Source organism: Microcaecilia unicolor, chromosome 3, assembly GCF_901765095.1.
Source record: "Microcaecilia unicolor chromosome 3, aMicUni1.1, whole genome shotgun sequence".
Lineage (NCBI taxonomy): Eukaryota > Metazoa > Chordata > Amphibia > Gymnophiona > Siphonopidae > Microcaecilia > Microcaecilia unicolor.
This window is the reverse complement of record NC_044033.1, coordinates 417,579,404-417,867,761: the sequence shown is the minus strand read 5'-3', so window position 1 is coordinate 417,867,761 and position 288,358 is coordinate 417,579,404. Positions and strand designations below refer to the sequence as shown.

Below are 288,358 nucleotides of genomic sequence, written 5' to 3'. Positions count from 1 at the left end.
TTTAATCATTCTGATTTGAAAGGTCTTATGTTCCTGTATTGTTTTAAAGTTCCCTTTCAGGATACTTACCATAAAATCACAGGTACAGTGTTCTGGTTTTGTAAAGTGCTGTCCCATAGGCGTGACATCTTTGTTGGTACTGGCATTTTTCATATGATGTCTATGCAAATTAAATCTCTTCCTTAGCATCTGACTTGTTTCTCCAATGTAGCTCATGTAGCTCCAATGTAGCAATGTAGCTAATGGTAGAAATCAGCGGACAGTAAAAGCCGAGAAGCCCATTATATTCCTATGGGCGTTCAGCATTTATCGCCTGCTGATTTCTACTGCGAGCTAAAAATGCTACCATGGCTTAGTAAAAAATCCCCTTGATCTCCTAACTACGAAGCCTAAATTTAAGAGCTTAGTTTTTCTTTTTTTCTCCTAGAATATCAATACTTATGTTTTCTCTTTATCCTAGTACACCTCTGTGCTATCTATATCTCCTTGGGCTTCCTCAAATCTTGCTCAGTCTGCCATCCGTTACTGGTTGTTTTCACATTCTAGCTTCATTTTCTTCTTTCTCTTCCTGTTTACTTAATTTTACACTCAGTGTCTTTGCTAGGCAGCTGAATCTTTATCCTTACTGTTTGGCTCAGCTTTATTTGCTAATACTTCTTTGTCTCTTTGTTCTTCCAGGATATGGTTGTGTTTTTTTCCCAATGATCATTTTTTTTCTAATTCAGTCTCCATTTTATTTATTAATAGTGTACATGTTCTCTCTTGTGCTTTTTTGTTCTGTTCTGTGTCTTCCCATGCTCCCTTAGCCCAGCTCTGTCCTTTATGTTTATCTAGTTTCGCTCCTTTGTTACATCTCAATAAGTTAATGCCAATGTTACATGCCTTCTTTCTCTTCTCCTAGCTCCATATGCTAAACAATAGGCAGGAAGTGATCTGTCATGGAGTTTATCCTACTTGCAGTGAGAATTATAATGTGGGTTTTTGTAGTTAAGACCGGTTAGACAGATATTATTTCATAGCATTATACTATAAATCCCCCTATGTCAGAACAATGTTCTTAAAATAGTCTCTAAAATGGAATCCTAAAATGGGTTGCTAAAAGCCCAGTTTTGTATAGGTTGTCTAGGTCAGAAAAGGGACCAGATGGCATACATCCAAGGGTACTCAAAGAACTCAAGCATGAAATTGCTGATCTGCTGTTAGTAATATGTAACCTGTTGTTAAAATTGTCCATAGTACTTGAAGATTGGAGGGTGGCCAATGTGATGCTGATTGTTTTAAAAGGGTTCCAGGGGTGATCCGGAAATTACTGACCGGTAAGCCTGATGTCAGTGCAGGGCAAAATAGTGAAAACTATTATAAAGAATAAAATTACAGACCACATAGACAAACATGGTTTAATAGGACAGAGTCATCATGGTTTTAGGCAAGGGAAGTCTTGCCTCACCAACTTGCTTCATTTCTTTGAAGGCATGAATAAACATGTGGATAAAGGTGAGCCGGTTGATGTAGTGTATCTAGATTTTCAGAAAGCTTTTGATAAAGTTCCTCATGAGAGACTCCTGAGAAAATTATAGAGTCATGGGATAAGAGGCAAGGTTCTAGTGTGGATTAGGAATTGGCTATTGGACAGAAAACAGAGATCAGAGTTAAATGGTCATTTCTCTCAATGGAGGAGGGTGAACAGTGAAGTGCCACAGGGACTGGTACTGGGACCAATGCTATTTAACATATTTATAAATGATCTGGAAAATGGAACGATGAGTGAGATTAAATTTGCAGATGACACAAAACTATTCAAGGTTGTTAAAACACATGTGGACTGTGAAATATTACAAGAAGACCTTAGGAAACTGGAAGACTGGGCATCCAAATGGCAGATGAAATTTAATATGGACCAATGCAAGGTGATGCACATTGTAAAGAATAATCTGAATGATAGTTACCTGATGCTAGGGTCCACCTTGGGGGTTAGCACTCAAGACTGAAATCTTCTGCTCAGTGTACGGCAGTGGCCAAAAAAGCAAACAGGATGCTAGGAATTATTGTTGACTAAGACTGAAAATACTATAATGCCTCTGTATCGCTCCATGGTGTGACCGCACCTTGAGTATTGCGTTCAATTCTGGTTGCTGTATCTCAAAAAAGATATAGTGGAATTAGAAAAGGTTCAAAGAAGAGCAACCAAAATGATAAAGGGAAATGGGACTTGATATACCTTCTGAGGTTTTTGCAACTACATACAAAGCAGTTTACATATATTCAGGTACTTATATTTTGTACCAGGGGCAATGGAGGGTTAAGTGACTTGCCCAGAGTCACAAGAAGCTGCAGTGGGAATTGATCTCAGTTCCCCAGGATCATCAGCTTAGAAAAGAGATGGATGAGAGAAGATATGATGGAGGTCTACAAAATCTTGAGTGGTGTACGAGTAGAAGTAAATTGAGTATAAAGACTAGGGAACACTCGAGAAAGTTACATGGAAATACTTTTTAAATAAATAAGAGGAAATATTTTTTCACTCAAAGAATAGTTAAGCTGTGGAACTCTTTGCTGGAGGATGTGGTAACTACGGGTTTTAAAAAAGTTTGGACAAGTTCCTGGAGGAAAAGTCCATAGTCTGCTATTGAGACAGACAAGGGGAAGCAACTGCTTGCCCTGGGATTTGTAGCATGCAATGTTGCCACGGTCTGGGTTACTGCCAGGTACTTGTGACCTGGCTTGGCCACTATTGGAAACAGAGAATGGGCTAGATGGACCAGTGGTCCATCTAGCCCAGTATGGCTACTCTTCTTATGTTCTTATGATGTCCAAGTTGAAACATTCAAAATTTACAAGGTATTTTACAAAACGCTTGCTGACTGTGGAGCCTTTGTAAACTATTTGCAAGGCTACAGAAAATACATAGGGTCAATATTCTTCCAGTGGTAGTCAGTGTTTCTTTAAATGAATAGAATAGACCTGGATATTCCTTGCAGGGCCCTATCTGGGTGATCGCACTGAATATCTGAGTCTTTGCACCACCCAGAAATTATGAAGATAGGGTTGATACTCAGTGTTGCACCCACATACCTAACTGGGCAAAGTTCGGACTGCTGTTTAAGGAGCCCTTTTACTAAGTCGTGTGCCTACGTGCACCCAATATGTGCCAATTCCAAGTTACCATTCGGTTACCGCGTGGCCTGGTGTTAATTTCATTTTTGACGCGCGTCCGATACGCACGTCAGAAACTATTTTTATTTTCTGGTGTGCAGGTGGTAATCAGCATTTGGATGCACGTTGACCATTACTGCCTGGTTAACGTGTGAGACCTTACCGCTAAGGTCAATGGCTGGCGGTAATGTCTCAGACCCAAAATGGACACGCGCCAATTTTCATTTTGCTGCACATCCATTTTCGGCCCCTCCCCCCCAAAGCCATTGTTTGCAGATGCACTGAAAAATGGATCTGCACGCGTCCAAAACATGCACCTACACTAGCGCAGGTAATTTTTCAGCGCACCTTAGTAAAAGGACGTCTAAGTGTTCCTACTTGCCCAGTTAGGGCACTGAATAATGCTAGCACCTACATAAGACCTGGCTTCTTCCAGACTACACTCCCTGACTGGCCCAGGGCTAACTGGGGAGTGCTATGGCAGTCAGAAGAGATATAAAATAGCACTGCCCAAGTAAGTGCCTCTGATTACCCCTATCCCTACCCACTCAGCATGAATTAACTAGATAGGAGTCTCTCCTGCCTGCAAAATTTATTTTGAATATCAATCCCTATGGGGGACGTTCTCTGGAGGTCACCTCAAATTGGGAGCCAGGATGCCACACCCTAAGCGTGAATTCTGTATTGTCAATTATGTGGGTAATTGCCATTATAGAAAACTAGCATAAGTGTGCAATCACATACCTAACTTTAAGCGTAAGCACTAACACCAGCTCAAAGGCTAGTGTAAATATGCTTGTGCCTAACTGTTATTTATTTATTGGGATTTATTAACTGCTTTTATGAAGAGACTCACCCAAGGTGATGTACAGTAGGTACAGTTTAACATCAAACTTACAATTTTGTTAACAGCATAACAATAGTAAAATGACCATAATATAAGCATAAATACAATAAATGAGGTAAACTTGAAAACAGCAAATTGAAATCTAATAACAGGACAACCATGAAACTAGATCAAAAATATACACATTTAAGAGCACTGAAATTCAAATAACTGCTAGCATTCTATAACTCACATGCATAAGTGCTAGGTACAACCGTGACCTGCCCATGCCCCTCCTAGGTCCAAGTCCCCCCTGCAGTTGAGAGCTTTGGATTTTGAGTTCCCAATTTGTAGAATGCCGACTAATGGCAGTTATGAATGTAACTGCAAGCTAGTGTCAATTAACACCAATTATAGCCAATTATTGATGGTTAATGCCTATTAGCAGCTATTTTAGCAAGTGTTACAAGTATAACCGACACTATTCTATTTGTGCACATAACATTATGCACTGATTGGATTCAGTAAATGACACTCAAAATTCAGCAACGAAATAAAATCAGCCTTGATTGGCATTCATTAAAGGATGTTCTGGGACTGGGGCCCTTAATAGAATAAAGCAGTGGTTCCCAATCCCAGTCCTGGAGGCACCCCAGCCAGTCAGGTTTTCAGTAGATCCACAATGAATATTCATGAGATAGATTTGCGTGCAGTGGAAGCAATGCATGCAGATCTCTCTCATGAATATTCATTGTGGGTATCCTGAAAACCTGACTGGCTGGGGTGCCTCCAGGACAGGGATTGGGAACCACTGCAATAAAGTGTAGTGCCGGGATCCGTGCTCAACTTATACCAACTGAAACCAGGTGTAAATCCTGGCACACAAGTTGGGTGTAGACCCACACTATTCACTATTCTATAACACTGCGAGCATCTTAAGGGAACACCTGTGACCTGCCCATCATTACGCTCCCTTTGCATATCCACATGGAAACAGTTAGGTGCTATTGTATAAATGGACGCATAAGTGTACTTTCATGTGAATCTGCTGTTTCTGCCTAGTTTTCGGTGCATTGCATCCATATGAACACTTTTCCACAACGAAAACCTGGCATGGAAGTAGCACCTAACATTAGGTACCATGTATAGAATTCCCTGTAAACGTAAAATTTTGTGTGCAAGATTATCAAATAAAGGGGTATATGTCTTCAAGTTGGCACATAGTAGAAACAGTTATTTCACACACACAAAAAACAATCATGTTAAAACAAACAGCAGCATCAGTCAGGGCTTTGGGTGTGTTTGTAACAGTCTTTAAATGTGCAATCAGCAGATTTTACAAAACTGCAAATGCAGCAGGAACCAATTGAGACGCTGAACTAAGGAGTCCTTTTACTAAGCTGCAGTAAAAAGTGGCCTGTGCTAGTGTGGGCGTATGTTTTTGGCACACGCTTGGCCATTTTTTACTGTGGCTGGGAAAAAAGGCTTTTTACAATGGAGGCAGTAAATTGCCATGCACTAGAATTAAAAGTAGTGCGTGGCTGTTAACTGCCTGAGACCTTACCACCACTCATTGACCTAGCAGTAAGGGCTCACACGCTACATGCGTGGTACTCGTGCAGCACGTGCCAGTGTAGCCATACTGTGAATTACCACCAGGTACGCCCCCCCCCCCCCCCCGGGGTAGAAAGTAGAAAAATATTTTCTACCGCGAGGAACAGTGCACACCAACTTGGACATTTCCGCTGGGTGAGGGTGCTAACTGGGCGATAGTGTTGATTTGGTGTGTGGTAGCCCTATCGCCACTTTGTAAAACGGCCCCTATAAAACTCATATTTTTCCTTTTTCAAGTGGTTTTCAACTTCATTGAAATAAACAGAATTTCACCCTCATTCAGACCTGCAAATATTTATTTATTTATTTATTTGGATTTTGCTTACACCTTTTTCAGTAGTAGCTCAAGGTGAGTTACATTCAGATATATAGATTTAGATATATATATAGCTACATATCCCCATTAGGAGTGGGGTTATGTAGCTATATATATCTGGTTAGAGCACTGGTCTTGATATCCAGAGGTACCCAACTGAAATCCCACTGCTGCTTCTTGTGATCTTGTTAAATATATACACATGTTTATATATGCATTTCATTTGCAAAAGAGGAAGAGGAAACACATAGGGGTCCTTTTACTAAGGTGCGCTGAAAAATGGCCTGCGGTAGTGTGGGAGCGTGCAGAATCATTTTTCAGCGCACCTGCAAAAAAATGCCTTTTTAAAAATTTTTGCTGAAAATGGACGTGCGGCAAAATATAAATTGCCGCACGTCCATTTTGGGTCTGAGACCTTACCGCCAGCCATTGACCTAGCAGTAAACTCTCACGCAGTAACCGGGCGGTAATGACCTACGTGCGCCAAATGCATAGCGGACACGCGCCAAAAATGAAATTACCTCACGGCCCATGCGGTAGTCGTGCAATGACTCCATTTTGACACACATTGGGCACGTGTAGATGCTTATGTGGCTTAGTAAAAGGGCCCCTTAATTTTAAGGCCTGCCCAAACCATGCCTACAACATACTCCTTAAAAGTTGTGCATGTTAAAGTCTACACAAATATGTTATGCTTTAGTAAAATTGTTCCTTACATGTGTATGCCTATTTACATATGCAAATCAGATTTCTGTGTATGTAAAGACCATAATAATTTATTTATTTATGGTTCATTTGTATCCCACATTTTCCCACTCATGCAGGCACAATGTGGCTTACAGAAAGTTAAGTAAATTTACAATGTAAGAAAATATTGAAAAGTGTACATTGTATAGAGTGAAGCAGCAGAACTATGAACTACATATCCCAGAATGCATTTCCAGTCCTAGCAGTGAGATCCCAGGGGATAGGCAAGCTGGCCATATACCGTCTCTGACCACAAGAGGGAGGGTGAATGAATGAGCCAGTTCCCGGGACCAGCAATCTGTATATCATGCTGCCCACCTGTAATAGGGAGGGGTGGGCTGAGAAGCAGGAGGAGGATTGGATGGAAGAGGGAATTAATCAGCCTGAGCAGGGGAAGAAAACAGAATTGAATGGGAGCTTGAGAGCTGAGGAAGGCAGCCCCTGAAGGTTTGGAACCTACATGGTTTTGGGAATTTATTTTGGTTTAAACCCTCCTTAACGTAGAGAAGCCTGGGTTTCTTTTGGGGAAACCCTGAGTGGTGGGGGAATTACTAACCTGTTTTGAAACCTGATTATTGTGAGAACCTCTGAAGTTGGAAGGCTTGTTTATGAAGGAGGGCTGCCTGGTGGGAAGAGGGGTTCAGTTCAGGAGGAGAGAAGCAGTGCAGGCTGAAAATCCTTGGGCAAGACAGGTCCCTAAAGAACTGAAGCAGGCTGAAATACCTTGGGTGGAAGGAAGTCCCAAAAGTATTGAACCTCCTGAAAGTAAAGGCTGCTTGGTGAGTAACACTGTCTTGAGGGGAAATCCTGCTTGTGGGACAAGTACTATTTGTTTGCTACTGACTGAGACCACAAAAGCAGGGATTTCCAAAGGACTAATGCATTCCCCTCCGGGAAGGGGGCAAAGTCTTTGTGTACTTGGTTGATGTACTAAGCAAGGCAGAACAGCCCTGCCTGAGAAGCAAGTCTCTACTCTGGAGTGAAGTTTTGTTTATGAATCTGGAAAATAAAGGAATGTTTTTGAAGTATTTCCTGGTGGCAGTTTTGTGAAGTTCTGGCTATTCATGGGAGGCAGCTTCCTCCCCCATACTGGAGAAGCGGACCCATTTACAACAAGACTAGACAAGGGGAACAGTAGCTAACAAGGGGAAACTAAGCAGTGTGAGGGTCAGGAAGGGTGCATCAATCAGCAGAGTAAATAGGGGAGTAAGTTTTAGCAAAGAAGTAGGTCTTCAGCAACTTCTTGAAGAGGATAATAGGAACTCCAACACATCATTATTTACTAGAGAATCTGTCTGTTTTTTTATTTGATTTATCGAATTGTTTAATCTGTCTGTTTTCTGATTTATTGAATTGATTATATCTAATATGTTACACTTGTTCTTTATGAAACCAATTGTTTTATCTACTCTTGATTGGCGATTGTCAGGATGTATTATTGTAAGCCACATTGAGTCTGCAAATAGGTGGGAAAATGTGGGATACAAATGCAACAAATAAATAAATAGTGCCTAATCCTTCTAAAGTCAATTTTCTAAGGAGCCCTTTTACTATGATACACTGAACACTAGTGCATGCTTACCGTACCTTAAAATGACCTACTGTGGGCCGCACTCAGGTGTCCCGCGGTAAGGTTTGTATGTACACACTACCCACACGCTAAAAAGGGAAATTTATTTATAAGCGCTGGGGATGTGTTTGGGAGGCAGAGAGTGGGCATGGCTATGCTAATCGGTTAGCGTGTGAGCATTGCTGCCCGTGAACTGATTAGCGCAGGATTAGCACATGATCCCTTACCACCTACAAAATAGGTGTTGGTAAATGCTCATGAACTAATGGCAATGTTCTAATAGGAAAAGTAAATCATGGGTGAGAGGAAAAGTGGGATGTTTGACCACGGAAACCAAAGACTGGAGAGATGGATTCTTCAAGAAACAAACGTTTATTAGATAAAAAGACTCAACACAAACGCTGTGTTTCGGCCGCTAGGCCTGCATCCAGTCTTTGGTTTCCGTGGTCAAACATCCCACTTTTCCTCTCACCTTTTGTTCTTCCGTGGGACGTTTGAGTTCTCCGCCTCAGGCGGATTATCCTGGACACATACCCCTGAAAAGTAAATCATGGCCATTATTGCAAAAATGTCAAAATTGGCCATTTACTGACAGCACAAAAAATGGCTTTAGCACACACGAAACACCCACATTGGGGCTAGTGCAGGCCAATTTTTTTGTACTGCTAAGTAAAAGGACCCCCTAAGTTCCCTACTGAGGATCTCTGCTCCCCACATTTCCTTTGTAATACCTAAATTCCCAAATAGGGATATGCACCCCAAAATAATTTGCTTCATTTTAGGACTTTTTAACCATTTTTAAACTTTTCTGGTTGGTTTCACCCAGTCATCTTAATAAAAAAGTTTTAACTCATTTTAAGAATTTTTCAGATATTTACTGTTTGGGCTACAGACAGAAAAAGATGTAAAATATATAACATGCAGGTAAATCTTGTGATTAAATATCCTATTTTCTATAACAAATATGAATAACATCTTTCTCTGTCAGCATTGTATACCAGAAAGTTCTAAGATGAAACACAGAAGCAGAACTTCTAGTTTATATAACTATGATGTATTGCTGAGTGCAACGATACTGTATGTACTGCCAGAAACCAGCTTCAGAAAAACCCCTGGCCTTGCTTAAGAGCATGACACAGAAAGAACAAGGATATATTAGTTTAGATAGCAAAAGTTATGCTCTGGTACCATTGTAATGTCAACATTTTTGTGTTTCTTTACACATTTTGTGTATAAGCAATTAGTCCCATGTTGTAATTTCCAGTGACAAACTGCAAGAACTTGGACTGTGGAAAAAAAATTGGAGACTAATATTTACAAACAATGACGTGGTCAGCAAGGGTACTAGCTGCAGAAATGCTTTAGAACATTCCCAAGGGCTGCATAGATGATTTGGGGTGAATAAGGCCCATAGGGGTCCTTTGATGAAGCTGCTGCAAAAGAGGGCCTGCGCAGCCATCTTGGGGGGGGGGGGGGGAGAGCACTTACTGCCACCCATCAAGGTAGCAAGCACTAAGGTTTCCTGTGCCAACCCAGCTGTAACCGGGCAGCATGCGACACTGCCCGATTACCGACCCTTATACACCGGCACTAAAAAATTGAAATATTTTTGCAGTGCCAGAAATGGTGCATGCTGCGGGAGGGAACTACCGCTGGGCTTATTTATTTTTGTTACATTTGTACCCTGCACTTTCCCACTCATGGCAGGCTCAATGCAGCAGGCAATGGAGGGTTAAGTGACTTGCCCAGAGTCACAAGGAGCTGCCTGTGCCAGGAATTGAACTCAGTTCCCCAGGACCAAAGTTCACCACCCTAACCACTAGGCCACTCCTCCACTCCATATAGACATTGTGGTCTATAGATTTAGGTGCCAAAATTGGGGGAGATTCTATAATACCTTGCGTAACTTAATTGGCTTAACAAGTTAATCAGCACTGATAACAGCACTTAACAAGCAATAATGAGCACTAATTGGCACTGATTAGAATTTAGGAGAACAACTCGCTAAGCGTACTCTATAACGATATGTGCCAAACTTCTAATACGTGCAGGCCAAAAAGGGGAGTGGTTATGGGTGGGGAAATGGGTGTTCTGAAATTTAGGTGCCTAGTTGTAGAATATGGCCCAGTGACCCTAAATATCAACTAAGATTATTCTATAACCAGCGCCTAAATCTAGGTGCCAATTATAGAATACACTAGCACTCTCTTCCCACTGACTGGGTCACAACTGCCTCTGGGCGAGTCTCCTGCTCTCAAATTATCCCCAGTGATTTCTAGGTTACTGAGGCCACAGTCCCAGTGGTCCCACAGTTCCCAGAAAGCACTCACAGACTCAACACACAAACTACCAGGATTCTTTTATCAATCCAGACAAGCAGAGTGAACAATTTTGTTTATTCTCATATTGAACACAAAATGTGCAATTAGTAAACAATAACAGGTAACTGAAATATGGACCAAATATAACACTAACTAAACATCTAAATACTGTCTAAACAGTACCTGGGAAGATCATGACATATAACTGTTCACAGAGCCTCAGCAAAGAGATCTGTGTCTCTGTTCTTCCTGGCTAGGCCTGAAGCAACAGTCAGCATCTGCTGGGTAATTTTCAAAACTCCAGGCTAATCAGAGCCCAGAACAGTCAAGTTTCAAATAAGAACTGGTTACATCATTACAGTCACTTCATATTATCAATGTGCCAAATAAAGAAAGACAAGTCAGTCCTCTGTAAGAGCTTTAAGCATAAACATGCACCATCTGCTGGCCAAACAGGAGACATACACTTCAGAACATAATGCAGGAAAATATCCAATACATTTAAAATGTTTAAATCACACTGTTTCTTCACACTGCCCTTCATACCTGCTAAGAAAAATTCCTGAAGAGTTAGTTCAATGGTTAACTTTATTGATAAATAACATGCTTACCTTCCCCACCTCCCATTTTACAAACCCGTAAGGCAATGCCGACATAGTCCATTCACTTTAAAAGGGTTGTGTCACCATTACTGCACCAGCAGCCGCTAGCACAGCTTTGTAAAAGGAGGGGGTGGTGGTTAGTGAGGATCATTTTCCCTCTAAAATTAGGAGATAGTTTATTAATGTAAATTTCAAAATCTGTGGGTGCTCACTTGTCTGTATTGTCCAACTCTCATCCTGTGACTAGTGTGACCTCACTCTCAATAGTTTAAACTCATCCTACTGTACCCAATAAGATTACCTCAGATGAGTTTAAACTAAAACGGGAAATAAGATACACAAGTATTAAACTAACCCCGTACCTCTATTTCTATTAAATAGGGTAGAAAATGGTCTAAAAAAAAATCTGAACTCAGAGATGAAAATGAGTTATACAGTAAAATTTAACATTTATTGTTCTTTGTAGATTTCAAGTAGCAGTGTAACAAGATAATTATAATGGATTTTCCACAAAGAAAACTTTTATCAGATAAGTATGAATATGTACTATATAAAACTTTTTTTCAATTAAGGTAGTATGAATTAAATCATAAGAATGATACTTTGTGTATATATTTTTGTTTTTATAGGCAGTCCAGTTACTTCAGTATATAAACCTTTGATTGTATTTGTCTCCCTTTTACTTATCCTTTACTTCTGTAAAAAATTTTTAATCTTTGGTTTCTTCATCCTTCCACCACTCTCAAATTATGAAGGCAACGTAGCTGGTTTTCTAGCTTTCTTGTATAGATCTTCTTTCTTGGCCTTTCTTTTAGTTGGGTACTATCCCTTAACATTGATAGTAGATCGGGTCCAAAAACCTACTACGCTAACTCAAATAACTCAAATGGAGAGAACCTATTCCCTATTTAGGAACTTAAATGAAACATTCTTTTACTAGCTACCCTAGAAAAATAAATAGATAATTAAGGATCCCTATGCTTTAACCCACCCTTAATTAATCTTTTCAAACTGAATTCTTAAAGAAACTCAAAGTTGGTACCTTTAATAATTAAATAAATATATTAAGCCAGTTTTTAATCCTGTGCTTATTTATTTATTTAATATTTATATGCCTGATACCAACTTTTCTTAGATTTCAGGCATCCAAAATATAATTCAGAGGACTTTAAATTCTCTCTGAAATTTTAATAGCACAGTCTTACTCTGACGTGCTATTATTTATTTAATCTTCAATTAATTTTTAATTTTTATTTCTGTTCAGATAATATCAGCAGACTACAGCAATATTAAACAGCTGTCACAGTAAAACTTCTCTATAAACTTATAGTATTTACAAACTTATGAGATTAATAATCTCATTAATTCTTAATGATGATAATAATAATTATTATTATTTTTAAATCTGAGTCTTTTGTAACTGAGTTTTACAAATTTAGAAATACTTTAAACTCAGTAAAATTTCTCAGACACTCTATCCCATTCACTCAGCCTATAGCCAAAATTAACCGCAGGGCTCTTTGAGATTCACTAGCACTAGTTTTCATTCAGACACCATTACATATCATAAATTACAATTTTTCTGAAATTTTAAAACAATTTTTAACTTTTCTGGATGGACACTGCCACATACATCCTTCCAGTAGCTAAATACCCACCCAACTGACCAAAATCAACTGTTTAGAACACTACATATGTCATTCCCAGTCTCAAGCTGAGAGCCATGAGCCCCTCCCCATAACATCCACAAACACCTCCGAAACCCACTGTACCCACATGTAGGTGCCCCCTTCATCTCTAAGGGCTATGGTAGTGGTGTACAGTTTTGGGGAGGGTTTGGGGGGCTCAGCACCCAAGGTAAGGGAGCTATGCACCTGGGAGCAATTTGTGAAGTCCACTGCAGTGCCCCCTAGGGTGCCCGGTTGGTATCCTGGCATGTGAGGGGGACCAGTACACTATGAATGCTGGCTCCTCCCATGACCAAATGCCTTGGATTTGGTTGTTTTTGAGATGGGCGTCCTCAGTTTCCATTATTGCCGAAAACCGGGGATGACCATCTCTAAGGTCGACCTAAATGTTGAGATTTGGGCGTCCCCGACCGTATTATCGAAACTAAAGATGGACGCCCATCTTGTTTCGATAATATGGGATGCCCTGCCCATTCGCGGGGACGTCCTTAGAGATGGTCGTCCCCGTTTGATTATGCCCTTCCACGGCAACTAGTTAATAATGCTTGCTTTTTTCTCTCTCTCTCTTTTTATTCCCCCCTTAATACTAAACTAGATCCTATAAAAGGCTCTGTATCATCAGACCCTTTTCTAAAATAATATTGGAATTGTACACATCCTGACCTGGACATATCAATTATGATTTCTACAATCCATCTAAAATGGGGCTGCATATATCTTTGGTCACACATTTTATAAGCCTCATATTTGGAAGATTTGCAGCTGAAATGTCTTGCACCAGTCACACTGAAAGTGAAATGGCAAAAGCAGCTGACAGTTTCTCGAAAAGATTTAGTCATATACAGAGGGTACATAAGTACATAAGTAGTGCCATACTGGGAAAGACCAAAGGTCCATCTAGCCCAGCATCCTGTCACCGACAGTGGCCAATCCAGGTTGTAGACGCATTTCACTTTAGTCATTGCAATACGAGTTACAGATTTAGAAAAAGGTGACTTACAAAATGGACTGCTCATTCTGAATCTCTCAACCATTGCAAAATATGACAGATTCTAGAGAGAAAAATGCAAATAGCTCAAAAGAACTCAAAAGCAAAACTCACTGCTCTGAAATTTAGGATAAAAAAAAAATTCTTCCTGGAAATGATCATGCAATACACATGAAAGCAAAATGCATCACTTTTCTTCTTATGATATACAGCATTGTGTGTCATATAGGGAACATATTAAACCTCTCTTTCATATGACAAATAGTCTGGAACTTCAGATTTAAAGAACAAGTAATCAAGCTAAGGGGACACCCAATCCGCTAAATTATGTTTGCTTACTATCTTTTTACAGTGCATGGGGGATATTAGAGAGCTGGATTATAAGAACCCAGATTTTTTGAACTTTCAAATGTCAGCCTAAAGAAAGCATCTCAGAATTTAAAGGGTGGTCACAGCAATTAGATAATCCTATATAATAAAAAGCACCTCCAACGTTCTGAAGCCGAGAAAGTGAAGCCTTGAAGCATTCGTGCGCTCTGTAAGGCTCCATCTCCTGAACTGACGTCACATAGTTCCAGGTACGTCACCTGCAGCACTGACCAACCGCATGACAGTAGCACGAGGCCCTGCCACTGCCGCAACGCCACACCCCCCCTCGAGATCGCCGCTCGCCTTCTACCATGCCTCCCACCCAGAATTTAAAAGTCATCCCTACGAGTTCCAGAACCCCCTTCCCTCCGACTCAGTTCCAGCCACTCCCTTCCTCCCCCCGACTCAGTTCCAGCCAGACATCTTCTTCCACAACAGTCCTTTGCGTGCCCCTCGGAAATGAACAGCTGTTGCTTGCTGTAGCCCTTCACATCTCTCTCTATAAGAACCCAGCAACACTTACCACATTCAATGCCCCTCGCCACTCCCTCCCATTTCGCAAGCACGGAAACCCACCAAACCCCCCCCCCCCCATTTACAAAAAAAAAAAGGGACAGCTGTTACAGATGAAGAGGGAGGAGGGGGTACCCTGGAAGGGGGACGACGATCCTGGAACTTCGAGGGAGGGGGTACCCTCGAACTGGGAGGGAGAGGGGGGACGAACCTGGAACTCGCAGGGAGGGAAGGGGGACCCTGGAGCTGGTAGGGCACTGGGAGGGAGGGAGCACCCTGGCACACACTCGCACAGTCTCACTCTCTCACACACACACACTCGCACATTCACTCTCTCTCTCTCACAGTCACTCTCACACACACAAACATACACACTCCGAGGAAAACCTTGCTAGCGCCCGTTTCATTTTGTCAGAAACGGGCCTTTTATACTAGTAGTAATCATAATCACAAGACAGTAGCCCTGTATGAAAGGGGAATTTCTTGGCAGTAAACGTTCTTTTTAGAGAAGTTGGCCTTTAAGAAAGGCTACAGGCATTATTTTTTTCCTCATAAAAGCAACAGTACCGTAGAGGTCTATGAACTCAAACCGGTGCGAAAATGTATCTAGTATAGACTAAAATGTCATTTAACACGCAGTGCATTCATTTATTTTTAGCACTTTCACTAAAAATATAACCTTAATAGCCTGCAATTAATAGGTGCCCCCAAAAGTTAGGATAAGAATAGCCATATTGGGTCAAATCAATGGTCCATCTAGCCCAGTATCCTGCTTCCATTCTTCAAGCTCCACACCATCAGGGGCGTCCACCCTATTGGAGATTGTGGTATTCACAAAGAGACAAAGCTTACAGACAACCTTCCAGCAATATTGCTTACAAAAATGTTTTAAAAAACCGTCTCAAGAACCAAACCATGTGGCACACCACTGGTAGCATCCCATTCCTAAGAGTGAGCTTCTGTTGCCTTTCACTCAATCAGTTCCTAACCCAGTCAGTCACTGTAGGGCCCATACCGAGAGTACATAATTTATTTATTAGTCATCTATGCAGACCCGTGTCAAAGGGTTTGCTAAAATCGAAATCTAAACACTTGCGTGCGTCGAAACACGACTCGTTGGATCCTTCTTTTAAGTATAATAATAGACTGTTGGATTCATATCTCCAATGGTGACTCATCTTTGGTCAGCCTCTACTTTCACCTTGTGTAAAATCTAAATACACCACATCTAGCACTCTCAACTCAATTCAACTCTCAAAGAAATTAATCAGATTTGTCTGATAAGACCTGCCTCTAGTATAACCATGTTGTCTCGGATCCATTGGATTCCAGAAATCTCTATTTTAAAAGCATTCCCATTAATTTACTTACCACAGGAGTTAGACTTGCCAGTCTGTAGATCCCAACCTCCTCCTTACTTATGTATAGAAATGGGGACTCTCCAAGGCATTTGCTGTTGAGGAGGCAGAGCATAAAGGAAGAGGATAGGGAGGAGCCTCCTTCTCCCTTTTGTATGGGGAGAGAGGGAAAACATTAGGCATAGATTGAATTTTCAAATATATACCTACTATTTCGACAGCATCTCCCACCTGCACAAACAGCTGGTACACGTCACTTTGCGCTTGCTCATTTTCTGAGAGAAAGAATGAGGATCAATGCTCTTTTAAAGCTTGGACAAAGAATGTGCACTAAAATTGCCTAGCAGTTTGCATCAGGGGCGTAGCTACGGGTGGGCCTGGCTGGGCCCAGGCCCACCCAATTTCAGCCCAGGCCCGCCCAGCGCCAGCCCCAGCACCCATTGTCGGCCACTGCTGCTTTTCCTGTTGAGCAGCAGGGCCGGCGCTACAAAAAGAAGAAGCGCTAATGGCGCTAAGGACCGTAGGACGAGAAATGTTTAAAAAAAAAAAAAGTGCGGCACTGTCCAGCAGGCACTGTCTCGGCAGCCTTGAGGCATTGGCTGCTGGCTCGCAGGCTCCTCCCGCAGCCATTTCTCATCCTACGGTCCTTAGCGCCGTTAGCGCTTCTTCTTTTTGTAGCGCCGGCCCTGCTGCTCAACAGGAAAAGCAGCAGTGGCCGGCAATGGGAGCTGGCGCTGGCATGCAGGGCGGGCCTCGTCGAAGAAAAGAGGGAAAACATGGAAGGATGGGGAGAAAAAGAGGGAAAACAGATGGAAGGATGGGGAGAAAGAGGGAAAAGATGGAAGGATGGGGAGAAAGAGGGAAAACATGGAAGGATGGGGAGAAAAGAGGGAAAACAGATGGAAGGATGGCAGAGAATGAGGGAAAACATGGAAGGATGGGGAGAAAGAGGGAAAACAGATGGAAGGATGGCAGAGAATGAGGGAAACATGGAAGGATGGGGAGAAAGAGGGAAAACATGGAAGGATGGAGAGAAAAGATAGAAAACAGATGGAAGGATGGGGAGAGAAAGAGGGAAAACGGATGGATGGGGAGAGAGACTCTGGATGGAAGGATGGGGAGAGAAAGGTGAGAGACTGGAAGGATGTGGATAGAGAAGGGACACTGAACAGAAAAGGGTAGAGTGATACAGAGACACTGGTTAGAAAGAGGGAGAGAGACATTAGATGGAAGGATCAGGAGAGAGGATAGATGGTTGGAAGGATGGGGAGAGAAAGAGGGAAGACGCTGGATGGAAGGGTAGGGAGAAAGAAAGAGGTGACACTGGACGGAAGGATGCAGAAAGAAAGAGGGGAGACTACTGGAAGGATGGGGAGAGAAAGAAGAGAGCTGCTGGATGGAAAAGGAGAGTAGTGAAAGACTGGAGAATAAGAGGAAGGGGCATGGAGAGAACAAGGGTGAGAAAAAGATGAAAAGCCATAAGTAGATGAAGGAAATTAAAGAATGGATAGTAAGAATGAATTAAATCAGGACAGAGAGAGAGAGGCAGAAAAATATTGAAGAACAAAGAAAAAGGAGAGAAAAATGAGAAATGGCCAGGAAACCATGGCAGAAGAGTTAAGCGAAAACGAAGGAAAGCAGAATCTAGAGACTGGGAGCGACACAATAAGAAAAAGTAAATGGCCATACAAGAAAGGTAAAGAAAATAATTTTATTTTTAATTTAGGATAAAGTAATATGGTACCTGTGTTAATGAAGTTTCAGAGAACAATACTTCCTTCCTTAGGTCAGGCGAGGATACCGTAACAGCATTATACTGACCTGAGGCAGGAGGTTTTGGCCTCTGAAAGCTCACTGAAAAGGGTGTTAGGCTATTAAATAAATTTTCTGAAATCTGATGCACTGAAAAGCAGCACTTTACCCTGTGTGACAAATGCATCTGATTAGCGTGACTAAATTTTGCTGGGGGAGGTGGGTAGAGAGAAAATTTTGTGCCCACCCACTTTGGGTTCAGGCCCATCCAAATTGGCAGTCTGGCTACGCCACTGGTTTGCATATATGTGGGTTGCTTGAGACAGTGTTAGCTTCAAATCAAATCCTTTATGTTTAGATTAAGTAAAGAAATCATAGAAAGATTAGGGCCAAAAGGAATGTTGAATGGTCAGGTTGTCTATCCCTGCGTCCAGACAAAACCTATTGTATGAAAACCATCCTATGCAGATATTTGTCTAGCGTGCTCTTAAATCCTTTCAATAAATGATGCTTCACTTCCTTTGTTAAATTGTTCTAAATGTTTATGTAACCTGGGTCTCACCTGTACGCTAGTTTCATATTTTGGGCCAATCTCACCTCACATCCATTCCAGTTCACCTGCAGGCGAGCTTGGGAGTGGGTCTGGTCCGGATTAATGATTGAGGGGTTTGGGAAGTCAGATTCTCTCCCCAGTTCTGGGTTCCACTCAGCAGTCCAGGAAAAACACAGCACTCTGAAGGTAAAATAAAGAAACAACTTTTATTTGCAACCCACTGCAACAAGCAGACTTTCCTTAACCTCCTTTCCAGTACAGTCACTTGATAAACTCCAAAGCAGCCTTAACTTCCAACTTCTGTTATTCCCAGGGGGATCACCTTTGCCACTATCTTTCTCAGGTGTATTTACAGGGGAATTTTCATTCAGGGCTATTTACATATATTGTTTCTCCTGTCCATGCCTGTCCTGTAGAGAGATATCTCCAAAGACTGTACTCCTCTTCTTAACACTGATTTACTTTTGTGGACAGAGAACTCCCTCAATCTGGCCCTCCTCCAGTGGTGACCCCACCTTTGGTCCACTCTGGTTCTGGGATGAGCTCTCCCTAGCTCCAGTCCTCTACTCCCAGACTGGGCCTTCTTCTACCCACCCATATCTAAACCTACTCAAATACAAAACAACTTATTTATTTATTTATTTGCTGCATTTGTATCCCACATTTTCCCACCTATTTGCAGGCTCAATGTGGCTTACAATTTTCAGTCATGATTTATGCCATTTCAGAGTACAGATACAATTGGTAATATATATAGAACATGGATGATGTGGAGGGGCATAATTGAATGAAAACATCTATCTCCATGGGCGTTTATCTCCGAGAACGGGTCCGTGAAGGGGCGAACCGAACCGTATTTCCGAAAAAAATAGACGTCCATGTTTTATTGGACAATTTGTGAGCTGGGCGTTTTTGTTTTTCAGTGATAATGGAAAATGAAAGCGCCCAGCTCAAAAACAAATAAATCCAAGGCATTTGTTCATGGGAGGGGCCAAGAATCGTAGTGCACTGGTCCCCCTCACATGCCAGGACACCAACCGGGCACCCTAAGGGCACTTTTACAAAAACAAAAAAAAAGGTAAAAGAGCTCCCAGGTGCATAGCACCCTTCCCTTGTGTGTTGAGCCCCCCAAATCCCCCTCAAAACCCACTGCCCACAAGTCTACACCATTACTATAGCCCTAAGGGGTGAAGGGGGGGCACCTACATGTGGGTACAGTGGGTTTGGGGGGGTTGGACGACTAAGCATTAAGCAGCACAATTGTAACAGGTAGGGGGGGGATGGGACTGGGTCCACCTGCCTGAAGTCCACTGCACCCCCTAACAACTGCTCCAGGGACCTGCATACTGCTGCCAGGGAGGTGGGTATGACATTTGAGGGTGAAAATAAAAAGTTGTGAAACATCATGTTTTGTGGTGGGAGGGGGTTAGTGACCACTGGGGGAGTCAGGGGAGGTCATCCCCGATTCCCTTTGGTGGTAATCTGGTCATTTAGGGCACTTTTTGGGGCCTTATTCGTGAAAAAACAGGGTCCAGGAAAAGTGCCCTAAATTCTAGCTACAAACGCATACTTTTTTCCCATTATCGGCGAAAGGCGCCCATCTCTCCTCGGCCGATAACCACGCCCCAGTTCCACCTTCGCCACACCTCCGACACGCCCCCGTCAACTTTGTACGCTTCCGCGATGGAGTGCAGTTGAAAACGTCCAAAATCGGCTTTCCATTATACCGATTTATTCGTTTTTGTGAGATAAACGTCTATCTCCCAATTTGGGTCGAAATCTAGGTGTTTTTCTCTTTCAATTATAAGGTGGATAATGAACAATCAGGTAAAAAAGGGGAAAACAGACAATTAGCACACAACTGTGGAACGCACTCCCAAAAACTGTGAAAACAATCAATGACCACCTAAACTTCAGGAAATCACTAAAAACCAACCTCTTCAAAAAGGCTTACCCCATCAATCCAACGTAAACCCCCACACCAGGCAACACAGCAAGACCAATGATCGTACTGAACAATATACAATCTCTACTTCCTTCGACCCCCATGATGCCTGATACTCATCTACCTCATTCGACCACAACATAACCTTGTATTTGTTTCTCAACCGGACTTGGCGAATGCCTTTACGGTACTGTGTAAGCCACATTGAGCCTGCAAATAGGTGGGAAAATGTGGGGTACAAATATAACAAATAAACAAATAAATAAAATAGCACACTGTCTCCCAATTTCCACTTATTGGAGTCGCAACCTGCCTCTCACAGCCAGTGGATCTCTCCAACTCTCCCCTCTCTCTCCTCCTGGTCAGGGCCACCGAGAGGGGGGGACAGGGGGGACAAAATTCCATAGGCCCGGCCTCCTGGGGGGGGGGCTGCTGCCGCCGCCGCGGTCCGGCCCGCCTGCCCTCCGTCGCTCCCTGGCATTGAATTTAAGCACCTCACCTTCAAAAGCGCAGCAAGCAGTGGCAGATCACTTCTTCCTTCCGTGTCCCGCCCTCACCTGATGTAACTTCCGCGAGGGGGGGACACAGAAGGAAGGAGTGGTCTGCCGCTGCTTGCTGCGCTTTCGAAGGTGAGGCGCTTAAGGTCAGTGCAGAGGGCCCGGGGGTAGAGAGAGGGCCTGGTGGCGGGTGGAGGGGGCCTGGCGACCTCGGGGGGGGGGGCCCCAGGGGCGGCCTTGTCCCGGGCCTGGCACAGTCTCTCAGCAGCCCTGCTCCTTGTCAATGGCAAGGGATGAACAGGTAACTCCAGACATGCAAGCAACCAAACCCTCCCTAAAGGGCCTAAATTTAGCTTTATCTCCTCCAAACTATTCCCCCCCCCCCCCCCCCCCCCCCATCACTATTCAGTACTAGGGCACTATTTCTCTGCATTTTATTTTAAACTACTTTCCATGGGCTGGGTTTCCTTCCACCCAGGGACATCCTACCACTCCAGCCTTCTGGCAGGGACCTCCCTCCCCCCACGGCTCTGGAAAAATTTATCACTCTAATAATAATGCCCTTTCCATGGGGTATTACACTTACCTACAGCTGCTCATTACAAGCTCTTCCTAACATCTAACCTGAAACTTCCGCTATTGCATTTTAAGCCCTGTCTTGGTCAAAATGGGAATTGAAAGCTCTCTAGTTGCACAGTGTAATTTCTGCTCCTCTAACTCTAAGTGTTTAAATATAAAGCAGATAAATCTTTAAAAGATATCCACTTAAACCATCTTTGTAATGAAAAAGCATATTTTCAAGGAATGTTTAAGAATAATTCATATTTGTTTTGAAAGTACACATAACTGTACATATCTGTGTTATCATCATAACTGTACTGTAGATGCAGCCAAGTCTTTGCATTTCATGGCTAAGTCTCAATGCTTCTTTTTATTCAAATTAAATCTCTGTCAGCTTAAGTCTAAGATAATAAACTGTATCAAGAACAGATCCTTTTTCTTTAATTATTATCAAGTATCTTGCTAAGAAAAGCCTTTCCAGACAGAGGTGAGGGGAATTTTTAAAAGCCATTTAAATAAGAAAATGGCTATTTAAATATTTAAGAGAGCTATTTCAAAACTGCCCACCCTGTAGACACTATTACCCTGATGCCTGTTCCCTAATGGAACAGGTGAGACCCATCTTAGGCTTATTGGTTATTACCGATGCCTCAACTCAAACTTCACAGAGAAGGCAGATCTGTTAATCAGCATACAGCAAAAGGGGGCACCAGAGAGAGTTTACTGGTTGGAAATGCTTGAGGAAGCCTTCCAAGAGGTTCTTTGTTTAGAACAAAAACCTAGGACTCCTTTTACTAAGATGTGCTAACGGATTTAGCACGCGCTAATGATTAGCATGTGCTAGATCCTAAGATGCCCACAGGAATATAATGGGCTGCATGGCATGTAGAAAATGCTAATCGTTAACGCACGCTAAATCCATTTGCGCACTTTAGTAAAAGGAGCCCTTAGACTGAGAGCCCACTAGGGACAGAAAAGTACCCTCATATGATAAATGTAAACCACTTTGATTGCACCACAGAAAAGCAGTATATCAAATCCATGACCCTTTGCCATTTGCCTTAACCAGTTCTGATGATCCCCAATTTTAATTGGTCTTTATAGTACAGGCAGATGCTTCAGATGTAGGCCTATGAATAGCTCTGGCCCTGGAGAAGGATAGCTAGAAATACCCAGAACTCTTCATAAATCAGATCTGCTCCCTCAGGAGACGGTGTAAGCAGTGATTGAGCAAAAGGTACTGGTTATAAAATGGGCACTGGATCTTTTCAGATATAAGGGAAGGGGGAGGGAAATGGGACTTGATACACTACCTTTCTGAGGTTTTTACAACTACATTCAAAGTGGTTTATAAATATTCAGGTACTTATTTTGTACCAGGGGTAATGGAGGGTTTAGTGACTTGCCCAGAGTCACAAGGAGCTGCAGTGGGAATCAAACTCAGTTCCCCAGGATCAAAGTCCACTGCACTAACCACTAGGCTGCTCCTCCACTCCTGCTGGGATGCAAGCCTACCTTGATGAAATGGATAACCAGGAACAAAGAAACCAATACCAGGGTAATGTTGTTCCTAGACCTTCAGCCCTTCAACTATGAGGTACAGCACAGGGCAGGAAGGGATCACCAAAGAACAAAGTTTCTTTCTTGGGAGGTGACCCTAGCAGAGGTAAATGCTCAACACAAGGTCAAGCTGAGGGTATGTGTGTGTAAAGAGGTATACAAAACAGATCCCTAGTCCTCTTTCAATTCAGCTCACCTTAACCAGGCGGGTGCTCAGAAGCAAGGGTGAGTACAGAGAAAGGAACTTTAAAACTCCATATCAGGAGAAGGTATGCTCTGACTGCAAAGAACTGCTGAATTGTTTAGATATTTTTTATTTTCCTTGGAAGGTGGGTTTAGCCAATCTTTTAAAATGATTTCGCCACAGGCCCAGAACCCTAACGGCATATTGTGCTATCATGTGAGTCCATTAAGGACAGAAAAGAACCTGCAAAAATAGTATATGTAAACCGCTCTGACTGTATCTACAGAATGGCGGTATATCAAGTGTGGAGTAAACAAATACTCATGCCTTTTCATGGGTAGCTCAAGGTGAGGTTCATTCAGTTAGAGAAGCTGATTACTTTCCTCAAAGGGTTTACAATCTAAGGGCTAGATTTACTAACCAGAGTTAATGCACGTTACTGTAGCCAATGAAGCTTATTTACAGTGGGGGAAATAAGTATTTGATCCCTTGCTGATTTTGTAAGTTTGCCCACTGACAAAGACATGAGCAGCCCATAATTGAAGGGTAGGTTATTGGTAACAGTGAGAGATAGCACATCACAAATTAAATCCGGAAAATCACATTGTGGAAAGTATATGAATTTATTTGCATTCTGCAGAGGGAAATAAGTATTTAATCCCTCTGGCAAACAAGACCTAATACTTGGTGGCAAAACCCTTGTTGGCAAGCACAGCGGTCAGACGTCTTCTGTAGTTGATGATGAGGTTTGCACACATGTCAGGAGGAATTTTGGTCCACTCCTCTTTGCAGATCATCTCTAAATCATTAAGAGTTCTGGGCTGTCGCTTGGCAACTCGCAGCTTCAGCTCCCTCCATAAGTTTTCAATGGGATTAAGGTCTGGTGACTGGCTAGGCCACTCCATGACCCTAATGTGCTTCTTCCTGAGCCACTCCTTTGTTGCCTTGGCTGTATGTTTTGGGTCATTGTCGTGCTGGAAGACCCAGCCACGACCCATTTTTAAGGCCCTGGCGGAGGGAAGGAGGTTGTCACTCAGAATTGTACGGTACATGGCCCCATCCATTCTCCCATTGATGCGGTGAAGTAGTCCTGTGCCCTTAGCAGAGAAACACCCCCAAAACATAACATTTCCACCTCCATGCTTGACAGTGGGGACGGTGTTCTTTGGGTCATAGGCAGCATTTCTCTTCCTCCAAACACGGCGAGTTGAGTTCATGCCAAAGAGCTCAATTTTTGTCTCATCTGACCACAGCACCTTCTCCCAATCACTCTCGGCATCATCCAGGTGTTCACTGGCAAACTTCAGACGGGCCGTCACATGTGCCTTCCGGAGCAGGGGGACCTTGCGGGCACTGCAGGATTGCAATCCATTATGTCGTAATGTGTTACCAATGGTTTTCGTGGTGACAGTGGTCCCAGCTGCCTTGAGATCATTGACAAGTTCCCCCCTTGTAGTTGTAGGCTGATTTCTAACCTTCCTCATGATCAAGGATACCCCACGAGGTGAGATTTTGCGTGGAGCCCCAGATCTTTGTCGATTGACAGTCATTTTGTACTTCTTCCATTTTCTTACTATGGCACCAACAGTTGTCTCCTTCTCGCCCAGCGTCTTACTGATGGTTTTGTAGCCCATTCCAGCCTTGTGCAGGTGTATGATCTTGTCCCTGACATCCTTAGACAGCTCCTTGCTCTTGGCCATTTTGTAGAGGTTAGAGTCTGACTGATTCACTGAGTCTGTGGACAGGTGTCTTTCATACAGGTGACCATTGCCGACAGCTGTCTGTCATGCAGGTAACGAGTTGATTTGGAGCATCTACCTGGTCTGTAGGGGCCAGATCTCTTACTGGTTGGTGGGGGACCAAATACTTATTTCCCTCTGCAGAATGCAAATAAATTCATATACTTTCCACAATGTGATTTTCCGGATTTAATTTGTGATGTGCTATCTCTCACTGTTACCAATAACCTACCCTTCAATTATGGGCTGCTCATGTCTTTGTCAGTGGGCAAACTTACAAAATCAGCAAGGGATCAAATACTTATTTCCCCCACTGTATTAACAACTTACATTAATCACACTAATGTGTTGGTACATTAATTTATGCTATTAAATAAAGCTTTTAATTTGTACCTGAGGCAACACAAGAGGAATTCATTTAGGAAGGATTTGAGTCCTGGCTTCCTTGGTTCTTACTCTGCTGCTCTAAACACTAAGCTATTCCTCAAAAAGTGCTCACAGAAGAAGTCGGCACAAATCTCTGGGGGCACTTTTTCGTAAGCAATTAAGTGAACCTTAATTGGCTACATGAACTCATGAGCACTCTCCTGAGGATTGAGTTACATGCAGAACTTGTTATCTTCTTCACTCAATGTACAATTAAGCCTGAGAATTTGTTGCCACAGAATGTGATAAAAGCTCTTAGCATAGCAGGGTTTAAAAATGGTTTGGACAAGGTCCTGGAAGAAAAGTTCATAAAACATTATTAAGGTGGATGAGGGGAACATCCACTGTTTATTCCTGAGATAAGTAGCATGAAATCTATTACTGTTTTGGAACTTGCCAGGTTCTTGGGACCTGGATTGGTCACTGTTGGAACAGGATGCTGGGCTTGATAGACCTTCCTGCTGTTCCAGTACACCAGTGCTTATGTACTTGTGTAAGGGTATAGTATAGTACCTTTACACAAGTACATAAGTTTAGTTCCATCTTGGCTTCTAATATTTATACATTTCATAAATTAGTCTTCAATATACAGTCCATATCATACTTCCTCCACTGATAGCACTTTTAACTAGAGAAGGTTTGTGAACTCCCTAGAATGGTTAATATTTTAGTATAATTTATACTCAAAACATGATTAAGATGCTAGTTTGTACCACGGTAAGATTATTTTTTTCAACAATTGCATTCTATCTGTTTGATTTTAATTTTGCTCACTATCATACTTGACAATCATTACCAGAGATATGTGCTTATTTGATATGCAGAGCTATAAACCAGATCTAAGAATGTACAGTATATACAGAGTATTCAGCAATCTAATGGCTGGTAGAAGTTTGGTAATTGCCAGATGTCTTCAGTATATAAGTCATGCAGATTAATTACCTTTTAAAAAGAGGATACATTTTGCAAAAGCTAGTGTTTTCTGGAACTCATTTCTTCTCATGGAGTACTGCAAAATGTAAGAATATCCTTTAATCTTTAAATTTAATCAAATATCTAATTGAAATTTAGCTTCACAATTTATCTTTCCCCAATATCAGTTTGTGCCCATGAAACTCCCCTGGTCAGGTTAGCAGAGTGGCTTCCCATTTGATTCTACATTTAGTTTCAGACTTTCTTACTTCCCTACAAGTGCCCCTATTCTGCACCTTTTTCATTGGTAAAATTTTGTTGTTGTGTTGTTTCCCGTGTCATTTTGGAGGATTCCCATTTTGTTTGGGGGTTTGTCTGGAAAAATGACACAACTTAAAAAAATTTCTAGGCCACTTTCCCATGCCAGGCCTTCTTCCTGTGCTTTCCTATGCCAGAAACCCCTCCTCTTCCCCACTGTAGGCCCCCTCCCCCGGCCTACCTTAATCATTGGTTATCCAGTGGGGGGAATTGAGGCAGGAGCGATGCCTACTCATTCCTGCCTATGGCTGCAGCTGAATCCAACATAGTGGCCGCAACTTTTAGCCTTGTAGTTATTGCTCCTGCCCCAACTTCTCCCGCTGGACCACCAATGATTAAGGTATACCGGGGGGGGGGGGGGGGGGGGATGTGGTAGGAAGGAAAGGCTGGGAGATGGAGCCATAAGGGAGACCAAAGGAAGGAAGGACAGGTAAATGGAGGAGCCAGAAGAGAGGCCAGGAATCACAGGGTGGGTTTTCATTTGTGAACCTGTTATAGGCAAACAAAACCCTCTCCCTTTTTGTTGGCCAACAACCGGCAATAACAGAAGAAATGTTGATATTTCTTCTGTTGTAACTGACTGCCCATATCTACTCAGCTCCATGAGGTTTCATCCAAATTATCTCAGGGGTGAGGGCCTCCCCTGGTTTTTAGATGCCTCACTCAACTCAAGCCCCACCATTATAGCAACAGTCTTCAGTGAGGGGCCATATATTGTAGCTCTCTCAGGAAGACATCTAATGCTGCCTAGGTCAGGCCTCTTGGAGTTTCTGTCAAGCAATGACTGAGATTCTCTCTCCTCCAAGGGATGTGAGTGCTGACTCTGTTGTATCACCTGCCAGTTCGGGTAGCAGAGGGCTGTTCTGTTAATTCAGATCAGGTCCCTTTGCATGTCAGTATGCAAGACTACTACAAAGTTTCTGGGTCATCTTAGGTTTCTTATCCCATATTAATCTTCTGTCATTAACTTTATTAACTTCATATGAAAACACCAATTGCATAAACTAAAAGAAACAGCATGACAAGGGATATTTCACTAACAATGTAAGCAGCAGAAAATTATATATTTGCCGATATAACAATTAGTTAATTATAAATCAACTGAAGCCATGTAATACTAAATCACACAGAGCATGTAAGGATAGTGAATGCTTTTCGTTGTACATCAACCTGCTGTTTGCAGGCAATTATTGTTTAGACGTGAAAAGTTATAAATCTAAACCCATGAGTAAAACACTTGCAGCAGTTAACAAAACTGAGAGATAGGCAAAACATACAGGGGCCGATACTTAGACCATGGCAGGGAGCCCAGCTAACTCCTGCGATCGGTGCTCAGCCTGGGTATGCAATGCCAGGTCGTTTCTGGTGGCTGGCATTGAATATTCGGTTTATTTTTGGCCAGTTTAAATGTAACCAGCTAAGTTAATATTCGGAGATAGCTGGTTACGTTTAAACTGGCCAAAGATATTCCCTGCACTAGAAAGTAAAAATTATTTTCTAGCATGAGAAACAGCGTGCGGTAGCCCTACCACTGCTTTGTAAAAGGGCCCCTAAGTGCTTGGTGTGGAAATACATAGAAAAATACACACACTTCGGTTGTCTTAATTTTTTGGTTGCTCACCTTCCCCCCTCCAGCCTCCATCTTCCTTCAAATTGCAACTCACACAGACCTAAAAAAAAGATTCTTTCAGAAATGAACTAGTTTCACTTTTGGCCCATAAGTATTGATATGACTGTACGATTGCTCTTCCTTCCCTTAAGGCTTGGGTTAACCACACTCATGATGACTTATTATTTATTTTTGTTACATTTGTACCCCAAACTTTCCCACTCATGGCAGGCTCAATGCAGCTTACATGGGGCAATGGAGGGTTAAGTGACTTACCCAGAGTCACAAGGAGCTGCCTGTATCTGAAGTGGGAATTAAACTCAGTTCCTCAGGACCAAAGTCCACCACCCTAACCACTAGGCCACTCCTCCACTCCTGATCTTTTGTTTATATTTTATTTTATTTATTTTTTGCTTCTTTTTAAAGCTCTGAGTTGATAAGTACTTGGTGCATTTTACAGCTTTTTATTGTTTCTGTCATGTTAAATGGAGACTAGGTGTCTGTGTTGATTATATTAAACTAAACGAAAAAAATTAAAGAAAACTTTTTACAGAAAATAACCTCATCTTTTCTGCAAGCAAATGGACATACTGTTCCTTATAGTTGTCAGAGAAAAATGTAAGAGAGAGGGTTTGGAAAGATAAAAAGCTGTTAGAAAATCTGATCCAGTTAAAGGTGTTATGTCAAACATTTAAAGGAACAGATGGTTTATTTTGGTTATGTTAAAGTATTATCAGTTTTCTGTCTAAATGAGATATTTCCAGGATAGCTCCTTAAATTATAATAGGACACATACTCGCATTCCACATACTGAAGCAGAAATACATTATAGGGTAATACAGAAGACCTAAAATTTATAGCAGTCTCCTGGGTGGATCTGCATTGGAGGAAGTAGAGTGTAAATTAAACATCCATGAATCTCTGCAAGATAGTAACACTTTGCTGAAAATGTCTAGCCTCATGGCACCATAAGTTTGAACTTAAAGCAGTCTTTGAAATGGCAAACTGACTTATCTGATTAATTTCTAAAATCCCTTATAGTCTATTGGTTGTTTATACGTCTGCTATATAGATCTTAGCACAATTAATACATTCATTAACAGTTATGTAAACTAGTTTAATATCTTATTTAATTAATTTATAGTTTTTATTTATATATTTATTTTAGAGTTGCATTTCTGATATAGGCTGTGAAAACTATAAGGTTGTTTATAGCTATCCTGCATGCTGTTTTAGATTCTTTAATTTGTAATTTGTCAATTTGTATTTTGCATTTCCAATCTTTTCATTACTTTTTATACTTTTATTTAGGGCTGCGTTTTGATTAACATTTGTAATCATGATTAATTACGCCATTAATGGTGTGATCAAATGTGTTTATTCATTTATTTTTCTCACTGCAGCTCCTTTTGACTCTGGGCAGTGAACGGTTAAGGGCCCCTTTTACAAAGGTGCGCTAAACGCTAAGATGCCCGTTATATTCCAATGGGTGGTTTAGCATTTAGCACATTCTATAAACGCTAGTGTGCCTTTGTAAAAGACCCCCTAAGTGACTTGCCCAGGAGCCACAAGGAGCTCCAGTGGAAACCCCCCCCCCCCCCCAGACTTTTAATCACATGATTAATTGCAATAAAAATTTTAAAATCAGAATACATTCCTAATTTTACCAGTTAATTAATATTTTACTCGAATCTTCACTTAAACATTATTCTGTACTTCCCGACTGTTCATACTAATCAACAAGGGTAAAGTTTAATTTTCCTGATTGTTCAAGTTAAGACTTAATCCAACACCTTTTATCTCTGATTATGAAAATGTACTTTCTTTACTGTATACTTAATCCTCTCTGTCCCCTTCACCTTAAATATGTATTTCTCTTCTGGAATTGGTGATCACCATTATGGAAAATGTAAGCCACATTGAGCCTGCAAATAGGTGCGAAAATGTGGGCTACAAATACTACAAATAAATAATAAATAAATAATTTTATATGCTAACTATTTCTCTAGGTGAGTTATAAGCAACAAAACAGAGCAACTACAGTATATGCTAGAAAACAGTGCAGTAAACGGATACTCAAAAAACAGCTTCTAGCAATTAAGTCATCACTGTGTGATAAAGAACTTTCTTTTGGAGAAAAAGCCCTCAGAAACTGTCAGCAGACTTGCCGACGGTTTTAAGCACTATTGCGTGATGAAGACTTTAAATGTAATAAGTGCTGGATTTCTATCATTGGGCAAAAAACTCCAAAGAGAATTGCTGATACGTTGTGCACATCTCTTATGTTTTCAATAATGTTACTTCTATGTCAAAAATACTCAAAGTAATCCTCTCAGCAGCATAACTTTGTAAAAGTAATGAAAAACCTAACTTGTGACTGGTTTCACTTGGTTTGCTTGTAAATACAGCACTATCTTTCAACTGTTCGACGGGGGCCACAAAGCATGCAATAGTGCTTAAAACCGTCGGGAAGTCTGCTGACGGTTTCTGAGGGCTTTTTCTCCAAAAGAAAGTTCTTTATCACACAGTGAAGCATTATAAGCAACATTTACAGTAAAACACATATCAATAAACAATTCAAAACATAATTAATAAAAACAAACAACACAATTCAAAGATTGGATAAGGCTAGCCCAGTGGTTCTCAACCCAGTCCTTGGGACACACCCAGCCAGTTGGGTTTTCAGGATATCCACAGTGACTATGCATGAGATAGATTTGCACACTCAAAGGCAGTGCATGGGAATCCCTATCTCATGTATATTCATTGTGGATCTACAGAAAACATGACTGACCGGGTGTGCCCTGAGAGCTGGACTGAGGACCACTGGGCTAGTCTAACCAAATGCTGCTTCACTTTCTTTCTAAACCATAACAAATCATATTCTGTTCTAATTTTTATTGGCAATTATTTGAGACCTGCACCCTAGCAATGGAAAACAATTTGAGAATGAGTTAAGGACTTTGAGTAATCCAAACAGAAGGGAGAGCTAAATGTTCTTGATAATTCTAACAAATAGTACAAAGGGCATTATAACTTTCTAACAATGAATAAAGCTCAAGTGGACCATCCAGCCTAAGCACTTTTATTACCAAAAGTAATAAAACGAGCATGCACAGTGACTGAAAACAGGACAGGGCGCCAGGCAATGCGAGACCAATGTGGGACAAATGCTTTAGGGTGGTGGCGGGGAGGCGGTAGCAGCAACCACAGGGGGGGGAGCGGAAGTAGTGGCGGGGAGGAGGCCAAAATGTGCCCCCCGCCTTGAACTCTGGCCCCCCTCCCATCGAGGTCTGGTTACGCCCCATTCTGAACTCAAACTTTTACCAGTGTCCAGTATAGCTGGAGCAACACTAGAGTGATGTGCTCAGTCAGATGAGTAGCATATACTAAACAAGCAGCTATGAGTGGAGGAGTAGCCTAGAGGTTAGTGCAGTGAACTTTGATCCTGAGGCACTGAGTTCAATTCCCACTGCAGCTCCTTGTGACTCTGGGCAAGTCACTTAACCCTCCGTTGCCCCTGGTACAAAATAAGTACCTGAATATATGTAAACCACTTTGAATGTAGTTACAAAAACCTCTGAAAGGCGGTATGTCAAGTCCCAGTTCCCTTTCCCTATTTGAGATTCTACATGGAATGTTGAAACTATTGAGATTCTGTTGCTACTATTTGAGTTTCTGCATGGAATGTTGCTATTCCAGATCAGCAATGCGGCCGCACAGGCTTCTGTGAGTCTGTGCAGGACATCAGACTCACAGAAACAGAAGCCTGCGTGGCTGCATTGCTGATCTGCAAGGGAAGGCTTCTACATGGAATGTTGCTAGTGGAGGAGTAGTCTAGTGGTTAGTGCAGTGCACCTTGATCCTGGGGAACTGAGTTCAATTCCCACTGCAGCTCCTTGTGACTCTGGGCAAGTCACTTAACCCTCCGTTGCCCCTGGTACAAATAAGTACCTGAATATAGGTAAACCACTTTGAATGTAGTTACAAAAACCTCTGAAAGGTGGTATGTCAAGTCCCAGTTCCCTTTCCCTATTTGAGATTCTACATGGAATGTTGAAACCATTTGTAGATTCTAAATGGAATGTTGCTACTATTGGAGATTCTAGATGGAATGTTGCTACTATTGAGATTCTGTTGCTACTATTTGAGTTTCTACATAGAATGTTGCTATTCCACTAGCAACATTCCATTTAGAAGCCTTCCCTTGCAGATCAGCAGTGCGGCTGCACAGGCTTCTGTTTCTGTGAAAAAGGCAGACTGGAGAGGTCACAGAGCTAGATACAGAGAAACAGTAGGTCTGGACATAAGGGCACAGCCACAACCGTGAAAGGAATTCAGAGCTAAGTGACTCTTTAAATTTATTTCAAATCAATTTTGAGGAGAGAGTTTATACATCTAACAAAATTGAAGAGACAGCATATGCACAGTTACAAACCAACAGAACGAGACTATTTTTTGGCAATTTAGGATAAAAGTGGTAGGAGGATGGTGCAATGATGTATCATTATATCGTGCAATGATAGGTGACGGTCACCTCATGTGGTTTGCACTTTATACACACTGAGCACTAAACAATTTATTACAAAACATTTTTAATACAAAAATTGTTTTAAAACTGAAGAAACAATATTTATTCACCAGTAGCAGGATTAGAGTATAGTTAAAATTTAATGCCAAGATGCATAGAGTGATGCACTTGGGGTGCAGAAACCCAAAAGAGAGATACCAGATAGGAGGGGAGAGATTAGTAAGCTCAACTAAGGAGAGAGACCTTGGGGTGTTGGTATCCGAGGATCTAAAGGTGAAGAAACAATGTGACAAGGCGATGGCCGTGGCCAGAAGGATGCTAGGCTGTATAGAGAGAGGTATAACCAGCAGAAGAAAGGAGATGTTGATGCCCCTCTACAAGTCATTGATGAGGCCCTTCTTGGAGTATTGTGTTCAGTTTTGGAGGCTGTATCTTGCTAAAGATGTAAAAAGACTGGAAGCAGTGTAAAGAAAAGCTACAAAGATGGTATGGGATTTGCGTTACAAACCGTATGAGGAGATACTTGCCGACCTGAACATGTATACCCTAGAGGAAAGGAGAAACAGGGGTGACATGATACAGACATTCAAATATTTGAAAGATATTAATCCGCAAACAAACCTTTTCCAGAGATGGGAAGGCGGTAGAACTAGAGGACATGAATTGAGGTTGAAGGGGGGGCAGACTCAGGAGTAATGTCAGGAAGGATTTTTTCACAGAGTGGGTGGTGGATACATGGAATGCCCCCCCCCCCCCTCTCACAGGAGGTGGTGGAGATGAAAACGGTAATGGAATTCAAACATGCATGGGATAAACACAAAGGAATCCTGTTTAGAAGGAATGGATCCATAGAATCTTAGCGGAATTTGGGTGGCAAAACACCAGTAATTGGGAAGCAAAACCAGTGCTGGGCGAACTTCTACAGTCTACGCCCTGATCGTGACTGAATAGATATGGATGGGGTGGAGTGTAAATTTTAAGGGGCTTCGACGTTAGCTTCAGAACTTTAGTACAAGAACAGTGCTGGGCAGACTCAAGTATACATATAAAGAATCAAATACCATGTAAAATGTAAAATGAGTTTATCTTGTTGGGCAGACCGGATGGACTGTACAGGTCTTTATCTGCCATTTACTATGTTACTATGTATTTATTGATTAGAATATATCAGTTTTTGAATGTGTATCTGCAAAAACTGGTTTTAGACATGGCTTGGGCCTGCAAGAAAAGCCTCACTCATTGGCCTTCAATTGGCATAGCGGTAGTAAATCTCCAGCTTTCGGATGGGCCACCCTTGGCATCTCTGCAAAGCTGAGAAACTGCAACCACTATGTCAAGATAGGCCAAATTCAACTTGGAACTTTGAAGAGTTTATGTTTTGACTTGGCCAGCTGCAGGCCAGCCTTGTGTACCTGCTAGAGACTGTGCTGGTAACTCTGGATCGGTGACCAAGCCAGAGCCCAGTAAGAGTTGCTGCTGAGCTGAGAGACATTAATGTATGCTGTGGTCCTGCAGGAGCAGCCACCTGAGGACACTGTTATGTTTCCAGAACTAGTTTGGAGTATTGTTTCCTCTGTGAAGTGAACAGGAGCCCTTACCAGACACCTTTAATAAATATTATTGACTTCCACTGTAATTTATTGACTGTGTGTGGCTCCACAGCCACCCTTGCTCACTTTATCACATATGCTTATAGCTAGCAGGCTCACAGCCCTAATTTCTTTTTTTTTTCTTCTTTTTTTTTCATTTATTCCTATTGTAATTTCATTATTCCTACACTCTGCTCTGAAAAACAACAAATGGTTGAAGATATTACCTGTCATTTCCATGGACCCAGAGACTGGAATCAGACAAGAATAGCCATACTTGGTCAGACTGAAGGGAATTGGTACTTGATATGCTGCCTTTCTGTGGTTCTTGCAACTACATTCAAAGTGGTTTACATGGTATATAAAGGTACTTATTTGTACCTGGGTCAATGGAGGGTTGAGTGACTTTCCCAGAGTCACAAGGAGCTGCAGTGGGAATTGATCGCAGTTCTCCAGGATTAAAGGTACTGCACTAACCACTAGGCTACTCGTCCACTCCATTAAGCCCAGTACCCTGTTTCCAACAGAAGTATTCCATTTTGATTCCATTTTGCTTGTCCCCAGGGATAAGCAGTGGATTTCTCCAAGTCCACCTTAATAATGGTTTATGGACATATCCTCAAGAAGCGTGTCTAAATCCTTTTAAAAGTCAGTTACACTAAATGCTGTTACCACATAACTTTGGCAACAAATTCCAAAGCTTGATTTAAATATAATATTTAGTAACTTCATTGACCCTTTTTTCTTGTACTTTTGGAAAGAGTAACAGTCTCTTTGCATTTACCTGTTCACTTCACTCAGGATTTTATAGACCTCTATCTATCTCCCCTCAGCTCGCCTCCAAGCTGAAGAGCCCTAACCTCTTAGCTTTTCCCCATAGAGGAAATAATTCCATCTCCTTTTCTTTGTATCTTTTCTAGTTCTGCTGTACCTTTTGTAGACATGATTAAGGCATGCACGACACAAATTGTGCTGATTCCTTGTTTACCAGGGCACTTAGACTTCTGAAATCATGCTTGTTTGACAAAATCCAGACTCAAGCTTTATGACAACTTGTATTTCATTAAGAAAGACAGAAGACATTTACAGATCTAGTACTTTGGCTGCTGATTTGCTCTGTTCATTGCTACATATCCAACTAGTGGAGGAGGAGCTGTCATAACACTTGGATCTTAGTACAGAATAGCCCGCTTTGTAGACAGGATAAATTACTCTTACTTTGAGTACTTTGCCTAACCACTTTGAAAAGATACCCTTACACTAAGCATGATGATTCCTTGATACAATAATAATAACAGAAACACAGGGCAGCTGTTAATGGGGACAAGGGGCCAAAGGAGAGGGAAGGTAATCTTGATCAATATACAACATGTACAGGTTCTGATCAATATTCAGCTAGCCTGGTGGCTTTTTTTCTTAATGCTGTGTGGGAAGAATTAGACCCTGATATCAGGCCATGTTTGTGCATTGTCACTGAATAGCTGGGCCATTCTGGATTTTATGCAGGGTCTGGCCGATATTCAGCTGTGACCCACACAAGTCACTTATGTGAGTTCCGTATAAATGAAAAAGGTGCACTCATCCCCTTCAAGTCTCCCCATTCCCATGGTATCAATTCTTCATCCCTCCCCTGAAGATAAGAAGCCCCCTGCACAGTCCCTCAGTCCCCATAGGCTCCCCCAGTCCTTCCTTTGTAAGCCTAGAAGGTCCTAAGGGCAGGAGCAATGCCCACTCACTCCTGCCTGTCACAGCTCTGGCCTCAAAATGGCAGCTGTGACCTCTAGAGGCAGCCTTGTGGTACAAGTGAGGGGATCAGGATCGGAATATAGGCAGGCGTAAGTGATTTAACTGGGCAGGAGGCCCTCCTGTCATGCTAAATCAATTTGAATACTGGGCCTATTGTATTCATGGTGCATGCATACCAGGTTCTATAGAGAGATCAGGTCTCTTTAGGTGGGCAACCTGAGTCCTTGAGGGCCGCAACCTAGGCAAGTTTTCAGGATTTCCCCAATGAATATGCATGAGATCTATTTGCATACAGTGAAGGCAGTGCATGCAAGTGGATCTCTTGCATATTCATTGGGGAAATCCTGAAAAACCAACTAGGTTGCAGCCCTCAAGGACCGAGGTTGCCTACCCTGCTTTATTTTTATCTTTATTAAAATACTTATACACCGCTTAGCCTTATGTAGCACCAAAGTTTGTTCAAAGCAGTTAACATAAAATTACACTCATAAGATTAATGTGTAACACCACAACAAACTGCAGGCCCTTGTCCAAAACTGCGCTAAAAGTGGCCTGTTCTTTTTATTTTCTTTATCTCTGTATTTCCTACAACAAGTGGATTTACTTGTGTAATTTGTTTGCTTAAAATGATAAATAAAGAATTAAAACAAAAAAGTGGCCTGCACTATTTTTAGCACGTGGGTTTCCCGCACGCTGAGGCCACTTTTAGTGCGGCTGTAAAATAGCCGCAATTTCTTTTTTTCCATTAATTGTCATGCACTAATTTACCAATTAGCATGTGATCATTACCGCATGAGCCCTTACAGACACCTATTTTGTAGGCAGTAAGGCCTCATGTGCTAACCCAGCGCTAATTGGCAGCATGCAGCAATTTGCCTGTGCTAACTGATTAGCATGGGGCACGCCTACTCTCCGCCCATGAACATACCTCCCACATTAAAAAATATTTTTTTGCGTGGGATTGGCACATCCCACGGTAGTGCCTTTTAGCATGCGGTAAGCATACGTTAGTGCTTCCTACTGCTTAGTTAAAGGGCCCTAATATCTTAAACATAAAAATCCAGCACCCCAATTTTCTCATTACTCATCATCAATCAGGAATAAACCATGTTTTAAAATTCTTTTTAAACTGTCTCTTATTATTTTTCATTCTGAATTCTTTAGACAAAGTATTCCACCAGGGAGGGGCCATAACAGAAAACATCCTGGACCTCATCCTCAATCTCCGCACTTGCTTAACAGTTAAAACCCATCAGCAGCAGGTCCTGATGAGATTCTACCTGGAGTGTATCTTTGCTATCTGTACTACTACTAATAATAATCATTTCTATAGTGGTACTAGATGTACACAGTGCTGTACACATTATATGCAGGTACTTTCTCTGTCAATATAGAGTAAAAGTGGGAGGACGACCAAGGATACCAAAGACTGAGAAGATGTATATTAGTAGAGAAGTTTATTGAAGTATAGAGACTCGACACAACGTTGTGTTTCGGCCTTTAGGCCTGCATCAGGAGTCTTATTTTTCAAAAAACCTTCCGAACAGTGATAATGGGAAATCTTCTAGAAAGAATAGTCTTTAAAAAGACTGTTGTAGGATAAAGCGTGCTCGTTTGTCTCTTCGGACTGAACGCTTGCAGCGAAATGCCACTTCGAGCGTTCAGTCCGAAGAGACAAACGAGCACGCTTTATCCTACAACAGTCTTTTTAAAGACTATTCTTTCTAGAAGATTTTCCATCATCACTGTTCGGAAGGTTTTTTGAAAAATAAGACTCCTGATGCAGGCCTAAAGGCCGAAACACAATGTTGTGTCGAGTCTCTATACTTCAATAAACTTCTCTGCTAATATATATCTTCTCAGTCTTTGGTATCCTTGGTCGTCCTCCCACTTTTACTCTATATTGTTGTTTTTCGTGGGGTGTCTTGAGTTCTCCGTCTTTTGGCGGATTTCTTTTTCGGTACTTTCTCTGTCCCCAGAGGGCTCACAATCTAAGTTTTTGTAGCTGGGCAATGGAGGATTAAGAGCTGCAGTGGAAACTGAAGCCAGGTTGCCAGGATCAAAGCCTGCTACACTAACCATTAGGCCATTCCTCTATCATATAAATAACCAGGACTATCCATTTTCAATGCTTCGTTCATTTAAGTATTTATATTCCGCTTAGACCTAAGCGGTTTACAGGAACTGGGACTGAACCTAGTGGGCTCATAATCATATGTAATTTATTAAAATCAAGAAAGGTACCGGAAGATTGGAGGCTGGCCAATGTAAAGCTGATTTTTAAAAAAGGTACCAGAAGAGATCCAGGAAATTATAGACCGGTGAGCCTGACGTTGCTGCCAGGCAAAATGGTAGAGACTATTATAAAGAACAAAATTACAGAGCATATTCAAAAGCATGGATTAATGAGACAAAGCCAACATGGATTTAGTGAAGGGAAATCTTGCCTCACCAATCTATTACATTTCTTTGAAGGGGTGAACAAACATGTGGATACAGGTGAGCCGGTCGATATGGATTTTCAAAAGGTGTTTGACAAAGTACCTCATGAAAGACTCCAGAGGAAATTGGAGAGTCATGGGATAGGAGGTAGTGTCTTATTGTGGATTAAAAACTGGTTAAAGGATAGAAAACAGAGTAGGGTTAAATGGTCAGTATTCTCAAGGAGAAGGGTAGATAGTGGGATTCCCCAAGGGTCTGTGCTGGGACCACTGCTTTTTAGTATATTTATAAATGATCTAGAGATGGGAGTAACTAGTGAAGTAATTAAATTTGCTGATGACACACAGTTATTCATAGTTAAACCGCAAGAAGATTGTGAAAAATTACAAGAGCACTTTACGAGACTGGGAGACTGGGTGACTGGGCATCCAAATGGCAGATGATGTTTAATGTGATCAGTTGCAAAGTGATGCATATGGGAAAGAGGAACCTGAATTATAGCTACATAATGCAAATTTCCACATTAGGAGTCACCGACCAGGAAAGGGATCTAGGCATCATCATTGATGATACATTGAAACCCTCTGCTCAGAAAGCAAATAGAATGTTAGGTATTATTAGGAAAGGAATGGAAAACAAAAATGAGGACGTTATAATGTCTTTGTACTGTTCCATGGTGCGACCGCAGTTTGAATATTGTGTGCAATTCTGGTCAACGCATCTCAAAAAAGATATAGTGGAATTAGAAAACGTACAGAGAAGGGCAATGAAAATGATAACGGGGTTGGGACGACTTCTCTATGAGGAATTGCTAAAGCAGCTAGGGCTCTTCAGCTTGGAGAAAAGACTGCTGAGGGGAGACATGATAGAGGTCTATAAAATAATAAGTGGAGTGGAACCAGTACACGTGAATCACTTATTTATTCTTTCCAAAAATACTAGGACTAGGGGGCATGCAATGAAGTTAGAAAGTAGTAAATTTAAAACGAATCAGAGAACATATTTCTTCACTCAACATGTAATTAAATGTTGGAATTCGTTGGCAGAGAATGTATTAAACACAGTTAGCTTAGTGAGGTTTAAAAAAGGTTTGGATGGCTTCCTAAAGAAAAAGTCCATAGACTCCCATGGTAAATCAAGGTACGGTAAAAGCTACTACTACTACTTATCATTTCTATAGCACTACTAGACGTACACAGCGCTGTACACTTTAACATGAAGAGACAGTCCCTGCTCGACAGAGCTTACAATCTACTTAGGACAGACACACAGGAGAAATAAGAGATAAGGGAATTACTAAGGTGGGAATGATAAAGCTTGCTTTTTATGACATCTTGATAACTTCCTGCCTCTCTGCTCTTAAGGAGGAACAGTGGGTAGAGGAATGGCAGGGCCACTAACTATGCGTTGGGATTTCAGCCATAGTTTCAGCCTGGTTGATGCTCATTTAGCCAAAATTTCAGCTTGCAGTCCCATGTATACAACATACCTGGGAGTGGAGGTGTGGCCTAGTGGTTAGAGCACTGCTCTCCTCATCCAGAGGTAGGGTTACCATCTGGCTCCAGAAAAAGGAGGAGCGTATGGTAACCCTATCCAGAGGCATAGGAACTGACTCTGTGGGTGCTTGAGCACCCCCAATATTGAGCAAATTCCTTATATGTGTCCGGGGGGGGGGGGGGGTATTTCCATTAGGCTTAGCACCCCCAATAATTTTAAAAAGTTGGCTCCTATGTCCAGAGGTGACTGGTTCAAATTCCACTACTGCTCCTTATGATAGCAAGTCACGTACCCCTCCATTGCCTCAGGTACAAACTTAGATTGTGAGTCCACCAGCAAAATACCCAGTGTACCTGAAATTAACTAACCTTGAGCTACTAGTGAAAAGGTGTAAGCAGGCTCCTCTGCAGGGTTTCAGAAAGTGTGTATGAGAAAAATGCTTATTACATAGGTGTGTTGTGATGCTGTCACAGGACTATAAAATAGAGTTCTATGATCTTGTCAGTTTTTCTATATGAACAAGTTAGTCTATCAAAACAGAGTTCCAGTTAGCTCATTTCCTAACTGTTTCTCAGGCCATAATGTTAGAAGGGCTTCCCAAGGACAGATGAGTCACACTTCCTGCCTGGTCTTATCTCCAAATGCTTCTTGTGTCTGCTGAAAAAGGAAAATAGGAAGTTGCATCAGGCCCATTTTTTAAAAATTGCATCTTGAGGGGAAACAGAACTAAAACAAATGACTGTCTCAAAACAATTTTGTCTCCTAAATGGTTTCACAGTGTACTTTACCTGCAGTGCTGCAATTTTTCATTAGTGCTGCCACTTTAAAAGCTATTTCATGAAATATTGTAAGCAGTGTATAGTTCTTAACCAGTTACAGTACTTCATGAAATAGCTTTTAAAGTAACAACTCTAGTAACATGGATTTTTCAAAATGTAATGTCTCAGAGTTTCAGCAAGCAAATCATCTTGACAACTTTATCATTCCTCCTTTTTGAATTGCATTTCATCCCTGAAAAAGTAGTAAGTGGATGACGTGTGTGACTTTTCAGCATGTGAAGTTCCAGTGTGTGTACATCTGATCCTTATTTAAATACATTTTTGAATGAGGCGCCTTGATGATTTCAAAAGAACCTGAAAGGCAATTTCTTAAATGGTGATAATTATGGGGCTCAGTTTTCAAAACAAAAAACATCCCAAAACCTTACAAAATGTTGTAAGGTGGCAAATGGAAATTTTTCTCTCAAAAATGTCCAAGTTGCGATTTTCAACACCCCAATTTCAGACATTTTGCTCTACAGTTTGTCCAAATTCCAAAGGGGCCTGTTGGGGTTGTGCTTTGGGTGGGACAAGAGCGGCAGCAAAAGATAGATATTTTTCGCAATATTGGAACAAAATGAAACTGTCTACGCCCAAAATTAAGACGCTTTTGGCTAGATCTGTTTCAATTAAGAAAGATTGCGTGAGCTAATTGCTTCCCATAGTGACTCCAAAGTCACCGCAGCTGGTCTCTCAAAAATCAGCAACGCCAAATTGGAAGCAGTCTGGCTCTTGGCCATAGATAAGCTTACTCACAGTTTTTTGCCCCAGAACACTTGCAGCAGATGATCTTCTCCCAAGGCCAAAACCTCTTAAGCCGGCTGCCCCCTCTGCACACTGAATTCTGCCTCCAGCCATGACGGCACGATCGTAGTACTTCTCCGATTGTAAAACCACTTCCAGGTTTGTGGCGATACCATACATTCCATGGGGGCTCAACGAGACCCCGCTTCCAGTGCTGCCCGAAGTGTCAGTAATAGGTATGGGTAGAAAGGAAGGAAGCATAAAGTGGCCCCAAAGAGAACCAAAACTGCTCTAATGTGCCTGCCTCCTTACAGGGGTAGAGGCGGGGGCTGGGGGAAGCCCACAAGTCATAGCTCTTCTCTTGCTCATATTCAGCCCGAAAAAAAAACGGACCTGAAGAGCACCCCACTGGAGCACCGGAGCAACTGCAGGTACATCCTCTCATTACAGTGCCATCTTGGATGTGACAAGCCAGACACATATCTTTGTAAATTCCAGCCCAAAGAGCTTAGCCTGTACCCCAAACTGTGTGTACAGGAGAAAATGGGATGTTTGACCACGGAGATACAAAGCCTGGAGAGATGGATCTTAAAAACACTTGTTTATTGATGAAAAAAGACTTGACACAACTGTTGTGTTTCGTCCGTTAGGCCTGTATCAGGAGTCTACAAAACACATATTTACACATAAACATTAGATGAAAACAAAAAACACACAACAGTTGTGTCAAGTCTTTTTTCATCAATAAGTGTTTTTTACGATCCATCTCTCCAGGCTTTGTATCTCCGTGGTCAAACATTCCATTTTCTCCTATACCTGTGTTCTCCCATGGGGCGTTCGAGTTCCCCGCTTGCCTGCGGATCTGTCTGAACATATACCACAAACTGTGTGAGTAGGACCAGGGTTACACTGTAAAAATGCATGTATATTGCATAGCGCATATTTGATAAATGGAAATACCTGTGGGCAGAATCTAAGTGGAGCCTGGGTGGGACTCACAGTTGCACATGAACTTTATAGAGCAGGAGTGGGCAACCTCGGTCCTCGAGGGCTGCAACCCAGTCGGGTTTTCAGGATTTCCCCAAAGAACATACATGAGATCTATTTGCATGCACTGCCTCCAGTGTATGCAAATATATATCATGCATATTCATATGGGAAATCCTTAAAACCTGACTGGGTTGTGGCCCTCGAGGACCGAGGTTGCTCACCCTCTGTTATATAATATATAAGATACAGTATGTGCACGTCTCTAGTACTTAGGTGCAATTATATAAATATTGCCATACTGGGACAGACTGAAGTCCATCAAACCCAGTATCCCATTTCCAATCCAGGTCACAAGTATCTGGCAAGATCCACAAACAGTAAAATATTTTATCCCAGGTATAAGCAGTGGATTTTCCCAAGTCCATCTTATAATGGTTTATGGACTTTTTTTTGTAGTAATTGCTCCAAACCTTTTTTAAACCCTGCTAAGCTAACTGCTTTTACTACATTCTATGGCAACGGATTCCAGAGTTTAATTACATGTGAGTGAAGAATATTTTTCTCTGATTTTTTTAAAATTTACTATTTAGTAGCCTCATGGCTGGTGTAAGCGATTGCACCTATGCACGAACATGTGCATGTACCAGATTCACTAGTATTCTATAAGGAAAGTAGGTACCTATTTTGCTTTATAGAACAGCCGACTATCAGGTGCTCTGTTATAGAACTGCACTCTGAATGTCCTGCTGTCTATCTTCCCCTTTAACATATACTGTATATTTCCTCTGAAACACCACATACCTTGCCAACAGCTTAAGACCCTCTCATAAATCCTTGAATATATCCCTCAGAATAATTATCACATTGTACTTGCTTTTGCTTAATAACAAACACCAGAGAATAGGATGGTCCTGGTCAGAAGGGAAAATGAGATAGTTTGTTGTTCGGTATGGAAACAGAGTATCTGCATGAGAACAGAGTAAGCACGAACCAGCTGATTAATACAGAAGTACAACTTAGTCAGACAGCGTGGAGCCTCTGCTTTTAATGCTCTTAACTTTGTCATGTCTTGATAGATTCATGATGCTGTTCTACACATCCAGGGTTAATGCTAACAGCAGGGGGACATTTTTAACATATTTGGATTACTATTTAAACCTTTCAAGTGTAGTCTAATGTGAAGTTCTTTCTGATAATCAACGAGTTATAATATCCATTGGAAGTAGTGTGTATGCATAAATAATATTCTTGTTTAAAAGATTTGGACAAGTTCCTGAGGAAAAGGCCGTAGTCTGCCATTGAGACAGACATGGGGAAGCCACTGCTTGCCCTTGGATTGGTAGCATGGAATGTTGCTACTAATTGGGTTTCTGCCAGGTACTTGTGCCCCGGATTGGCCACTTTTGGAAACAGGCTAGATGGACCACTGGTCTGACCCTCTATGGCTATTCTTATGTTCTTTTGTACAGGTAAAAATGGAAGAACTAGGGAGGTAAGCGCAGGTCCATTGCTCCAATGGTCAGTCCGCCCCTGACTTGAGGTGATGCACTTGGCAATCCCCTTGTAACCATTGTTCTGTATCCCTTCATTCCTGGGTTTGTCTTTAGAGAAGAAAAGCCCCCCCGAAGTTCAGTCTAACTGTGATCTTAGGCAGAGAACAAGGAGTTTGCAGAGAAAAGTAAAGAATTTGGGAATATAAAGAAAAGGACCATCAGCTAATCCAGCTGATATGTCAAGAAGACAACTGGGTGACAAATTTCCGGAGACGTGAAAAGATATAGACACCCAATAGAGAGAGAGAGAGAGATAGAGAAACAGAGATCAGGCTTTTTTATTAGAAGCAAAGTCCAACTGGGAGAGGCAACACACTACGGGCTGGATTCAGTAAATGGCGTCTAAAATGTAGGCGCATCGGAATAATGCATGTAGTGCTATTCTATAAACTGGGTCTGCACTAAGACGTGGTTTATAGAAGAGCATATAGGCCGGGGGAACACGTGTACATTTAGGGGTGGCCATTTAAGTCACTGAATACCTGGTGTAAATACCCGCGCCTAAATGTACGCATGTGTCCCCTGAATTCTATTACAACACATGTAAATTTGATTGATGCCCTGACATACCTACATTCCGTCCATGGCCACACCCCCTTTTCAGCTATGTGCATTGGAGCCTACGCTCACCTCTTTTTAGAATACGCCTAAAAATAAGCGTTGCGTAAATTCCATTATTGGCAATTAGTGATGATAATTGGTTGCTATCGGCCAATTACCATCACTACCTGGCTCAATTGAGCAGTGCTTGTAAATTGGCCATGCGTACCTTTAACGTGCACATCCTCGCCACTTCTTATGTAGAATCCAGCCCTACCAGTCCAAGAGGACCAAAGAGCGAAGTGAGAAAAGACCTAGGAAGGTGTGAAGAAAAGGATCAGAAACTGTCTTTTCTACATGAAATTGTGCATCATGGAACCGTGCCATGTGCTAAATCAATCATGCTGAAGTTCCACAGTTAAAGATGTTATTTTTGAAATGCCAAAAGTGTGAGAGAGTTCTTGTTGTAAAAATCAAGTTGGGAACCTTGGAACCCCGAAGAGAATTCCCAGTATGATTGAAAGCGTGAGTCAGGACTCAGTCCAATAATGCATTGGCCTCGTTGGCCAAAGTGCCCCCCAGAACAGGGATTATACTAGGACTAGGGGGCATGCAATGAAGCTACAAAGTAGTAGATTTAAAACAAATCTGAGAAAACATTTCCTCTACTCAACATGTAATTAAACTCTGGAATTTGTTGCCAGAGATTGTAGAAACAGCAGTTAGCATAGCGGTGTTTAAAAAAAGGTTTGCTGGCTTCCTAAAGGAAGCCTAAAATGGACTTGGGGAAAATCCACTGCTTATTCTAGAATAACAGCATAAAATGTATTGTACTATTTTGGGATCTTGCCAAGTAGTTTGTGAACTGGATGTGCCACTGTTGGAAACAGGATGCTGGGCTTGATGGACCTTCGATCTGTCCCAGTATGGCAATACTTATGCACTTATGTAATTCTTTTAATCCTTACTGCAGGAAGTGCTTCCCTTAAAAGCTGAAGGACTAATGTAGCAATGAGTTTCTATTTTTTCATTACCAAGTACAAGTAAGATAGAGACTAGAAGTGCCAATGGTATCAGCAACCTTGGATTACACTCAATAATGGTATTTCCAATCATTGTCATTTCTGCTTCAAATCTGTTGTTATTTCAAATTTGAGATCTTCCAAGCTTAAAAAAAGGCACTGTTTTATTTTCTTTGTCAGAACCCAGATGTTTAAAAAAATAAATAACAGTAGCATGTACATGAAACCACACCACATTTAAAGATAAGTACTGCAAAAGGAACTCCATGTGCCAGAACTGTCAAAAAAGGAAATTAATCAAACATGCAAACTCATGAATTAGACAAAGCATTATCTGCAGACAAGGATGTAATCCAAGTTAGTAGTCTAGTTTATTCACGTGGAACGATTCCTGTTCATAAGTCAGTAACTAATTTTCTGTGTTTCTCATGCAAAGCATAACTCATTTTAGGCTTAAATCATCAGGGTTGTGATAAGAGATATTATACTCTGAGTAGCATTGTAGAAACATTGTTATGACACATATCACACTCAAGCTGATACTGTCCAGATTAAGAGACTTTAAGTCAATTTGGGTTTAGAAAAGAGAAACAATGTCAGGCTCCCACTGAAATGCACCGATGCAGCACTGTCGCAACGGTAAAGGTAGCAAGTAAGGGTAGAAAAATGTTAAATGTTTTCACTTCCATTCTGGGTGCACAAACCATCTCAGAAACAAATTGAAACCACGTCTGGATCTACAGTTTTGTACATTTTTGTGTTGACCTTCAACCTTGCCAAGCATGATGTCTTTCTCTTCACATGATATGTCTCCTCCAATACTGATCAATTTGTTTTTCTGGCAGTCCACAATATATACAGTAATTTTATTCTATACCATAATTCCAAGGCATCAATTTTCTTCTTGTTTTGCTTCTTCACTGTCCAACTTTGAACTTTGACATCCATATAACATTACTGAAAATAATGTGGCTTGGAGATGTCAAATCTTTTTATGCACTTAAATGTTTTCTCACATGATGTGCCTATGGAAAAAGAAGTAAAACATGTTTTTGGTGTTGAGCTTATGCCTTTTCAGTAGCAGCTCAAGGCAAATCACAACCAGGTATATATATGTATTTCTCTGTCCCTGTTCCTAGTAGTAGTCAATGTAACAAAATGCAAAGATGAAAGTTGTAATTTTGGGGAAGAGGGTAATGGCCAAGAAGGCTCATGTTTAGCAACATATCTAACAAATATGCTGGTTGCTTCAAACAGAAAGTTTTAGAAACAAGGCAAAGCAGTTTAAAAGAGATTCTGGTTGTCATAGAGTAGTAGATATATGTAAATCAATCAAATGGGTGTAAAGTGGTCAAATGTTTTCTTTCTTGCTGTATGCTTGTACCTAGGGCACCTGAGGGTGGAGGAGTAGCCTAATAGTTAATGTAGTGACCTGGGGGACTGGGTTCAATTCCCACTGTAGCTTCTTGGGACTCTGGTTAAATCAACCCTCCATTATCCCAGGTACAAAATAAGTACCTATATATATCCTATATAATAAAAAACACCTCCAACATTCTGAAGCTGACTGCATGGCTGAGGCATTCCTGCTCTCTGTAACCATCTCCTGAATTAACATCATGTACTTCGGGTTTGTCACAAGCAGAAGTGACCAACCACACGGGTTTCTCGGCTTCAGAATGTTGGAGGTGCATTCTATTAATAGGATTGGTCAGTTTCTTGAAGCACAGCCAGAGCTCAGCGTCCTGCACAGTAACGCTCAGACCACCAGAGAGAGAGAGGGGGGGGGGGGGGGGGGGGGCTGACACCAGAGAGAGGGGAGGGGGGGGACGGTATCTCTGTCACACACACTCTCTCTCTCTCACAGTCAATGTCTTTCTCACTCTCACACACTCTCACACACTCTCAGAGAGGCATATTTTCAAAGCACTTTGGGAGGCTAAGTTCCATAGGTTTCTATGGAACTTTGGGAGGCTAAGTGCTTTGAAAATGAGCCTCTTTAAAATGTCTCACACTGTATCACATTCACTCTCTGTGTCACACAGTCACTCACACACTCTCTTGGTCTCATACACTCAGTCTCACAGAAAGTCTGTGTCTTACCACACCTCTCTCTCACTCGCACACCACTGTATCTGTGTGAAACACACTCTCTCTGTCTCACATTGTGTCTCACATACGCACTTGCATACACTCTCATTCTCACACACACACTCTCTCTCCTCACAGACACACTGCACCCAGACTCACTCTCTCTCCTCACACACACACACACACACTCGCACATTCACTCTCTCTCACACTCACTCCGAGGAAAACCTTGCTAGCACCCGTTCATTTGGTGTAAGAAATGGGCCTTTTTTACTAGTAATAGATAAATTGCTTTTGACTGTAACAACAGAAAGACAGTATGTCATATCAATCCCTTTTTCCTCTTACTCCAGGTCACACGAACACTCAGCAGGAAGCTTCTCTGGGTCATAACTTGCTGCTCTAGCCCTATACATGTTGAGATCTGCAAGGGGGTCTTTTATTAAAGCTTAGCTTGAGTTATCTGCAGCAGGGCCCATTGTATTCCTATGGGACCTGCTGCAGATAACTGGAGCTAAGCTTTAGTAAAAGACCTCCTAAGCCTGTCCCCCATACACTTGCTGAAAGATAACTTTTACTACAGCTATACACTAACAGCTGCCACATGCTAATTACTACTACTACTACTACTATTTAGCATTTCTATAGCGCTACAAGGCATACGCAGCGCTGCACAAACATAGAAGAAGACAGTCCCTGCTCAAGAGCTTACAATCTAATTCATGTGATAACTGCTTACCACACCTGAGTAAAAGGGCTGCTTAGAAAGCCGTTTGTTCACTGTGGAAAAAAAAAAGGCAGGAAGACACATCATCACATATGTACTACTACTACTACTACTTAACATTTCTAGAGCGCTACTAGGGTTACGCAGCGCTGTACAATTTAACAAAGAAGGACGGGTCCCTGCTCAGATGAGCTTACAATCTAAAGGACAAAATGTCAAGTTGGTGTAGTCTAGATTTCTGAGTATAGGTGTGGTGGTTAGGTGCCAAAGGCGACATTGAAGAGGTGGGCTTTGAGCAGTGATTTGAAGATGGGCATGGGAGGGGGCTTGGCGTATGTGCTCAGGGAGTTTGTTCCAACGCTTGAGGTGAGGCGAGGCAGAAAGGGCGGAGCCTGGAGGTTGGCGGTGGTGGAGAAGGGTACTGAAAGGAGGGATTTGTCTAGAGAGCGGAGGTTACGGGTAGGAACGTAAGGGGAGATGAGGGTAGAGAGGTAAGGAGGGGCTGCAGATCGAGTGCATTGTAGGTTAGTAGGAGAAGCTTGAACTGTATGTGGTACCTGATCGGAAGCCAGTGAAATGACTTGAGGAGAGGGGTGATATGAGTATATCGGTCCAGGCGAAAGATAAGACGTGCAGCCGAGTTCTGAATGGACTGAAGGGGGGATAGATGGCTAAGTGGGAGGCCAGTGAGGAGTAGGTTGCAGTAGTCAAGGCGAGAGGTAATGACAGAGTGGATGAGAGTACGGGTGGTGTGCTCAGAGAGGAAAGAGCGAATTTTGCTAATGTTATAGAGGAAGAAGCGACAAGTCTTGGCTATCTGCTGGATATGTGCAGAGAAGGAGAGGGAGGAGTCGAAGATGACACCAAGGTTGCGGGCAGATGAGACGGGGACGATGAGGGTGTTATTAACTGAAATAGAGAGTGGAGGGAGAGGAGAAGTGGGTTTGGGTGGGAAGACAAGAAGTTCGGTCTTGGCCATGTTCAGTTTCAGGTGGCGATTGGACATCCATGCAGCAATGTCGGATAAGCAGGCCGATACTTTGGCCTGGGTTTCCGCAGTGATGTCTGGTGTGGAGAGATAAAGCTGGGTGTCGTCAGCATAGAGATGGTAGTGGAAGCCATGAGATGAAATCAGGGAGCCCAGGGAAGAGGTGTAGATTGAAAAAAGGAGGGGTCCAAGGACAGATCCCTGGGGGACTCCGACAGAGAGTGGATAGGGGAGGAGGACGAACCCTGAGAGTGTACTCTGAAGGTACGATGGGAGAGATAAGAGGAGAACCAGGAGAGGACAGAGCCCTGTACTTAAGAGAATCATACACATGTATGAATTTTATACTTAAATATTCTGTATTGAAATTACTAGAGAATATAAACTGAAACTGATGATATATTCTTAGATTCTGACAGTGTACCATCATGTTTAATTTATTCATCCTTCCAAACGTTTTCAAGCATAAACTTGCCATATTCTTAGCTTCTAAAAATATCTGTGGACATAAGGATGCACAAAGATCAAATGAGCATTTAAGCACTCAGAAGCAGTTTAAATATGATAGACAATGTCCTTTTAGTCCCAATTATGTTGCCAATGGAATTATAATTGTTCTCCTATTATTTTCTCAGTAGCTTTAAGGAGCGTTCATATCAATGCAAAAAAATCTATTTAGTCATAAAAATGAAAGCAGTTGCCTGGCTAGACAATACATACCAGACCATGAGACACAAACCAGGTTGCTGAAAATCCAAACCTCAGTAATATGTCTCACACTCAAATGAAGAGCAAGCTTTCATTATTTGTATCTGAGTCAGCAGTTTTGGGAAGGAATGTCTGGCAGCATAAGAGAGAGCTTTGAACACATCGAAAACACCTACCAGCTCCCCAGTTCTGTTTTGTGACCTTAGAACTAAAGTTAATGTCTGTCACAGAGAGCAAGAATTGAAAGCAACATTTCTGTTGGATGAAGGTGTTTTCTGACTTCCAAAACCTTCTGTGATAACAAAAGAAAAAATTAAAGACTGTGACAGGGAAAAGAGAAGCTCAATGTGGGGATTCAGTGTCTCTGTGCTTTCTCTCATAAGTACAAAAGTATTTGCCACACCCAGACAGACCAAAGGTCCTTCAAGCCCAGCATCCTGTTTCTAACAGTGGCCAATCCAGGTCACAAATACCTGGCAAGATCCCAAAAAAGTTCAATACATTTTATGCTGCTTATCCCCAGTGGCGTAGCTAGAGTAGTTGACACCCGGGGCCGGTCATTTTTTAACACCCCCCCCCCCCTCCAAAATCCAGTACTAGGCATACCGAGAATACAAAACACTCATGATCTTTAGAACAATTTTACCATACCATAAGCAGTAATTTCTACGAGTCACATAAGGAAAAGGAAAGCATCTTAAACACTACAGTGAGCACTAGAACATCAATTCACCTATTGTAAAACGTAACCTGACAGAATAGTACAGATCGTCGATCCTGCACAGTCAATGCCAACTGAAAGCTGTGTCTTTTTCACAAACACAGATAAACCCTAAACTACTATAGAATAAGTAATCAAACTTTCTATTTAGACAAAAATTAAACTGAACCCACAAGAGGCCAGACTGAGCATACAATACAACACCACAGAAACAGAAAATAAAATAATACCATTTTATTGGACTAATACATTTAGCTTTCAGAGGCCAAAACCGCCTTCCTCAGATCAGTATAGTGCTTTTACAATATCCTATCCTGACCTGAGGAAAGGAGTTTTGTTCTCCGAAAGTTAGTCAAAATATATTAAAATTAGTCCAATAAAGATTACCTTATTTACATGTTCTATTTATAAACATTTATTAACACAGCTACAATACTATATCCTAAAGCAAAATAATAAAAATATATATTTACAGTTTATTGTCTCTGGTTTCTGCTTTCCTCATCTTCTTTTCACTGTCTTCCTTCCATCCAACATCTGCCTTCTCTCTCTCTCTCCCCTGCCATCCAGTGCCTGCCCTCTCTCTCCTGTCCCCTCCATCCAATGTCTGCCCTCTCTCCCTGCCCCTTCCATCTAGGATCTGCCCTCTCTCCATGTGCATCTCCTTCCTTTGTCTTTCCTTCCCTCCATCCTTGTCCAACATTTCTCCTCTCTTCCATCCATGTGCATTTCCTTCCTGACTTTCCTCCTCTCCATCCATCCATGTCCAGGAACTCTCCATTCTCCCCTGCACTCTCCTCCATCCACCCATATCAAGCAAATTTCCTCTCTCCCCTGCCCCCATTCATCCATCCATATCCAGCAATTCTCCATCTATATCCAGGAACTCTCCATTCTCCCCTGCCGTCTCCTCCATCCACCCATATCCTGAAAATTCTCTCTCCCCTGCCCCCATTCATTCATCCATGTCCAGCAATTCTCCTCTCTTCTGCCCTCTCCTCCATCCATCCATATCCAGCAAATTTCCTCTCTCCCCTGCCCCCTTCATCCATCCATGTACAGCAATTCTCCTCTCTCCCCTGCCCTCCCCTCCAGCGATCTCTTCTCTCCCCATGCCCTCCCCTTCTCTCCATGTCCAGCAATCTGTTCTCTCCCCCTGCCCTCCCCTCCCATCCATGTCCAGCGATTCTCCCTGCCCTCCCTCAGCTCCCCACAGCCCTCCTCTCCGTTCCTTCCTGCCCCTTCTCCCTCCATCCATATCCAACATTCTCCTCTCTCCCCTGCCCTCTCCGTTCCTTCCTTCCTATCACCTGACAGCTACCCCCACAAAACGCAGGGCTAGCGCTGCAGCAAAGCAGCAGCTCTGCTCTCTTTAATGGTCCCTGTCCCTCTGAGTCCTTCCTTCCCGCCCAGGGCAGCCCTCCTCCTCCTCTCCGCACCCCCCCTGTGTCATAACCTTTTTACTTCCCGTGGTGACAGCGACGTCAGTTACGTTATGAAGAAGACACCACAAGCTCCTCTCCAGCTCCAGCTTCTCCCTTCGCTAGTTCGCTCTGCACACAGTGAGTGCCCCCGGCTTCGCGATGATGCATTTCTTGTTTCCGCGAAGACGGGACACTCACTGTGTGCAGAGCGAACTAGCAAAGGTAGAAGCTGGAGCCGGAGGGGAGCTTGTGGTGTCTTCTTCGTAACGTAACTGACGTCGCTGCCACCACGGAAGTAAAAGGGTTATGACACAGGGGAGGAGGGGGTGCGGAGAGGAGGAGGAGGGCTGCCCTGGGCGGGAAGGAAGGACTGTTATACGAGGTGCCTATGGGGGGGATTTTCCCCAAGTTATTTTAATAATGGTCTATGGACTTTTCCTTTAGGAAGCCATCCAAACCTTTTTAAAATCCCGCTAAGCTAACCGCCTATACCACATTCTCTGGCAACGAATTCCAGAGTTTAATTACACGTTCAGTGAAGAAACATTTTCTCCAATTCATTTTAGATTTACTACTTTGAAGCTTCATCGCATGCCCCCTAGTCCTAGTATTTTTGGAAAAAGTAAACAAACGGTTCACATCTACCCGTTCCACTCCTCTCATCATTTTATAGACTTCTATCATATCTCCCCTCAGCCACCTTTTCTCCAAGCTGAAGAGTCCTAGCTGCTTCAGCCTTTCCACATAGGAAAGTTGTCCTATTCTCTTTATCATTTTTGTCGCACTTCTCTGCACCTTTTCTAATTCTACTATATCTTTTTTGAAATGCGGTGACCAGAATTGAACACAATATTCGAGGTGCGGTTGCACCATGGAGCGATACAAAGGCATTATAACATCCTCACTTTTGTTTTCCATTCCTTTCCTAATAATATCTATCATTCTATTTGCTTTCTTAGCCACCGCTGCACACTGTTCAGAGGATTTCAACGTATCATGAACAACGACACTGAGATCCATTTCTTGGTCGGTGACTCCTAACGTGGAACCTTGCATTATGTAACTATAGTTTGGGTTCCTCTTTCCCAAATGCATCACCTTGCACTTGCTCACATTAAATGTCATCTGCCATTTAGACGCCCAGTCTTCCAGTCTCGTAAGGTCCTCTTGTAAGTTTTCACAATCCTCTTGCGATTTAACAACTTTGAATAACTTTGTGTCATCAGCAAATTTAATTACCTCACTAGTTACTCCCGTCTCTAGATCATTTATAAATATGTTAAAAAGCAGAGGTCCCAACACAGAGCCCTGGGGAACCCCAGTATCTACCCTTCTCCATTGAGAATACTAACCATTTAACCCTATTCTCTGTTTTCTATTCTTGAACCAGTTCTAAATCCACAATAGGACACTACCCCCCTGTCCCTTGACTCTCCAATTTCTTCTGGAGTCTTTCATGAGGTACTTTGTCAAATGCCTTTTGAAAATCCAGATACACAATATCCAACGGCTCGCCTTTATCCACATGTTTGTTCACCCCTTCAAAGAAATGTAATAGATTGGTGAGACAAGATTTCCCTTCACTAAGTCCATGTTGGCTTTGTCTCATTAATCCATGCTTTTGAATATGCTCTGTAATTTTGTTCATTATAATAGTCTCTACCATTTTGCCTGGCACACGACGTCAGGCTCACCGGTCTATAATTTCCCGGATCCCCTCTGGAACCTTTTTTTAAATATTGGCTTTACATGGGCTACCTTCCAATCTTCCGGTACCACACTCGATTTTAAAGATAAATTACATATTACTAACAATAGTTCTGCCAGTTCATTTTTCAATTCTATCAGTACTCTGGGATTTGCTACTCTTCAATTTGTCAAATTGCCCCATTACAACCTCTAATTTTATAGAGATTTCATTCAGTTTCTCTGACTCGTCAGCATTGAATACCATTTCTGGCACCAGTATCTCTCCCAAATCTTTCTCGGTGAAGACTGAAACAAAGAGTTCATTTACTCTCTCCGCTATGGCTTTCTCTTCCCTGATCGCCCCTTTTATCCCCCGGTCATCTAGTGGTCCAACCGATTCTTTTGCCAGCTTCTTGCTTTTAATGTACCGAAAATAATTTTTACTATGTGTTTTTGCCTCCAACGCAATCTTTTTTTCAAAGTCCCTCTTTGCCTTCCTTATCAGCATTTTGCTTTTGACTTCTGAAGGATTTTCTTTTAGCTCTAGTAGCTACCTTCACCTCACTTTTTAACCATGCTGGCTTTCGTTTGGTCTTCCTCCCTTCTTTTTTAATACATGGAATATATTTGGCCTGGGCTTCAAGGATGGTATTCTTGAAAAGCATCCACACCTGATATAAATTCTTGACCTTCGCAGCCGCTCTTCTAAGTTTATTTTTCACCGTTCTTCACATTTTATGATAGTCTCCTTTTTGAAAGTTAAATGCTAACGTATTGGATTTCCTGCTTATACTTACTCCAAAGCTAATATCAAATCTGATCATATTATGATCACTGTTATCAAGCGGCCCCATCTCCATTATCTCCCGCACCAGATCATACGCTCCACTAAGGACTAGTTCTAGAATTTTTCCTCCTGTTGTCGGCTCCTGTAGCAGCTGCTCCATAAAGCAGTTCTTGATTTCGTCAAGGAATTTTACCTCCCCAGCATGCCCCGATGTTACATTTACCCAGTGCATATTTTCTAGCAAAAAAGGTGCCAGTACTCAAATAGCAGGCCACAATTCAGGGTGGGGTGATCACTGAGGGACTCATCCTACAATAGCCAGGCCCCCTGCAACCAGTCACAGAATCTATGACAAGGCAGAATTGGTGTGTAGAGCTTGAGCTCTTTCATTAAAACTTGGGGACCATGGGTCAATTTTAGCAGACAATGGAAAAGGTGCCGGTACTCAGTACCCCCTCAAAAAAAGCCCTGCATTTACCCATTCAATATCAGGGTAATTGAAATCACCCATTGTTATCATGTTGCCCAGTTTCTTAGCCTCCCTAATTTCTGATAACATTTCTACATCTGTTCATCCTGGCCAGGTGGACGGTAGTATACTTCTATCACTATCCTTTTCCCCTTTACACATGGAATTTCAATGCATAGGGATTCCAAGATGTGTTTTGTCTCCTGTAGAATTTTCAATCTGTTTATTCAAGGCCCACCTTAACAAACAATGCTACCCCTCCACAAATTCAATCCACCCTATCATTACAATATAATTTGTACCCCGGTATGACAGTGTCCCACTGGTTATCCTCCTTCCACCAGGTCTCAGAGATGCCTATTATATCTAATTTTTCATTTAACTCTCCCATCTTATTTCTTAGACTTCTGGCATTTGCATATAGACATATAAACTATGTTTGTTGTTCCTATTTACATCATGCTCAGTACTTGACTGTATTAATTTTTTTGTTTGTTACATTTGTACCCCACGCTTTCCCACTCATGACAGGCTCAATGCAGCTTACATGGGGCAATGGAGGGTTAAGTGACTTGCCCAGAGTCACAAGGAGCTGCCTGTGCCTGAAGTGGGAATTGAACTCAGTTCCTCAGGACCAAAGTCCATCACCCTAACCACTAGGCCACTCCTCCACTCCAATCTTTTGTCTGATTTTCATTTTTATTTAAGGACACCTGATCTACTATGTTCTCTTTTGCAACCTCACTATTGGGATACCCTATCTTCCCTGTTTTGGTGATATCTTTAAAAGATACCATATTCAGAACCATGCTCTTTTGAGTGACTGTCGGCCTTCCCCCAGTCTCTAGTTTTTTTCTCCCTTAAAGATCCTCTTGAGCGGGGTTGTCCAACCTCAGTCCATGATAGCCGCAATCCAGTCAGGTTTTCCCTGATGAATATGCATGAGATCTATTTGTATGCACTGCCTCCATTGTATGCAAATAGATCTCATGCATATTAATTGGGGCAATCTTGAAAACCTGACAGGGCGAGGGCCGAGATTGGACTCCTGTGCTCTAGAAGCATAGCTGTTCTTTAAATTTGAAGCTCTAAAGCATTTATCACATGAAAGTGAAGTTTAATGTTCTCCCTTATGGCACGCAATGCTGTATATCACAAGACAAGGATGCCGCTGATATGCACTCTGCTTTGATGTACATTTCACAATCATTTCCAGAAAGTACTTATCCTAAATTTCAGAGCAGTAAGTTTTGTTTTCGAGTTCTTTTGAGGTATTTGCAATTTTTGTCCTTGGAGTCTGTCATGTCTGATGATTTAGCGTGTGCACCAATCTATCCTGTAAGTCATATTTTTCAGTAACTGTAAATCATATTGCAATGACTAACACCAGATGCGTGATTAAAACACATAAAAAAAAGCACTGGATAAGACTAGTTAAAATAGAAAAATGTGACACCATCTGTATATGACTAAACCTTTTTGAAGAACTAGTGGCTGGTTTTGTCTTTTATTGCTCAGGCTCAATTTATGAAATTTAGAACTAAGAGAAATGTAGGACCAAAGATATTTAGGGACTTACTTGCAAAAGGTTTTCTCAATTTGTAGAGCTACAGGAAAAATGCTTAGGAAATAAGATAATCGATGAGTTTAGTAAATACAAAGAGATAAATATTCAGCCACTGGTAGTCAGTGTTTTATTTTGCTTTATGCCTGGATATTCAATACATGGGCACAGGGCTGCTGAGGGTGAGGGGGCAAGATTCCCCTGGCCTGGCCTCCAAGGGGAGGCTAGGTGCTGGCAAAGTTTTGAGGAAGCAGAAGCTTCTTCCTGCAGGGGGACCGAGAGACTGAGCCGGGCCTGGGGCAAGGCCGCCCCAGGCCACCTCCACCCCCAATTGCTACTCAGGTCGCCGGCGCCACAGTCCCCGGTCTCACCCGCCCGCTCTTGGCTCCGTCAACAGCTCCTCTCCATCCGCCACCATGCCCCCTGCATTAAAATCGATTCGGCAGCGCCTCACCTCCGTGTGAAAGCGCAATGGCAGATCGCCTCCCTTCGGGCCTTCCCTCCCTGTGTCCCGCCCTTGCGAAAACAGGAAGTTACTTCAGACGAGGGCGGGACACAGGAAGGGAAAGCCCGAAGGGAGGCGATCTGCCGTTGCGCTTTCACACGGAGGTGAGACACTGCCGAATCGATTTGAATGCAGGGGGCTCAGTGGCGGATGGAGAGGGGATGTCAACGGAGCCGAGGGCGAGCAGGTGAGACCGGGGACTGCGGCGCCGGGCCCCCCTTGGAGGCCCAGGCCCCGGGAATTTTGTCTCCCCTGCCCCCTCCTCCCTTCTTTGCGACCCTGTCTTTTTGCCTGCCTGCTTCCGGGTTTATCTCTCTCCTGCTCCTGAGTGCCAGGACCTGGAAGATTACATTAATGCGATAACCCAAGTCCTGGCACACAGGAGCAGGAGACAACAGACTGAGGGAGGAGCAGACACAGGAAGGTAAGGGGGCGGGGGTGGCAGCCTGATTGTTTGTTGGGGGGGGGGGGGGGGGGAAACACAGTGCAGTGGTGATCCAGGTGGGGAGTGGTTCTGCCCTGGATCCAGCTGTGTCTCTCAGCAGCCCTGCATGGTCCCTAGCATTTTGGAGGAATGATTTTGCAGCCACCAGTTGCATTATTTGCTCAAGAGATGTTGATCTTAAACCTGGATTATCCTGTGAAATTTATTTTGAACAGAATATCTAGCCACACAGAAATATGAAATTCAGATATTGTTTGCAATTCTTTCTGCAACTGTACTGACCCAAGTGGTTCCCGTCAAAATATCTTCATTAATTGCAGTTATGACATCATCCGCTTTCCCTATCTGATTGTGGATAGCTTTTACCATATTCACACGACTTAACCAGTTCTGGTACGCAGTGGTTTCAGTGTACGATATGATGGTCCCAGATGCTGCTTTAAAGTTTGCCATTAATGAGTAGATGCCAAACCCCCCCCCCCCCCCCCAAAAAAAAAACAAAAAAACAACCTTGCATATGTACTTTCAATAGTTACATTGCATTACAATGTTTCTCGTAGTCTGCAATAACCCAGAGAGTTCAGTGCGAATCACAAAGAAGAGTAAACAGGAAAATCCTGTGAGCGAACAAAGCATAACAGAATATGAACACTACAACAACAGTGCTACAACATTGAAACAACCTAGCTCAACTTTGGAACAGAAATTTCTTAAAAAGAAAGGCTTTCAATAATTTCCTAAAAACAAAGTAATTTGGGATTTTTCTCAGGTGTAATGAGATTGAGTTCCAGACAGCAGGTGCTTGATACAGAAGACTGGCAAAAAAGCTACTCTTAGATTTCAACTTATTGGGAGTAGAAGTAAATTGTCTCACAGCCCTCTGCTTTAGCAGCAGCCCCCTGAACCCAGTTTGATAGGTAAGCTGGAGCTAACTCATGAAAGATTTTATAAACCACTAGGAAAAAATGCCCGTTTCTGAGCGGAATGAAATGGGCGCTAGCAAGGGGCCCCCTCCCTCCGTCCCTTGAAGCTACATGCCTTGTTCGCTGTGGGCCGTTTCGGCCCTCGAGTGTCAATAGCTCCGCCCTCGACGTCAGGACGTTTTGACGCGAGGGCGGTGCAGACACTCCAGGGTACACCGGATATCTCGGGCGCCTCAACTTCCGTGGAGCCTTCAGAACGTTGGGGTTGCCTTTTATATATATAGATTATGCAGACCCTAAACTGAGATGAAAAAATTAAGCATGCTGCTGTATTTTCAAATGGTTTCAATTTTCTTCAAAAGATTCATTTGACAGCTTGCATAAATACTGTTACTATAGCCCAAAATGGACAGAAGTAAACATTGAACAACCAATCAGAATGTATTGCTGTCAAACAAGTTATGGATTTTTCTGAGTTTTTTCAACAAAAGATTTCTTAATGAATGAATTCACATGTGATTCCAATGTTGGAAAGACAGATAAAAGACCCCTGGATCCTTGATCTTTTCCTCAAATGCAAATATTTCTAATACATATTCATTAATTATTAATAGAAAACGTTTCTATAAAGATTTTTGTGAGGTAAGTATGTAATTTTAACATAGATTTAAAAATGGCTTAGTAAACAGGGCCCTTAGTAAACTGCATTTAGGGGTCCTCTTGCTAAGGTGCGCTGAAAAGTGGCTTGTGCTGGTGTAGACGCATGTATTGGATGCGTGCAGGTCCATTTTTCAGCACACATGCAAAATAGCCTTTTTTTTTGGCCTAAAATGGACATACAGCAAAATGAAAATTGGCGTGCATCCATTTTGGGCCTGAGACATTACTGCCACCCATTCACTTAGCAGAAAGGTCTCACGCGTTAGCTGGGTGGTAATCGTCAGCGTGCATACAATGCTGATTACCACCCGGTTAGCACCGCACACCGAAAATTAAATATATTTTCCGGCGTGCACGTAAAAAATGAAATTACCACCCAGACCACACAGTAGCAGGGCGGTAGTTCTGAATTGGCGCATGCTGGGCGCATGTAGGTGCCTATTGGGCTCATTTTCGAAAGAGAAGGACGTCCATCCTTCAACATAAATCGGAAGATGGACGTCCTTCTCCCAGGGACGTCCAAATCGGTATAATTGAAACCCGATTTAGGACATCTTCAACTTCACTCTGTTGCAAGGACGGCCAAAGTTCAAGGGGGCGTGTCGGAGGCATAGCGAAGGGGGACTTGGCCGTGCCTAACACTTGGATGTCCTTGACCCATAATAAAAAAAAACAAGGATGTCCCTGTCGAACACTTGGACTTGGACGTTTCCACCCGGACCTGTTTTTATTACCACTAAGGCACAAAAGGGTGCCTGAAATGACCAGATGACCACCGGAGAGAATCTGGGATGACTTCCCGTTACTCCCCCAGTGGTTACTAACCCTCTCCCACCCTCAAAAAACTTCTTTAAAAATATGTCGTGCCAGCCTCTATGCCAGCTTCAGATGTCATAATCAGGTCCATGACAGCGCATGCAGGTCCCAGGAGCAGTTTTAGTGGGCACTGCAGTGCACCTCAGACAGGTGGACCCAGGCCCATACCCCCCCCCCCCCCCCCCACCTGTTACATTTGTGGAGGAAACAGCGAGCCCTCCAAAACCCACCAGAAACCCACCGTACCCACATCTAGGTGCCCCCCTTCACCTGTAAGGGCTATGGTAGTGGTGCACAGTTGTGGGCAGTGGGCCCTGGGGGGATCCTAGGGGGCTTAGCACACAAGGTAAGGGAGCTGTGAACCTGGGAGCAATTTATGAAGTCCACTGCAGTGCCCCCTAGGGTGCTCGGTTGGTGTCCTGGCATGTCAGGGGACCAGTGCACTACAAATGCTGGCTCCTCCCACGCCCAAATGGCTTGCATTAGGATGTTTTTGACATGGACGTCTTTGGTTTTGAAAATCACCGAAAGTCAGAAACGTCCATGTCTAGGAACATCCAAATCTAGCGATGTCCAAATTTAAGGATTTGGACGTCCCTGACGTTATTTTCGAAACGAAAGATGGACATCCATCTAGTTTTGAAAATACGGGTTTCCCCGCCCCTGGATTTCGCCATTTTGCAAGGGTGTCCAAATCTCAACTTGGACGTCCCTTTCGAAAATGCCCCTCTATGCGGCTTAGTAAAAGGGCCCCTAAATAGCACAGGTTTTTTTGCTCATTAGACATTAGCACAGACAGACCCACATTGGCAGCTAAGGTTAAAACAGCCAGCACAGTAAAAAAGAAAAAAGCATGATAACTGCTTAAAGTGGGTAGGGGTGGTGCATGAGCGCGAGTAGAGTGGAGCAGAGTATTGGCCTGCTTTGACAGCTAGCGTGTGGGTCAGTACTGCACTAGCTATCATGAGTGCTGATAGAGCACTGCACTTTGCGCTACCTTAAGAGGTGTTGTTAAGTCTGGTAGTGCGGCTGCCCCAGTGCAGAATATGATACTGCTGTGGCAGTGGATCCTACCTTCCGCTCCTTTCCTCAAGAGGTTCCCCAATAAGATCCCCTGTCAGAAAACTCCAGATCAAATCCCCTCAGATCACCCCCCCCTCTCAAAAAGCCCATATATGGAAAGCTAAACCCTAGCAATAGACCAAGTGAATACCACTAGGCTTCGTCGCTCCTATTTTACACCAAAAGCCAGACTGGGCAGGAATGGAGAGGGGATCTACTCCCACTCCATACCTCTAGATCGTCAGGGATTACAGGTCTCCCTGGTTCTTAGCCCACTGCATTAACCATTACTGGCAAAAAAACTGTGAGCCATTTCTCTAAATGATTTCCAAACAGTCTTTTTCTCATGATAATGTTAATCATTTATATTCTGCTTCATGCGGCTTAGTCCTTTATAAAAATTGTTGTTGGGTTATTCACCTTTTATTTTTTTAATGTCAATTTTGTAATAGTCAATCTCCACAAATAAAGCACTGTTTTAGGCACAGAAATGGTTTTGAAAACTACTCTCCATGTGTACTGGTAATGTCTATCAGATGTCCCTAAACTGGTAATTCCGTTATCAATGTAGTCATACTCCGGAATTAAGCATTTCTATGTCTTTACTACAAAGTCACAAATTTAACAGCCTGTCTGATGACCCAAAGGATTTTCTTATTGTATGGCATGATCTAAATTGAGAAGGAGGGTTTTCTAAGCTACCATTCTAATTCTTGATTTATCTTCATTCTGAGTCAGAAAAGCAGTGTTTAGGAAAACAGGATCTGTCTCCAAGGACACAGAGCTGTACTAAGCCCTTCATTTCCTCTATCAAACTTTGCTGGATTTTTCTTATGAAGATCAAAATTATGAAAGAGCTGTTTTCAGTCCTGCAAGCACTGCATATCCTTTCATGTCAGTATGTAATGTTTGGACATTTTTCTAAGATATTGCACTAGGCCTACAACCAATTAGGCTTTCAAGATATCCATAAAGAACATGCATGAAATAAATTTGTATATATTGGTTCTCAAAAGTATAAAAATGTATCTTATGCCTATTTGTTGTACATATTCTGAAAACCCAACTAAGCATAAGATTACTAGGACCCATGTGGGAAGTCCTGCATTATAACATAATGCTACTTATCTGGATCAATATTGTAGATGCTTTAGCCACAGAGAAAAAAGATTAGTAAACGATTAGAATGGGTAAGTTTGAATGTGTTTTTTCTTTTCTCACAGATCATTTATATGCTAAGGGGTCCTTTTACTAAGGTGCGCTGAAAAATGGCTTGTGGTAGTGTAGGCACGGGTTTTGGGAGCGCGCCAATCCATTTTTCAGCGCGCCTGTAAAAAAGCCCCTTTTAAAATGGACGTGTGGCAAAATCAAAATTGCTGTGTGTCCATTTTGGGTCTGAGACCTTACCATCACCCATTGACCTAGCGGTAAAGAATCTGGGCGGTAATGACCTACGCGCACCAAATACCACTTGGCATGCGTCCGAAAATAAAAAATATTTTTAGACGTGCATATCGGACGCACGCCAAAAATGAAATTACTGCAAGAGCCACACAGTGGTCTGGCGGTAACTCTGTTTTGGCGTGTGTTGGGCACGCATAGACGCTTACATGGCTTAGTAAAAGGGCCCCTGTTAATATATATATATATATATATATATATATATATATATATATATATATATATATACTGTATATATATATATATATAACAGGTCAATATTGGCCAGCAGCTGCATAAATTCTGGGTGTCTTGACATGATCCAGCACTGAGAGGCCCTTTTACTAAGATGCATAGGCGCCTACATGCGTACAACACGCATCAAAGTAGAACTACTGCCTGGCTACCGCATGCCCCTGTTGGTAATTCTAATTTCTACGTGTGTCCAAAATGTACAGCAGAAAATTATTTTTATTTTCTACCGTGTGGCGCTAACCAGGCGGTAATTGGCAGTGTATGCGCGCTGACAATTACTACCCGGTTAACGCGTGAGACCTTACCGCTCAGTCAATGGGAGGCGGTAAGGTCTCAGGTCCAAAATGGACGTGTGCTGATTTTTATTTTGCCGCACGTCCATTTTCAGCAAAAAGAGGCCTTTTTTGCAGGTGCGCTGGAAAATGGATCTGCGTGCATACAATACATACACCAGCGCAGGCCATTTTTCAGTGCACCTTAGTAAAAGGAGCCCCTGAATATCTAGGTCTAATTTAGCTGGCTGCGATCAGGATTTTAAAAAAAGCTGACTGCCACCAGCTAAATATTGACCAGTCTTTACCTATATTTTTCATTTAATGTTTGTGGGCAAGAGTTAGAGTTGATAGAAGAGAGTACCACATACAATGCCATATGTTCTTAAAACGTATACTATTTTCCCACAGATTAGTGTGCACACATGAATAAATTATTTGAAAATTTGACTTCTAAGATGGCCTTTGTCCAAATATACAGCAAAGAGTACTTATCTAGTTCATTGATAAAGCTTCTATTTAGCAAGGACTGCTGTGGTAAGAGAGTAGTGATGTGTATTTGGTTTTGATAGCTCATCTTAAAATACAGGAAAAATCAGTTTAGTGCACATAAACATAGGGGAAGCCACTGCTTGCCCCCGAGATTGATAGCATGGAACGTTGGTACTGATTGGGTTTCTGCCAGGTACTTGTGACCTGGATTAGCTACTGTTGGTAGCAGGATACAGGGCTAGATGGACTGTTGGTCTGACCCAGTATGGCTATTCTTATGTTTTATGTTAACACATGCAAAGTCAATCCGCTCACATTAACACATTCTAACATGCCAAAATTTTTGAGAAAAAAGTTTGTAACAAACCAAAAAGATTGTACAAAATAAGGTAGAATTCCCCCAAAATTGAACCAAAAGTTTTTGTCTTGCACAGCTTTACCAAAGAATAGAAAAAAACTGTAGAAGCAACAGTAAACAAAATATATATGATTTATTTTACAGAAAGCAAAATAAAATGAAATGCAATTTCAAAACATAATGGAGGCAATTCTCTACAGTTTGCCTAAAATTAGGTGCCAGAATGCTACACGCTAAGTGCAAATTCTACATCGACAATTACACACATAATAGAATACTAGTGTAGGTTGGCACTTATGTGGCAACATTTATGCGTGATGGCTTACACTATGTCAATGGCTGATGTAAATGCCTGTGACTGCATGTTACAGTTAAGTGTGTAATTGCAAGTATTCTATAACTGTAGTTTTTAAATTAATACAGCTCAGGACAATTAGATCAACATTTTTAGGGAAATCTTGCCTCACCAATCTACTACATTTCTTTGAAGGGGTGAACAAACATGTGGATAAAGGTGAGCCGTTGGATATTGTGTATCTGGATTTTCAGAAGGCATTTGACAAAGTACCTCATGAAAGACTCCAGAGGAAATTGGAGAGTCATGGGATAGGAGGTAGTGTTCTATTGTGGATTAAAAACTGGTTAAAAGATAGAAAACAGAGAGTAGGGTTAAATGGTCAGTATTTTCAATGGAGAAGGGTAGTTAGTGGGGTTCCCCAGGGGTCTGTGCTGAGACCACTGCTTTTAAACATATTTATAAATGACCTAGAGATGGGAGTAACTAGTGAGGTAATTAAATTTGCTGATGACACAAAGTTATTCAAAGTTGCTAAATCACGGGAGGATTGTGAAAAATTACAAGGGGACCTTACGAGACTGGGAGACTGGGCATCTAAATGGCAGATGACGTTTAATGTGAGCAAGTGCAAAGTGATGCATGTGAGAAAGAGGAACCCGGATTATAGGTACATCATGTAAGGTTCCACAGACCAAGAAAGGGATCTAGGTGTCACCGTTGATGATATGTTGAAACCTTCTGCTCAGTGGGCTGCTGCGGCTAAGAAAGCAAATAGAATGTTAGGTATTATTAGGAAAGGAATGGAAAACAAAAATGAGGATGTTATAATGCCTTTGTATCGCTCCATGGTGCGACTGCACCTCGAATATTGTGTTCAATTCTGGTCGCCGCATCTCAGAAAAGATATAGTGGAATTAGACAAGGTGCAGAGAAGGGCGACGAAAATGATAAAGAGAATGGGACAACTTCCCTTTGAGGAAAGGCTAAAGCAGCTAGGGCTCTTCAGCTTGGAGAAAAGGCTGCTGAGGGGAGATATAGAGGTCTATAAAATAATGAGTGGAGTTGAACAGGACTAGGGGGCATGTGATGAAGCTACAATGTACTAAATTTAAAACGAATCGGAGAAAATGTTTCTTCACTCAACGTGTAATTAAACTCTGGAATTCGTTGCCAGAGAATGTGGCAGTGGCGTAGCCAGACTGCCAATTTTGGATTGGCCTGAACCCAAAGTGGGTGGGCACAAAATGTTCTTTCTACCCCCCTCCCCCAGCAAAATTTCGTCACGCTAATCAGATGCATTTGTCACACAGGGTAAAGTGCTGCTTTTCAGTGCATCAGATTTCAGAAAATTTATTTAATAGCCTAACACCCTTTTCAGTGAGCTTTCAGAGGCCAAAACCTCCTGCCTCAGGTCAGTATAATGCTGTTACGGTATCTTCGCCTGACCTAAGGAAGGAAGTATTGGTCTCTGAAACTTCATTAACATAGGTACCATATTACTTTATCCTAAATTAAAAATAAAATTATTTTCTTTACCTTTCTTGTATGGTCATTTACTTTTTCTCATTGTGTCGCTCCCAGTCTCTAGATTCTGCTTTCCTTCGTTTTCGCTTAACTCTTCTGCCACGGTTTCCTGGCCATTTCTCATTTTTCTCTCCTTTTTCTTTGCTTTCTTCAATATTTTTCTGCCTCTCTCTCTCTCTCTCTGTCCTGATTTAATTCATTCTTACTATCCATTCTTTAATTTCCTTCATCTACTTATGGCTTTTCATCTTTTTCTCACCCTTATTCTCCCCATGCCCCTTCCTCTTATTCTCCAGTCTTTCACTACTCTCCTTTTCCATCCAGCAGCTCTCTTCTTTCTCTCCCCATCCTTCCAGTCTCCCCTCTCTCTCCCCATCCTTCCAGTAGTCTCCCCTCTTTCTTTCTGCATCCTTCCGTCCAGTGTCACCTCTTTCTCCCTACCCTTCCATCCAACGTCTTCCCTCTTTCTCTCCCCATCCTTCCATCCATCTACCCTCTCTCCTGATCCTTCCATCTAATGTCTCTCTCTCCCTCTTTCTAACCAGTGTCTCTGTATCACTCTACCCTTTTCTGTTCAGTGTCCCTTCTCTCTCCACATCCTTCCAGTCTCTCCCCTTTCTCTCTGCATCCTTCCAGTCTCTCCCCTTTCTCTCCCCATCCTTCCATCCAGAGTCTCTCTCCCCATCCATCCGTTTTCCCTTTCTCTCCCCATCCTTCCATCTGTTTTCCCTCTTTCTCCCCATCCTTCCATGTTTTCCCTCTTTCTCCCCATCCTTCCATGTTTTCCCTCATTCTCTGCCATCCTTCCATGTTTTCCCTCATTCTCTGCCATCCTTCCATGTTTTTTCCCTCATTCTCTGCCATCCTTCCATCTGTTTCCCTCTTTTTCTCCCCATCCTTCCATCTGTTTTCCCTTTCTCTGCCATCCTTCCATCTGTTTTCTATCTTTTCTCCCCATCCTTCCATCTGTTTTCCCTCTTTCTCCCCATCCTTCCATGTTTTTTCCCTCATTCTCTGCCATCCTTCCATCTGTTTTCCCTTTCTCTGCCATCCTTCCATCTGTTTTCCCTCTTTTTCTCCCCATCCTTCCATCTGTTTTCCCTCTTTTTCTCCTCATCCTTCCATGTTTTCTCTTTTCCTCGACGAGGCCCACCCTGCATGCCAGCGCCAGCCCCCATTGCCGGCCACTGCTGCTTTTCCTGTTGAGCAGCAGGGCTGGCGCTACAAAAAGAAGAAGCGCTAACGGCGCTAAGGACAAAAAATGTTTAAAAAAAAAAGCGTGGCACCAGCAGGCACTGTCTAGGCAGCCTTGAGGCATTGGCTGCTGGCTCGCAGGCTCCTCCCATCTCTTACGTTACTGCCCCTGCGTCGCTCCAGGGGCAGTGACGTAGGAGACGGGAGGAGACTGCGAGCCAGCAGCCAATGCCTCAAGGCTGCCAAGACAGTGCCTGCCGGTGCCGCGCTTTTTTTTAAAAACATTTTTCGTCCTTAGCGCCGTTAGCGCTTCTTCTTTTTGTAGTGCCGGCCCTGCTGCTCAACAGGAAAAGCAGCAGTGGCCGGCAATGGGAGCTGGGGCTGGTGCTGGGCGGGCCTGGGCTGAAATCGGGTGGGCCTGGGCCCAGCCAGGCCCACCCGTAGCTACGCCCCTGGAATGTGGTAAAGGCGGTTAGCTTAGCGGAGTTTAAAAAAGGTTTGGACGGCTTCCTAAAGGAAAAGTCCATAGATCATTATTAAATGGACTTTGGGGAATATGCACTATTTCTGGGATAAGCAGTATAGAATGTTTTGTACTTTTTTGGGATCTTGCCAGGGATTTGTGACCTGGATTGGCCACTGTTGGAAACAGGATGCTGGGCTTGATGGAGCTTTGGTCTTTCCCAGTATGGCAATACTTATGTACTTATGACTTAATTTAGATTATTGGTACAGGCTATTATTTTGCCACTATTGAACTACTGCAGCTCTTCATATGTTGATATTAATCAAGTTCTTCAGAAAAGGCTGCAGTTTTTACAGAATTGTGCGGCTAGATTAATCTTCTGTTGAAAGAAGTTTCATCATGTTACACCGTTTCTCAAGGATTTACATTGGTTGCTGGTTAGGGCCAGAGTTGACTTTAAGATGACATGCTTGGTTTACAAGATTTATTATTGCTGTTGCCCTGTAGACCTTATATTTTTAGTGTCCTACCCATTGTCTTGTCGGCCTTCCTGGTACAACTATTCTTTGAATTTAAATCTCCCAGTGTTTAATAAGATCCGATATAAACACTTTTATGATAGTTCTTTCAGTTGTTCCACAGTGAAGTTATGGAATTTGATCCCAATCCAACTTCATGGTATTGTGAATTACTTTCTGTTTAGGAAAGCTTTGAAAACCTTCCTATTTGATAAATATTTTGAAACATGAAATTTAAATTGTACTGATTTTTACTGTAACTCGCTATGACCCCTGTTAGGAAATTTGCAGGATAAAAAAGCCGGGAATGGAATGGACAAGTACTAGGCGCACCCTTGACTTGCCAATGCCCCTACTACTTCCACACCCCCTTGTTTATAGAATAATGACTGAGTGTGGTAACGGTTACGTGGATAACTTCAAATTAGTGTTAATTAATACCAATTAACTCCAATTTTCACCAGGGGTATAGCCAGTCAGATACCCAATTTTGGGTGGGTCTGAGCCCAGAGTAAGTGGGTACCACAACCCCATTCTCTGCTGCTGCCCGGCATCTCTGTCTCCTCCCCAGACAATCGATGATCACTTAACTCCACTCCACCCCCCCCCCCCCCCCGATACCTTTAAATCTTTTAGGTCTTCATCGGCAGTGAGCAGCAACTCATTCCTCTTGCTTTCATCGGCTCCAAGCCTTCCCTCTGATGCAACTTCCTGGTCCCATGAACAGGAAGTTGTGTCAGAGGGAAGGCTCAGGCCGGTGGAAGCAGGGAGGGAACATGTTGCTGCTTACTGCTAGTGAAGACCTAAAGAATTTAAAGGTACCAGGGGGAGGGGGAGGGGAATAGCATTAAGTGACCCCTCAATGTTCTAGAGGGAGAGTTGCCAGGATTCTTCAGCTGGTGGAGCTTGGGGATACCCGCCAGCCATATTGCTGCTGGATGGGCCTGTGCCCACATGGGCCTACCTGTGGCTATACCACTCATTATCACCAATAATTGGTTATTAGTGCCAATTAGCAGCAATTTCCTATGCACACAACTGTAAACCTTTGCGTCCAATATTATAGAATGAGGGGGTTAGGGGCTGATGTAGTAAACTGTGGGATTTTTTGTGGATTAACAGCCTCTTCCCTATGAACGTTTGCTACAGATGCAAATCATTTTCATAGCAAACTTTTGTGATAATATTAACTACAGGGTCCAGCTGTAGATGCAGGTTTTTTACTAAACAAGCAGGACAATGACTCTTTTTAATCTGGGTTCTAAAGCGATTGATTATACCCAAAGGAAAACATCTTAAAATTCATTATTTTGTTTCAGAAGCATTCTTTGGATGTGGGATTATTAGTTGAGGAAAAAAAAAATCACAAACCAAATGATCCACTTTTAGAAAAAGAGAGACTATCACATATGAGTGGATCATTTGGTTTGTGATTTTTTTTTTCCTTAATGAAAGTGTGATTCCACACCCAAGTTGTATTGATTTAGAGAATTATTAGTTGGCCACTGGAGGCAACAACGACGATGAAGTTGAACAAGTGTTGCATTGTTGGGGGTTCTCTCTTTTGCATCATGCCATCTGCTTAATGGTCTTAATCCTTGGTAGGTATCTTCTTTATTTAAAGATAAGATGAAATTATGTGCAGATGCTCAGTGTTTCTTTCTTTGATGCGCGCTGCAGTTTATGCTATAATTCTACTAAACTTTAAACTGTGTGCAGAATTTATCCAAACAAAAGTGGGATTAGTCTAATATATGCATAGTTCACTCATGCTTCTATCTTCCTATCATCAAAAATATGCAATACCTGAGACATTTGTACAGTAGCAGATAAGCTGCTCTGTTTTGACATGAGATATTGATAAAAGTTTTGCTTCCACCGGCAAGAAACTGATGCTTGTACTGTTACCATCCAGAGAACTAGCATTTCTACTCATCGAATATGGTAACAACTGCTTATCATTCATCATAGCTATTAAAGTGTTCCATTGCCAGGGTCACGGTTCACTGATGGAAATTCCATCATCTGAGGCATCAGCGACAAAGTTTTTTTTCCCCTTTAGTCACGTGTTTTCAAAAATGTGTGCTTTCTTATCTCCTTGCATGAAGAGCAGACATTGATTAGAATACACCAGCTTGCTCTCTTGCCAGATACAGAATGTGTAGCTATAAATATTTTGGCTTATGTTACAGTTTTTTTACTGTATTTTTCAATCTGTTTTTCTTGCAAAAATATGCAGGCATAAGAAAATGTGATACTTTTTATTGAATTAATTCATTATGGGGTCATTTTACTAAGGCATGCTAATGGATTTAGCGCATGCTAATGATTAGCGTATGCTAAATGCCATGCAGCCCATTGTATTCCTGCCTAAGTATTAATAGCTTTAATCAAAATTACCTCCACTTAACTTTGACTTTAGAATTTTCAGTGGATGTTGATATATCTTGAGCTAGTGCCCCTTTTGATCTGGTCTTAAAGCAAATTTGAGCTTTCTAATAATCCCAGATACTTATATCCTTCTGGTTTCAATTGTAATGACCCTTCTTCTATGATTGTTCCTTCTTTAATTGTCAACTGTTGAACATCTTAAAGCCAAATTTCATTCCTATGTCTTCACTAAAGATATGACCCATGTTGAGCAAGCTTTTCATTTACCATATAGTGTTAGGTCACGCATATAAAATAAATTAGTTATTTCTTTTGGGGGGGGGGGGGGTCACTTTGTTTCAAAAATTAGTACCCATAGAGGGACATTTTCGATATGATGTCTAAGTCTGACTTTGGACGTTTTGCTCGAAACATCCAGAATCTGAATAGTGAATATAGGGCTCCTTTTACCAAGCTGCAGCAAAAGGGGGCCTACGCTGTCATTGGTGTGTGTTTTTTGACACGCACCGAGGCCCCATTTTACTGCAGTGAGTAAAAGGGTAGGTATTTCTTTTCAGCATTTTGGGAGGGAGCCCTTACCGCCACCCACTGAGGTGGTGGTAAGGGCTCCTGCGCTAACCCAGTGGTAACCTTACTGCCGGGTACACACCAGTGCTACAAAAATAAATAGCGCTGGATATGATGGCGCACTGGGAGTGGGAAGTACCGCTGGGCTGCTGAAGTAGCCCGGCCGAACTTCCTGTTTAGCAAGAGAAAAGACTGCATTGGGCTTACTGACACTTTGTAAAAGAGGACCATAGTGATTTTTGAAACAGCAAAATGTCTTATCTTTTATTTTATTTTATTTTTTAAATGGCCACTTGCGAGATGTTTTTGTGATCTATGCGTTTATCTTTTTAGTACATTTTTGAAAAAAAAAATTCCAAGTGAAAAATGCACAAAATCAAGCCATTGGAATGTAGAAGGAAGAAGCATTCTTAGTAGACTGGCCACACAGACACCCCAGCAGAGCGGTTGGGCACCCTAGGGGGCACTGCAGTGGACTTCACATAAAAGCTCCCAGGTACACGTCTCACCATTGCTCCCTTATATTGTACAGTGAGCCCTCTAAAACACACGAAAAACCTACAGTCCCCAACTGAACACCACTACAATAGCTCTTATGGCTGCTTGTGTCACCTATATAGGGATACTGTAGGTTTTTGGTGAGGTTTGGAGAGTTGACATTTTCCACCGCAAGTGTAACAGAGTGCATTATTGGCTTGGGTCCTTCTCTATGGTGCACTGCTCCAACCACTAGGCTACTCCAGTAGTTTGCTTGCTGCTCTAATACAACTGGCTATAACATCTGAGGGTGTTATAGAGGCTGGTATGTACTGTTTCTTTCACATCTTGGGGAGGTGGAAGGGGGTCAGTGACCACTGGGGGAGTAAGGGAGGTCATTCCTTTATTCCTTCAGTGGTTATCAGGTCATTTAGGATACTTTTTTAATGACTTAGTTGTTATTAAAGCAGGTCTGGCTCAAAAAGTCTTCCTGTATGTTTTCATTTTGTTCCATTATAGCTGAAAAATATCTATAAGTCTTAGGAACACTCAAATCCTGCCGTTAACATGCTTCTGACATGCCCTCTTGAGATTTGAACACACTGCAGATGAACAGCATAGAAAAACATCTGGAAAACGAGTTTCAAAAATACTGATTTGGACGTTTTGGTGAGAAAAAAGTTCTATGCCACTGTATTCTCTTTCAAAAATGAGCCCCATAGTTAGTATATTTTGTATTGGAATCATAACCAGTACAAATAACAGGGGTATAAGTGAGTCTCCTTGAAATATTCCATGTCCGATCTTGATTTCAATCAGCTATCCCTCATTTAATACCAGATTTATCTTCCAAGAGGCCATTCATATTTTTAGACATTTTGTGACATTTTCATTCACACAAAACATTTCTAGAATGTCTGCAATCCATCTATGGAGAGGTGCATTCTTCTTTTTCTTCTTTATAAAGAGAAGTAGCTTAACGGTTAGTACAACAACCTAATAACTAGGCAAACTGGGTTTAATTCCCATGGCAGCTCCTTCAGCAAGTCACTCCATTGCTCCGGTACAAAATAAGTTCCAGTATATAATATGTAAACTGCTTTGATTGCAACCACAGAAAGATGATAGATACAATCCCATTCCTTTTCCTAAAAAAAAAATGATTATTTAAATAAAAATCTCAAATTCTGATTCTTAACTCATATCTGAACCTTTATTGGTGTTTTGTTATTAGAAGTGGTGTGCCCCTTTCAAGCATTGCTATAATCAGGTGCTAACTTATTGCCCCTTTTCCTGCATATATTATGCAAGTACAAGAAGTTGCATTCAGCTGTTGCTTCTCTGCATGCATTAACATGAGTTTCCCTCAGGATCTGGAAATTCAAGAGCTATGGGGTGGAGTTGACTGTGATGTAATACAGGGTAGAGAGCAGTTGCCAGTTCCAGGACCCAGATTACCTTATGTGAACCATTCAGGCTTTGTTCTAGTCTCCAGGGCCAATGGAATGTAACTTCCTGATTCAATCTGACTTCTGCCTAAGGCCTAGGGGTTGTGCAGTCTTTTGAGAAAGCAGAAAAGAGAACAGAGAAGAGCTTGGAATTTCTACCTAAGAGAAGAAATACTAGAGTTCTCCTCTGAAGGAAGCAGAGTGGAAATACAAATAATAATAATAATAATAATAATGAAAATTAAAATCAACCATTAGTCGTATAAGGGAATGAGACATGATGACATAAGTTTTAAAATATAAGTTAGTATGTATAAGAAAAATGAAGAAATCTGTTTATGAAATCAGTTGCATATTAATTAATGAAATATGAAGATGTGAAGGCATCTGAAGGAATGTGTTCATAGTGGGCACATATTAATAAGTAACTTTCTCAATGAGAGAATAATGTTTCGTTGGTTTCCAGATTTTGTCAATATATATAGAAAGTTGAAGTTTGTTAGCAAGTTTGTGAATTTGTGATACTGAATGCCACCAAAAACGTACATTAAGCTGTGTGTTGTCTTTCCAATTTGTAAAGACAGCTTTGAGAGCAATCACTACCAAAATATTATATAGTTTGTAGTCATAAGCATCAAGAGGATAGTTAAGAGCTAAGGAGCCAAAAATGAGTTGTTGAATTTTTTTTTTTTTTTTTTTTTTTTTGGAGAAAGATTCAGAGATTTTCAGAATGGATGATATTGTGTGCCATACTTTAGTCCAAAAATAAATAAGGCGGCATTTATACAGCATATGGAGCAGGGTACCTTTCTGGTTCTTGCACGCCCAACATTGATTATGACTAAGTAATTTGACTACATTAATCTTTTGTGGTGTCCAAAGAGTTCTGTGGTGTAAAAAGTAAAGAGAATGAATGTAGTTGGCTGAGGAGATCGGCCTGCTGATTTTGGACCAAAACATTGGCCACTGATGGTCTTTTAAATTGAGTTGTATTTCCTTCTCTTTTTTCTTTTTGTTTTTTTTCTCTTTTCTCTTCAATTCCCTATGACTATGCGTTCAATAGTCATATACTCCGCTAGCTTCTGAACCTTTCCTCGAGTAATTTGTTTCTTGCTAAAACTCTTTTTCGGTTTTTAAAATGCCACATACAAAAAGGAAGGGAGCGGTGAAGAGCCTACCGGCGGGGGCTGTGAATACCACTTTGTTTCAGACGACGCTAGATAGGTTCGCCACCAGTACACCACGATTGACCGGCTCGAGTGAGATTCCCGCGTTGGGAGAAGCAGGTGGAATGCCGCTCTCACTGGGAAATACAACAACTTTATCCTCGCCGGATTTAAATCCTCCGCCTTGCCCAGCAGCTTTCAGAAATGTGCTAGATGCTCCGGAAACTCCCGATGTTGGTGTAGAGGAAGATCTAACTGCTGGAGCACAAGCTGAAACGCCGGGGAAAGAAATTAACATCGAGCATACAGCTCCCGAGGCGATAACCTTAGAAGCCATCTGGACAGCAATACAAACACTTACTACTACAGTTGCTCCGGTTGTGAGTAAGTTGGATTTACTAACTTCTGCATTTGAGACTTTTAAGAAAGATTCAGAAAAAGTGAATATAGACACCCAGACGGACATATATAATCTAAAACGTAAAACTGATATGCTTATAAAGGATAAAGGGATGATACACCGCAAGATTGAACAATTTGAAAACTATAATAGGCGTTTAAATTTACGCCTTCTGAATATTCCAAGATCTTCAGAGTTCAATGCGAGTGAAATGTTTAGAAAATATTTAACGGAGGTTCTTCAATCTTCTTCTGACCTAATTCCCCCAATTAGTAAGATCTATTACCTTCCTGATTTCAAGCAAGGAGAAAAGCCGAAAGAAGTAGTGGATTTACAAAATTTAACGGACTTTCTTGAACAGTCTAATATAACAGTTTTGGAAAGAAAAACTTTGCTGGTTTTGATGGTGTTTGAACAGGACTTAAACTCTTTGTTGAAAATATTCTTTAGAAATTCTACAAAAATGTTTCTAGGGGATAGAATTTGGATCTATCCTGACGTGGTGAAAACCACTCAGGATAGACGTAAAGCTTTTCTTCTGCTTAGAGAAGAGACGCGAAGCCTGGGTGCTAGATTCCTTTTATCATACCCTTGTAAATGCCTCGTAAATTACTTAGATAAAAAATATGTTTTCTTTGAACCCGAGCAACTGAAAGAATTTTTAAAAATTAAAAAACTTGCTAGATAGTTTTCTAAGATTTAAGAAAAGCTGGATTTAAGATAGTATAAGTGGTGTTCTCCAGGCCTTCTTTGATTTTTTTTCTTTTTTCTTCTTTGTTATATTTAATCCACCATGGTTTCTTAACGCCCTCACTGCTCTTTTTGAATAGGTGGTCTAAGAAAGAGTTATATATTTTTTCCTTTAGTATTTCTTCACTGTTTCGCTCTGATTTACTTTAACAAGATGTAAATGCTTGTGTTTAAAATTGAAATGCAAATAAAAATAAAAAAAATAGTCATGTACTCCAACATTGTATCTAGAGCTAATACATAATTACACTGTTTTGCAATTTGTGACCTGAACAAAACAAAACACAATCATATCAATATACTACTACTACTACTACTATTTAGCATTTCTATAGCGCTACAAGGCGTACACAGCGCTGCACAAACATAGAAGAAAGACAGTCCCTGCTCAAAGAGCTTACAATCTAATAGACAAAAAATAAAGTAAGCAAATCAAATCAATTAATGTGACCAGGAAGGAGGAGAGGAGGGTAGGTGGAGGCGAGTGGTTACAAGTGGTTACGAGTCAAAAGCAATGTTAAAGAGGTGGGCTTTCAGTCTAGATTTAAAGGTGGCCAAGGATGGGGCAAGACGTAGGGGCTCAGGAAGTTTATTCCAGGCGTAGGGTGCAGCGAGACAGAAGGCGTGAAGTCTGGAGTTGGCAGTAGTGGAGAAGGGAACAGATAAAAGGATTTATCCATGGAGCGGAGTGCACGGGAAGGGGTGTAGGGAAGGACAAGTGTGGAGAGATACTGGGGAGCAGCAGAGTGAGTACATTTATAGGTTAGTAGAAGAAGTTTGAACAGGATGCAAAAACGGATAGGGAGCCAGTGAAGAGACTTGAGGAGAGGGTAGTATGAGTAAAGCGACCCTGGCGGAAGACGAGACGAGCAGCAGAGTTTTGAACTGATTGGAGAGGGGAGAGGTGACTAAGAGGGAGGCCAGCAAGAAGCAGATTGCAGTAGTCTAAACAAGAGGTGACAAGGGTGTGGATGAGGGTTTTGGTAGAGTGCTCGGAAAGAAAGGGGCGGATTTTACAGATGTTGTAAAGAAAGAAACGACAGGTCTTGGCGATCTGCTGGATATAACTAGGCAAGTGAAAACTTGTCATCCTTCTTCCTATATCTGAGGTGGAGTAGCAATCTGCCTGGTTGCAGAAAGACAGCTAAGTGAGAAATCATATTTACAGGACTGAAATCTGATTACACACTTACATGGATATCTCAAAAAAGGAAGTGGCCCCTTACTGAAGCACCCAGGCCTCATCAAAATCAACTGTCTGGGTGTCTCGAGAGATATAAGGAAAATTCAGAATTTTTAAACCATGAAAAAGTTCCTCTCTATTTCTAAAGAAAAACCAAATTTGTATTCATATAATTTTTTATTAATTTTATATAGTTTACAGAAATACCAGCACTGCATAGTGTAATACAGCCAGTAATTACTTAATAACAAAGGAAAAACTACCACATCAATAGCAAAACATCAATTGGCTTCATTAGACCTCTAAGGAAGGGGGGGGGGGGGGGGGGGTAGGAATGAGTGAAGTTTAACACTGTTTTACAATAGCATTTAGAAGTAATTATGATTCCGTATGTCCCTTAATTTTATATCTCTGCAGCTATTTACCATCTAGGAAGGTCTGGAGTTGATCAGGCATATACTATACATATTTTACCTGATTTAATCTAATAATACATTTGCAAGGGTATGCCAGGAGGAAAGAGCCCCCTAATTCCACAACTTTAGACCTCATAGAAAGAAATTTTTTCCGTTTCTCCTGAGTAAATTTAGTTACCTCTGGGTAGAGCCAGATCTTCTGGCCCGCAAATATCCGATTGGTTGATTTAAAGTAAAGACGCATTATTGCGTTTAAGTCCTGCTGAAAAACAAATGAGGCAATCAAAGTCTCTCTTTCAGGTCTTCTTCAATTGTCTGTTCCAAAATGGCTGTAACATTTTGTAAGTCTGATGGGCTTTCTGTATTTGTTCTTTTCATCGTAGTTGGTATGTAATAAATCTTATTCAATGGGGGAAACACTTCTTGAGGAAATTGCAAATTTTTTTTCAAATATCTACAAAACATATCTTTTAGTGATACACCCAACATCCTTGGAAAATTTAAAACTCAAAGATTTAATCTCCTATTGTAATTCTCAACTTGTTCTAACTTCCTTCTTAAGTCCATAGTATCCTTAATCAGAGCCACCTTGAATTCATTTATTTGCTTGGTCTCTTTCTGTAAGGCCTCAATTTTTAATGAAAAATCTTGATTCACAGTATCTAGGGAGCTCTTCACCTCCTGTACTTTTAAACTCAAAGAATTTACCTCCTCTGATGATTGTTTCAGGGTTATGTCCATTTCCAACAGCTTCTTCCAGATCCTATCCAAGCTCACCTCCATTTCTCCTGCAACCCGAGTTGTTTTTTGAACATCGAGCTTCCCTCTGGGCTCCTCGGTTTCGCCCCTTCCGGGTTCCGAGTGAAACCCTGCTCGACTCAGCATTGTTGCAGGGCAAGGAGGCATCGCAGGGTTTGGCGGGGAGAGAGATATCTCAGCTTCCAGCGGGGGAGCCTCTCCACCGGCTCGCCCCACTAAGGACTCCGCTCCGCTTCTTTGGGACAAAGCGGGGAAGAAGCGCTCCAAACCAACCGCTACCGGGGTGGACGTTACCGGAGGTAAGGGATCTCCCCGGAGCGTCCCTTTTCGCTTCGTATGCGGCATAGTTGAAAAATGCAGGCAAAAATCTACTAATAATGGCAGTTGAAGGCAGGAGCTTGCTTCCTACACTACCGCTATGGCACCATCTTAACAACCATCGTTTATCTGATGCCAATGCAAAAGTTACTGTAAGAGTGGAACTTGTCACAGATTCAATGTCTGAAGTCTCCAAAATAGCAGACATCTAGAAAGCTTTCCAAATCCTGTGAAGCCTCTTGATTCCTTTCAGAGCTCCTTGGCAGGGGTAAATAATATGCTCGAGTAACAGGAGAAACTTTCTCTTCAGGAACTTGCAAAACATCCATTATAGTCTCTTTAACATCTCTTTAGGAGAGACCAAGTTCACACAAGGAAAGATTAGAAAACACAAATTGTTGTTTCTGGCAACATTTTCCAAAGCTTCTTAGATGAGTTATATCCTTAATAAGAACAGCCTGAGCTGCCTGAAGGTCCTTTATCTCTTTTTCTGTCTCTATAATCCTTTTGTCCATAATTTGTTTTTCTATAATGTCCTTATCTATTTGATGTTCTAATTTTACCACTCTTCGCTGAAGAGAATTATTTTGAAATGCAGAACAGTCTCGATTATTTGACATAAAAGGGATCGAGCAGTTGTCAGATAATTGAAAAGTTGGATAATACAGAAAACAATGGTAAACCCTTTAAAAATGCACAGAAAACATAAAGAACAGGCATAGGGTATCTGCATTGAAAATACAGTCCCCTCGATATTTAAAGGCATTTAACCAGCCAAGATTGGCAGGTTAAATGCCACATAACCAGCTGTGTTCCCCTGGAGAACTGGGTTCGATTCCCACTGCAGCTCCTTGTTACTCTTATCAAGTCACTTAACCCTCCATTGCCCCAGGTACAAAATAAGTACCTGTATGTAATATGTAAACTGCTTTGATTGTAACCACAGAAAGGCAGTATATTAAACTCTATCTCCTTTCATTCCCTATCTGCTGATATTCATGGCCAACCATGTCCCGCTGCATATTGCCAGTTAGCATCTAGTGGATAGCCAGTTATATTGGGTGATATAACCAGCTATCCACCGATTTTCAGTGCATGGCCACTTAACTTTAGTGGCCATATTTGACTGCATGCAAGGCAGTCCTATCTTTGGCAGGTTTGACTTTGGCCAGCTAGTGCTGAATATCGGCTTTGTCAGTCAAAGTCAAACTGGCCAAAAGTAAACCGGATATTCAATGCCGGTCACCAGAAACAGCCTGACATTGAATACCCTGTTTTAGTGTCGACTGCGGGAGTTAGCCTGGCTAACTCCTGTGGTCTGAATATTGGCCTCAGTATTGTTTATTAACACTAACCAGCATGCGTGTGAAGCCAGAAAACAGGAAGAGAACCTGCACACTTCTTAATGGCAATGTCATGATGTCACCGGAGGGGGGTCTGTCAGATATGCCTGATGGTTGGATTAGCGAAGGTTGGATAATCAAAACTGTACTGTAACATTGTCTTTCTCAGATCCACCAAAGTCTGACATATCACTATTAGGGTCATTTCTGATGGGGTCACAGTAAGGAAAGATGGTAAATCAGACTTCAGTTCTAAAGAATGAAGCTCAAAGGATTGCTCACCGACTGCTCCTTGAGGCAACTCCCCAGATCGCTGCACTGCATCCATGAAATGAGTGGAACACTCATGGGGCTAATCTCCTCCTACTGGGAGTTGTTCCATCTCATCTCACTCGAGAGTAGGGTTACCATATGGCTCCAGAAAAAGGAGGACGGATTGAGCCAGCCGGGTTTTACTTCCATTGCTTAAAGCAATGGAAGTAAAACCTGGCTGGCTCAATTACTTCCATTGAAAGCAATGGAAGTAAAACCCGGCTGGCTCAATCCGTCCTCCCTTTTCTGGAGCCATATGGTAACCCTACTCTCGAGTGAGATGAGATGGAACAACTCCCAGTAGGAGGAGATTAGCCCCATGAGTGTTCCACTCATTTCATGGATGCAGTGCAGCGATCTGGGGAGTTGCCTCAAGGAGCAGTCGGTGAGCAATCCTTTGAGCTTCATTCTTTAGAACTGAAGTCTGATTTACCATCCTTCCTTACTCGAGAGCATCACTACCTACTCATGGGCAGGATGCCATCAGAAGCCGACTCAGTGAGTCTGAGAGCTGCGGTTGGGAAGAAGGTGGTCTAGTATCCAGACTGAGGCAGACTTTGGGCTCAAAAGAAGTTACTGACCCTCCACTCATCATTGAATGGGCTCTCAGCATTCTTCAGAAGCATCTGTGAGTCAAGGTTTTGCAAAAGGTTTTCAATAGCTCGTGGCGTGTGAGAAATGCCTTGCCGAAAGGAGTGAGTAGCAGCCTTCCCATGATGCTTAGGCATCATAAAACAGGAAAATGGAACGCACACAGTAAGAGAAAACTCCTGAATGTCAGGTCAGTCAGCCATCTTGGATCCTCTTCACGCATGTGTTCCATAATTCTTTATTCTTTCTTTATTCTTTATAATAGTTTCCACATGAAAAATCCTGGCCAAAATGAACACTTTTTAAAAATCTATGGGCCTGATATTCAAAGGATTTATGCTCCTAGCCTTGAGAATTATTCTTATAAATTGGCCTCTTTGAAAATTTACTAGGGCTGCAGATGCAAGTTTATACCCAGATTTTCATTAAGGGATCAATATTCAACTTGATTTAACTGGCTCCTGATTCCTTTCAGCTCCTGGCAATTTAAATCACTTGTCCAGGGTTAACCAGTCATTTTCAGTGGCACTTAACCAGTTAGTGCTGCTGAAAAGGACCAGTTAGCACCTAGAGTAAAACCAGCTGAAGAAAGGCCCCCAGGATTGAGTGAAGCAGCCGACTATTGCTGAAGGTGCTGGCACTGCACAAACAGAGATTAATCGTATCACGAGGAGAGGTACTGAAATGCGTGTGGGCAGGGAGAGGACAAAGAAGGAGAGAGATGCTGTATTATGGGGGGGGGGGCAATGAGGGACACAAGTGCTGCATTGGGGGCAATGAAGGAGAAAGGTGCTACATTGTGGGGGAGGGCAAGGAGGGAAAGGTGCTGGACAGGGAGGTCAGATAGGGAAGAGAGAAATCCAATGAGGGGGTGAGGAAGAGATGGGATGCAGAGAGGGGAAAAGGTGCTGGGAGAGGGAGGGAGGACAAGAGAGAGGTGCCAGGAACTGTGAGGAAAGAAGGAAGAGGGAGATGTGTTAGTCCTGTAAAGGGGAGACAGAACATGAGCAAGGGAAGAGAAAGGAACACTTGCTGGACTCCTGGGGGGGGAGGGGGGACAGAGAGAGAGAGAGAGAGAGAGAGAGAGAGAGAGAGAAAGAAAGAGAGAGATATGCTGGCAGAGCAAGAATAAGGACACAGAGATTGGAAATGCCCAACATGTCGGGAACACAGGGGTGATGCTGGGTCAGATACCCTGGGACTCATTTTCAAAGCACTGATATTTACAAAGTTTCATAAGCTAACATAGATACTATGTAAATTTGTAAGTTTAAGTGCTTTGAAAATGCACCTCCACAGCAAGACAGTTAAGAGAAGAAAGAGAAAACCAAAGATTAGGACCAACACAATAAGAAAAATAAAATTACCAGACAACAAAGGTAGAAAAAAAATTCATTTTCTATTTATTGATTAGAATATGCCAGTTTTTGGAATGTGCATCTGCCAGAATTAGTTTTAGACATAGCTGAGGCCCATGAGGAAAAACTTCACTCATTGGCCTTTAATCTCTAGCATTTCGGTGGTAAATATCTAGCATTGATGTCTCTGGAAGAAGGAAGGGGGAGGAACTAAAAAACCTTGGGGTTTGTCCAGCTTACTCCACAGGCTAACTGGAAAAACTCTTTGAACGTCTACCTCTATTAGTCAGTCTATTACCGGGGTTCTGAACCCAGTGCTCTGAACACACCAAGCCAGTCAGATTTTCAGGATGCCTCCCAATGAATATACAAGAGAGAGGTTGGCATACAAAAGAGATAGTATATGCAAATTTATCTCCTGTATATTCATTGTGGACATCTTGAAAACCAGAATAGCTTGTTACGTCCCGAGGACTGGGTTGAGAATCCTTGGTCTATTACATAGAACATTACAGTAGTCTAGAATTAAATTTATTACAGCATGAACTATTGTGATCAGATTTGCCTTAAACAACCAAAGTTTTATATCCAAAAATTGCACTGACACATCAATGATATGCTTCATGATTTATTGCTTCCTGCCTTTAGCTTTTGTCATAAGTCTTTAGTGACTTTGCTCAGACTTGAGAAGGGAAATCTAGACTTGCCTAGACTTTCGAGTCTATGCTCCGAGCGAGGTTCCAAAATTAAAGCTGAGGATCTATTCTGCAAGGCCATGTGTCAAACCTTAGAGGCTACCTTCTTAGAGCTGGGCTTAGGTTCACAAGTAATGTTCTCCTAGGAACAAATTGCTTTGAGTGACATTCCTGCTTATAATCGAACGAGAAAAACGCCCAAGTTCCGACCTAAATCGGGAGATGGACGTTTATCTCACAAAACCGAATAAAGCGGTATAATCGAAAGCCGATTTTTGGACGTTTTCAACTGCACTCTGTCGTGAATGCGGACAAAGTTGATGGGGGCGTGTCAGAGGTGTGGCGAAGGCGGAACCGGGGCGTGGTTATCTGCCGAACAAAGATGGGCGCATTTCACTGATAATGGGAAAAAAGTATGCGTTTTTAGCTAGAATTTAGGACACTTTTCCTGGACCCTGTTTTTTCACGAATAAGGCCCCAAAAAGTGCCCTAAATGACCAGATGACCACTGGAGGGAATCGGGGATGACCTCCCCTGACTCCCCCAGTGGTCACTAACCCCCTCCCACCACAAAAAAATGATGTTTCACAAATTTTTATTTTCACCCTCAAATGTCATACCCAGCTCCCTGGCAGCAGTATGCAGGTCACTGGAGGAGTTGTTAGGGGGTGCAGTGGACTTCAGGCAGGTGGACCCAGGCCCATCCCCCCTACCTGTTACAATTGTGCTGCTTAATGCTTATTAGTCGTCCAACCCCCCCAAACCCACTGTACCCACATGTAGGTGCCCCCCTTCACCCCTTAGGGCTATAGTAATGGTGTAGACTTGTGGGCAGTGGGTTTTGAGGGGGATTTGGGGGGCTCAACACACAAGGGAAGGGTGCTATGCACCTGGGAGCTCTTTTACCTGTTTTGTTGATTTTGTAAAAGTGCCCCCTAGGGTGCCCGGTTGATGTCCTGGCATGTGAGGGGGACCAGTGCACTACGAATCCTGGCCCCTCCCATGAATAAATGTCTTGGATTTATTCGTTTTTGAGCTGGGCGCTTTCATTTTCCATTATCGCTGAAAAACAAAAACGCCCAGCTCACACATTGTTGAATAAAACATGGGCGTCTATTTTTTTCGAAAATATGGTTCGGTCCGCCCCTTCACGGACCCGTTCTCGGAGATAAACGCCCATGGAGATAGGCGTTTTCGTTCAATTATGCCCCTCATTGTGAAGCATATCTTCCAGCCTTTGGTGTGGTGGTCATTCCTAAGGCAGATACAATACACTTCATGATGGTAAATAACAGATATTTTGTGCCCTTGGGATAGAATTTGAAACTATTTACATGCTCTTCTGACAAAATACCAGTGACTCAAGATCAGAGGTTTTCCCTATGATGCCATTTTTCAAATGAAAAAGAAAATTAAGGAGTAGAGATAGTAGATTTGGCAGAATGTTGAAAAAGGAAATCAGATTTGCAGAGATGAAAAAAACCTGAGTAGAGAACTAGGAGGATAAAATAATAAGTTTCTGGTCAAGGCCTGGATGAAAATTAGTAGAAAATGGCATGAAACATGCTAGAACATATCCAACTAAGCTGATGGAAAAAAGGAAACTGAGACCATCTGCAGGGTCACCACAGCACAGAAAGTCCCACAGATTCACAGGATTGAGGACCCAGTATTCAAAGTCATTTATCCAGATAACACCAGAAAATAGCTGCTGTTATTCACGGATAAATGACTTTGAATACTGGGTCCTCAATCCTGTGAATTTTACAGACATTGCCACCAAATGTCCTTACAGACCACTTAGGACAGTCTTCAGCTGGTGGAGCTTAGGGATCCCTGCCAGCCAAGGTATTCTTAATGCTGGGGGTGGTGGTGGAGTGAGGGGCCAGGGAAGGAAATGTATGGGCTTCACCATCATATAATGCATGCTGGACAGGGCTCACCATTCCTCCCCATTAATTTGCAAACCCTAATGCCAGCTCTGAGTTGGTGTAGGGTTTGCTGCGGACAGTGCGCCGATGTTTGGCGCGCTGCCTGCTGATCATTGGGAAGGAATAATAAAATACCTGTTAAGCTTGCATTTGCATGCTACTTGCTGTCAGAGCCTTAGAGCGTATTGTTTCATGCACTCGCAGGCTCTTATCATGGGGCGGTAGCAAACATGGGCACTAGTATGGTGCTAATAGCCTCTAGCACCTGTGTTTGCTTTTGATCATCTGCACTTAAGAGAGGAGGAGAAAGAGAGAGGGTAGAGGGGGGGGGGGGGGGGGGGGGGGCGGGGAAGAGAGAGGGTAGAGGAGGGGAAAGAGAGAGGGTAGAGGGGGAAGCAGAACATCTCTTCCCTCCTCTCCTCCCCCCGGGCCATGGCCTATGGGTGATTAGGAAAAAATATACAGCCCTGTATTCAGTGGTACCATCTATAGGAGCTTTGCTGAACCTATATATTTGAACTACCCACTTAATTTAGGCCTGCTATTCAGCAGGCTTAAATTAAATTAAATGTATAAGTTAACCATTTAGAGGCTGAATGTGGCCACTAAAAAGACAATTGCCAATCTGCCTCCATCCATCCTCAATCTTGTCCAAATAAAATCTGAATATTTAGGGCCCTGTTTACTAAGCAGCACTAAGGACATGTAAGCTTTTTTAGTTCACACTAATGCGCAAAATACTAAGTTGTCCTTAGGAACATATGGGTGACTCTAATGTTTAGCACTTGCTAATTTTAGCGCGGCTTAGTAAACGAGGCCCTTAGGGCTTCTTTTACAAAGCTGTGCTACCGATTCTTGGTGTGGCAAATGAGAGAAAGCCCATTTCTATAGGCTTCCTCTCAAATGTCGCTCATGAATCACTCACGCGGCTTTGTAATAGAAGCCCTTGGTGAGTTAAACAGAGTTATGCATCAATGAATTGTACCTGATATCTGTGCTGGGTGCAATGTTATTTGAATATGGGTTAGGCAGATAACAGAACTATTTGTTCACCACCTCACCACCTGCTACAAACACATAACACACACACACACACACATATATATATATATATATTATCTCTAGCTTATCTAGTTGTGCAGTATGTTGGCTCACTTGCTGTGCTGCAGAAGATTAAAATTAAGCTATAAACAAGTTGGCATCACTGCAGTGATCTATTATCTTCATCTCCTAACATTGAAATTCATGCTTAATACTGCCATCTTCTGGCTGCAATATATAAAACATTTTCTTATGCTTTCACTGTACATCATTACCTTGATAGCTTGTTTGTTTTGTAGCTGAAAGGTAGAATAAACTTTATGTCATGAAGAATGAAAAACATCCCAGGGAGTTAATAACTTTGAACAATAGCTGACTTGTAAAGGGATTCTTCAGATTTGAATTGTTGCTTTCATCAATTCTATGGAGCTTTGGGGAGAAAAGACAAAACAGATGCTTGCAAGTTGGGAATCATTTCTAAGAATTTGCATGATGATGATGCTCAGAAAGGATCTGGGGTGCTTGCACAATAGTAATTATCTGGATATAAATACTGGAACATTTAATTGATCGTCAATCATTGCCTGGAACTGTGCTGAATGTTTAATTAGAGACTATTTGAGAAACTCAAAATATAATGAAAAATACGTTTTAAAAATTTGCCATAAGGAATTTACCTTGTTTCTGCAACTGTAGGATTCTGTAAAACCCTGAGGTGTTTAGGATTTGGCACATGCATTCTAACCTATTTCTCTCTTACAATATAGCTAAAGGGATTTGTGATTTTAGTACTCTTTTTAAGGTAACAGAGAACCTGCATGCTGTTATCTAATGTATTTGCCCAATAATGATCAACACTTTGAACTAATGCATTGGCAGAGCACTGAATACTTAAGGTATCCTTCAATCACAATTAGAGGTCATTCTGAAGTCTTCAGTGCCACTTAGAGAAAAGGATCTAAGTAGCAAATATACCAGGAAAGACAAGGAAACAAAATCCAGATCCAGAAAACTGAAAAGGGAGCAATCTTGTTGAGTTTCGGTACATCCAATCAAAAGTCAGGGATTAAAGCCAAACATTATCAAACCTAAAAGGATTTGAACCTCTTGCAAGCCCTTTGTCTTATAAAAGTACAAAAAAAATGCTTGTAGTTTTACTATGTCTATCTATCTGTAAAATTCAACAATGGAGAAAAAACACTATATTGTATAAATACCATACTAAAAAAAACAGTGGAACCAATACCTCACTTCTTCTTACACTCAAATTATATCTACTATAATAATTTGCACCTCCAACGTTCTGAAGCTGACTCCGTGGCAGACTGAAGTGAAGGGTTCGTAGGGTTTGTAAGTCTGCTGCCATCTCTCTCTGTCCCGCCCTCGCATCAAAACGTGATGACGTCGAGGGCGGAACAGTGAGAGGGAAGGGAACGCTGCAGAGTTGCCAGGCAAAGGTACGCGACATCACATGCATGAGGGACCTATCGGAGGGAAAGAAACAGTATGACAGCAGCACAAGGCAACCAACCAACCAACGACCTCAACTGCCTTCACAGGTGTCTCAGCTCTGACTCTGGTCCCGCCCTTCCAGAAACAGGAAATGAGGGCAGGACCAGAGGCAGAGCTGAGACACATGTGAAGGCAGTCTGAAGCGCCGCTCGCCTTCACTGTGGACGCCGCACCCCAAGGTAAGAATTTTTAAAATGCAGCCAGCACTTAGGAAGGCGAGGGGCTGCCGGAGGACAGGTCATGCTTGGAGGGCAGAGAGAAAGAGGGAGGGAGGCACGGGGGTGTGGAAGTCAGAGGAGAGGGGGACGTGGACCTCGGAGGGAGGGAGGGGGCATCCTGCAAGTCAAAGGGGAGGGGGTCATCCTGGAACTCGAAGGGGAGGGAGGGAGGCGCGGGGGTGTGGAACTCGAGCGAGAATGGGGGCATGGAACTCAGAGCGGTGGGAGGGGGTCCTGGAACTTGAAGGGGAGGGGAGGAGAGGGAGGGGATCCTGGAACTTGAAGGGGAGGGGAGGGAGGGGGTCCTGGAACACAAAGGGGAGGGGGTCCTGGAACTCAAAGGGGAGGGAGGGGGGAGGGGGCCTGGAACTCAGAGGGCACACAGAGAGGTAGGGAGGGGGCCTGGAACTCAGAGGGGAGAAAGATGGAGGGAGGGGGGCCCTAGATGTGGGTGAATGGAGGACAGGCCAGGGGAGAATGCAGAGTTGATGCACATGTAGAGGGGGAGGGCAAGGCAGTGGCGATCCTAGCCGGCATGACACCCGGGGCGGAGCACCGATGCACCCCCTCCCCCCCCGGGTGCAGCGCCCCCCCACCCCCCCGGCGAAATGACACTCCCCCGGGTGCACGCCGCTGGGGGGGGGCCGCGGCGTGCGCCTGTCAGCTGAGTTCACTGACTTCGCTAACTTCAATGCAGCTCCCTCTGCCCCGACCGGAACAGGAAGTAACCTGCGTGGGTGCTTGTTTTGGATGCGCGCTGGACCATTTCTCCACTGCGTCTGGAAAAAAGGGATTATTTTAATGGGCCGGAAAATGGATGTGTGGCAAAATGAAAACCAGCGTACGCGTCCATTTTTGCCACCCATTGACTTAGTGGTAAGGTCTCATGCGCTACCTGGGCGGTAAGCATGCAGCACGCACCAACTGCCATTTACTGCCGAGTAGCCGCCCCGCAGTAGAAAATATCAAATATTTTCTACCGCGTTTTCAGCACATGCCAAATCCAGAATTACCACCCGGGCATGCAGAAGCCAGTCGGTAATGCTGATTTGGCACAAGCTGTACGAGCGTAGGCTCTTACATGCCTTTGTAAAAGGACCCCTTAAAGCACTCTCTCACTAACCCTAGGAAACTTAATCTCTGCTTGATCTACTCCTTATAACACTCTCTTATTAACCACAACTAATGGAAAAATCATCCCCCTACCTCAGAAGCAGAGCCAGGTTGACGGTGCGGGGGGAGCGAAAGCGGCACCAGAGTGGACTTCCGCCAGTGCACATTTTCAATGAAACACGATGAGAAAAAAATAAGCACTGGCAGAACTCTGTTTGGGGGAGCGGCCGCTCCCCTGGCGCACCACCTAGCTACGCCACTGCCTTACCTCTGATAACACTCTGTCACTACTATGACAAATGGAAATATTTGCTTCACTGACCGCTAAAGCACTCTCTCACTAACCATGGGAAATGGACCTACTGCTTCATCCATCACTGACAGTCTTCCTTTATTCATTTATTTGCCTACTTTTGCTTTTTAGCATGTCAGTGCATAGTCACTGAGTCAAACAATAGCCATATACATTGATAAATAGTGTTTCTGAAGGCTTCCCTTCAGTTTGGTCAGACAACAGTTCTTGACAGTGTGGGTCATGGTACTGGATTCGGCCCAGGTGATCCAGCAAACCCTACTGATAATAAAGGGCTGTGCAGGTGCCTGGGCCAGTTTAGAAATGATTGACTGTGAAAGACTGAAACAAGAATGCAGGTGGTCAGTGGGGTCTGAGATTATATATGGTTTCTAAGTTTTATTTCTTATTTATTTATCGCCTTTTTGAAGAAATTCACCCGAGGCTATATACAACAAGTATAACCCAGATGTAGGCCATAAACAATTACAGTAGTAAAAATATTTAAATAACAGAACACCTTATAGCATACTACAGAAGTTCACAACCCAGTCCTCAGGACACACCCAGTCAGTCAGGTTTTCAGGATACCCACAATGAATATGCATGAGATAGATTTGCATACAATGGTGGTAGTGAAATGAAGAGCCAAAGGCATCAGGAGAACAGCAAAACAACACCAGCATTAGTAAGTTCTGAGAGAGGGGCGAAGTCAGTGGTGTGCTGGAGCGGGCTCTCACAGGCTCGCGAGAGCCGTTTGATAAGCTTTTAAGAATTTTGGAATCCGGTTCTTAAAGTTGGCTACTTTAACAACTGGCTCCCAAAATGTGGGTTGGCTTCTCTCCTGAATTCTCTTTTAGTTTGCTGGCGGGATGCTGAGCCCTGCCAGCCAAGTACATAGACTGCTGCTGCTCCTCATTCCTTGTTTCCAGCTTTGAGCAGCAGGCTGGAACTTCTCATGTATGCAAGCGAAGTCCCTGCATGCTTCTCAGAGCCAGAAAAAAATTGACAGACAGGTAGCACTTTATAGACTAACCAATTTATTGCATCTGATGAAGTGGACTCTAATCCTCAAAAGCTCATGCTTCGATAAATTTAATAGTCTTATCAGGTGCCACCTGCCTCTGTCAATTTTGAGCCCATTTGAAGTATGTACAAGGAGTATCTGGTACTTCCATAGACAGGTTTGCCATATTGAATTTAACAGCAAGAGCCTACTTTCTGTTGCACTGCCAGAAAGATCGGACACCGATCCCAAAAAGGAATGGCAGAAAAACCCATCTGGCTCTGAGACACGGGCTCTTGATCACCCATCTGTCTCCTGAGGGGAGTCCCCCCCCCCCCCCCCCACCGAGGCCAAGCACCATGTGGCAGATTTTTGAACCAAAAAAAAAGACCCTAAAATGGGGGTCTCGGTTTATATTTGAGTATCTCCTCTGCCACTGGTGCCATTTCTTCCTCTATACCCACCCTTCCTCCTATGCAGTTACAAGCATTTTACTGGCAGTTACTTCCTACCTTCATTCGGCTGATGCAAAGCAAGATAGGTGCAGGGTCATGACATGAGCATCTGCGCATGCTCAAGGTCCTGCACCGACCCTGCATTTAACTTACTTTGTTCGCATCAGCCAAAGGAAGGTAATGCCAGTAGAATGTTGGTAATTGCGGGGGAAGGGTATGAAGGAAGAAATAGCAGTACCTTCCACAGTGGGGGTGGGGGGGGGGGGTATGTGAAGGAAGAAATGCTGGTCATTGGGGTGGGTGAGGAGGAGCTGCAAAACACTTGAATATAAATCCCTCAGGTTTGTATTCAAGTTAACTGTTTCCCCCCCTTTAGGTTAAATTTACTATGTTTAGTAAGTCTTTCTCCTTAGGGAGTCAGGGTAGCGCTTGTACATTTTTCAATGACTGTATATAACCTAGGCCTTCATAAAAGCATATTAAAGTTTGTCTCCATATCAGGAAATTTAGGTGCAGTCTCATTCTGGCATTAACTCTTACACTGCCTGTGCCCAAAATGCCTGAGGCTCTAGTAACTGACAAATTAGAATCTACACAGTGCATCTTGGGAAGGGGGCAGGTGGTTCTCAGGTGAATGTGGTATACGCAGGTAAGGAAAATAATGCCATTCTATTACAAGAAGGGATTTGTTTCATAATGGAAGTGTAATGAGCTATCCTGCTTGTTCTCTGTTTTTCATGGTACTAGTATTTCTCTAGTTATGTGCAATATGGTTTTATATGAGAACGCCTGTATTCTGGGAGTCTGAAAGCACATACAGGAGTAGACTAATAGTTATAAGTAGGAGACTGAGAAACAAGGAGAAAAGGGTCCAGGGTTCATGTCCCACGTCATCCATTGATGCTTTTTGGGCAAATCACTTCATTTCTGGTACAACTTAGATTGCAAATCCCCTGGGGAAGGACATAATTACAGTAAATGAATTGCAACTGAGCTTGCATTTGGAAAAAAGTAATTAAATCCAAATGTCTGCTGTATTGAAACATGTTTTGAAGGGTTCTCGTTGTAGCTGCTGCCATATGGTCTATTGTATGCACATACATTCTCACCACACCACCTGTTTATTACCATTTATGATTTAATTACTTTCTGTTTCTTTATTTCGCACATGTCCTGCTTTCCAACAACCTCTTTTCTCTTTCCATTACTACTGCACAAGAGCTTGTGCCTGAGATGTTACACAGTACAGATATGGATACATTCAAAGTTGAGGCGAGAGGACTGAATATCAGAAAAGCATTGAAGACTCATCTCTTCAAGAAAGCCTACCCTAACCATTCAACTTAATTAAAGCCTGCCCACATGATTCTTACCGATGATTGTTATACATTGACCATGTTTCCCATTATCCTTATTGCTATCCCATATCTATTCCTCTCCATCTTCCTACGCCTACCTCCTAACGCTCATTTCCTCCTATGTTCAATTTACTTATCCGTTAACCCCATTAATATTACATTTACTACAAATTGTATAGTCTTCTTACGACTTTGTAATTCTTTATATTGTTACTATGTAAACCGCATTGAGCCTGCCATGTGTGGAAAAGCGTGGGGTACAAATGTAATAAATAAATAAATATGAGTATTTGCCTTGCAAGAATGATGGTCTATATCAGGCTTGTCCAACCTTTTTCTATCGAGGGCCACATTTTATATTTTGTAACATTCAGATGGCCAAAACACGCACCGTCATATTTTGACACAGGTTTCGTGAAATAGTGGTAAAATACAAAGGTGTATTGTCTCTCTCTCCCCCTGCCCCCCCCCCCCACACTTTCATTCAGTCTCTTTCCTCTCACCTGGCTTCAGCTACAGAAGCGGGATTCCTGCTTCCCCACCGCAACATGGCTCTCTGCGAGCTTGAGCCATGTGGTGCTTGATGTTCGGGTTGGTCTCATGGTTTGCAGTCGCGCAAGACTTGAAACTGCAAGAGCAATCTGAACTTCTGGTACCACATGGCTCAAACTTACAAAGAGCCCAGTAGAAATAAGATTCAGGAATTGAAAGACTCTGTTGAAATTACTAAACAAGATTTCTCACAGAAAATTGAGTGTTTACAAAAGGAAGTGGAACAAACTAATGAATTTAAAGTTGCTGTGATAAAAGACAATGTGGATATTAGGAGAAAATTTGAAAATATTGAAAATCATAATAGAAGATTGAACCTGCGCTTGCTTAATTTCCCCAAATTATATGGGATGTCTCCCCAAGATTTATTTGCTAGATTTCTTAAAGAAAATTTAAAATATCCTCAAGAAGCGATTCCACCATTAGAAAAAATTTACTTTATACCTAACACGATAAGAAAAATAGAAGAGGTAACAAAGGTTCAATCTGGACATGAACTGGATGTGGGAAATATAACAGCGATTTTGGAACAGTCAATAGAAAATGCCACTGAAAGAGCGACTTTGTTGGTAACTTTTCTTTTTCAACAGGATTTAAACGCAGTAATGAGACTTTACTTTAAAACAACAGACCACAATTTTGGTGGAGAAAAAATATGGCTGTATCCAGATGTAACAAAAGTGACTCAACAAAAGCGAAAGCAGTTTCTTTCAATGAGGTTAAAAACAACGGAATTGGGAGGTTCCTTTTTGTTAGTGTATCCATGTAAATGTATTGTGAGGTTTAATAGTACTAAATATGTTTTTTATGTTCCAGATCAGCTTAAGTTGTTCCTAGATTCAAAACAACGATAGAGATAATAAATAGGATTGAGATTGCGGTGTCACTATTTTCCTTTAAATTTATTGAAATTGTTAAAGTAAAGGTATCTTCACTTATTCTAATCCCCCCAACTTTGAGGTCTAAGGAAGCCATTGACGTATAATGTAAGTGGAATATGTAAAATGTTTTCTTTTTTGGCTGTTTTTCACTTAACAGTGTATTTCTGTTTAAGTTTAATTTAAACTAATAAAAATTATGAAATAACAAAGAGCCCAGTAATGGAGAAGAAGCAGGAATCCTGCTGTATGCACCACGAGAATTGCCAAGCTTCCGAAGGCCGGAAAAAAGTATTTGGTGGCCTGGATTCTGGCTCACGGGCCGTAGGTTCGTCAAGCCTGATCTATGTGTTTTATGGTTTATTAAATCATTGCTATTTGTTCAGCTCTAATCAGTTTCCTGTTTTTGGGACCTTCTTACTAAGCTGAGGTAAAACGTGGCCTTAGTGTGTATTTACGTGCATCATTCCCAAGTGCTAATTCTATTTTTACCATGTGGGTAAAAGGGACGATTTTTCTATTTCCAGCATTAATGGCCATGTGCTAATTTTCCCATAAGCATGTGAGCACTTACCTATACCTATTTTGTAAGCAGTAAGGGCTCACCCACTAGCCGTTTGTTGTTTAGTGTGTGGCGATGTACCTGCACTAACCAAATAGCGCAGTACACGCCTACTCTCCACCTCTAAAAAATAAATAAATATATATATATATTTTTTTTAGTGCATGGGTAGCGTGTGCACATACAAAAATTACAGCAGGGCAGTAAACACTTTTTTCTTGAAGGTTCCCTGGAGTCCTCTAGAACTTGCCTGTCCCTCACTGTTGGACAGGGCAGAAATTAAGGCGGGGCCCCCTCCCCCGATCTCCCTACCTCCCATTGCTACCAGAAGGTCCAGGCATCTCATACCCTTCTCCTCACCACGGTCTGTCTCCCTCCCTTCCCCTCACCTTCCCAATATAAGCTTATTGCAGCTTATTTTGCTGCTGGTTTTCTTCCTTATAAGACATATTTTTTAAAGAGATATATAAATTAGGCAGTGAGTCTAATGAAGCATCCTATTATTTACTCTGCTGCTGTCCAGATGTCATTAATGCATCATGCAGGAGAGTAACCAGTGCATGTCCAAAAAGACACAATGAAACTGGAGAAAAATGGGCAGGTCACAGAGAGCAGATGAATGGAGTTTATTTTAAATTTTTTTTTAATGCTGTGCAGGAGTCTTTCTGCAGTTTGTGCAAAACAATACATTTTTGATGGAAGTTTTTATGTCTTAAGTGTGAATAAATTGATCCCATATTGAATAATCAGAGAAATACCGGACTCTACAAAAGAAAGAAAACAACAATACTCTCACTCACAAAAATGAACAAATGGGAAATAGATTTCAGATAATTTTACTTGTAGAAATATTCCTACTTATAGCTTTTTATTACACTGTACTATCGATTACTTTATTTGATCGTAATTTATCCACACTACAGATAAATACATTGTTAGATATCAATTACAGTATTTTATATAAATATTATGCAAGATCTAAATTCATACACAATTTTCATATATAAAAACCCATTAAAAAATTAGTATTTTTAAGTCTTAAGGTGCTTCTTCCCCACCTCCTCATATGGCTTCTCTTTTGCCTGTCAAAGGAAAGAAAGGCAGGGGCCAAAAACGTCCCAGAAATAACAATTTAAAATACATAAAATGTATAATTTTCAGTTTCTTGCACTTGCCCCAGTCCTCATGCTAGGTTGTTCAAAACCACAAAAAAAAGCAGCAATGTGCAGGCCAGCTGATCCCCGGTATTTCAGAATGATTTTCTAGGTTTGAAAATCTTGCCCTTGTTAGTGATTTCTGGATCTTTGCTACCTTTTGAAGCCCCCCAAAAGGAGAAAGATTTATTTCATTGTCTACAGGCAGGCAATCTACAGTTGCTTCTACTTGCATTAAGGCATAAATGAGTTTTATTTCAGACACTATAAAATTTGTCTTTGTTGTTCCTTTTTGTATATTTGTCTTCATTAAAGCATATCTATACATATGAAGACTTTTCATTATACCAAAATATATCCCACAGTAATAGCTGTTTGTCAGAACTGAAAATTAAGGCTATCTACTCAGAAAAGTTGAATAAAAAGATTCTTAGGGCCTGTTATGAAGCCGTGCTAGCAGTTCCCGTGCGGCAATCCCGATGGAGCCCATTCAAAGCATTACCACACCGGAAGCCTCTTGCGCAGCTTGATAAAACAGGCCCTAGAATGCAAAATTACTGCAAATATTTAAATACTTGTTAAGATCATAGAACATGGAATGAGCTATTTCTTTAGCAAATCACATTATCAGCCAGAGATCCCAAACTTCCTGTCTCTCAAGCAAACCAGCTACATATAGTCCAATTAAAGCTTCAGGTTGCTGTGTACTTTCACTGAACAGATGGTCTTAGACAAATCTAATGTTACTGTGTCCATTATTTGAACAAATCACATTCACAGAATCACAGCATCTGTTTATAAGGAGCAGGATATGATTGCTCTGCTTTTCATTCACTATATAGAGTTAATATATGTAGACAAATGCTTGTATGCACTGTTCCCTCTAAGCTGAGCGGGAGTCCTCTAACCTCATTGCTGCCAGCAGGGGGGGGGGGGGGAGGAGACGCTTCAATATTGTGTTTTCAATTACTAGAGACAAGAAGGTTCCCTGGAGTCCTGCAGAGCTTGCCTGTCCCTCACTATTGGACAGGGCAGAAATTAAGGAGGGGGCCTCCTCCCCCCGCTCTCCCTACCTGCCATTGCTACCACATGGTCCGGGCATCTCATACCCTTCTCCCCACCAGGGTCCATCTCCCTCCTTTCCCCTCACCTTCGGTCTTCTTTAAAATGTATTTCCCTTTTCAGACAGGTCCTGGCGTGGCAGCCAGCCTCACAAACTGCCTGCAGCTGCCCTGAAACTTTCCCTCTGCCGCAATCTGCACAGGCAGAAACAGGAAGTTGCATCAGAGGGGGGCGGATCACAGCAGAGGAAAAGCTTTGGGGCAGCTGCTGCATTGAGGCCCCTCTGAGAAGGGGAATTGATTTTTATAGAAGATTAAGAAGGTGAGGGGAAGGGAGGAGGAGATGGACTGTGGTGGAGAGAAGGGGAAGAGATCCCCAGCCTGTGGGGCCCAGGCAACTGCCTTGTTTGCCCCCCCCCCCCCAACGCTGTGATAGTGAAACAGCACCTCCCACTGGCAGGACTGTAGGTGGACGACTCCCGCTCAGCTTAGAGGGAACAGTGCTTGAATGATGCATTGAGGGTAATTCTATGACAGGGCACCTACTATATGCACTGGTTATAATGCCTATGTTAAGCCTATTGTATCAAGAAAAGTAGATGTCTATTTTTATTTGCAAATAAGTGGCAGAAAATGCATAGTCCTCTAGGTGCAACCATTTCTACCAGCCCTAGAGGTAGTGTAAATGCCTGTACCAACATGTATGCATAAATGTGTGTAACTTCTAGCACTCTGTCATTTGTATGTACAGATATGTGCTCTGCCCAAGTGCATGTGCCATCAAAACTATGGCATGTACTCTTCCACCAATCAATATTCTATAAGGGACCATTTACACACCTAAAACTAGGGGGCCCTTTTACTATGCGACGTAAGCGTCTATGCGCGCCCAACGTGCGCCAAAATGGAGTTACCCCTTGGCTACCACATGGCTCTTGCGGTAATTTCATTTTTGGCGTGTGCCCGATATGCGCGTCCGAAAATTGTTTCTATTTTCGGATATGCGTATTGGACGCGTGCCAAATGGCATTTGATGCACATAGGTCGCTACCACATGAGACTTTACTGCTAGGTCAATGGCTGGCGGTAAGGTCTTAGACCCAAAATGGACGCAAACCAATTTTGATTTTGCCGCTTGTCCATTTCCGGCAAAAAGTTTTAAAAAAGGCATTTTTTGCAGGCGCGCTGAAAAATGGATCTGCCCGCGACCAAAACACATGCTTACACTATCGCAGGCCATTTTTCAGTGCGCCTTAGTAAAAGGTCCTCTAGGTGTTTCCTTATAGAATTATCCCCAATCTTATGTCAAATCAAACATTATGTCAACCAGAAATACATTTTAACACACGAGACTGTGTCAAACTATGTTATCTACACCACATTAAACAGCAGGAGAAAGATTTATCAGAAGAGACTGGCTGAGTTTTCACTTGCAGATTCGTTTTCCTGAATGTACTGAAGGATGTCCATCTCATTCATGGCCTGTACATCATGTTGTATTTGCTTAACTTGTGGGGCTGAACGGTTATCCTCCTTAGCTACAACATTTGGCTTCTTAGGTAATGCTGGCTTGGTTGGCACCACTGGTTTTGGCTTACTTGTTGACTTTGATCTTGACTTTAAGAGCATTTCCAAATTGTCTTCAATGCTGCAGGAACCCAACCAAACAAGAAAAGTATTAAGTGAGAAATACGGAAATACGCTGGTAAATCTGACATTCAGTAGTAAATTAAATGAGGTCAGCCTCAAAATTAAAAACACAAAAATAGGCAATCACATATGTTGCAACTTAAAATTTGTATTATTATTCTTGTATTACTATGTTGTATCATTGTTTAATGTAGTAGTTCTCAAACCTGTCCTAGGGGACCATCAGTCAGTCAGGTTTTCACGATATTACAAATGAATATGCATGACCAAGATCTGCATACAATGGAGCTGTTGGGCATGCAAATCTGTCTCATGCATATTCATTAAGCAATATACTGGTCAAAACAATAGAATAATTACCATAATAGACATTGAACATAAGTAAATACAATGTTAATATCAAATGTTTAATGAAAAATAATAATAAAAATCCAATATAGTAATGTTGAATGTATAAAAATGCTCAATACTCCTTAATATTTCTCCAAGACTCTCTTTGGAATCCTTGGCTTGCTGATAAACACACCCCCATGAGCAGGAAACAATAAGGTTACAGACCAAAAAAGTATTACATTCCCAAATATCTATAGTATGTTATTGTACAAACCGAAATATATTTTCACACAAAATGCAAAACTAGCACTTATCTGATGTAGCCTACTTGCAATGGGGTGTGCTATTGAACTTTTTGTCTCTTCCAAGACCTACTAATACTTCATCACCGATGAGATCTTAAAAGTTAAAACAGTCTAACTTTCCAAAAGAGTCCAAAGTCGAATCCACGCCAAAATCCTTCCAAATACTGGATGGATTCTAGTGTTGCCAGTTCTTATCATAGGATCGGACAATAAGAATCGGCAGTACTGCTCTACAGTAATCTATGCATGAGGGATTTGCTGCAATCTTATTTTCCATTCAAAAATCAAGAGATACGTCCATGACATGGAAAGTCTTTACTCCACATACTTTGCAGGTGTAATGCATGCACATTAAATCAAATACCTACATAGACTTCTCTGGCCTTGCCTTAGGCCTACCCACAGTCCTGCCCCTTTCCCCTGTGTTGTGTACTTTTCCCTGGACTGAGGGTAGCAAATTTCAAAGCACTGTTTCCTGGGGTAAACATCCTTTTTTTTTTAGGTCTTTTAAAACCCTTTTCCAACCTACTACCAGAGATGGGATGGTTACTTTTTAAAAGTATTTAAGTAAAAAGTAAAAGTACTGGCTTCAAAAGTAGTGATGTGAAAGTAGAAAGTCTTATCCAATAATTAAAAAAAATACTCAACTAAAAGTAAAAAAGTATAGCCCTTAAAATTACTTATTACAAGTTTAATAGCTTTTTAACACTGGAGGACTCCCATTGCCCCCTCTGTCTCTCTCCTGCGTCCTTCCCCAGTTTCCTATTTCCTCTCTTTCACCCACTTCCTAGATCCCCATTTGCATCCTTACTGCCCTGATCTACCCCCCCCCCCCCACTACCTCTGACCTCCTTACCAGCCTGACACCTGCCCTGCCCCATGTAAGATGTAGGCTTACAAGCCTAGCCATCTGGCAATGAAAGAGCTCCACACTAGAAGCAAATTGTTTGCAATGGACTGTGTTAACCACAAAATAGAGTTGAAAAAGAGAACCACATGATGGAAAAAGAAAAGAAGAAGAAAAAAAATAGAGGGGAAAAAGTGGGGAGGGAAACACTAGATGAGGGGGAGGGGAAAAAGAAGAAAAGGAAAGGGAGGGGGAGGGGAGAGATGAGAAGGAAGGAAAGGGCAAAAGGAAGAAGAAAAAAGAGGGAAAGGGGAAGGAGGAACAGGAGAATAAAAAAGGAGGAGGGAATGGAAGGAAAAGGGAAGAGAGGTGGTGATAGAAGATAAAAAGAGAAGGAAAAAAGGGGGGGGGGGGGAAGAGGAAAAAATAAAAAGGAAAAATAAAATACCAGTGTTCATATACTTAACTGTGAATGCAACAACTAGATGATAAGAGCTGAACAAACACTACAAAGGATAAAAAAAAATGAAGGAACATGAAATGGACTAAACATGAAGGACATAGGCGCCCCGTATAGCCTCCCCAGCCCAACCGTGACTTGTTTTCTCTGCCTTCTCCTCGAATTCAGGGCAGGAACAAAATTGTACTTTCCTCTCCCCCCTCCCCCCACTCATTTCTTTTTTTACCAGCTGCCTGCCAACTTGCTATATTGTTGCAGGAATTGATGCATGAATTACCCCTATTGTTAGCAGAATCTGTGGTACTTCAGGAGTCAAACAGCACACACCAGAATGAGGGAGAAATCTTCTTTATTTGCCAGCAAACAAAGTAGGACATCAGTTCTAGCTCTCTTCTCTCTCACTCAGCTCTCTGGATGTTATGGCTTCTGTCTCAGCTGCTTCTCTTCTTCTGCTGTCTGTCTTCCTTCAGCTCTCTTTCTTCTGTCTGTTCCTTCTGACGTAAGCTGCTTCTACTCCCACTTATATACCGTTCTATCCCCCTCTCTAGCCCCCCTTACTTTCCAGATGGTAAAGAATAGATTAATTACCTTGTCTCAACCAATCATCTCTATACATATGTTCAAAATATCAGTTACATAGGTTCCAGACATATCCTAAACTGACCTATGACCTGGGGCCTCTCACACTAGACATTGTGGCTCCCATCTCTTACATTTTCATTATGATTAATTTCTCAGCTATAGCTTAAACTGAGTTCATTTAGGGGCTAAGGGACATTCTCATATTCCTAGTCAACTTCATACTAACTGCTAACTGAACTCTGGCAGTCATTAAGGGGTCAAGGGCCAGTCTTACTTAATAGCATACAGATATAGTCTGTTATTACTTTCAGGACCATTCCTATACTTAGCTAATCAATCAAGGAGAAGAGAGTTGACTTCTCCGACCTCTTTCACCTATTAGCTTCACACACTGAACTAGCTAGGACTGTGGCTAAGTCAAACCATATGCTGACCTTTTCACTGCAGTCCTACTCAGAACGTAAGGCAAAGAGTTGAACAAACATTCTACACAGAATAAAACATATTCTAAAATAAGCATCCTTATAAGACATATTCTAAAATAACAGAAATCAGAATTCCTTATAACAAAATCTACATATCAAAAATATCTAGTATTATTTAAACAGCATTCAGCCTACTTTTAAACTACAGTATGTCTGGCTCATGCCTTGTTTATAATAGTATACATATGTGCTAGCATTAGCAATCCATCACTCACAAGGTGTCAAAGAAAGTTTCTGTCTCTGACCTTTCTAACCTTTAGCTTAGCCAAAGCTAGACGTTCTAAGTAATTAAATCCAGCTGGCATTCCTTCACTTGCAGGGTGAAAAAGTTGAATTCAAACACCAAGCTTTTAAACCCCAGATTTTTAAACAGAATTAACAATTAATATGATTTCTTATATATGTATAATTATGCCCATGCTGTCTCATTCCCCCCTTTGAGACTAAAATCAGCTTATGCAGAGATAAGTCTCACAACTCAAACTCTGGAGATTATAGTGATCCTAACTAAGAATAGGCTTGTGAATCACCATTACCCTACTTGTTAAGGTCCGACGGCATACTGCCGAAGCACATGAGGCCAGGAAACAAAACAACAACCCTGCTAAAACTAAGACTATTAGGGAAATGAACAAAGGACGTATCCATGAGGTCAATGACCACCACCAGGAGGTAAGGTCTAATCCTCCTCGGTAATCCTCCACATTAAGGCTGGCCAACTGTAGGACTTTATCCATAGCATGCCTAACTACATGCGTCCTATTTATGACAATGGTACAGCACTCTGAAGAATTTAGCACTGTGCAGAGGCCACCCTGGGCTGCAAAGAGATAGTCAAGACCCATACGGTTATACCGAGAAACTATACTTAATTCATTAATTTGATCCTGCAATGCATTGACTACCACGTTCAGCTCATGAACTAAAACATGGAGTAGAGACTGAAGTCGCCGGGTAGCCATGCCTAGTTCAGTAATACCCGCTACCGGACCCCCAATTGGAATCCAGGCCGTGGCAGAAAGGGCTACAAGTCTCTTTTTAGTCAGAGGATAAGTAGAGTTAATATACTGGAGGGCTAATTCAATCGCCTCATCCTCTGTGGCAACGGAGGAAGGTAAGGACAAGGCCTCTCGCTTAGAGCGGTGCGGGGATGGTGGCTTGAGGAGAGGAATAACTTTAGGAAAATAATTCAAGGTTACCAATACACAAAAATCATATGTGGGGGGAAGAATCATGTGGAGGACATTATCACAGAGCCAGTAATGACCAAGGAGAGGGCGAGGAAAGTTCCCAATAAATGTTGGCACAGGATGGACATTAGGATGCCCATAATGCGAGCCCCTATCCCAGGGAGAACGAAGAAGAAATGGAGACTTTGTACACCATAGGTGCCAATCCCCAATTGTGACAAGCTGCTCATATGTTGTAAACCTTTCATACCCCGGGGACTTATGAAAGTAGAAAATAGGCCGGGACACTATAGTCTTCTCAGTAGTACGGTTAGGAGCCAGATAATCACCTTGGTCATAATCTGCAGGTATGGTAGTAGGGCACATAGGAGTACCTGGAGAAACTACCTACACAGATTCCCCTTTTTCTGGGAGAACATTAGTATAGTTACAGGGAATGGGAAGAACAGTTGAGATGTTTCTTGTTAAACAAAACACTCCAGAAGCTGGATAGGGAGACGTAAAGACTGGCCTTAGAGAAGATTCAGAGGGGGAAGTAGCATTATAAAAGGACCACCAAGTATAATCCTGGCTCCAAGGGCCTGAACTCGAAAAGTAGGGAGGTATAAGAGCTGGGAGCTGCACAGGGACAGGTACAGCTGGGACATCTGTAGTATAAGGAGAAAATCGGGAACACACAATACAAGGGGAAGTAATCTTTGCCTGGCTAATTAGTTCCTGGACAGAGTGTAACCAAAGGTTGGAGCGAGTTGGGGTATTAGGAAAAAGGAGGCAAGGAGTAGAAAACAACAAAAGCATCCAAACTACTAACATTTTCTTTCTTCCTAATCTAAAACAAATACAGCAAACTAATTAAGCAATAATATTTCAACAGTCTGTGCTAATCACAGATTACTCTAATATAATGTTCTCAGTCTTTGAGTTCTTATACCAGTTGGGATAGACCCTCAACTGACAAGGATCAAGCTCTCAAATTCCAAGAAAGCCAGAATCAGGGCAAGAAAGAGTCTCAGTGTGAAGCCGAAGTTCAGCAGCTCCTGCAGTATGCAGTTGACCCTTCTTTTCAGCTAGTAGATTCTTTGGTTCGGGTCAAGCGCAACTTCAATGGCTCCGCTGGATCACTTTCTGCTCTCCACTGTTTAGGCTCCGTCTGATCCGTGCTGGGCTCAGTCTGGTCAGCAGACTTAATTCGAGACCAATGGACCCATGGAGTTATCCCTGCGACCTTCACAGCTGTAGGGGTAGAAAGCAAAACAGTAAAAGGTCCTTTCCACCGGGGCCCCAAAGGCTGGAGCCTCCAGTCTTTCACCCAAACTCTATCCCCTGGCAGGAAGGAATGTACCTGAGCCTGGAAGGGGACAGGGTTTATTTCTCTCACATAAGACTGAAGCTCAGAAATTATCCTGCCCAAGAGGGCTACCTGCTCCTGCACCTGGGCAGACCCTAAAATCCCTATGTCTCCCTTAATTCCCTGCAAAATGGCTGGGGGCTTCCTATACACAATTTCAAAGGGAGAGAGGGCTGTTCCTTTAGTTGGGGTGCATCGGAGGCGGAAGAGGGCTAGTGGCAGTGCCTGTGGCCATTTCAGTTGGGTTTCCTGACAAATCTTTGCTAGGCTATTTTTCAAGGTTCTGTTTGCCCGCTCAACCTGCCCTGAACTCTGGGGACGGTAGGCACAATGCAATTTCCAGGTAATGCGCAATGCGCGGGACAGGGCCTGAAGTGTAGCTTCAACAAAGGCGGGACCATTATCTGAACCTATGGCAAGGGGCAGTCCATACCTGGGGATGACATCCCTAAGGAGGGCTCGAGCTACTTCTGTGGCTTTCTCAGTGACTGTAGGATATGCTTCCACCCACCCAGAAAAGGTACAGACCATGACCAAGAGGTATCGGAGCCTACCGCTCCTGGGCATTTCTGTGAAGTCTATAACTAGAGACTCAAAGGGTGTTAGTCCTCTAGACTGAACTCCTGGTGGAATACGGGGTCCCTGACGAGCATTATTCTGGGCACAGAGAGTACATCGGGCAGAGGCAGTGGCAACCAGACTATCCAATCCCTCCAGCACCACTACTCGACTGAGTAGGCGGGCTAGTGCTGTTTTCCCTAAGTGTGATAGGTCATGAGCTTGAGACACTACAGGCCAAGCTAGGTGGCGTGGCACCAGAACTCTGGTATCAGGGAGATGTAACCAGCCATCAGGTCTCCTTACTGCACCTTCCTCTTGAGCCCATTTCTCTTCCATTTGGGTGTACATAGGCGTCCATTCTTGCAGTCGAATTTGGAACAGGGGAGTCACAGTACTTGCTGAGGGTCCTCGAGCAGCTTCCTTGGCCACCCGATCAGCATGGCGGTTCCCTCGGGCCACTGGAGTATCTATCCTTTGGTGTCCCCTGCAGTGAATGACGGCTACCTTCTTAGGGGCCCAAACAGCCTCTAGCAGCTGAAGTATTTCGGGTCCATACTTAACAGGTTGGCCTGCGGCATTTATGAGTCCCTTTTCCTTATACAAAGCTCCATGAGCATGTAGAGTTGTGAAGGCATACTTGGAATCAGTATAAATGTTGGTTACCAGTCCTGCTGCTAGCTCCAGAGCTCGTATGAGGGCCACAAGTTCTGCTTTCTGGGCTGAAGTTCCTTGGGGCAGGGCTCTTGCTTCTATCACCTTGTCCTCTGTCACCACAGCATAGCCTGCCAATCGCTTGGAGTTCTCCACATAACTGCTTCCATCTGTGAAATAAATTACATCTGGGTCCCTCCAAGGAACATCTTTAAGATCTGGTCGACTGGAGTACACTTCATCCATGGTTTGGATACAGTCATGATCCGGTGGTCCCTCAGATGCTGGCAAAAGAGTGGCAGGATTGAATGTAGCCACTGTTTCCAGGTGTATCCGTGGATTCTCACACAAGCTAGCTTGGTACTTAACCATACGGTTATTTGTAAACCAATGATTGCCCTTATACTCCATGAGGGTGAGAACTGCGTGGGGGACTTTAACAACCAGTTCTTGCCCCAAGGTCAACTTGTCAGCTTCCTGGACCAGTAAGGCTGTTGCTGCAATAGCCCTCATGCAGGCTGGCCATCCTTTAGCCACTCCATCCAGCTGTTTAGACAGGTATGCAACAGGCCTCTGCCAGGATCCCATCATCTGGGTCAGCACCCCCAGAGCAACCCCCTGTCTCTCATGGACATACAATGAGAAAGGTTTCTCCACATCAGGAAGGCCTAACGCAGGGGCTTGGAGTAGGGCTTTCTTTATGGCAATGAAGGATTGTTGAGCTATAGGTCCCCATTCAAATGGTTCCTTTTCACCCCCCTTTGTGGCCTGGTAAAGGGGTTTCGCCATCAGTGCAAAATTTGGAATCCAAATTCTGCAGAATCCGGCTGCTCCCAGAAATTCCCTAACTTCCCTTCTGGACTTGGGTTGGGGAATTGCAGCAACTGCTTGCTTCCTACTGACATCCAGTCTCCGACTTCCATGGGAAATGCAAAAGCCCAGATACTTCACTTCTGACTGACAAAGTTGGGCCTTTGAGCGTGAGACCTTATAGCCTGCATCCAAGAGTAGCTCCAGCAATTCTCTGGTATCCTCAAAACACTCTTCCTGGGTCACTGCTGCAATCAGGAGGTCATCTACATACTGGAGTAAAACTCGCTTGGAAGGCTCAGATTTAAAAGTCTTAAGGTCTTGCCCTAGGGCAGTCCCAAAAATGGTGGGGGAGTTCTTGAACCCCTGTGGCAGGCGGGTCCATGTATACTGAAGCTTCCTTCCTGTTACTGGGTTTTCCCATTGAAAGGCGAAAAGCAGTTGACTGGCGGGGGCCACCCGAATACAAAAGAAGGCATCTTTTAAGTCTAGTGTCGTGAAATGGGTAGCTCCAGAAGGTATCAATCCCAGCAGGACATATGGATTAGGCACTACAGGGTGTAATGAAATAGTGGATTTGTTGACCACTCGTAAGTCTTGGACTGGCCGGTAGTCCTCAGTCCCTGGCTTCTGAACTGGCAACAGTGGCGTATTCCATGGAGACTGGCAAGGACGAATAATTCCATGGGATAACAAACGATTCAAATGTGCTTGAATCCCTTCCAGAGCCTTTCGGGGAATTGGGTATTGACGAAGATGGATTGGCCGGGCACTTGGAAGTAAGTCTACATGAACAGGAGGAATATTTCGGGCCAACCCTGGAGGATTATCTTCTGCCCATACCCCACTGACCTGAAAGCTGTCTGCCAGGGGTAGGTCAACTTGGCCATGCGACTGATGCAGCCGCCATTCTTCTTCAAGGGGGCAGCAGAAACTCAATATACCCTTAGGGCTGGATGTCGGGGGCCGAAAGGAGACTGAAGTCTGGCCATCAGAGTCAAAGGAAATTTGGGCCCTAAGCTTGGACAGCAGGTCTCGACCTAACAAAGGGATTGGACAGTCTGGCATATACAGGAATTCATGAGTGACTGTGTGTGAGCCTAATTGGCATCTACGGGTCGTCAGAAAGGGCCTCCGGTTCTGCACCCCCGTGGCTCCCACCACTCGGACAGTTTTTCCAGACACAGGCGCTAATCGCTCCGTCACAACAGAATGTTCAGCTCCTGTATCAATCATGAATGGAATTGAGCGGCTCCCTATAGTTAACTTGACCATAGGTTCCTGGGAGCCCAATTTGTAGGAACCCGGTCTGTCCTATTCGTCCCATTCTGCCATCTCGGCTATCCCAATGATGTCAGATTCAGGAGGCTCATACCTCCCCTCTCGAACTCGGCCTCGGCTTCCTCGATCTCCTGGTCCCCTTCTCAGTCCCTGGCGCCTCTGGGGGCATTCATCTTTCCAGTGCCCTCTTTCCTTGCAGTAGGCACACTGGTCCCTCTCCAATCTTGGTCTGGGATTCTCCCCCCGTGGCCGGGATTGATTAAAGGAATCTCGGGGCCTGGCTGGTGGTCCAGGGTCCCACTTTGGCTTCCCATTAGCTAGAGGTCGACCTCGGTTAAGGGTGGAATTAGTAATGGCTGCTGCTAAAAGGTCAGCCTTCTTCTGCATCTTCCGGTCAGCCTCTCGGCGCACCTCCTGATCCCTATTAATGAAAACCTTGGTTGCGATCTCAATTAGCTGGGTGGTATTCATCCCTGCGAATCCCTCCTGACGCTGCAACTTCTTCCGGATATCTGGCATACTCTGGGCCACCAATGCACTATTCACCATTCTCTGGTTTTCTAGTGCCTCAGGGTCAAATGGGGTGTATGTTCTGTAGGCTTCAATTAGTCGCTCTAAAAAGGCCCCAGGGGATTCAGTTGCCCCTTGGAGAATTTCAGAGACCTTTGCCAGATTAATGGGCCTCTTTATGCCTTTCCTCATACCTTCCAGCAAGTCCCGACAATAGCCAGACAACAGTTCATAGTGCTGCTCATTATTTGGATCCCAAGCTGGAGCTGCACGAGGGAACCGAATTCTAACCCATTCCTCTGGGTTCTGTGTCCCCTCGGGGACACGCGCTTGCATGATGGCCTCAGCATTTTGCAAAATCTTCCGCCTCTCCTCAGTTGTGAAGAGGGTCAGGAGAAGTTGTTGACAATTAGTCCAGGTTGGGTTATGGGTGGCCATAATGCTAGCCACTAGGTCCACCACTGCCTGAGGCTTTTCAGTATAAGAGGGGTAATGCATCTTCCAATTCAGGAGATCGGTGGTTGTGAAGGGTACATACTGGTAGGCCTGTGCCTGTATAACCTGACCCTCATTATTAGGATCCGGTCGAGTGGTGGTTACCTGACGCAGGGGCAGAACTCTCGAGGAGGTGGGAATGGAACCTGAGGTAGAGCTAGGAGCTACCCTCCTATCATGCTCAAAGGTGATTGCAGCAGGTCTAACCCATTCAGTGGAGGTGTGTTGAAACCCTGAGGGATGGGGAGGGGTAGTCATAGACTGAGAGGTGGTCACAGGTGATTCAGTCCATTGAAAGGGATGCCGGGCCCCTGATGAGTGGGGAGGGGTATTAGAGGGAGAAGCTGGGCTGTCGGGAGTTGAAGAGTCAGGGAGTGGAGCCCAAAGCGGGTCTTTGGAGGTTAACAGGGAAGGATGTGGCAGAGGAGGGTAGAGGCTGGATGAAAAGTCCAACCTAGGGTGTGGCGGGGTTTGCACAGAAGGGGAGGAACTATCCGGAGAAGCCTGTGCTGGAGAGGCTTGGGCTGGACGCCGTAGATCTCTAGGGGTGGCACGGAACCCCAACAATGGGCCATAAGGTGGTGGCTCAAGATCTGAGGGGTCATCCGAGAGTATAGGTTTCTCGGACAGGGTAGGGGCGGAAGCCACCGATTGGGTGGTAGGCTTCCTAGGGCTCTTTCCCTCTTCCAATTTAGATTTTCTAATCTTTCTTTGAACGCGGCCCAACATGAACTTTACTGGGGATCCCATATAAGTTTTCAACCAAGAGGGAGGGTCAGTCACAAGGCTGTCCCAGGAATCTATATAAGGGAGTTGTTCAAGATATTCTGGTTCTCCTACAACTATGCTGTAGACCTTCCGGATTACTTCCATATCTAAGCTGCCACTAGGGGGCCACCCCACTCCCATAGATCAACTTCACACAAGGTTCTTAGAGTACTTGAGCTTAAAGTCTGTCCATAATCATTAATTAAAAATCCTTTTTTGAAATTCTTAAGCATACAATCTAGGGGAGTATCAATTTTTCTAGATGATGTCCCTCCCATAATGCTTACAGTTACAACACACAAAAGGGAGGGAGTTTTTGGATTTGTGGTAAGGGGTCCACAGATCCGAGACACAAGGTAACACAAACAACAATCGCTTCCTTCTGTCGCTGGCCAATTGAACTCGCGTTAATTGGAAACACAGCTATAAGAAGTCCGCACTCATTAACATTCATTCATGCATCACACACATTCCATACAGAAAATCCCACCCAACAATTTCAAATTTCTCACATACAGATAAGCTCAAGCGGTTTCGCTTCTAATCTCCACTAGACTAAAAGCTACTAAGGCCTTCGCTGAGAGTTGATCAGACTCCCCTTCCCTCAATTTGTGAGGGGCTGGTTTACAGTTTCCTAGCTAGGATTACAATACAGAATACAGAATACATACCCGGCGAATGTTCCTCAGTCAGTTGGGTGCCAGAAATTGATGCAGGGTCCGGGATCCCACCGCTGCCACCAAGAATTGTTGCAGGAATTGATGCATGAATTACCCCTATTGTTAGCAGAATCTGTGGTACTTCAGGAGTCAAACAGCACACACCAGAATGAGGGAGAAATCTTCTTTATTTGCCAGCAAACAAAGTAGGACATCAGTTCTAGCTCTCTTCTCTCTCACTCAGCTCTCTGGATGTTATGGCTTCTGTCTCAGCTGCTTCTCTTCTTCTGCTGTCTGTCTTCCTTCAGCTCTCTTTCTTCTGTCTGTTCCTTCTGACGTAAGCTGCTTCTACTCCCACTTATATACCGTTCTATCCCCCTCTCTAGCCCCCCTTACTTTCCAGATGGTAAAGAATAGATTAATTACCTTGTCTCAACCAATCATCTCTATACATATGTTCAAAATATCAGTTACATAGGTTCCAGACATATCCTAAACTGACCTATGACCTGGGGCCTCTCACACTAGACATTGTGGCTCCCATCTCTTACATTTTCATTATGATTAATTTCTCAGCTATAGCTTAAACTGAGTTCATTTAGGGGCTAAGGGACATTCTCATATTCCTAGTCAACTTCATACTAACTGCTAACTGAACTCTGGCAGTCATTAAGGGGTCAAGGGCCAGTCTTACTTAATAGCATACAGATATAGTCTGTTATTACTTTCAGGACCATTCCTATACTTAGCTAATCAATCAAGGAGAAGAGAGTTGACTTCTCTGACCTCTTTCACCTATTAGCTTCACACACTGAACTAGCTAGGACTGTGGCTAAGTCAAACCATATGCTGACCTTTTCACTGCAGTCCTACTCAGAACGTAAGGCAAAGAGTTGAACAAACATTCTACACAGAATAAAACATATTCTAAAATAAGCATCCTTATAAGACATATTCTAAAATAACAGAAATCAGAATTCCTTATAACAAAATCTACATATCAAAAATATCTAGTATTATTTAAACAGCATTCAGCCTACTTTTAAACTACAATATGTCTGGCTCATGCCTTGTTTATAATAGTATACATATGTGCTAGCATTAGCAATCCATCACTCACAAGGTGTCAAAGAAAGTTTCTGTCTCTGACCTTTCTAACCTTTAGCTTAGCCAAAGCTAGACTTTCTAAGTAATTAAATCCAGCTGGCATTCCTTCACTTGCAGGGTGAAAAAGTTGAATTCAAACACCAAGCTTTTAAACCCCAGATTTTTAAACAGAATTAACAATTAATATGATTTCTTATATATGTATAATTATGCCCATGCTGTCTCAATATCACTAAGGCTCCTTCCACAGCGGTTCCGGCTATACCGGAAGGGAACCTCCCACCTGTAACACATTTCCTGCCTGCTGCCTTTTCCACGTCAGAGCCTGGCTGTGACTGTGAGCCTGAGTGTTGCAGCACGCAGTGGCTCTTTTCAATCAATGACCGACACCGACCGAGCCAGGGGGGGAGTCAGCGGATCGAGCAAGCAAGCGGTAAGGAGTATTTGGGTCTCTTATTGCTTTTTGTTGAACAGGAAACTGGTGAGGGGACGGGGTGATGATGCTGGATGTTGAAAGGAGGAGAGAGAGATGGGGAGGACATAGAGGCAATGTTGGATGGTGGTGAGGGGCAAGACAGTGGGGCAATGTTGGATTGGGGCAGAGAGAGAGGTTCTATAAGTTAAAATAAAAATAAATATTTTGTTTCATGCAGATCTCTTTTGTTTAAACATAACTAAATGGGCTATAAGCACCTAATGCAGTACCTGGGTTTCTTATATTTTGTTGTTGTAATGACTTATACTGTGCCAAATAAAAGGAGTTCATTGTGAACACTATCCACCCTGTTTTGCGGCTGTACATTAGGAATTGTGATATTATGATCCCATGTTTCATATTGTTGACGGTCTGTGTTTTCCGTATGGGTGGTATTTTGGTGTATTAGGGTCTGCCCAGTGTAATATTTACAGTGCTGCCTTTTCATGCATAATGTTACTTCACTAATGTGACCATTTCATTTTGGGATTTTCCATGGATGGAAATAGCAGTGTTTAATAATTGATAACATTTTTGAATAGTATACATTGGTTAACATATGCTTTGAACAACCACTTTACTTATTCTTTGACATAAGATATATATCTAATATCTAAATTTAATAAAAGGTAGTAATTGTGACTATTTTACTTTTACTTATTTTTTTTCTGTGTTGTCAATTTTGGATATAAGCCCCACCCTTGGCACCACCCCTATCTCCACCCTTGGCACCACCCCTATCTCCGCCCCCTTTAGCCTCCCTAGCAGTTGGGCCACCGACCGCCTATGGTGAAAGACATGATGCACCATTAAAATAAAAGTGTATAGAAAAAAGTACAATAAAACTGAGAATGCAGCAAGCCCAGCCGTTAGCGAAAATGCTGCTTGCCGGTGCAGTAATATGAATAGTACTTTGAACACTATGCAAAAAAGTGATACCATACAACTTAATAAGCTTGAAAAGGTGCTTACATTTAAAACACTGTGCATAAATGATGTGGAGGGAGAAAATGGGAGAAAAAAGGAGCCAAACATCCTAATAGGCTCATCATAGAATGTGCCGTGAAAAGAACAGGTTCAAGAAATGGACAAATTACTGTACGCTATACAAACGAGTGACATAAAAAGTGAGGGACAGGGATGAGAAAAATAATGTGTAATATTTACAGACTGCCGTAGAAGCAGGTGATATACAGTTACCGAGGGAATGCAAAGATGAGGGATCTGTTGGATTATTTGTAGTAAATAATTAGCAGATTTTAGTACACACAGCTTCAGCTTTAGAAATGTTAATTTCTTTCTTCATCTCTCTCTCATTCACCCCTGAATAATTCACTGCTGAGTCACTTTAAAGTTGAAGTAACAAAACATCTGTTTACTCACAGTTTGTAGTTAGATTATAATCAGACAGGCTTATATATACATATTACTATACATTTGTATTATCAGCTCTTTCCATGTGCTTAGATGGTAATGGATGCTCACACCACCATAGATCCTCTCAGGTTAGGAGAGATCATGAGCTCCATGTGCTCCATGTGCTGCATCTGCTGTGTCTAAACCCCCACAGGAAGTTGCATAGCTGTGTGACCTCTCTAAGTAATTCACATCAGAGGTCACAGAGTAATCACAGAGAAATAATAGGTGACAGGCAATGCATGTAAAATACAATTACATTCCAACAAACCCCTTCTCATGCATTACTGTCATGCAATTATTTATTCATACAAAGTCCAAGCTTTATACGCAGATTCACAAAATGTTCTCTGGGTAACGGTTTGGTCATGATGTCAGCTGTCATCTCACTGGTGTGACAATAGTGTAGACTGATGACCCCTTCTTTCGCCAACTCTCGCACGTTGTGGTATTTCGTTGCGATGTGCTTGGTGCGTGACTGAACCTTGTCATTCTGTGACAGTCGGATGCAGCTCTGATTATCTTCCATTATCTGGATTGGTCTCTTTTCAGCTATTCCGAAATCCAGCAAAAGTTTTTCAATCCACATCAGTTCTCTGCACGCTTCCGATACGGCCACGTATTCAGCTTCTGTAGAAGACAAACTCACAATACTTTGTTTATGACTGGCCCATGAAATGTGTACATTTCCATACATAAACACATATCCACTTGTGGATTTATAATCAGAATGATCCCCTGCCCAATCTGAATCACAGTAACATATTAGTTTTGGATTACTATTGGCTGAAATCTTTAATTTACAATCAATGGTACCCTTTAAATACCTTACCATCCTTTTAACTGCAGTCCAATCTGATTTGGTAGGTGAGCTGACCCTTCTGCTCAAAATTCCTACTGCATTTGCTATATCAGCCCTGTATGTGGTAGTTAGATATAAAAGCTTACCTACGGCTGATCTATATTGGATGTTATCTGGTAAAGGTTCTCTTACTGTTTCATCCTTCAGAAAATCAGTGATCATGGGAGTGCTTACAACTTGGGCATCTTGCATACCTAAACTTTCAATAAGCTCATTTATTTTCTGCTTCTGGCTTAGAAGATAAGAACCATCATTTTGTTTCTCAATTTCTATACCAAGATAGTATGACACATTACCAAGTTCTTTTATCTCAACATTGTGGTTTAAACACTTTACAATGTCCTTGTACTCTTGCTCACTTTTGCTTGCAATGAGCAGATCATCAACAAAAGCTAAAATGTATGCATATTGTCCATTTGTGCACCTAGTGTACAAGCATTTATCTGCTTCACCTTGCTTAAATCCTAAATTTGTCAATATTTCATGCAATTTGTCATTCCAACATTCTGCACTTTGCTTTAATCCATAAAGACCTTTGTTTAATTTACACACTAGCTGTCTTTGTTTTGTATTTATGAAACCTGTTGGCTGTTCCATGTACAAGTCTTCAGTTATTTCTCCATGAAGAAACGCTGTTTTCACATCAATGTGTTTGACTTGCATGCCTTTTGAGACTGCAATGCTCAGAAGTGTTCTGATTGTCGTGTGTTTCACTACAGGTGCAAACACTTCATCAAAATCTTCTCCATATTTTTGAAGATATCCCTTTGCCACTAATCTGGCTTTATACCTTTCCACTTTTCCTTGTGCATTCCTTTTTAACTTGAATACCCATTTGCATCCTATAGCTTTCTTGCCAGGAGGTAATTTTGTAAGAATCCAAGTATTATTTTTATCCAATGCATCAATTTCTTCTTGTGCAGCTTTATGCCGTTCAGCAGCTTCTTCTGCTGGCATTTTCTCAATCTCATCCCATGTTAAGGGCTCTTGAGCTTCTGCTGACTTTGTTAGGTAAGACAGTCTTGGGGGTGGAACACCTTTGTTTTCCCTGGATGAGCGTCTGACAACAGGTTGGTCTGACCTTTCCGCATCCTCTAAATCTGAGAGTACTTCTCCAATTGATTCCCCTTCTCCAACTGTACTGTCTTCTTCAATGATCCTTTCTGTGTCTGCTTCCTCTGCCTGTTCCTCGTTAGATACAGATGAGTTGCTTTCAGACATCTGCCTTGGTATGGCATTTATATACACTGGCATGTCTATTATGGTTCTAGTTTCATATTCTGGATGATAAGGCTCATCTGGGATAATCCAGCCTTTATCAACCCTTTTGTTTTCATCAAAATATGTAACATGTCTTATGCCAACAATGCCAGTTTTCAGATTCAAAATTCTATATCCTTTGTGTCCTGGAGTATAGCCAACTAAAATGCCCCTTTCTGTTGTGGAATCCAGCTTATGCCTTCTTTGCTTTGGTATATGAGCATATGCTGTACTTCCAAATGTCCTTATGTGTGACAGGTTTGGCTTCCTACCATGCCATGTCTCATGTGGTGTGCGCTCAGCGCCTTTAGTTGGCATTCTGTTTTGTAGGTACACTGCTGTGAGAATGGCTTCCCCCCATAGTCTTTTAGGGAGATTGCTATCTGACAGCATACATCTGGTCATTTCCACAAGTGACCTAAATTTTCTCTCTGCAACAGAATTTTGCTCTGGTGTATAAGCTACTGTTGTGATATGCTGAATGCCTTCTTGTTCTAGAAATGTGCGCATGCTTTGTGAAGTGAACTCACCACCATTGTCGGTCTGAAGAACCTTTGGTTTTCTTTCAAATTTATTGCTCACCATGGCTACGTATTTCTTCAGCATGTCTGTGACTTGACTTTTTTCTTTCAGCAAATAGGCCACACAATATCTAGAGAAATCATCCAAGAATATTAGCACAAATCTGTTATTTCCCAATGATGGGATATTAAACGGTCCACATAAGTCACTGTGTATTAAGTCCAGCACTTTATTACTCCTATTTCCTGTGTATGCAGGAAATGAGGGTCTCACACCTTTTTGAGTAACACAGTCTATGCATTTCTCCATTTTACCAGCATCTGCACTTATCTGAATGCCAGTGGCTAGTTGCTTACTGTAAAGATCCTGGATCACCTTAGAATCACGATGTCCCAGGCGGCGGTGCCAGATTTCCAGACTACATTTACCATCATTCTTCCTTACTTGCGCCATATGTGAGGCTTCACCTGAAATGTTCAGCTTATAAACATCATTATGCATAAAAGCTTCAGCATACACTTCATCATTTTTAGAGATTGTGCACTTACTGTTTTCAAAATGAATCACAAATTCCTTCTTATCTAATGTAGATACACTAAGCATATTGCAAACTGCTTGGGGAATATACAAGACATCACTTACAGGAATTTCTTTAACTTCATTAGACACTTTGCATTTTAAGAATCCAATACCTTTTGCTTGGATCTTAGCAGTCCCTGCGTTTGCAGTTTTAAGAATTCCTTCTTCTGGACACATTTCCTGAAAGAAATCCTTACAATTGGTTAAATGGCATGTGCTCCCCGAATCCAAAATCCAAGTACTTTCATTTGAATTATTATTTACCATAGTCAAAGATTTTTCTGCCATTAGAAAGCCCTTGTGTTTATCTTTGTCCTTCATACATTTCCTGGTTTGAAAATTCTTTAGTTCCATTGGCTTAGGTGAGCTAGAGGGAGTGTTTTGTGTTTCCTTACACCATTTAGATACATGTCCCTCCTTTCCACATGAGTAGCAAATCAGCTTGCCCTTGGGTGGAGTTTTCCCATAGCTCCGCCTTCCTCTGTTCTTTGCCAAGAAATTTGTTTCATTTCTCTCTGACTTGCTTTGAGAACACATCTCCTCAGAATCATTTATTATGCATTCCTGCCTTAGTTTTGATGTTGCCTGTTCAAAAGATTGCCCTTCAATGGCCTCATTTACAGACCTAAAAACATCAAACTTCTTTGATAGTGAGGTAAAAAGAAATGCTCTTTTCAATGCATCACACATGGGAATTCCTGAAAGTTCTAACTTTTGAAATGAAGACATAAGATGCATAATGTGATCATTACATTTACTTTTATCCCTTAATTTGGTTTCATTCAACTCTGCTAGCCAAATTGGTTGCTGCTTTGCATATGTAGTTGCATACATAGTTCTCAGTTTATATAAAATGTCCTTTGGTGTATCTTTTCCCTCCACTAATATGGCTTGTTTCTCTGAGAGAGCTTCCAAAAGCATGCACTTCACATAATAGTTTGCATTGTCCCATTCAGCCATATTTTCAGCTGTTCTGTCTTGGTCTAAGCATATATCTAATCTTTTTGCTCGAAGGAGACATATGAATCTTAGTTCCCACTGCTGATAATTAAACTCAGTTAATTTAGGCACCTTGAGAGAATAGAAAAATGGTGAATTTCTTCCCTCAGCCATTTTCTTAGCCTTCTGTCTGCTGTGTGGGGGGAGAGAGAGACAGACTGAATCTTTCCTTTAAAACTTAAGAGAAAAATGTGGCCTTTTTTTCTGCCTGGTAATATTTCTCTTCTTTTTCAATTCCTGAGCCCTGGGCCCATAACCCTTTTGTTGGATTATTTGTAGTAAATAATTAGCAGATTTTAGTACACACAGCTTCAGCTTTAGAAATGTTAATTTCTTTCTTCATCTCTCTCTCATTCACCCCTGAATAATTCACTGCTGAGTCACTTTAAAGTTGAAGTAACAAAACATCTGTTTACTCACAGTTTGTAGTTAGATTATAATCAGACAGGCTTATATATACATATTACTATACATTTGTATTATCAGCTCTTTCCATGTGCTTAGATGGTAATGGATGCTCACACCACCATAGATCCTCTCAGGTTAGGAGAGATCATGAGCTCCATGTGCTCCATGTGCTGCATCTGCTGTGTCTAAACCCCCACAGGAAGTTGCATAGCTGTGTGACCTCTCTAAGTAATTCACATCAGAGGTCACAGAGTAATCACAGAGAAATAATAGGTGACAGGCAATGCATGTAAAATACAATTACATTCCAACAGGATCGCAGGCTTCGCTAAAGAGGCGCTGCTTCAGTTTACCCCGGTGCTTCTCTCTGCTTGGTTTCGCGCACAGGAAGTTGCATCAAAGAAGGTGATACCAAGCAGAGAGAAGCAGTGGGGCAGATGGAAACAGCACCTCTTTAGCGCTGCACACAACTCGTTTGGTTTTCCAGGACCTGACCCGGAGGGAGGAGGAAAGGATGCAGCTGGAGCTGGACTTGGGGGAGAGGAAATGGCAGAAGAGAGGCCTGCCAGACCCGCGAGAGGAAAGAGAGAAAGCTAACTGCTTTTACCACATTCTCTGGCAACGAATTCCAGAGTTTAATTACACGTTGAGTGAAGAAAAATTTTCTCCGATTTGTTTTAAATTTAGTACTTTGCAGCTTCATTGCGTGCCCCCTAGTCCTAGTATTTTTGGATAGAGTAAACAAGCGATTCAGGTCTACCCGTTCCACTCGGATTTGTGTGCGCATCTTGTAAAGCACTGAGGAAACCTTTTAGCATGTAACTCATAAGGAGGCGTGGCCATGGGAGGGGCATGGGCGGGTCGGGGCATTCGCTAAAGATGTGGGCGGTATTACTGAAGACCGGGGATACACAACTAAATTACACGCCAGAATTTACAGAAGGGATTCAGATGGTGTAAATTCTCGCACTCAAAGTTTGACGTGGAAATGAGCTGTAAGCGGTATTCTATACATAGTCACTTAAAGTCACTTAAAGTGACTATTAATTGTTTTCTATTTTTGTTTATGATATGGGTGTTTTATATGTGGGGTGTCATGTGTTGTAGTATTACGAGATCAGGGCATGGGCGCTAGCTTGTTATAATTAGGCTACGATTAGATGTGTGCTATATAAGGTTTGTTAGTATATTCATGGTATAACAAAACATCATGTCAAGTACTGAAGTCTAGATATTTAAAGATCTGGAAGTGTATGTGCATACATTTAAAGGCGGTGGAACACTCTATGTGCCATGATGGTTCCAACACAGACACAGCCACATGTTCCCTTGGGAGCATAATGGTTGTAATGGGAATGGACTGAGCACGTTCATACACATTTTATAAATTTTTGGCATTTGTATAGATTTAAGGTACAACATAAGTAGCCTGAGGTAGATTTTACCGTTTTTTTGAGTGCCATTTACTGAATCAAGTTCTAAGTGCTTAACTGGGAGACATGCCCATAGACAGCCTATGCTCTGCCCTTGTGTATGCACTCTTGCAGCTAGGTACTATAGCACTACTTTATATAATAAAGCCTAGTGAACCAGTAACGTAACATAGTAACAGATGGCAGATAAAGACATGAACGGTCCATCCAGTCTGCCCAACAAGATAAACTCATTTTACATGGTATGTGATACTTTATATGTATACCAGAGTTTGATTTGTCCTTGCCTTTCTCAGGGAACAGACCGTAGAAGTCTGCCCAGCACTGTTCTTGTACTAAAAGTTCTGAAGCTAATGTCGAAGCCCCTTAAAATTTACACTCCAGCCCATCCACATCTATTCAGTTATGATCAGGGCATAGACCGTAGAAGACTGCCCAGCACCGGTTTTGCTTCTCAATTACCGGCGTCGCCACCTAATCTCCGCTAAGATTCTGTGGATCCATTCCTTCTAAACAGGATTCCTTTGTGTTTATCCCACGCATGTTTGAATTGGCGCATCTGAAGCACGTAAGTAGCACCTACCTCTAGGCATTACCCTCTATATATTCTTTGGAAACAGTGCAATCTGCGTGCAGAATACTTTTCCTCAAGGAAGTGTTCCATTGGATGAGACAGAGGGATTTATATGAGTAGACAGGAAGGCATTCAGCATCGTGGGAAAAATAAATAGGACAGCTCACTGGTAAATGGAAAGACAAGACCTTGAGGGGGAAAAAAAAACTGTTCTATGCGTTTACTTCTCATGGCTTTTTGAGATGCATTTAGAAAGTTGAGAACAATCTAATTTTAGAACACGCTTTGCCATCTGGATACCCAGATTTAAGCAGGGATGCTTTACAGCTATTAGCAGGGCTGAAAATCTGTCAGTATCATGAGCAATGGACCCATAGAAAAGCTAACATAAGGTTTCCTCTAGTTTTCTCCCATTCACCTCCCTTCTTATTGAGGTTTAATTGAGAACTGAATGTGATTTTTCCTTTGGTCGACTGTATTTTCTTATTGTATTTCTTTTCCTTTCTGCTGATGCTTGCTCCTTTTTTCTTTGGCATGGTAACTTGTGAAATTGTATTGCATAAGAATAATAATGATAATAATAATAAAGAAATCTGATATAATACACAGAATATAAGTGCCTGTGACATATACTGACATGTTACATACTACTACTATTACTACTTAACATTTCTAGAGCGCTACTAGGGTTACGCAGCGCTTTACAGTTTAACAAAGAAGGACAGTCCCTGCTCAAAGGAGTGTACAATCTAAAGGACGAAATGTCAAGTTGGGGCAGTCACGATTTCCTGAATAGAGGTGTAGTGGTTAGGTGCCGAAGGCGACATTGAAGAGGTGGGCTTTGAGCAAGGATTTGAAGATGGGCAGGGAGGGGGCCTGGCGTATGGGCTCAGGGAGTTTATTCCAAGCATGGGGTGAGGCGAGGCAGAAAGGGCGGAGCCTGGAGTTGACGGTGGTGGAGAAGAGTACTGAGAGGAGGGATTTGTCTTGAGAGTGGAGGTTACGGGTAGGAACGTAAGGGGAGATGAGGGTAGAGAGGTAAGGAGGGGCTGCATGAAATGCATTGAAGAAATAAATGTATTTGGATTGATTTGCAGAATTATTTTTACTTGTATATGACTTCTAATGGGAAGCTTTCAGAATGAGCCCACCGGCTCTGCCACCCAATCTCCGCTCAGAAGCTTAGCAGAGATTGGGTGGCAGAGCCGGTGGGGGAGGCGGGGCTAGTGCTGGGCAGACTTCTACGGTCTGTGCCCTGAAAATGGCAGATGCAAATCAAAGTCAGGTATACACACAAAGTAGCACATATGAGTACATCTTGTTGGGCAGACTGGATGGACCGTACAGGTCTTTCTCTGCCATCACTATGTTGCCATAAAAACAAAACAAAAATCTGCTTCAGAATATGTTTATTTTACAGTCATATGGCTTTTCTGTCTTCATTAAATACAGTAGTGTGCAAAAGTGGAGAAGTGGCCTAGTGGTTAGGGTGGTGGACTTTGGTCCTGAGGAACTGAGTTCAATTCCCACTTCAGGCACAGGCAACTCCTTGTGACTCTGGGCAAGTCACTTAACCCTCCATTGCCCCATGTAAGCCGCATTGAGCCTGCCATGAGTGGGAAAGCGCGGGGTACAAATGTAACAAAAAAGAAAAGTCTGGAATACTATTGATACAGGCAGAACCATATTGAGCTGTTGTTGCACCTTGTGTAAGTCATCCACTGGCGCTCTTTCCCCTCCCCCACCTACCAATGAGAGAAGATGATGGACAGAGAGCAATTCTTTCGCCCCCCTCCAGATTTTCACCCTGTGTAGCCACAATGCTCGCACTGCCTTTTGTACAATACTGGATGCAAGCCACCCACATTTTAGCTGGTACAAGCTACAGAATCCTGCTTCCTGGTCCTAGAGGGCTTTACCCAAGGAAAATTATAGTAGGCCGAAGGTGTAAGAGGCCTGTCTCCTGCAGTGCACAAGAAGCTGCAGAGCACATAGAGCAGGGCCCTGGTTAGATTAGCTCCTTGAATAATGGTACCTCTCTGGTATCTTTCAAATACAGGCTACAAAGCCCACTTTTTTCAGCCCGATTTTAAATCTTAATCCTTATTCTCCTATTTATACTAATATTGTTCTTTTATCGTTTCCCATAATAATTGAAGCTTCCAAATTTTGTATTTGTCCTATTTGCCTGCATTGAGCAGACAGTGCTTACTCTAGATTTTGCACACTGCTGTAGCTAATTATTAAGAACCATCACCACGTATGCTGAAGCGTCTAGGGCTCTTCAGCTTGGAGAAAAGACGGCTTAGGGGAGATATAATACAAGTCTATAAAATAATGAGTGGAGTGGAACGGGTAGACGTGAATCATTTGTTTACTCTTTCCAAAAATACTAGGACTATGGGGCATGCGATGAAGCTACAAAGTAGTAAATTCAATACGAATTGGAGAAAATGTTTCTTCACTCAATGTGTAATTAAACTCTGGAATTCGTTGCCAGAGAATGTGGTAAAGGTGGTTAGTTTAGCCGGGTTTTAAAAAGGACTGGACAGCTTCCTAAAGGAAAAGTTCATAGACCATTATTAAATTGACTTGGGGAAAATCCACTGCTATTTCTGGGATAAGCAGCATAAAATGTATTGAACATTTTGGGGATCTTGCCAGGTAGTTGTGACCTGGAGTTGGAAACAGGATGCTGGGCTTGATGGACCTTTGGTCTGTCCCAGTGTGGCAATACTTATGTACTTATCCCACTGCCATGGTGACCAGGAGAAACCATATGGATATAGAATTCCACAGCTAAGAGTTTGCAACCTGAGTCTGAGCCTGGAGAGATGTATTGAGAGGAATTTTAAATAGTGTACCTGAAGAACTTGCATTTTACAAATCTGACCTTGTAAAATAAGTACCCAAACTACGCAAATGAAAGCACCCACATTTGCACCTGATCTGAGGCACGAATAAATGTACGTGTACTCTATAAATATGTGCGTGTGTTTTTACAAAGTATCTGCATACATAGAAACTCTGTGCCCTGGAACCCCTATGAATTGAACCCTTAAAAAGTATGGGCATTATTATCAGCGTGAATATTTATACACATGCTTGCAGCCACACATTTTTCAAAAAGACGTTTTTCCATGAGGATGTTATAATGCCTCTGTATCGTTGCATGATGCGACCGCGTCTCGAATACTGTGTTCAATTCTGGTAACTGCACCTCAAATAAGATACAGTGGAATTAGAAAAGGTACAGAGAAGGGCGACGAAAATGATAAAGGGGATGGGAAGACTTCCCTATGAGAGAGGCTAAAGTGGCTAGGGCTCTTCAGTTTAGAGAAAAGACAGCTGAGGGGAGATATGATAGAGGTCTATAAAATAATGGATGGAATGGAATGGGTAGATGTGAATCACTTGTTTACTCTTTCCAAAAATACTAGGACTAGGGGGCATGAAATGAAGCTACAAATTAGCAAAGTTAAAACAAATCTGAGAAACATTTTCTTCACTCAGTGTGTAATTAAGCTCTGGAATTCGTTGCCAGAGAATGTAGTAAAAGCAGTTAGCTTAGCAGGGTTTATAAAAGGTGTGGATGGCTTCCTAAAGAAAATGTCCATAGACCATTATTAAAATGGACTTGGGGAAAATCCACTGCTTATTTCTGGATAAACAGCATAAAATGTATTGTACTTTTTTGGGATCTATCCAGGTACTGCTTAAATATTTTAAATTTAAATGCTTTACTTTTTGTCTATTAGATTGTAAGCTCTTTGAGCAGGGACTGTCTTTCTTTTGTGTTTGTACAGCGCTGCGTACACTTTGTAGCGCTCTAGAAATGTTAAATAGTAGTAGTAGTAGTAGTACTTGTGACCTGGATTGGCCACTGTTGGAAACAGGATGCTGGGCTTGATGGACCTTCGGTCTGTCCCATTATGGCAATACTTATGTACTTATGTGTAAGAGAGAATTACATGCAAATAGCTTTTCTAGGGTCATACTGTCAGCAGCAAATATGAGATTGAACTGGGGGTTACAAGTAGGACAATTCAGTGGAAGACCATCCGAGGCATGGCCCCAATACCGTTCCCTTTATGGGTTGCCACCACTGCCTCGCCTAAGGTCAATATCCTTCAGTTGCTGACTCCTTCCACGTGAGTTGACCTCTATGACTGAAGGAGTCCTTATGACCGTGAGTCATACGAGCCAGCTCTGTGGGTGCCAGCGGGTGGTGAGCACCCCTAATATCGAGCAAGCTCCTTCACTGTGTCCAGAGAAGGGTTAATTTGCACTGTGTTTGGCACCCCCTCTTCCAATCATCTTAAAATGTTGGCACCTACAGTGGTGGAAATAAGTATTTGATCCCTTGCTGATTTTGTAAGTTTGCCCACTGACAAAGACATGAGCAGCCCATAATTGAAGGGTAGGTTATTGGTAACAGTGAGAGATAGCACATCACAAATTAAATCCGGAAAATCACATTGTGGAAAGTATATGAATTTATTTGCATTCTGCAGAGGGAAATAAGTATTTAATCCCTCTGGCAAACAAGACCTAATACTTGGTGGCAAAACCCTTGTTGGCAAGCACAGCGGTCAGACGTCTTCTGTAGTTGATGATGAGGTTTGCACACATGTCAGGAGGAATTTTGGTCCACTCCTCTTTGCAGATCATCTCTAAATCATTAAGAGTTCTGGGCTGTCGCTTGGCAACTCGCAGCTTCAGCTCCCTCCATAAGTTTTCAATGGGATTAAGGTCTGGTGACTGGCTAGGCCACTCCATGACCCTAATGTGCTTCTTCCTGAGCCACTCCTTTGTTGCCTTGGCTGTATGTTTTGGGTCATTGTCGTGCTGGAAGACCCAGCCACGACCCATTTTTAAGGCCCTGGCGGAGGGAAGGAGGTTGTCACTCAGAATTGTACGGTACATGGCCCCATCCATTCTCCCATTGATGCGGTGAAGTAGTCCTGTGCCCTTAGCAGAGAAACACCCCCAAAACATAACATTTCCACCTCCATGCTTGACAGTGGGGACGGTGTTCTTTGGGTCATAGGCAGCATTTCTCTTCCTCCAAACACGGCGAGTTGAGTTCATGCCAAAGAGCTCAATTTTTGTCTCATCTGACCACAGCACCTTCTCCCAATCACTCTCGGCATCATCCAGGTGTTCACTGGCAAACTTCAGACGGGCCGTCACATGTGCCTTCCGGAGCAGGGGGACCTTGCGGGCACTGCAGGATTGCAATCCGTTATGTCGTAATGTGTTACCAATGGTTTTCGTGGTGACAGTGGTCCCAGCTGCCTTGAGATCATTGACAAGTTCCCCCCTTGTAGTTGTAGGCTGATTTCTAACCTTCCTCATGATCAAGGATACCCCACGAGGTGAGATTTTGCGTGGAGCCCCAGATCTTTGTCGATTGACAGTCATTTTGTACTTCTTCCATTTTCTTACTATGGCACCAACAGTTGTCTCCTTCTCGCCCAGCGTCTTACTGATGGTTTTGTAGCCCATTCCAGCCTTGTGCAGGTGTATGATCTTGTCCCTGACATCCTTAGACAGCTCCTTGCTCTTGGCCATTTTGTAGAGGTTAGAGTCTGACTGATTCACTGAGTCTGTGGACAGGTGTCTTTCATACAGGTGACCATTGCCGACAGCTGTCTGTCATGCAGGTAACGAGTTGATTTGGAGCATCTACCTGGTCTGTAGGGGCCAGATCTCTTACTGGTTGGTGGGGGATCAAATACTTATTTCCCTCTGCAGAATGCAAATAAATTCATATACTTTCCACAATGTGATTTTCCGGATTTAATTTGTGATGTGCTATCTCTCACTGTTACCAATAACCTACCCTTCAATTATGGGCTGCTCATGTCTTTGTCAGTGGGCAAACTTACAAAATCAGCAAGGGATCAAATACTTATTTCCACCACTGTATACCCGTGGGCTATAGGGTGCTAAACCAGTTCCACCAAAGGATATCTACAGATTGCAGGTTAGAATATATGCGAGTCTGAATGGAAAAAACTGGTATAATCAATTGACGATTTATGAAAAAGAAAATCTGAGTATGTTTCTAAGTTTTCACTTTTCTACCTTTACTTTTTTGGTGGACCTGAGGTTAGAAATGCTGTAATGAACCCTGAGTAATGCCACAGTTCTTGTAAAAGCTGTAAAAAAAAAAATGTATTCTTAATGATTTGACACACTTTCAAAAGAACTGGTTTATTTTCTACTTTTTTGTCTATTTTTGCCAGTCCTTTTCCCCCACCAGAAATATGCTGAGTATGTCTACAGTCTGGTATTCCTTGTGTCTGGCCTTCTTGAGCTGTTGTGCTTAAATACAGTATGCAATACTTTAAATTACTATATGTCGTTGATAGCTGTTTCCAAAAAGCTATTAGCACGCAATCTTACATACTGGCACAGAAACCTTCAATTTAACCCACAGAATAACCCTCTCTTGCTGCTCCATTTCTTTTCAACAAAAGGTGTCAAGTCTGAGTTACTGTTATTAAGCCAGGTTAAAAATCAAATAACTCCGGAGCCTCTGGCATGGGTGTAGAAAGAAGACTTAATCACCTGCGAAGTAAATGAATTGTGCTACAAAACTACCACAGGCTTTCACTCCCAGCCAAGAAAAAAAATGGCAATAATTAAAAAAAAAAATTAAAAGAATTCTTTCTGTTCTGGTGACAGAGGAGGTATGGGAATTTTTTTCTACTTTTCTTTGTAATGACGTGAAACATCAGGGCTTGACTTGAAGAGCTGTTTTCTCCTGGACACCTTTCAGAAATGTGCTTCCATTTTCAAAGGCCTTTTTTGGTCATTAAGAGATGCAAATGTTACTCTAGAAGTTAATCTAGAAATGTACTTATTTTCAACCAGTGTCTCCGCACTCATATACCCCCCTCTCCTCAAATCACTTAATTGGTTCCCTATAAGTTTCCGAATACAATTCAAGTTTCTCATACTGACTTACAAGTGTATTTGTTGTGCAGCTTCTCCGTATCTCTCCTTATACCCCTTTTTAGGAACTCTGCTCATCTGGTGAGTAGAGGGCGACTGAAACCGAATCTGCAGCAGAAATTTGCTGCTTGTGGAACCCGGTCCTGCTATCCCATGTTAGAAGGGCTCGAGAGGCACTGTAGGTTTTACCACTTACTCACTCTGGTCCTGTCAGATCATCCACTCAGGAAACACACGACACTCAGAGGATTAAAAGAACTGGAACAATTTATTAATTTCTGAACTGATGGTTTCCACTGCATTGGTCTTTATACAGTTCAATTATGATTTCATATTGCTTTCCAGATGATCATAAGCAATTATATAATTCTGGGCTAACACACATACTTAACCCTGTCCTGCAGCTCAATTAGGATACAGATCGGATTTCACACTCCTGATGTACTTCAAGGCCAGGCTTCCAGTAACTACCTACTCCGTTCGGGCTGCCACCCCGAAGGTCTCGCTATCAGCTAGGGGTAGACTACAATTCCACCCGACCCCCAAAATTGGATGGCATTTGCTAGGGAATCAATGCTTATTTGAGCGACAGTTCAAAATCCCAAGAAACCAGTCTTTTGATTGAAACGCTGCATTTTATATAAGCGTCAGCGTCGGGTGTAAGAAAACTTTGACCAGCGCTGAGCCTGTAAATGCAGGATATGTAGTCGCTTATTTTCTTTCTTTTTTTGAGATACATTTATAATAGACGTTTAAATTAAAAAGTTGATGTACATAACAGTGGTTTGGGTTCCTGGGGGCAAATGATTGATTACATGCAGTAGGCTCAAGGGGTTAGAATAGCTCTGCTTTATAGGAGACCTAATAGATTGTTATCTGATGCCTCTGGGTCCTTTTTCTTCTTTTTTTCTACATATGTCATGCAGGGGCGTAGCCAGACTTTGGCGGGAGGGGGTTCCAGCGCCCAAGGTGAGGGGGCACATTTTAGCCCCCCTGCCGATCCCCCCATTGCTACCCCGCACAACAACTTTGACCCCCCCCCCACCATTGCCGACCCTCCCTTCCGACGACCCCCCCTCCAGCTGCCGCCTACCTTTGTTGTACAACGTGCAGGACGTCAGACTAGAACGAAGCCTTGCGCGGGATTGGGAAGAAGAGGACCTTGGCTCGGCTGGCGGGGGTTGGGGTCCCCCGCCAGCAAAGGTAGACGGTGGGGGGTCGTCGTGTCGTCGGCAGAGGGGTCCAGGGGCAAATTTACGGGGGCCCAGGCCCCCATGGCACCATACTGGCTACGCCCCTGATGTCAGTGTTCTTTGTTCCCTTTGGGTACACACTTTTTGGGACTCTGCCAGGTACTTGTGACCTAGATTGGCCACTGTTAAAAACAAGATAATGAGCTAGATGAATTCATTTCTTATACTCTCTCCCCCCCCCCCCCCCCCCCCCCACACACATCTTTGGACTTTCTTGAAGGAAGGAAGGAAGCAAGGAAGACATTGGATATCTCCCTATACTCATTTTTATACGTCTCTCCAATTTTGAAGAACACTAAATACTAGGGTCTCTCAGATTAGCTCAACTTTTCATTACTTTTGAGTGGCACATCTCTAGAAAGCAACCCCCCCCCCCCCCCCCCCCCGATGTTCCTCCTGATATTGCAGAGAAAGCACATTTTGGCATCCTGCTACAAGTGTAAAGGCTTTTAAAAGACATAGAGGGGCATTTTCAAAAGGCCTTCCAAGTCTAAATTGGGACGTTCTGCTCATAACATCCATAAAAAATATCCACCTTACAGCCATTTTTGAACAGGAAATATGTCTTGGTTTTCTAGTCGAAAATACATGATAATGTACAAAATGAAAAGCCATTTTAGAAACAAACGTCCAAATTATTAACGCTAAAAAATCAGGGGCAAAGATGTCTGATTGGCAGCATTTAAAAAGAAAATGGCCACATGAACATTCTTGCAGAGCAGAGGAGCAGCCAAGTGGTTAATGCAGTGAACTGTAAACCAGGGCTTCCAGGCTCATATCCTCTACAACTCTTATTTTAAATGCTAAGCCCTCCAAGAACAACAAAATACCTACTGAATTTGACTGTACACCACTTCAATAGTCTTCAGGCCTGCAGTTGTCATAAATATTTAGGTATATGTCTGTTTCTGGAGGGCTCACAATTTAAAGGAAAAAAAAAGAGAGATAAAGTGGGAATTTAACCTGTGTCCCCTAGTTTACAGTTCATTGTAGGCTACTCCTCAGACTTGCTTTCTGTTTTGTTAAGAATGCCCACCACTGGGGGATTCATGAGGGGGTCATGCCTTAATCCCTCCAGTGGTTAGCTGCTCAATCAAAGCATCTTTTAGAGAATGTCCTATTAGCATGGGGACTTCTTCTTCCGGGGGTGGGGGCAGGAAAAGCTGGCATCTGTGAGATCATGATACTGGGTCATCAACCGCATACAGCAGCATTTACCCCCACATTCCTTAACCCTCTCTTGAAAGCAGATGTCCATCTTTATGCATAGGGAAACCAGGTCATCCAAACTGGTGGGGAGATTCCATCCCGCCAGTTCAACCTTAATGTGGCCCACCAGGCCATGCCAAAAGACGGCTACCTGGGACTCCTGATTTCACTGCAGATCAGAAACCAGGGTACAGAATTGAATGGCATACTGGCCCACAATTAGGGCCTCTTGTTGTAGGCGCAGGAGCTCAGAAGCTACCGAGGAAAGATGCCCCGGCTCACTGAATATCTGCCGGAAGCATACCAGGAAGGTAGCCAAGTTGGACATTAGTGGGTCATTCTGCTCCCACAGGGAAGAGGCCCAAGCCAGTGCTTGCCCAAAAAGGAGAGAGACTATAAAGGTAATCTTGACTCGATCCATAGGAAAGCTAGAGGGCTGTAGTTCAAAGTCCATCAAACATTGGTTAATAAATCCTCGGCACACATTGAGGTTCCCTTCAAAGCGTGGTGGTGCCGAGAGTTGAGGCTGAGACACCGGGTAAGTTGGAGGTTGCACCGCTGGAGAGGATTCTGGAGGTGGGTTTGGACCCGGAGGGCCTGAGGTTTGCATCACTGCAATCTGAGCACAGACCCTCTGAAGGGTTTCCGTAATCTGCTGAAGTTGAGTACATTGCTGCTGGACCTCCTGGCGAGGTCCTGGAGACGCTGGAGCTGGTTCATACAGCTGGCTAGGTCCTGAACAGAATCAGAAAGTTGTTGAAGCTGGAAGGCCAGCTGCTGGAGCAGCTGCAAGGCAGGTGATTCGTCCGAGCTTATGGCTTTTGCAATCTGTCACGACTTGGGGTGAGCCCTTTGGTCGCAGCTGAGTTGATGCTATCTAGCCAACCCGAGGGCTGGCTAGGCCCCAACTGGCAGTGGGTGACACACCTGGGCAAGGCTGGAGCTTGAAGACAGGACTGGAGTTTGGAGTCAGGGTTGGAGCAAGGCAGGGAACAAAGCTAGAACACAGAGCAGGAGCAGGGCTAGAACAAGACACAGGCAGGAACAGGAGACAAATTGGAGCAAAGCTGCAACATACACTAGACAATTCTAGGAGACCTATTGCAAAGGCATCTCCTTGCCCTTCCTCAAATACTACTAAACATCAGCTAGCGCCCTCTTGCAGAGCTATTCCAGAAAGTAAACAGATCCTTCTTGGCACGGAATGCTGCTGGAGACCACAGAGAACAGGTGAGGGGCGTGCCATAGATGTTTTGTTGGCCATTTTGAGATGAGCCCCATAGTGTAAAAGACAAAATTGGAGAACCATCTATTTCATAATTGAAACCAGTGGATGTTATCAATTGTACTACCTCTAAAACATTTTCTTGGAATTTTCAATGTTTAAGGCTAAATTCATCCTACTTTAAGGTTTATATCTTTCCTGAACTGACTTACTCATATAACTACCAGAAATCATGCTGATATTCGCTTAAATCATCAGAATGTCAAACATGGTTACTGTGAAATACTTCATTGTTTCTAAACTGCATACTACCCAAGTAAGCCTTGAGCACAAATTAACTGTTATAGGAAATCTTAATTAAATACCGGAATAACTCCTCCATGTCCTCTTCAAGGCTCGAGCGAAACACCTCCTTTTTGCTGCTGTAAGCAGTTGGCAGCAACAGTGAATCACCACATTTAACCATTCCACCAAGGTCTGGATCATCAAATAACTTCAGATCTTTGAAAACAAGCAGAATGCTCTGAGTGGTTAACAAACACAGTTCAAACAGAAAAACCTGCCAATCGGGAAATAGAAAAATATATTGGACCCTCCCCCTCCCCCCCATTTGCACTCAATAAAATTAAATTAGACCAGATGCTGTGTTGGAAACAGATTATTGCAAAATCAATTTTTATCCAGTGCCTATGGCAGAAAATCTGATAAATGTGACCGTTTATAGACGTGTAGCAGTTCCACAGTATATCAATAATCCCAACCTGACAAAAGCAACAATATCCATATGGAAATTTTGTTTACTCTGCATTCAAGTCCCATGACCTCCTGTTCCTTTATTTATTTTATTTTTTTTATTCATGCATGCTTGCATCCCACTATTATCCAAAAACAAATGTCAGTTCAAAGTGGCTTACAATTTACATTTTGGTGGAGTTACAATAGTGTTGTGCAATGTGGAGAGGGCATCTATAGTTTGTGTGGTTATTCATAGAATTTTTGAAGAGATAGATTTGAAGAGGAAAAGGCAGTGGTAGCTTTTGTGTTCAGCTGTAGAGTTTTGATGTTGTTTATTTATTTATTTTTTTTTATATTTTTTATTTTGCATTTTCAAAGTTATACAAGCCAAAGTTTAAACACTACAATTTGCCAAAGTACATTAACTGGTCAAATCGTCAACATTGCCAATTCTTAACCAATATCAATAATGTATCTTCTGACAAAATTCCCATGCCCCCCCACCCCCCCCCTCAACTCCCCTACTTCACTCTTCTGCAAATTATGTGGCATCAGGGTTTTACAGTGGTAGCCCTCCAAGTTGTATAAGGTTCCCAGATCTTTTGATGTTGAGTCAAACGCCCTTTTTTTAAGGCTGTAAGTTTCGACATCAATTGAATATACTCCAATTTTCCCAATACCACTGAGGTGTCCAGCAGTCTCGGTTTTTTCCAGGCCGCTGCAAGTACTAATTTGCCTGCTACAAACACCTGGGTGGCAAATTGGTGTATATGCCGTGGTATATTGGGTGGTTTAAAATGTAATAGGCAATATTCCATTTTCACCTGATAATGTAAAGTAGTCACTGAGCAAATAAAATCTACAATGCTTGCCCAATATCTTTGCGCGTGTATACAGGACCACCAGACATGATACATATCACCCTCCTCTCCACAGTCCCTCCAGCAGTCTGCTGAGCTTAATCGAAACATTTTAGCCAAACGGCTGGGGGTGTAGTACCAGCTATATAAAATCTTATGTCCATTCTCTACCATGGTGCTGGATACTGACACCCGCAGCAAAGATTTAAAAACCTTTGCCCATTGTGAAGGGTTATGTTGTGGGTTGTTCCCATAGCTAGGTCCCATTTTTGTGTATAGTATTCTACTGGGTACTCTCGTGCCAATAGGGCTTTGTATATTCTAGTAATACACCCTCGTCCTCCTCCTCCCGTCATCCCCCTTTCCAACTGTGTTTCAGTTAGCTCAAGTTCCTCTCCCGCTTTTCGTTTAATAAAATTTTGCACCCTGACATAGTGGAAGGCCTGAAGCGGGGAGAGCTCATATTCCTGACACAATTCCTGATACGTATGAATCCTATCTTCTTTACACATTTGTCCCAGTTCATACAGCCCCATTTCTTCCCAGTCTTTATATACCTTGCCAAATTCTTCAGAGCCGAACTGAGAAGCAAATCTAAGGTAAGCATGTTGAAAGTAAGTGCGCTCTGGGAAGAATTTTTCCCTTATCATAATCCATATTACTAAAGGCCATTGTAGAAGATAGGGGCTTCTCTGGCTTAGTTCCTTAAATGTCTGTTTGGGCAGCCATGGGATCGCCCTAAGTGGGTATGGTTCCAACCAGTGTTGTTCAATGCCCACCCATATCTTCTCTGTGTTCTGGGACCAAGTTGCTAAGAGCCTGATGTGTGCCGCACAGTAGTAATCATAAAAGGAAGGAACCCCCATACCTCCTCTGTCTCGGGGTTGGTACATTGTGTCTCGTTTTACCCTGGGCGGTCTTTTCCTCCAAATAAAGGAGAAGACTTTGCCTTGTAGGCCTCAAAAGAAGGCATCAGGTATGTCTATGGGTAGTGCCATGAATAAATATAGCAATTTCGGAAGCATTATCATCTTAACAGCATTAATCCTGCCCACCCAGGATAGTGTCAGGCCCTCCCATCTTTCCATTTCCCGGAATAAGTCACGTACCTTACCCGGGAAATTATGCTCGAATAGGTCCTCTATTTGGCGTGTTATATTTATCCCCAAGTATCTAATGTAATTAGATGCCCATTTATAAGGGAATTGCCTTTTCAGTAAAACTAGGGGCGATCAAGGAAGACAAAGACATAGCGGAGAGACTGAATGAATTCTTTGCTTCGGTCTTCACCGAGGAAGATTTGGGTGGGATACCGGTGTCGGAAATGGTATTTCAAGCGGACGAGTCAGAGAAATTTACTGACTTCACGGTAAACCTGGAGGACGTAATGGGGCAGTTCGGCAAACTGAAGAGTAGCAAATCTCCTGGACCAGATGGTATTCTTCCTAGGGTACTGATAGAACTGAAAAATGAGCTTGCGGAGCTACTGCTAGTGATATGCAACTTATCCTTAAAATCGAGCGTGGTACCGGAAGATTGGAGGGTGGCCAATGTAACGCCCATTTTTTAAAAAGGCTCCAGGGGAGATCCAGGAAATTATAGACCGGTGAGTCTGACGTCGGTGCCGGGGAAAATGGTAGAGGCTATTATTAAAAACAAAATTACAGAGCACATCCGAGGACATGGATTACTGAGACCGAGTCAGCACGGCTTTTGTGTGGGGAAATCTTGCCTGACCAATTTACTTCAATTCTTTGAAGGAGTAAACAAACATGTGGACAAAGGGGAGCCGGTTGATATTGTGTATCTGGATTTTCAAAAGGCGTTTGACAAGGTACCTCATGAAAGGCTACAGAGGAAATTAGAGGGTCATGGGATAGGAGGAAATGTCCTATTGTGGATTAAAAACTGGTTGAAGGATAGGAAACAGAGAGTGGGGTTAAATGGGCAGTATTCACAATGGAGAAGGGTAGTTAGTGGGGTTCCTCAGGGGTCTGTGCTAGGACCGCTGCTTTTTAATATATTTATAAATGATTTAGAGATGGGAGTAACTAGCGAGGTAATTACATTTGCTGATGACACAAAGTTATTCAAAGTCGTTAACTCGCGACAGGATTGTGAAAAATTACAAGAGGACCTTACGAGACTGGGAGACTGGGCGGCTAAATGGCAGATGACGTTTAATGTGAGCAAGTGCAAGGTGATGCATGTGGGAAAAAAAGAACCCGAATTATAGCTACGTCATGCAAGGTTCCACGTTAGGAGTTACGGACCAAGAAAGGGATCTGGGTGTCGTCGTCGATAACACACTGAAACCTTCTGCTCAGTGTGCTGCTGCGGCTAGGAAAGCGAATAGAATGTTGGGTATTATTAGGAAAGGTATGGAAAACAGGTGTGAGGATGTTATAATGCCATTGTATTGCTCCATGGTGCGACCGCATCTTGAGTATTGTGTTCAATTCTGGTCGCCGCATCTCAAGAAAGATATAGTAGAATTGGAAAAGGTGCAGCGAAGGGCGACTAAAATGATAGCGGGGATGGGACGACTTCCCTAGGAAAAAAGACTAAGGAGGCTAGGGCTATTCAGCTCGGAGAAGAGACGGCTGAGGGGAGACATGATAGAGGTATATAAAATAATGAGTGGAGTGGAACAGGTGGATGTGAAGCATCTGTTCACGCTTTCCAAAAATACTAGGACTAGGGGGCATGCGATTAAACTACAGTGTAGTAAATTTAAAACAAATTGGAGAAAATTTTTCTTCACCCAACGTGTAATTAAACTCTGGAATTCATTGCCGGAAAATGTGGTGAAGGCGGTTAGCTTAGCAGAGTTTAAAAAGGGGTTGGACGGTTTCCTAAAGGACAAGTCCATAAACTGCTACTAAACGGACTTGGAAAAATCCAAAATCCCAGGAATAACATGTATAGAATGTTTGTACGTTTGGGAAGCTTGCCAGGTGCCCTTGGCCTGGATTGGCCGCTGTCATGGACAGGATGCTGGGCTCGATGGACCCTTGGTCTTTTCCCAGTATGGCATTACTTATGTACTTATGTACTTATTCACATCAAGTGCCTCGGATTTGTCAAAATTAATTTTGAAACCCGATATTGCCCCATAACTTTGTATCTCTTCTCCTATCACTGGGAGGGCCCTTTGAGGATCTTTTAGGGTGAGGAGAATGTCATCTGCGAAAAGAAGTATCTTAGTTTCAATGCCCCCTCCTCTAAGGCCCTTTATCTCTTGATTAGCTCGAATCTTGGCGGCCAGTGGCTCCATCACTAGCGCAAACAGTAAGGGCGACAGAGCGCAACCCTGTCTGGTACCTCTGTGTAGGAGAAATGGACGTGTCAGTGTCCCATTAACGCGCACTGCCGCCGACGGGCTTTGGTAGATGAGATGGAGCCACTCTACAAACCTCCCTTTAATTCCCACCTTATCCAATACTGCGAACAAAAAAGGCCAACCGACTCTATCGAAGGCCTTTTCCGCGTCTAAAGATAATATACAAAGTGGTGATTTAAGTATGTGGGCCCCCTGTACTACCTGCAATATTCTCTGGATATTGTCAAACGTCTGCCGTGTGTGAACAAAGCCTGACTGATCTTCATGTATAAGTTGTGGAAGGTATTTCTGAAGCAGTGTAGCCATAATCTTTGTAAATATTTTATAGTCCACCCCTAATAGTGAGATCGGTCTATATGAGCTGCATAATTGAGGATCTTTACCTGGTTTAGGTAAGACCGTAATTGTAGCCATGTTCCAGGTGTGTGGCAAGCTTGTGGTCCCATCTAACGAGTTAAATACTCGTAATAGCATTGGGGCTAGCATTTTCTCATATAGTTTGTAAAATTGAGGGGTGAACCCATCTGGCCCTGGGGCTTTATTCGGGGATAACGCTCGAATCGTCTGTTCCACTTCTTCTAATGTGATAGGCGCTCCCAATGTCTGCACGGCTTGTTCTGGTAGCCTCGGGACGTCTATGTCTGTTAGATACGCCCTTATCTCCTCTTCTCCACCTTCCCCCTCAGCACTATATAAGTGTTGATAGTATCTTCTGAATGCCATTTCTAAGAACTCGGGCTCCGAATGCACCCCTCCTCCAACTTCTCTATTTCCCCCTATCATGTTCCTATTGGTGTGTTGTGCTAATTTATGGGCCAATAACCGGCTGGCTTTGTTGCCAAATTCAAAGTGCATTTGACGCACATGTTGTAGTTTTTCTGCTATATCAGCCAGCTCAAGCTCATGCAATTGTGTGCGCAGCTCATACGCCTGTCCCCTTAAACATAGCAGGTTTTGAGCTGTCCCCTCTTGCAGCTGCTTCTCTACTTGCGCTAGCTGCTGGCGCAGAGCATTGTCTTTCGCACATCTCTCTTTCCATCGCTTAGAGCGCAAGGCTATTAAGTGGCCCCGAAGCACTGCTTTGAATCCCTCCCACACCATTGTTGGGGAAACTTCCTCATTATCATTAAACTGTATATATTCTCTGATGTGTTGCTCTATCTGAGCTATGTTCTCTGGATCTGACAGCAGTGCATTATCCAGGCGCCACTGCCGCCGTCCACCAGGTGGGCCTAAGCCCCGGAGCCGCAGAAGCACCGGGGAATGGTCCGACCAGGTCCTTGGTAGAATAGAGTGTTCTCCAATTGCTCCCACCAGTGAAGTGTCTCCCAGCCACATATCTATTCTAGATGACGATTGATGAACCGTAGAGAAGTATGTATAGGCCCTCTGGGTGGGATTGTCCCTACGCCAGTAATCTTGAAGTTGCCAACGTGTAATAAACTCATGAAGCTGTCTTCTGTCGCTTTTTGCATAGTTTATTCTACGTATCGTGTTATCTACTTGTGGGTTCAATGTGAGGTTAAAGTCTCCTCCCAATAATAATGATCCTTCTATGTGTCTGGTTATTATTTGGTCTACTTCTTTAATGAAATCTCCTTGCCGTGTATTTGGACTATATAAATTCACTAATGTGTATGTTCATCCCATCAGTGTGAAGACAATGAACAGGTATCGCCCGCCTTTGTCTTTTATGACTTTTTTTATATCCCAGGGTTTCCCCCTGCCAAAAGCTATAAGAACGCCTTTACTTTTCGTATTATCAAAACTAGAAGCGAAGTAAATTAAGGGATATGCCTTATGTTTGCAGAGGCGTTCATATCTAGGTTTTAAATGGGTCTCCTGTATCAGCCCTGTGTCCACCCCTTGTCTTTGCAATTCCCGAAACATCAGTTGTCATTTTCTAGGTATATTCAGTCCCCTGACATTTAGCAACATACACTTAATGTCCCCCATTCATCTCAACATTTAGAAAACATGCCATTGAGTCCTTCAACCATATGAAGCATTATCCTATATCCCACCTGTATCCCACACCACGCCACTCTTGTTCCCCTCCCCCCTCCCTTCTCGAACCTCCCTCCACCCCCCCACATCACCCCTTTGGATTATAGGCATCACTTGCTATCCCAGTGACTGCCTAATCTAGGAGGAAGGTACCACCTATCCCGTCCCGGACACCCCGCAGCACCAACAGTTCCCAAACTACCTCTTTGTGTCCAGAGCCCCAACGGAGGCTTGTTATAACCAACCTTTTAAACCACTTTTACTTAATGTTCAAAAACTTTACCAATAGTAAATGTCCATGTTTCTTCAGGTAACTTGTGTTGCTGATTGTTGGCGCTGTAATCTTCTGGGCCTCTTCCCCACCCTCTGCCACTTCGGTGGGGGAAGGCGAGAACCAGGCCTCGTCCCAGAGCTTGTCCCTAATTTCTCCCCTGGTGTCGCTGTCTCCGGGAAAAGTTCTTGAGCTTCCTCCAATGATTTAATTTGATGTTGCTTTCCATCCTTATAGAACACAAGGGCGAAGGGATGTCTCCATCTGTATTGAATCTTTAAGTCTCGAAGATGCCTTGTGAATGGCTTCAGTTCCCCTCTTCTTTTCAGCGTCGCTGCCGCCAAATCCTAGTATATTTCGATGGCGTATGAATCCCATTTGAAATCCTGCGTTTGGCGTGCCAGTTTCAGCACTTGTTCTTTTTGTTTATACAGTGGTGGAAATAAGTATTTGATCCCTTGCTGATTTTGTAAGTTTGCCCACTGACAAAGACATGAGCAGCCCATAATTGAAGGGTAGGTTATTGGTAACAGTGAGAGATAGCACATCACAAATTAAATCCGGAAAATCACATTGTGGAAAGTATATGAATTTATTTGCATTCTGCAGAGGGAAATAAGTATTTAATCCCTCTGGCAAACAAGACCTAATACTTGGTGGCAAAACCCTTGTTGGCAAGCACAGCGGTCAGACGTCTTCTGTAGTTGATGATGAGGTTTGCACACATGTCAGGAGGAATTTTGGTCCACTCCTCTTTGCAGATCATCTCTAAATCATTAAGAGTTCTGGGCTGTCGCTTGGCAACTCGCAGCTTCAGCTCCCTCCATAAGTTTTCAATGGGATTAAGGTCTGGTGACTGGCTAGGCCACTCCATGACCCTAATGTGCTTCTTCCTGAGCCACTCCTTTGTTGCCTTGGCTGTATGTTTTGGGTCATTGTCGTGCTGGAAGACCCAGCCACGACCCATTTTTAAGGCCCTGGCGGAGGGAAGGAGGTTGTCACTCAGAATTGTACGGTACATGGCCCCATCCATTCTCCCATTGATGCGGTGAAGTAGTCCTGTGCCCTTAGCAGAGAAACACCCCCAAAACATAACATTTCCACCTCCATGCTTGACAGTGGGGACGGTGTTCTTTGGGTCATAGGCAGCATTTCTCTTCCTCCAAACACGGCGAGTTGAGTTCATGCCAAAGAGCTCAATTTTTGTCTCATCTGACCACAGCACCTTCTCCCAATCACTCTCGGCATCATCCAGGTGTTCACTGGCAAACTTCAGACGGGCCGTCACATGTGCCTTCCGGAGCAGGGGGACCTTGCGGGCACTGCAGGATTGCAATCCGTTATGTCGTAATGTGTTACCAATGGTTTTCGTGGTGACAGTGGTCCCAGCTGCCTTGAGATCATTGACAAGTTCCCCCCTTGTAGTTGTAGGCTGATTTCTAACCTTCCTCATGATCAAGGATACCCCACGAGGTGAGATTTTGCGTGGAGCCCCAGATCTTTGTCGATTGACAGTCATTTTGTACTTCTTCCATTTTCTTACTATGGCACCAACAGTTGTCTCCTTCTCGCCCAGCGTCTTACTGATGGTTTTGTAGCCCATTCCAGCCTTGTGCAGGTGTATGATCTTGTCCCTGACATCCTTAGACAGCTCCTTGCTCTTGGCCATTTTGTAGAGGTTAGAGTCTGACTGATTCACTGAGTCTGTGGACAGGTGTCTTTCATACAGGTGACCATTGCCGACAGCTGTCTGTCATGCAGGTAACGAGTTGATTTGGAGCATCTACCTGGTCTGTAGGGGCCAGATCTCTTACTGGTTGGTGGGGGATCAAATGCTTATTTCCCTCTGCAGAATGCAAATAAATTCATATACTTTCCACAATGTGATTTTCCGGATTTAATTTGTGATGTGCTATCTCTCACTGTTACCAATAACCTACCCTTCAATTATGGGCTGCTCATGTCTTTGTCAGTGGGCAAACTTACAAAATCAGCAAGGGATCAAATACTTATTTCCACCACTGTATCTAGTGAAGCAAGCAATAATGTCCTTTGGCTTATTATTGCGCATAGCTCCTAGTGCCCGGTGTGCTCTTTCAATCTGTATTGTTTCAAGTTCTATCGTTTCGCCATTCGCTTTGAACAAGTCTTGCACAATTTGCTGTATTACCTGTTCACAGTTCTGGTAATTAGGGGTTTCAGGGAGGCCCCGGAATCTGAGGTTGCTGCGGCGGCCCCGATTTTCCAGGTCCTCTACTTTATCCAGTAGTTGTTGTTGTTCGCTCTGCAGCCCTGTGAAATGTTGATCTAGTGCTCCCAGGGCCTCCCCGTGAGCCTCCACCTGCGCCTCTATGTCTTCCAGCCGTGCACCCAGTTCGCGGATCTCCCCCTGCAAGTTTGCTCCTAGCGTTTCCACTTCTGTTCGTAGGGCTTTAAGATCGGAGCTGATATTTTGTAGCCACTGATGCAGACTGAGTTGCTCCCCCTCAGTTAATTCCGTGGGGATTTGCTGTTCCAACTGGATATCTTGTGTTTGAGCACTCCCCGCTTCTGTTGTGCTTTTTGTTTTGCTCGCGTCCACCATCTTGGATTTGGGCTTTGACCCAGCACCCACGAAGGCAAATCAAGAGAGATCCGTCGCCGTGTAGTTTAATTGCATAGGCAGGCGCTGCGCTGTTTCCTGAGCCCAGTGAGGTTTATTTCTTGCTCTTGGACCGCGTTTTAAGTCGCAATTTTTGCTGTTTTTGCCGCGGGGCGGCCGGAGCTCGTCTCTCAGATGTTCATCTAGGTTGGTGACGTCACTTCCTAACCTTGGTATTGTTTATTCATTATTCCTATAGTTTTTGAAGAGGTAGATTTGAAAGGAAGGCGACAATATCTTTGTGATTAGCTGTATAATTTTTTGAAAAAGTAGGTTTTCATTTCGTTTCTGAATTGGAGGAGATTTGTGATTCTTCTTATGGTTTTGGTATCAAATTCCACCATTTGGAACCCTAGTAGCTAAATCCTGCTGTGTAGATAGTTTTGTAGATGGTGTTTTTGCAGTTGGATAGACATAGGAGTAGGTAGTTTCTGTTTACTTGGCTGGCATTTCTTGAGGATAGTTCAATCATGTTAAGCATATATTCGGGTGCCATTCCAAATTGTATCTTGAAGATTAGCGTGCTCACTTTAGTCATGACTGCACCGGTAGTACATTGCATTCTTGTCTGCTTCTCTCTCTTTCTGTACTATGGTGCATGTTTATTGAGGTGCGGTAAGAAGCTATTGCAGGTTTTAGAGTACGCTAACCTTAAGCACTAGCCTGTGCTAGCACCTAGAGCACTGATTCCCAAATCTGTCCTGGAGGAAGCCCAGCCTGTCAAGTTTTCAAGGTATACACGATAAATGTTCATGAGCTCAATTTGCATACACTGCCTCTTTAGCATGCAAGGATATGTACTGGAACTGGTGCTTTTTAACTTATTTATAAATGTGTGGTGCTAACTGCAGGATGGGGAGGAGATTGGGCGATTCTACACTGCAGTCAGTGCGCATCTAATCCTGTACTTATAGACCGCTTTCTCCACCAAAGGGTCTGGAGCGGTTTACAATAAAATCCTGAACTACAATTACATAAATGAAAATAAGAAAGATGTAAAAATTGACCCTAATTCAAAACCTGTTAGAAAAGATAAGTTTTAAGGCTTCTGCGAAAAGCATAAGAGGTCTGTTTCTTCAGCAGTAAAGGAAGCTCGTTTCAGATCACAACAGCTCTCAAATGTGCAGTCAACACAGGTTCATCTAATGCCACCTCAACAGGTGGTGTTAGGTGCATCTATATTCATAGTGCCTGAAAGTAAAACGCATTAAAGAACTGTCTAGGCAGAAAGTGCAGGGGAAGGCAGACACCACCTACAACAGTTACTGCAGAGTCTTTGCATTTAAGGTTCATTGCTTTTGGCTGTTAATCAGCATAAAGTACATCCTAACACTCTTTAGTAAACATGTCCCTAATTCAGAAAAGTGACGTTCCAGGCCTATCCTTATCCCTGGAAACATGGACAATATACTAGAGGACTTGCCTTAATTAAAAAGTCCAGAAGATTTAGGTACAAGTGAAAGGCTTCACTGAAGGTCTGGTCAAGTGTGTGACTTATTTGAAAAAGTCTAGATAATAGAGGACCTGAACTATAAGAGGCACAGTTCTGGAGTTCAGTAACATAGTCACCAGATGAACCCAAATTCCTATCAAAATTCTGAACTTCTAGAGATTTACTCATGCGCCAATGCACAAAGGCACCCGTTAATTACGGGTGCTGCAGTAAAACTTACCAAGTTGCAAACAACAACCGATGCATACAGGGGAATGTATGCAAATGATCTCCCTATGTGTATCGGTTGCTGTTTGCGACTCAAAGCTGCCAAATGTATTTGATACTGTTGTCAAATGTATTTGACAATAGACCACAAGGGAGTGGGTGGGGCTTGAGCAGTCCACTGGAATCGAAAGGACTCCCTCTCGAGCCCCCCCCCCCCCCCTCACACACAACTGAAAATCTCTGTGGTGGTCCTGCAAATCCCTGGTGGTCCAGTGAACCCCAACCGCCCCCCGCACCCCCTTCTGGACTCCAAAGTGAAAAATAACCCAAACCCCCTCTCTCCCAGCCATCCTAAGCAAAAAAATCCATGGTGGTCCAGTGGATCCTGAACCCCCCCACCTGATCCTGAACCCCCCACCTGCACCCCCTCCTGGACCCCCCAAGCAAGAATCTCCCTGGTGGTCTAGTGACCCCCCTCCTCTCCCCTCCTTATACCTTAAAACGTTGGAGGTAGGAGAACAGGCATAACACCTCCTCTCTTTGGGCCTGCCTTCTCAAAGTGGCGGTGCCCAGCCACTACCCAGTACATTCTGGAATGCACTGGTAGGGGCTAAGCACCATATAAGAAAAAAACTCCTTATATGGTGCTTAGCCCCTCTCAGAACTGTCCAGAACTCAGATTTCTTGGTATAAATACAAAAGTTTCCTCTCCAAAGTCAATACTGCAACTCAGTGCTAATATTCCAATGTATACACTATCGACTTGGTCTCAACATGGACCATGCTTCACGAGTGATTCTTCAAGAGACCAAAATCTAAAAAATTAGCAAACAAATCCTAGAACACAAACTCTTAAATCATATATATTAAAAAAAAGGGCAGAGGGCCATAGCTTTTACCTCCCTTTCCACTGTCACCCTTTTTTTTCCTTTTAATTAGTCAGTTCTATACATGGTGGCATGCATCTGATTCAATGGATTAAGTAAACTCAGTGTGTTTTTTCTAGCAAAAAAGGTGTTGGTACTCAAATGCAAGCCACCCTTCAGGGGTGAGGTGATCAGTGAGGGACCCATCCCACAATATCCAGGCTCCCTGCAACCAGTCACAGTATCAATGACAAGGCAGAACTGGTGTGTAGAGCCTGAGCTCTTTCATTAAAACTTGGGGTTCATGGGTCAATTTTTGCAGACAATGGAAAAGGTGCCGGTACTCACTACCCCCTCAAAAAAAGCTCTGAGTAAACTAAAGGAGACTGGAGAAGAGGATGGGGAAGAAAATAGTTTTTAAATAAAAATTTTACAAAATATATAAAAAGATACGTTTTTGTATCACATCACACTTCAAAGTAAGGAAAGCAACACATCAGAAAAGGTCAGGTAAGAATCTGTACGAAGCAAGGATAGCAATAAGACACTTTCCCCCTCGTTCTATAACTTGGCACCTAAATTTATGCCAAGGTGATCCTGGAAAGAAGGAAACAACCGAGAGTTCACAACCAGACTTTTACTGAAGAACGACCCTACTTGGCCAAGTTTTGGAACTAACCTTCATTAGGGGTCATCACAATCTTCAATGTTATCTGAATTGAACTCAAGTCCATAAAACAATTGCTATACCAGAAGGAAATACATCATGCTGGAGGGGAAACATGTTACTAATGCTACTAAAATGTATGGGGACAAACTTAAAGATCTCAATATGTATACTTTGGAAGAAAGGCGAGAGAGGGGAAAAATTGACTGAACGCCGTTTGGGGCGTTATGACTCTGCAGCTGAGGAATGGGTACATCTGGATCGGTTACGGGGTAAAGATGTAGTAGATGGGGGGTAGGGTTTAAGGGGGGTAATTTGGAGAGAGGCGTTATAATGGGAGCTTGGCTCTACGGAATGGGAAGCATGGGGGTGGGTGAGGGGATGGGAGGAATACTTAGGTTTTCTTTAGACTTAATGTTGTACATTTCTGATTATGAATGGTTTGCTGATTTCTAAATTTCAAATGTCAATAAAAATTTAACGTTAAAAAAAAAGAAAGGCGAGAGAGGGGAGATATGACGGAGACATTTAAATACCTCTGTGGCGTAAATGCAAAAGAGATGAGTCTTTCAACTGAAAAAAACCTCTGGATCGAGGAGGTATAGGATGAAGGTGAAAGGGTATAACTTAGGAGTAACCAATGAAAATATTTCTTCATTGAAAGGGTGGTGAACAAATTGAACAGCCTTCCAGTGAAGGTAGTGGAGACAAAGACTGTATTTGTTTTCAAGAAAGCTTCGGACAAGTACATAGGGTCTGTAAAGGAGAGGGAGGGATAGTAGATGGCATGGATGGGCAGACTGGATAAACCATATGGTCTTTATCTGCTTCATTTTTCTATGTTCTACTACAAAAAATAAATCAAGGCATTAATAAAAGCAATGTGAGCAACACACAGATACTGGGATATGGCAAGGTTACATTTTTACCATCTGTTGTTCTGGTGGATGAAGAATCTTTGGCTGTATCAAACAGCTGTTCATCAGGATCTACTTCTTCAAACAGAGATAGCTTGGCCTTGGGTTTGGACTGAGGATTTTCATCCTTGACTGCAGATGCAGGTTTCTTAATCTTTTTAGTCCTAAGTGATCAGAGACATTAAAAAAAAAGATATACAAAAATTGCTTAATAAAGTGTGTTATTTCACCTTGAGGTCCAGAGAAAATATGCCACTGATTCAGCAGCAAATTATCCAGCTTAAAGAAAATTTATATAAGAACATAACCATTGCTATACTGGGACAGACTGTAGGTCCATCAAGCCCAGTATCCTGTTTCCATCAGTGGCCAAGCCAGCTCACAAATACCTGGCAAATCCCAAAACAGTACAACACATTTTATGCGGCTTATCCTAAAAACAAGCAGTGGATTTTCCCCAAGTCCATCTTAATAATGGCTTACTACATTTCAATTTCACCATAATGTGATACATATAAATGAAATGCACATACCCTGTTTCCCCGAAAGTAAGACATCCCCCGAAAATAAGACCTAGTAGAGGTTTTCCTGAATTGGTAAATATAAGGCCTCCCCCGAAAGTAATACCTAGCAAATTTTTGTTTGAAAGCAGGGCCGCCGAGAGCCGGACAAGGCCGCCCCCCCACCCGAGGTCGCCGGGCCCCCCCCATCCACCCACCCTCCGTTGCTCCCGGAACTAACCTTAAATGCCTCCTTTCACCTTCGCAGCAAGCAGCAGCAGGGCAGACCTCTCCTTCCTTCCGTGCCCCGCCCTCGCGGATGTTACGCCAGGTGAGGGCGGGACACGGAAGGAAGGAGTGGACTGCCCTGCTGCTGCTTGCTGCGAAGGTGAAAGGAGGCGTTTAAGGTTAGTTCCGGGAGGGCGAGCGGGCCAACCCTGATCCAACCCCGATGTTTCCCCAAAAAATAAGACAGCCCCTGAAAATAAGACCTAGTGCATTTTTGGGGGCAAAAATTAATATAAGACCGTGTCTTATTTTCGGGGAAACACGGTAGTAGCATCTGTCGCCAGGATGTGGGAAGTGCATGTGCTGGATGTAGTGAGCTGAGGCTGGAGATAAGCACAACAGAACCAGGACTGCCACAATACCACAGGTAATGAAGAGGAGTGGCAGAGGAGGAGGGAGGGGAGGAGAGAGAGAGAAAGAGAGGCTAATGTTAGAAAGCATTCTCCACGTTTAGGATCAAATTCTATAAATAGCGCCAAAAAATCAGAACCATAAAATAACACGCTAAGCACTATTCTATAAACAGCGCTGAAAGTTAGGCACGGTTTATAGAATACATTTATCCCCGGATTCTATACAGTGTGACTGGAGTTGTGGATGCAAATCAGGTCGTATTCTGATTTGCAAGTGCGACTTAATTATCTTAACAAGTCAGTCCGCGATGATAATTGCCACTTAACAAGCAATTACTGACACTAATTGACATTAATTAGAATTTACAGGCATAACTTGCTAAGCGTATTCTGTAAAGTGATACACAAAAATTCTAAGATACGGAACCGAAAATGGTATGTGGCCATGGGCAGGGAATGGCTGGTTCATGGGCAGTTCAAAAACCTATGCGCGACACTATAGAATATACCCGGTCCGCGCCAAACTTGGTCACTGGCATTTACACTAAGTTTTACATGGCATACATACCCGAAACTATATTTAGTTGCGTTGACAGGTTCTAGGCATATTCTATAAACCACGCCTAACTTTAGGTGTAGTAACATAGTAGATGACGGCAGAAAAAGACCTGCACGGTTCATCCAGTCTGTCCAACAAGATAAACTCATATGTGCTACTTTTTGTGTATACTTTACCTTGATTTGTATCTGTCATTTTCAGGGCACAGACCATAGAAGTCTGCCCAGCACTAGCCCCGCCTCCCAACCACCAGCCCCCGGTGTAATTTATAGAATATGCCTAAGTGTATTTTTTTCAGTGCTGATTTTTACAGTGTCATGTATAGAATCTAGCCATTAGCACCTAACTTTAGATGCAAAGATTTACACCAAGTAAACCCTGGTGTAAATCCTCGCATCTAAATTAGGCACGGATCCCCCTTACTCTATAACAGCGTGCATAAATTGCAGGAACGCCTCTGATTTGCCCATGATCCTCCAGTGGCCACGCCCCACACATAGCCATGCCCCCCACATGGCCATGCCTCCATTTCAGAACTTTACATGTGGATATGAGCAACTAAATACATGTGAATAAATTTCAATTGAGGTCAATTATTGCCAATAATTGATTAGCACCCATTTTCAATGCTAATTGGCTCGTTAATCAATTAAATTGCATGTGCAAATTGTGTGCACACCTAAATTTGTGTGCACAATTTTAAGTGCCATTTATAGAATTTTGGGGTTAAAGCCCAACCTCCGCTCACAAGACAAATCCCTTCTCTCAGTACCCTTCTCTGCCACCGTCAACTCCAGGCTCCGCCCTTTCTGCCTCGCCTCACCCTATGCTTGGAATAAACTCCCTGAGCCCATACGCCAAGCCCCCTCCCTGCCCATCTTCAAATTCTTGCTTAAAGCCCACCTCTTCAATGTCGCTTTCGGCACCTAACCATTGGACCTCTATCCAGGAAATCCAGATTGCCCCAATTTGATTGACTACATTTTTGTCCTTTAGATTGTAAGCTCCTTTGAGCAGGGACTGTCCTTCTTTGTTAAATTGTACAGCGCTGCGTAACCCTAACAGCGCTTTAGAAATGTTAAATAGTAGTAGTAGTAAACACAGGGGATAGTTCTCAGTACAAATGTATATAGTTACAAGTAGAATAAAGATATTCTGTACACAGAGGGGATGATGCAGAAAGCCTCACAGTTAGAACCAGCTCAGCTAAAATTGCAGCTGTAATCCACAGCTCATTGTGAAATGTCACACTTTGACAGTGCCTGAGTAGCAATTGTCTCAGGCACTTACAGGAAGAGTGACATTAAAGAAAAAAGAAAGTTGATGGTGGTCTGCATCAGCCCTAATCTCTCTCCTCTCCCTCCTGACTTGACCAGACCCAACCCTGCTCCCCCCCCCCCCCCCCCCCAATAAAAAAAAAAAAGAATGTCCCTGGTGTCTAGTAGCACCAACATCTCCCTGGACAGGACCAGCCCCCGTGCGCTAAACGCTAGAGATGCCCATGAGAATATATAGACATCTCTAGCATTTAACTCATGCTTACTTTTATCACGTGCCAAAAACGCTACCACACCTTTGTAAAAGGGCCTCATAATAAGGCATACCAACAAGGGCTAGAGCAACTGGTAACCCTCCCATTCCTTCTCATTCTTTGCTTATGTTTAGACATTTTTATCAAATTCACAAGAAGATTTATATAGCATTATATATTATATATATATATGATGGGGAACCTCTGGCAGACTGTGGCACTGGCAGCTGTAGGGAGGTACAGATGAGAGGTCAGTGTTGTGTATTTGGTCCTGAGGGTCGAGAAAAGAAACTTCAAGGCCCTAATAAATAGATAACTTGTTCAGGGCTGCAGTGTGTTTCATTCTTATGTTCAGTTGTAATCCCCCTTATTCTATTTAGATTTTGCTCACACCTTTTTCAGTAGTAGCTCAAGGTGAGTTACATTCAGGTACACTGGATATTTCTCTGTCCCAGGAGGGCTCACAATCTAAGTTTGTACCTGAGGCAATGGAGGGTTAAGTGACTTGCCCAAGATCACAAGGAGCAGCAGTGGGATTTGAACTGGCCACCTCTGGATTGCAAGACCGGTGCTCTAACCACTAGGCCACTCCTCCACTCCACTATTACAGGCCACCTAGAGTTAAGTGCCATTTGCACACTTAAGTTTATAAAATACTGCCATCCATGTGCATAAGTGTACACATAGGCGTGAAAATAATAGCCACACATTTACCTCCAGATTCTATATAGTGCAACTAGAGTTGCGTGTGCAAATTAGGTGTATTCTGATTTCTATATTCAACTCAATTGGTTAACAAGCCAATCAGTGCTGATGATTGGAAGTTAACAAGCAATTATCAGTACAAATTGGCACTAATTAGAATTTACGTGCACTACTCGCTAAGTGTGTTCTATAATGTAGCCTACATAAATTCTACTCCATGGATCCCAAAAGGTGGGCGTAGCTATGAGAGGAGCATAGGCGCTTCATGGATGTTCCTAAAATATATGTGCAGTGTTATAGAATAACCCGCTCCACACCTAACGTTAGGCATGGGCATTTACACTAGGTTTTCAATGCCGTAATTTGCTGCACCTAAATTCTAGTCTCGTGCACGGGCTTAGGCATATTCTGTAAACCGCGCCTAATGTTTGACACGGCATATAGAATACGTCTAAGCATGTTTTCAATTGGCACCATAAATAGAATTAGGTCCTTAGCGCTCTTCTAAAACCTTAGCATGCAAATGGCTCGGGGGCCCTTTTACTAAGGCACGCCTAAAAGTGGTTTGCGCTGGTGTAGGCGTGCGTTTTGGGGAAAAAGGCATTTTTTTTGTGCTGGAAAATGGACATGTGGCAAAAATAAAATCAGCGTGCGTCCATTTTCAGGCTTAGACCTTATCACCACCCACTGACTTAGTGGTAAGGTCTCATGAACTAACCAGCCAGTGCACGTAAACTGCCGAATACTGTTGTTGTGTATGTGCCACAAGGTAGAAAATAGAAAATATTTTCTACTGCATATTTTGGGTGCGCGTCAAAAATGGAATTACCACCCGGGGCATGCAGTAGCCGGGCGGTAGTGCAAATTTGACATGCGTTGGACCAGGAGCGTAGCCAAACTTCGGCGGGAGGGGGGTCCAGAGCCCGAGGTGAGGGGGCACATTTTAGCCCCCACCACCACCGCCACCAACAACTTTGACCCCCCCCCCACGCCGACGACCCTCTCGACCCCCCCTCCCGCCGCCAACCCTTCCCCGCCGTCACCTACCTTTGCCGGTGGGGGACCCCAACCTCCGCCAGCCGAGGTCCTCTTCTTCTGGCGCAAGGCTTCGTTCTGTTTCTATGAGTCTGATGTCCTGTTTTTTTGGGTGGGAGGGGGTTGGTGACCACTGGGGGGAGTAAGGGGAGGTGATCCCAGATTCCCTCCAGTGGTCATCTGGTTAGTTCGGGCACCTTTTCAAGGCTTGGTCGTGAATAAAAAGGGACCAAGTAAAGTCGGCCAAATGCTCGTCAGGGTCGCCCTTCTTTTTTCCATTATTGGCCGAGGACGGCCATCTCTTAACCATGCCCCCATCCTGCCTTCGGTACACTGCCGACATGCCCCCTTGAACTTTGGCCATCCCTGCGACGGAAAGCAGTTGAAGCCAGCCAAAATTGGCTTTCGATAATGCTGATTTGGGCGCCCTTAAGAGAAGGACGCCTATCTCCCGATTTGTGTCGGAAGATGGCCGCCCTTCTCCTTCGAAAATAAGCAAGATAGGCTTTTGTGAACAATAGTTTGAATTTGAATATTTTGTATTTGATAACATGATAATTTACAGATAATTTCTTTTTAAAAGTATTTCGGATTGGAACAGCGATCATGGCAAGGAGTCAGTGTCGGAAAAAATGAGAATCCAGACACTACTTTAACAAGGATTTTGAGCACAGGCAATAGTGGCTGTGTATCATCTCAAGAATTGGAAGCTCAGCACTGTGAAGAAAATTTGTCGAGATGACTGCAAAATTCCACAATATGGTTAATTGTATCATTTGAATGATGCTATTTTACAGTGTTTTAGCGCAAACATTTTTAACGCATAAAGGGCCCTGTTTACTAAGGTGCGTTAGCATTTTTAACACACCTACAATTAGCACGTGCGCTAACCGTGTAGGCGCCTATAGGGATATTGTAGGCGCATACACAGTTAACGTACGTACATGGTTAATGCATGTTAAAAATGCTAAGACACCTATAAAACAGCTTAGTAAACAGGGCCCAAAGATTGCTAGGTAGTAACATCAACATAGCTTAAGATAATTAAATGTTGTTTAATATTAATATGTAAGTATGATGACTAGATAAGAATGTGAAATTTCTCTTTGAAATTCAAAGCGATTGCTGAAAAAACTGCAAAAAACTGTAAGGGGGTTACTTTTTTTGCTTCACCCTGTATATGTTTAAATCACATCTGTTATGTAGGCAACACAAAAGCACTCATTCTGTTTTTTTAAATGCAAAATGAATAGAAAATATTTTTCTATCCTGCGTGAAAGTACAGATAAAAGAAAAAGATTTGATGTTTATTCCAGGAAGTTTAAGATTAGAATGAACCTTGAAGATGATGTAATTGGTCAGATTTAAACCTCTTTCCTCTCAGGAGTTGTAAAGTAATGGGATGACTCACCATACCAGGTTAGAATGACAGACAGTACTTCACTGATAATGGAATGTCCTTTCTGAATGGCAGGAAATACTGAATCCAGAAAACAGTGAGGTTGATATTCTAAAGGAATTCTGTAGTTAATCATATGTTTTTTTTTAAATCTGAAACTTTCTAATGGATAACTTTTAACTGGACAACTTAATGTCTGTCCAAAAGTTGTCCATATTGAAGAGGGAGGGATTTGTGGTGTTCTCTGGTAGGGTTTCAGCTTAACTGGATAGAGTTTGTTTTTGCCGATGTCTGTTGAAATTTATTCATTTAAGTAAGATTACATAACTAACAATCATTTTTTTAAAGTATAGTACCACATATTCATTTCGGTGGCCCACCTTGAATGGAAATGTTTGCTGAATTCTCAGAATAAAATAATTATGCGGTGGCCGGCCAGCTGAATATTGCATCTACTTCTTTTGTGGACAATGTATAACATCAGTGAGGGTTTTAATTTCCATCATCTTTCACACTGGTGGACCCTTCCATCCACTGTATTGTGCGCATAAGTCTATTTAACCATTTATGTATTTTTCATTATTTTCCTAGTCCAGCTACCAATATCTTTGTACAACTGCTTTAAAAAAAACTTAACTGTTGGCAAAATTATGGGTGCAGCTCTGGATTGCAGAGCAGGAGTCAGGCAGGCATGTTTTCCATAGACCGGAATACCAATCTTAAAGACTGATATGAAAACACTGAAAACTGGGTAATCTTCCAATTCTTATACCCAGACACAGGTTATGACCTCAAATAGTCAGTTTATGATGTGAAGGTGCATTCTAAAAATTGCACGAAGACCGTAGGAAAGTGGATTTACATGGGAATACTTTTAAAACAAATAGGAGGAAATATTTTTTCACTCAACAAATTGTTATGCTCTGGAACTCATTGCTGGAGGATATGGTAACAGTGTCTAGCGTATCTGGGATTAAAAAAGGTTTGGACAAGTTCCTGGAGGAAAAGTCCATAGTCTGCTATTGAGACAGACATGTGGAAGCCACTGCTTGCCCAGGGATTGGTAGCATGAAATGTTGCTGCTATTTGGGTTCCTGCCAAGTACTTGTGACCTGAATTGGCCACTGTTGGAAGCAGGATACTGGGTTACACGGACCATTGATCTGACCCAGTATGGCTGTTCTTATGTTCTTATATTCCTATGAAGTTCAACATGGATCTTACTGACCAAGCATGGATTGGACTCATTCAGGGTTTTCTTGAGCTCTTTTCACAGGCCAGAATCACCATGGTTTGTACACAGATGTTAAGCATCCAAGCGAACTTTCTGCCATGTTGCCCCCCTTCCCCCCAAATTAACTTTCAGGTCTTGTGCATCTTGTCCCTTCCTCCCTCAGAGGGATCCAAAGCATGGAGTGGTAGAAAAATACAAGAGGCATGTTACCCCACTCTGGGACACCTAGGAGCTTTGACTCCCTGCACAATGGGCTAAGGAAGAAGAAAAGTACAGATGTTGCCAGTCTGATCCATAGCACTCCCCTGTCTCATATTCAAAGACAGGCATATACTGATCAGGGATTGCCAGTCCCTTGAGGCACAGAGTGCCATAAAACAGCAGGGATAGATCATCAGGGAAATCTGATCCTGATCCACAGAGGAGATAGTGAACCTGCTTCCAAGATACATTCCTTACAGGGAAAGGATTTGAAAACCAGAAACAATGGAGCTAAGGAGTGCTGATACCTTACAGATAGCGCCCAACTGTAACAGAATCTCTAGGTGATTGGGGCTGAGACACGTGGAGGGGCATTTTCGATATGACGTCTAAGGAGAAGATGGATGCATAAGTTGATTTGTATTTAAGTCCTTTGCAGTTTGGGTACTGGAGATTCAGGTATGTTCACGCTGATTTTGTTGTGTTTCTAGTTGGCAGGTCTATGAGGTCTGTCATATACCCCGGGACTTCGCCGTATATAATTTTATGAACCAGTGTACAGATTTTGAAAGCAATACGTTCTTTGATTGGGAGCCAGTGCAGTTTTTCTCAGAGGGGTTTGGCGCTTTCAAATCGCGTTTTTCCAAATATGAGCCTGGCTGCCATGTTTTGGGTGGTCTGAAGTTTCTTTATGATTTGTTCTTTACAGCCCGCATAGATTCCGTTGCAGTAATCTACATGACTTAATACCATAGATTGTACCAGATTGTGGAATGTATCCCTCGGGAAGAATGGTTTCAGTCGTTTGAGTTTCCACATTGAATGGAACATCTTCTTTGCTGTAGCTTGTGTTTGGCACTCTAGGGTGAGGTTACAGTCGATTGTGACGCCGAGAATTTTCAGGCTGTCTGAGATAGGAAGGGTGTGGTCTGGGGTGTTTATGCTTGTGGGTTTGTATGTGTTGTATTGGGACGAGAGGATCAGATAGTGTGTTTATTTCTGTGTTGAGTTTTAGTTGGAATGCATTTGCCCATGAGTCAATGATGTTCAAATTGAGCTTGATTTCGCGGGAGATTTCAGCCAGATCATGTTTATACGGAATGTATATTGTGACATCATCTACGTAGATGAAAAGGTTGAGGCCATGGTTAGATAAGGACTTGACTAATGATCACTGAGAGATTGTAACAGTCATGAAGGGGAATAAGGAACTGTAAAACAAGGTAAGTAATCTGGAATACCATCATGTAAGGCCTTGAACGTATAACTACATGATATTAAGTTCCACATTAGGAGTGATCACCCAAGAAAATGATCTAGGTGTCATTGTGGACAATATGTTTAAATATTTTGCTTTGCTTAGTGTGTGACAGCAGCCAAAAAAGCAAAAAGAATGTTAACAAATTAGTAGGAAAGGAATAGAAAATAAAACTAAGAATATTGTAATGCCTCTATATCACTTCATGGTACAACCTCACCGGGAGTATTTGTGAATTTCTGAGCACTACATCTCAAAAAAGAACATAAGAATAGCCATACTGGGTCAGACCAATGGTTCATCTAACCCAGTATCCTGCTTCTAGCAGTGGACAATCCAGGTGACAAGTATCTGGCAGAAACCCAGTTAGTAGCACCATCCCATGCTACCATTCCCAGAGCAAGCAGTGGCTTTCCCCATGTCCATCTCAGACTATGGCCTTTTCCTCCAGGAACATGTCCAAACCTTTTTTAAACTCAGATATGCTATCTGCAATTACCACATCCTCCGGCAACGAGCTCCAGAGCTTAATTATTTTTCAGTGAAAAAATATTTCCTCCTATTTGTTTTAAAAGTATTCCCATGCAATTTCATTGAGTGTCCCCTGGTCTTTGTACTTTTTGAATGAGTGAAAAATAGATTCACCTCCACCTGCTGCACACCACTCAGGATTTTGTAGACTTTAATCATATCCAACCTCAGCTGTCTCTTTTCCAAGCTGAAGAGCTCTAACCTCTTTAGCCTTTCCTCATGGGGAAGCAGTTCCATCCCCTCTATCATTTTGGTTGCTCTTCTTTGAACCGTTTCTAATTCTGCTATATCTTTTTTGAGATACAGTGACCAGAATTGAACACAATACTCAAGGTGAGATTGCACCATGGAGCGATTCAGAGGCATTACAATATTTTTGGTCTAATTTTGCATCCCTCTCCTAATAATTCCTAGCATCCTGTTTGCTTTTTTTTTTTTGGCCGCAGCATACTGGGCAGAAGATTTCAGCATATTGTTTACAATGACACCTAGGTCTTTTTCTTGAGTGCTGACTGCTAAGGTAAACCCTAGCATCGGATAGCTGTGATTTGGGTTATTCTTCCCAATGTGCATCACTTTGCATTTGTCTACATTAAATTTCATCTGCCATTAGGATGCCCAGTCTTCCAGTTTCTTAAAGTCTTCCTGTAATTTTCCACAAATCGCATTGTTTTATCAACTTTGAATAGTTTTGTGTCATCTGCAAATTTAATCACTTCACTCATCATTCCAATTTCCAGATCATTTATAGATATTTTAAATAGCACTAGTCCTAGTACAGATCACTGCGTCACTCCACTATTCATCCTCCTCCATTGAGAAAAATAGCCATTTAACCCTACCCTCTGTTTTCTGTCCAGGAACCAATTCTTAATCCACAGAAGGACATTGCCTCCTATCCCACGACTCCTTAATTTTCTCAGGAGTCTCTCATGAGGTACTTTGTCAAAAGCTTTCTGAAAATCTAGATACACTGCATCAACCGGCTCACCTTTATTCACATGTTTATTCATGACTTCAAAGAAATGACGCAAATTTGTGAATCAACTCAATCCTTGGCTAAATCCAGGCTGACTGTCCCATTAAACCATATTTGTCTACATGTTCTGCAATTTTATTCCTTATAATAGTTTCCACTATTTTGCCTTGCACTGAAGTCAGGCTTACTAGTCTGTAATTTCCTGGATCACCCCTGGAACACTTTTTAAAAATCAGCATCACATTGGCCACCCTCCAATTTTCAAGTACTATGGACGATTTTAACAAAAGGTTACAGATCACTACCAGCAAATCAGCAATTTAATGTTTGAGTTCTTGTAATACCCTGGAGTTTATACCATCCGGTATAAAAAAGGGTGCCCAAAATGATTAAGGGGATGAAACTCCTCTCGTACGAGGAAAGGCTTAAGAAGTTAAGGTTCTTCAACTTGAAGAAGAGATGGCTGAGGGGGCATATAATAGAGGTCTACAGAATCCTGAGTGGGGTAGAATGGGTAAATGCATATCGATTGTTTACTCTTTCAGAAAGTACAAAAAAATAGGGGACACTCCATGAAGTTACATAACAGCACATTTTTTAAAAATAGGAGAGAATCAGGTGAATTTTCAAAAGAGAAGGGCGCCCATCTTCTGACACAAATCAGGAGATGGGCGTCCTTTTCGCAAGATCGGCCAAATTGGCATAATCGAAAGCTGATTTTGGCCGCCCTCAACTGCTTTCCGTCGTGGGGATGACCAAAGTTCACGGGGGCGTGTCGGCAATGTAGCAAAGGCAGGCGTGCTTAGGAGATGGGCATCAATATTACACGAATCACAGTCAGGTTTTCGCACCCTCCACAGCACCGAAACAGTTCTAATCACTCTCTTAGCCAAATTCAAGCAGGAAATAGCAATAGGCAAAAACATCCTTCTCCTCCAATTTGATATGTCTAGTGCATTCGACATGGTAAACCATAATATATTAATAAGACTATTAGATAAGTTTGGGATTGGTGGAAACATACTTAGCTGGATTAAGGGCTTCCTAACCACAAGAACATACCAAGTAAAATCAAACTCAAATATATCACCACTGTGGAAGGCAGACTGTGGAGTACCACAAGGATCACCACTATCACCGATACTCTTCAACCTTATCCTTATCCAACCAAGGCCTTAACCCTTCCATATATGCAGACGATGTCATAATATACATTCCGTACAATACCAAACTAACAGAAATCACCAACGAAATCAAGCTCAGCTTGAACATCATGGACTCTTGGGCAAACGCATTTCAACTAAAACTCAATAAAGAAAAAACTCATTGTCTCATCCTCTCATCCCAACACAGCGCCGACAACCCCACAAGTATCAACACCCCAGAACATACCCTTCCTATTTCAGACAGCCTGAAAATCCTCGACGTTACAATAGACCACAACCTAACACTAGAAAGCCAAGTGGCATCCACAACAAAGAAAATGTTCCACTCAATGTGGAAACTCAAACGCTTGAAACAATTCTTCCCGAGGGAAACATTTCGCAGCCTAATACAGTCAATGGTACTAAGCCATGTAGACTACTGCAACGGAATTTATGCAGGATGCAAAGAACAAACTTTAAAGAAACTCCAGACCGCTCAAAACATGGCAGCTAGGCTGATATTTGGAAAAATGCGATTTGAAAGCGCAAAACCCCTTTGTGAAAAACTACATTGGCTCCCAATCAAAGAACGCATTGCCTTCAAAATCTGCACCCTGGTTCACAAAATTATCTACGGTGAAGCCCCGGGATACATGACAGACCTGATTGACTTATCAACTAGAAACACATCACAATCAACACGAACTTATCTAAACCTACATTACCCAAGCTGCAAAGGACTTAAATACAAATCAACTTACGCATCCAGCTTTTCCTACTTAAGCACACAACTGTGGAATGCATTATAAAAGCCTTAAAAATGACATACGACCACCTAAACTTCCAGAAATCACTAAAAACTAACCTGTTAAAAAAGGCATACCCCATCGATCCAACTTGAATGCCCGATCCCAGCAACACAACACAACTAAAGTACATAATGGACAAAACCCAACTATTCCGTTAGACGATTCTCTAATGTGTCTGTGCCACATGAACTTTATCTTATCACAACATCACTTTGTATTTGTTCTCACCGGAGTCTGCAAATGCCTCTCCAAAACTATGTAAGCCACATTGTGCCTACAAATAGGTGGGAAAATGTGGGATACAAATGTAACAAATAAAATAAAAAAAATAAAATAATGGAAAAAAGAAGGGCGTCCCTGACGAACACTTGGGCGTCTTTACTTGGTCCATTTTTTTTCACGACCAAGCATCAAAAAGGTGCCCGAACTGACTAGATGACCACTAGAGGGAATCGGGGATCACCTCCCTTTACTCACCCAGTGGTCACTAACCCCCTCCCACCCTCAAAAAAAATCTTTAAAAATACTTTTTTGCCAGCCTCTATGCCAGCCTCAAATGCCATACTCAGGTCCATCGCAGAGGTATGCAGGTACCTGGAGCAGTTGTAGTGTGTGCAGTGTACTTCAGGCAGGTGGACCCAGGCCCATCCTCCCCTACCTGTTACACTAGTGGTGGTAAATATGAGCCCTCCAAAACCCACCACAAACCCACTGTACCCACATGTAAGTGCCCCCCTTCATCCCTAAGGGCTATGGTAGTGGTGCACAGTTGTGGGTTTTGGGTGGGAGGGTTGGGGGGCTCAGCACCCAAGGTAAGGGAGCTATGCACCTGGGACCTTTTTCTGAAGTCTACTGCAGTGCCCCCTAGGGTGCCTGGTTGGTGTCCTGGCATGTGAAAGGGACCAGTGCACTACGAATGCTGGCTCCTCCCATGACCAAATGGTTTGGATTTGGTCGTTTTTGAGAATGGCGTCCCCGGTTTCCATTATCACTGAAAAACGGGGACGGCCATCTCAAAAACGACCATGTCTAAGGTCGACCTAAATTTCATGATTTGGGTGTCCCCGACCATATTATCGAAACGAAAGATGGACGCCCATCTTGTTTTGATAATACGGGTTTCCCCACCCCTTTATGGGGCCATCCTGTGAGGACGCCCTCCACATGTTTTTCCCTCATCGAATAGTTCATCTCTGGAACTCATTGCCAGAGGATGTGGTGAAAGCAGTTAGTGTAGATGGGTTTAAAAATGTTTGGATAAGTTCCTAGAGATAGTCCATAAACTGTTATTAAGGCAGACTTGGGGAAAGACATTGCTTATCCCTGGGGGAAATTGGCATGGAATCTTGTTTTTGCCAGGTACTTGTGACTTGGATTGGCCACTGTTGCAGGATACTAGTCTAGATGGATCATTGGTCAAACCCAGTATGGCTATTCTTACTTTCTCTCTCCTTCCCTCCCCCGCCCCATTATCAGAGCTCTCTCTCTCTCTCTCTCTCTCTCTCTTCCTTCCATTCCCTCTTCAGTTCAGCATCTTTCTTAAACCCTACCTTTCCCCGCCATATTCTACTATCTCCCTCCCCTTCCCCCCTCTCCCCCCAACCCACACAGTCCTGTATTTCTCCTTCTTTCTCTTGCCCTGCAAGGTCCAGTATATTTTGTTCTTTTCTCCTCTCCCTGAGTGGTCCTTCACTGTTCCTGCGGCCACTGGAAAGGAAAGCAGGTTGTATATGGTTTGCCCTGGAAGCATTCCCTCTGCTGTGCCCCACCTCTTCCGATACAACTTCCTGTGTCTACATAGGTGGAGCACGGTAGAGGGAATACTTCCATGGCTAACCAGAGGCAACCTGCTTTCCTTGCTGGCAGCCATATGAACAGTGAAGGACCACTGAGGGGGAGGTGGGAAGGGCAAGAGATACTGAACCTTGTGGGGCAAGGGGAGAAGGGAGGAATACCAGACCACATGGGGGGTGGGGGGGGGGGGGGGAGGAATGCTGGACATGAAGCAATGCATCTTTTTTCTGTTTCTCTCCCCTTCCAATGTACATTTTGTACTGAAACTGGGGTGGCAAGCCATTGATCAACCCCACAGTGACGTCTATGCTGGCCCATTCTCTGTTCATCCTGGAGGTTTTGAGATCAGGGAGTGAGGGAGCAACTACATTACTTTGCATATTGAGCAACATTACTGACTAATTCCATAACATTTGTTTAGTTTGTAGAGTTCATTCACAGTATGTACTGTACAAATACCCTGGTCCAGTACAAATGCAGATATGACTTACTTAGAGGGTCTTTTATTAACCATTAGTTCATCCTATCTGCAGCAGGGTCCATAGGAATAAAATGGGTTTTGTGGCAGATGGCATTCGCTATCCTTTAGTAAAAAAAAAACAAAAACCCAAAAACCTTAGTTTATAAAAATTAACATGGAATCTTACTAAATATAGAACTGTGGGAATATGTTTAGTTTCATTGACATTAGAAGAAATCATAAACTACATTTCCAATCATTGACTTCTAGCAAGTATGAATCATTCTGTGAAGGATACAAACCTTATAAAGTAATTTTTAAAAAGAGTATTATGGTGCAAATCACTTTTTGTTACAAAATGTTTGAAAGTGCAGCCAGTTCGAATCTGACTTATTCTATGCAAATTTCCATGGGAATGCTAAACATTAAAAATGATTGTGGATGACTGTGTTTCTAGAGGGGGAAAAAGATGGGATTTGACCTACTGTCTTTCTGTGCTTACAAACAAAACAGTTCACATATTATATACAGGTACTTATTTTGTAGAACTTTAAGTACAGTACTTGCTCAGAGTCACAAGGAGCTAAGTGGGAATCAAAGCTAGATCTCCAGGTTCTCAGGTCATTCCACTGACCATTAGGCTACTCTTCCACTGCGTAGCCTGCTGTAAAAAAGGAGGTGATAATGCCTCTGCACAGGTTATTGGAGAAACCTAATGTAGACTGTCTAGGTACCTCTGAAATGATGCAGCGGACTCTGATCCTGGGGAACTGGGTTCGATTCCCACTGCAGCTCCTTGTGACTGTGGGCAAGTCACTTAACCATCCATTGTCCCAGGTACAAATAAGTACCTGTATATAATATGCAAACCGCTTTGAATGTAGTTGGAAAAACCACAGAAAGGCGGTATATAAGTCCCATTCCCATATTGTCTTCCTGGAGGCTGTCCAGAAAAGGGGAACCTTAATGGTGTATGGTTTGCACCAAAAACCATGTGAAATGAGACAAAGGACCAAAATATATATAAACTAGAGGAGAGAAGAGGCCCAGGGATATATGACAGAGACATTCAGATATCTGAAAAGTATTAATAAGTAAGCTGTCAACCTATTTCTGTGGAATAGAGTTGTAGAACTAAGCCTCTTGATATGATGCTGCAATAAGTAAACTCTGAAACAACATCTGGAAGCATTTTTTTTTATAGAAAGGGTGCTGGATGGATGCTGTGATCTCCTGGAGCAGATGACTGGGCCTAAAATGATACTAGAGCTCAAGATAAAAAGAGAGGATCCATAACTTCAAAATGCTGAACATAAGAAAAGCTATGCTGTGTCAGACCAAGGTCTAGTGAGCCCAGAATCCTGGTTGCAACAGTGGCCAATCCAAAACATAAGTACCTGGCAGATACCAAAAAGGAGATCTGTTTCTTATAGTTTGCTTCCAGGGATAAACTCTCCCAACACTTTCTGGCTAATAATTTTTTGACTTTTCCTGAGTTAGTTGTCTTGACAGTGTTCTCCAACAATGGATTCCGCAGCTTAATTGTGCACTGCGTGAAAAATACTTTCTACATGTTGATTTCAATCTGCCAGTTATTAGCTTCATGGAGTGTCCTACTGTAGTGTTCGAAGGTGAAACAACTGTTTCCTCTTTAACCATTCTACCCCACTCATGATTTCGAAGACTTCTATTCATATCTTGCTGTCAGTTGTTGATAGCAGAAGCATTATCAGGCCATAGAGGTAACCGGGTTAGCACAAGAGCAGTGGGTACTACTACTACTACTTAACATTTCTAAAGCGCTACTAGGGTTAAGCAGTGCTGTACAATTTAACATGGAAGGACAGTCCCTGCTCAAGGAGCTTACAATCTAAAAGACAGGTGTACAATCTAAAGACAAGGGTACTCCTGTATTGGGTCAAGAAGCAACCTGTAGAGCCTTTTGACCCCACGTTGGCTGTTTTTCCCTGCATGTCTTTGAGGGTGTCAAGTGACTTTAAGAAGTGTACTCAGTGTAATAGGACTATTTCAGACAAAGACCACCATAATTAGTGTTCAGTTCCTCGGTCCAGACTACTGAGACATTCACTGTAATCTCTGCCAGCTTGTGCAGACTCCAATGAGAAAAACCTTTTGGTTCTGCATCGACAACAGCATTCGCATTCAGCATGGCAGAAGACTTGGTACATCTAACAAGTGGCAATTTTTGAAAATGGCTATATTTGCAATTCGGATTCTATACATTTTGAGCAAAATGTCCAAAGTCAGACTTAGACGTCATATTGAAAATGCCCCTCTGAATCTCTTATACGTATACTCAGGCTGGGTCACTGCTCATAATGTGAGCGCCATGGCAGCCTCAGTAGCCCATTCCTCTGTGCCTGTATTCAAGACATTTGCAATGTGGCTATGTGGTCTTCTACCCACACCTTCACTACTCACTACTGTCTGGAGCAGCATTCCAGACAGGATAGCTGGTTTGGACAAGCAGTCCTGCAGAATCGTTTTACTGTTTAAAATTCAACTCCTTCCACTAGCCCGTTATTTCCACCAGACTCACTATCTACTTAGTTACAAAAAATTAATCTTTCCTGTGAGTCTGGTAGCTAGTGACTCCTATGTGTGGGAATATTATGCGTGCTTGTCCTCGGAGAAAGCTAAGTTGCTTACCTGTAGCAGGTGTTCTCTGAGGACAGAGGCACATATTCTCACATCCCTCCCACCTCCCTTTGGAGTTGTCTTCTTAGCATTAACACTGAACTGCTGGTCCCGCACTCGCATGTCAGATGGAAAGGCATTTGTGGTGGGGGCACTGCCTCAAAGATTTAAAGTGATAGTGCTCAATGTCCGGAAGGATGGCTCTGAGGCACTCGTCCAGGCCCGCTGCCGGGAAAGGCGGTGGGGCCGGTAAGGGTGTCGGTGCCGGAAGCTGCTGGGGGCCAGGAGACGGCACCGAGGTGCCGGAACCCCGACGCGTCGGTACCTCCACCACCGACGGAGATCTCTCCTCTCTGCGATGACGCTTCGGCGTCGACTCCTCTTCAGGGTGCACCGAGGGCTCCCGGTGACGGCGCTTCTTGTCTTTTTTCCGGTGCACGTCACCGGTGCCGGAGGGCATGGAGGAGGAGGAGGTCGATCCCCCTCGGTCTCGGGGTACCGGGTCCGACAGGGTTCGGTCCCGTGGCTCACGAGTTGAGGGAGTGACCGGGGCCGACTGCCCACGCGGTCTCTCTACCCCACTCTCGCCGGCGGACCGGCGGGCCGACGGGACCTGTTCTCCTGGGGTCGCTGCCATCGGTGCCGATGTCTCGGGCATCGATACCGGTACCGAAGAACCGGTCTTCGATACCGATGCCGTCGAGGTCGACGTCGAGGGGCCGGCGCAAGTTCCAAAAAGACGGTCCCGCAGAACTTGCCTCGCAACCTGAGTCCGTTTCCGGAGACCGAGACACAAAACGCACGACTTGAGATTGTGCTCCGGCCCGAGGCACTGGAGGCACCAAGCGTGGGTGTCGGTCTGCGAGATCGGCCGGCCGCAGCGACCACACTTTTTAAATCCACTCGGGACCTTCGAGGACATCGACGGAAAAATCGCGTCGGCGAAGTCAAAGTCGGCAATGGTGGCTAAAATCACACCACGAAAACTGAAACCGACCGAGCGGCCACTAGGCCGCAACGAGGCGTCCCCGCTAGAAAGCGAGGGAAAAGAAGGAGCGCGTGCTCCACACGCGCAAAATTCTTTTATTTTTTTTTTTTTTTTTTTTTAATAAAAGAGAAAGAAGAAGAAGAAGGGGCCGAACAGGCCAAAAGCGACGATCCGCGTAAACGCGGTCGAAAAAATCCGGCGGCTGAAACGAGAGAGAGGGGAAAACACAACTCTCTCAGTCGCGGAAAAAAAGTAACTGGCGGGAGCGGTCGCGCACGGGCGGGAAGACGGCCGCGCATGCGCGGTGGGCGTGCCCTGCGTGTCGACCGTCCCGCGAAGCTTATTTCCGGTTGGTGGGGGCTGCCGCGGACGTCACCCAGTCGTGAGAACAAGCAGCCTGCTTGTCCTCGGAGAACACCTGCTACAGGTAAGTAATAGCTTTTTGTTCAGTCTATCCCGTTCTATTTGTATCTCTCCAGTTTTGAAAAGTTTATACTGGTTGCCTGTTAAATGTAGAATTCAGTATAAGATTTTGACTCTTATGTTCAAAGCGTTGCATGATGAGGCTCCAACATTGTTAGCCTCTTCCCTGCATGCGTATCAACCTTACACACGTTATGAGGTCCGCAGAGAAATTGTTGTTAGCTGTACTACCACTCCACAAGATTAGGCAGAATGATTATAAATCTTCAATCTATTCTGTTGCTGGTCTTCTTTTGTGGAAAAACTTACCATAGGACTTACATAATGTGCCCTTTTTTTGCATTTTCGGAAATGTTTGAAAGTGTATCTATTCACTCAAATATTATAGCTATTCTTTTAAAGTATTATGACGTTTATTGTGGCTTATTTGTTATTCCGATATTAATTTCATGTTATTGTGTGTGGTCCTCCACCTGATTGTGTATGTTTGTTAGCCACCTAGAATTGCTTAGAGCAAATTATAAATAAAATCTGATACCAGTTTACATGTAAACTGGGAAAAGCAGCCCCTTTGCATCTCTTTCTGATTCACATGGGAAGTGAAAACTAGCAGTCTCCAATGGAGTTAAGCATATAATAAGATTTAGGAAAGGCTTAATATTAGCTTTATGTCTCTGGACTTAGATTGCCTTCTCAGATATCATCCCGTGATTGATATGAAAAAACAGTGTGAGCATGAAGAAGATGGAGCTGAATAGAACCCAAGTAAACTGGAACCTGTTTCAGGAGAGGAGCTCAGGAAGTGAATATGGTCTGTGATTACAGAATTGATCTAGCAGCCTGTTTTATCTGGCAGGCAGGAAGTACAGTAACAACTCGCTGGCATAGCTGGTTCTGTTCTTACAGTCTATACAGGGGACCTAGGAGGATCAATACTTGGCAACAGCTTTATGGTTTGACATGGGGCAAAGGAGGCACTAGATGTTTAATTAAAAGTAGAGGTAGGCAACGATTAAAACTTTGAATCAAAATTGCACAAGTTCCTACAAGAAAAGTCCTTGTGATGGGTCTTTAATTCATTCAATTTAATTAAGTGTTGGATTATAATCTATCCCGCAAGTACCGTGCTGCAATGTGAGGGGGCTGCAAGATGTCTTGATGCTGTCGGCACTTCTTCCTCTTTCCCTCCTCCTCTCTTCGGCGCATGCGCCAGGTGCAATCTACCCGCTTTACTCCCTCATGATCAAAGCTAATATTGCGCACATGTCATTTGCATAATATTAGCTTTGAGAAAGAGAAAGTTATTTTCAAGCGCTGTTTCATGCAGCACTAGAGTTTTTATCATCAATACTTCTGTGCCCCTAGCGTATGCCTTAACAAAATTTTGCAACTCCTCTTCCCTCAGTAATGTATTATTAAACCTCCAAAAAGATGCAAACTTCTTAGCACGCAGATCCCGAATTTCAAGTCTTATCCCTGCATAATCAGAAACTGTAATATTGTCGATAGTAGCAGATTCTACCCGCGACATTAATGGTTTAGAGATTAAAAAGTAATCGGTTCATTCCAAGATGGCGCATGTTAGAAACTAGACGCTACAAGACCTCGCTCTCTTCATTGCTATGCCTAAACAACGAGGAAGAGTGTCAGCTCATGCTTCCCTTGCCTCTCCCTCCTTACCTAGCAGCCCGATGGACCGTTTTGTGAGGCCTCGGGGACAAGCAGATTCGGTTGGGAGTGGACCCGTTATTGCCGCCGGCGCTGCAGAGGAGTTATCGGCGGCCTCGGGCTTTGACATCACGTTGAGCCCCGCCACGCGAGCACCCCCGCCACAGCCGCAGATGACCAGTTTCCCTTCTCTCAACTCGACGGGGCCTCCGCCACGTAGCGAAGAGGGCACAAAGTTGAAGGAAGCACACGAACAACCAGAGACAGGGAAACAGCTGAGTCTTGCAGAAGGAGCTGTGGAAGGAGGAAGGACAGAGGAGCTCAAGAATTAAAGTTTGTAGCACCCACCATCAAGAAACCGGCAGAGGTAACACTGGAGTCCCTTTGGGACCTGATTTCAAACTTTATTCAGTTTTCTACAACTCAAAATGAGCAAATGGTAAAAAAGCTGATAGAAGTGGAGAAAAAATCAGTTAAAGCGGAAGAAGATATAAAATCCTTGACAATTCGAGTAGAAAAAATTGAAAATGAGGTAATAAAATTAAATGCTGTACAAACGGAAATGATCAAGGATTTAACAGTAATGAGGAGAAAATCTGAAATGCTGGAGAATTATACAAGGAGTTGTAATATAAGATTCCTGAATTTTCCAAAACTCAAAATGGTTCCCCCAAATGTTATGTTGAAAAGATATTTGACTGAAATTTTGGAAGTTCCTGAATCAACAATGCCACCATTTGCTCAAGTATATTACATACCGCAAAAGGAAGTACAACCTGACTTAAGTGTTTCTGTCTTACTGGAGACCTCAGAGACAGAGCAAGCCACAGCGGCAACTTTAGTAGCCACCGTGGCTCTTTTTCCTGATAAACAGTGGCTTTTCAAATTGTTTTTTAAGAACAAGGACAAATTGTTTTGGGGATTGAAAATCAATTTATTTCCCGATGTCTCAAAAGAGACACAGAAAAGGCGGAAACAATTTTTGTTGTTGAAGCCGGCTGTTCTTCAGATGGGGGGGGGGGGGGTCTATCTTAGATATCCTAGTAAATGTATCATTCGATACAATTCACTTAAATATGTACTCCTTAAACCCTCACAATTAACATCGTTTGTTGCCTCTAGACGGGTTAAAATTGCTCAAATATAAATTATAGTCTGTCCTTAATTTAGGTATAACTTCCTAAAAAAACATGTTGATATCTCCTCATTTTGTATCTTGGAATCCATTTTTATGTGGACTTGAGTATCTGTATGAGATTTGTATTATTTTTCTTATCAGTCTTTAATGTAATATTGATACTATTCCTGATCAAGTGTTATTTCTTGAGATTGTAATGTGAAATGATTAAATAAAAAAAAAAAAAGTAATTGGTTCACGAAAACATTCATGTACCTGTGATAGAAATGAATAGTTCCTCCCTGCAGGATTCAGAACCCCAAAGATCCACTAACCCCAAAGGAGTGAGTTCTATATATGGCGCTGAAAAAGCGCTAATCTATAAGCCAAAGTTAGGCTCGGTTTATAGAGTAGCGCTTATGCCCGGGAATCATGACTAACTTTAGGTGCAACCATTTACGCAAACTGAAATGTGGTGCAAAGCTTTGTGCCTAAATTAGCTGCGTTTCCCCTTTATTCTACACAGGTTAATTTTAAGAACGCCCCCGTTCCACCCATGATCCTCCCATTTCTGTTCCCCTCTTTTTGAAATCATGCATAAAATTTAGGCACATATATTCCAATTAAATCTAATTAGTGCCAATAATTGCTTGTTAAGCCAATTATCAGCACTAAGTAGCTCATTCAATTAAATTGTGTGCACATTTTTTGTGACTTTTATATAATTTGAGGGAAAGCATCTTGCAAAGCCAATGCACGGTCATTTTAAGCAGTGCTTATTGCTGGCTGACTATCCAAAAAGGGGTCCAAAACTTGGTTAAAATCCCCCCCCCCCCCACCCGCTTGATATTCAAATGAAAATGGCCGCTAAAACAGCACTTAAGTAGCTATCCGGCACTGATTATTGCCACGTAGCCTCTTAAAGATAGCCAGTTATATCGGGCGATATAACTGACCATCTGCCGATTTTTAAAGTGAGAGTGACCATATTTGGCCACCACAATAGGTGGAATAACTTTGGCCGGTCTCACTTTAAGCAGCCAGCGCTGAATATCAGCGTGGCCAGTTAAAATCGGACTGGCCATAGTTAAGCCGAATATTCAGTGCTGGTCACCGGAAACGGAGAGCATTGAATATCTGAGTTTAGTGCCGACCGCAAGAGACAACCTGGCTATCTCTCATGCTCTGAATATCGGGACCCCCAACAATAATTATGTCTGAGTGCGCTTCCTCCATAGGACCTTGTATCAGAGACTCAAAAAAAAAAAAAAAAGGCATGCATCCCCAGTCGGAGAACTTATGTTAAACAGCAGTAGCTCTTGGCCTCCAAAGGGCAAGCACAACATAAACCCATCGCCCATGCAAATTTATTTTATGATTTAAAACTTGTACTTTTGCAGCTTTAGTCACTAGGACTGGAACCCTACACTTCTTTCCCAACGCAGGAGCAAAATAGCACTGATCCACCCACCCTACTTTAAGCTTTAGAGACTCAGCAGCTGTGAGATGAGTCTCCTGAATACAGCAGATTCGCCTTTGTTCTCTTTAAATATGCCAGTATTTTCTTTTGCTTAATTGGATGATTCAAGCCATTAACACAGAGGGAATAGATTTTAAATAACTCTCCAGATAGACATAACAGTAATAATACCTTTTCACAGCCAGCAGTTGCCAATAAACCTGAACTCTATCTCCATCCATACAACCATTCTCTAACACTACCTCTCCCCCTCTCCCCCACCAACTGCAGCAGCACTACCATACACACATCCAGCCTCAGACATCCCACACATGCATACTTCCAGAACTCGGCTTCAGCTTACTTACAAGTAAAAACATGCACAAACTCTGCCACTATGAATAATCACTAACACCAACAGTAAATCTTACCTCCCAACCTCAGCAATAACTATCAGTAAGCATGCAGAAGAAATCACATAATGCAAAGTCAGAAATTTAGCATGGGTCTTTTCAGAAAATTTCCTCAGAGCCTCAGGATCCTCAAAGTTATGAGTCTGATTATGTAGGGTGAACCGCATAAGTGTTGGGTGGAATAAGCCAAACTGTGCTTCCAGATGTTTCAGCTGCGGGTGACATGCCAAAAAGCTGTTTTCTCCTCTGTGTTGTAGCTGATGCCACATCTGGTTGAAAGTTAATCCTTGCACCTTGTCACATCAGTGATGAGATGTTTCTTGCTTTTGTCAGGATCTCCAAGGCCTGCAAGTGTCAAAGCAGTTTATAAACCAACAGTTTTGGGCCGTTAAAGCATAACGGCCTCTGCACTGGGCTCCGATATGTGCCTTCCACCTCAAAGGGAAACTGAAACTTGATACCCAACAACTGGGGAATAACCGACTGGATAAACTGCAGGATTTTAGCCTTCTGCCCCCTCTGATAAGCCAATGAAATACATGTTACTTCGCCCAGTTCAGTTATTTGTCTCCTCCTGCTGGTTTTGCAAAGTGGCGATTAATTTGCACTCCTCCTGAATGCACTTTACTTCTTCTGTAAGACTGCAGCTGTGCTCCAATATTCACAATTTCACTCCTCAGCTCCGACATGCCATTTGCACCGTCATGCAAAAGCAACTTCACCTGCGTGAACTCAGCCATTATCGACTCTGTCAGGTTCTCAAGTTCAGAGCCCGCGGGGCTGGGCTCTGGAGCAAATGTGAGCCCTTGGGCTGCTGACGAGGAGCGACAGCAGCAGGCAAAACCCACCAACCAACACTGGGCAAGCACACCGACACCGGCAGGGACTGCAGGCACCGCCCAGCGAACCGGAACACATGGACTGGAATCCCCCGGACTGGAGGACACAGGACTGGAACCCCCCGGACTGGAACACTGGACTGGAGCGCACCAGACTGGAACACACACCGGACCGGAACACACTGGACTGGAGCACACTGGACTGATCCACACAGCTTCACCTGCACTTAGCTACTAAGCCCCCCAGAAGTTGAGCTCCTGGGTTCGAGTAGCCGGCAGGACTTACTGGATACCGGATGACACAGGGACCAGGACTGGAAACAGAAGTACTCCTAAACCTAAACTGATCTACGTGCTCCCAAGTCCTAAACCAGCAGGAGTGTTCCTAACAGTAAACTGACAAAAGGTCTTCCTAAGCCCTATACTAAACAGGAGCTCCTAATCCCTGCGCAAGAAAGGGACTTCCTAAGCCCTAAACTAACAGAGCAGGGAACTAAACACAAAGCTAACACAGGTGCTACTAAGCACCAAGCTACAAGCAGAGCTTTACACTAATAAGCTAAACACAGAACTAACCAGCTACCTAAGCACTGCTCTAGCAAGCTAGAAACAACTAACAAGGTGCTTCCTAAGCACTACTCTGGCAAGCAACCAGAAGAGCTCCTAGCACTAAAAGGGAAGACAGGGGAGCCACAAGGAATAAGAAGGGAAGCTAACACATAAGCCAAAAGTGATTCTAAATCACCAAACACCAACAGCAAAGACTGCAATGCTCCCAATAGCACAAACACCAGAAGTACTTCTAACAGCAAATTCTGCAGTGTTCCTAACAACACCAAACCCTGAAGTACTTCTATCAGCAACAGCGCTTCCAAAGCCCTACACATAGCAATGCTTCCAAAACCAAGAGGGAAAAGCAGGGGAACCATAAGGGAAAAGCAGGAAAGCTAAACACACAGTCACCAGTGCACACTGCACTAACACTAACCTGGCCCTTAGCAAAAGCAAGCAGGGAAACTAGACACAAAGTCAGAAGTGCACACTGCACCACCCTACCTAAAGCAAACACAACCGTTGCAAAGGCCCTGAAGGAAACAACACCACTTCCTTATCAAGGCCCTCCCTGATGATGTCACACTCCCTAGACCTAGGCAAAAGCACACTGACCCAGAGAGGCCCAACCCACACCAATGCAACACTGTGAAGCACTTGAAGCCAGTACACCCAAAGAGAGGTAGAGCAACTCAGGATACACACACACAGGTGCAATATAGTGAAACAATTAGAGCCATGCTGCTGGAAGCTGCCAGCACAGAGAGACAGAGCCAGCTCAGAAAGGACAGAGAAAAGAAACAGAAGCCAGCTAAGAAGCTGACCCCCAGGAAAGAGGTAAGTTTGAGAGGGGTTCAGACCCCAATCATAACAGACTCTTAACAACTCTGCAGCTTCTCACGGAGATGAACTTCATTGGGATCAGCAAATCCTGTTTGGCTCGTTTGAATGTCCCTAGCATAATGCTACCCAAAGGAAGGTAGGTGAACTCGACAGATGGGCCGGTGCATAAAAATCCCTGGAAAGAACCGAGGTGGAAATAGCAAGCAGTTCTCAAAAGAAATAACATGCAAATGAGCTGCATGGACCTTTAGCATGCGGCTTGGTAGGGAAAGTGCCAGGGCATGTGCAAAGCAGTCATTTGGTAAGCATGGCTGCTATGCACATATCCAGAATGCCTCCAGAGCATTTCACGGCTTTCATACATGCATTCAAGCTGCATGTATGAAAGTCATGTGTAGCTTTTTTTTTCACTTTTTTTCAGAGTGAAACTTTCTCTGGCACCCTTCCCGTTTGCTTAGGGCACACCCATACCAATAACCCAGAACTGCACCACTAATAGCAGCAACCAACAGCCAACACTGGTCTCTTGTAATCTCTATATATGGCAGGAAGGAAAAGAACCCGCGGCTGGAATCGCCTTGTATATGTTGCACATGGTGAAGGGTTGCAATCCGGATGAGGCAAAGGGTCCCCAGTGCTCCTTCACCAACGAGTCATAACAGAGCAGAATTATTCTCCAGACATTCAACTCGGAGGTGGGTGGGGGTCAGCCAGCATAGCACTCTATTTTCTTCTGCACTGGGGTGGAAGTTCTGGTTGATGAGGGAGCAACCCTAACAGAACTGGAACATGAATGGGAGGTCTAAACACCCCCGACTACAAGCAGAAGTGTGCAAGAACTGCAAAGTTTCCCACGAGAATAATCTTCTCCTGCAACAGGTACAAGCAGAGGCGAGATCCAGAAGCCACTGTCATGTTACAACAGCTCCTGACCACCCATTAAAATTCCCTTGTAAAAAGGTAGGTGTTTCTTTTTGTGCATCGTTCGGAATGCATATTTAAATAGTAATCAGCTTGTTTACATACATTAGCATACAATTCCAGTTGGCTGCTACTGCAAATGGAAAAAAAGTCCACAGAACCCCTTTGTGCATTCCTCGCTGGATACTGTGGTCGTTGAACCGGTCAAAAAAACACATTGGTGGCCCGCTTGATGTAACTAGGCAGGCATGCTGATCAGGCTCCAAACTGGAAGGCCACCTCAATTTCCTAAGTTCCTTCTGTGCCCTCAGATGTGTCCTGTCCAGCCGCATCACTTTATCTAATTTTAGTTCATTAGCTTGTCATAAACACAGTTTTCTGAAAATCTTTCAAGGCCTACCTTACCTCCATTCCCATTTGTTTTTTTTCTAGGGTCCTATTCCTGGCCCTCTGTTTGTCAAGGGTTTATCAGGAATGGCAGCATAGAGGGGATCTCAGAAATGGGAACTAAAGAGGAAATGACCAGGAGCAGTGATTAGGGCCTGGATGAGAGAGAAGTAAGGAGGAAAGAATTTTCTCTTTCATTCACCCATCCCCAGTAATAATCTCCTCTCTCCTACACACTTTCATCCATTCAACCCCCTTCCCTTTTTGTCATCCACCACTTGTCTCCATTCTCTCTCCCAACTTTATCCTCATTACCCTTTTTTATCTTCACCCTTCTGTCCCTCCCTGTTTATTTTCACCCCCAAACCCCTTTCTCAACACATCAGTTCTTTCCCTTGTCCCACCTGGCATTTCCCCTACTCCCCAATCTCATCAAAAGGTAAAACAAGATGAAAACCAGTGGTACTCAGTGGGATAATGTGGGATACAAATGCAACAAATAAATGCCCCTGCCTGACTCAGGAAGCCACTAGAGACCTGCAGCATGCCGTGCCTAAGAATCTTGTGAGTGTTTACTTCCTGGTGGCTGCACTTCCCTTTTATAGCCCTACATAGGGCACTGACAACTTCACTTCGTTGCTAGGGATATATAAGGAAGTGCTCTACACTCCTCCAGTGCTTCGGCAACAGGTTTCCAGTGTTCTGCTGCTCCAGTGTTCATTGTTTAGCCAATTCCTGCTTCCAGTCCTGTTTGTTCCCGCTTGTTCCTGCTTCCGGCCATGCTTGTTCCCACCTGCAGCCCTGTTTGTTCCAGTCTTCCAGCCCTACTTGTTCCTGTCTCCAGCCTTGCTGTTCCAGCTACTCCCTGGCCTTGACTTTGTTGGTCCAGCCTCAAGGATCCTCTAGACTGTTCTGGTCTTGTTTCAGCCAGTCTGCTAGGCTTTGCATAGTCCTACGCTCCAGCCAGGCTGAGTCAGGTCCTGCCTTCTCTAGCTTCCAGAATCTGCCAAGTGGTCCTGACAGCAGTTGTCGACGAGGGCCTGCACATTGGGGATTATTGGGGCAGAAGCAATGTCTATTCGCTCCTGCCCATGGCTGCAGACACATTCAAAATGGCAGCTGTGACTTTTCACCCTAATCTCTACTACTACTATTTAGCATTTCTATAGCGCTACAAAGCATACGCAGAAGCAATGTCTATTCGCTCCTGCCCATGGCTGCAGACACATTCAAAATGGCAGCTGTGACTTTTCACCCTAATCTCTCAGTATCGGGAGCTTAGATTGCAGGAGGACCACAGAAAGGGTGCCAGAAAGTTTTTGTTTTGTGTCATCTCCTGTGAAGGCACAAGAGAGGAACCCCTAAAGAAAAGGGAAATTCCACCAAACGACACAGGAAACAATACAAAATGACTGGCTGCCCATTCCTACACCATCAAGTTGTGCATATGGATAGGGTGAATGGGCTGAGCTGCTACTCTCTGTAGCCATTCCTGGTGTTCTTTTCTTGGTGGAGTGCACATTTATATACCAAGGGCTATGTTTTGTGGAATCACAAGAGACCAAATGTGTGGATTTTAATCATTTTTATAACTGAAACAATATGCCACTACATTCATTTTATCCTCATAAACCGAGAGTGTTATGGAAGATTTTGCTCTGTGTGAATAGCAGATATTTTTATGAGTTTGTTATGATTGAATGATTCTTTTTAGCTGCTAATAAATAGAAAACTGTGGTGTGAACATTCTGTTCCAAAGGACTTTTTTGTATACTTAAAATTAAAACAAATCATAGCTGTACTAGGCTTTCTTTGCTCCGTTCTAATCCTACAAGCGCTGCACACAGCTATTGAGCAGGGATGGTTTGGATTTATAATCTTGTCGACAGTCTCTTGATGTTTCACAGCTCTTCTTTAATTACTGACCTAAACTTGTTTACATTCTAGCTGGCATGAATCAAAAGAATGGACTTATTAATATAATGCTGTCGATTTATGATGATGAATGCCCAAACACTTTTTAAAGGAAAAAAAACCGGATGGAAAACTGGAGCAGAAATGTGATCATTCTATACCAGAATCTCTTTTAAAATCAGCAATGCCCCCCCCCCTCCCCCACACACACATACACACTAAAAGAATCTACCCAGTTTTCCTTAATGGGCAACCAGAAGAGGTGAGCCTAGCCTAGAACAGCATACTGTACCTAAATGTTGTTCCTGCCCAGGCCCCACCCATGCTTCTCCCCTGTGAATGCCCCCTTACATTTACTCTCTAAGCAAGTGTTACTCATTTATGGTATAGCGATAAGTGCTCAGCAGTGGTGATCCTAGGTCGGCTGCCACCCGGGGCGGATCGCCGCTGCGCATCCCCCCCCGGGTGCAGCAGCGTCCGTCCCCCCAGGGTGCAGCACGACATCCCCCCCCCCCCCCCGGCGCATCAAGCCCCCCCCTCCCCAGGTGCAGAGAGCAGCCATGCGCCTGTTGGCTCCGCTGGCTCCCTGCTCCCTCTGCCCCGGAACAGGAAGTAACCTGTTCCAGGGCAGAGGGAGCAGGGAACCAACGGAGCTGACAGGTGCATGGCTGCTCTCTGCATCCTCCAGCAGCGTGCACCCAGGGCCCCCATCACCCCGCCCTTCCTACGCCACAGGTGCTCAGCTACTACTTACATACCTGTGTACACTTACTTCTGTATGTGCTAGTATTCTATAAATTTAAGGGATCCTTTTACCAGGCTCTGATAAAAGGGGGCATGCACGGGCATAAGTGTGTTTTTGACGCACGCTGAGGCCCCCTCTTACCGCAGCGGGTAAAAGACTGTCTTTTTTGTATTTTAAAGAAGAAATGGCCATGCGGCAAGTGAACCACTTGCCGTGCAGCCAATTCATGGAGGAGGAGCACTTACCGCTACCCATTGAGGTGGCGGTAAGGGCTCCTGCACTAACCCGGAAGTAAGTGGTGCGCTCTGGGGGCGGGAACTACCACTGGGCTGCTGCAGTAGCCCAGTAATAGTTCCAGATTAGCGAGCGGTAAGCTTGCATTGGGCTTAATGCCGCTTCATAAAAGACCCTCCTAAGTGCACAATGGCCATGTAAATTTAGGCATCATGTTATAGAATGAGGTGGATAAAATTAGGCGCAGTTTATAGAATACACCTATGCATATTTTCTTTGGCACTGATTTTTTTAGGCATGATATATAAATCTAGCCCTAAAAGTCCAATTTATGATTGTTTACTAAAAGGTCTGAATAAAGAAATAGAACGGACAATATTGTAAATTTAATATGGGAACTGAGTGGGGAGTATTGTGGCACTTGGTAGATTTGAAATAGGGTTCATCCAATCAGAAAGGGGCTACAGATCATGTCGGCATGCTGGTATTAGGAAATGTTGATTTAGTTCAGCATTTTTAATGGTTTGGAGTGACATTGATCCTGGAGGTAGCACTCTTTTGGTACTGGTAAAACATGGATCCATGTTGGGATAGTAAGAATTTATGAGCATTGAATATATGGAATAAAAATAATTGTTGGGTTAACCTGAATTAACAAGGCTCCCAGGAAGTAACCATCATAATTAATGAAGATAAGTGTATCTTGATGTACTTATGTACATCAAGACCAAGTATGGCGAGGGAGGAGCATAAGAGTACTACTGATGAGGACTTCGATTTCTTTTTTAGCTTTCATGCAGTCAATCAGTGGAAAGCCTTGAGGAATTTTCCTTCCATCATCCGCCAGAACCCCTTTAATTTTGTATTTTTCCACTAATTTTAACTCTCATTCTCACACACACACTCTCTCACAAACACACTCACACCCAGACTCACGCTCTCTCTCACACAATCACACTTTCACTCCGACTCTCAAACAGTCACTCTCACATACACTCTCCCAAACATACACACTCCGAGGAAAACCTTGCTAGCGCCCGTTTCATTTGTGTCAGAAACGGGCCTTTTTTACTAGTATTACATAAAGTTGGGGTTAAGGTTATTCATGGGGTAGCTATCATACTAACTGCAATTTTGTAGGGGCAGAACTGCCAAATAGGAAACTTGGGGTTTATTTCCAAGTTTTGCTTCTGCTCCTTGGACAGGCTGCGACTGGGATTGTTGCGAAGAAAGTGTTTACAATCCTTCTGAAAAAGGAAGCCTTGGTTACTGCACAATGGCAACATATATTGGTCTAAATTCTATATATCATGCCTTAAAAATCCGTGTGGAAAAAAATATGCCAAGGCAGATTCTATAAAGTACACCTAGATTTAGGCGTACTTTATAAATACACCTAAATGTCGGTGCGGTTTATAGAATATGCCGAGCGGCCGTCCAAACGACTAAATTTAGTTGCCTGTGACTATATTAGACATAGCAAAAAAAAAAGCACAAAGGGCCTTTAAAAACAAAAGGGAACGTTCTTTCATTAAAAAAACCCCCTTTTAATAGTGAACTTTGATTGAAGGAAGACCCGACATGGGCCGTGTTTCGGTGCTACCGCACCTGCGTCAGGGGTCTGCGTTAAACACATTACAGTAAACAATCAAAAAAGAATCAAACAAGTGATAATAATAGCATAATCAACTAAATAAAAGTGCAAATACAAAAATCACTTTGATAGAAATATCAAAGTGATTTTTGTATTTGCACTTTTATTTAAAGGCCCTTTGTGCTTTTTTTTTTTTTGCTGGGACTTTTTCTGTACTTGGTTCCCTCTCTCTGTTACATTATATAAGACATAGACCAGGTGTATTCTATAACAACGCGCATAGGGGCCCTATTACAAAGGTGTGCCAAAATGTGGCCTGTGGTAGTGTAGGCACGTGTATTGGACGCGCGCTGGACCATTTCTCCACTGTGTCTGGAAAAAAGGGTTTTTTTGGGGGGCTGGGAAATGGACATACGGCAAAATGAAAACCAGCGTGTGCCTATTTACGGCCTGAGCCCTTATTGCCACCCATTGACTTAGCAGTAAGGGCTCACGTGTTACCTGCGCAGTAACCATCCAGCATGCACCAACTGCTGATTACTGCCGGAAAAGCCCCTGCGATAGAAAATTATTTTCTACCGTGGGTTTTTGGCGTGTGCCATACTTGGAATTACCGCCAGGTGCATGCGCTAGCTGTGCGGTAATACCGCTTTGACACACGCTGCACACACGTAGGCCCTTATGCACCTTTGTAAAAGGGCCTCGTAGATTTTAAAAATGCCCATGACCCGCCCATTCCACGCCTATGGCCATGCCCCTTTAAAGCTGTGTGCATTAGAATTTACATGCATCACTTTACAGTATACGCTTGGACAGTTGTGTGTGCAAATTCTAATCAATCCCAAAAATTGCTTAAGTGGCAATTATCAGCACTGATTGTCTTGTTAACTAATTAAGTTGTGCGTGCAAATCCAGAATACAATTGGATTTGCCCGTGCAACTTAAGTCGTGCTATACAGAATCTGGGGGATTATCCCAGCTCAGAACCCAATCATACCAGTATCCAAAAAGAGATGTGATTTGTGGGCCCTGAGCAAGGTCTATTGCTGCAGTGGTTGAGGTAGATGAAAAGTAGGTGGAGGGGTTATAAAATGAGGGGAATCCTTGGGTACTTTCAAATGAAGGCCCACGGTGAAATAGCCTAGTACAAGCCAGTGCAGGGGAAAACTGCTGGGCTGAATTCCCCCTTCTCTCTCATTTCCTCTGCCCCACACAAAATAAATAAATACATAAAAAGAGAAATAAAATGAACTAAACAGAAGTACTGTAATCATGGTACTTTACAACTGTGTGGAACTGAAAAGCCCATGGATATTAAATTCCTAAGCCTCATCTATTGCTTATTAAGCTGAGATATCCTTTTTCTTCTTTCCTTTAATGCACAGAAATTGGTCTGGAGGAATCTATTTGTTGATTCTCTAGGTTATGCTGTGCCAAGAAGGTGTCATTAGATCCAGCAAGTGTGTCTGACCACATTCCAGGTAAGGCAGATGGTGGCTGCAGACAATGAATGGAATGTAGGTGACATACAAAAAATGGCTTCCATGGTATGCAAGGCAAAAACCTCCAACCCACTCTTGCATTTTTCAGCAGATCCCCAAATAATCCTCACCACAGGCTATCCAAAATAAAAGACGTTACTCAATGACTAACAAAAATCTGGCAAGTATCGAAAAATCACTGAAAAACGCTGCAAAGAGCTTTCATTTATAACTAAACAAGCCGTAAAGCCCATTACAACGGGCGACATTTCTGTTGTGCGTAATGTAATGAAATAGCCAAACGGGCAATATGCTTTATTTCTGAAATGTAAAGAGAGAGAGAGAGTGAGAGTGTGTATATGTGTGTGTGTGTGACAGAGAGACAGACAACGTGTGTGTGTGCATGTGTGTGTGAGAGTGAGTGTGTGAGAGAGACAGAGAAAGTGTGTGTGGGTGTGAAAGAGAGAGAGTGTGAGAGTGAGTTAAGAGAGAGAGAGATTGAGAGTGTGCATATATGTGTGTGTGTGTGAGAGAGAGAGAGAGAGAGAGAGAGAGAGAGAGAGATCGTTCCCTCTGAGTCCCGCCTTCTGACGTCATTTCCTCTTTCCGCAAGGGCAGGACTCTGAGGGAACGACCTGGAAGGGAAAGCTACAGACGGGCAGGGCTTTCAAAGGAGCGATGGAGACTCGGTGGGTGCCTGGAGAGGGGGGGGCATGGGAGAGAGGAGACTCGCTGGGTGGCAATGATGGACCGGGCAGGTGGGTTGAGCGTTTGTTACAAACCGCCGTTGATCCGCTGGTCCTGCCTCTTCGTGCCACTGTTACTGCCTCTAACAACGTCGGGACTCGGGATAGATCTGTGACGTGCCGCGCTGTTCTGCGCATGCGCGGCACGTCGGTCACTCTTCATTTATATAGTAGGATGATAAACATTAAGGTTACATAACAACATAAATCCACTACTTGGTGAGTGAACTCTAGACATTTTTACATTCTTTAGTTTCATATTCCAGGTAAATAGGGCAACATTATGAAATTTCTTCCATTATGCTGAATGGAGTGGAATGGGTAGAGGTAAATCACTTCTTTACTCTTTCCAAAAAATACTAGGACTAGGGGGCATGCAATGAAGTTACTAAGCAGTAAATTTAAAACAAACTGGAGAAATTTCTTCATTCAACGTGTAATTAAAATCTGAAATTCGTTAACAAAGAATGTGGAGTTAGTTTATCAGTGTTTAAAAAAGGTTTGGATAATTTACTAAAAGAGAAGTCCATAAGCCATAATTACAATGGACTTGGGAAAATCCACTGCTTATTAAGCAGCATAAAATTTGTTTTACTGTTCTGGGATCTTGCCAGGTAGTTGCGACCTGGATTGGCCACTGTTCGAAACAGGAGCTGTCCCAGTATGGCAATGCTTATAAGTACATAAGTAATGCCACACTGGGAAAGACCAAGGGTCCATCGAGCCCAGCATCCTGTCCACGACAGCAGCCAATCCAGGCCAAGGGCACCTGGCAAGCTTCCCAAACGTACGAACATTCTATACATGTTATTCCTGGAATAATTGGCGTATACTTAATTAAGAAAATGGTACACCACATAGATTGTAGTGACAAACTTTCATGGGGCAATTTTAAAAAGGACTTTCATAGGTAAAGAATTCTTACTTCATGGAAATCCAACCCCCTTCCCAGACACCCTTTTTCTAGGTAGTACCTTTGCCTGGAAAAAATTCCAGGCTGTAAGGATAACAAAATATAAGATAGGATTAGCAGATCATCCTCATGCAACAGCAGCAGAGTGGTTCAATGTGGACCCTGGCATAAACAAAACAGCTCATTCTGTTGTATCTACTTTATTAGGTGAAAAGTTCTACGTTTTGTTCCCTCCTGAAGCAGCAAAGTTATTGCGAAACGAGAGCCCTTGTTGAGGGTTTGGAATAACTTGTTTTGCCAGTTGGATTATAGAGGAGGCATTTACTCCAGTCATCATGAAGTTGTCAAGTTCTTCAGTAGGACGACTGAAGGAACGACCCCACTGAATACATAGTAACATAGTAGATGACGGCAGAAAAAGACCTGCACGGTCCACCCAGTCTGCCCAACAAGATAAACTCACGTGTCATTTTTTGTGTATACCTTACCTTGATTTGCACCTGTCTTTTTCAGGGCACAGACCGTATAAGTCATCCCAGCACTATCCCCACCTCCTAACCACCCGCCACGCCACCCACCACCGACTCTGGCACAGACCGTATAAGTCTGCACAGCACTATCCCCACCTCCCAACCACCAGCCCTGCCTCCCACTACCGGCTAAGCTTCTGGGGATCCCTTCCTTCTGAGGAGGATTCCTTTATGTTTATCCCATGCATGTTTGAATTCCGTTACTGTTTTCCTCTCCACCACCTCCCACGGGAGGGCATTCCAAGCATCCACCACTCTCTCCGTGAAAAAATACTTCCTGACATTTTTCTTGAGTCTGCCCCCCTTCAATCTCATTTCATGTCCTCTCGTTCTACCGCCTTCCCCTCTCCGGAAAAGGTTCGTTTGCAGATTAATATCTTTCAAATATTTGAATGTCTGTATCATATCACCCCTGTTTCTCTTTTCCTCCAGGGTATACATGTTCAGGTCAGCAAGTCTCTCCTGATACGTCTTGTAACGCAAATCCCATACCATTCTCGTAGCTTTTCTTTGCACCCCTTCCATTTTTTTCACATCCTTCACAAGAAACGGCCTCCAAAACTGAACACAATACTCCAGGTGGGGCCTCACCAACGTCTTATAGAGGGGTATAAGAAAGTACTGCTGTCCTCAAGTGCAGACAAGCTTGCTTTTTTGTCATTTTGGTATAAGAGTTTGCACCTGTATACATCAAAAGTAAGTCTGTTTGTTAAGTAATATAAAATCAGAAAGCTGCCTATAAAGGAAGAGCACTCCTATTGAAAGCTCTTGACAAATGCTTGTGTAAACAAAAGCACCTTAAGTGAATGGCAGATTGGAAACCACTGAATTCTGTAAGATTACTGAGAGGAATAACTATCTGTGGTTTGATAGCTGTCATCCCTGTCAGTTGTATGTGGCATTACCCATTGGGCAATTTTTAAGAATATGCCATATTTGTTCATCATTATCGGAGTACAAGCAACAGGGACAGATTTTAAGTCTATAAGTACATAAGTAATGCCATACTGGGAAAAGACCAAAGGTCCATCGAGCCCAGCATCCTGTCCCCAATAGCAGCCAATCCAGGTCAAGGGCACCTGGTAAGCTACCCAAATGTACAAACATTTTATAAATGTTATTCCCGAAATTGTGGATTTTTCCCAAGTCCCTTTAGTAGCGGTCTATGGACTGGTACTTTAGGAAACCGTCCAACCCCTTTTAAAATCTGCCAAGCTAACCGCCTTCACAGGGCCGTGCCAAAGGTCTCGGGTGCCCCCTTGCAGACTATCAGTTGGCGTCCCCCCCCCCCCCCCCCCCCCCCCCCGGTGTGGCAAAAGACGCAAAGGAAATAGGAGCTGAAAGATGGAGTGCATCTTTGTGGGATTGCTGAACAAATAGAGGGTTTACAACCACTTAGTTTTTCGTGCTTTCATGTTCACGAAATTAGTAATTAAATCTTTGATATCTAACTGGGCACATATATCATTCTCAATAGCTATCATGGCAAGGCTTACAAGCCTTTCTTGCGAAATACTTGATCGCAAATAATTTTTTATGATTTTTAACCGTGAAAATGATCGCTCACCACTTGCCACACTGACAGGAATTGTCAGCAATATTCTTAAAATGATGCTCACATTTGGGAATTTTAAAAAATCATCCCGCACATTCCTTAATCTTCACTTCCCAAACTGTAAAGGTCTGAAATACAAACTAACGCATGCGTCAACCTTTTCCTACCTGAGCAGACAATTCTGGAATGTGCTGTCGTGCAATTTAAAAATGATCTATGAACTAGCTAACTTTCGAATTCTACTGAAGACTCATCTCTTTAACAAGGCATACAACAATGATCAACAAATATGAACTCCTGTACACATATCCAGAACTGCCTCCACAATATCTACTTGCCAAAATATTAACATGTTTTTTCATCATCACGCTACCCAAGATCCTTTTGCTATTACTAAATGTATATTTTCTTATATAATTCTTATATATTTCTTATTATGTTTGCTTGTTAAAATACTATCATGTTCTATCACTATCATGTTACCCAAAATCCTTCTGTTATTACTAAATGTGTACTTTCTCATGCATTTCCACTACTCATAAAGTATTGTAAGCCACATTGAGCCTGCAAAGAGGTGGGAAAATGTGGGATACAAATGCAACAAATAAATAAATAAAATTATAACAGGGTGCCTATGTGGAAAGTTAAAAAAAAAGGTCCATATTTTATTTCAATTTTCTAAAAGCAACATAACATAGGCACTGTTGTACCTTTCATAAAATAAACACTAAGGACCCTTTCACAAGGCATGCTAGTATTACGCTGAAGATGCTCATATATTTTTGTACTTATTTTGCCATCTATTTTTTTTGGGGGGGGGGGGGGTAATGGCTCATTTTGCTTTTTTCCCTATCTGCCTCTTTGCCTTTCTGTTCCATGATCAGCTTATTTTCCTTTCCTGTGCCCTTGTAGTCTCTTCTTCCTCCCTGATTCTAGCTTGTTCCCCCCCCCCCCCCCCCCCCCGGAGAGGGTTGAGAAACACTGCTTTCATGATGTAGATTCCCTCATCTGGATTTTTTCACTTCTGCTATTGATTCTTTGTAGGAACATTACCAACACCAGAAAGAAAGCAGGTCCAATGTGAGGAAAATATTAATGAGCAGTGTTGCATGCAAATGTATGGAAGGTAAAAACAGTAATAAGTATGTATCACAGGAAATCTTGTGATCTGCACTAATTTTTTGAAAAGTTAACTATATGTCAAGAATATCAACAAGTTGAGGCTCCTATCAATGTTCTCAGAGAACCCTCCCCTGCAAGGTTATTGTTAATATTATTGCATATTTACCTGACTGCCTGTATTCGGATAGCCTGGGGCAATTTTCAGCAAAATACAGGTAAAACAGTACATAGGAAGCCCTGAATAAAAAAAGAAACAAACCAAAAAACACATCCCTCCCATACACTCAACATCCCATTCGTTATTAAACTTTACATTTACAGACTGCCTTATATTACATTATCTTATATTGACACATATCCCACACATATCTAGAAAGTTCTGCGTAGCTCACAAAAAGAGAAAGAAAACTGGAACAGACGACTTAACTCCTTAAAACATTTCTAAGTTTTCTATAGACAGTTCTTAGTCATTTATTCCCTCCCAAGTGTCTGGCAGTTCTACTATTCTTCTCTTGCTTGACCCATTATTTGCTTCTGATGCAGATGATTTTATCCTGCTAGCTGCCACCTCATCTGTGGAATTATCAGAAGAGTATTTCACTGGCTCGCATTCTACCTTACCAATCATTCCTTCTCTGTTCTCACAAAGAATTATTTTCTCTCTCTGATCCCCTTTGTTGTTTTCAATATATTCCCCTTCTCTCTCTTATTAGCCTTGGTTCTCTAATCTCTAACTGCTCCTATTGCCTTTTTGGCATGTGGAACACAAATTCTCATAATTCTCTCTTCACTATACATTGCAATCTCTTCATTTCTCCTCATGGCTCTTACTGCCTGAATAAATTCCATGCGGTTTATGCTTAATCCCTCAGTGGCATGGATAAGAAGCATTGAATATATAAGGGTAAAATGAGAGGTAGGAAGGTAAATTTTTAACTTTCCTCCAGCGAGTCATCTGGAGAAGAAGAGAGACCAAGAAGACACAAGCCGGTTACAATGAGTACACAGAAGGCACAGGATCAAGTTAGTACATTACCTGACTCTTTTTTTAAGGCTTCCAGATCGGATGCAGCCTGCATCCACGACGAGCGAGGCTCCAATCCAAGGCGCATGCGCGAGCGCTGCGCACGGGACGGGAAAGCAGCAGAAGCACAGCAGTGCATGCGCATACGCGACTTATTTTTAAATTTTTAATACTACACTCGGCTGGCGGCGGCAGCGCCCTTGATTGGCAGGCGCCCCCCTGCCGTGCTTACCCCGCTTACCGGGTTGGCACGGCCCTGTGCCTTCACTACGTTCTCCGGCAACGAATTCCAGAGTTTAATTACGCATTGAGTGAAGAAAAATTTTCTCCTATTTGTTTTAAATTTACTACACTGTAGTTTCATCGCATGCCCCCTAGACCTAGTATTTTTGGAAAGTGTGAACAGAAGCTTCACATCCACCTGTTCCACTCCACTCATTATTTTATATACCTCTATCATGTCTCCCCTCAGCCGTCTCTTCACCAAACTGAAAAGCCCTAGCCTAGCCTAGTTTAAACAGCAAGGGTATCCCCATAAAATTAGGTAAATAGTGGGGTCCTTTTACTAAGGTATGCTGAAAAATGGCCTGCGCTAGTGTAGGTGTGGGTTTTGGGCATGCGCAGATTCCTTTTTCAGCGTGCCTGTAAAAAACGCCTTTTTAAAATTTTTGCCAAAAATGGCCGTGTGACAAAATCAAAATTGGCACACGTCCATTTTGGTTCTGAGACCTTACCGCCTGCTGTTGACTTAGCGGTAAGGTCTCACATGTTAACCGGGTGGTAATGACCTATGTCTGTCTACTACGAGAGTCAGAAAATAAAAAATATTTTTCAGACATGCGTAGCGGACACGCGTCAAAAATGAAATTGCCGCAAGGGCCACGAGATAGCCTAGCGGTAACTCCAAATTAGCGCGTGTTGGGCGCATGTAGGCACCTACACGGCTTAGTTAAAGGGCCCCAGTATATTTAAGAGTACTGTATGCCAATCCAACTTTACTTGTACAAGATCATCCAAAATAAAAATTGAGTAAACATTGAATAAAGATCTTCTACCAACCATCGTTTGCTTTGCTGTTTTGTGTAGAATAGGAAGGTACACATTTGTTTACTCAATTTTTATTTTGGACAATCTTGAGTTATTTGGGTCATGCGCAAGAAGATATAGACATGGTTTCTTTATACAATCGCGCAACTCCAAATTAGTAACAAATAATGCCAGTAATTGATTGTAAGCTGCCAGTTAGTTGTTAATTGCTTATTAGCTAAATTAGTTGCACGTGCAACTCAGGATTGTGCCTAAATTTGGGAGACCTTTATAGAACCTGAGTGATTATGACTTTTAATCCTTATTTGACAACACTATAGATAATTTTTAAAAACCTGAATAGTTGTGTAATGCTGCTGATATTCGCTATCCAACAGAGTATTTTGTTTCAGAACCCCTTCCTCAGAAAACAAATAACAGAAAAACCCTAAATACTAAGGAAAGCAAAAAAATACTATTAAAAACCCTAATAAGACACTCCCGATAAATCTCTGCAGCTTTAACATTACAAATATGACACATGATTTAAAAATAAAGGAAGAGGACCATCAGCATTACGAACAGGATCAATGGTTCAAAGCGCCACATTCAATGAAAATGCTGATGATTCATACAGGCTCAAATAAGCATCATAAGGTCCAACTTATTTATATGTTTCCATCAACCCAGAGAATCAAAAAGTAACAAAAAATCAGTTCAATCATGCATTTAGCGGACTGATAGTCTTTGGAGAAACAGTACATTTCTATCACATAATTTAACTGATTTTTGCTACTTTTTGATTCACTGCCCATTCTTTTAGGGCAGGCTTTTGCAATCTTTTTCCACTGAGGGCCACATTTTATATTTTGTAACATTCGGAGGGCCAAAACACAAACTGTCATATTTTGCCACATGTTTCATAAAACAGTTGTAAAATACAAAGGTGAATGGCTTCCCCCCTCCTCTTTCCTCTCACCTGGCTTCAGTTACAGAAGAAGCAGCGGGATTCCTGCTTCCCCACCGCAACATGGCTCTCTTCAGGTTTGAGCCATGTGGTGCTGGAAATTTGGATTGTTCTCAAGGTTTGAAGTCTTGTGAGACTTGAAACTGCAAGAATGATCCAAACTTCCGGTACTACATGGCTCAAACTTAGAGACAGCCGAGTAATGGAGGGGGAGCAGGAATCCCACTGTTTGCACCACAAGAATTGCCAAGCTTCTGAGGGCCAGAAAAAAGTACTTGGTGGGCCAGATTCTGGCCCATATGTCGGATAAACCTGTTTTAGAACCTCTTTTCTGCGTAAATGAGAGGAAGCCCATTCAATTCCTATGGGCTTCCTCTTATTTGCCACATAGGAATCGTTAATGCGGCTTTGTAAAAGAGGTCCTTAATCAGTTAGTAGTTAATCATTGAAAACATTTCAGAAATATATCAAGGTGACGGAGTTTCCCTTCAGGAACAATTTTGGATATATGAGCTTCAGTCTGAAGAACCGAAGGGTCTTAATGACTCTACTGAATGGAACATCATCCTTTTATTTGTAATAACTGTATGGAATCTATATTACTATAGTATTTTTTTTTGGGGGGGGGGGGGGTGGATCTGGGTGCAAGGAAAGTGATCATAGCTGCCTATATAATGCAATATCATCTCTCCAGTACCCCCTGTTCCCTCTTTATGTCATCCAAAACAGGGTAGAATTCCATTCACATTTCTCTACGTGTGACCAAAGATTCTTAACTAAATGCCAATTTAATTTTTGCCTAGCATTTCTTTCACTGTCTAAATTAGTTTTCCACCTGTGACACAGCTGTAGAGATTAAATTCTTGAAAGAAGCATGCAGAGAAGCAGAAACGAGAATTGAAACCCTAATGATTGCCCCCATCATTAAGGCAAGCATTGAGTATGCACACTGGTCACGTTTCATACTTCATGTGCTAGTTAGGTTTGGATATCTTCCTAAAAGAAAAGTCCATAAGCCATTATTAAGACGGACTTGGGAAAATCCACTGCTTATTTCTAGAATGAGCAGTATAAAATATATTGTACTGTTTTGAGATCTTGCCAGATACTTGTGACCTGGATTGGCTACTGTTGGAAACAGGATACTGGGCTTGATGGACCTTCAATCTGTCCAAGTATGATAACGCTTATGTTCTTATGTAGGATTCTATTTTTGTGTAGCTATTGTTTCATTTTGAGTTTTTCTCTCCCTCATTTTGTTCAGTTTTGTTCCTAGCCCACATTATTTACAAAGAATATGCACTAAAAATGAAAGAAAACAACATAAAAAACTTAATTTAATCATTTTTTCCCTGTCTGTTCATTTTGAAAACATGTGAAAGAAGCCTCTTTTCACTGTACTTCTCATTTTGTTCCCTAGTGGAAAGCAAAAAAAGGCAACAATTTTTTTTTGGATCATTTCTTTTTCAGTAGTGCTCAAGGCAGGTTACATTCAGCAGCAAGTAAGATGTAAATCTTAATTCTAAAGGCACTGAAATGCCTGAACAACACAGTAGTTATCATTTCAAAGCTGAACTTTAAAAAACATGAAAAGAAAAGCATACTGGGCTGAGGGTTATATCTTTTGACATGTACTTGGTCTGTAATAGTTGTCTGTATTTTTCCAACCACTGAATCTTCATGCCATTTAGCTTCCAAGTAGATTACTACAGGCACAATTGCATTATGTCACATTCTGTATTTTGTAATCAAATTTCATTCTGTACCCTGGCTGGAGCCAGCTTTCATCCACATAAGGCTGGCTGTCCAGCTTGATCCTTCCCTACAAAGAACACTGCATAGAATCACTTCTAGTAAAGTGGTGTGAAAGAAAAGCCGCACTGATGACAGAGATGGCATTGCAGGCGGATTTAACAGCAGCTGAACTGGAGTCTGACCAAATATTTGTTTTACTTGGCAGTGGGAATACCCGAGCACACCGTTCTGACCTTAGCCTCTGACTCATCAATTGAGAGTAAATACAGTTCCGTCTGTTCCAAGGCCCCACAGGCTGTATCAACATGACCTCAATGCCCAGGATTCTGTAAACTGCAAGCTCAGAACATTTATAACCCGATTTTAACTTTCAAAGTTATCACAAATTATTAAGGCATCTATTTATCAACCCCTGAAGCAGACTAATGTGCATTATTAATGGACAGCCCCCATCAAAAATAAGCGGGGCTGTGGCAAATAGCATATGTTGCTGGTTTATAAACTCCTAAAGCTGTTGCTTGTTTTACTTTAAAATTTACTGTGTATGCTGTATTTATTTACCTTTTAATGGAATTGTTAACAGGTGTCTTGATGATGGCATTGCTGCTTATAACCATAGTTTACTACTACTACTACTACTATTTAACATTTCTAAAGCGCTACTAGGGTTACGCAGCGCTGTACAGTTTAACATAGAAGGACAGTCCCTGCTCAAAGAGCTTGCCAACCAGAAGCGTAGCGAGGGCAGCTGACACCCGGGTCGGTTCGCCGCTGCGCCCCCCCCCCCCCCCCCGTGTGCAGCATGGCGCACCCCCCCTTCGGAACGCGAACGCACCCCCCCCCCGGAGCGCACTCTTACCAAGGGGGGCGGGCGGGAGGACCACTCCACCCCGAGTGCAGTCACTGGGAGCTGCGTCGGCTCCATTGGTTCCCTGCTCTCTCTGCCCCGGAACAGGAAGTAACCTGTTCTGGGGCAGAGAGAGCAGTGAACAAGCGGAGCGGACACCCCCCCCAGTGCCGAGCACCCGGGGCGGACCGCCCCACCTCCCCCCCCTTCCTATGCCACTGTTGCCCACTTACTCTGGAAGATGCAAAGGGTAAAGAAGTCATATTGGAAGTTGGGAGGAGGGGGAGCAATTCAGCATTACACCACATCATTTCAGGGGTGCTGCCTCCTCCCACCAATGCCCACCCCACAAAGGCTAAATTTAGTCATACCTATTAATTTCCTTTCCTTGAGTCCTGCCATACCAGTCAAAACATCACTGAAGAGAAAAAAAACCAGAGAACTCAATGAATCCCTTAGCCCAAAGTCTTCCAGAGTGGGTCCTCAAGGACATAAGGAAACGAAATTAACAGGTATGACTAGATTTCACCTTTACTATCATCTCTGCCATACCAGTCTAAACAAGTGGGATATACCCAAGCTAAATCTCACACTGAGGGGAGATAAATCCCCCCCCCTGGATAACTGCTCTGCCAAACTGAAAGAAATGTAGCGATGGCCAGGATGCTGCTCTGCAAATATTCTCTGACAATACCACCCAGACCTCTGCCCAGGAGGTCATTTGTGCACAAGTGGAGTGAGCCCAAAATCCTCTTGACACTTTCTTATTCAGACAAATAAACACCACTTCAATGACCAGTTTGATCCCATGAGCAACGGAAAATTTAGAGGCTGTAAGGCCCTTGTGTGCACTGTGGAAGAGCACGAACAAATGGTCCAAAAGATGGAAGGAATTTGTTTCCTGCAAGTAAAGGAGCAACAGTCTCTGAACTTCAAAAGGATGGCAAGGATATCCTCTTATTTAAGTGAAATCACCTTTTGTAGAAAGAAAGAAACTGTCCAGATTGGACAGAGTCTTCTGAAAAAGAGAGATATGGACCACAGCAAGACAAGGCCTACAACTCTACTGACACAATAGCCACTAAGAAGACTGTCTTCAGCGTGATGTCCTTAAGTCACAGTTGAAGGGCGTCTCTGACAGCGTATTGAGTACCAGATTGAGATTCCACAAGGGCAGGGTAAGCCTGATGGGGGAACGCAAGAAATGCATGATGTCCACCTGCACCACGAGATACCCAGGATCATGCCTCAATAACAAATGAGTGCAGCCACCTGAAACTTCAGAGAAGTAAGGGGCCAAACCCTGCTCAAATCTCTTCTGGACAAACTCTATGACATCTGCAATCTGTGCCTTCCAAACACAAACCTACACCAATGAGGTGGAAGATTTATGGACTGTGAGGAGACTGGCTATCACAGAAAGTGTTATCTTAATAAAATGTTATCTTTAAAAAAATGCATTTCCTTCTAACCCTTCCACAATATCACTCACGAAGATGTTTAACTGAACCAGCTGAAAGCCCAAATCCTGAGACACTCTACCAACAACCTGCCTTTCCTCAACAGAGCTTATAATCTAATCAAAACAGACAAAGAACAATTAAGGGATAAGGGAATTACTTAAAATGGGAATGATAAAACAGACATGGGTACTGAACACGTGAATAGGACTTCGGAGTTAAAAGCAGCATCAAAAAGGTGGACTTTTTGCTTAGATTTGAAGATGGCCAGAGATGGAACTTGACGTACTGATTCAGGAAGTCTAGCAGGCATATGGTGCAGTAAGATAAAAGGAACAGAGTCTAGAGTTGGCAGTGGAGGAGAAGGGTACAGATAAGAGAGATTTACCCGATGAACAGAATGTCCAGGGAGGAGTGTAGGGAGAGATAACAATGGAGAGGTACTGAGGAGCTGCAGAATGAAGGCACTTGTAAGTCTATAATAGGAGTTTGAACTGTAAGCAGAAATGGATAGGGAGCCAATCAGGGCTGCCAAGAGGGGAGGCGGGGGGGGGGGGGGGGGGCAAAATTTCCCGGGCCTACAAGGGGGGCCTGGTGCAGGGGTCTCTCTCCCTCTCCTGCTCCCAAGCCGCAAGCACCACAGTCCCCAGTCTCCACCTGCCTACTCTCAGCTCCCTTGACAGCCCCCTTCTGTCTGCTACCGGGCCCCCCGCGTTAAAAAAAATCTCTAAATCAGCAGCACAGTGCCAGCGAGCAGCGCCTCGCATCTCTGTGAAAGTGGCAGATTGCCTCTGGGCTCTCTGGCCTTCCCTCACTGTGTCCCGCCCTCGTCTGATGTAAGTTCCTATTTCCACGAGAGCGGGGCACAGTCGCTCAGCTCGGGGTTCACGGTGAGGGTAGCTCTCCCATTGGAGCCATGTCGGAGTGCTTGAGTGCTGGGGAGAAGGTGAAACCAACTTCTCCTGTGGTGGTTACGCTGAACGTCCTTTGGAAGGCAATTGAGAAGTTAAGTTTTTCTGTAGCAAAGTGACCCAAGAAACTGCAACTTTGGTCTCTGTGGTGGACAGCTTTCTCAGTCGGTGAACAAACTGAAACAGGACTTTGCTGAGCAGGTACAGAAGTCTCAAGCTAATATGTTTATGCTTAAAGATAATGTAACAGAGCTTATGAAAGATAATTTAATTATTCATCGTAAAATTGAACAAATAGAAAACTTTACCAGTCGTCTGAACTTGAGGATTTTGAATTTCCATCGGCCTGTTGGAGTTCTCCCATTGGATTTGTTTAAGAAATATTGAAAATTTAGAATTTTCCTCAGATCTTATTCCCCCAATCAAGAAGATATATTTTTTTTGCCTACAAAGAAGAAATCAGGGAGGGCTCCTGAAGAACTTGAACAGGGTCAGGAAGAGGCGATTAATGATTTAAAAGACCTTTCTTTGATTTTGGAGGATTCATTATCAGATGTTTCCAATAGAGCTACATTATTGATATTTGGGGGTTTTTTTAACAGGATCTTCATGCGGTCATGAAAATATATTGTAAGAATGATCAACAAAAGTTTTGTGGTCAAAAATTGTGGATATTTCTGGATGTTACCAAGTCCACTCAGGACAGATGAAAGCGCTTCCTGGATATAAGGGAAGAAGTTAAGACATTGGGGGCGACTTTTTTATTGGCGTATCAGTGCAAGTGCACTGTACAATATATGGGAGTAAAATATGTCTTTTTTGCGCCAGAACAACTTAAATCTTTTCTGGGCCTAGTAATGTATTATCAGTTTAATTGATTTTTACAAGGATTATCTGTGGTTTATTAGTCAGGCTATGGCCTTTCTTGCTTTTAAGCTTTAAATATTTTCCTTATTTGATCTCCTTGTCTTTATAGATTGCACAATTATTGTTTCCTATTTAATATTCTTATAAGAATGTATTTTTCTCTTATGCTAGCTTTTCTGGTTTTCATGTAGCAAGTGGATACTTGTGTATTATGTAATAAATAAATAGAAAATAATGGGCTTGACAGTACCCTAAGGGATATTGAAACACATTGAAAGCCTATTATAGCCTTCTTCCAAACTGTACCTTTGAATAACTTTATTCTGGAGTTCTTGCGGCAGCTGCATATTCAGCATGTTTAGATCTTTGCTGCACTTCATACAACAGAAACAGTTTGATTCTTCCTCTAGTAATATTTAAGTCAGCTCAACCACTGTGATTAGACACAGGCGGGCTCTTTATATCTAATTATTAAGTCAATTTTAAGAAGCAGAGCTAATTTGGTTTTGCTATGACAAAGGATATGAAGACATACGCAATCAAGCCTTCTTGATTTCATATTCTTAATTTACTTTTTGAATATTGCTGTAATTGTACTTTCACACTGAAACTGTACAGCATGTTTTGTAGGTCAATGAAACAAATCTCTACTTTGGTGTGTCTTGAACTGTATTTCTGATACAGTGGAATGTGAAAAATATGAAGATTTATACAAAGCCATCCAAACAGAAGTGAAGTCTGTGTTGTGCCTTATCCTCTACTTTAAGTGCACTGGGTCAAAAAAAAAAGTTCATTTTCTGAATGCACAGCAAATGATCCAGAATAAGCAAGCAAAGTTGGCACTGCGTATTCTTTCCATCTTCAGTTTCATCTACACAGGAAATCCAACATAATATCAATATCCTAACCCATTAGTTTTTCCTACCCAAAAAAAGATCTGCCACTTCCCACACTACGACTAGTCTTGTATAGAGCAATGGAAGTGGCTAATTGCAATAAAACATAAAAATGTATGCTCAAAAATGTTCATTATGAATTTTTCAAAAGAAAACTAAATATACCTATATCTATCTATAAAGTGATACCTTTTTATTTGGTGGCAACCACATTACTTTTCAAAATAAACTGCAACCATTACATAAACAGAACAGCTATTCACATTATTTTAATTCATAGCAACATCACAACAGTAGACAACAGCACATAAAGACCAAATGGATCATTTTGACTCTCCAGTAATGCGCATAGGGGGCTCATTTTCAAAGCACTTAGACATACAAAATACCATAGGTTACTATGGTACTTTGTATGTCTTAATTGCTTTGAAAATTATTTCCATTGTGTTCAGTTTTGTGGGTTTTGGAAGCCAGTTCCATTGTTTAACCAATGGTAATTGAGGGGCGGGGCTCCTACGGGTATTTACAGAGTGCGGGAAACATGACGTCAGACGCTCTGAGTTGTGAGAAAGTGGAGTTCTGATGGGGACCTGCTCAGGGTTTGTGTCCGACATTGTTTTTGTGGAAAGTTTTGTAAGTTGTTTTGAGTTTTTGAATGTCGATTTAGAAGCTCGAGGTAAACTGTATGTTCCAGTGCGTGTGGGTTTGCCTTTTGGTTATTGTTGTCCTTGTTTGTAGATTCCCTTTCTGATGATGCAACGCGAAACTCAGCCAGAGTCAAAGGGAACCTTCATTTGAAATTGTGAGATTGATTAGGATGAATGGACCATGAGTGGAGTACGTGAAGATTGAGAACAAACACGCTATATCCCAAAGGGAAGTACATGTGGGGTGTTACATTTCATATTCTCTAGCACATGTTGTATTGTATCTCCTTATGCCTTAATATTTAGAACTACTAATACTACTACTATTTAGCATTTCTATAGCGCTACAAGGCATACGCAGCGCTGCACAAACATAGAAGAAAGACAGTCCCTGCTCAAAGAGCTTACAATCTAATAGACAAAAAAAATAGAGTAAGCAAATCAAATCAATTATTGTGTACAGGAAGGAGGAGGGTAGGTGGAGGCAGGTGGTTACAAGTAGTTACGAGTCAAAAGCAATGTTAAAGAGGTGGGCTTTCAGTCTAGATTTAAAGGTGGCCAAGGAAGGGGCAAGATGTAGGGGCTCAGGAAGTTTATTCCAGGCGTAGGGTGCAGCGAGTCAGAAGGCGCGAAGTCTGGAGTTGGCAGTAGTGGAGAAGGGAACAGATAAGAAGGATTTATCCATGGAGCGGAGTGCACGGGAAGGGGTGTAGGGAAGGACGAGTGTGGGGAGATACTGGGGAGCAGCAGAGTGAGTACATTTATAGGTTAGTAGAAGAAGTTTGAACAGGATACGAAAATGAATAGGGAGCCAGTGAAGCGACTTGAGGAGAGGGGTAGTATGAGTAAAGCGACCCTGGCGGAAGACGAGACGGGCAGCAGAGTTTTGAACCGATTGGAGAGGGGAGAGGTGACTAAGTGGGAGGCCAGCAAAAAGCAGATTGCAGTAGTCTAAACGAGAGGTTGACAAGGGTATGGATGAGGGTTTTGGTAGAGTGCTCAGAAAGAAAGGGGCGGATTTTACGGATGTTGTAAAGAAAGAAATGACAGGTCTTGGCGGTCTGCTGGATGTGAGCAGAGAAGGAGAGAGAAGAGTCAAAGATGACCACAAGGTTTCGAGCCGAGGAGACAGGGAGAATGAGAGAGCCATCAACAGAAATAGAAAACGGGGAGAGTGGGAAGGTGGGTTTGGGGGGAAAAATGAGAAGCTCAGTTTTGGTCATGTTTAATTTCAGGTGGCGTTGAGACATCCAGATAGCAATGTCAGACAAGCACGCTGAAACTTTGGTTTGGATGCAAGGTGAGATATCAGGGGTAGAAAGGTAGATTTGGGAGTCATCAGCATAGAGATGGTAGGAAAAGCCATGGGATGAGATTAATGAACCAAGGGAAGAAGTGTAGATAGAAAAGAGGAGTGGACCAAGAACAGAACCCTGAGGTACGCCAACAGGCAGAGGGATAGAAGTAGAAGAGGATCCACCAGAGTGAACACTAAAGGTGCGGAGGGAGAGGTAGGAAGAGAACCAGGAAAGGACAGAGCCCTGAAATCCAAGTGAGGACAGGATATCAAGGAGTATGCTGTGATCGACAGTGTCAAAAGCAGCGGAAAGATCAAGAAGAATGAGGATGGAATAGAGACCTCTGGATTTAGCCAGTAATAGGTCATTGGAGACTTTAGTAAGAGCAGTTTCGGTTGAGTGGAGAGGGCAAAAACCAGATTGTAGTGGGTCAAGAATAGCATGTGAGGAGAGAAAATCAAGGCAGCGGCGGTGAACAGCACGCTCAAGTAATTTGGAGAGAAAAGGGAGGAGGGAGATGGGTCGGTAATTAGAGGGACAAGTAGGGTCGAGTGAAGGCTTCATAAGGAGAGGTGTGACCACAGCATGTTTAAAGGCAGTAGGGACAGTTGCAGTGGAAAGTGAGAGGTTGAGAATGTGACAGATAAAAGGAATAAGAGCAGGTGAGATGGCATTAAGAAGGTGGGTGGGAATGGGATCAGAGGAACAGGTGGTACATTTTGAGGAAGAAAGGAGAAGTGTAGTTTCCTCTATAGTAACTTCAGGAAAGGAGGAAAAAGAATGAGGGGAAGGAGAGAGAGGGGAACGGACTAGTGGAGGGAGAGGTGGCGAGGTAGAGAATTCAAGGTTTATCTTTTGAACCTTGTCGTGAAAGAATTCAGCAAGGGTCTGAGGAGATAATGAAGGGGGAGTTGGGGGAGGGGGCACCTTGAGGAGAGAGTTCAATGTGGTGAAGAGAAGTCGAGGGTTAGAGCCAAGAGAGTTGGTCAGTTGGATATAATAATCCTGTTTGGCACGTAAAAGAGCAGATTGGAAGGAGGTCAGCATGAACTTAAAGTGTAGGAAATCAGCAAGGGCCCGAGATTTCCGCCAGAGGCGTTCGGCGGAGCGGGTACAGGAACGTAGGTAAAATTGTGTTGTATGTATTTTGAGTAATCCAACATATATAATGTCATGTATACTGAATGATATTTAACTAGGGTATAGATGAGTATACAATAATTAGCACATATTACAAATTGCAGTATATAAGTGTGATCAACAATAAAGGAGCCTAGGTTGGCTCGGTTGTATGTACATACACAATGTAAGGAGGCGGAACACCTAATGTGCTATGATGGTTCCTTCTGTGACACTACCACATATTCCTTTTGGGGATATAATGGCTGGAATGGGTACGGACTGAGCACATTAATATACATATCACCTTGTGATAGATATCTTTTGTAGTGAGTTGTCACTATTGAATAATTTATCTAATTCTGAGATATAATAGTGAGCAAACGTTTGACTCAGGACGTTTTTTTGAGGTTCTTCCATATATATAGTGTATTAAATTTTAACTGCCAGACCCTCGGCCATTCTTCTAACTTTTGGAGATCCCTTCTCATCATTTCTACTCCCTCCAAGGTATCCACTCTATTGGCTATCTTCGTGTCATCCGCAAAAAGGCAAACCTTTCCTTCCAACCCTTCAGTAATATCTCTCACAAATATATTAAACAAAATGGGCCCCAGCACTGACCCCTGAGGAACTACACTGCTCACCATCCTTTCCTCCGAGTGGATTCCATTTACCACCACCCGCTGCCACCTGTTGGTCAATCAGTTTTCTATCCAGTTCACCACTTTCGGTCCTAAGTTCAGCCCTTTCAGCTTATTCATGAGTCTTCTGTGGGGGACTGTATCAAAGGCTTTACTGAAATCCAAGTAGATTACATCTAGCGCATGGCCTTCATCCATTTCTTTTGTCACCTAGTCAAAGAAGTCAATGAGATTCGTTTGGCAGGATTTTCCTTTGGTAAAACCATGTTGCCTCAGGTCCTGTAACCCATTGTCTTCTAGAAAGTTAACTATCCTTTCTCTCAGCAGCGACTCCATTATTTTTCCTACCACTGACGTGAGACTTACTGGTCTGTAGTTTCCCACTTCTGCCCTGTCTCCGCTGTTGTGAAGAGGGACCAAATCTGCCCGTTTCCAATCTCGCGGAACCGCTCCCGTCTCTAAAAATCTATTAAGAGTACTAGTAGATTTCAATTACCCCAATATGGATTGGACAAATGTCTCATCAGGGAATGTCAAGGAGATTAAGTTTAAATACTTTAAAGGTATAATAAACAAACAAATCTTTTTCAAAGAAAGGGAAGCTCTAGAACTAGAGATGTGAACTGAAGTTGCAAGGAATGGTGAAAACGGGTGAAAGATGCCTGGAATGGTGGAAACAAAAAGAGTGGCAGGATTCCAAAATGCGTAGGATAAACATAGAGGTTCCCTATATAGCAAAAGGATGGAATCAAAGCAAAACTTAAATGATCTTCATATTTTAAACAAAGCATAGAGGGATGTAACCTACATAGAGAGGCATGTACAATCCCACATAAGAGCGCATAGGGTTGTAAACTACAACCAGCAGCAGGCAACACCCCAAACTACAGAGTGGCAGGTACAACACTGGGCACCTTAGTGGGTAGACTAGGTGGACAATGCTGGTCTTTATCTGCCATCATTACTAGGTTACCATGGTATATCTTATGCCCTAAAACCAGACTGCATCTAGATCAGGGATGTCCAACCTCAATCCCCGAGGGTCACAACCCAATCGGGATTTCAGGATTTCCTTAATGAACATGCATGAGATCTATTTGCGTGAACTACTTCCATTGTATGCAAATAGATCTCATTGTGGAAATCTTGAAAACCTGACTAGGCAAAGGCTGAGGTTGGACATCTGTGATCTAAATGGAGGACACCTATATAGGTCATGGCTAAATAGGACAGGACCCCACATAAGGGAACGCCACTCCAATTCCAATTTCTCCCCAGCAATGGGCTGCTCCTGACTCCCCCACCAAGAGGGCCCCCCCAAGAGTGGCCCTCATTTTGGAACCCCCACCTCAATATGCCTCCCCCTCCTAAGCCCCCCTTCATTCACCTGTAACACTGGTGGTCTAGGGATTAGTACAGGCAGCAATGAACCCCATTTGCTCTTGCCCATGCTGGCTCCAGTCACACAATGGCTGTCCCACTCCAAAGGTCCCCCTCTTTCCACCTGTAACCCTGGTAGTCTGGAGAGTAGTCCAAGCAGGAGCAAACCTCACTTGTTCCTGCCCATGCTGGCTTCAGTTGCACAATGGCTGCCACAACCTCTAGCAGTAGACACATGGTATTTCATAGTACCATAAAGCACCCCTAGAGATCATAGTAGCCATTCTGTGACAAGAGCTGGCATGGGCAGGAGCAAGTGGAATTGGCTCTTGCTTTAACTACCCCCCTAAACCATCATGCAGGGAGCCTAAAAGTGGGTGGCTGGGGTTGCTAGGACAAGAAGACCTCTTGTTGGAGGCAGGTATGCTTTGAGGAGGTGTCGAGAAGAAGGGCCTCTTGTTGGAGGGGAGTATGCCTTGGAGAGGTGTTGAGAAGAAGGGACCTTTTGTTGGGGGAGGCAGTGTGTCAGGAGGACGGGGCAATCTTCCTAGGGGGCAATGCCTTTTGGGGAGGTGTTGGGACAGTGCATGGGTCATGCTCAGGGGGAGGGGAAGAGAGAACATAGGAAGAATCAGACCGCTACCCAGAAGTTATATGGGGGCTGGCCAATATTCAGCTAGGTGACCAAAGTTAGGATAGCTTTTTGTGCAGTCCTATTTGGTCTCTTAGCTATGTGGGTACTGCCTATGAATATTGCCAATACCCACATATCTCTGGCTCCTCCTTGACTCCGTCCCTGGAATGTGCCTCCATTGGCCACTTTTTATTTGCATGGTCCGAGCTAATATTTAGTGGTACTGCTTGGTTCAGTGATGCTGATTATTAGCACACATCCCACCAAGCACAATTTAACCAGCAGGAGCCTCTCCTGCCCAGTTAAGTCAATTTGAATATTTTCTTTTTCATTTTCGTTTCATTTTTTATCATTGATAAACCGCTCTTATCCAGAGAGGGATACAAATTCACACACACACAATTTAAAAACAATACACTATGAGGCCCCTCATTGTTTTCATTGCTCTACTTTTGTATATTGGTAGCATTTTTATTCTAATCCTTACCAATCTGCTTCAGTTAATTTTTCCAGTGCAGGTTTTGTGTGCCTGTACAGAGACTATACAAAGATTTACTGCCAGCCATCAGAGATGTTTCATACTTATTCTGCGTGCATGAGGAGGGGATTCTGGAGACATTGATTTTAGAGCCACAAACACTAAAAATAACTTGTGTACTTTCTCTAAGCATTGCCTTCTGCCCCATCGTATGAGGGGATTGGCTATATTAGAAGGGGAAATGAGTAGCATCACTTGGGGCTTTGCACATGTAGGTAGAATTATTTACATATACAAGCAGCAGTTTTTCCAACCTCTGATTAGTGGATTTTGTAGAGCTGCACACCTAAAGGGGGGGGGGGGGGGGAGGGGGCTTTAGAAGCCAAGCTCCAAACCTCAAACATTTGCCATTTAAGGATGATTTAAAACACCTAAGAGGTAAGTACTATTCCCCCCTTAACCATCCTTCCAAATCCCAGAGTTAAATTAGCACTTAGCCAGAAGATTTGACCTCAAGAGCTAACTCTCCTTGGCTTCTGTGGTAAACTGCAAAAACAACAGTGGGGAAACAACTCCACTCAGGGAGAAAAAAACCACTGCTGATAAAAACCAGATACTCACAGTATACAAAACAAAACCTAATTTTACCCACGTTTACTAAGCTGTGATAGCAGCTGCTACGCAGCAATGCCGACTCAACCCATTCAAACTGATTGTGACAGCATTAGCGCACCACCAGCCACTAGCGCAGCTTAGTAAACAGAGGGGTTAGTGTCCTCTCGACTTAATTTTATATACCTACAAAAATATGTTCCACGGGATAGAGCTTGACATGCCAAAAAAATTCTCCACTTATCTTTGATGACAGCACCTTTCCACTTGACGAGATGCAAATGACTCAGTCCTTCACTTTCAAAGTCTTGTACATATAACTGCCAAAGGCTCAAATCCACTACCCTGACAAGGGCCCCCCTAAGCTGCTTCAGAAGGAAGACCGTAACAACGACATGTATGTATATACAATTAAGTTGAGAGGACACTAAATTAGGTTTTGTTGTGTATGCTGTAAGTATCTGCTTTATTTGGCAGTGGGGGTTTTTTTTCTCCCTGAGTGGTTTCCCACAGTTGTTTTTGCAGTGGCTCAATAGCACACACTAATAATAGTGTTCACTATTGGATAATAACATGCAATACAACAGTGTTCACTGTTGCACAATAACATACTATTGCTCAATAGCATGCACTAATAATAGTGTTCACTATTGGACAATAACATGTACTACAATAGTGTTCACTATTACACAATGACACACACTATTGCTCAACAGCATGAAATAACATGTTCACTATTGCACAATAACATACTAGTGCTCAATAGCATGCACTGATAATAGTGTTCACTATTGCACAATAACACAATACTTAAGCAATAGGTCACACTATTGACAATATTGTCTCCAAAACAAAATTAAATTAAATATCCCCATAAAAGATACAAGAAACTAAACAAAATAAAAATGCTTGGTCTGCAAATACCTAGCAGGTTTGTAAGAATAGTATTGATCTCCTTGCCCTTTCCCTATCTCTTTTGGGTTTGTTGCTCAGGGAAGGGGGGCGGGAATTCTCACATATAATTCCCCTTTCTTTTTTTTTTTTTACATGTTTTTATTAATAAGAGTAACAGACTTCCATCTTACAACCATTTTTCCGCTCAAAGGCACACTGCCAACGTAGAGCGTACATCAACTAGATTTCCAAGTACATTACCAAAACTATACATAACATATGTAGTACAGAGTATTTAACATTGAACGTGAACTCCTAAGCACCTATCAGCCATCTAACAATCCTTAAGATAGGCAAAATATCAGTATCAATCTAGAAAATTCAAAGAAACGCCCCTACCCCACCCTTCCACCCACCCACTACCCCAGTGTCTTCTTGGTAGGGACTGCTAGACTAGCCGTTCAGGATTCTACTACGAGCAAGGGGGGTTAGTGTGTCCCAAAAAGGGCAGCAAAGCCGTAGGAAATGGTCTCCTTTGACAGATGACAAATCATAAATGCCCTTACATTCCAGAGTGCTCAGGGTGATCATGTAGGACCTCCAATGCTGCACTGTAGGTGGGTCCAACATGAGCCAGTTACCAAAAATAGTCTTTTTCCTCATAAGAGATGTTTGCTTTAAGAAGTCTCTTATGCCAGTTGGGACAGGGCCCTGCAACTGAATCACCTCAAAAAGCAAACCAGGAATAGGTTTAGAAACAGAGAAACATGACGGCAGATAAAGGCTAAATGGCCCATCCAGTCTGCCCATTCTCTATAACTATATGGATTAGTTAGTTCAGACTAGCAGGTTGACGATTTTCATCTAAAGGTATGAAAGGGTTTAATGTTTAATACTTTCAGTGTCGAACGTATGAGATAAAGCTTGCTGCAGATAAACTGAGCTGGAAAGTCAGTCATGCAGGGAGTTCTTTTGAGATCTCTGAAAAAAATAAAAAAGACTGAAAAGCACTCATTCTTCTTGATGTACGTTTTGCACAGCTGAAGCCCTGAATGTAAATACTTTTGTACTCACCACTCTTCATGCACTCCAGCATATTAGCTTTTCCCACTACTTTCTCACATTCACTGGTAACCTCCAGGTCATCTGAGATAAATTACTTCAAGGCCTCTTTCCTCTTTGTAAGTTTTCAATTCTTATCCTTACCATAAGTGGTTAATTCATTTTCAAGCCCCAGATGCATAATTTTAGTTTTCTAGCACTGGTCCACAGCCTTAAAGCTCTTGATCATTATTTTAGTGATTCCAGGATACCTTTAATTTTGTCTGCTACTACCATCATCTGCAAACATGCATTTGATTTCCTATTTTCATGAGAATGGACTTCTTTACTTCTGCCTGCTGGCTTAGTGGAAGTGCTGTACCCCACCATGCAAAAGGTTCCCAATTCAAACCCTGTGCTTGGTCTTCCACTTTCTGGATCAGAGGGACCTGGGAATGCCTCAGACAGGTTTAAAACCCTAAAGCAGGAAATGGCTGTTGTCACGGCTTAAGTGTAACACCAAGGGGTAATTTCATAAGGTCATTTTTGCATGTTATGCAACATTGATCTATTACAAAATTCCAACTAGCATAAGAGTACACATATTAACACGAAGGCACATACTTTGCCAGTACGAGTGTACAGGGGTGAAGTTTAAGTGGAGCATAGACAGAATTCACAAGTACAAGTATAGACTATAAAATACACACATGATGGGGTTGTGTGATCCTGTGAGCAGAGTGGAACAGAGGCTTCCTTTGCTCCTGGGGACCTTGGCTGGATCTGCCCTCATGGGTTCCCTTTTTCATGGTTAAACTCACATTGATATTGGATAAATTAATATATAGACAAATTTGCGACTAAATTCATAGTGGATATGACATTGAAACAGCAGTGAAAAGATAAGGAACAAGCTACTGTACCTGCAGACAAGATGGTAGAGATTAGTCATCAGAGCCTGCATTTCTTTCCGTGGGTTGGTGAGGTGGTCAAAACCTTGGAGTCAAAATGTGATAAAATCTTTAATCAACTCAATATTATGAAGCAGACACTTGGGGATTGCACGAACCAGATGAACGAGCTGGAGTTCCATGTGGCTACCACGAAGGAAGATATTACTGGAGCAGTGGCAGAACTGACTGTATTAAGGACGTTGGTGGAGGCTCAATCGTAGAAACGATGATTTAGAAAATTGGTCAAGGTACAATAATTTGCATTTCATGGGCCTGGAGTCCATTGCACAACAGGATCTTGTGGGTGTCTTTTATCAGCTCAGTTAGTGGAAGCATTTATTTATTTAAAATTATTTTTAATCTGCAACATCAACAATTCTGGCCAAAGTACAAAATAAAAAAAAATCTTGCTGGACCATATCATATCGTTGGATATAGTACTACTAATCATTTCTATATTGCCACTAGACATATGCAGTGCTGTACACATAATATACAGGTACTTTTCTCTGACCCTGAGACAATGGGGGGGTTTAGTGACTTGCCCAAGGTCAGAAGGAGCAGTAGTGTGAATCAAATCCAGGTAGCCTTGATCAAAACCTACTGCACTAACCATTAGGCTACTCCTCCACTTGCACTAGACATGACTGCACACCGCCTGGAACCCTAGCGTCTTGAAAATGACAATCGATCTCACTTAGTCATTGCGCATTTCCTTAATTATGCTCAAAAAGTGGATCTTATAAGAAATTATAGAGAGTAATAGGGCTTAACATATGAGAGAAATCTGGTGCATATATCTCAAGACTTTGCCACTCCCTTTGCCACTAACTGCAAGGGTTTTCATCCCGTTTGTGCAGAACTTGTAAAACGACAGATTAGCTTCTTGCTGCAGTATCCTGCAATTTTAAAAGTGCAGCCAAGTGTGGATGTGGATGTCATATCATAGTGTGGAAGCAGCTACTAAATTCTTAAAACAGCTCCCGCGGAAGAGAACACCAAGTCGTGATGAGTAGATGCTTCTACGAAACAGTTGGATTACTCTACACATTTGTCCTGCTTGGACTGTTTGGATTTCTAAGTTTGTTGATTTGTTCCAGTATTGTGAAGACATTTACTCTCTACAGCTTCATTTGGACTAACTGTGTATGCTTCTCAGTCACTCTTAGTAGACGGTGTTTCATTTCCACTGGTGCCAGATGCTCGCATATTAGGATGGGCACAATCTGTGGTGACATGATTGAATATGGAACGCTCTCCTTCAGGCCTAGTGATATAGACTTTAGTGAACTGTTTCACGTTGATGTATTTAATATCTGAAGTACTTTTTCATGCTATGCACTTGTTTTTTTATGAGTGAATTTGAATGTGACTTTGACGATATGACTCTCTGTAGGTGAGTGGATTCATAAGTGTGTGTGTTTAGGTATAAATGTTGGAAGATTGTTGTGTGACACCACTGGGAATTATGGCAGACAGCTAGTGTGGTTACTGCAGGGTTTGTTTTTTGCGTGAGTTTGAAGAGTTTTGTTATTTGCCTTGCATGTTAGTGAAAGAGTTTGTTTTGTGGAGTGTAGCCACAAGTTCCTGCCTATTGTTTGAGACTGGGACACAATGATTTTGGTGGAGATGCTGGTGTGTTTGCCATTTAGAGGTGAATTCTATATATGGATTCAAAATAATCAAAGACAAAAAAAAGCGCTATACTATAAGCTGCGCTTAAAGTTAGGCACAGTTAATAAAATAGTGCTCCCGCCAGGGAATCGCGCCTAACTTTAGGTGCGACCATTTGCACCAAATGAAACGTTGTGCAAATGTACATGCCTAAATTAGACTCATTTTCCCTTATTCTATAACTACGCATGTTAATATTAGGAAAACCCCGGTTCTGCCCATGACCCTCCCATTTCTATTCCTCCTTTTTTACTCCACACATAAAATTTAGACACAGATCCTGTCCTTAAATTTATACACATATATTCCAATTAAATGTAATTAGTGTCAATAATTGCTTGTTTACAAACCAATTATTGGCGCTAATTAGCTTGCTATTCAATTAAATTGTGTGTGCAAATTGGGCACATATCCAAATTTTCACACGCAATTTTTAGCAAATTTTATAGAATTAGGGGGTAATTGTACTATATTTGGAGGATTGGTCTGGCGGGGGGGGGGGGGGGGCTTGTTGTTCCTTGAGGTTGGAGGGCAAGATAGTTGTATTGGTTGGGATGAATACTAAAGAGTAAGTTGATGCATAGGTTTTGGGAAGAAAGTGGTAGTGATATTCGAGTAATGATTCTTGGTGTTTTGATAGTGAATATGATTTCAGTTCTCTGGCACTGTCTGTTTTATTGTTCTCAGTGGTTGGGGGTAAAGGCTGGGGATCCTTGCCATATTGTTAATTTACAGTTTGTTTTCTGTTTTTTCCATTTTTGCGGGGGGGGGGGGGGGGGGGGGGGGGGGGGGGGGGGGGGGAGGGGCGGGGGTATGGTTAAAAGATATGTGTATATTTTGACATGGAATGTGGCAGGCATAACATCACCTGTGAAACATTATAAACTATTGTGCACTTTAAAGTGTCATACCACAGATATGGCTTGCCTTCATGAAACTAGATTGACAGAAGAGGAACATAATAAACTCAAAAGAGATTGGGTGGAGGAAGCAGTTAGCATCTCTATGGAAGAGAGGAGGCATAGAGGGGCATAATCGAATGGAAACGCCTATCTCCATGGGCGTTTATCTCCGAGAACGGGTCCGTGAAGGGGCGGGCCGAACCGAATTTTCGAAAAAATGGACGTTTTTGAGCTGGGCGTTTGTTTTTTTTTTTTAGTGATAATGGAAACTAAAAACGCCCAGCTCAAAAACATCCTAATCCGAGCCATTTGGTCGTGGGAGGGGCCACGATTCGTAGTACACTGGCCCCCCTGATATGCCAGTACACCAACTGGGCACCCTAGGTCAGTGCGGTGGACTTCAGAAAAAGCTCCCACATGCATAGCTCCCTTACCACGGGTGCTGAGCTCCCAACCCCCCTCCCCCAAAACCCACTACCCACAAATGTACAACACTGCCATACCTCTTAGGGGTGAAGGGAGCACCTACATGTGGGTACAGTGGGTTTTGGAGGCCTCCCATTTACCAGCACAAGTGTTACAGGTGGGGGAGGATGGGCCTGGGGCCACCTGGCTGAAGTGCACTGCGGTACCCACTAAAAGTGCTCCAGGGACCTGCATACACGCAGGCCTCTAGGACTGGTTGCTGCTATATAACATTGGCACACCAGTTGACACCTGAAGACTAATCTCTCCGAAAACGTCCTTTATTGGAATAACCGCCTTTACTCATAGTTAACTGCAGATCAGAGGTTGTGCCCCACTGGCAACGAGTCTCCCTGGTACTGAGATGAGCAGTAGGTCAGAGCTGGCAGAATGCTGTACAATGCCCTCTTTCAGCCACATTCAAGGGAAGAACTAAGTTGTCTAACATGGCTAACACAGGAAAGGGAACTAAAACTGGCTTACAAAAATGGCCACTACCGCATGGACTACAACAGGAAACACAACAGGGCACACTCTGACCCAGTTGGCAGGGGGAAAAGCACCATGGGAGAAGAGCCTACCAACTACCAACATCGTGAGACTGTAACACAAGCTAATGAAATCACGGAGCCCAATACCCTACACCCACCACAATGCAATGCTGATGTGACCCTGTACTGCACCCGAGAGCCACATCTGACCCAGGGAAAGGCTGTGACAGGATCAAAGACATTCTGCTGTCATGGAGGTGGGTACGGCATTTGAGGCTGGCATACAGGCTGGGAAAAAAGTTTTTAAAGTGGGTTTTTTTTGGTGGGAGGGGGTTAGTGACCACTGGGGGAGTCCGGGGAGGTCATCCCCAATTCCCTCCAGTGGTCATCTGGGCAGCTGGAGTACTTTTTTGGGACTTGTTCGTGAAAAAAAAGGGTCCAAAAAAAGTGACCCAAAATCGCTGTAAAAACGCCTTTTTTTTTTTGGATTATCAGCTAAGGACGCCCATCTCTCCTCGGCTGATAACCACGCCCCAGTTCCGCCTCCACCATGCCTCCGACACGCCCCCGTCAACTTTATTCGTTCCCGTGACGGAGTGCAGTTGGAAACGCCCAAAATCTGCTTTCGATTATACCGATTTGGGCGGCTTTGCGAGACAAACGTCTATCTCCCGATTTAGGTCGCACTATAGCGTTTTTCTCTTTCAAAAATAAGCTGGATAGTGTTATTATTTCATAATGCATCAGAGTACAATATTAAGAGAAAATTTGTGGATCCTAGTAAGCATTTTCTTTCTGTGCATTTAGGATTATAGGGTAAGGATGTAATGTTAATGGGTTGGTATGCACCTAATCAGTATGATCATTCTTTCTTTATGTCCCTGGTTCATAGCTACACTCAACACATGAGACTCCCCATTTTATTTTTGGATGACTTTAATCAAGTCATAGATCCTGAACTTTATAGATCTATGGGTTAAGAGGGGTGTCATGGTTTGGGAAAGAACAAAGATACACACAAGATTACACACACAGTTAACCAGAGCACATAATACCATGTCTCATATAGACCATATCTTACTAAGCCACCCTGCCTGGCACAAGCGAGTGGTGTTGAAATTGGACCAGCAGAGCTTTCTAATCATGCTATGATGTGTACTGATTTGGAATGGAATATATTTTCCAGAAGTACGGTGGGATGATGATTTCCTACCTACATGTACAATGATGTGGGATTTAGTAGACATCTTTTGTAGAAATGGGAGGAATATTGTAAATTTAATTCACAACATCTACAACTACTGCTACTACTACTTATCATAGCGTTACTAGACATATGCAGAGCTGTACACTGAACATGTAAGAGATAGTCCCTGCTCGACAGAGTTTACAATCTAATCAAGACAAATAGGACAAATAAGGGATAAGGGAATTACTCAATGTGGGAATTATAAAACAGATATGGGAACTGAACATCTAGAGGATCCCATTCTATTTGGGGACACCGCTGAGGTAGTGTTGCAGGAAGACTTCATAGAATATGTTAGTTGTTGGAGGAAAATGATGATGCAACAAATTTTCAGATTAGAGGTTCAATTGGCTAAAGATGTGCCAGAGGAGCGACTTGACTGAGTTAGGAACTGGTTGAGTGGAAGGCGACAGAAGGTAGTGATAAATGGAGCTCATTCTGGGGAAAAGGATGTGGTGTGCTGCAAGGTTCAGTTCTTGGGCTGGTTCTTCTTAACATTTTTGTAAACAATATGCTAAAGGGCTGTCTAGTAAGGTTACATCTTTGCGGATGATACCAATAGGGTAGACTCCCCAGATGATGTGAATAACATGAGAAAGGACTCAGCGAAGCTAGAAGAACAGTCTGGAATTTGGCAGCTTAGATTTAATGCTAAAAAATGCAGGGCCATGCAATTGGGCTGCAAAAACCCGAGGGAATGGTAGAGTTTAGGGGGTGAAGAACTTTTGTGCATGAAAGAGCAGTGGGACTTGGGTGTGATCTTATGTGATGATGATAAGGTGGCAAAACAGGTAGAAAAGACAACAGCAAAAGCAAGAAGTATACTTGAGTGCATAGGGAAAGGAATGGGGGTGATGATGCCCCTGTATAAGATTCTGGTGAGACGTCATTTAAAATATTGTGTATAATGCTTGAGACCATACCTTCGAAAATATATTAAAAGGATGGAGTCGGTCCAGAGGGCAGCTACTAAAATGGTCAGTGGTCTTCATAATAAAGCATATGGGGACAAACTTACAGATTTCAGTATGTGTACTTTGGAAGAAAGGCGGGAGAAAGGACATATGGTAGAGAAATTTTTTGGGGGGAGTGAATCATTAAGCGGCATTAGGGCAAGAATCTACAATCTGAAGTTGAAGATACACATTGGAACAGATCAGCTGAAATCATCCCGACTGTCACAGGATATTTTGAGGTTGATGTCACTCTTGCAGAGCCCAGATGATTGCATATAGCTAAACCTGCAACTCTAACTGGAATATAGAGAAATATTTCCTTATATGGAATATAACCCCTAGAAGTAGTAATGCAAAGCTACCCCTAGGGGTGTCATTTTGAAGGCGGTGCTGGACAAGGCAGGAGCGACTAGGCATCACTCCTGCCCGAAGAGCCCCCTGGACCTTGGAAGACCCCACCCTGGACCACCAACCTTTCAGGTGCTTGAATGTTTGGGGGGGGGCGGGGGAATCTGGGAGGACCCTCAACTAGTGGACCAGGAGCATTGGGCCACTGCTGGAATAACACTGCTTGTGAGGTGGCTCACAAGCAGTGTTATTCCTCTAAGGCAGAATTCAGTAATCTGCAGTACCAGGATCCTACTGCATGCTGAAAGCTGTAGGAAATCAAGATGCATAAAAGGCAAACTTTTACTTCAACCTGATGAATCCCACTTCCCCCTTAAATATTTATGAGACATAAATGCACAGGAAATGAGTCTCTTTCAATTCAAAGGAAGCTCTGGAATGAGGGGGCATAGGATGAAGGTGAAAGGGGATAGACTCGGAAGTAACCTGAGGAAATACTTCTTCACGAAAAGGGTGTTGAGTTCATTCAACGGCCTCCCAGTGGAAGTGGTGGAGATGAAAACAGTATCTGAATTCAAAAGAGTTTGGGACAAGGATCTCTAAGAGAGTGATAGGGAGAATAGATGGCATGGATAGGAAGACTGGATAGGCCATATAGTCTTTTCTGCCTACATTTTTGTAAGTTTCTATGGTTAGAGCACTTGGCTGACAAGCAGGGAAGTGTGGCTCAAATCCCAGTGCTGCTCTTTGTGATCTTGGGCAAGTCACTTAACCCTCCATTGGCTCAGGTACAAACTCAGAATGTAAACCCTACAGAGAGAGAATAATACCAATGGAAACTGAATGTAGCTCATCTAAATGCTACTACAGAGAAAGTTGTGAGCTAAATCCAAATAAATACATAAAATATCTGGAGGGTTACAGTAAGTGGAGAACAAACAAGAAGATATTAATTGCAGACAGCAGAGTGAGTCTTGGGACTCAAGAATGCTAAAACAGAATGAAACTCATACTGATTACTTTTCCATGCTTAACCATGGTCCCCTCTTTCTCATGCATTTAAAAGGTATTCTCAAGCACAATCCATTCCTGCTCTGGCAAGAATCTAAGATGAAGGTGCAAATTGGAAAAATGAGTTGAAAGCACCTCAACTGTCACAGGATAGCTTGGGGTTGGTGGCTCTCTCCTACAGCCCAGATGATTGCATATAGCTAAACTTGGAACTCTAATTGTTACTTCTGCTTCAAGTACCAACTACTGTGATTGCTTTTGTGATTGTTTTTTAAGCACAAGGATATCTTGTTTTTAAATATGAATATATCTATTTTTCCTGTTTCCAAGGTAACAGAGAGGAGGTGGAAACTATTCTTAACTATGAAATCTAGAGTGACATAGTTATGTGCTGTGTTTTTCTTACATTTTTAAGTGAATGCTTATTAAAATATAATAAAGTAGATTTTAGGGCTCATTTTTGAAACAGAAAAATATCCAAAAAGTGGCATAAAGCAGCAGATGGATGCAATTTTTACCAAAACATCCAAATCGTTATTTTCAAAACATTTTTAAGATGGTTTTCTATGTAGTTCATATGTAGTTTGCCTAAATCTAAAGAGGGCTTGTTGGGGTGGGATTTGGGTATTCCTAAAACGTGAATATTTTTCTGCCATAATAGAACAAAGAAAAAACATGCAGGGCTAAAAGTTAGATGATTTAGTCTAGACCTGTTTCAATCACAACTAAGTCACAAAAAGGTGCCCTAAATGACCAGATGGCCACTGGCAGGATTAAGGTATGACCCCCCCCCCTTACTTCCCCAGTGGTCACTGACCCCCTCTCATCCCCTCAAAGATATGCAACAGATCATACATACCAGTCCTAATAGAGCAGCAAACAGGTCCCTGGAGTAGCATAATGGTCGGTGCAGTGCACTGTAGAGAAGGGGACCCAGGTCCATATCCCACTCTAACTGGTACATTTGTGGTAGAGCGTGTGAGTCCTCCAAAACGAATACAAATCTATTATAATTACATACAGGTGACACCTGTAGCCATAAGGGTTACAGTAGTGGTGTACAGTTGGGTACAGTAGGTTTTTAGTGAGTTTTGGAGGGCTCACTCTACAATATAAGGGAGCAACGGTAAGATATGTATCTGGGACGCTTTATGTGAAGTCCACTGCAGTGCACCACTGCTCTGATGGGATGTCTGTGTGGCCAGTCTACTACGAATGCTGGCTCCTCTTACATCCCAATGGCTTCTTTTTGTGCTTTTTTCACTTGGATTTTTTTTTTTAAACGGCCAAAAAGATAAACACACAGAGCACAAAAGCATCTAGCCAAGAGGCCATTTTCAAAACAAAAAGATAGACATTTTTCTGTTTCGAAAATTGCTATGTTCGTCACTCGATTTTTGGATGTTTTAAGCAAAAGTCCTAAATCAGACTTAGACGTCAAATCAAAAATGCCTCTCCACATTTTTTTTCAATGGAGATCAGCAAGGATTCTGTGCTATGAGCCTTATGGAATCCATATTCATACGGATCCTACATTTTTGCTGTTTCTATGTAACTTTCCAATTGTTTTAAAACTACTTTCTCCAAAATTCTTGCCTTCATAGGCAAAGAAGAAACAGGTCTAAAATTATTCAAAATAGATGGCTTTAAAGAAACCTGTTCCAATAAAGGTCTAACTAGCAATTTTTAATGCATTTGGAACTTTAAGTTTAGCTAATAATACATTTATCACTGCCAAAATTATACTTCCCAGTTTTCCATCTGCAGCCTTAATCACTACTGGGCAATGACCATCACCTGAAGAGTTAATTGGCCTAAGAGCTTTCACAATAGACCAAACTTCAGAGTCTGTTGAAGGTTCAAAACAAGACCAACTACTCTCATCAGTAGTCAATTGAGATTCCTCTGGTAATTCGGAGCTGAAAACTCTAACTTCTCCACTTTTCTTCAAGCGTTATGTAAAAATTGTATCAAGACTTAAAAATATAAAACTACTCCTAAATCTTTCTAATCAAAGAGATGTTACTATCATCAAAGAAACAGAAAAATGTAAGCAGATAAAGACCATATGGCCTATCCAATCTGCCCACCCATACCATCTACTAACTATATCTATCTATCTAAATATATCTATATATCTATATATCTATATATATATATATATAGATATATATAGATATATATATATACACACACACGTATATACTGTTATTTATCAACATTTACTTATTTCTGATCTGATCGAAAGCTAATCAAAAAATGTATTAAGTTAGTCCAATAAAAAGGTATCATCTTATTTTCTTTTCTATGTTTTCTGTTTTATTTCTATTTATTACCTTTAAAAGTGGCCTAACACAGCTACCATATAATTCTACTTAAAATAAAATAAAACCAAAACAAACAAAATTTCAAATGAAGGCATACCAATAATCTCTATTTCTTCACTGAAGCCAGCTGAATTGCGGCTCTTCTAGTTATCATTAATCTCTAATGAGAAGCCAAGCATGTGGACCTATCGCAATGCTATATAACAACAGCAAGTCAACAGCTCAGTTGAGTATATTGATTTGTTCTGTCTTAATGAAACAATGTATTAGATTGAAAATGGCTTACTTCATGATTCCAAGAGGATCCAAATCTTCTTCTTCTTCTTCCTCTTCCACCTTCTGGTCCTCTGTTTTTTTGGGTCCTGGGATTGTCAATGTCTTAAATCGAGGATCCATATCTGGAGTATTATCTTCTTTGAAAAAATCCAAGGGTTCACTTTCCTTCTCTTCTTCCTCATGCTCATTGTCAAAAATATTTTTACTTTTTGCATCAACGATATTTGTAGATTTGGACCCTACAAAAAAATGCACGGGCTGTTAGATTGTGAACACCCAACAATAATCACCACTTTTCTAACATCTTACACATAAAATGGGTAATTCTATAAGCTGGTGTCTAAATGTTTCATGCCAAATATGCATGTAGGTTATAGAATGATAACACTTATGTACATCATTGGCAGTAATAATTGGCATTTATGCATATTAAGTGCTAGTCACTATTCTATACAGTATCCAACAAAATTGCTTATCCCTGGATTCTATAAGGGCGCTCAGATTTGCATGCCCAAATTTGTGTGTGATCCTGAGAAGTGTATGCAGCTAAATTGGGTAATGACCCAATTAATGTCAATAATTGGGCACTTTGAATTATTGATGTTAATTGGCACCAATTTGGATTTGCACACACATCTTGCTACATGCTATTCTATAATACTGCGCACTCAAATCCCATAGAGCACAACTCATAAAGGGGTGTGGCCATGGCAGGAACATAGGTGGGTCGGGGGTGTTCTGCAAATTTGCATGCAGTGTTATACAATACTGCAGATGAGCAGCAGGAATTACACCTGGTTTCAGAACGCCTACGTTCTGGTGCCCAACTTTGGGCATGGGAATCAGCGCTAAGAGCTATTCTGTAAAAGACGCTCAACACAGAGCATCCTTTATAAAATAGCACCAGGCGCCATTTACTTATCTGGTTCTTAGTGTGTAAATGCAAAGGGGAGGCGTATATGTTATGTTTCAATGGTTTTTATTGATGACAAATCGAAAAGTACAAATCCACCGTAACATAGCGGCTTCAGTGCAATTCAACAGAACTCAATGGAGCAACACTTCAAAAATACTGCATTATGTACAGCCATCAAATATTTATAACTTTTATCCCCTTCCCCCCCTCCCTAACTGTGTTCTATGTTTAACTTTCTATATTTCAACGATTGTTATTGATGACTTGACTCCGCCAAGAAACAAAAAGCCATCTGGTGATACAGAGTATATACCTATTAACAGCAAAGTACAAAACCACTAACACCAAAACCACATATACACAGTATATTCTGCTGGTATATCACCCTGACAACATAAGTTACTTGTATTATATTTGAACTCATATATCCCCCTCCCTTCCCCTACCCCCTCCTCCCTCCCTATATACCCATACAATGTTTTCCCCACCGTGCACCAGTCTTAAGTATAATATTAATCATAATTTATTAAGGATTAGACTTCTTCCCCGTTGTGTTATCTTGGCCAAGTAGGGGTTCCAGATCCCAAGGAATCGGAGCTTACGTTTATAAGAACCTCTAGCCTCTTGTGCTTCCCAAGTAATTACCTGATGTACTTGGTTTCGCCAATGCCAGTATTCTGGCTTGTCCTGTGAGGCCCATTTTTGCAAGATGCACTTTCTTGCTATCAAGCAAAGCTTGCGACACAGCAAGGCTTCTCCCGCTCTAAGCCCTCTAAATGTGTCTGGACAATCAAGCACCACCTGGGCAGGCGTTCCCTGTACACATTTCGGCAGCATGAGAGAAAGAAATGCCACCACCCTCTTCCAAAAGCATCTTATAAGCGGACATCCCCAAAACCCGTGATATAAAGAGTTATCAGCTAAGTTGCACTTCAAGCAAGTGGGAGTCTTTATTCCACCTGCTCGGAATAGCTGGACTTGTGAGAAGTATGCTCTGTGTATAACTCTGTATGCGCACTCTCTATATCCTGCACCAGTAATTAATTGTGTAATATTCTTAAGATGCGCTGCAATATCCCAAGATGTTAGATCTTGGCCTACATCTACCTCCCAACGTCTCTTAAGCTGAACCAGCTCCTTTTCAGGCACTAATGCCCAAAGTTTCTTTTGTAGATTGGAAATGGAGGGGGCCTCATTAGAGACTTCGGCAAATAGGTTTAAAATTCTCTCTCCCAAGCGAAACTGAAGTGCCGCCTTATTGAGAGAGTGAACATAGTGTTTCAACTGACAGTGTGCAAAGGTGTCACCCCACCGAATGGACTCTTGAGGGATCAGATGGTCTAAAAGTCTAAGCTCTCCTGTGTGGCTTACCACTGTTCCCAAGTTCTTGAGGCCTTGTGCTTCCCACCGCACAAATACTGGATTTTCCTGTCCGGGTCCAAACATAGGATTCCCTCTAATCGTTAAGAGTTCCGACACCTGTGGATCCCCTCCCAGATGTTTCCCCAAGAATCTCCATGCATCCCGTACAGGTCCCAGAAGAACAGATTTACCTCCCATTTGTGCCAATGATGCACCATCCCCATGCAATAACGAGACCAGTTGGTAAGGTTTAAACAATTCCCTTTCTATGCCCAGGGGTGTATGGTATTCAGAGAAACAAATCCAATCACGTACTAGTCTCAGGTTACATGCTATGTTATATAATTTAATATTAGGCAATCCCATACCACCTTGCTTCCACCCCCCCAAAAGTAAGGGCAACCGGATCTTTGCCTTTTTATTATATGCCCAACAAAACCTCGTCACCAAACGATAAAACAGTCGTATATCTTTCTGTAATAGTCTTATTGGCAATGTTTGCATGGCATATAGCCATCTAGGGAGAATAACCATGCGTACCATGCACAGTCGACCTGACAGTGACAGTGTTAACGCCTTCCAAGCTTCCAACTGCTGTTTTGTTTTCTCTAACAACCACTGTATGTTAGTTCTATGTAAATCCACTGTCCTTGTAGTCAGTAATATACCCAGATAACGAAAGGAGTTCTCCACCCATCGCAGTGGAAATTGTCCCACCCATGATCTACGGGTCTCTGCCGTTATGGCCAACGCTTCTGATTTGTCATAATTAATTTTAAATCCTGAGTATGCCCCAAATTCTGAAAATATTTCCAACAAGTCTCCCAGTGACTCCCGGGGGTTGGTAAGGACCACCAGCAGGTCATCAGCAAAGGCTGCCACTTTGAATTCTCGGTCTCCAAACTTCACCCCACTAATTGTCCTACAAGAGTAAATATCGCGGATCATAGGATCCATATATAATACAAAAAGTAAGGGTGAAAGCGGGCAACCCTGCCGAGTACCCCGCTGAACGTTAAATACTTCAGAGTGCATCCCATTCACCCACAGCTTAGCCTGTGGCGCTTCATATAGAACTGCTATCGCCCTCATAAACCACCCCTGAAATCCATATTTTTCTAGGGTAGAAAACAAAAAAGGCCATTCCACCCGATCAAATGCCTTTTCGGCATCAAAACTGATCATAATGGATGGGTCACCTGTGTTCTCTAAACGTTCTAGGGAGGCTAAAATACATCTAAGGTTCCGTGTTACCGACCTCCCCTGAACAAAGTCCACTTGTGCCTCATGGATGACGCCTGGAAGCACTCGTCCCAACCGGTTCGCCAAAATTTTTGCAAATAGCTTTACTTCCTGGTTAAGAAGCGAGATTGGCCTATAAGATGTTACCAGGGTGTGATCTCTTTTTGGTTTAGGCAGTACTATTATCTGGGCTAAATTGAGGTGTTTTGGTAGTTGGCCGTGTTCCACCCAAGAATTAAATGCCTCAGTTAAAGATGGCACTATGGAATCCCCCAACATTTTGTAAAATTCTGCCCTTAAGCCATCTGGGCCCGGAGCTTTACCTAGCTTGCAACTTCCTATGGCCCAGCTCACCTCATCACTACTTATGGGAGCGTTCAAAATCTTACATTCTTCCTGCGTTATGTGTGGTAGCAAAACATTTTCCAAATAAAGGGCTTCACTAAGGCCACTCTCCTCTCCTGGATTATATAATTGCTGGAAAAACCTTTGAAAAACATCTCTTATATCCTTATCTGCATGACGCAGTATACCCCCTCCATCTCTAATGGTTAGTATATGTCTGGACATGTTCTTGGAATTAATCAGCTTCGCCAGCATTTTGCCCCCCTTATTCCCATGTTTATAAAGTTGGAATTTATAATATGCCTGCGATTTAACTGCCCTGTCTTGTAGTAAAGTATTCAACGCAGTCTGGACATTTATAATGTTTTGTCTAATCTGGTGAGTAGGTTGTTCTCCAAATTTTTTTCGTAAACCAAATAATTGTTTTTCCAAGCGTAAAATTTCATTATCTCTGGCTTTCTTGTGGTGACTAACATAACTTATTATGTCCCCCCTCAAAACCGCTTTTGCAGCCTCCCAGAATAAAGTAACCCTATCTTTCATCTCTTCATTATTGTGTGAATAGTCCTTCCACTTGTTTACAAGAAACTCCCTGAATTTTTCATCTTTGTAAAGATAACTAGGAAAAGACCAACCTCTTCCCTTCCCCTCTTGAATCCCCACTTTCCATGACATCGACACCGCTGCATGATCTGAAATTATGCAGGGACCAATCTCCGCTCCAATTACATCCGAGAAACTCTCTCGCGAGACCAACAAATAGTCAATCCTGGAATGAGTTTCATGCGCTTTAGACTGATGCGTATATTCCCTTTCTAACGGAAAGTATTGAACAGAAATCTGGCAGTCCCCTCCCCTTCATTGGCCCTTGCCCTGACGGGGGATTAGATTTGTCCAACTGAGGATTCCAAGCCATATTAAAATCTCCCCCTAACACCAAAGGTATAGATTCTACTTTAGATAAAATCGCTACTAAGTTCTTATAAAATTTTAGGTCAAGCTGGTTTGGGGCATATATACTTCCCAGGAGTAACTGCTGTCTGTTTATTGTCGCCTGGCAGAAAATAAAGCGTCCTTCTGGGTCTTTCACGATGTTATTAATTTGCATTGCCACCCCTTTTCTGATTAAAATGGCCACTCCTCTTTTGCGGCCCACTGCCGATGAAGCCACACACTCCCCCACCCACCATTTTGCTAATTTAGCATGTTCATTCTCCGACAGATGCGTTTCCTGCAGAAACACAATATCTGCCTTAATACGTTGTAAATACTGCAGTATTTTAGATCTTTTTATGGGGGAGTGAATACCCCCCACGTTCCACGTAGTTATCTTAACCATGTTTCCTACAGGTAATAATAATTAACCCCATTTACTTAACATCATGTCCAGGAAGAACCAGCCCAGCCTCCGGTCCCCCCCATGTAAGATCTCAAAATCCTCACTAGCACACACTTCATAATAATTTGCTTTTGCATAAAATTCAATCTTATTCTTCCTGTCTGGCGCACATTTTCTAAACATCCCTCCCAACCCCCTTCCCGTCCCACCCCGAAGCATCCCACCCAAACTCCCCTTCGTTCCCCTACTATCCCTCTGCGAGATCTTAGTCACTATTAACGCCTCCCCCCCATCCCGCACCCAACCAGCCAATACTATTCTTAGGTGATATACCTCCTTCTTCTTGAGCCAAATTAGTGATCCACACCTTCTCTCACCATCTACTCCATTTCACTTGTTATGCAGATTATATTCTGCAAATGAACTCCCACAGATATGTATTTGCCAAAAGAAACATTTTTAACATTTCTCCCGTTCTCCCCGGCACCCTAAGAACCTACATCAGGGCGGGCAGACACCATCCTCTCAACTCCTGCAATGCTATAACCTTTAGATATTATTAAGTGTTATTAAATTTTCTTAAACCCTTTCATAGCAACAGGTGCAATACATTTGTAAACCCGGTCAACAATTTTAACCATTTAGAACATGTCATCTCGTTAGCATTGCACTGTTAATGATAATCATATACTCTACAAACATCCAATCTCGAGTTTATCTCTTCAGCAACTGGCCAGTCCGTTGGTGGGAAGTTTTTTCCTGTTCCCTCATAGAGGAACATGTATTGCTTCACACCACCAGCATGTTGTTTACATTAAGCTTACTCTCTACTGCCCCAAACATTTAAGAGGGCTGCCAGTTATCTTGATTTTTTCATTCATTATTTTGCCAGCCATGATGTTGCAATTTCCTCCCCTTCATCCACCAGTCCTGAACAGATTAAATATAAAGTTCTGCTCCGCACTTATGAAACTTAAAAGTAGATCAAAACTAATAGTTAATATAAACCAGTGGTTAACCCAAAAACTCTAAAATTTTCCAAACAAATCCAACCGATTCTTTTTGTAACTCTCTGCTGGTATCTGTGCTCCTTGCCGCCCTCCAGTCCCCGCTCTCCATCAGCAACAAGTAGAGACCAGGTATTAAACAGCTTTTCTCAATTCCACCATTGAGGCCTATTAACAGTCAGGACTCTGCCAACATGTGGTGTTCATTAAGCTTTTTCTCCGCTTCTGTTGCTGTTTGAAAGGTCTGCCAGCGATCTTGCACTTGCACCCGTAGTTTCGCGGGATATTGCAGAGCAAACTTTATCTTTTTTGCTGCCAGCTTTGAACAGATAGGATGGAATCTTCTTCTCTGCTCCTGTACTGCTTGGGTGTAATCCTGAAAAATCAGTATATTCTGTCCTCCATATTTCAATGAGTCTCTCCGTATCTTAAAGCCCTGGAAAATTTCAAGCTTATGTTTGTAGTTTAAGATTTTTGCCACTACTACCCTGGGCTTAGCATTTATCTCCAGCTTCCTTCCCACGCGGTGTGCGCGCTCAATCACCAACGGCCCCGCCGAATCTGTTAGGGCCAATTCCTTTGTCAACCAAGCCTCCAGCCATGGCTCTAGGTTGCGCTCCAGCAATTGTTCAGTAAGCCCTACAATGCGCACATTGTTCCTTCGTGATCTGCTCTCCAAATCCTCGATTTTTAACCCTTGTTCTCTCAGCTGTTGCTATAAATTTCGCAAATCGGGTCCATAGCTGCGTGTATCGTCTTCGATTGCGGAGACTCGCGTTTCTAAGTCACTTGTTCGAGTGCCCAGACCGTCCATTGCCATTTGTAGATTATCTAATTTATCATTTAGCGCTGTCCATTTCAGAGCCCAAGCGCTCGTAATTGCGCCGGTCAACTGGGAGAGCTGCTGCTCCGTGAAACTCGGCACCGCCGCTTCGAGGCCTACCTCCGCCATCTTGCCCTCTGCGCTGCTCGCCTTGTTTTTTCCTTTATTGGCCAGCCGCTGGGTCATTGCTGTTGGCGATTTCGTGATGTATTTTTCCATACGCTGTTACTAATTAACTCAGCGAATTTTGAAGGACTTCTCCCTGGTGAATTAGGCTGTTTACGGGATGAGGGTCTTGGAGCTGAGGCACCACGCTGCTAGCTCAGCTCATGACGTCACGTGACCCCCAGGGGAGGCGTATATGTTATCTGTTCAACAAAATTTATGGACCCTAATGTTTTCCCATCATTTTTTTACTATGACATTGTTTAATGACATTATACTGAACTGTAGCCTACCCATGTTACTGTGTAAGCCACATTGAGCCTGCAACTAATGGGAAAATGTGGGGTATAAATGTGTTAAATAAAATAAAAATATGTGAGCAGAGCATGGAAAATCATGGGCATGTCACCCAGGAACATGTGCAACTTACAGAATACTATCAGCTATGCACACTGTATGGCACACTTAGGCATGCCAACTTACACATAAGAACATAGCAATAGCTATACTGGGTCAGACCAATGGTAAATCTAGCACAGTATCCTGTTTCCAGCAATGGTCAATCCAGATCACATGTACCTGGCAGAAACCCAAATAGAAGCAACATTCCATGCTACCAATCCCAGGACAAGCAGTGGCTTCCCCCATGTCCATCTTAATAACAGATTATGGGAATAGGCTTAGGAGAAATCTAAAAAAAGTATTATTTCATGGAAAGGGTGTTGGAAGCATGGACTGGCCTCCCGGTGGAGGTCGTGGAGTCGAGGACTATGTCAGAATTTAAGAAAGAGTGGGATAAGCATATGGGTTCCCTTAGGAAAAGGAAGAGTAAGGGGTTACAGAGAATGGGCAGACTGGATGGGCCATTTGGCCTTTATCTGCCGTCATGTTTCTAAACCTATTCCTGGTTTGCTTTTTGAGGTGATTCAGTTGCAGGGCCCTGTTCCAACTGGCATAAGAGACTTCTTAAAGCAAGCATCTCTTATGAGGAAAAAGACTATTTTTGGTAACTGGCTCATGTTGACCCACCTACAGCGCATCATTGGAGGTCCTACATGATCACCCTGAGCACTCTGGAATGTAAGGGCATTTATGATTTGTCATCTGTCAAAGGAGACCATTTCCTACGGCTTTGCTCCCCTTTTTGGGACACACTGACCCCCCTGGCTCGTAGTAGAATCCTGAACGGCTAGTCTAGCAGTCCCTACCGAGAAGACACTGGGGTAGTGGGTGGGTGGAAGGGTGGGGTAGGGGCGTTTCTTTGAATTTTCTAGATGGATACTGATATTTTGCCTATCTTATTTAGTATTCTTTTGTTGAATGTTTTGTTGCAGTTAATTTTATTAATGGACTTCAGGTTTGCTACCAAAATAAAATATATTCGGAAAAAAATATTATTTCAGCTAGGGTAGGAGTGGATAAACATGTCCTGCTACAGTATGTGCAGCCCGTGTCACTCCTTGTGCACGTGTGTGTGTGTGTGTGTGTGTGTGTGTGTGAGACTAGCAGTTAGCTACTTCTTCCATTAAAGACCTGGTTGAAGAGCCAAGCTTTCACCTGCTTCCTGAAATAGAGATAGTCTTGTGTTAAGCAGAACCTTTCAGGGAGTGCATTCCAGAGTGTGGGTGCTACTCCGGAGAAGGCTCGCTTGCGGGTATCACATTGTATAATGTCATTTGGAAAGGGTGTGGTTAGGGATACTCCTTGGGAAGACCTTTAGTGTCCTTGGAGGTGAGTAGAGGGTGATCCTGTTCTTCAAATGCTTGGGGCCATTTCCTTTAAGGGACATGAAGATCAGACATGAGTTTTACATTTAGCCATGTATTACCGGTAGCCAGTGAAGATTTTGCAAAAATGATGTGATGTGGTCACATCGCTTGCAACCTTCTATTAGTCTTTCCGTAGCATTCTGAGTCAACTGGATCTGGTGCAGACCCTTTTGTAATCAGACCAGTGTAGAGTGCATTACAGTAATCCAGTCTTGATGTTATCATGGCATGCACAACTGGGACAAGATTTGCCTTCTCAATGTAAGGACAGAGGCAGTGTAGTTGTCAAAGATGGTAGAAGCAGCTCTTGAAGGTTGCTTTGATTTGGGGAATCAGAGTAAGTGTTGAACCTAACTGTATTCTAAGGTTCCTGACTTGTGATTTGAGGGGGAGTTCTTATACTTAAGAACAAACATGAATCTGTCCTTGATTTAACAAAAGAACTACTATTTACTGTACCAGGACAAGGTTTCATATAATGTCACTTGTCAAACACTCTTATGTGTCTCTGGTCTAAGAGATCTGACTGCAACAAATAACGAATGTATTAAACATGTGTCTTGTCTAAACAAAATGTTTTATACTTTTGCACCCTATTTTAGAATTTGTTACAAATGTTTGGAGTAAACACCATACCAGATTGTTTTTCTGTCCTAATTCAACACATTTATTTATTTATAAGATTTTGTATATCATTTTAGTGAAACATGTTTCATTCAAACAATAAAATGATGGAAAAAAGGTAAAACAGAAAGGGAGGAGGGTCTTACAGCATCAACAAGTCCCAACAAATAAATCCTTCATCACTTCTTAATCCATCAAGAAATCACAAGTAGCAACCTGGACAGTAGCGAAGTCCATGATTATACATTTAAAATTTCCTTTGGAGGGAAAAAGAATCAATTTTGGTTTCCATTCTTAGATAAGAGGCCTCATTGTGCAGTTGGATGGTCACTCGCCTACTGTGCCCATGACCTGAGTTTAATTCCCACACTGGGATTTCTGTCAGGTAGCCAGCCTCTGACCAACTAAATCAACCATCTATCTCCGGAGTGGAGGAGTAGTCTAGTGGTCAGTGCAGCGGACTCTGATCCTGAGGAACTGGGTTCGATTCCCACTGCAGCTCCTTGTGACTCTGGGCAATTCACTTAACCCTCCATTACCCCAGGTACAAAATAAGTATCTGTATATATGTAAACTGCTTTGAATGTAGTTACAAAATACCACAGAAAGGTGCTATATCAAGTCCCATTTCCCCTTCCCTTCAGTAGGTAAATGAGTACCTGCCCTTAGCCAGGGGGTAAAGATGATTTGGGAAGGCAATTGTAAACTATTCAGGAAGGACATAGCCATAGTGGAAACACATAATGAATTCTTTGTCTTTCCTGAAGAGAATGTAAGAGATCTTACTGTGCCAGAAACGGTTTTCAAGGGTGATGATATGGGAGGAACTGAAACAAATCTCAGTGAACCTGAAAGATGTGCTGAGCCAAATCAACAAATTAAAGAGTAATAAATCACCTGTACCAAATGGTATACGCTCCAGGATACTGAAAGAACTCAAACATGAAACTTCTGATCTGCCATTAGTGGCTGGTAACCTGTCATGAAAATCATCTGTAGTACTTCATGATCAGAGAGTGGCTACCATAATGCCATTTTTAAAAAAAAGAGTTCCAGGGATGATCTTAGAAATTACAGATCGGTAATCCTGATATCAGTGCCAGGCAAAATAGTGGAAACTATTTTAAAGAATAAAATTACAGAACACATTGACAAACATGATTTAATGGGACAGAGTAAACGAGGATTCAGACAAAGGAAATTAGGAAGGGGATAGAAAATAAGACAAAGAATATTATAATGCCTCTGTATTGCTCCATGTTGCGAACTCACCTTGATTACTGAATGCAATTTGGGTCACCATATCTCAAAAAAGATACAGTGGAATTAGAAAAGTTTTAAAGAAGGGCAACCAAAATGATTAAGGGAATGGAACTCTTCTCATACAAGGAAAGATTAGGGCTCTTCAGCTTGGAGAAGAGATAGTTGAGGGTGGATATGATAGAGGTCTACAAAATACTGAGTGGACTAGAACAGGTAAATATAATCAATTATTTACTCTTTCAAAAATTACAAAGACTAGAGGACACTCCATGAAGTTGAATGGTAATACTTTTAAATCAAAGAAAAGAAAATATTTTTTTCACTTAACAAATAGTTAAGCCCTGGAACTTGTTGTCGGAGAATGTGGAAGCATCAGTTAGCATATCTGGGTTTAAAAAAGGATAAGTCCCTGGAGGAAAAGTCCATAATCTGCCATTAAGGTAGACATGGGGAAAGACACTATTTATCTCTGGGATTGGTAGCATGGAACTTGATACTCTTTGGAATTCTGCTAGGTATTTGTGAACTCGATTGGCCACTGTTGCAAGCATGATATTGGGTGAGATGGCCCATTGGTCTGACTCAGAATGGTTACTCTTATGTTCTTATAAGTCTGCCAAAAAAACATCAACCAAGTGGTGGCCCCCATAATTCATTCATGATTTCATACTCGTGTACAGAGGACTACTTTTACCTATTTCATTGTTCCATGAAAGACTATAGTTTATCACTATTCTGTATCGAAAACAACTAGACCTAGCTAAGTTTACACACCATTGCAACAAAGGTCTATGCAAAATCAATTGCATATATATCAGCTTTATGAGATTTGGAGATTTTGAAAGTAAAGACAGGCAATTTATTAAGCACACCAAAGTTTTTTTTCTATCTTCTGAATTAATATATTTAAAGTTACCTAAGAATTCTAGAAATAGGGAACTGGTCGCAAGATCCTTATCCTTGGAGATAAACTTCATGATCTCATCAAATGCTGCTCTTCGCTCTCTGATATCAGATTCTCCAACAAATAATACTTTCCTTGGTACTGGTGGAACAGATATATGTGGATAATGAGAAGTCAGTTTATGGTAAAACTCTTCAATCTCACTATACTTTTTAGAGACCTGAAAAACATAAAATGATACAGAAGATAAATAGATAGAAAGACAAGATAAAAAGCATCATTAAGCATGTCATAGCGCATCAACACTGTCTATACTGCCATTATTTATAACTTATAGAACAAAGAATCTTATGTTATGCTTACTGAAAAAGATTATATATAATACATCATGGGCTCTATAATATGTGGATATTGAGGTCCAAGACATCTGTCTGCATTACAAGGCACTATCAGGCTCATTTTTGAAAGAGATGGACGTCCAAAAAGTGACATAAATTGGCACTTGGACGTCCAAATCGGTATAATCAAAACCTGATTCTGGACGTCTCTAACTGAAGTCCGTCGCAAGGACGTCCAAATTTCAAGGGGGCGTATAGGAGGCATGATGAAGGCGGGACTTGGGCGTTCCTAAGGCTTGGACATCTTTGACCCATAATGGAAAAAAGCAGAGACGTCCATGAGTAAAACTTGGACGTTTTCACCCGGACCTGTTTTTATTACGAATAAGGCACAAAAAAGTGCACGAAATGACCAGATGACCAATGAAGGGAATCGAAGATGACCTCCCCTTACTCCCCCAGTGGTCACTAACCCTATCCCACCCTCAAAAACATTATTAAAAATATTACTTGCCAGCCTCAGATGTCATACTCAGGTCTATGACAGCGCATGCAGGTCCCTGGAGCAGTTTTAGTGGGTGTAGTGCACTTCAGACAGGTGGACCCAGGCCCATACCCCCCTACCTGTTACATTTGTGGAGGAAACAGCGATCTCTCCAAAACCCACCACAAAACCTCTGTACCTACATCTAGGTGCCCCCCTTCATCTGTAAGGGTTATGGTAGTAGTGTACAGTTGGGGGTAGTGGGTTTTGGGGGGCTCAGCACACAAGGTAAGGGAGCTATGTACTTTGGAGCATTTTATGAAGTCCACTGTAGTGCCCCCTAGGGTGCCCGACTGCTGTCCTGGCATGTCAGAGGGACCAGTGCACTACAAATGATGGCTCCTCCCACATCCAAATGGCTTGCATTTGGACATTTTTGACTTGGACACCTTTGGTTTCGAAAATCGCTGAAAGTCAAAGACATCCAAATCTAAGGACGTCCAAACCCAAGGACGTCCTTCATATTTTTGAAATGATAGATGGACATCTATCTTTTTTCAAAAATGACCTTCCCCCCACCCCCTCCTGATTTGGACATTTTACAAAGATGTCCAAATCCCAACTTAGACGTTTCTTTCGAAAATGCCTCTGAGGCATATTTTCAAAGCACTTTGGGAGGCTAAGTTCCATAGGTTTCTATGGAACTTTGGGAGGCTAAGTGCTTTGAAAATATGCCTCAACATGTCCTTCTGTGGATTAGGAGTTGGTTAATGGACAAAAAACAGAGGGTAGGGCTAAATGGCCATTTTTCTCAGTGGAGGAGAGTGGAGTGCCACAGAGATCTGTACTGGGACCGGTGCTATTTAACATATTTATAAATGATCTGGAAAATGGAACAACGAATGAGGTGATTAAATTTTCAGATGACACAAAACTATTCAAAGTTCTCAAAACACATGTGGATTGTGAAAAATTGCAGGAAGACCTTAGAAAACTGGAAGACTGGGCATCCAGAAATTTAATGTGGACATATGAAAAGTGATGCGCATTGGGAAGAAAAATCCAAATCATAGTTACCTGATGCTAGGGTCCACCTTAGGAGTCAGCACTCAAGAGAAAGATGTTGGTTTTATTGTAGACAATATGCTGAAATCTTCTGTCCAGTGTGCGGCAACAGCCAAAAAAGCAAACTGGATGCCAGAAATTATTAGGAAATAGATGCAAAATAAGACCAAGAATATTATAATGCCTCTGTATTGCTTCATGGTGCAACCTCACCTTCAGTATTGTGTTCAATTCTGGTCGTTGTATCTCAAAAAAGATATAGCAGAATTAGAAAAGGTTCAAAGAAGAGCGACCAAAATGATAAAGGGGATGGAACTCCTCCCATATGAGGAAAGATAAAAAGGTGTTACAGCTCTTCAGCTTTGAAAAGAGACGGCTGAGGGGGGTATATGATTGAGGTCTTTAAAATCCTGAGTGGTGTAGAACAGGTAGAAGTGAATCGATTTTTCTCTCTTTCAAAAAGTACAAAGACCAGAGGATACTCAATGAAATTACATGAAAATACTTTTAAAACCAATAGGAAGAAATATTTTTTCGCTGAAAGAATAGTTAAGCTCTGGAACTCTCTGCCAGAGGATATGGTAACAGCGCTTAGTAAATCTGGGTTTAAAAAAAAGGTTTGGACAGGTTCCTGGAAGAAAAGTCCATAGTCTGCTATTGAGATGGACATGGGGGAAGCCACTGCTTGCCCCAGGATTGGTAGCATGGAATGTTGCCACTAATTAGGTTTCTGCCAGGTACTTGTGACCTGGATTGGTCACTGTTGGAAGCAGGATACTGGGCTAGATGGACTATTGGTGTGATCCAGTATGGCTATTCTTATGTTCTTATGAATTTTATGCAGCACATCAGAAAACTCTCCAAGGTATAGAGAAGCACTACCGGTGGAGAAGCACTACTAGGGTTCCACAGTAAGACACATATAAGCTGACTTTCAAATGAAAGCATCCTGAAACAGAAAGGTCTTCAGCCCATCATTTAACTTTTCAAAAGTGTTTTCTAGACAAAGATACACAGGAAGGGTATTCCAGAATGAGCTCTGACAGATGCAAATATGTCAAAAAGATAGAAATATTAATTAAGTTGCGAGGCTCATATAGTGCATACTTGGAAACAGGGTATCAGACGTGAAAGCACAGATCAATGCATAGGTGTACTGCTAAAGTTTATAATCTTTTCCAAACTGTTATCCTGTGCACTGCTTTTTACTCCTCAGGCTTCTAGCTGAGAGATCGTAATGTTAGTCCATTGTTTTTATTCTCTACTCTTTAATCTTGCCATCTTCACAAGTACCTACCTCTTCTCCTACCCAGACGGTATACAAGAATGACTTGGAGGACCTGGAGGGCCACCTATCCAAGGACCACCCTCAATTCCACTTGCTGATTGGGCAGAAACTGTCATATCGGGATCAGTCATCTTCCTGCCCTTTCTGGACCCAAGTGCTAGTATCAAGACTCTTGAGGCTTCATCAAGATGACTTAAGGCCCATCTTGGAGTATAACCTTGGCACACCAATCACCCGAAGTCTCTATTATTTTTATGAAGTCTCTTTTATTGAATAAATCACAGATAATTTACTCACAGATAGATGTTCTGAGGTGCTGCTCCAGGACACAGAGACTCCTGAATCTGAGAGCTGTAGGGGGTGAAGATCTGAAGAGAGGTAGATATATTGCAGGGGGGGGGGGGGGGAAGGATAGTTGAACAGGCAGAAATGGTGACTGGAATGTGCAATATCTCATTAGAGAGGAGATATTTTCAAGGTAAAAACCAGGTTCGTTACAGGGAGTTTCAGCAGGTCAGAGCTATCTGGAATGAGATGATCCGTGCTCCATGGCTCTGGCTAGATGGTGTTGGAATGCCTCATGGCTGAAAGGACAAAGAGGTGTTGAGGCTTCACACAGGCTCAGGGAGGAGCAGATAGAGACCAATGGGGACAGAGCCTGCCGTCGGGTAGCAAGGGGTGGCCCTAGAGGACGGCTCTCGATTGGGGGGAAAGGTCATACCTGGCTGACCTCCCAGGACACAGATAGTGAGAATGGCCAGGAAATGTAGCAGGAAGACAAAAGAGCCAAGCTTGGCAGAGAGAGGGAGGAGGTCTGGGCAGCCTCACAACCAGTGGTAACAGTTCTTACACAGCCAAGCAAGTGTGGTTGCACTGCCTGTGAATTACATTACCCACAGTGCATTGCTCATGTATCTTTGCAATGAGAAAGTGCAGCAATGATAGTCCTTAGAACTGAGAATAACAGTAAAAGCATTACATACATTTTAGGATCACGTTATAAACTAGTGCGAGGCTGTCAGAGGACAGAACAGCTAGTTTAATTAGCTAGCACTGGACAACCTTGTATTTTCTGTTCTTCTTTTTTTTAACCTTTTCCATAGACAAAGAACATTAAACTACCTTTGCTAATTAAAGATACATACAGAGACAGGTGGCACATATTTTTGGGCCCAATACTCAGCCTTTGACAGTCAGTGGTTTTAAGCCACTGACAGTTACAGGCTGAACTAAGCCCAGATATTCAATGCTATGCCATGTCCGGACTCCGGAACTGAACATCTGGTAAGTGTGGTTATCTGGAAGTTAATTGGGCACCAACCCTGGTACCCAATTAGCACAGCCTTTTTGCTGCCCTAACTTTATACGCTGACTTCACTGGTTAGCAGACTGAATATCACTGCTAACCAGTTAAGTGCCAGCTCCACCAGTGCTCTGCCCCTAGACTGCCCTGTCATTTACCAGACAGTGCTGCAGTGGTCAGAATCAATTTTCAGCAGCGCTACCCAATCAAACGCAGCTCAGTAGTGGTGGATGACCAGCTCAGCAAGCTTTAATTTGACAGGAGCCTCTCCTGTTCCGTTAAACCCTTTTGAATATCGGGCCCCTAATGTTTAGAGCTCAGAAAAATTAGCGAGAAGCTGAGCTCTGCATTGTTATAATAAAGAACCCACCCAGGCATTTTCAAGATAAGCAGGGTGATTTGGATTGTGATCCATGACACTGTATTAGTCCAGAAACACAGAGGTAAAATGTATCTAGGTTCCTAAACACAACCTAGAGAAAGGACACATTCTATCTGGACAATTTCAGCAGGTAAAAAAGGGGAATATAGCTTTGGACTCAGAATTTCTGATTGGGTTTTATTGATCTGGATAAGTTAGCTTGACATCAATAGCTAGAGCTACTCACCTGAGCTATTGCAATAGCTCAAGTGGAGGCAACCAATTAACTGATCTGGGATCAACATATGAGAAACACCCTGTGCAACCTGATATTTATGTTTGTATTGGGCTCATGTTTCATTTTCAGAAACTTAACTATGGCTGCCCAAAGGAAAGGCGTTGAATGCTTTCAAATGATATAGAAACACAGACAGTGCTTGAGTGCCCTCTGGTGATCCATTCTGTCTTAATTTAGGATTTGAAATATTGTATATTCCTCAGGGAAACAGGAAAGAGAGCAGTAATAGCATCAAAATATTTATTATTAATTGGGATTTATTAACCGTCTTTATAAAGAGATTCACCAAAGGTGGTGTACAGCAGGTAAAGTTTAACATAAAACTTACAATTTTGTCAAAAACATAACAATAGTAAAATAACCAAGTATAAACATAAATACAAAAAATGAGGTAAACTTGAAAACAGTAAATTGAAGCCTAATAATAGAACTACCATGAAACAGTATCAAAAATATACACATTTAACAGCTCTGGAATTCAAATACCAGAGATATAATACAACTAGTGAAACCATGTCCGTTTCCTCAACAATGAAACAGGCCCTAGGTAGGCTGTCGTGTAAGCTTTTATTTTCCCTCTCTACTGCCCTCCCCCTCCATGTCCAGCGATTCTTCCCTCCTCTCCCATGCCCAGCGATTCTCCTCTTCCCTGCCCTCCCATCCGTGTCCCGCGATTCTCTCCTCTACTGTCCTCCCATCCCATCCATGTCCATAAATTCTCCTCTGCCCTCCCCTTCCTCCCTCCCTCCCTCCCCTCGATGTCCCGCGATTCTCTCCTCCCCTCAATTTGTACCTGAACGTTCTCTGGCTGGCTGGCGCTGGCTTCCGTTCGTTCGTAACATCCCTCCTGACGTCAGCTCGCCTCCAGCATTCCCTTCCCTTCCCTCTCACTGTTCCGCCCTCTGACGTCATTACGTCTTGACGCGAGGGCAGGACAGTGAGGAATGGAACGCTGGAGGCTGGCTGACATCAGGAGATGTTACGAACCCAGGCAGCCACACATGGAATGTTGGAGGTGCAAATTATTATATAGGATGTTAGCATAATACTAATGATACTCCTAATAAGCATGAATTAGAACATTCAAGTAACTTGTCCCCCTGTTTACAAAGCCGCACATTCAAATTGAACGGGCTGTGTTGGCATTACCACACTGCCAGCCGCTAACACGGCCCTGCAAACAGTTGGGATATGAAGCTAAAGGATTTCTACAATACAGCTTACCATATAGTTGAGGGACAAAGAGAAGATACATGATGGGAACAAGATGGGTGGTACAGAGTCAGTTGGGATAATTAGATGGTTAGTTAAACTCATATTTTTTTAGGGCCCTGTTTACTAAGGTGCACTAGCGTTTTTAGAATGTGGTAAGAATTAGCGCGTGCTAACCATGTAGACAGCCATAGGAATAATATGGGTATCTACACAGTTGGCATGCGCTAAAAACATTTCATGCCTCTAGTGCGACTTAGTAAACAGGGCCCTTAAATTGCTAATAAAAAATAAAATTGAAAAAAAAATATCCAGCAGACAGCCAACTAGTCTCCTGTTCTTTAATACAGTCCAGTGGTTCTTGACCCAGTGTTCTGGATCTAACTATGTTGTATCCTGTCAAAATGCTGGACAATACTGAGCATCACCAAAATGCTGGTATTCTGTTGTTTTCTCTACCTTACTTTGTAATGATTTCCCTTTAACACTTTGGTCTAAATTCTAAATATGGCGCTGAAAACTCAGTGCTAAAAAAATGAGCACTAATTCTATAAACTGCGCTCTGAGGGGTCGAAGCTGCGGCAAAAGGGGGCCTGCGCTGGCATCAGTGTCTGGTTTTGATGTGCGCTGAGGTCCCCTTTTACTGCAGTGGGTAAAAGGCAGGTCTTTGTTTTTTTTTTTTTCAAGAAATGGCCATGCAGCCATTTCAGGGGGAAGCACTTACTGCCACCCACTGAAGTAGCAGTAAGGGCTCCCGTGGTAACCAGGCGGTAAATGGACAACAAACGACACTGCGCAATTACCGCCGGGTACACACCGGCGCTATAAAACAGCATGCAGAGAGCAGCTGTTTTAGTCCAGTAGGTGGAATTGTTTGCACTGCACCACTGGATATTATATCAAGCCCCTGATGCAGCCCTTTAGGAGGGCGAAACATGGTCGTGTTAGGCTTATGACTGTTTTAAACTTTTGTGGTGAATAAATTCATCTTCTTATAAAAGATTTTTTGGCAATTTGCTTCTTTTTTATCCCGTGCCGGATTTAGTGAGTCACCTGGCTACCTGTTTTCTTGTAAATAATGCTTCTACTGAACCCTCAGCCTGGTCCTTCCAGGTTCTCTCTCTCCATCAATAGTTACTAATCCTCTGCATAACAGAAACACAATCACAGAAAAGAAAATATAAAAACTGAAATAGGAAGAAATTCTTGCTAAAAGAACTTGACTAACAATGGAACACAAAAAGCAAGCGGCTTAATTCTATTGCTACACTATCGGACAACACCACAAGACAAATTGACTTGTGCTTTGTCTTACTCATATTGGCCTACATCAATTGCCAGGTTGATTTTTGTACTCGCTGGTGTACCTTATCAGTCCATTCAGCATTTGAAGAGGCCTTCATGATAGCATATAAATTAGAGCCGAATATCTGGGATCGGTTAGTACATGCTATTTTGCTACATACAGTGATAACCTTGGAGGGGAATTATTGGTGTGTGTGGATCTTGTAGCTTTTATGCCCAAATGAAGAATGAGTCTGATGGGTTCATCCCAATGACAGATGGTTTTAGCATTTAAAGCAACATTATCTGTCTGGGGTTACTTACCTGCTAGTAAATCAAGTTTCAGAATTGCAAAATATTTTTTCATAGAGACCAGATGATGGTTTTGGATATACGATCACATATCTATCACACAGACAGTCGTTTGTGAATTGAGGATTTCATATGTAACCGATGGTCCCCTTTATTCATTTAGGGGGTCTTTTACAAAAGATTAGCTTGAGTTATCTGCTGCAGGGCCCATTTTATTCCTGTGGGCCCTGCTGCAGATAACTCAAGCTAATCTTTAGTAAAAGCCCTCCTTATTTATTATTTTTTTTTACTTAGTTTGATTTGCTGTGAGCCCACTAGAGGCAGAGAAAGTACCTGCACATAATAAATGTAAACCACTTGTTTGTGCTGTAGAAGGTGATATATTTATTTATTTATTTGTTGCATTTGTATCCCACATTTTCCCATCTATTTGCAGGCTCAATGTGGCTTACATAATACCGTGATGGTGATCGCCAATTCCGGAATGAGAAATACAGAGTGGTATTGCGTTAGAGTTCAAGAGTGACAAACTTGCTTATAATCGAACGAGAAAAACGCCCAAGTTCCGACCTAAATCGGGAGATGGATGTTTATCTCACAAAAACGAATAACGCGGTATAATCGAAAGCCGAACTTGGACGTTTTCAACTGCACTCCATCGCGGAAGCGTACAAAGTTGACGGGGGCGTGTCGGAGGCGTGGTGAAGGCGGGACTGGGGCATGGTTATCACCCGAACAGAGATGGGCGCCTTTCGCCGATAATGGAAAAAAAGTATGCGTTTATAGCTAGAATTTAGGGCACTTTTCCTGGACCCTGTTTTTTCACGAATAAGGCCCCAAAAAGTGCCCTAAATGACCCGATTACCACCAGAGGGAATCGGGGATGACCTCCCCTGACTCCCCCAGTGGTCACTAACCCCCTCCCACCACAAAAAATGATGTATCACAACTTTTTATTTTCACCCTCAAATGTCATACCCACCTCCCTGGCAGCAGTATGCAGGTCCCTGGAGCAGTTGTTAGGGGGTGCAGTGGACTTCAGGCAGGTGGACCCAGGCCCATCCCCCCTACCTGTTACAATTGTGCTGCTTAATGCTTAGTCGTCCACCCCCCCCCCCCAAACCCACCGTACCCACATGTAGGTGCCCCCCTTCACCCCTTAGGGCTATAGTAATGGTGTAGACTTGTGGGCAGTGGGTTTTGAGGGGGATTTGGGGGGCTCAACACACAAGGGAAGGGTGCTATGCACCTGGGAGCTCTTTTACCTTTTTTTTTGTTTTTGTAAAAGTGCACCCTAGGGTGCCCGGTTGGTGTCCTGGCATGTGAGGGGGACCAGTGCACTACGAATCCTGGCCCCTCCCACAAACAAATGCCTTGGATTTACTCGTTTTTGAGCCGGGCGCTTTCATTTTCCATTATCGCTGAAAAGCAAAAACGCCCAACTCACAAATTGTCGAATAAAACATGGACGTCTATTTTTTTCGAAAATACGGTTCGGTCCGCCCCTTCACGGACCCGTTCTTGGAGATAAACGCCCATGGAGATAGACGTTTTCGTTCGATTATGCCCCTCAAAGTAAATTAGCTAGTCAAGGAGGTAGAGTCATGTTTTTTCCAGTTCTGGTATAAGTTTCGTTGTATTGCAGGGTTCAGGTGTTTAGGTTGCATCATTATGGTATACATCAAGACTCCTTTACTGTCAATTATTTTCAGTCAATTACTGAGGTTGCCATCTTATATTATTATAAAATTATTTTGAGCCAAAATTGAGGTTGCTGGCAAATATTAAGGTTGCAACTTGTATATGTAGAAATAAGAATCCATTTTTCGTTGGACCAGCTCAGTACATCTGTGACTAGTTTTCAATGGGAAAATAATTCCAATTTCAGGCACAGAATGATGGATTCTGAGTTAGGAATCACCACTCAAGAGAAAGATCATGGAGTCACTGTGGATAACAACTTGAAATTTTAAGTCCAGTGTGCTGTGGTTGCTAAAAAAGCAAATAGAATATTAGGGATTATTCAAAGGGAATGAAGAACAAAACTAAGAACAGTGTTATGCCTTTGTATAGGTCCCTGGTGTGAACGCATTTTGAGTACTATGTGTAGTTCTGGTCATTCCATCTCAAACAGGATCTAAGACAACTAGAAAAGATTCAGAGGTGCAAAGTAGATACGTAAAGCTCTAGCACAGTCCAGACTATACAGTTTAATCTGAGTCAGACGTATGCGGAGGTGGCGTGAAAACTGGAAGAATAGTTGACTGATTCTGACGAAAAGGAGTAATCACCTTAGGAAGAAATTTAGGGCGACTACGGATGGTAATGACCTGCGCATGTCCGATACATGCGTCCAAAAATAAAAAATTACCACAAGAGCCATGCGGTAGCCGGGCAGTAACTCCATTTTGGCATGCGTTGGGCGTGTGTAGACGCTTACGCGGCTTAGTAAAAGGGCCCCTTAGGGCCCTGTTTACTAAGGCACGTTAGCGTTTTTAATGCGCCTACAATTAAAGCATGCACTAACCGTGTAGTTGCCAATAGGGATATTATAGGCTGCGTCCACAGTTAATGAACGTTAAAAAATGCTAACGCGCCTATAGCACACGTTATTAAACAGGGCCCCTAGATTGTAAACCCTCTGTGAGCTAAATCCAAAATCCCAACCCAGATTAATTTAACACATCATTACAAGCATTTATTCTTCATTTTAGTAAAGCACATGATCCCATGTGTATCTCATTTTCAAAATTTTAAAATTATGGAGTGTGTTTAAAAAGAAAACCCCACAATTATTTTAAACATAAAGGGCTTGGATGTTTCTCTAAATCTCTTCTCCACCACTGCCAAAGTCACATTCCATGTTAAGATTAAGCTGGCAGATGATCATTGTATCCATTTATTTGGATTTATCCAGTATTTGTACCCTAAAATGTTATCCATTCAGTTGCAGATCATTTAAAGGGGCTGAGGGGAACATTTTTAGGGTGCAAATACAATAATGGGAAAAAGTCTGAAAGGCTGCCATAGGTTTTCAAGCAAAACTGGTAAGCATCTTGTATCTGCAGTGTGGCTAAACCAAATTACATTTCTTCTCTTCACTGTTAGAGATACATTTATGAGAGGTAAACCCTTTGACAATTTCTGAAGCATGTCTGACTTGTCAGATCCTCACCATCACCATCATGGCTGATTAAGCCACTGTCAGCTTTTAGGAGGCCGCCTCACATCTGTCTCATTGATTCAACAATCCACATGATTGGCATATTGCGCCAGCTTGCCTTTGTCATGCTTACAGTGTTTAGGGTATAGGTAACCATATGTTTGTCGGAGAGTGCACTAACTTAAGATGGCCTATATGGACAATTTTATAGCATGTTTTTTGACAGCTGAGGCTCCCATTGTCTCCCTATCGATCTGCCTATCACCCATCCACAGGTCAAGCTCCAGCAAACCCACTACAGTCTCAGCTACACCATTAAAGCATGCTAAAGAACAAAAGCTTGTCAAAGTCCCTATGCAAACCAAAACACAATTTATACTGCATACTTCATTAGGGAACCTTAGAGAAAATCTACAGCAATTTTGTGTGTAAGGAAACCTGAAGCCAACATAAGATATTCATGCTTGACAGACCAAAATCAAATTTAGTAACACTTGACTACTAAATTGTGGCCCCCACTGACAGATGTCACTGTCATTGGCCACAGAAGATGACACCTCCTTTACCTTATCCCTCTGTGTTATGCTGTTTATGTGGAATAGTTACAGTGGATACATAATTTGTTAAGTACACACCAGAGATTATTTTAATGTTGCTAGTTGCCTCTAAACTTGAGATTCCTACTTGTTGTAACCCAGGACTTGCAGACTTAACGAAACAGCTAAAAAAAGTTCCAAAGGAAAAAAAAAAACCCTCAAACATGTGATAAGCTACTCTGAACTTCTCTCTCTTTCACACCCAGGGCTGACTTAACTGTTTTCCATATTCTCTAAACTACTACTACTACTATTTATCATTTCTATAGTGCTACAAGGCATATGCAGTAAACTCACAAGGACTCATCCCTCAACCACTACTAGTGATTCTCCTTCACCAGACACTTTAGCCCAATGTTTTTGTTCTAAAGTTCTTTCTCCCCTGTCATGGCAGATTCTACACCGTCCTCTTCTCTTTCATCTCAAGTGCACAGGTCTCTCTTGATATTGTTTAATTTACCATCGTACATAAGAACATAAGAGTAGCCATACTGGGTCAGACCAATGGTCCATCTAGCCCAGTATCCTGTTTTCCAAACAGTGGCCAAGCCAGGTCACTCACTTACCTGGCAGAAACCCAAATCGAGGCAACACTCCATACTACAAATCCTAGGGCAAGCAGTTGCTTCCCATGTCTGTCTCAATAGCAGAATATGGACTTTTCCTCCAGGAATTTGTCCAAACCTTTTTTAAACCCAGATACACTAACCGCCATTGCCACATCTTCTGGCAAAGAGTTCCAGAGCTTAACTATTCATTCAGTGAAAAAATATTTCCTCCTATTTGTTTTAAAAGTATTTTCTATGTAACTTCCTCGAGTGTCCCCTAGTCTTTGTACTTTCTACCTGCTCTCTTGACTCTTTTTCCTCTGCTTGGTTGGAACTACACTCCCTTGGTCTTTTGCTGTTTGCACACCATGTCATGACTAATAGACTCTCTACGGGTACTGTATTATGTTTGTGGAAAATTATCATCATCCGTCCTATACTGAGGAAGGCCTCACTAGATCCTTCCATTCCAATGAACTACCATCCAATTTCTATTCTACAGTTGCTCTCAAATTAACAGAGTTTGTTGTCTTTTCACAATTATAAACTCATATTGATTCAGTGAACACTCTACATCCTCATCAATCAGGCTTTTGCTCCGGTTTCAGCACTGAGACAGTTCTTGCAGTCCTTCTCAGCGAGGTCCACATTAAATCTGATGGAGGTTTCATAGCTTCTGCAGTATGACTAAATCTCTCTGTTGCATTTGACCTCATCAATCACACATTGTTACTTCATCGTCTTTCTTCTATAGGTGTTGCAGATTCTGTTCTTGACTGGTTTACCTCTTTCCTACAAAAACGTTCATATCAAATTTCCATGTCATCATCTCTATCCAGTATATACCCTCTCACCTGTAGAGCCTCTCAGGGCTTCATCCTCTCCCCAACATTATTGAACCTTTTCATTAGCCCTTTGATCATACTCATACAGACATATGGCATCAGCGCCTACTATTACGTTATTATTCACTACACCACTTCTGACTCCCTTGATCTTTTCCCCCTTCAGTCTTGCCTAAAGAATGTTGCCATTTGGCTTCATAATCACCATCTTGCATTAAGTCCAGGCAAAAAGACTGCCTGCTGGCTCACTGGTCATTCTCCTCTACTGGATCTCAGTCCTACTCTCTTTGATTTGCATGTATCCCCAGTTGATTCTTTCTGTTATTTGGGAGTAATTCTTGATTCTAGTCTCTCTCACACAACAGATTTCATCAGTTTTACATAACAGGATTCTCAGAGCTGTGGCACCTGCAGTCAGTTCGCAGCTATTTGGATAATGATTCACTACATACATTATTTCATGCTTTTTATTACATTCCTTCTCGACTATTGCAACACTATTTATGCAGAAATACCAAAGCATGAGTTAAAGAGACTATAAACCTTACAAAACATGTAAGCCCATATCCTATGCCATGCTAAACAGTGAGATCATGCTACATTGTTGTTTCTTCCATTACATTGGTTACCCACTGAATTCAGAATCAAATTTAAGATATTGACACTTATGTACACAGCCCTACACACCGGCATTCCTACCTACTTATCTTCCTTCACTATTCTTTATGTCCCTACTCATTTTCTTCATTCTATGAATAGTTGCAGGGTGGTGCTTCCTAGACTTTCCCAAGCCTGCTGGGAATCCACCAGGCCCAGTGCCTTCTTTTTGCTGGCACTGTCACTCTGGAATGCCTTACCCCTCTCTCTCTCTCTCTCTCTCTCTCTCTCTCTCTGTATGTGTTGAACCTGGTGCTACAAAAATAAAAATATTTTTGTAATGCCGGAAATGGTGCACGCTGGGGGTGGGTAGCCCAGCGATACATCCGGTTTAGCGAGCAGTAAGCCCGCGTTGGGCTTACCGTCGCTTAGTAAAAGACCCCCTTAGAGTACTGTGTACATTTCTGGAGACTGCACCTTCCAAAGGGTATAAAGGGATAGAGCCAGTCTTGAAAATATTCCTACTAAAATGATCACTGGTCTTCATCACACAGCATTTGGAGACAGACAGATGACCTTTTAAATTCCGAACTTCTCAACTTTCTGGCTATAGGTGAGATACCTGATATTCTCTTTAATTTAATGCTTATTGCTTAATTAATTAATTTGCCCTGTGAAACCTCTTTCTTTCTTTTCCTGGCAAGCTCTGATAGAGAGGACAGGCTGTTCAAACTGCATTGCATTGCATTGCATTGCATTGTGGCTCTAAAGTTGCATTTTACATTGCTGAAACTGCTATAATTATTGGGAATTTTTAGATTTATTTACAAAAGGAAAGTTATATTCTAGGGCAATTTTGAAAGTTAAATCAATTGAAAATTCTTTGATCAGACTGTACCATTTCTGGTCCCATCTTCAGAATTTCTTTGATAACAGCATTTAGCCGACACACTGGGACTTATAATCCCACCCACCCCAGGGTTTTCCACTCATTTATAGACAAACCAAACCTCATTAACTTTACTCCTCAATCATACACAGGCAGTCTTGCAGACTGTTAACCCCAACATAGTACACCTGTTCATACCCATTTCAACCAATCAGGATGACTTTTATTCTCTGCAATAATTGTGGTGCTTTAGTTTCAAGGCCAATCATCTGGAGACTTAAAGCTTGTCCTATCTGTCTTCAGCTATCTAATTTAAAACAAGAGCTCAGTAAAGTAATGCAAGAATTGGATGCAATTAAAGCAGCTTCTAAGACTGCACAGAATAATAACTTCTCACCACTGCCTCAAAGAATAAAACCACATAAGAACAGATGGTTCACAGTAGGCTCAGGCAGACTTCGTCATGTGACACAGAAGCATCCACCCGCACAAGTGTTGCCACTGAAGAATTAATTTGCTCCATTACAGCACTGTGATGCTCCTGAAAATAGAACTGAGGCAGAGGAAAAAGCAATAAAGTTGGAACAAAAAGATATGAAGGTACCCAAAGTGAAAAGACACCCCCAAATCACTAATGTTGAAACACATACCAGGAAATATAGATGGAAAGCGATGGCCACAAATGCTTGTAGTCTAAGCAATAAAGTTCATGACCTTCAAGCCCTGATGTTGGAGGCAGACTTAGATGTTGTTGCAATCACGGAGACGTGGCTCAATGGTTCCCATGAATGGGATGCAAACATACCAGGCTATAATCTATTTAGGAAGAAGGATAGAGAGGGTCGTAAAGGTGGAGGAGTAGCTCTGTATGTGAAGAATGATATCATGGCGACTGAAATGACAGGGACCTGGGGAAAGGAAGAAGAGATATGGATCACCTTAAAAAGAGATGATAGAACCTCTGTCCACGTGGGTGTTGTCTACAGACCCCCGACACAATTAGAGGAACTAGATAAAGATCTGATCGCAGATATTCAAAAATTAGGAAAGAAAAAAGAGGTTCTGTTAATGGGAGATTTCAATCTGCCGGATGTAGATTGGAAGGTTCTGTCTGCGAAATCGGAAAGAAGTAGAGAGATCGTGGATGCTTTCCAAAGTGCTCTGCTCAGACAAATTGTAACCGAACCCACGAGGGAGGGAGCGACGCTGGATCTGGTGCTCACAAATGGGGATAGTGTGTCAAATGTCCAAGTGGGTGCACACCTGGGAAGCAGTGACCATTGAACGGTTTGGTTTGATATGACAGCTGAAGTGGAGGGCAGCCACTCTAAACTCAAAGTCCTGGATTTCAAGCGTGCTGACTTTAGTAAAATGGGGGAATACCTGAGGAAGGAGCTGATGGGCTGGGAGGACATACAAGAAGTGGAAGGACAGTGGTCCAGGCTGAAAGAAGTAATAAATAGGGCCACAGACCTTTATGTAAGGAGAGTAAATAAAAGCAAGAGAAAAAGGAAACCGATATGGTTCTCCAAGCAAGTGGCTGAGAAAATAAAGGCTAAAGAGTTGGCGTTCCAGAAATATAGAAAATCTCAAGAAGAGGAACACAGGAAGGAATACCGGATGAAACTGAAAGAAGCCAAGAGAGAGGTACGTCTGGCGAAGGCGCAAGCGGAAGAACAAATGGCTAGAAATGTAAGGAGGGGCGACAAAATTTCTTCAGGTATATTAGTGAAAGGAGAATGACTAAAAAGGGAATTGTGAGACTAAAAGATACAGCGAAACGCTATGTAGATAATGATGAAGAAAAAGCCAATTTGCTAAATAGATATTTTTGTTCTGTTTTCACTGAAGAAAATCCTGGAGAAGGACCACAAGGGACTGGCAAAAGTACACCTGAGAATGGAGTGGATAGAGCACCGTTCACAGAAGAGAGTGTGTATCAACAACTAGGAAAGCTAAAGGTGGACAAAGCCATGGGACCGGACGGGATCCACCCCAGAATATTGAGGGAGCTCAGAGAGGTTCTGGCAGGTCCTCTTAAAGATTTGTTATAAATCCCTGGAGACGAGAGAGGTTCCGAGGGATTGGAGAACGGCGGATGTGGTCCCTCTTCACAAAAGTGGTGATAGGGAAGAAGCTAGAAACTACAGGCCGGTAAGCCTGACTTCGGTTATTGGAAAAGTAATGGAAGCAATGCTGAAGGAAAGGATAGTGAATTTCCTGGAAGCCAATAAGTTGCAAGATCCAAGACAACATGGTTTTACCAGAGGGAAATCGTGCCAAACGAATCTCATTGAATTCTTTGATTGGGTAACTGGAGAATTGAATCATCGACATGCTATAGTCGTAATCTACTTAGATTTTAGCAAAGCTTTTGACACGGTTCCCCACAAGAGGCTCTTAAATAAACTTGATGGGCTGAAGATAGGTCCCGAAGTGGTGAACTGGATTAGGAACTGGTTGACGGACAGGCGCCAGAGGGTGGTGGTAAATGGAGTTCACTCGGAGGAGGGAAAGGTGAGTAGTGGAGTGCCTCAGGGATCGGTGCTGGGGCCGATTCTGTTCAATATATTTGTGAGTAACATTGCCGAAGGGTTAGAAGGTAAAGTTTGCCTGTTTGCGGATGATACTAAGATTTGCAACAGAGTGGACACCCGGGAGGGAGTGGAAAGCATGAAAAAGGATCTGAGGAAGCTAGAAGAATGGTCTAAGGTTTGGCAATTAAAATTCAATGCGAAGAAATGCAAAGTGATGCACTTAGGGAGTAGAAACCCACAAGAGACTTATGTGTTAGGCGGTGAGAGTCTGATAGGTATTGAGGGGGAGAGGGATCTTGGGGTGATAGTATCCAAGGATCTGAAGGCGACGCAACAGTGTGAGAAGGCGGTGGCCGTAGCGAGAAGGTTGCTAGGCTGTATAGAGAGAGATGTGATCAGCAGAAGAAAGGAAGTGTTGATGCCCCGTACAAGTCGTTGGTGAGGCCTGGAGTATTGTGTTCAGTTTTGGAGGCCGTACCTTGCGAAGGATGTTAAAAAAATGGAAGCGGTGCAAAGAAAAGCTACGAGAATGGTATGGGAATTGCGTTCCAAGAAGTATGAAGAGAGACTTGCTGACCTGAACATGTATACCCTGGAGGAAAGGAGGAACAGGGGTGATATGATACAGACGTTCAAATATTTGAAAGGTATTAATCTGCAAACAAATCTTTTCCGGAGATGGGAAGGCGGTAGAACGAGAGGACATGAAATGAGATTGAAGGGGGCAGACTCAGGAAAGATGTCAGGAAGTATTTTTTCACAGAGAGGGTGGTGGATGCTTGGAATGCCCTCCCACGGGAGGTGGTGGAGATGAAAACGGTAACGGAATTCAAACATGTGTGGGACATACATAAAGGAATCCTGTGCAGAAGGAATGGATCCTCAGAAGCTTAGCCGAAATTGGGTGGCGGAGCAGGTGGGGGGAAGAGGGGTTGATGGTTGGGAGGCGAGGATAGTGGAGGTCAGACTTATACGGTCTGTGCCAGAGCCGGTGATGGGAGGCGGGACTGGTGGTTGGGAGGCGGGGAATCCTGCTGGGCAGACTTATACGGTCTGTGCCCTGAAAAGACAGGTACAAATCAAGGTAAGGTATACACATATGAATTTATCTTGTTGGGCAGACTGGATGGACCGTGCGGGTCTTTTTCTGTCGTCATCTACTATGTTACTATGTAAACATGTATACCCTGGAGGAATGGAAAGAAGGGGAAATAAGACAGACACACTTAAATACTTCCAAGGAATAAATACCCTGGAGGTAAACTTCTTTCAATGGAAAGGAGGCTCTAGAACAAAGATGGCTCAGGACTAATCTGAGAAAATATTTCCTTATAAAAAAAGGGGTGGGTGCATGGAACAGCCTCCAGAGGAGACAAGGAAAGCATCAGAATTCAAGAAAGCATGTGCAAGCAGAGCAGGAGGAATGGATGAACACACTGGATGGACTTTTAACTGCTGTTATGTACTGTTTCTAATAAAAGGTACTATTATCTGCAAAAAATTCCTTTCCTTTGTATTCACTCAATCCCATTAATATCATGTAGACAAGTTAGCTCTATCAGAGTGACAATATCTGCTGTTTTGGTTTCCTTGATACATTTTGATCTGTAGCTAAAAATGTAATCCTGTTCCAGTATCCCTACACAAAATGTCAGAATTAATAATATCGCCCAACAATAAAAGGAAAATATGCTGAACCTGATATTATCAACGATTTTTTTCTCATTGTACACCCAAAGGGAAAAGCGCGAGCTACTCACCACAAACTGAACCACATCTTCAGGCTTGTGCTTTGCAGATTTGAATGCAGCGAACCAGGTGACGACCAGAATGCGATACTCTACATGGCCAGACATCATCTTCCCACGAATCTCTTCATACTCCGGGACAGACACATCTATCCCAGTGTGAGAATTCTGAATTTGCCTAAGACCAAAACAAAAGTTACGTGCATGGGCGCTTTCAGCTTTTCACTCGGAATTGTTGAATCCATGTATATACCCTAACTAGGCCTACAACATTTGACGCTCTGTGAGACATACATGAGAGGAATCTCTCGTTTTGACAACAATAAGCTCAGACGTGACTTGGGAGAAAATGAACTGGATCATCTGTTTTTCTCGCACTTGGCTTTTTTCAGTATACATGTCATGACACAATTGAAAAATGTGAAAAATGTTGCAATGGTTGTTAAAAATGAGTAAATGTTGGCACGAGGCTGTAGAAGAGTTATGTGCACCCTAAAATATAAATGTGTCCCAAAGGCAAGGACTTCATGCTAAGATCTGCAATATATGTACACAAAACCAAAAACAATGATCTAAGAGAACACGAGGAGTGGTCGCAGAATTGATTTGATTTATTGACTTGATATACCGCTTAACTCTTTTATAAATTTTTAAAGCAGTTCACAATAAAATAAGCAGAACATATCAACAGTACTTATTCATAAGAACTAAGGGTGGGCATTGGGGGGGGGGCCCTTTTACTAAGCCGCATAAGCATCTTTGCGTGCCCAACGCGCGCCAAAATGGAGTTAGCGCCCGACTACCCCATGGCTTTTGCGGTAATTTCATTTTTGGCGCGTCTGAAAAATATGTTTTATTTTCAGGTGTGTGTAACGGATGTGCACCAAGTTGCATTTGACGCATGTAGGTCATTACCGTCCGGATTCTTTACCGCTAGGTCAATGGCTGGCGGTAAGGTCTCAGACCCAAAATGGACATGTGGCAATTTTATTTTGATTTTGCCGCACGTCCATTTTTGGCAAAAAAAAGGCCTTTTTTACAGGCGTGCTAAAAAATGGATCTGCACGCCTACACTACCGCAAGCCATTCTTCAGTGTGCCTCAGTAAAAGGACCCCTTAGTGCATTATTAATTTGATTAATTTTTAACCAAGATTAAATGTTTTAATCCTGATCCAAATTTTTAACCCCTCCTCTGTAATCCAACATCGCTTTCTCTCTCCTACCTATCCTATTTTATCTTGGCATAACTTAACAAAGTGAAGGCAAGAAGCATGTGGGATTCGCTGCTGGAGATCCTATGGAAAGCCAGATAAATGTTAAGCTAAAATGTGTGTGGGGAGTGGGGGGAAGAGATGCTGGACCAGTTTGCTAGGGGAGAAGAGATGCTGGACTTGGGTGCTGTGGAGGGAAGGGACAGCAGCAGGAGAGGAGAGAAATGGGTGACCGTGTGTCAAGGGTAACAGGTTTAACAGCAGAAAGTATATGACAGGGAAGGATGCAGCAAGAGAGAAGAAAGGTAGGTACCTGTATGAAGGGGAGGGGAGCAATGTGCGATGAGAAGGAAGTGTGTGTATGCAACTTTTCATTTTCATTTTTAAAACCGTTCTACTGCAGAGAAAAGTCTTCTTCCTTGCATGCTGACGTCCTCAGAGAACAGAACTCTTCTCTGAGTCTGACATACTGCACGTACAACGTGCAGGACGTCAGCATGCAAGGAAGAAGACTTTTCTCTGCAGCAGAACGGTCGGAGAGGACGTCGGCTGGCGGGGAGTGGGGTCCCCCGCCAGCAAAATGGAAGGTAGGCGGCGGCAGGGGAGGGTTCGCGGCGGGAGGGTGGTCGGCAGAGACAGAGGGGGCGACAATGGCGGCGGCGGGGGGGGGGGGCTAAAATGTGCACCCTCCCCTCGAGCTCTGGACCCCCCTCCTACGGAAGTCTGGCTACACCCCTGATGCTGCTTATCCTAGAAATACCAAACAAAACAAAAAAAGTAGTGGAGGATTTTCAGGAGTCAAACTCTGTTATGTTATACGAGCTGAGTCTCATATAATCACCATGGCTGGTTTCACTTCACTCCCGTGGTGAACCTCTGCCCGTGTTCACATAGGCGGTCGGTGGCCCAACTGTTTGGGGAGGCTAAAGGGCGCGGGGTTTGGGGTGGGGCTTAAATCCATAATTGTCTGATAACACACAGAAAAAATAAATAAATAAAAACAAAAAGTCACAATACCTTTTATTAAGTTTAGATATTAGATATGTATCATATGTGAAGAATAAAGTGGTTGCTCAAAGCATGTACTAACCACAATCGCTCAACTGCAAAACACTATGCACAACTTTGTGCAAAAACACACTCAGAACCTTACTGTAAATATTACACTGGGCAGACCCTAATACACCAATATACCACCCATACGGAAAATGCAGACCGTCAACAATATGAAACAAGGGATCATAATATCACAATTCTCATGTAGAGCTACAAAACACCCTAATTCACGTTTAATGTGGGCTAAAATGCCATAAACAAGTTTGAGGTTCACAGTGTTTTTAAGAATCATACCATCCTGAATAGCAAGAACGCACTGTATCACTTTTCAGATGTCACATCTGACCTTTACCTTCAATACACTGGATGTTAGGCCACCAGATCCACTCCTGCTTGCATGACCTCTTGGACTTTTTCTTGGGAGGGTCAGCAATTGAAGGAAAAGAACATGCCTCCCCACACTACACTTTCTTTGGCTTCACCACTGGGAAGATTGTGCCCATTCCTATCCAGTCTTCAATATCCTCCTCCTGGTATCAAACGGGGTTTTCCAGCGGCAGCCACCAAACAGCCTGCTGCATGATGTGCAACGTGGGGATCCCCCTGAGAGGCACCAGGAAATCGAACTCATCGGAAGCGGAGACCTTCTGTCACGTCTTTCAACTTCGAGGCTTCTTCTAGCAGCAGCATCAGCAGCAATGTAAGCGAGCGCTGCTTTCAACCTGCCCCGGAAGCCTTGTGTCCCGCCTACGCGGGAAGCTGTACAGAGAGTGCTTCCAGGGCAGGCTGAAAGCAGCGCTTACATTGCTGATGCTGCTGCTACCGGAAGCCTCGCAGTTGAAAGACGTGACAGCCAGGAGCGGAGTGCGGAGGGGGAGAGCGATCACACTAGTCGGAGGATGGAGGGGGGGATGTTGAAGGCAGCACCGGAGCACCCCTTCACGAGCTGCACCCGGGGCGCTCCGCCCCCACCGCCCCGCCCTTGCTGCACTTGTGGCTGGGGAGGCAAGCCTCTTACACCGGGCGCCTATGCGTGTACATATTCTAATCACAGACTCTACCCCCGACCTACCTATGCTCAAATAACTTAGTCTTTACTTGCTTATCCCACTGCATAAATAGATTGCATAAATAGATAAGGCTATGTGTCACTTATCTTATTGAAACCAGTACGCTCATCGACCCCAACAGACTGCCTGTTTCGCAATATGTGCTTCGTCAAGGGGGAGCCATTACACCCGGTTGATCAATGTGACGCCTCTGCTTAACATTATAATGTTAAGCAGAGGCCAATTACACTGCTATGGGTGTCTCAGCCTTTACAGCCAGCTGATTTTTACCACGAGCTAAAAACGCTAGTTTGGCTTTATAAAAGGCCCCCTTAGGCGTGTAAGTGGTGCTCATTGCTGGACCTACTACTGCATGTGCCCAGTTACAGAACTGCCCTTTTAGGGCGCTGTTTACTAAGCTGTGTTCTAGGCGTGTTAGCGTTTTTAACACGCATTAACCGTGTAAGCGCCTACAATATCCCTATAGGCACCTACACGGTTAGTACGCACACTAATTGTAGGCGCGTTAAAAATGCTAATGCACCTTAGTAAACCGGGTACTTAGATTGTAAGCTCACGTTGACAGGGAAACAACTCATGTACCTGATTGTGATATACCTTGAGCTTGGATTTGGAATAGGCAAGTAATAAGTCTAAAACCTGAATATATAGATATGCAAATTTCAAGTTATAGAAGGTAAACATATAAACAAAAAATGTATACACATACATATATATTTAGTTGATTTTTTATTTTTATCTTGTTTTGAAAAAGAAATTCTCTGCACAACTGAAAGGTGTTCCATCTCAAATTTCTAAAACCTTTTGGGGTAAACCGTGCAACAAACACCAAAGTGTGTGGGAGAAGAGGAGTCTCAATATGCTGGGGAACAAACAATTGTTTGTATTGTACAGGGGTTACCATATGGCTCCAGAAAAAGGTCACAATACAGTTTGGTTGGTTTGTTTGTTGGTTGGTTGGTTGGTTGGGGGGGAGGAGAGCAGGTTGGTTTTTGTTTTACTCTACAGCCATTCGAGTTCGTGTTACACTCAGAAATCTGATGTGGCAGAGATCAACCCAATCTTATACAGATATACTAATCTTTTTATTCCTAAATAATTTGCTTCCGTTTCCATTTTAAAACCCTATGTAGTATACGTTGTTTGAATGCTATTCTTCTTGTCTTCTCCTGAATTGCTCTTTGCCCTATCCCAGGCTCCACCCAAATCAATAAGAAACCAGCTAGACTTTTCTCAAGAAGTTATGACTTACCCTTGGTGCGTGTGTAAGAGGTAAATACATATAAAATTCATTTTCCTCATACACTACATGAAGAACAAAAATGAATGCAACATGTTTAGCTCATCTTGTCCTGAAAACGCAGTACAGTGCTACAGCTTTTTTATCGGGGGCAACTTGCAAGGGCACAGACAGGGGTGGTCTAATAGAGCGGATATGAAGACGGGTGAAGATCTGTGTACTTCAAGCTGTTTTCTGCGTATGTTAGTCCAGCGCACGCAACTCCATATTCAGCAGGAGATAAAGCCTAGCATTTCAATGAATCCGAGTGCTGCTGCTGCACTTTAGCAAAGGGAAGTAGAAATCGGCTGGGGTTTGGCCTGCACGAGCTGTTTCTTAACTCTTGTAAACCTGGAAGCTCTCCGGCCTTGCAACCAGCGCTGCTGCTGGGACACTTGCATTCTTCTGTGTAAACCCAGGCGCACGGAGCTTTTTAGGGCTCTTTAGCAGCGACCTTCCCAAACCCAATAAAAGAACGGAGCCTGAAAAGAAAGGCAGGGGAGAGGGGGTGATGTGTACTACGAACGGAGCTGGGGCACGGGCACTGACCTCGTGGTGACCAGGACTGTGGGCATGGCTGGAGCAGAAGAGACAGTCCCGGCTCCGCTTTTCCGTCCGGCGGCGTCCTGCGGTCGTTGGCGGCTCCGGCTGACAATCACGAGCCTGAGCACGGCGGCTGCTGCTGATCAGGGGTGCTCCGTGTTACTCAATAGCAACTAGTCAAGGAAAGAAGGAGGGAGGGAAATGCTAGATTGGCAAGTGCACATGGTGGGCAGGGAAAACATTGTGAAAAGAAAATAAAAAATGTGCTGCGCAGCGCTAGATTAAACAAGAAACAGTGTGCTGGAGGAAAAAAAAATTTTGTCCGTAGTCGGCAGGATTCGAACCTGCGCGGGGAGACCCCAATGGATTTCTAGTCCATCGCCTTAACCACTCGGCCACGACTACGCTGGTATAGTTTCCTTTCTCACTTTAAGGAGTGATTTCTGCGAAGTTTCATTTGCAGTTTATTAGGAAGGTTGCAAGAAGGAAACAATCTTTAGTGAAAGAGATATACACATAAAGTTTCAGACAAGCTACAGAACACATTTAAAAGCCAGCCTATTAAAACTTAAGCGCACCATTTTACTCTAATGCACAACAAAGAGCTGTAACATGAGAAATGTGCATTTTTTCCTATTGACACACAATAAGGAAGTTGCATTTGCAAAACCAACAGTTAAAAACACTTCCTAAGATGTAAGTAGCAATACATTCTATTCAGCCAACTAAAAGAAAATATGCATACATTTTTTCAGGAACTATATTTGTTCATATTTTACTCCATTTCAGTACTGCAAGGTGAGCTATATTCAGGCGTGACCCCCTCCCCCACCCAAAAAAATGCCCTTGCTCTAGGGAAATGGGAGAGAGGGTTGGAAGGGCCAGCCCATTTGATCAGAGCCAGGAATTAAGGAATGGGTTTGAGGGGAACATGGTCCTTGCTTGCCCCCCCCATCCCCCCATCCAGAGACCCAAGCACAGATGGGGAAGTGCTGGAATAAGAGAGAGGATTTCTGCCACAGTGTAGTGCTGGAATTCTGCACAAAAATTTTCAAAATGCTGCACACAAAGTTTGCAAATTCTGTGCACAAACTCAACAACTGCTGGTTGTTTTTGAATGAGAGTGGACTTGAGAGTGCCCAGAGAAGGATTACTCCTTGGCCTATTGGGCCAGTACAATGGGCTGAAGTACAATCTGTTTTATGACTTCTGGTCCCAGGTGCCTGGCCTGGGGAGCTTAGCTAGTGGCCCTGAGGGACAAGCCAGGCATTACACAGGTATTTCCCTATCCTGGGAGGGCTTACAATCTAAGGGGCCAATGCAGAAAGCCACATGCTAGAGTCACGTGTAGATGGCTGAGTCAGTGGCGTAGCCAGACTGCCAATTTTGGATGGGCCTGAACCCAAAGTGGGTGGGCACAAAATTTTCTCTCTACCCCCCTCCCCCAGCAAAATTTAGTCACGCTAATCAGATGCATTTGTCACACAGGGTAAAGTGCTGCTTTTCAGTGCATCAGATTTCAGAAAATTTATTTAATAGCCTAACACCCTTTTCAATGAGCTTTCAGAGGCCAAAACCTCCTGCCTTAGGTCAGTATAATGCTGTTACGGTATCCTCGCCTGACCTAAGGAAGGAAGTATTGGTCTCTGAAACTTCATTAACACAGGTACCATATTACTTTATCCTAAATTAAAAATAAATTATTTTCTTTACCTTTCTTGTATGGCCATTTACTTTTTCTCATTGTGTCGCTCCCAGTCTCTAGATTCTGCTTTCCTTCGTTTTCGCTTAACTCTTCTGCCACGGTTTCCTGGCCATTTCTCATTTTTCTCTCCTTTTTCTTTGCGTTCTTCAATATTTTTCTGCCTCTCTCTCTCTGTCCTGATTTAATTCATTCTTACTATCCATTCTTTAATTTCCTTCATCTACTTATGGCTTTTCATCTTTTTCTCACCCTTGTTCTCCCCATGCCCCTTCCTCTTATTCTCCAGTCTTTCACTACTCTCCTTTTCCATCCAGCAGCTCTCTTCTTTCTCTCCCCATCCTTCCAGTCTCCCCTCTCTCTCCCCATCCTTCCAGTAGTCTCCCCTCTTTCTTTCTGCATCCTTCCGTCCAGTGTCACTTCTTTCTCCCTACCCTTCCATCCAGCGTCTTCCCTCTTTCTCTCCCCATCCTTCCATCCATCTATCCTCTCTCCTGATCCTTCCATCTAATGTCTCTCTCCCTCTTTCTAACCAGTGTCTCTGTATCACTCTACCCTTTTCTGTTCAGTGTCCCTTCTCTCTCCACATCCTTCCAGTCTCTCCCCTTTCTCTCTGCATCCTTTCATCCATCTCCCCTCTTTCTCTGCCATCCTCCCGTTTTCCCTCTTTCTCTCCCCATCCTTCCGTTTTCCCTCTTTCTCTGCCATCCTCCCATCTGTTTTCCCTCTTTCTCTCCCCATCCTTCTGTTTTCCCTCTTTCTCGGCCATCCTCCCATCTGTTTCCCTCTTTCTCTCCCCATCCTTCCATCTGTTTTCTATCTTTTCTCCCCATCCTTCCATGTTTTCCCTCTTTCTCCCCATCCTTCCATGTTTTCCCTCATTCTCTGCCATCCTTCCATCTGTTTTCCCTCTTTTCTCCCCATCCTTCCAAGTTTTCCCTCTTTCTCCCCATCCTTCCATGTTTTCCCTCATTCTCCCCATCCTTCCATGTTTTCCTCTTTCTCCCCATCCTTCCATGTTTTCCCTCATTCTCTGCCATCCTTCCATCTGTTTTCCCTCTTTTCTCCCCATCCTTCCATGTTTTCCCTCTTTCTCCCCATCCTTCCATCTGTTTTCCCTCTTTTTCTCCCCATCCTTCCATGTTTTCCCTCTTTTCTTCGACGAGGCCCGCCCTGCATGCCAGCCCCCATTGCCGGCCACTGCTGCTTTTCCTGTTGAGCAGCAGGGCCGGCGCTACAAAAAAGAAGAAGCGCTAACGGCAAAAAAGGACGAGAAATGTTTTTTAAAAAAAGCGCGGCACCGGCAGGCACTGTCTCGGCAGCCTTAAGGCATTGGCTGCTGAGGCATTGGCTGCTGGCTCGCAGGCTCCTCCCGCAGATGGGAGGAGCCTGCGAGCCAGCAGCCAATGCCTCAGTAGCCAATGCCTTAAGGCTGCCGAGACAGTGCCTGCCGGTGCCGCGCTTTTTTTTAAAAACATTTCTCGTCCTTTTTTGCCGTTAGCGCTTCTTCTTTTTTGTAGCGCCGGCCCTGCTGCTCAACAGGAAAAGCAGCAGTGGCCGGCAATGGGTGCTGGGGCTGGCGCTGGGCGGGCCTGGGCTGAAATTGGGTGGGCCTGGTCCCACCCAGGCCCACCCGTAGCTACGCCCCTGGGCTGAGTGCAGCTTCTACTATGAGATTGAGAATATATTCCATGGCAATGCAGTAAACAAATGAGAGAAAATGTAAGATGCACAGAACTTGCATGCTAATCAAGGTAAGCCTGCAAGACATGTGCACACAAAGGTTCTGTGGTAAGGGTGTCTTATTGTGCACATGTCTGAAGAAAACAAAAGTGCCAGCATAAACATCAACCTCAAAACCAATTTTTTTGCAAGGCTAATATTTATACACAGAACATCATGCACAGATGTGTGCTGGTACTTTTGCTTTATTTGAACACACATACATGTAGCCGCTATAACCTTCACACACAGCTACTATTTCCATTCTGTCTTATAAAGTTGCAGGTATTTATGCAGAGATGCAAAGTTATCCAGTTCCAGGCTGGAGATTTTGGGCCAGTCCTGGTTTTCAATTTACATCCCAGAGCAGTGGTCAGAAATCCAGGACTATCCAAAAATCTCCAGCCTGAAACTGGGTAATTTGGCATTTCTAATTTATGTGCAGAAACAAAAAATGGAAAAACTGGCAGTAAATTCTTTTGACTAACCTAGATTGTCTCAGACCTACCAGTGAACTTCTCACATTGTGTATATGTTAAAATTCCATTTCCCTCTTTAGATTTTCCCTGAGGCAACGGAAGGTTAAAGGACTTGTATAGGTTTACAAGAAGGAATGTGGGATTTGAACCAGAATTCCCTTTTGTTAGCAACCTGGTGCTCTGATCACTAGGCTATTTCTCCACTCTGGAAGGTTAAAAAAACTCACCTTCTTCACTCTCAACCATAGGAGCCGACTCTGTGGGTGCAGTGGGTGCTTGAGCTCCCCCAATATTGAGAAAATTCCTTGTATGTGTCCAAGGAAGTGTTATTTCCACTGGGCTTAGCACCCCCAATAATTTTGAAAAGTTGTCTCCTATGCTCCCAACAAATGACCACAGCAACTGCTGTGGGGATTTGAGCCCCTGCAGTTCTAGGGCCCTGATGCTCAGTGCTGAACTTGGGGCCAGCGTTAATCTGTGCAGAATGTTCAGAGGGCTTTAGTGCAGGAAACAACGTGCACACCAAAGATGGCTGCAAATTGTATTTAAATGTAGTCAAACAGATGTTAATGAGATCATTTGCTATTCCCTCCCAATGCTCAGAGTTCACAAACAAACCCTGCTCTTAAAGCTGGAAACCTACCGCCAGCTCGGAGCTTTTTCAATAATACTTCAATGTGAGTGCCATTCAGGTAGGCCTGACAGTCTAAAGGGTAGGAGCAGAAAGCTACCGCAAGTCTAATTGTCTTGGCCCAGGCCATGCCTCACACCCTGACTTACCTGTGTGCCTCAGCGGGAGTCAGGGAAGGATGCAGCGGTCTCCTTGGAGGGCTCCTGGCTCTCCTGTTTGGCACGGCAGGCTGCTTGCGCCATCGCCTCCGCTCTAGGATACTTTCCTGCCATCCAGTGGGTCAGTGGGCCCCAGCTCCCTTAGGCACGCACCAGAAGAATAAATAATGGGGACGCCAACAGCTGATGTCACTCCAGTGGGCCTATTTCAGGAGCTTTGAGCTCATCCAACATCACCTTTGCATCTACCAGCCTGTGTCGGTGACATGCCTCCAGCCTTGCTTCCATCCTGTATCCAGTCTTGCTTCCGTGTACCTGCCTTCAGCTCTACCTCCAGGTCCTGGTCCATCATGCCTGCCCCCAAGGGCTCTTTTCAGAGTCACCTCCAGGTCCTGCTCTGTCAGGCCTGGCCCCGAGGGCTCTTTTTAGAGCCACCTCCAAGTCTTGGTCTGCTAGGCCTACCCCCAAGGGCTCTTAGAGCCATTCACAGGTTCAGTTCCATTGAGCTTGTCTCCTAGAGTTGCTCTCTACTTCCTGCTTACCCTGGCTATCACTGGGGTGTTTTGCCTGCTGCTGCTCAGGGACACTAGGCTCCTGCTTGGGTCTCTGGGTCTCCCGACTGTGGTCCAAGGGCTCACTAACCAAGAACTATGACACTAACCATGTGTTTACCATAGGATTTACAAGCACATTAGTGGCCGCAAAATACAGGAAGGGGTTAAGCATGGGTGTTAACTCATGTGGAAGACATGACCACGCACTCCATGGTAATGAGCACTTTAAAGTTTACCATGCAGTGTAGAGAAGGAAACGATGGTTTTTGATGCATACATAAAAAAACAAAAAAATGAGGGAAGGGTTAATGACCAACCAAATAACAAGGTAGATCCAGAGGTAGGTAAAAAGGCAAATCTATTGGATATCAAAGGCCAAAAAGACTTGACACAGAATCGTGTTTCGGCAACACAATGCCATCTTCAGGTGTCAGTGTATGTGTTGTATGATATCAGTACCTTTTCTGACCTGTAAGCCTTTAATGAGTTCCAACAAAGCTTTGAATGGAAGAGTAGTTGGTTGGTGCAGCAGACTTTGATCCTGGTGAACTGGATTTGATTCCCACTGCAGCTTCTTGTGAGTCTGGACAAGTCACTTAACCGTCCATTGCCCCAGGTTCAAAATAAGTACCTAGAAACATGTTGGCAGATAAGGGCCAAGTAGCCCATCCAGTTTGTCCATTCTCAGTAACCACTAACATTTCCTTTCCTGAGGGATCCTGCATGCCTGTCTCATGCTTTCTTAAATTCTCATCTCCATGACTTCCACCAAGAGGCCATCAAATATTTTCTTAGATTCCTTCTAAACCTATTCCCTCTTAACTTCATCGTATGCCCCCTCATTCCAGAGTTTTCCTTCATTTGAAAAAGGCTCACCTCTATCATATCCCCCCTTTTTTCCAGCATATACATGTTGAGGTTCCTAAACCTGTCCCTATATGTTTTATGACTGAGACCGCTTACCAATTTTGTAGCTGCCCTCTGGACCGACTTCATCCTGTTTATATCCTTCTGTAGGTGTGGTCTCCAGAATTGCACACAGTATTCTAAATGGGACCTCACCAGAGACTTATATAAGGGCACTATCACCTCTTTTTTCCTGCTGGCCATCTCTCTCCTTATGCAGCCAAGCGTCCTTCTGGCTTTGACTGTCACTTTTTCTGCCTGTTTGGAGACCTTAGGTCATCAGACACAATCACCCCCATGTCCCGCTCTTCTTTCGTACAAGAAGCACTTCACCCCCTATATTGTACCGCTCCCCTGGATTCTTGTAACCCAAGTACATGGCCCTGCTTTTCTTAGTATTAAGTCCTAGTTGCCAATTATCGGACCATTCTTCAAACTTCGCTAGATCCTTCCTACTGCCATCCACACCCATGTCCAGCAACCCTCGTCTCCCCCCTGCCCTCCTCCCCTCCATCTGCCTTCTTCCAGCCCCCCCCCACCCCCCACCCCCCGCTGCCCCAGTCGTCTATCATCCGTCTTCCCTGTGCTCCCCGACAGACCTGGTTTCCTTCCTGCGCCGCTGCTTGCCTTTAAAAATTTTATTTTCCTTCGAGGCGCGCTGGCATTGAAGGGAAGGCAGCAGGCTTAGCTCGGTTTCAGCCTTCCGTTCCCTTCCCTCGCATCATGGCTCCGCCCTCTTCTGACATATTTCCTGTTTGCGCGAGGGCGGAGCCATGATGCGAGGGAAGGGAACGGAAGGCTGAAACCGAGCTAAGCCTGCTGCCTTCCCTTCAACGCCGGCGCGCCTCGAAGGAAAATAAAATTTTTAAAGGCAAGCAGCGGCGCAGGAAGGAAACCAGGTCTGTCGGGGAGCACAGGGAAGACGGATGATAGACAACCGGGGCAGCGGGAGGTGGGGGGGGCTGGAAAAAGGCAGATGGAGGGGAGGAGGGCAGGGGGGAGACGAGGGTTGCTGGACATGGGTGGATCATGGAGGGGATGGCAGGGGGAGACGAGGGTTGCTGGACATGGGTGGATGGCGGGGAGAGGAGGGTTGCTGGACATGGGTGGATGCAGTGGAGGGGGGAGAGGAGGGTCGCTGGACATGGGTGGATGGAGCATGGAGGGCAGGGAGGAGAGGAGGGTTGCTGGACATGGTGGATGGAGGGCAGGGGAGAGGAGGGTTGCTGGGCATGGGTGGATGGAGGGCAGGGGAGAGGAGAGGAGGGTTGCTGGACATGGGTGGATGCAGGGCAGGGGAGAGGAGGGTTGCTGGACATGGGTGGATGCAGGGCAGGGGGGAGAGGAGGGTCGCTGGACATGGGTGGATGCAGGGCAGGGGGGAGAGGAGGGTTGCTGGACATGAGTGGATGGAGGGCAGGGGGAGAGGAGGGTTGCTGGACATGGGTGGATGGAGGGGAGAGGAGGGTTGCTGGACATGGGTGAATGGAGAGCAGGGGAGAGGAGGGTTGCTGCTGGACATGGATGCGTGGAGGGCAGGGCAGGGGGAAGAGGAGGGTTGCTGGACATGGATGAAGGAGAGGGAAGGGAGAGAGAAGAAATGCTGGACATGGATGGAAGGGAGGGAAGAGTGAGGAATGAGATGAGAAGAGGGAAAAGGAAGAGAGGAGAATAACTGCACATGGATGGAGAAAATAGGCTGAAGCTGGATCCACTGGACAGTCAAGTCTGCGGAGGACCAGAAATGAAGAAGAAAGGAGGAAAGAAAAGAAATAGATGGAAAGGAAGCCCTGGAAATGGAGTTAAGAGGACAGATAGCAGCAGAATCGGATACTGGGCCGGCATGATCAGAAAAACAAAGTCACCAGACAACATAGGAAGAAAAGTTCATTTTATTTTCATTATAGTGTTTGGAATATGTCCACTTTGAGAATCAGGTGCTCAACATTAAAAGTGTATTTTTATTTACTTATTTTTGGCATTTTATCCCACATTAAACATGAATTAGATTCCCCCCCCCCCCCCCAGGCTCTCTCCCTGGCTATAACCTGCTCTGCAATTTGGAGGGGGCGCAGAGGTGGACAAGGGGCGCAGAGGTGAACGGGGAGGGGCGCAGAGGTGGTCGGGGGGGGGGAGCGCAGAGGTGGACCGGGGAGAGAGCCTGTTGTTAAACATTTACCAGCACACCACTGAGTATACCCTTTCCCTTTCCCCTTATATCTGCTTTCTAGAGCTAACACTACAGAGGTTACTTGGCTCCTGAAGAGACTTTCTTCTGAAAACGTCCAAAATCAGTATTTTTGAAACCTATTTTGCAGACATTTATCTATTAAGTTTATACTTGGTACTTGCTTTCAAAAGTATCTAATTCAAGTCCACTATTAGCAAGTAAAGCTCTCTAACTAGCAGGGCCGGTCTTAGCAAGTGCGGGGCCCTATGCAGACCAATTTGATGGGGCCCCACCCTAGCCCCGCCCCCACCCTAACTCCACCCCCACCCTAGCTCCAGGGCTGGCCACCCCTCCCTCCGAGCTCCAAGGCCCCCAGCTCCAGGGCTTGTCGATCCTGCACAGTCAATGCCAACTGAAAACCATGTCTTTTTCACAAACACAGATACACCCTAATCCACTACAGAATAAGTAGCAATATTTAAACTTTCTATTTAGACAAAAATTAAACTGAACCCCCAAGATGCCAGATTCTGCATACAATGCAACACCACAGAAACAGAAAATGTCCCTTAGTACTGTGCAAAATATAAAGACAGCAGATGTAAATTTGAAAAAAACTAACAAATATCAATCACCACTTTAAAAATTAGCAAATAGAAATAAAATAAATATAGAAAATAAAATAATACCATTTTATTGGACTACTACATTTAGCTTTCAGAGGCCAAAACATCCTTCCTTAGGTCAATACAGTATAGTTCTGTTACAGTATCCTATCCTGACCTGAGGAAGGGGGTTTTGTTCTCCAAAGGTTAGCCAAAATGTATTAAAATTAGTCCAATAAAAAGATTACCTTGTTTACATGTTCTATTATAAACATTTATTAACACAGCTACAATACTACTTTATCCTAAAGCAAAAAAATAAAAAAATATATTTTATTTACAGTTTGTTGTCTCTGGTTTCTGCTTTCCTCATCTTCTTTTCACTGTCTTCCTTCCATCCAGCATCTGTCTTCGTTCTCTCTCTGCCATCCAGTGTCTGCCCTCTCTGCTGTCCCCTCCATCCAATGTCTGCCCTCTCTCCCTGCTCCTTCCATCCACCATCTGCCCCTGTCTGCCCTCTCCCCCTTCCATTCACTGTCTGCCCTTTCTCTCTGCCCCTTCAATCCACCATTTGCCCTCCCTCTCCCATCCATCTGGGTCTGCCCTCCCTCTCACTCCCCCTTCCATCCAGGATCTGCCCCTCTCTCTGCCCCTTTTTTCAGCCCCCAGTTCCAGCCCCACTATCCCACCAGTCCCCTGTTTCAGCCCCAGTCCTTTTCTCCCACGTCCCGAGCTTCAGCCCCAGCCACTTCTCCCTATCTCCTTTTCAGCCCCCAATACCCACAGTTTCAGCCCCTGTTTCAGCCTCCAGTCCCAGTACTAGCCCTCTTATCCCACCTACCCTCCTTTTCAGCCCCCAGTTCCAGCCCCCTTCATCCACATGCCTTGTATTAGGGCCCCCCTTTTCAGCCCCAGAACCATTGTCCTACCTGACCCACTCATGCCCCATTTTCCCACCAGCCCCATGCATGGCCCCCATTTCCCATATGGCCCCTTCTCAAACCCCAGTTCCAGCCCCCTTCTTCCATCTGAGAACCCCCACCCCACACCCTTCTCCCATCTGAGTCCCCCTTACCTCCTCCCCCCATCTGAGAACCCCCACCCCGCACCCTTCTCCCATCTGAGTCCCCTTACTCCCTCCCCCCATCTGAGAACCCCCATTCCACACCCTTCTCCCATCTGAGTCCCCCTTACCCCCTCCCTCATCTGAGAACCCCCATCTCCACACCCTTCACCCATCTGAGTCCCCCTTACCCCCTCCTCCCAACTGAGAACCCCCATCCCACACCCTTCTCCCATCTGAGTACCCCCGGCCCTGACCCACCACTGCCTTTAAAAAAAATTTGAGAAGCGACGAGTAGCAGGCAGCGCCTCGCATCTGCCCTGCTAGTAAAAATCTCCTGCAGGTCGGCGGGCCTTCCCGCATGCGGCATTTAGTCCCGCCCTCCTCTGAGGTAATAGGCTATTACCTCAGAGGAGGGCGGTACTCAATGCGGGAAGGCCCGACGACGTGCAGGAGATTTTTACTAGCAGGGCAGACGCGAGGCGCTGCCTGCTACTCGACGCTTCTCAAATTTTTTTAAAGGTAGGAAGCGATCGATCGTCGGGGGGGGGGGGGAGCGGCGGGCAGGGCAACCTCAGGTGTGCCGCACGGGGCCCTATGCGGTCGCCTCGCCCTAAGACCGGCCCTCCTAACTAGTATCTTTGCTTATTGCAAGGAAAAGACTTCAGATACTTGGTGCTAACTGATTTTACAGCCTCTAGGACCGGGTCACTCAGTGTTTACATTGAAAAGTTTATTTTCCTTAAGTGAAACTGCTGGCGAGTATCCTCACAAGTCAAAAAACCTCGTGTTCTACTAATTTTTATGTTTTTATTCTTTCTATTATTTTCATTGCATATTTTGTCATATAGATAAACATATACTTAGCTGCTGTTTAGCTTTGATATCGATGGGTATGCTCAACAGCGAGCTCCTGTTTTGCTGAAAGCTTCTTAAGGAGCTGAACCCAAAGCCTTCTATATCGCCCTGATATCTGTGCGAGCAGTATTTCAGCTAGCACAGAGTATCTGAAGTCTTTTCCTTGCAATAAGCAAAGATACTAGTTAGAGAGCTTTACTTGCTAATAGTGGACTTGAATTAGACATTTATCTATGCAATTTGTCTGCAGTGCGTCCAAATCACAAGGGGGCATTTCGAAGGCGGGATTTACAGCCATAATGAAACAAAACAAAAACGTCTGGGACTAAAACTAAGACGTTTTGGTCTAGACCTGTTTTCAGAACAAATAAGACACAAAAAGGCACCCTAATTGACCAGATGACCACTGGAGGGAATCAGGGGTGACCCCTCAATACTCCCTATTGGTCACTGACCCCTCCCACCCCCCAAAAAAAATGTGAATAAAAATATGACAGCCTCAGATGTTAAAGTCAGGTCTATTAGTGCAGCATGCAGGTCCCTAGAGTAGTGTAGTGGTCGGTGCAGTGCACTATGGAGAGGGGGACCGAGGTTCCTATTTCTCTGTACTTGTCACACTTGTGGTGGAAACTGTGACCCCTCCCAAACTCACCAAAACCCTATTGTACCCACATTTAGGTGCCCCTTCACCCATAAGGGCTATTGTAAAGGTGTACAGTGGAGGACAGTGTGTTTTGGGTGGGTTTTGAAGGTCTCAGGGGACAAGATAAGGGAGTAATGGTGAGTACCTGGGAGCATTTTTATGAAGTGCACAGAAGTGCCCTCTAGGGTTCCCCATTGCTCTCCTGGGATGTCTGGGGGGGGGGACCAATCTAGTAAAAATGCTGGCTTCTCCTGCATTCCAATGGCATGAATCTCTATATTTTGCACTTAATTGTTTTATTGTGGGGTTTTTTTCCAAAATGGACCAAAAAACAAAATGTCCAAAACACAAAACCTTGTTCGAAACAGTATTTTCGAAAAATAAAAAAAGACGTTTTCGAAAAGGACTTCCTTACCTATTCGGATTTTGGTTGTTTTGTGCAAAACATCCAAAGTTGGACTTAGATGTCATATCAAAAATGCCCTTCTTTGTGAACTCTTATAAGCTTTGTTTGAGCTCATTAAAGGCTTAGAGGTCGGATAAGGTGCTGATATCAACACCAGATACATTGACTCCTGAAGCAGGCATTGTGTTGCCGAAACATGGTTCCATGTTGAGTCTGTTTAGCATTTGATATCTAATAAATCAGTCTTTTTTTCCTACTTCTGGATTTGCTTTGTTATTTGGTTGGCCATTGACCCTCTCCTAACAGCAACTCTCCTGGTTCTTAGCAAATGGATACTACTACTACTAATCATTTACATAGCGCTACTAGACACACGCAGCGCTGTACACGTTATACTTAGGTTTAGAAGGAATGGATCCACGGAATCTTAGCGGAGATTGGAAGACGATGTTGGTAATTGGGATGCAAAACCAGTGCTGGGCAGACTTCTATGGTCTACTCCCTGATCGTGAATGAATAGATATGGATGGGCTTGAGTGTAAATTTTAAGGGGCTTCGACGTTAGCTTAATAACTTTTAATATAAGAAGAGTGCTGGGCACACTTCTACGGTGTATGCCATGAAAATGGCAAGGACAAATCAAACTCTGGTATACATATAAAGTATCATATACCATGTGAAAAGAGTTTATCTTGTTGGGTAGACTGGATGGACTGCACAGGTCTTTATCTGCCGTGATTTACTATGTTACTTTCTCTGTCCCTAGTGGGCTCACAATCTAAGTTTTTGTACCTGGGGTAATGAAGGGTTAAGGGGCCCTTTTACTAAGCTGTGTAGGCGCCTGCGCATGCCAATTTTGAGTTACCGCTCAGCTACCACATGGCCCTTGTGGTAGTTTCATTTTTGATGTGCGTCCAATATGTGCGCCAAAAAATATGTATTTTCTGGCGTGCAGCCGGTAATCGGCATTTTACACGTGTAGACCATTACTGCCCAGTTAGCGCGTGAGACCATACCACTAGGTCAATGGCTGGTGGTAAGGTCTCAGACCCAAAATGGATACGTGGCAATTTTCATTTTGCTGCATGTCCATTTTTTTGCAAAAATAATAAAAAGGCATTTTTTACAAGTGTGCTGAAAAATAATTGTACGCCTGCCCAGTGGTGTGCTGGAGCCGGCTCACACCAGCTCGCAAGAGCCGGTTGTTAATCTTTCTACCGACTTGCGAGTCGGTTGTTAAATATCGCGAGCCAGCTCTGGCTCTCCTCCCTCCCTCCCTCCTCCCTCCTTCCGGATCCGGTCCCTCATCGACTCCTTGTTCTTCTAATTCTTCGGGGCAGGCAGTCTTGCCTGCCAGCTGACTGTCCCCCGCTGCCGATTCGTGCTTTAAACATGGCCGCCGAGACTTCCAGAGGCGGCCTCGCGAGACTTCTGCTGAAGTCTCGGCGGCCATTTTGAAACATGAATTGGCAGCGGGGGAGAGTCAGCGCTGGCAGCAGGCAGGCAAGACTGCTTGCCCTGAAGAATTAGAAGAACAAGGAGTCGATGAGGGACCGGATCTGGAAGGAGGGAGGGAGGGAGGCAGGGAGGAGAATTCGCTGACAACTCGGGAGGGGGTGGCAGGGTAGAGAAGGGAGTCGCTGGGCATGGGTGGAGGGAGGGGGGAGAACTAAGGGTCACGCTGGGTATGGGTGCATGCAGGACAGGGGAGAGGAGAGGAGGGTCACTGCTGGACATGGGTGGATGGAGGGCAGGGGAGAGGAGGGTCACTGGGTATGGGTGCATGCAGGGCAGGGGAGAGGAGGGTCACTGTTGGACATGGGTAGATGGAAGGCAGGGGAGAGGAGGGTCACTGCTGGACATGGGTGGATGGAGGGCAGGGGAGAGGAGGGGAGAGAGAAGAAATGCTGGACATGGATGGAGGGGAGGGAAGAGTGAGGAAGGAGATGAGTTGAGGGGAAAGGAAGAGAGGAGAAAAACTGCACATGGATGAAGAAAATAGGCAGAAGCTGAGGACCAGAAATGAAGGAGGAAAGGAAATAAATAAATGGAAAGGAAGCCCTGGAAACGGAGTTAAGAGGACAGATAGCAGCAGAATCGGATACTGGGCCAGCATGATCAGAAAAACAGTCACCAGACAACAAAGGTAGAAAAAAATCATTTTATTTTCATTATAGTGTTTGGAATATGTTCACTTTGAGAATCAGGTGCTCAACATTAAAAGTTTATATTTATTTACTTATTTGTGGCATTATATTGCATGTTAAAGGTGAGTGGAGGAGTGGCCTAATGGTTAGGATGGTGGACTTTGGTTTTGGGAAACTGAGTTCAATTCCCACTTTAGGCACAGGTAGCTCCTTGTGACTCTGGGCAAGTCACTTCCCCCTTCATTGCCCCAGGTATAAATAAATACCTGTATATAATATGTAAGCCACATTAAGCCGGCCATGAGTGGGAAAGTACAGGGTACAAATGTAACAAAAAAAATTAGATTGGAACCTGGGATCATTTAATTTTTTTTCCTGGAGGAATGCATTGCCGCCACCCCCCCCCCGGCTCTCTCCCCGGCTATAGCCAGCTCTGCAATTTGGGGGGGCGCAGAGGGGGACCGGGGAGAGAGCCTGTTGTTAAACATTTACCAGCACACCACTGCGCATGCCCAAATCACATCTACACTACTGCAGACCATTTTTCAGTGCACCTTTGTAAAAGAGCACTGAAGTGACTTACCCAAGGTCACAAGGAGCTGTAGTGGGAATTGAACCCAGGTTACTAGGATTGAAGTCTGTTGCACTAACCCTTAGGCCATTCCTCCACTCCTTTTTAAGTGGGATGCGCCTTCTTCTTTTTTGGGTCACTTGGCAGGGGCTTGCAGGTAACCAAGGACCCACAGCAGCAAACAAAACCCAACAGAAAATACCCTGGGGGGGGGGGGGGAACCCTAAAATGGCAACTAACTCTTATTACCTGCTTACTCCACCTCCCCTGTCACTCATCCTTTCAGTGCACTTTTTGCATTTTATTCCAAAGCTACTTCCTTTGGGCTGGGCTTCCTCCCACCTGCTGTCCTCTCAGTTACTCCCTTCAGTGAGGCTCTACAGGGATTTACTCTGTTAGTAATCCCCAATTTAACAGGGGGTTATACATGTTTTTAAACATCCAAGGCAACAGTGGATATAGATGTTTGGGAAAGGAGAATGTTGCATGGAGCAAGCCAATGAAGACAACCAGACAAATGGGAGAAAAAAAGGAAGCCTGGATTCACCAATCTGGTACATTATTTTTAAAGATGTGAATAAACTTTTCTAAAGGTGATAAAATGTATCTGGATTTTCAGAAAGCATTTGACAAAGTCCCTCATGAAAGACTCCTGAGGAAATGAAAAAGTCATGGGATAGGAGGCATTGAGGCATATTTTCAAAGCACTTTGGGAGGCTAAGTTCCATAGGTTTCTATGGAACTTTGGGAGGCTAAGTGCTTTGAAAATCAGCTTGATTGTCCTAATGTAGATTGAAAAACGGTTAAAGGATAGAAAACAAAGACTAGAGTTAAATGGTTGGTTTTCTCCCTGGAGAAAGGTGAATAGCGCTGTGTTCCAAGGATCTGTACTGAGACCGGTGCTTTTTAACTTATTTTTAAATGACTTGGAAATGGGAACAACAAATGAGATGATTAAGGGTTCCTTTTTGCTGAGCAGTGGTAAGCACCAATGCATGCTTCCTGTGCGCCAACATGCACTACTATGGAGTGTGCTCAGATGCCTGGCGGCAGTTCAGGCACTTGTGAGCCCTTTCCGACTATTAAACAGGTATCAGTAAGAGCTCATGCACTAATGGCCACATACTAATTGGGAAATTAGCACCTGCCCATTATTGGGAAAAATGGAAATGCGGTCATTTTACAACCACACTACGGGGCCCTTTTTCAAAGTGGCTGTATGTCCACCGTGGGCTTACCACGTGCCAATCCGGAGCTACTGCCGGCCCAACGCAGGTGCAGCAGTGGATCCAGCTCCAGTGTGCACAATTTCCAGCGCTGGGGAAAATAGGTCCGTATTTTTTACCGCAACAGTTACCCAGCGGTAATCGGGCAGCACCGTGTACTGCCCAGTTACCACTAGGTTAGCGTGGGAGCCCTTACCGCCACCTCAATGGGTGGCAGTAAGTGCTCCCCTCCCCCATGTGGCCACTCAGTAAGTGAAATCTTACTGCATGGCCATTTATTTATTTATTTATTCATTTTTAACATTGGTTTACAAAGATAAGTATCTTTGAGGAAATATTACAGAGCCCATGATACACTTTGATTCAATAGGTAATATTTTAAACATATAATTCAGGTTAACTCATAGCTCTATATTGCATGGCCATTTTGTTTCAGCCTTTTTACCCGCTGTGGTAACAAGGGCCTCAATGAGTGGCAAAAAAGGCCTCCATTGCTAGTGCAGGGCCCCTTTTACCACAGATTGGTAAAAGGACCCCTAAAAGTGGCCTCAGCGCATGGGGAAACCCACCCGCTAATCATAGTGCATGACCCCTATTAGAGCAGCTGAGTAAAAGGGCCCCTAAGTTTGCAGGTAATTTTGAATAATTTTGTAAGTATCTGCAAATTTAATCATCTCATTTGTTGTTCCCATTTCCAAGTCATTTTGTGAGGAATTGCAAGAGGACCCTGGAAGACTGGTCCTCTGAGTGGCAGATGTAATTGAATATGCACAAGGGTTCATAATCACAAAATTTTATGATCAGTTTTTCTTAGTGGTATATTAGCACTGTTGATATTATTGATACAATAAGAATCGGTAAAATAACATTTATAACAAAAAGATTTTGTAATAGAACATTTCATATTATCCTGAATCAAAGTTTTGATAAATGGAGGCAGTAAATGGCCATGCGGTAAAATCAAAAGTAGCGGGCGGTTATTTACTGCCTGAGCCCTTACTGCCACCCATTGACCTAGTGGTAAGGGCTCACGCGCCACTCATGTAGTAATCAGGTAGTGGGTGCCAATGTGGCCACATTTCTAATTATCACCGGGAATTCCCCCCCCCCCCCCCCCCCCCCCGTGGTAGAAATAGAAAATAATTTTCTACCGTGGCAAACAGCATGCGCCAGCTTCAAAACTGTTGCAGGGTGCTCACGCTACCCCTGTGGTAGTGCCAATTTGGCACGCACTACTCACGCATTAGCCATACCGCTGTTTAGTAAAAGGTCCCCTATAGGTTTCATCTTTGCTTGTATCCTACGCTGTCTATTAAAATGTTTTATTATGTATTATAAGTAGTATACTCTCCTGCTTATTTTCAAAGGAGAAGGGCGCCCATCTTCCGATACAAATCGGGAGATGGGCGTCCTTCTCTTAAGATCGCCCAAATCAGCATAATCGAAAGCCGATTTTGGGCGTCCTCAACTGCAGTCCATCATGGAGATGACCAAAGTTCAAGGGGGTGTGTCGGCAGTGTACAGAAGGCGGGACGGGGGCGTGGTTAACAGATGGGCGTCCTCGGCCGATAATGGAAAAAAGAAGGGCGTCCCTCATGAGCATTTGGCTGACTTTACTTGGTCCATTTTTTTCACGACCAAGCATCAAAAAGGTGCCTGAACCAACCAGATGACCACCGGAGGGAATCTGGGATGACCTCCCCTGACTTCCCCAGTGGTCACTAACCACCTCCCACCCTGAAAAAAACAACTTCAAAAACTTTTGGTTTTTTTTAGAGTATGCTTTTGCTATGCCTCTGTCCATGGGACTGCAAATGTGGATGTTTTTGTGAGAAGGACATCCATGCCTTTGCTATGCCTCTGACACCCTTTTAAATTGCTTATTTGAATTTGGATCACACATAGCAGAGGTGGGATTTGAACTGGCCACCTCTGGATTACAAAACCAGTGCTCTAACCAGTAAACCACTCCAGGCCCTTGAAATTTGGCCATCCTTGGGGGGGGGGGGGGGGGGGGGGGGCAGTATTCAGTATTTGATTTATTTACAGGAGCCAGAACAAATGTCTTCCTCCAAAGGTGAAGGAATAACAGTGACTAGGGGTGGTCTTCCTCCAAATATTCACCATGCTGAAAGAGTCACTTCCTCTTTTCTCACTAGCACAACTTGGCTTGAGTGGCAGTGCCTCATCAAAACTTCCCCATCCCCCCCCCCCTACCATTGATCATCACCATTTCAATTTGCAGGGCTGGACCAACAGTGATTCTCATTTACAGTGGTCTGGGGCGGTTCTGATGAAGCACTATCCCTTCAGTCTAAGCAGCGCTTGCGAGAATGTGCCAGTGGAACAGAGGAGATCAAACCCTGTCAGCCTAGCACCTCTAGTCAGCCTGATAGGATATCTGAGCCTGTCTCTAGTGCTGAAAATGTCTGAAAATTTGTAAAGCGCTGCGTACGACTGGTAGCGCTATAAAAGTGATTTATAGTAGTATAGTAGTAAATTCCATAAGAACATAAGTGTTGCCATACTGGGACAGACTGAAGATCCAACAAGCCCAGTATACTGTTTCCAAAAGTGGCCAATCCAGGTCATAAGTAGCTGGTGAGATCCCAGAACTGTAAAACAGATTTCATGCTGCTTATCCTAGAGTTAAACAGAAGCTTTCCTTAAGTGGAGGAGTGGCCTAGTGCTTAAAACATTAGTCTTGCAATCCAGAAGTGGCTGGTTCCAATCCCAGTCTTGCAATCTAGAGGTGGCTGCTTTAAATCCCACTTGCTGCTCCTTGTGATCTTGGGCAAATCACTTAATCCTCCATTGCCTCAGGTACAAACTTAGATTGTGAGCCCTCCTGGGACAGAGAAATATCCAGTGTACCTGAATGTAACTCACCTTGAGCTACTACTGAAGAAGGTGTGAGCAAATATAATAATGGCATTTTAGGAAATGATCCAAACTTTAAAAAAATCTGCTTAGCTAACTGCTTTTACCACATACTCTGGCAACGAATTCCTATGTTGCATGAAGAAATATTTTCTCTGTTTTGTTTTTTTAATTTACTACTTAGAAGCTTCATTGCGTGCCCCCCTAGTCCTAGTATTTTTGGAAAGAGTAACAAGCAATTCACATCTACCATTCTACTCTACTCAGTATTTTGTAGACCTCTATCATATCTTACCTCAGGCATCTCTTCTTCAAGCTGAACAGCCCTAGCCACTTTAGCCTTTCCTCATAGGGAAGTTGTCCCATCCCCTTTATCATTTTTGTCGCTCTTCTCTGTACCTTTTCTAATTTTGATATTTTTTGTTTTGAGATGCAGTGACCAAAATTGCATACAGTATTCAAAGTGCAGTCGCACTATGGAGTGATACAAAGGCGTTATAAGATTTTTGTTTTTTATTCCTTTCCTAATAATTCCTAACATTGTATTTGCTTTCTTAGCCGCTGTTGCACACTGAGCAGAGGGTTTCAACGTATCATCAACGATGACACCTAGATCCTTTTCCTGGTCAGTGACTCCTAATGTGGAACCTTGTATCACTTAGCTATAGTTTGGGTTTCTCTTTCCCACATGCATCACTGCACTTGCTCACATTAAACATCATCTGACATTTTTGGATGCCCAGTCTTGTAAGGTCCTCTTGCAATTTTTCACAATCCTCTTAACAACTTTGAATAACTTGTGTCATTAGCAAATTTAATTACCTCACCAGTTATTCCCATCTCTAGATCATTTATGAATATGTTAAAAAACAGCAGCAGTCCCTATACAGATATATGGGGAACTCCATTATCTATCCTTCTCCATTGAGAATACTGTTTTCTATCTTTTAACCAGTTTTTAATCCACAATAAGAAATTACTTCTTATCCCATGACTTTCTAATTTCCTCTGGAGTCTTTCATGAGATACTTTGTCAAATGCCTTTTGAAAATCCAGATACACAATATCGACTGGCTCACCTTTAACCAACATAATGCAGAATTATTGCCAGCTATAGATGTGGACACTATACCAAATGACATTTAGAGGGTAACTCTATAAATAAGATGCTAACCAAATGTGCCTATAAATGATTAGAATAATGATATATACATAAAGGCCAAAATTTGGCCTAAGTTCTGTTCTGTAACCATGCACATCTCTTGGAGGAGTGGCCTAGTGGATTGGGTGGTGGACTTTGGTCCTGAGGAACTGAGTTCAACTCCCTGCACAGGCAGCTCCTTGTGATTCTGGGCAAATCACTTAACTTTCCATTGGCCACTGCATTGAGCCTGCCATGAGTGAGAAAGTGCAGGGTACAAATGTAGCAAAAATAATTGAAAGGGGTGGCCAGGTTTTCCTGAGGATGTCCTGGCGAAGGGGTGGGAAAACCTGTATTATTGAAACAAGATGGGCATCCATCTTTTGTTTCGATAATACGGTCGGGGACGCCCAAATCTTGACATTTAGGTCGTCATTTCTGATTTTCAGCGATAATGGAAACTAAGGAGGCCCATCTCAGAAACGACCAAATGCAAGCCCTTTGGTCATGGGAGGAGCCAGCATTCGTAGTGCACTGGTCCCCCTGACATGCCAGGACACCAACCGGGCACCCTAGGGGGCACTGCAGTGGACTTCAGGAAAAAGCTCCCAGGTACATAGCTCCCTTACCTTGTGTGCTGAGCCCCCCAACCCCCCCCCCCCAAAACCCACTACCCAGAACTGTACACCACTACCATAGCCCTTACGGGTGAAGGGGAGGCCACCTAGATGAGGGTACACTGGGTTTCTGGTGGGTTTTGGAGGGCTCACATTTACCACCACAAGTGTAACAGGTAGGGGGGGGATGGGCCTGGGTCCGCCTGCCTGAAGTGCACTGCGCCCACTAAAACTGCTCCAGGGATCTTCATGCGCTGTCATGGACTTCAGTATGACATCTGAGGCACGTAATATTTTGAATGATGCTTTTTGAGGGTGGGAGGGGGTTAGTGACCACTGGGGGAGTAACGGGAAGTCATCCCCGATTCCCTCCGGTGGTCATCTGGTCAGTTCGTGCACCTTTTTGTGCCTTGGTCGTAAGAAAAACTGGACAAGGTAAAGTCATCCAAATGCTCGTCAGGGGCGCCCATTCTTTTCCATTATGGGTCGAGGATGCCCATGTGTTAGGCACACCCAAGTCCCACCTTTGCTATGCCTCTGACACGCCCCCTGGAACTTTGGTTGTCCCCAAGATGGAAAGCAGTTGGGGACGCCCAAAGTTGGCTTTCGATTATACCGATTTGGGCGACCCTGTGAGAAGGACGCCCATCTTCCGATTTGTGTCGAAAGATGGGCGTCCTTCTCTTTCAAAAATAAGCCTGATACTGTCATGCTGTCTTACTTTGGCAGCGTGTCCTGCCATGGGCAGCCTCCTCCTCTTGGCTTGTCTTCCTCCTGCCACCGTGGCCACCTTCTCGTGGCACATCGTTTGCTGCAAGATGCATGCTTCCTACTTTGCTCTGGAAGCTGGGAGTGCCAGGGCAATTCCCTGACATCAGATGCCCCTACTATTAAAACAGCCTGCACATTGCAAACAGGGCCTTGGCAACAGGTCCGTTTGCAGTTGTTTGACTGTGCGCCTCAGGATTGACCACTCTTCTTCTGCCTGCTCTCTGGAGTCTGGTCTGCCTGGATCGTCATCTGGATTCTGACCCTGCCTGGATTCTGACCTGCCTGGATCACCACCTGGATTCTGATGCTGCCTGGATCCTAAGCCTGCCCAAGGAACTGTCCGACGTTCTTCTGAATGCCTGACTGATAGACTGCTGCACTCCTGCCTGAAGTTCACAGACTCCTCTGCCAGATTCAGCCCATGCCTTTCCTAGCGACTGACCACCCAACAGTGGATTCCCAAGTCCTACTGGCCATCTGCACCTAAGGGCTCAACTTGAGGGGAACGGTGGTTAGTTCAGGTGAAGACTCCATGGCTCATCGGTGGCAGCACAAGGGCTCATTTCAACTCTCAGAGTGACTAGAGTGTGACAAACAGGGCATATTTGTCATGTGGGCATACCCATTAGTGGAGTCTGGATGGAAGATGGGCAGGACCAGGGCTTTTTTTGAGGGGGTACTTGGAAGTACTGAGCACTGGCACCTTTTCCATTGTCTGCTAAAATTGATCCATGGAACCCAAGTTTTAATGAAAGAGCTCAGGCTCTACACACCAATTCTGTCTTGTCATAGATTCTATGACTGGTTACAGGTGGCCTGGCTATTATGGGGTGGGTCCCTCTGTGATTACCCCAGTCCTGAAGGGTGGCCTAGCATTTGAGTACCGGCATCTTTTTTGCTAGAAAAACAACACTGGGCAGGACTCACAATTATGCATATAACTTATAGAATACTATAAGTAATACCCATATTTCCAGCTTTTGGGTACAAGTTCTTAACACCAGCTCAGTGACTGGCGTAATGCTCACACCCAAATTATAGGTACATATCAAATCTGATACACTAGTGTTCTATAAAGGAAAGTAGGCACCTGGCTGTTTATCAAATTTACATGTAATTGATTTTTCCAAAATTGTATAACTTTTCGTGAAGCTTAGCCTGTTATGTGATCTAGGGTTATGTCCTGCTGTAAGCTGCTTTGATCTAAGTGTCTGGTATAAGTGGCCTGTATATGATATCTGTAATGTTATTCAGTGAACCCTCTTAAGCAACACTGTCCATAACACTGAGTCAGATAGAAACTTTAAACATAGAAACATAGAATATGACATCAGATAAGGATCATAACAGCCATTCAGAATGCTCAATTTTCTAAATGAAAATTGCCACGCGTCCATTTTGGGTCTGAGAACTTACCGTAAGCCATTGACCTAGCGGTAAGGTCAAATTCCACTTGACATGTGTAACTGCCATGCGTCAGAAAACAAAAAATATTTTTCAGACACTTGTAGCGGGCACATGCCAAAATTGAAATTACCACAAGGGCCACGTGGTAACTGGGTGGTAACTCCAATTTGGCACATGTTGGGCGCACGTAGGCGCCTACGTGGCTTAGTAAAAGGACCCCTCAGTGATTATCCCATGTTTTCATAATAAAATATGGGTTCCAATTCCATTCTGTTGTGTACTGTTGTAAAACTGAGCTATAAAAGAGCCAGAGCTTGAGGCCTTAAGGAGCTGTTATATGTACTTGAAACACTAGATGGCACTGTTTTCAAACAAATGTATCCAGCCATACTAACAAAGGCTATGAGTAGAGTCATACTTTGAAACAAGAGGACGCTGCAGCCTAGTCTTTCCTGTGTTAATGTTCCTGATTCTTTGACAGACCCTATTTTTGGAAAGGTGTCTCTCACTCCCCAATCCGTGTCGGTCACAGACATTTTTTGGAAGTCAAGTGTTTTAGCGTTCTATAGCAATTTTTAAGAAAGAAAAAAATCATGCTGTAAACTTGATGGCTAAAAGCCCATATTATGCAGTTGTCCTGTGTTGCATAAACAAAATAAAAAATTGGACAGAGGTGGTTTGGGGAATATGGGGGTTGAGAAAATGTTATGATAGAACCGGCCTTGTACCAGGCCTCTCACTGTGAAGCAATATAATATTGCAGTTGTGTTTGGTTTGGTCACAAAGCCAGACCATCAATTGGGGGGGGAGGGCACAGAATTATCTGAGACTCCTGTCTCTGCCCTGTTGTCTGTGTCCATCCTCCACCAAACCTCCCAAATATCTGAGCTGGTGGGGTTCCTGAAGCCCCACTAGTGGAAGAGGTCCTCCGGCCTGGCAGCATTTTCCATAGGGTGCTGCCATACCACCCCCTTACAGAAGCTCAGTCTGAAGATGTATCATCCTTTCTGATGCAGTCAGATGGGGGGGGGGGGGGGGTTCTATTTAATTATCCCAGTTTGGTGGATAATATTTAGTCTGATTTTGAGCCAATTACTAGGAAAACATTTAATGCTCTTTTTTGAAATATAGACAATCTTATTGTTGTCCACCATGCATCATGGAATTTGCTTGATTTGGTTTTTAGGTGCCTTTAGTTTGATTGGATTCAATTCAATCCCAACTATATTTGGGACTAGTCCCTACAGAATTAGGGGAAATTATATTTACGCCAGTTCTCAAAGATACTGTTTCTAACTTGATAATATCTAATTATAGGCCAGTGGCCTCAATTCTGCTGCTTCTTAAATTAATGGAAGGCCTAGTAGTTACATTATTGACAGGATACTTAGAATTACATAGTATTTTGCATCCTCCTCAATCTGGTTACCGAAACAGTTCTGGGATCATTAATTAATAATATTCGCTATTTATTTAATGAAGGAAAACAGACACTTCTTTTCCAGTTTGACCTTTCTAGCGCTTTGATCTTGTAGATCATGATATCATGTTGATGATACTTGCAAACATTGGAATTTCTGGCAAAGTATACTATTAGTTCCAAGGATTTTTAACCAACAGATCATATAGAGTCAAGATTCATGCTAGTTTTTCTGAAAGGTGGAAAAATCCATGTGGGGTACCTCAGGGTTCCCCACTGTCCCTATATGTTTTGCTGTCACTAACCTGGAGGTGAGCCCTTTGACCACTGCTAGGTCTGTCCCGAAGGTCAGGGTCCCGTATAGTGGCAGACAAGTCGCTGGGTCATCAGTGGCCCGCAGTCTAAGCAGGGGCAGAGCAAGTTAGGATAGAGACGAGCTGGCGTGGCTGGAACTGGCTTGGCTGAAGATGGAGCTGACTCTGGCTTGGCTGAAGCAGAAGCTGGCTTGGCTGGAGCTGCCTGGAGCTGGCTCTGGCTTGGCTGAAGCTGAAGCTGGCTGGGCTGGAGCTGGAGCTGACTTGGCTGCTGCTGAAGCTGACTTGGCTGCTGCTGAAGCTGGCTGGGCTGGAGCTGGAGCTAGCTTGGCTGAAGCTGAAGCTGGCTTGGCTGGAGCAGAAGCTGACTTGACTGGATCTGGAGCTGGCTTGGCTGAAGCTGGCTGGTCTGGAGCTGAATGGGGCCTAGCAGGAGCCTCCACACTGAAGCTAAGGAAGCGAAGGCACCAATAGCCACAGAGCACTAGTTTTCAGGGCGCCTGCCACAGCTGTCATCTGGACGTGCCCAACATCCGAGTACCTGTGTGCTCGTTCCCTCCCATGCACAGACTAAGGGGTAGATGCATCAAGCAAACGTAAAAAAATCAGAAACATAAAAACCTTTACCGAATCTCAAATAACGAAGCATGCTCCAAAAACACAGCCCCAAAACGTTTGGTGCGGTATTGTAAAGAACGATGCACTAATCCCCGTCGGTAATCGGCTCATAAAGCATGCGCAAAGCAGCCAAGCGTTATGCTGGCTGCTCTGCGCATGCCAGAAACGTAAGAAAAAAAAGAAAACACAAACACGTGGCTCCCCACTTTCCCCTGCATGTCTCCACAAACATTAAAGGATCGGGAGGGGGCAAAGGTGCTCATCAGCAGCGTCCTGTATGGACGGCCTTGCCTTGCCTTGTCCCCCCCCCCCCCCCCCCCCCCGAAGTCCCCGCTGCTCCCCGCTGCTCTGTTTGTGAAATAAAAGCTTTTAAAAATGAAACCTTTGCAGTTGCTGGGCTCCCCCTCCCTTCCTGTCTCTCTCTTCTTTAGTCGGCAATGCTCCGCCTCCTGCCCTCCTCCACCTCCGTCCCCAGTTATCTACGTAGATAGCTGACGTCAGAGGAGGGCGGACACAGGAAGAAAAAGGAGACATCGGAGGAGACAGAAGAGCTCAAGAACAGCTGATCCATCCTGTGCAGCGCCTTCAAACATAGGTGAGAGGCGCTGCACCGGCCATTATGGTGGAGGGGGGGGTCTGGTGGGGGGGGGGGGAGCGGCGGGGACGAAATCGGGGGGGCGGGGCACGGAGGTGGAGGAGGGCAGGAGGCGGAGCATTGCCGACTAAAGAAGAGAGAGACAGGAAGGGAGGGGGAGCCCAGCAACTGCAAAGGTTTCATTTTTAAAAGCTTTTATTTCACAAACGGAGCAGCGGGGAGCAGCGGGGACTTCGGGGGGGGGGGGGGCAAGACAAGGCAAGGCCGCCCATACAGGACGCTGCTGATGAGCGCCTTTGCCCCCTCCCGATCCTTTTTAAATTTAGTTTCCTTTTTTATTTTAGGCACAGGGAAGCAGGGAGCCACTTTTCTTTTAAAACATGCCAGCAATTTGGTTTTTCATCATGCAGGGGGCAGTGGGGAGATGACAGCTCAGGCTTTAACGACAGGTCTGAGCTGACATTAAATTTCTGGCGGTAAGTGAATCTTTGCTATCGTCGGTATGGTTAGTGCATTCCGAATTGTCTACATTTCAATGGTAGTTTCTCATTTGCATTCCAGTTTCGTTAGCTGCTACTGCCGTCGAAAAATAGGCTTTAGTGCATGGAAAGGATAGGAAATTCTTCCTTAAGGGCTCATTTAACGATGAAAAACGTTTAGTGCATCTGGGCATCAGTGCTCTTGGCCTCCCAGTCCGATCTGCAGTAGTCTACCCTGTTTGCGACTCGTGAGGTGAGCCGGACGGGATCAAGACCCAGCGGGGTACATGACAGTTTCTATATTCTTTGCTTTGAATTTGAAAAAAAAAATGGTTACACAACATACATATATGCAGATGGTATCTCAATTCTAATCCCTATTAGTAATTTGGAGTCAGAGTTGTTTACGGTTCAGAAGAGATTAGTTTTAATCCAGGAGTGGATGCTTAAACATAAATTGAAGCTTAACAGAGAAAAAACTAAATGTGTATCTTTTGGCAACTCCTGTAGTTTGCTACCATCCATGATCACTATTGATCAGAAAGATTATATACTCTCATCTGCTATTAAAATCCTTGGGTTTCATTTAGACTGTAGGTTAAATTCAGTAGCACAAATACATTTTTTCTTTTCTTTTTTTTTATCATTTATTTATAATTTTTCATTTTACAAGGGTCACTTGCAAACAGTAATACAGAGATGACTGTACATTAATACAATATTAGAGGAAAACAATCTCAACTAGATAAATGGATTATATACAATCTTTCTCTTTCTTAGACCACAAAATAAATAGGGAGAGTGAAACAAGACAAGGAGATCAATTAAACAACAGTAAACAAAGAAAACGTGGTATTAACCTGATTATCCCCAGTTATTATTTATCTGAATCATTATTCCACGTTGATCGTCTGGTTGGCTTCTTCAAACCCAAGATGGTGTATAGTCAATTAATTTTGTTGGAAACATACTTATTGTCCAATATTAGTGGAAATAATACACCTGATTTCATTTTTTTCTCTTTTAAAACCAGAAATTATTTAACAATACAAACACTTGAATCTCTAATCCAATTCCCACTGGTTAAGGTAATCCCAGTTTCACAGGCTTCACTCCTTTTGAATTAATATACTAAAAGGAATCATTTCAGAGGAAAAAACTTTAGGAGTCATACCCGGAACTCTGGGAAAACAACAATCTCAATATTAATCATCTGTAATAATATTCATTTTGTTCAACTTTTTCTGGTCTATTATCATTTTCAAAATCTTAACCATTTCCTACTCCTGTAGAACTTCATTTGCTGTATCAATTTTTCATTCTTAAAGGATTCAATTTGATTATCTATGTGGCTCACTAATAAGATTATATCTGAAGCAAAATTATTTACTACCACCGTTAGGTCCTGGAGCGCCTTCCAGATGATATTCAATGTAACCTCCAAGGGAGCCAAAAACTCCAAGCTGATAACTTTTACGGGTTTAGGAGTGGCACCACCGATACGATTTCAGCTGTAAACGACTTCCGTTTCAGCATACACTCCTATCTCACTCCTCCACTTCTTTGGACATGGTGGTTAAATGACTCGGGAGCGATTAAGTTGTTTCCAGGTCCAAGAGCATTGGCGCTCCTTCGCCGGCGCTAATCAAAGGACTCATCAACCCAGTCATCTGTGGGCAGCTCGTCGCGCAGCGGTCCCACACTTGCTGCACAGGGGACAAAATGCTGGTCATCGTCGGCTGACCCCCCATTGTCCCCTTCCTCTCAGTTAAGGTAACTGCAAATGCAGAGAGGAAATTTCAAGTAAACAAAGACAGAACTTGGCCATTGAGCATACGAGCTTCAGGTCACCATCTTTCCACTCTCCCTAGTTTGGGACACTCTTTGTCTGGTTTCTCCTCAGAGGCCTGTCTGATATGGGTAACCCTTCAGCATAGCCCTCTGAGTCATTGAAACACAGAAGCCCCTCCAACACTACAAGGTAGTGTCCTTTCGGAGGGGACAAATACATTTTTTAACTAGAAAACCCCCCTTTTTTTTTTTTTTTATAAAACTTAGACAGATCTGCAAATATTTTCAAGTGGATCAGTTTAAGCTATTGGTGCAGTCTATTATTTTGAGTCAGCTTGACTACTGTAGCATTGCATATTTAGGCTGCATGAAACACCTCCAGAAAAGGATCCAAACTATCCAAACAACAGCACTTCATTTGATCTTCTCATTAAAGAAGTCAGGTAGATTATCCCTTTATTACACTAAGGGGCTCATTTTTGAAAGAAAAAACATCCAAAAAGTGTCATAAATCATGTTTTGGATGGATTTCTTCTCAAAACATTCAAAACGATATTTTTGAAACCTGTTTTGCAGACGTCTATCTATACATTTCATCTGCAGTGCATCCACATCACAACAGGGCATGTTGGGGGCGTTTCAAAGATGGGATTAGGGCGTGCCTAACACTTGCACATTTTACAGCCATAATAGAACAAAACCAAAACGTCTAGGGTAAAAAATTCAACGTGTTGGTCTAGACCTGTTGGTCTAATGAATAAGACACAAAATGTTGCCCTAAATGACGACCACTGGAGGGATTCAGGGATAATCCCCATTTACTCCCCCAGTGGTCATTGACCTCCTCCCACCCCACCCCCAAAATGTGAATAAAAATAGTACTCACCAGCCTCTAGGACACCCTCAGATGTTATAGCCAGGTCAATCAGAGTGTAAAGATTTTCTTTAAAATTATGGTATCCTATGTTATGTTTTATTGTAATTCCTGGGTTTGACTTGTTTTCTTGTTTTGTGAACTGCTTTGAGCTGCAAGGCCTGAGTGGGTTATAAGTTTTGTTTTTATTATTATTCACACATGTGCTAAAATGAGCATGTGCAGGGGGCTGGTGTGGTGGCGGCTAAGTGCCACTAACTGCCAGGCCACCACTGGAGGACCTCTTATGCTGGCAGGACTGGGGGATCTCCATCAGCCATAGCAGCAGACAGTGCCACAATTGGAGGGGGGGGCTAAACCAAAATAGGGGGGGGCAGGCCTCCCCAGGCTCCTCTGTAGGTATGCCACTGGTTTGGTTCATGGTCAGGCCTCTGATAGCTCAGTAACTGAACTGTATTATGTTTTCTCTTCTGGATGACATTACTGAATATCAGTTAAATATTATTATTATTTCTGAATTTGTACCCCATATTTTCCAATCAGGTTGTTGGTTCAATGTGGCTTACAGTTTAGTACAGTTAGGCTTGTAACATTTTCGTTGGGTGTTGACGTGTGTTGTTGTTTAATTTCTGTTAGTGGTCGTGTTTCGTGGTGTTTTGTATATTTGGATAGTCAGCCTGGGCATGATCTTCGAAGAAAGATGGTCTGAAGAAGCGGGCTTTCAGGTATTTTCGAAAAGTTAAGTGCATTTTAGGACTTTCGGTATTGTGTTCCATATTTTGGGATAAATGTATGTGAAGCTGTTAGAGAGTATAGATTTATATTTTAGGCCTTGGAATTTGGGGAAGGTGATCCATCCAGGGGAGAGACAAGGTTGAAAAAGTGTGTGGTTTGAGGCTTGAGGCGCAGTGAGAGAAAATGAGACCTAGGGTGTTTATCTTAGTTATGAGTAGGAAAGTTAACATACTGCTGTAACCAAGGTTGATAAGAAGGGAAATGATTGGAGGTCATTATAGCTTAGTTGAAGTGAAATTAAAGTCTTCTAAATTAAGAAGGGATGATCAAAAAATGCAAAGGTCAACAAGAAACAGGGAGAGCTTGTTAAGGGAGGTGGTGGGTGGGGGGGGGGGGGAGGTAGATGAAGTGAGGAGGAAAAGCGCTAAACCCAGATGTCTGAGTAGTGAAATGGTTTGAAGAAATAGAGTGTGGTCCTAAAAACATTAGATAAACGTCCCCTCTTGTCAGTCTAATTTGTTTTTGAAAATACTAGGGAGGTTATTCAGAGGAATTTAAGTGGGTACGAGAGGCTTCTGCCTGCTTAAACCTCAATCAGCAGGCTGGGAGTGGGATATTCAGCAACACTTAAACAGGTAGTGCCACTGAATATCCCATTGACTACCATGGCACTGTCTGGTTAGTGGCAATCCAGAGATGGAGATGGATTGAAGTTGGTAGATGTATGGGCACCAGCTCTATTCAGTGCTGGTGGACAGACAGGACTGCACAAAAAGCAGTCCTAGCTATGCCTGGTTGGGTAGGTGGGTACCAGCACTGAATGTTAACCGGCATCCACTAACTTTCAGCTCCGTTGAAGACCCAGGTACTCTGCTGATGCTCAGACATAGCCCAGCATCAAATATCTGGGTCTAATTCAGACTGCACCTATCAGCAAGTTTAAAACCTCTGATTGCCATGGGTTCACTATTGCCTAGGTTGTTAATTAATTCACTTGGAGAGGCATTTTCAAAAGTTGCGATTTGGACATGTTTGCAAAACGTCGAAATCCGGGGGCGGGGAAAACCATAGTTTCAAAAAAAGATGGACGTCGATCTTTCATTTCGAAAATACCATCAGAGACGTCCAAAACAATAAAACACACACAATAAAACCCATAACATATCGTTACACAAGTCAATATATAAAAATAATCAATTATAAAACTATCTTTCATTCAGCCATTGCTCAATAACATAGCCACATCATCTTTAATTATCTTCAGTCTTATCATCTCTTCCAATATTCAAATTTAAAGGTTCTCCTTAAAAGCTCGACAGTGTTTTATGTGAGTAATTTGGTTCTATTGGTTTTAAGACCTTATTTTTAAAGAATACAGAATTCATAGTTTTATCGTCATATCAGCCTCTGGTAGGACCAGTGGTGAATAGCAATGCTAAAACCTGAGACATCGAACTTGTCTAGGATATAGTATTAGGTGACTATAATTTACATTTAAATGATTCTCCCCTTGCCAGTGACTCTCAAACATTTCTATCACCAATGGAAGGATTAGGCCTAGGTCAGATTGTTAATGAACCTACATATAAACAGGGCAAATATTAGATCTTGTTTGTTTACCAACTTGGTTTGGTTGCTGTCAGACACAAGAGACCAACCACGTTTCTCCTTTGCCATGGTCTTATCACTTTTTGCTGGAATTTGAATTATCACTAGCAAAGTCAGAGAGTGAGTTAGGATCTACTTATGGTAAAAGCTCTTGACAGGCCTTTCCTGAACTAGTGACTTAGTTATAGGACGAGAGTACTGTAGTTTCATTGCTGATAACCCAATTTGATTTTTTTGTACCTCAGTTGCTCGAAGAATATTGTCGTAGTACTCCATTTCTAACCTGTCATGCTTTGGCTCGCAGTCACCTCAGTCCCTGGGGGTTAGACCTGGGGAATGCTGCGAATTGATGGTTTACCATTTCCCATGTTCCAGAAGATATGCTGGTCCAGTCCGGATCTTCCAGCCCTCCAGATTGTTTTGGGAGTTTTTTGGAACCAAGCAGTATCCGTACCTGGTAAACTCCCTTGTGACCTGCCTTTATTAACCACCTGGTAAGGTTCCTAGTTGCCTTGCAACAGAGGTCCTCAGAGGAGTTTCCTTTGGTGGAAGTCGTTTGCAGTGCTACTGAGTTTTTCCTGTTTTATGTTTGACCCTGCTTGTTTTCTGAGTTACTCTACTGTCTGCTGCCTGCCCAGACCCAGCGTGGTTCCTGGCTTACTCTACTGTCTGCTGCCTGCCCAGATCCGGCTTGACTCCTGGCTTGCTTTGCTGTCGGCTGCTGGCCCTGACCCAGCGGGGTTCCTGGTTCTCTTATCCTGCTGGTCCCTGCAGTTCTGCTTTCCTGCCCTGTCCGGTAAGTCCTGCCGGCCGCCTACACTCTGGGGCTCAACCCTTGAGGAACGGTGGTCAAGGTGCAGGTAAAGTTTGGGTTATTTCGGGTCCAGCTGGTACCAGCCTGTGCTGCCTCGGCGGTAGCCCCCGTCTGAGTATTCCGGTCAGGGGTTGCCGGGACGTCTGTTCTGCCTGTCCTGTGTTTGGGGTGATTATCCTGCCACTGCTGCTCCTCGGCAGTGGTCCAAGGGCTCACTACCTAGAGGTCTGTGAGAAGCGTGACATAACCTCATTTAATTGTTTGGTTTTTTTTACATGTTGTCTGTTTATACTCAGCTTGAAATTTTATTTGTGAGTAATGTATATGTTGTGATTTACTAAATGCTGGACAAATAAATATATAAAATAAAATAAGGTCTTTGTCCTGCGTGGTGTTTTACTGGGGGGTAGAAAAGAAGGCTGCAGACACATCTATGTTGTGGTCTGTATTCACCCTTATTTCTATGGACTGCTTATCTCAAACAGTTAGTGAGATGAGAACTATCGTGTTTGTTTTAAATCTTTCTTTGGCTGTTTGGATTAAATTGATTGCACCTGAGATCGCGGGGATTCTCCTGTTGGAGAGGGGTGAAATAACTTTATTGTCAAAACAATCAAGTGTTCTCCTAATTTTGAAAAATAAATCTGACCCTTTGGATCCCAATACCTGTCGTCCAATTTCTTGTCTTCATTGTTTGGTGAAGTTCCTTCAAAGAATTGTATTTTCTTGTTCCAGTATGCCCCTCTTGATTCCCAACATCACGGTGCTAGAGAAAGTTTCATTGTTGAGATCTTGTTAGCTTCAGTGTTTGACACATTATGGAGGAAAATGGATAGCTCAGTCATTGTATATTTGCTGCTCTTCATGGATGTTTCCTCTGCCTTTGATTGTGTAGACCAGGGGTAGGCACTCCGGTCCTCGAGAGCCGCAGGCAGGTCAGGTTTTCAGGATATCCACAATGAATATGCAGGAGATAGATTTGCAAGCACTGCCTCCATGGTATGCAAATCTATCTCCTGCATATTCATGGTGAATATCCTGAAAACCTGACCTGCCTGCGGCTCTCGAGGACCGGAGTTGCCTACCCCTGGTGTAGACCATCATATATTATTATGATGCTGAAATATTTAGGTATGGTGGTACTACAGTAGTTTAGTTCCGCTCTTATCTGCATGATAGCAGCAAGTAAAGGTTGGTTCAGAATGCTCCAGCTGGGTTAAGACACAGACAGGGTAACTCTGAGTTTATGTTTGTCTGCATTATTGTTGAATATCTTTTTGAGACCTATTTGTGATATCTTCTGGTCCTTTGGTGTGTTTTTTTTTTAATCTACATGCTGATGATGTTACGTTGAATGTTCTTTTTCCATCAGAAAAGGATTAGACCTCCTGGTCTCGCTCAGTGTTTTAAGGTGATGATGGATTGGTTAGCCACTTAAGGTTTGATCCCTAATCTAAAAACCAAAATAAAACAAACCAGAAGGCCTAATAGTTTCTCTTAGAGACACTTTAGACACTTTAAAGTCTATTAATGATATGGTGGTCCAACTTAATTTTGAAGTACAGTATTTGGGGGTATTGTTAGGTAGCTTAGACTCGGACAATGTGTGAAAATGATAGTGAAGATTGCATTTCACAAGTCACAAGTGCTGCAACATGTTCAGCCACTTCTTGAGCGTAATGTTTATCAGATCATTTTGCAGGCGTTAATTTTTCCAAGTTTTGACTATGCCAGTGCAGTTTTGGTGGGCTTGCCCAATTCTATCATATGCCAGCAGTACCCCTTCCTCCCTTCCTTTACATTCAGCTTCCTTTCCTGTCCTTATGATGTAGTTCCTTTACATTTACTTGTTTTGCTTTGTAAACTGCTTTGAGTACAAAGTGAAAGGCAGTATATCAATTCCTCAAATAAACTAACGAGGAATGCAAGACAACTCGCCCACCTTTAGTCACAAACGTTTATAACATTCTAAACAACACAATTGCATATCAATCACTTAAGAAAAAACATTTGTATAATTCAGTAAAAAAAAAAAAAAAACAACAGGCAGCAGCTTCATCTATTGGTAAAGATTAAGTAATCTGCACAGCTATGTAGAATTTATTTAAACAAGCCCAAGTGGACTACCTGTCATTATCAACAAGGAGTCCATACAAACAATCAAAGGAAGCAAAGTAAAGTATGCCCTGCCATAAACAGCTAGAGCAAAACCAAGCCTGGACCTCCATGACTAAGTTGTAAGCTTAGGTCTAACATTCACCGCCTAGTGAATGTTAATGCCTTGTTCAAAAGACTTCCTTTGAACCACTCCTAGCTCAAGTAGCCCCCCCCCCCCAATCCCACCAGAAAACAAAGCTGCAGGCCATGAAACCACTTCTATTTCCTCCTGAAAGTCATTCAAGGAAGCAAGATCCATCCAAGGATGGTAGATTTGATAACTACCCTGTACCATAAGCCATTTCCTAACCTGGCAATTAACTGTTGCCAGGCCCTTAGTCCACCGCTTATCACCAATGCAGCAAAGACAAAGAACAATGTCTGATGAGGAACAATGTCTGGCCACAAAAAGGAAGTGAAAGGGAGCCAGATCAGCAAAGTCTTGAGATCATTTTTAAACATGTTGAGCAAGGACAGAGAACCGGTGTCATTTCCTCCAAGATGTATCATCAGCAGGTCTGGGCACTTTTCTTGCCACTTGTGACATCCAAGTAAGGAACTAGGTCCTGCCAGTGCATTCCCTGGTCTCCCCTCCATGAAATCTCATACCAGTTTCTGCAATCAAGACGGAATTGGGGTGACCTCCTGGTCTGCACTTGGGGCCAATGACCGGAACCAGTGGAACTGGAAATGAGATAGAAAGTCAGCAATAAGATTCTGCACACCAGGCACATGATGAGCCTTAAACAAGATGTTCAATGTTGAACATCTAAGGATGATCTCTCTAATTAAAGAATTAATTATCAAGTAATGTGCCATTTGCCTATTCACTACCTTGACCACCCCCTGACTTCACACCAGAAACGTACACGCTGATTTCTCAATCTCTCAGGCCATAGCTCACATGCAGCCAAACAGGAAACAGTTCAAACCTACCACTGCCCACTTGGATGGCCATGGAGCAGCACACCACAAGCCTTGGCAAAATACACCAAAACCACTACCACCAGCCACATTGGAGAATAATTCCAAATCAACATTGGAAATGGCCTCCTATAAAGGTTGAATGCCATTAAAATCACACAGGAATGGGCCTATACATCCAGGTCCTGATGAATGCCTGCTGCGCTTGCTCTAAATTAGCACCCTCCTCCCACCAAATGGGTCCCAACCACCTCTGGGTGCATTTTCCATTCTCAAATTATCCCCGGTGTTTTCTAGGTTACTGGGGTTGCACTTCCAGTGGTCCCATAGTTCCCAGAAAGCACTCACAGACCTAACACACAAACCACCAGGATTCTTTATGAATCCAGACAGGCAGAATGAACAAATAAATGGGTTTATTCTCAGAACTTGGAACAGTGGACAAAAAATGTGCATTTAGCAAACAGTAACAAGTAACTGAGAAAAGGATCAATTAGAAAACTACCTAAACATTTGCATACTTCCTAGAAAGTAGCTGGGAGATCAGGATATATATAGCTATTCACCAGTTATCAAATATAACTGTTTTTACAGGACTTCAGCAAAGAGCTCTCCCTTTCTCTCTCATCTCCCAGGCTGAAACTGAAGCAACAGCCAGCATACCAGAAAAATATGACCATTCCGACCTGCTTCCCATTTCAAGTTTGAAGTTTATGTTTATTTAATATACTGTGCCAATAGTACATGCCATCTGGGCAGTTCACAAATGTACAATATCAACAAAGAAATGAAAGGAACTACAAACTCAACAGAAAAGAGGAATAAAAGAATTGGGAGAAGGGACTTGATATACCACCTTTCTGTGCTATTTTGCAACTACATTCAAAGCAGTTTACATATATACAGGTACTTATTTTGTACCTGGGGCAATGGAGGATTAAGTGACTTGCCCACAGTCCCAAGGAGCTGTAGTGGGAATTGAACGCAGTTCCCCACCATCAAAGTCTGCTGCACTAACCACTAGGCTACTCCTCCACTTCGGATGGTGTTAGAGTCAACTTAGGTAACCAGGAGAGAAGTCAGAGGTCTACAGTAGAGCATCGGTACATACTCCAGCTCTGCCTGTATCAGAGTAAGCATCTTTGAAATGAAATGTCTTTAGGTCTGATTTAAACTTGTCAATACTGCACTCTAGTTACAGATAAAATGGCAATGAATTCCAGAGTTTAGTTCCATTTGATACTGAATAGTTTTGAATGAATGGTATCAAAGTGAACCTGTTTAAATGAGAGAACAAATAGTAAGTTTTGGACTAAAGAGCGAAGATTTCTATCTGAGGCATACAGTATTACTGCCCTTGATGGGTAAAGTGGTTGACCTAGTTGCATTACTTAAAAGTCAGAAGTACAAGTAATACAGTGAGTAATTGGCAGTCTTGAGGTGGGATGTGTCAGCAATCATACAGCAAAGTTTTGTACGAGATAAAGATGACAGAGGTTATGAGCTGTTATTCCTTGGAGGAGAGCATTACAATAATCTAACCTGGAGATAACCAGGGAATGGATGATAATTCTAAGCATGGAGGTGGTGAAAAGATGATGAACAGGATAGATTGTGTGTAGTTTATAATAACAGGACTTTACCAGTGTGGAAATATGTGCTGTGAAAGAAAGAGTTTCATCCAATGTCAAACTTAAGACCTTAAGGGTTTCTGTCCTGGTAATGGGTGATGCCTGACATCATAATAGGCCCTGCAAGCATTGGTATGGCCATAGAGCCGAGGACCAGGCATTTGGTCTTTTCTGGGTTAAGTTTCAGTTTATGATTGTGTAACCAGTCAGCTATGCAGTTTAAGTAGGAATTGAGTATGGTTATTTCCTGAGCATCATTTGTGGGTAATTAACCAAAATTTGAATATTGTCAGCGTAAACATAGGAAACAAGACCAAGAGACTGAATGAGGGTCAAAAGAAGTGACAAATAAATGTTGAATAGAGTAGGGGCAAGAAAGGATCCCTGGGGGACTCCACAGTTCAAGGAATAAGCTTGAGATTGCAGGCTTTTACCATTGGACTATGTATTTTCTGTCTTGGAAGTAGGATATAAACCAGTAATAGATTGTGTCTGAAATCCTTATAGATTGTAGTCTAGTTAATAATAGATCATGATCTATTGTATTGAAAGTGACTGAGAGATCTAATGAGATGAGCACCATTCTCAAATTTTTGTCAGTATCCTGCAGGATATTGGAAGTTAATCCAAGGAGAACAATTTCAGTGCTGTGAGAATGATGGAATCCTGTTTGATTTGGGTGAAGGATGTTGTTTTGTCCAGGAAGTCCTCCGACTGAATAAGCACAATCCTCTCTACTATTTTGGAAATAAATGGCAATTGAGATATAGGATGGAAATGAATCTCTATTGTAAGGCTTAAACTAAGGTCCATAATTGTTGGGCGAATAAAGGCTGTTTTCCACATAACTGGAAGATGGCCAGAAGTTAAGGGGTTGTTGACCATTGAATGGATAAATTCTAGAAGCTGGGATTCAAAACATTTTATGAATTTGGATGGCAACAGGTCATGTGACACTGTAGTAGAGCAAACAGCATGGAGAGCTCTAGAGATAGTTTGAGAGGTTGGGAAACTGAATTTGGAAAAATGACTGCTAAATTCTGGGTGTGTGGCTACCTGAAGATATGAAAAGGTCCAAATGGGGCTTCAAATCACACACACATACGCACATGAATAACCAGACCCCCTCATACAGTCCCCCTCCCTACCCAGCTACATACTCACTACCACCCTAATGAGACTCACCTTCTTATGTAATTTCCTACCAAGTCCTCCCACACAGATGGGGCTGAGTCTGCAAATGGAAAAAGGGGAAGCAAGACATTGGTGAAAAGAAGACACCAGTGACCTCTCTACCAAAAATGCCCTGAACACCTAAAAATTGTATTTTAAATTTTATTTTATTAGAATTAACAAGTTGAAAAGCACACTTTACATGTGCGCTTTTCAACTCATTCCCCCAAATTCTATATACGGCGCCTTAAGTTGTGCACTCTATTTTGGCCACATGGCCAAATTGCGCACACAACTTAATTGATTAACAAGCCAATCAGCGCCAATAATTGGTACTTAAGCCCCAGGATATATGACAGACCTCGTAGACCTACCAAGAAACGCAATCGGATCAACAAGAACTTACCTAAATCTCCACTATCCAGGCTGCAAAGGTCTCAAATACAAATCAACTTATGGATCCAATTTCTCCTACATAAGCACACAACCATGGAACGCACTACCAAAAGCCATGAAAACAACATAAGACCACCTAAACTTCCAGAAATCACTAAAAACCAACCTGTTCAAAAAGGCATACCCCATCGACCCAACTTAAGTGCCTAAACTCCACAACACAACGAAACCAAAGCTTGTAACAGACTCTACATAACTCTTCCTCTCTATAATTCCCCAATGTGTCTATAACACATGAACCTTATCCAACCACATCAACTCCTTGTATTTGTTTCTCTACCGGAGATGTCGAACGCCTCTATGGTACAATGTAAGCCACATTGAGCCTGCACATAGGTGGGAAAATGTGGAATACAAATGTAACAAAATAAATAAATAAAAATTAGTAGCACTAATTGGCTTTAATTAGAATTTACACGCACAACTTTCTATGCGTATTCTACAACACAGTACATGTAAATTCTAATGTGTATAGTCAAAAAGGGGGCATGACCATGGGCATGGAATGGGCGGATTGTGGGCATTTCAAAAAATATGCACACTATTATGGAATACGCCTAAGTTAGGTGCTGGTATTTAGGCCTGGTTTTAGGTGGCCTAGGTGGCCTAAATGGGTGCACCTAAATTTTATTTTCAAGAATAGTGCATAGGCATATTGTATAAACTATGTCTAACTTTAGGTGTAGTTTATAGAATCACGATAACTGTATGGTTTTTCAGCGCCAATATATAAGGTGCCATTTATAGAATTTGGCCCGTTAATTCTAATAAAACTAAATGTTTCAAGTTAGGGTTTGCTTCACAGAATTTGAATACCCTCAGCATAGATACATCTATCCATCTTTTAACCTGCATCTGGCAAAAATTATCCCTCTATCCTCCCCTCACTCTACGTCTTCTGCATTTCTTTACTGTCTCTCCATCTCCTCTCCTCTCTCCATCTGTCTTTCTCTTAACTAACTGCTGGTACATTCCAATAGGGGATGAGAATATCATAAATAGTAAATTTAGTTGAAACTCCATAGCAAGCTTTTCCCCCTTTCCCACTGTTTTGGATACTGAGGGGCACTTTTACAGAACAGCGGTAAGTCCAACAAGGGCTTACCACTCCCTCTTTCGGGACTACCCCCAGCCCAATGTGGCTACTGGTGGTAGTCCCGCCACAAGTGCGCACCATTTCCAGGGGAAAAAAGAAAACCCCCAGAAATGGCTTGTGTGGCGATAACCCAGTGGTAATTGGGCATCGCCGCATGCTGCCCGGTTACCACCGGGTTAGCACGGGAGTTCTTATCGCTGTCTCAGTGGGTGGTGGTAAGGGCTCCCTATCGCACGGCCATGCAGTAAGAGATCTCTTACAGCATGGCCATGTGTGCCTGGGGTCTTTTTACCCATTGCAGTAAAAAGGGCCCCGGTGCATGGGAAAAACAGCCCCCGCTGCCAGCGCAGAGCCTTCTTTCCTGTAGCTTGGTAAAAGGTCCCCTCAGAGAGGAAATTACAAGCACACATGCTGTAGAGACTATGTACCATGATAGAGTAGAGCTCTGGTGAACTTCATGTAACCACGCCTTTCTAGTATCGGAACTGGTCTTACTGTTACCCAAAATGTAAGTAATGCTGTAGCATGATATGAGTTTAATTGTCAGAGTTATTGATTTTGCTGGATCAGATAAAAATATACAGCTCCAAAGACTTCACTTCCCCCTTTCCCCATGGAAAACTACTGACAACAAAAACTAGCTTTGTGGTTACGTAAGCCATTCAACACATCTAATACACCTAACAAAAGACAGTGAAACTCCACCTATTCTCAGACAAAGACTCAGACTGAAAAGCCCATCTAAGTCCACTTACTCTCAGACAATGGACCAGCAGATGTCCAGATGATGTCATTAAACATGTGACCAGTTGCTAAAAATAGATGACTACAAATAGGTGAACAACAAGAAACAAAACAGCGAAGATGACTAACAGAAACAAAAAACAAAAAAATATAAAGATAAAAATAAAAATAAAAAATATATATTAAAAAAGTCAAAATTTAAAATGAATCATAACATCTGTATTTAAAAGATAAATCCATCAAAATCAAAAATTACATAAAAAGACGATACTTTGGATGTAAAAATGAAGAATCAACTTTATTAGCCAAACTGTAGCAGGGAAAAAGGGGACTCGACACAGCTGTGTTTCGGCCGTACTAGCCTGTGTCAGGAGTCTTCTCTGCCGTATGTTGATTATTAATTCTATCCAAATGTAAAAACAATATGTGTGTCAATAAATAGAAGCTATAGCACTCAATTGTACTCGAAACGAAGTTGAGTGGAAAAGATCGTAGCAGCGTCTTTGATCTATGCAATCAAACCGAACTAGTTACTACAAAAAGGGGCTTGAATTATTTTGCTGGTGGTCTCTTCCTCTGGACACTTGGCTCATGGATTCCTGACCGGTCTCTCTCTTTGGATCTGCCTCCTGCCTCTCTGCTGGATTTCAAACACACTCTGACAAGACTTTCTCCAAGCTCCAGGCTCCAACAACTCTGCAAGAAAGACTTCTATTTCAGCAAGGATCTTCATCACTCCAACCAGCTACCAGCAGACTCTATCAAATTGAGTTACCATATCCAGCATAATTTATAATTCAGACTTAAAAACTGCCCCTCTCTTGTAACATTATTACATTACCTGTATTGTAAATAAACAATTTTAAAGTTAAATATATGGTCTTTATGTTCTGAGCACATGTCCTTAAACCTTGCAGTGCAGGTTAATGTAATTTAACAAATATAATATTTAATTCCCTTTTCTTACATATTCTTATGCTTATCATATTACCTTATAGGTAATTGGTGGAGAATAGAAATATATTATTCTTACAATGCAATAACTGTGGGTTTTGAGGGGGATTTGGGGGGCTCAACACCCAAGGGAAGGGTGCTATGCACCTGGGAACTGTTTTACTTTTTTTTTTTTTGTAAAAGTGCCCCCTAGGGTGCCCGGTTGGTGTCCTGGCATGTGAGGGGGACCAGTGCACTACGAATCCTGGCCCCTCCCACGAATAAATGTCTTGGAGTTATTCGTTTTGAGCTGGGCGCTTTCGGTTTCCATTATCGCTGAAAAACAAAAACGCCCAGCTCAAAAAAAGATAAATGTCCATGTTTTTCGAAAATACGGTTCGGTCCGCCCCTTCACGGACCCATTCTCGGAGATAAACGCCCATGGAGATAGACGTTTCCGTTCGATTATGCCCCTTTGGGTGTGCCAATGAGGAGGTGCGTGCTGACTACATTGGTATTGAATTGGTTTAGCAGTTGGCACCGCTGCAGTCACCAGAGATTCCATCACTGATATATAAGATGCATTATCAACAACACTGAAGTACATGCTGCAATTATGAATATTATTAGAAGAACTATAAAATATAGGCTGCATGAACACTGATTGAGTGGGAATTGATAAATGTGATTTATACGGAATTTCTATTTACGACATTAACTAGTAAATCAGGCCCGTTTCTGACACAAATGAAACGGGTGTGTCAGGTCCGCTAGGCAGGACCAGAATTCGTGAGCCCTTGGGCTACTGCCGAGGAGCGGCAGCGGCAGGCAAGACCACCCTGGAACTGGATACACAAAAGAGCAGGACTGGAACTCTGGACTGGAGTAGTAACTGAGGCAGACAACTAGAACAGGTAGAACAGGAACAGCTTCACCTGCACTTGGCTACCGTTCCTCCGGAGTTGAGCTTTGGAGTGCGGGTGGCCGGAAGGACTTGCAGGATAAGGCAGGAACTGAAGATCCAGAGGACCCACCCTGGGTCTGGGATGCATGAGGGAGGCTGGGCATGGAACTGGACTATGACTGAAAGTTGCACGCAGCCACTAAGCCAGAAACATAAGACAGACTAAGGAGACAAGATGTACACAAAGGCTAGGCAGAACGGGGTTCAGGGTATACACTCAGGATATACACACTAGCTAGGCAGAGACAGGATTCAGGAAATATAAGCAAGCTGGGCAGAAACAGGACTCAAGGTATACAAGCAAGCTTAGCAGAAACAGGGCTCAGGATATACAAGCAAGCTTGGCAGAAACAGGACTCAGGGTATACAAGCAAGCTTGACAGAAACAGGACTCGGAATATACAAGCAAGCTTGGCAGAAACAGGACTCGGGATATACAAACAAGCTTGACAGAAACACACAGAGAGTATCAGGGTTCAGACTATAGTCAGAGACAGGCAGCAGGCAGGGAATATCTGGGTTCAGGCAATAGTCAGAGACAGGCAGCAAGCAGAGAATATCTGGGTTCAGGCAATAGTCAGAGGCAGGCAGCAAGCAGAGAATATCCGGGTTCAGGCAATAGTCAGAGCCAGGCAGCAAGCAGAGAATATCAGGGTGCAGGCAATAGTCAGAGACAGGCAGCAGGCAGAAGAATACACCTGGGAAAACAGAGTCAGGGCTGAAGCTTCAGCAGCTCCAAACACAGACAGAGAGAAAATGGCTGAAGCTTCAGACTCCAAACGCAGAGCAAGGCAAAGGAAGAACTAGCAGTCCACAGACCCAAAACAGAAGGGCAAAAGCCCACACAGAAGAACTAGCAGTCCACAGACACAAAGCAGAAGGACAGCGTCCACACAGAAGGACTGGCAGTCCACAGACACAAATAGATGGGCAAGAGTCCCAGAGAAAGGCTAAGAAGCAGCGCAACAGTGCTCTCACTAACCTCACAACCTTTTGGCATAACACACTTACTATGCAAAGACCCTGAATGCCAGCACAACACTTCCTTATGAAGGCTCTCACTGATGATG

At 43.0% G+C, this 288,358-nt stretch overlaps 1 protein-coding gene and 1 non-coding gene across 2 annotated transcripts; both read right to left on the bottom strand.

Annotated features, from left to right (window-relative positions):
* Positions 1-96,427: 96,427 nt before the first annotated feature.
* Positions 96,428-245,584, bottom strand: HS1BP3 (HCLS1 binding protein 3). The gene is made up of 7 exons (XM_030195587.1): positions 245,312-245,584; positions 240,158-240,323; positions 221,290-221,497; positions 209,529-209,757; positions 142,496-142,647; positions 128,882-129,017; positions 96,428-96,944 (listed from the first exon to the last, which is right to left on the bottom strand). Exons 1-7 carry the CDS (start codon positions 245,335-245,337, stop codon positions 96,701-96,703), a joined length of 1,161 nt encoding a protein of 386 aa, XP_030051447.1. The 5' UTR covers positions 245,338-245,584; the 3' UTR covers positions 96,428-96,700.
* Positions 245,585-245,628: 44 nt separating this feature from the next.
* Positions 245,629-245,710, bottom strand: TRNAS-AGA. The gene has a single exon. It is a non-coding gene; the product is annotated as a tRNA-Ser (tRNA).
* Between the last annotated feature and the right edge of the window lie 42,648 nt (positions 245,711-288,358).

Excerpts from the sequence above, each read along its gene's own strand:
- HS1BP3 (XM_030195587.1), bottom strand. The coding sequence starts at position 245,337 with ATGCCCACAGTCCTGGTCACCACGAG. Across the intron at positions 221,498-240,157 it reads AAGATGTGGTTCAGTTTGTG|GTCTCTAAAAAGTATAGTGA; the intron begins GTGAGTAGCTCG and ends TATGTTTTTCAG. Across the intron at positions 209,758-221,289 it reads CCTATTTCTAGAATTCTTAG|GGTCCAAATCTACAAATATC; the intron begins GTAACTTTAAAT and ends ATTTTTTTGTAG.